Raw genomic sequence first — 288,358 nt, 5'->3', positions numbered from 1 at the left:
TGTGGTTATTTGGCTTCAGAACAGCTGCCGCTGTGCCACACCATAGATTTCGGGGAGCATACCAGAGAGGTCAGAGCCAGAAGGGCGGAAGCACGTCAGGGAATAGAAGGTGAAGTAGGAGAACAAAGCTTTAATGATAATTGTGGTTGTTGCTCTGACAGTCACAGCCCCTGTAACCAGATTCCACCCGGCCTTACTAGGTATCTGTCTCTCCATATATTTCTTCATAGAGTCACACTGCCCCAGATTCACTTCCTATACCCCAAACACCCCACGATCTACCAGTGCTTAACCTTTGCTCTTTCTCTTACTAATTAACGGACAAAGTAATAGAATAATAGAATCCTATAATGTCAAGCCCTGCAAGAAATCATCTAGTCCAAACTTCGTGGATGAGGAAAATACAACCAGAGAGGGGTTAGGACTTGTCCAAGGTCACACAGACAATGAGTAGCATGGTTGGGTCTAGAATTCAGGCACCCCTTTCCAGTGTGAAGACATTTTTCTACTTTCCCTCTTATTTTCCATTCACATGCAGTTAGACACTGATGAGAGTCTACTTCAATTCTGAAACATCTTTTTATCTTTCCTCTCCTCTTCACTTCTCCCATTCAACCCTGTGAGATCATAAGCCCCTGGAAGATAGAAAATCTCTTTCCTTCTTCCAAAGCCTTAATATTTAGCACAATGATAAGCATGTAAATGCTTTAAATTGGATGGGTGGATGGATGGAAGGATGGAGAGAAGCATGGATGGGTAAAGTCTTCTACATGGAATTTTTGCTCTTACCTCTTACCTTGTCTCCCAGTTTCCAATTTCCCCACAACCTGTCCTCCACAGTGGTCTTAGAATGACCTCTTTAAAAATAAAACTGAATCTTTCTCTTCCCTTTGCAAAAGCATTGAAAACTTTCTTATCATCCAATGGATAAATCAAGACCAGCTGGTCTACAATATTCTAAATGGGTCTGTCATCTACCATGACAGCCTCATGTGCTATTAACAATGTAAACACATCATACATATTCATACCCCAAACTCCAGAAGTACCTGACAACTTGCTATTCCCTGAATGAAGAAACATGTGTGGCCTCATCTCCAGGAACTTCTTGTGTCAGATTCCTTTCCTGCCAATACCAGAATCTGTTAACATCCTAACCAACCTTCAAAGCCCAATTCAAATGCCTCCTCCATGAAGTCCTCCCTAATTCCCTTACTGAAATGTCTATGCTCAGAGCACGTAGTCCTTCAGACTTTGGTAAGCATGGCGCACCTCATTCTGCACCTCCTAAAATGACCTTTTGAAACCTTTATCCTGCCTTTATCCTGGGCATTGTAGTTAGTCATTTTTAATGTCCATATCTCCCAACAGACTCTTGGCCGCAGATCTGAGGATCTCACACAAAGTAAGTGCTTATTCAGCATTTGTTGAATGGAAGTTCTTCTTACTACACCATATGCTCCAATTGTCCCTGAGGGTGCAGTTTTATTTTATTCTAAAACCACTTAAGTTACTTTCTAGGCCATTATAAGCAAGAGCCCTGCGGGAGTGGAACAGAGTCTCCAAAGAGCCACAGCTCTAGGGCAGGGACAGGGCAGGATTGTAGAGATGAAAATTGCATACAAAAAGCAGATCTCTTAGGGAGGAAGGAGGGTGAGGGAATAGAACTAGATCCCATTGGGGGAAGACCCAAGTAGTCAAATTTTGATTCAACATAAATACCTTGGTCACGATGAAAGCTGTACAGCAATGCATCAGGCTGAGCAATGCCTCAGGAAGTAGTGAGCCCTCTGGTCCTGCAAGTATGTAAGTAGTGGCTATAGATGACCACTGAGGACAAACCTGAGAATATAAGGTATTGTATAGCAATACCTTATATAGGTTGGACCATAGACTTGTAAGGTCCACTCCAGCACTGAGAATCTGGGATCTCATCAAACCTCACAGGAGTGGCCCAAGCAAAATTACCCAAAGTTAGTTTTTTAGGACTATTACTACTCTTTCTCTCTCTCCATTTCAGCACTTCCTCTCACCCTGATCCTCCAAGAACTCTGCCATCACAGAGTTGCTGGGAGTAGGAGATGCTCTTGGTGCCCCTTCCATATCCAGCCCACCCTGGAGGTCACCTGTGCCTTGATGGACATTTCTCATATACACCGACCTCTCAGGAGGCCCCAGTGGGACTGAGGCCCAGGTGCCCACAGAAGTAACCAACCCACTAACGTACCTTTCCTTGGCTTCTCTCCTTTCCTTGTACTCCCCCACTATCTCAGTGCTTCCTGGGACCACTTTCTAAATAATCTACGTGTACCCAAATCTTTGTCTTGGGGTCTGCACTGGGGGATACAACAAGTTCTACATGTTGAGGGGTCAAAATACAAACTTTGTGGTTACTGAACACTGGATAGGAAACCCAGTTTAGTGACCTCGGGAAAGGTAATAAATCTCTCTGAACCAACTTCAATGTATAAAAAGAGGTTAGTAAGACCTACTTCCCAGACTTCATAGCACTGTGTGTGACACAGCTCTGTATAGTTATATTCACTGAGTGCTTACTATGTGCCAGGAACTGTGCTAAGATAAATGCCTTACATATAAATATATATATTTATATATTATCTCTAATCTTCACACCAAAGGAAAAGTAGGAAGAAAACTGTAGTGGACTCATGGTGGCCCCAAAGAGATATGTCCACATAATAACCCCCAGAACTTGTGACCTCATTTAGAAAACAGGTCTTTGCAGATATAATTAAGTTAATGATCTCAAGTTGAGAACTTCCTGGATTACCTAGGCAGACCCTAAATTCACTGAAGGATGTTCTTATAAGAGACAGAATAGAAGAAGACACTGAGGAGAAGGTCATGTGGAGGTAGATGCAGAGATTACAGTGATGAATCTACAAGTCAGGTGACACCTGGAGTTACTAGAAGCTGGAAGAGGCAAGGAAGGATTCTCCCCTAGAGGCTTTAGAGGGAGCTCAACCCTGTTGACACCTTGGTTTTGGATTCCTGGTCTCCAGAACTGTAAGGAAATACATTTCTGCTGTTTTAGCCACCAAGTTTGTTATAGTTTGTTATAGCAGCCCTGGAAAACTGATACAAAGGTACTATTGTCCTTGTTATACACCTCAGGAAACCAAGGCTTACAGAAAAGTGCCTTACCCAGAGTCATCCAGCCAGAATATGGCAGAGCAGGGATTTGAACCCAAGTCTGTCTGACTGCATAGTTGCCACTCTTAGCCACTACATCAAGGGAAATAAGTTGTGTGATGTGTCTAGCACTGTGCCTAACATTATAGATGCTCAGAGAGTGTTGATTTGCTCACTCTATCTAAACTTTCTCTTCCCAATGTCCATTTTACCCACTGATCATTAATAGGTAGTCAAGAGTTAATCAGATAACCCTGTTCCTGCTAATCCATGAGATTTTCTACAATGGGCTTCTACCTGGGATAGAGTTACATTACATATATCTAAGAGGTTCTTAAGAATCACCTTGTCTGGTAAGCATTTCAGATCCATGGCAGCTGGTGGAAAAGATAGATTGGGGCCCATGCCTTGAGTTAATGTCAGTCTGAATTGAAGATGTGCCAGCATCATCAGGATAGATTCTTTAATTAACCTGCTAATCCTGTCAGGGATTGGGTTCACTGTCTTTCTCCAGAAATGTGTTATGTGTCTCTTCTTTCACCACTTTGTCATTTGCTCTATTTTAGACTCAAGGTGTCCTTAAGCTGTGCTTTAAAAGGCTCTCTGTCCTCTAAGTCAACAGCTGTTGGCAAAGTGGACCCTCAAACAGTATCTCATTGCTTAATCATCACAGCTCTTCTCACAACGTCTGCAAGAAGCAAACATTCAGTGATTTTGATGCAATAGATACATTTTGAGCAACTACTGTGTGCTTGGCCCTGATCTATGCATTGCAGAAGACAAATAAGACCCAGGTCCTGCCTCTCAGAGATAAAATAAAGCAGGTAACTGTAGCATTTCCCAGTCTTTTTACTTCATGATGGGCACAGAAAATTACAATAATTTTAAGGGAAAACTGGGGAAAATTTACAAGGCTGTTAGAGGTCTGAGGCAATCAGCCCAGGGGTTACAGCTCCCCAGGCCCCACCAAATCACCCCACAGGATTGGGCAACCAGAATTCCCACACACTAGTGAACCATTCACCCTCTACCTTTTGGGAAGATATCCTGGTAGAAAACCATAGTTCTCATCTTTGCTCTTTGCAGGCATTTGTGTCCCACCAGTTGAATGTGGATTCTCCAGTTAAAATCCAACACTGCTGTACTTTTCCAGTTTGTAATGAGGATCACTTATATAGCTATGACCTTTTTTTCTCATAATTTTTTTAAACTTCAGTCTACCTCTAAACTGCTAGACTGGGCTCCCAGGAAACAAAATGAATAGGCAAGGAATAAGATATTAACAGGAAAACTCAGAGACAATTGAATTGTTTTGCTTCTCGTTTAGTGTGAGGATATGGGGGTGGTTTTACAGTTTGTTTTCTGGTATATGCATTTAGAAAGAGGTTCTTTCAAAGATCTGTAAAGGGGGCCCGGATTTCCAGGCATTTCACAACCTGAACAGGTTTCCAAATCCATTGAGACAAAACAAGAACTAACAAATTTGTCCTCCAAAAAGTACAAATAAGGTGCTCAGAGATTATAAAATTCCTGTGTGTGGTGAATGAATGGATGAAAGAATGAATTTTCCTCCCCAAAGTTATATTTAGTTATACTCACTGTTACCCTGTTGTTTTTATTTTTCATTGACACAGTAGAGGGTGTTGGGGGAGAAGAAGTCAATAAGAAAAGCCAGCATTGTGGGTGAACACACCAGAACCTCAGTGGTTTCCTACCAGAGATGTACTCTTAAATCTAATCATGAGCAAACATCAGACAAACCCAGAGTGAGGGACACAGTACAAAACAGATGACTTACACTCTTAAAAATATGTCCATATTTCAGACGAGGGAATTTTTCCAGATAAAAGGAGACTAAAGAATCACAAAATTTAAATACAATGTGTTATCCTGAATTGGATCCTGAGCCAGAAAAAAAAAGTGCTATAAAAGACGTTATTAAGATAATTGGTGAAATTTGAATAATGTCTGTAGATTAATATCGATCTTAAATTTGATTTTGATAATTATACCTTATATACATAAGGAAATAGCCTCATTCTTGGGAAAAGCACACTGAAATACTTAGGAAAAAAGGAATCTCTCTCTATATATATATACATCATTACATATTTATAATTATATATGTTATATATTAACTATAAAGGACTGTGGCAAAATGAGGCAAATGTTGACAATTGGTGAACCAGGTATAAGGTATATAGGAGCTCTTTCACTATTATTGAAACTTTCTGTAAGATTAAAATTATTAAAAGTTAAAAATTAAAAAGCTGGTACATAAGTCATTAAAAATTATAGCTTGAATTTCTTTGCATTGCTTCCCACTTCCTGTATTCTTTGCTCCCTTCTGTGCTTGCTTTTAAAACTTCCACCAAAAAAAAAAATCGCTGAAAAAAATAGGGAAAGTAAATCTAACATTTCCTACTACTTGGTGGTAGGAACAATTCATATTCTGCAAATATGCTGGTTGAGTAAAAAACAGAATCACAGTAGAAAGAACTTAGCTCTTTGAAGAAAGGATCACATATGGAGGAGACCAAACAACGTCTTGAAAATAGCCTCTAGTGCTGCGATTCTTCATATTTAATCAAGCCTGGCCAAAAGCATTGACTGTCCTGCCTAACTACAAGTGGCCTGGGTACTTGTAGTACCCAAGTTTGGGCCTCAGTTTATCCACTGTATTAGTTTGCCAGGGCTGCCATAACAAAATACCACAGATGGGGTGGCTTAAACCACAGAAATTTCACAGTCCTGCAGGCTACAGGTCCAAAGTAAAGGTGTCAGCAGAGTTGGTTCTTTCTGAAGGCTGTGGGGGAAGGATCTGTCCCAATTCTCTCTCCTTGGCTTGTAGAAAGCCATCTTTTATCTGTGTCTTTTCACATCATCTACCCTCTGTAAGTGTCGCAGGGTCCAAGTTTTTCCTTTTTGTAAGGACATCAATCATTGGATTAGAGCCCACCCTAATGACCTTATTTTAACTTGATTACCTCTATAAACACTCTATCTCCAAATAAGGTTGCATTCAGAGGTATAAGGGCTTAGGACTTCAATACATGAATTTTAGGGGGGGACACAACTCAACTCATAACACCCATCTGTGAATGGAGTCCTGGACTCTATTATCTCTAAGAGTCCTTGTAGCATTTTACATTTCTAGAAGTCCAAAACCGTCAATATCCAATCAATACATATTAATTGGCCAAAACAAAGCTCCAATCCATTCCAAAGATATGGAATTTCACATTTCCAAGCCTGCAATGAGGAAATAAATCAAACTTTGGAGAAAACACATCGGCAGCCCATCTCTACCATCTTTTGAATTATCAAAGCAGTAAGATGGAGATGTTGAACATGACCACTGGGGCTTGTTTCCCAATGGACTATCCACCATAGTCTTCTAGTATATTTCCTGTGGCTGAAGGTTGAAGGATTAGCAAATCTTTTTAATCATTCTTTGCATAAATACTGAACGAGTGCCTACTATGTGTTAAGAACAGTGCTAGTGCTGAAATGACCAACATTCCAGTGGAGCTTACATTCTGGTGGGAGTGAATGAGGGTCATGCTTACTGCCAACTAAATCCTTCTGTTTAGATGGAATAAGGAGGAAAAGAGATGGGGAGATAGGGGAACTGAGCTGTGCATACTTCAACATGATGCTATTCCAGTAATGGTTAGGGTGTGTCCTGGAGGGACCCTGAAATGAGAAATTGCTTTGAATCTACTATCACCTCATTTCCCATTGGCCTCTCATAATAGAGCTTCTCAAATTTCTTGAGTGTGATTCTATGGGATTTTCAAGGGTAATTTTGACTGAGATTCTTGCCTTAAACTTTGGAGCCATATGCCCACGATCCCTGAGGTAAAATCAGCTGATAAAATCAACTAGTATGTCAGATTATGGACCTATGATTAATGACCAAGTTTGGTGGATATAAGAGAGAGAAAGAGAGAAAGAGAGAGAGAGGGAGGGTGGGAGAAAGTGGACAATTCACAAGAAAGAGATAGCAAACTAATAATAAACTCTCCTTTCTGTTCCTCAATCCCCCAAACTAGTGTTTCCTTGTTTGCTTATTTTTGTTTAAGGAAGTAAAGGCCTGTGTTTAGATTAGAGGCTCCAGATATCATGGTTCTGAAGGACTTGACGTCCTCAGGTATAAATTATAAGGTGTATAAAATATAAGGCTAACTGCAAAGCTAGACAAAGTTTGGACGAAAATAAACTCCAGACTTTTATCTCAAAGGCATAAGGGTTCTGTCCCAATTCTGAGTTCACAGTAGGCCTGATTAAAAATCTGTTGGTTAAAAAAATTACCTTTCATTATAATGCATTTTCTCATTTTTCTTCCATGTTGAGAGTGACTATTTCCATTTGTGATGATCAGCCACAACATAGATGCAAATGTGCTAAGTAAAATCAGGTGTATCAGAGCGACTGTCTTACAAAAGACCTTTTTACAGCCTAACCCAGCAAGCGGAGAATTATTCCTGCTCTATGTACTATATGCAAATGCTCAGATTATAGCTAATTATATTGTTGCAAAGCAGAGCCAAGAAACTGCTACAATACTCCTAGTCTCCTTGGGGAACACACCATGAAAAGAACTCTTTTTTGCCTCCTTTGTAAATTACACCATGATATAATTGGGTCTCACTGTTCATGTAACACCCCACTCAGGGACAGCGCAAGAGAAATGAACAATGTCTTACTAAGTCCCTGTTAAGATCATTAAATGTAGATCACAACACACTAGCAGGCGCCCAAATCTTAATGTGTCACAGTAACAAAACCGGGAAAAGAAAAAAGTGACTAGTTACATCATATTATTTTTCTCTTACAATGGAGTTTAAGGTAATAAAGTGTTAATGAATATGGCCCTGTGTAGTTGGCATTGTGAGAGAACTTTTTTAAATTTTTTACTACATTGTAGGAAAAATTGTCGTATTCTTTTAAGCAGCTGTTTAGAGAAAAGATTTGACAGTGTATAATTGACTCTATTTTTACTGCATTTTCATACGGCATTGTTAGGATTATATACTGTACTGAGTTCTGCTTTTCAGTTTTATGCACTAAGAAATTTTCCCCTTAGACAACTTTTCACTAGGGATAAACCAGAGCCCAGCTAGACAGTCAAAAATGCCCATCCCCAGCTTCTCCCACTGGACACCCTGAGAGGAGCTGTTGAATTATTGTCCCAATGCTTTCCAAGGGAAGAGACCTCTAAGATCAACCCCCTCGGCCTACAGCTGAAGTAATATATAAATGTATTTCTAAAATTACACACGCACACCCAGACACACACAGAGCACACCAAAATGGTAACCATAGTTCTCCAGGTTTTCTCTAGGAGCTAAGAATTTGAGAACGGTGCGTGATTTTTCCTTTATTTATTTATTTATTTATATATTTATTGCATTTCTCTTTTTTTTTCCCAAAAGCAACCTTCTCCTGGGAGAGGGAGGAGTGGTTGTTTGTTTGTTTGTTTGTTTGCGTTACGCGGACTTCTCACTGCTGTGGCCTCTCCCGTTGCGGAGCACAGGCTCCGGACGCGCAGGCTCAGCGGCCATGGCTCATGGGCCCAGCCGCTCCGGGGAATGTGGGATCTTCCTGGACTGGGGGCACGAACCCGTGTCCCCTTCATCGGCAGGCAGACTCTCAACCACTGCGCCACCAGGGAAGCCCAAGGAGTGTTTTTAATAAGCCAGCTCCCTGACTCCTACCACAGTGCCCTTTCCTTCTGCCAGGCTGATTATGTGTTGCAGACACACTTCTTGACCACTTCATTCCTAAGATTTTGTGCATTTTAAGCTTAGCTTTATTTCTCTTTGGATTCAAATCAATGTGTCATAGATTCTAAGAAGATATTCCAAATTTGTCTTTTTTTTCCCCCTCCCACTTTTGATTATAGCAATGTAATATTGCCTCCTGGTTGAGTAGAGCAGTGATAGAAATATTTGACAGCCAGTACAATAGGGGGCCAAGGCATCAGAAAGGACAGTGGTTATAAACCTCCTGTGCCATCCTGGCATGTCCTGGCTGGACATCAGCCCTAGTTAAGACCATGACCTTTGGAGTCAGAAAAGCTTGTGTTTTTAACTTGGCTCCATCATATACTGGCCATGTGACCTCAGGCCAGCTACTCTGCTAAAGCCCTTTTAATGAGACCGACCATTGAAAACCCAGTAGGGTATTATGAAGATTAAATGAGATAATGCATTTATAAAGCACTTAGCAACATGCCCGACACAGAGTGAGTATTCAATAAGCGATGGCTGTAGCTGTTATGATCCATGACAGACAAAGATCCAGAGCATTATTTTTTTTATAAAAGGGAGACATTAAAACCCTTGTCTTGACAAACTGTTAATTGATTCTCTGACTCTCCCACACCCACCCCTCTTTGTGCACCTTCCCCTTGTCTATTCATATATTTCCGTGAACTTGTGGTTGCTGCCAAATGAATAGAGCGAAATGGGAACTCAGTTTAATTGAAAATGCATGTGTCGGGCTTCCCTGGTGGCGCAGTGGTTCAGAGTCTGCCTGCCGATGAAGGAGACACGGGTTCGTGCCCCAGTCCAGGAAGATCCCACATGCCGTGGAGCGGCTGGGCCCGTGAGCCATGGCCGCTGAGCCTGCACGTCTGGAGCCTGTGCTCCGCAACGGGAGAGGCCACAACAGTGAGAGGCCCGCGTACCGCAAAAAAAAAAGAAAATGCATTCATTGTAACAATGTGAGAAAGGTGCCATCGTTCAGGCCATCACTTCCCATCACACACACATATGGGTGCTCGCACGTACACACACATGCAAACACACACACACACATTCACACACAGAATAAAATGCACTGCATGTGTCTGAATTATTCTGCAGTTCTCCAAGGAAGGAAAGGCCTCTATTTTTCAGTGTAGGGGTGATCAACTGTGGAGGTGAAATGACTATTTTTGTAATAGTGATAACAACAGCACAACTTACATAGTACTGTTATGTGCTCTTTATACATATTAATGGATATACCACTCACTGCAATGCTACAAGATAGGCAATAACATGATACCTGTTTCACAGATGAAGAAACTGAGTCACAGAGAGGTTAACTGATTGGCCCCAAGATCACACAGAAAGTAAGGGGCTGAGGTGGGATTCACACCCAAGAAGTCTGCCTTCAGGCAATATACATTTACTGTTCTCTTACAATCTAACATCTCCCACATGTTGAGAATTTTCTCTGTGCCAGGTACCCTGTGTTTATGGTATCTCATTTACTCACCTTACTAGATGTTGTAAAGTTGGCAAGGGGTAGAACTCAGGTCCAAACTTAGTGCTATCTGACCCTAAAATCACACTGTTAGCCCCCAGAATATACAAGAGAGTGGTGTCTTTTGAGGAAACTCTAGGAGAACCAACTCAAGTGCCACCTACCTCAGAATTGTTGCCATCAACAGCTGCCTATACTTATCTCACCTTGCCAGGAATCCACATAACCCTTAGCACTTGCATCTCGAGAGTTTGTTGCCTTTGGTTTCCACAGTTGTGTCACATGAATTCCTGGAAGCTCCCTGAAGAAAAACATGTCATTTGAGAGCCAGGCTCATATCTTTCCCCTCTTCTATCCCCACAGCATCTCGCACAGAATTAGGCACATAATGGGCAGTCGCTCATTTTGGTGAAGACATTACATGAAATCTAAAATCTAAAAAAACAGAAGTACCACAGAAAAAGAGGTAACCTTTGTGCCCCAAATTCTCATCCTTTGACCATGCTCCAATTATCACTTCAGTAAGACAGAACCTTGTCATTTTATATCAATAACAGAACTCACAGAGCAGCAGGGACAATGCCCTCCTCAGAATAACTTCTAATGATGAAGCAAGAGTCAAGTCAGGAGACATCTCTGATGCAAGTTTCATGGTAATTTTACTAAAGCACTCATAAAATCAGTGCATTGTTATGTGACTTTAACTTTTGAGTTTCGTAATAGTCTTAAACAATTCTCTTCCAATGCCTATGGCCACTGCTATTACCTTAGTACCGGTTCTCATGAATTCTCCTAAGTGGTCTCCCTGTCTTAGTCCATGACCTCTCCCTTCCATCCTATCTATGGCAAAAACAAAAAGCTGTGTGGTCACCAGATTTATTTCCTTTTCCTTCTGGGCACATAGATGGATAACATTCATCTCCCTTTGCAGTTAGATGGGGCCTACGACTGGGTCCTGACCAATGAAGTGTAGAGCGATGTCATACTTGCCATTTCCAGTGTGGCCCATAAAAATCCCCTACTTGCTATCTTTCACTCCCCTCCTATTTCACAGTGACCACATATTGATGTTGAAAATGGGACAACAAAATGGAAGACTCCAGGTTCCCGAGTCAACATTTGGCAAAAAAACTGCCTGTTCTTCACTGAACTGTGTGTGAAGAGAGAAAAACAGAATTTTTATTGGATTATGTCACTGATCTTTGGGGTTGTTTTTTATAGCAGTCAGTGGTTACTTACTCTAGTACTTGCTCCATGATGGCAGATGAGTCAATCTCTAGTGGAGCGCCAATCGTTTCACTTCCAAAAATTACCAGGAATTTCTATCCCATATTGGAGAGTCTTCTGGCCAGGGACCATGTCTCACTCATCTCTGAATCCCCAGTACTTACCACACCACCTGACCCAGAAAAGAGAAGGAAACAAATAAACCTCTTTATTTAGTAAATATTTGAAAGTGCCTACTGTATACCTGACATCCTCCCCGGTACTGGGAAGACCAGGTGAATCAAAAAAATTCCCTGATTTCCCAGAGCTTATTTTCTAGTAAGGGACACAGACTACAACATACTAACAAAAATATATATATTTTAACATAATTTCAGATATTTGTATTATGAAGGAAATGAAATGTAGCAATGGTATAGTGATTGACTTGAAATGGAAGGCTATTGTCCATAACTTGGTTAAGAAAGAGTCTTCTCAAGAGATAACATTTAAACTAAGACTTAAATTCATTTATCCATATATTCATTTAACAAATAATTCTTGACCATTTAATTTGTTTTACTCACTGTGCTAGGAACTAGGAGTTGATAGATATTTACTGAGTGTACTAATGAATAAATTTAGCATGAAATTCAGTTCTTTAACTTGGTATCCATGATCTGGCTTCAACTCACTTTCAACAAAGAAAGAGGATCAAGGCAGTAGGAAGGAAGAAAAAGACAATGACAAAAGGTCAGAGTCAGAGAGAGAAAAGGGAAACAGGAGAGGGGACACAGACTGGGAGGTAGTTTGATCCTGTGTCAATCCATTCTCTTTGATCAGCTGCCTCTGCAGCCCCAGATAACAAGTGCCTCCTGATAGACTTGGAGGCTTCCATTCTGGATTGTCCCATCCAGCTCAGTGAGGGCACCTGGGATCCCCTTCCTAATGACCCCCTTCATGCTTGACCAGCATCCTCAGAACAGTGCTCTGTAGGCCCATCCAACTCTTGGACTCCAGATGGGCCCCCTTTATCTGACCACCTCCCTGCACTCTTCAGGTTTCTTCTAAACACTGGCCGCTTCCAGATCCATCTTTAAGCATTCCCTGAAGGCTAAGGCCCATGGCCACTAAACAAGGAGAGAAGTTTCCAGCAACCCTTGCTGAGGAAATGAAATTCAACATTATCCTAGAGAAATTCTCAATATACAATAGCCAGGCTACAGTCTTGGAAAAAGTTGTGCCTGGTGCCAAGATGTTCACACCAAAGCTTCCTCTATGCCCTGTAGGGCCCCACTGGCAGTTATGGGTTATAACTCTTGAGAACATGACTTTCAAATATCCCAGTGACAGGATCCCTTCCAAAGCAATAGAAATATTCTAAAAATGCTATTGTGTGAAGAGTCTAAACCACACACCGCAGCCTTATTTTTTACTCTGAGAGCAAAATACTCCTCTCAAACCATATATTACTATTGCTCTGTTCTCCCATCTTATCCTTCCCTATCTGATGCCACCCCAGTCGTGACAACCAAATATGTCTCCAGACATTGCCAAATGCCCCCTGGCATGGGGGAGACAAAATCACTCCCAGTTGAGAATCACTGCTCTGGTTGGAAAAGAATGGTCCTTCCCTAGATCCCCATAGCATAGGGAGGGGGAAGAGAGGAGTGGAGAGGAGAAGAGGGGAAAGGGAGGAGAGGGGAAGGGGACATGAGCTATCTTGGTTGGGTCTCTCTATGCCCTGCAACCAATGGAGCAGGAGTAGAACAGCTTCCTGTGAGGCTGGTAGGAACTCAACATAGTAGCTATTATTATAGTCACTGTCATTACAATTACTATTTATAAAGGGGAGTTGAGCATGGGGGTGGGGTTCGACCAGCTGATCTTTAAAGTTCCTTCAAGCCCCGGGAGCCCCTGGTTTCTCACCCAGAAAGCCCCCAAGTGTGATGTTTCCTTCTTGGTAGCAATCTTACCATATTGCCTCCCATGCCCTTCACTGCTGTCTCTTCAATCTTTCCACCTCACCAATTCAAAATACTTTCCTAACACATGACAATACAGTGCAAATAGCAAAAATCAAGTCCCAAGTTTCTGTCAAATCACCTAATCATGAAACTACCAAAGTCAAATGCAGAAAGTCTATAAATTAAAATTCCCTGTTACAACAATGAACACCTGACCCAGAGCTCCAGCAGATGGCTGGGAGTTACATCAGCCATGTTGACTCTGGACCTAAGTGGTCCTTCCGGGAATGCCTCCTGAAATCCTGGCCTTTCCTGGGCCTCCATGGTGACTGTCCCAGCACCACCAGAGACTGGCAAGTTGGGCCCAGGCTGTTTTTCTTCCTGTCTAGAGATCAAGGAAGGATGAAGCTCAGCCAGGTAGAAGCCCAAGGGGCAACCTGACATGCCAATGTGTAAACCCTTTGGGAGGAATGGAAGTATGAGAGTCGTCCTCACACAGAGTCCAAGTGCAGCTGGGAGATGTCCCAGCAGAACACTGCCATGCATAACCAACCTCTCCTGACATCATTCTTTCTAAGTCACTGTTTGTGCCACATCTGTTGAAATACAGATAAATTATTCTGAAAATATTTATTGAACACTTACTATGTGCCAGGCAAATTCACCCACCTACCATAAATATACCTATATAACTGCACATGATTACCAGGACACAGAGAGACACACGAGGATACACAGACACACATATTCCATAAATGGTAGCACATACATGAATATACACAAATATACACGCAAACACATAGCATTGTAATGTATATGTGTGTAGTCACACAGAATCATATATATTACATTACAGTTGGTGCAAGTGACAGAAACAACTCACATTGGCATTAATTAGAAGGTGAATTTGTTGTTTACAGAATCAAGATGAGGTGGTACAATGAAGCTGGGTGCAGAGCAAGGATACAGCTGAGTCTCAGGAACAAGTGAACTCAGAACTATGGACTTTATCAATTTCATGTCCTGCTTTGGTCTCTATCTCTCTGGTCTCTTTCTATCTGGGCTGACTTTGCATGAAAGGCATATGTGTAACCAAATGAGGGAAATATGACCTTTATTCATGTATGGGAAATGTAACCAGACATTTCCTGATCTCTAGCCATAGATCATGGTAAATAGAAATTACTAAAGTGCTTTCTGGTTCCAAAACCAAAAGTCCAAGGGATGGGACAATTGATCCCAGTGCCCATTTGTTTATGCTGCAACATATAGGTAACAACAAAAATGAAAACCCCTAAAATCTCCATGGTCTACTCCCACAAGGTTTACTTTACTTGTATCACAGGTTTCTCATGGGCTGGCTACGGCTCCGCTCTATAGCGTCTCCTGTCTGGGACCCAGGATGACAGAACAGCCTTTACCTGAATATCACAAGTCTCATGGCAGAGGAAAAGGAGAAGAAGGGGCAAGCCAGGCAAGGGCTCTTAGAACTTCTACTCAAGTGTAGCATGTGTCACCTGGCTTCTCATTTCCATTGGCCAAAGGAGGTCATTCAGTCATTCCTAACATCAGTGGGGGGAAGGGGAAAAAGAAAGGTTTGAACAGTAATCCAACCTACCACTCCATCTCCTGACCATTGTAACCAGGTGAGTGGGTACTAGAATTGACTCATCCTTAGACAAATTAAATTGGGCCAGGAGACAGGACCAGGTTGTGCTACTATGGTGACTTCAGTGGCAATACCGTGAATAAGGAGTAACACTGTTGTAAGTCGCCCCAAATGGGGACTGCTGGGCAGATAATACCACTGTGTTATAGAGATATCTCAGATGAACTGACGTGCACATGTGTGCTCAGCCCAACAAACCACATGGCGTACACGTGTACACACACTTGATAACTCCCAGGTATGAATACAGGCACACATACACAGATAGGCACACACACATGCATGCATATGCTCACATGTGAACCTGTAGCGGTGCCTGTTTGTGCACACATACATGCACCATGCACATGTTGGGGTCCAGTCTGCCTTCATTTACATGTGAACCCACACGCACATGCCACCCTCAAGCACACATGCACACTCCAGCTCAGCGGGGAGTGGCTGCTTCTTCGCTGGAGAGATCAAAGGCAGCTGCTCCCTCTGCATATTTAAGGAGCCCCTGCTGCGAGCCTGTAGCTCTTAGCTGAGCCCCCTGCCTAGGCAAAGCCCCACTCTGGGAAATGCCGCCCACCCCCAACTCCACCCCAGGGGAAAGTCTTTGGAATCTGATCACTTACTTCCCCAAGCCTTTTAGGAAGGACCCAGAGAGAAGCCCAGGGCGGGGCCCTGGAGGAGCAGTGCAGCCTGGCCCCCAGGTCCAGGGCCAGGGGCTGCAGTCAGGCCTATCAGGCAGAGAGGATAGTGCCCTTGGGGCAGCCAAGCTCAGTTCAGGGGAGGAAGGACTGGCATTGCCCATTTGCCGAGAGCCTGTATTTCCTCCTGAGGAGCACGCCTGCTGCCCAGGAACGTCAGATTTGAAGCTTTGTAGAAGGAGGCCCAGGCACGGAGCCGAGCCCCCGGACACAGGCCTGACTTTGCCACAAACTCATTTGGACCAGTCACTTTCCTTTTTGGGCCTCGGTTTCCTAGAAAAGTACACATTCAGAGCTACCTGAAGCCGCCCAGTCTAGGAATGGCAAACACCTGGCACACCTACCTCTGCTGAAACTCATTCCAGGCACGGGGACACCGCAAACCCAACACAGCGCCCCTTCTGGCCAAAACAGAATGAGGCCTCAATCATTTTACACTAAATACTCTAGAGATACTGATTCATCAGAGTAGACTCATGAAAGGAAACCTATCACCAGTCCTGATCTATTCCTAGGACTTCATTGAATCGATGAAGAAAATGAGGCCCAGAAAAGGAAGAACTCTTCTTCTAATCTCTCAGAAGTAAGTTAGGAGGTTGAAATAGATGAACTCTCAACCTTCCCTTCCCCTTCCACCCTCCCCAACCCTGCTCTCATCCAAAAGAGGCAAGCGGGTTTTCTCTTGTTTGCAACCTCTGATCAATTTGCAAGAACTGTAGGAAACTTGGTGTTGAGCAGATTCCCTAAGACTGTGCCTGGGCTCCATAGGAAAGGGCATAGTGATCAACTACCAACATCTGTCATCAGCACAGGTAGGCAGAGTGGGGCACCAGGCCCCAATCTAGGCTAAGCCATGTTTATTATGGGGGCAAATGACATACTCTCCTACACATGCAAGATAATAATCCTGATCTGCCTGTAAAAGGAAATATATTCTTTCCCAGGAGTGGAGATGCTTTGTGTTGAGCCCTGGGAAGGGTGTAGGAGCCTATTTAAAATGACACTGCTGGACTTCCCTGGCGGTCCAGTGGTTAAGACTCTGCGCTTCCACAACAAGGGGGCGGTGGTTGGATCCCTGGTGGGGAAAATAAGATCCCACATGCCACGTGGTGGGGCCAGAAAAACAAACAAACAAAAATGACACTGCCAAGGAGGAGATAAATCCTGGGCTCAACAGCCAACTGGCATTCCCTTAAAATCTGTTTCTATGCTGGTTGAATCTGCCCACCAGAAAAAAAAAAAATGGGCATAGTATCCATACTCTCTGGTTCCTTTTGCAATAATAACAATACCAAAGCAACAACAATATAATAACAATTATTGAGTACCTACTGTATGTCAGGTACTATGCTTGGCTCTATACACACAGTGTGTCTAATTCTCTCAACATTGCTGCAAGGTAGGTTGTATATTCATACTTTACAGATAAAGAAATGGATGCTCAGAGAAGTTATGTGACTTGCCCAATAACACCCAGGTAGGAAGAGGGTAGGATTTGAGCCCATATCTGTGTGCCAAAACCTCTTCTCTTTTCACTAAATAACGGTCAGATCTGTTCTGAATCAAAATAAGAGACAACATGAGCTCTGTAAGAAGCCAGATAGCTTTGGCGTGGGGGTAGAAAGAATGGAATATTGGTACCCAAATCTTAACAGCATTTCTCCCATCCCTCGCTTCTTAAATTCTTCATTCAGTCAAATTTAAAACTAGAGCATATCACCCACATTTCCAGATTTTAGTAAACAGATAGTATGAAAATTTTATTTAAACTGCTGAATGCTATTTATTAGGCTTTTATTCTTTTATCTTTTTACCACAAAAGCATAACACCACCAGTGAAGAAAATGGAAAAAATACAAATATGCATGCAGAAGAAAATACTCCTAACCTCTTCCTAACCTCTCCACCAGAAATAACCATTGTTAATACTTTAGTACACACCTTCCAGAATTGTTCTATACATACTTTGTTTACATGAGTTCATCCTGCAATACCATTTTCATAATTTGCCTTTTCTTTTCATGATCTCATGTTATTCATCTACTGCATCATTTTAATCCACTGGTTAACAGTACATTGTGTGAATGTATAATATTTTACTTAGCCAATATCTATTATTGGACATTTAGGTTGTTTTCAATTAAATGTCAACATAAAAAATATTATAAATAAATCTCTGCACATCTTCATGGTAGGTGATTTCCTTAGAATAAATTTCTAGAATTTAAGGGTCAAATATATGAATATTTTAAGGGCTTATTACCTAATCCAAATTGCCCTCCAAAAAATTTTGTATCAACTTACAAATTCTGTCAGCTTCTCCTGATCTTTGCCAATACTGGACATTTCAGTTTTAAATCTTTGACTGCTTCTTAACACTTGTGAACATGAAAACAGAGTGAGGCACTTTGGAGAGGTCCCATGGGGCACCCTGTGGGTCACAGGCGTTGATGGTGAAAATGGACATGTTGATTTATTTAAGTGGACAGGCATTAGCATCACTTGAAAAGAAGACGCCGGTGCATCAGATCATGTGACAACACGTTACCCCACAAGCACACTGCATAGATCCAAGTGTAACATACTGTGGAGCATGATCTCCCCAGTCAGAGAGCGAGCTCTCTGAGGGTGGGGACTAAGCCATACTTGTCCCTACAACCTGCCAGGGACTACTGCAGGGCCCTGCACACAGGTAGTGTCTCTGGATCTACTGTCTTCATCTTGGTCAATGATGAAATCATTGTGGGTTACAGCATCCAGCCTGAGGCCCCACAGTAAAAACTGGAAAGTGAGATGGCCTGGCTCAGAGGAACAGTCACGGGGTTTGGATTCAGGAGTTCTGAGTTCAAGTTCTGGCTCCCCTACTTACTTTGGGCAAATTTTTTAACCTCTTTGAATCTACTTGCCTCAACTAGAAAAAGACATCAGTACTGACTCATAAGCCTGGGTTAAATGAATTGATGGATAATGCAATTGTTAAGCACTGTTACCAATATCCTTGTACAAATGATCATATCAAACACTTGGAGCTGTTGTCTGGATGTTCTTCACCTGGGAAAAAATGCAAACTCAGAATTAATCACTTTGAACTTTTCTTCTCCTTTAAAAAATAATCCCAATAAATGATCAAGGTTAGGGTGTCCAGGACGATAGACCGGAGTTTAAATCTTGGCTTTACCACTTAGTAGCTTTGTGATCTTGGGCAAGTAACCTAAACATTCAAAGTCTCAAGTCTTCTTTACTGTAAAATAGGGATAATAATAGCGTTAACATCAGAAAGGAAAGAGTATATCCATTGTGAGGACCAAAGGAGATAATATATGTTCAAGTGCCTGGCCCAGCCTGGAGGTATAGCAGGAACCCAAGAAATATACTCTTCTCCCTAACTATAAATAGGACTCCCCTATCAATCAACCTCAGCCTTCTATCTGTCATTTTTTGTTGTGTAAGAAATCACCCCAAACTTACTGGCTTAAAATAACAGCCATGCATTTAGCTCAGAATTCTGTGGATCAGCAATGGCTGGGAACTGCTGGGTGGTTCTTCTGCTGCCTCTGCTGGGCTCATGCACGGGCTGCAGTCAGCTAACAGGGAATGGCTTCAATCACATGTCTGGCAAATGGCAGAGTATCACTGGGGCAAAGGAGATAACTAGGCCGTGGGTCTCATCAGCCCATGCCCTACCAGGCACTTGTTCACATGATGCTAAGTGAAAATTTCCAAAAGCAGCAAGAGGGCAAGTCACTGTGCACAAGTCTGCCAATGGCCCTCTGGCAAAAGCCAGACACATAGCCAATCCCATATTCAAAAGGTGGAGAGCTAGACTCTACCTCTGGGTGGGAGAAGGTCCAACATCACGTTAAACAGGAGTGTAAATACTGGGATGGGAAGAATCCATGGCCATTTTTGCAATTTATCTTAGAGGTGAGTGCTTCTTCCAGGGCTGTCTGCACCCTGTGACCCAGTTATTCACACAGAAAGTATATCTACTCTATGCACGTCAGAAAAGTCTTCCATAACTTTCCCAGTGTTCCTGAAAACCAGTGCCAACATGGTGCCATGATCTCCAACCTAGAAGCCTGTGAGCAGGAGACAGAGACAAAAGAACAAATGCTTAAATTATCTGATGAATGTCAGATACATTAAACTAATTTATGTAATAATGTAAGCACAGTGATGGGAAGGTAATATGAGAGACATAAATTATACATTATTATTGTCAGCTCTAGCACTTATCTTAGTAGTGTGTCAAAATACATCCTGATATGTTAACATTTATAGAAATGAACAACAAGTGCTTGTTCTCAGGGATCTGGCAGTGAGAAGCTGGATGTCATTTGCATGTGTACACCAAGCTATCATTGTCTTGCCCCGGAATGACCAAGGACACGAGAAGAAGGTGCCTATGTGCTTCACTTCCCTAAAGAGCTCTCAGCTCAAATGCCCCTGGCATGAGTTCCAGAGTGTGGTCAATATGGGAAGCCATGAAATATGGGAAACATGGTCTTGGGGTCAGACTGACAATTTATCAGCTCTCTAATCCAAGTCATCACGCCTCTTCAAACCTCAGTTTCCACATCTACGAAATGGGAATAATAAATCTATCCTCAAAAGATTGCCATAAGCATAAAATGAAATTATTTTGTTTTTCTTCTCATGGAGGCATCTCTGGGGTAGTGGTACGGGATGTATCTGAAGCAATCTTAAACATTGGGAACCTGCAGGAAGGCTTTCCTACTCATCTCAAGTACAGTTAGTGCCTGCCTGACTATGGTTATGTTTATTTATCTCCATTCCATCCACAAGATACTGTCTGATATTCCCCTTTCTCTGTGGTGTTATGGCCAGACTATAATTTTTATGTCCAGAGTTTAACACTAATAGCAAACTCCTAGGGCTAATCTGCAAGGAACTGTGGGTTGACCTTGAACACATCCAAGGCCTGGCCTCTGAGGCAAGCAAGATACAGAAGTCTCTAGACATTAAAGGAACCTGCAAGTAGGACAGCTCCCATGGAGAAACATGGCCCTGGGGAGGGGAATCTGGCATACAGGGGCAGGTAGATGGGCAACCATCCTCAGGAGGAATGACCCAAGGATGATAGCCCATCCTAAGGAAGACAAGGGTGGGCCTCTAGCTAAACCAAAGCCAAGTTCTGAGCACAGGAAACCCCAGGGCAGAAGAATGAAAAGGAGAGGCAGGCAGAAGCTTGGTTGAGAACCCCCATGAGAGACTCCGTGTACAGCCCCAGAAGCTCAGTGTCCAGCAAAGGCAGAGGTGAACCAGAGTTGATTCAAACCTGCCTGCCCAGTATACCCACTGGCCTGGACACATGAACAGGCTGAATCTATAGGGATGGGGGCAGGGGGCGGGACACAGAAGGTACTGAGTCCAGAAGTGGGAAGTTGGAGAAATAGACTGGAGAATAGTTGGAGAATCCAGACATGGGAGAACAGCAATGGCTCTGAGGCTAGAACATGCACCCCTGGAATCTGTCTCCTCTCCCCTCTCCTTAAGACCCCCACCTTCAGGACTTTCCTGGTGGCACAGTGGTTAAGAATCTGCCTGCCAGTGCTGGGGACACAGGTTCAAGCCCTGGTCCAGGAAGATCCTACATGTCACGGAGCAACTAAGCCCGTGCGCCACAACTACTGGGCTTGCACTCTAGAGCCCGCGAGCCACAACTACTGAGTCCACGTGCCTAAAGCCTGTGCTCCGCAACAGGGGAAGCCACCGCAATGAGAAGCCTGTGCACACTGCAACGAGGAGTGGTCACCGCTAGCCGCAACTAGAGAGAGCCCCTGCGCAGAAACGAAGACCCCATACAGCCAAAAAAGAAAAAAAAAAGACACCCCCCCCACCTTCTAGGCCTATTATCCCTTCTGCAGCTGGAACTCAGGAGAGTCCAGATCTACTTTTTAGACCTCAGTTTCTTCATTCTGAATAGGAGCCAAAAGGCTTCACCACTTAATCCATGCCCCTTCTAGACCAGCCATCTCCCCAGGGCTGGGTCTAGGGAGAGGCAGGCAAGGAGCTTAGAGTGTACATTTAAGGAGGTGCTCCCTCTCGGGTTCAGGCAGGTGCAAGCCCAGCACCTAAGAGGGAGTGCCTCCTTCAATATGGCACCCTGCTTTCCTCCCTTGCCTCACCCTAGTCCTGGCCCTGAGCCCCTAGTCCTCTAGGGCCTGTGTGAGGAGGTCTAGGTTTGAAGCAATGAACATCCTTGGAGCCCCCAGGGAAATCCTCAAGGCCACAGCATCGTCTGGTCTCACAGGTCACTCTGACATGAGGAGAAACACTCAGCTCTCTGCCAGGAGCAGGACACCTTCTCTTGGCCCCTGACAGTCCCTGGGGAAATAAGCAGAGATCTGAATACTTAAATCCAGTCCTGCCCTCCCCAGCCCAGGAGGCCTACATGGCAACCCCATTACCTGTGGGATAACATCCAACCTTCTTAACTTGGCATTCAAGGCCATTATCTGTTCTAGCTTTTAGCACACTCTGTTGTGACCCCTTGCTATGTGACTAATGGGACTGGATGCTGAGCATCTCCAGGGAAAGCCCTACCCCCCTTCCCATTCCTGGTGCATAGATATCTGATGAGTTCCTAAGCACCTATCTTATGCAAATGCTGTGCCAGGCGCTGGGTATACTACAGAACTTATACTCTAGTTGGGAGACACAAACAAAACACAAATTAAATACATCATATACTACATGATACATGTGGTTATAAGAAAATAAACCCCAGCAAAGTGACAGTGAGACAGAATGGGCTTTGCTATTTCAAGTATAGTGCTCAGGGAAGGTCTCTGAGGAGTTGCTGTTTGAGGAGAGAGCTATAGGAGTCAAGGGAGCAAGCCATGTGGATATTTGTGGGAAGATCATTTCCCATGTGAGGACAGCAAGGAAGGCCCATGCAGGTGTGTGTCAAAGGAGAAATGCATGCCTCCTCTCACACTCCCTGACATGTGCCTTGGCCGCATCACAGAAATCTTTCGTGACTAGACTGTTGCACATGCTATTCCCTCTGTTTGATGTGCCTTCTACCCCGTCTTCTCTGCTTGGAAAACTCCTACTCATTCTTCAAAACCCATCCTTAAATCACTTACCTGTAGGTTTCCCTGACAGGTAGGTACAATGGGCTTCTTCGTCCTCTGTGCTCTCACAGCAGTTTGCACATCCTCGATGATAGCAGTTGAATAAGTCTGTCTCCTCTATAGATCATGAGCTCTCCAAGGGCAGAAACCTCCTTGTTCCAATACAGAAGTCTATTTATAGGTATTCCTACTAACAGTGATCAAGCTTACCTTCATGAGTGTTCCCTTGTTTCTAAGTAAAATATGTCTCTCCCTTTTTCATGATCTGCTTTGTAGGGTGATTACAAAAGCCTGCAAAGATAGTAATAAGAAATGACTTTCTTCCACAGATGCATTTACAGGTTAATCCTAGGCTCAACTTAATTTTTTTTTAATCTCTGTCATCTAATTCAACAAGTCAAAATAAATTGTTGGGGAGGGGAAAACTCACCCCATCCCCTCTTAGTTCTTTGAGCTGTCAGAATTTAAATGGCATAAAACAAATTAACAGGGGAAAAAGCAAATTTAATTACATACACACAGGGAATCCACATAAACATGGGAGATTCCAAAGACAGTCAGGCAAAAGGAGGTATATGTGCCATTCTGGACTAAGGAGAAGGGGGCAGGGTCTGGGACTTCAAAGGGAAAGAAAGCAGTCACAGGAAGATGAAAAAAGAGCAAATGTTTGGTAAACAAATGTTTGCTGGGCCATGTAGAGACAATGGGACCCCAGAGAGGAATTTTAGCAAACAGATTTTGCTAGGTTCCTTCCTGCCTACCATACCTAGTTCATAGTATAGTATAAATATCTCTGGTGATACTTCCCTTCTCAGAACAGCTCCTCTGTCTAAATTCTTTTAGGTAGTTAGGGAAAAGGTCAAAGTTTCTTCCTGAGATTTTGTTTCTTAAAAACAATCAGCCTAAAATAATCTTCATGCCAAAGAGTCACATTTGGGGTGACTCTTTGTAAAAAGCAAATTTTGCTTTCCTACAAAATAAATCCTGGCACTACAATAGCAGATTCCAAAGAAAGATCTTCACCATTAGAATGGGATATCCTGAAGTCAGGATACTTTAGAAAAAACCAAAACTATCCATGCATCATCATTTGCCCAGCAATGCCTAGTACCTTAGATGAAAGTCAGAAAATGTTTGATGAATGAAAAGTTATGGGTCTTCCTTGGGAGAACATGAGTAGAGAAGAGATGCCCTTTTGTTAAATGTATTTTGTCGGTGCAGCCACCCCAACACAAGACTTTCAACTAGAGCACAGGTCAGCAAACCAGAGCCCCAGGCCAAGGATGGCCCCCAACTCTTGTTTTTGTAAGTAAAGTTTTATCAGAACACAGCCACTCCCATTTGTTTACCTATTATTGTCTGTGGCTGCTTTCACAGGACAATGGCAGAGTTGAGTGGTTATGACATAGATTGTATGGTCTTTTACTGAAAAAGTTTGCTGGCCTCTGAATTAGACAATCATGGAAGATAATGCATAGTCAAGTATAGATTGCCCTGTGAACAGCCCCTAAATGCTATCTATGGTAAAGACTCTCTCCGTGTCATTTCCTTCCTCTACAGTACAGATAGCCTTCCTCAGCTCAGTTTTCCTAGGCGCTGTGTTGGTATAATGACCACAGACCCCTCCCCACCTGAAGGGGCTAGAAGATGGAGGTGCCCCAAAAGCAGGCTTCAGCTGGGAGGGATGCCAACTCTCTTTTCATCTGATCTACAACCCCCCGACACCCAACCGGCAATATCATTTTCCCCATCTTCTTGCAAAGCCAAGCAACTTTGCCCACCCATTTGCCATTCGACAAAGTCTTTTAAACAGATGACTTTTAATAAGTTAATCCATTCATTGTCTGGAGCTCTGAAAACTGACATAAAAGCACAATGACGCCTAATTAAACTTGTTCTGTGAAAACTAATTTGTCAAACCCAGAAGCACAGTTCATAGATAAATGCTAATATTTGAAAGTCAAATTAAAGTTGAAAAGCTTTGTAATAACAGTTAATTAACTCTTGTTTTGTTTTCCTTCACTGCAAACTGGAACCAACTGCATTGCGGGCGCCTCTTTAACATTTTGGACCACAAAGATAAAATTCAAAGCTTTGAGATACGCCTTTGATGTTGGTATTCTCTGCAGATTTGATATTATTTTAAGTCTCTTTGTTTAAAAATTCATTTTTATTATCCCTGCATGAAATGCATGGCAATTCCCCAAATAACGAGCCATCAGTGCAATTAACATCGTCGATCGACACCAGCGTCCTGATAATTAATACAGACGCGCTGCCTCCCCAGCGAGAACTGTGAGGGCTTGGTTTTTCAGAGCAACTGTTCATTTACAGACTCAGCTTCAACCTAATGAAAATGGATTGTGAAACTTTAATGAACAAGACTTTGCTGTCATAATAATAAAGACTTTGAAACAACGTGGAGGCCTCCATAGCAAGCGTCTGGTGCTGTGCTTGTTGCTACAGTACATCAAACCAATTAAGCCATATGATGAATATTTACACCGAGGTTTTTTTCAACTCTATGACATAAGATAAACTCGTAAAAGTGAGCATTAATTCTGCATCAACAGTTTCTGACATTACATCGCAGCAAAGATGCATCTGCCCAGCCAAAAGGCTATGTCTGCCTACCTCTGTTTTGTCTTAATAAATGTCAACGAAGCATTAGAACGTTCTGAAAATCCAATTTGCATGCACAGGTTGTGAGTACAAGTGCAAGGAAAATACCTTCCTTGAGGTGCATGTATATTTGTGTATGTGTGTGTGTTTTGTTTGTGGGTATGTGTATGATAATACCCAGGGGGGCCTGTTTTGTACGTGTGCCTAGGGGAGTGTGTCTGCCTTGTGTACACGGATCTGTGGGGGTAGGGTGTGTAACAGTGCATAAACTCATTTCTCTGTGCATATATTACTTGTGTGTATACATTTCTATCTCTGAGAAGGTGTATATGGGAATGATTTTATGGGTTTGTTTGGGTTCATATGACTATTCCTTGTATCCGTTCAACAATATTTACTGAGCACCTATTATGTACTAGATAATGTGAACTGACAATGGTTATAAAATCTTTGAAAGCAAAGCATCTCTACTCAGGGCACTATGATCTGGAGGGAGACTCTGTACATCAATTAGTATCTAATCAGAGTACAGTATGCCAAGTGCTAAAATGGGAAAAGGAAACAGTATTTTGGGTGTGCCTAACAGGGACATATAACATAAAGTAAGATAAATTAGGAAAGACTTCTCAGAAGAACTGGGATGTAAGCTGAGGCCCAAAGATAAGGAGGAGTTAGCCAGGCAAAGAGAGGGAGACAGGTGAAGAAGAAGCATCCAGATGCCTTTGTGTGCATACATGTGCTGTGAGCATGGCAGGTGGATTATGTCTAGGGTCTGTGTGGTGTCGGTGTGTGTGCTTTGAACAAAACATGCATGCATGCACCTCTGTATATCCAGGCCTTAGTGTCTCAAGAATCATAGCACTCCCAGGCTGGAAATATCTCATGACCAGACACCACTCATCTAGACTATAAATGATGAAAATGGAGAGCAAAGGACCATGACTTTGGAAGGCTCCTGGCAGCAACTCTGGATTAAAAGATCTGTCACCCCCATTTCTAATCTAACCCAAGTTTGTAAGTCAAGCTTTCACGTATCTATGATTGCCTGAGGTTCTTATTTACAGAAACATAGAGCTTCCCAGAGGCTAACAGAAGATGAATTTACCCTGTGATTTTGAGCACAAGCTCAGTATCTTAAGAATTTTCAAGTCAGGGGCTTCCAAACAATCTTCTTCTAGATGTAAGAGTGTCAGATACAGACAAGTCAACCAAACTACTGTAACTTCTGAACATAGCTCTATCTCAGTCATATACAATTGTGCACACGTGCATGGACACAAAAGAACAATTCCTGATCCTATTATGGTTTCAGAAAATGTCAAGGCATTAGCATTGCTCACAGGCAAGCTATATCAGAGCAGTGTAAGATTGCACAAGGTGGAGGATAGGTCATAACTGATACTACGTGTGTTCAGAGCACATATAGGTACAAGGGAGGAAACAATTGGGCCAAAAGAGCTGTTACAAACCATGTACTTTATCCACGGGGAGCTTTACAGGCATTTGAAAATTCATTTTACTCACAAAATTCTTGGATGTTCTTTTCCTAGCCTACAGAAGAGGAGAGGCACTCACTCAAATTTGTAGAGAAAGCTACTATTTGCAGATCCATCAGCAGAAGTGATGAGGCAGAAGTGTATTCTGGGGCCATTTATCGTGGAGGCACACAGTCCAACCTACTTTCCCAACGGCCTCTCTGAGCAGTTGTTGGTGTTCATCATGATGATCCTGAGTCACCAAGAGAAGGTTAAATCACTCAGTTTCCTCTGGTGAAGAAAGGTATAAAGATCTGCAGCAAAATCATTTTTAAAAGATTTGAATGATTAAAGGGTTAGCCCTTGGCTATCCAGAAAGTTCGACTACCTCAGTTCAGATTCACTAGCATAAACTGAGTACCAACTAAGCATTGGACAAGATATTTCCACCAGTCATCTCATAGAATCCTTATCAAAATTCTGAGAAGTAGAATTTATTACCCTTATTTTAGAGAAGAGGAAATAGAAGCAGAAAGAAGTTGGGTAGTAAAGGGCAGGCACATTTCTTTTGGTTCTCACTCTTTCTACTTTTCGATACTTATTCCAGAACAATGGATTGCCCCAGGGTTCCAGAGACATGAGGTCTTACAACAGATGCTTAAAATTTCCCCACATATCTGTTGGCAGGCAATGCCATCACTATTTGAGAGGTGTCTTCCCCTTGCGTTTATCCAAATCCTCAGTCAGCATCGTAGTTCTGACATGGCCTCCCTCTCAGAATCAGCAGAAATAGGGACTTCTAAAGGCAAAACGTGAAGAAAGATTATATTACTCAGAGTGATGCATCAGAGGACACAGACTCTTTGACACACCAAAAAGGCTTGGGGAAAGGAAAGTGACATTTATGCTTTTCTGTGTGTTTTCTTATGTAGTCTGCACAATGGTCTTGTAAATATATATATCTATAATGTGTGTATGTACATAAGTGCACATTATAGAATTCCCCAATGCTGTGCCAGGCACCATGCAAGCATTATCTCTACTCTTAAAGATGTAGCAAGTGGGTAACACAACCCCAAGAAATCTGTGGGGCAGAGAGGTTTAGCAAGTTACCCAAAGTCACAAAACTATGAGTGGTAGTGCTGGGATTTGAACACAGAGTGTGTGACTCTAAGCCTTTAGGTTATATTATTCTGCCTTCTGAGAATAAGCCCTTAGGCAAAAAGCGGCTAAGCCTATCACATCTGCAAAGATCTGTCCAGTCTGGGGTTCATGATACAAAAAGAGGGTTGATTGTCTTTTATCATGGGCTACTGGGACAGCCCAGCTCCCTGGCTGGGGTCTCCCCAGTCTTACAGGGCTTGGAGAGAAGACCTAGTTCTATGTCTTCTGAAAGTAGGAGAGCCTCATCATCCATCCTGGAGATTTAGAGCAGAGACTCCAGGGACCTACAGACCTCAAGCATCATCTTATCCAACCTCTTTGCAATATCCCAGGGTGCCCTCTTGAAAACCTCTCAGTGCCTACAAATTCATCCCAAATGTGGACCATTCTATCTTTATAGAGAGTTCTTGTTCCACAGAATTAAACTAGAGTTAAAATCTGTCTCTCTACAACTTCCACCCAGTGGTCCAAACCTGAGCCCTTCTTCCATGGACTCCCTTTCCCTTCCAAGTGTAGAAGCAATGAGGGCATGTGCTTCTCCTCAGAATGTGCACCTGGGGTCTGTTGGTGTCTCCATTTTCCTGATTGAGCTTCAGTGGGTCTCAGACTTGAGGACTGCCTGGCAGTCGGACCAGCACTGAGTCCTGGGAGGATCTGACCAGCCCCCTCTGCAGTAGGGCTGAGGAAGGGGTGTGTGCTCTGCTCAGGCTTCAGCCTCTATATCCTCTGCTGGTCAGACCTTCCAAGAAAGTCCCATCCCATCAGACAGGGCCTCCTCTCCAGCCTCAACACTGGAGTCTAGGATCCATGTGAATCATCACCCCCAGGTGTCTAAAGATCTGTTAAGTCCTTAGCAAATTACATGAGTGCCCAATGAATGTATGTTATTATATTATGTTATTATTATTACTGTTATTATTGTTGTTACCTGACAATAGTATCCAAGGGTAATTAGAAGGGGGTTGGGGGGGCACTAAGACTCACCAAAGACCCTACACTGCCTCTGATTTGATAAGAAAATCTGGGTCCTAATTATAGTTCCACCATTAAAAAATAATGATGAGGAGAAAGAGGAAGAGGAATTTGATGCTAAGGGCCACAACAAGAGCAATCACCATTTCTACCAGGCACATGGAATTGAATGCTTACAACAACTTTGTAAACTGGATACTATTATTCACCTCATTTTACAGATGAGGAAACCGAGGCTTAGAGAAGTTAAGTAACTTGCCAAGGTCACATAACTGGTAAGTAATGGGATGAGAATTTTGGTGGTCCAAGAATCCCTGGGTCTATACTATTAATCACCATGTGATACTTCCTGTCACTAACCTGCTGTGTGAGTTTGGGCAAGACACTTCCCTCCCTGGGCCTTAATTCTGCATCACCTGGGTTTTCACAGCTCCAACAGACCAAAGAATTGACTTGAGAAAGGCAGTGGAGGCCCCGGAGAAGCTGAATCTCCCCCACTGGGCAGCCACCCTCTACCTTCCTGCATCTGAATTCCCTCCTGGCTGCCAGGGCAGCTCTCAGGCTCATCTGAACATGCAAATCAGAATTAATTATTCAAGACTGGGCCTACTTTGCATACCAATTCCATTTTCTTCTGTGTGGGAAGGTTCTCACCCCTTTTAACAGTTTAGAATAATGTGCATCAGACCTTCAAAATGAAAACAAAAGTTTAAGAAAAGAAAACTGGAGGAAGAAGGGATAAACTGGTTTCTTTCTCTGGGTGTTCTTTCTGGCTAGGGCTGGGCCTTGCTGGCTGGAAACCAGGATGGCAGAGGCCTCTGCAGGCTGGATGGTCTCTGCCATTGATGGTGGACAAGGAGTTCTTGAATTTCTGAATCGTGGATATCTCTGAGAATCTGATGAAAGCTGTGGAGTCTCATCTCCAGAAAAGATAAAAACCCACAAAATGTGGCATACAATTATGGAGTGATTCCCTGAGAACCTGAAACTCAGCTCTGGACCCCTGGTTAGAAAGCCAGGAATTGCTCAAATCAGAAATATTATGGGGATGAAGGCCCAACAGGGTTCCTGGGCATGCAGGTGTGTCAATGAGTTAAGAAAGATGCCCAACCTAGTCAAACACAGTTTACCTGAGATGCCTAAAGACCCCTGGTCCTTCACTGAGACAAAGGTGGACCAGGGCCCATCCCAAGGCATGAGAGCCTTGATTGGCTCACTTGAGAGTATGTGCTTCAAGGAATATATCTTCAACCACATTTCCGCAGAAGATGAAAAATTTGTTATTTATAAATTATACTATTTTATATGATCACAACTGTAAAAATAATCACACAGAAAGAAAGATGAGCAGAAAATAAGTAAAATTTTTGTGGAAGTTATCACTGAATATAACAATAGGTACTGATTTTCTTTTTTCTGATTTTCTATATTTTTTTCTAATTTTCTACAATGAAAAGTTTTGCCTCATGATTAAAAACACATGAAGTTTACCTTAGATGTTAAAATGGAAGACCCATGGGTAGCCCTTGATTAGTCTCTAAGAACAGAGACACATGGTGTTATTAATATCTATCATGATATTAAAAATAATAATAATAATAAAAGTTGAATTAACATGTAGGTACAGCTATGATGACCTGAATGAGGTAGAGAAAAGAAAACTGGCCAGAGGAGAAACAGAAGAATGAACCACACGCTCAGAGAGAGGCAGAACCTATATGCCCCTCCCCTCTGCCCCCAGAACAAGAGAGAAAAGTCACCCCCTGGACCCCGACTCCCTCAAGAGACCTGGCTGAGTTCTGTGACATAGCTTTAATCTTTCCAATAAATCCCCTTTTTGCCTAAACTGGTTTGAGCGGGCTTGGTCTCATGTAACCAAATAATACCTAAGACAGTGGGGAAGCCGAACAGGACATGTATGGCTAGTCTATGATTGAATGTCTGTGACATCTGAGTGAGTGTGGGTGACATCTGAGAAATTATGTGTAACATCTGCATGGGTGTGTTTGTGTAACAGGCTGAGTGTGTGTAACATCCAAGCATTTGTGACATCTTGAGAGAGAGTGTGTATGAGATCAAAGTCAATGTATGTAGCACTGGAATAAGTATGCGTAGTTAGCTGGAGTCAATAAATGTTTAAATCTGTGACCTGTCAGTTGTAATTTCTATCAATTTCCCCTCCACAATCTGGTCTTACACTCAGCCCAAGGGTCCCATCTTTGCAAATCTCACCTGGTGCCAGGGAAGACTTTCTCGGGACACTTTTCTGCCCAGCTCCACAGGCCTGGGGAGAGAAGAGCAGCCATCAAGTTCACTCCCTCCCTGCTCTTCAGGCAATGTCAGCTGATTCTCTGCAACTCCTTTGGAAAACTCAAGCCCAGAGCCAAGAGGCATCTCCCCCTTGATCTTAGCATCAGGCTAGGATCTCATCTGATGCTCAAAGCAACTCTTAAGCATTATCAGTGCAGAGATAACCATTCCCTTGTCACAGGTAAGTAAACTTGAGGTCCATAGTGATGAAAAGACTTGTCCAACTCACACAGGATTTGTGACAAGCAGTCAGGTTTGAACTCAGGTCTCCTGACTCCAGAGCCTGTGTTCTTCCCAGTATGTCACACTCCTCCCAACCAGACTCTGCAGATGTCATGAATAGTTTTTCTCAGCCCTAACTCAGGTCTCAGTTCTCTTCCAATTTCCCATCAAGAGCTCCCAGATGGGCATCCATGGCAACACTGAGCCCATGGCAGCAGAAGTAACTACAGCCACTTGCTGATGGCTCTGAGCCCACTGGCACAGGAGTTGACACAGGGACAAAGGACACTGAGCCTGCAAAATATACAGGCCTACACCTGAGCAGCGTTGAGAAGTCTGATTCATTCTGTGGATTTCTTGGTGTTGTTTTAACTTGGAGAACTGATGACACAGAGATTGCTGCATAAAACCCTGCTAAAAATGTTTCATCAAGGCTGATGCAGAATCAGAAAGCCCAGGAGATATGGCCTGGTTGAGCACTGTAGAAGAAGTACATGGGAAAATGGGGAGACTCTAGCCATATCCAATGAGTGTTGGGAAGGCATCATACTTGGCAGAGGTCTAGAAGAATGTATCATTTCATTAAATGCTTAGGTCACTGGTGTGTGTGACCTTGTTTCATCCTGTTTCCTTCCCTGTTGGTTCAATGAGACCTGCCCAGCCCACCTGCTCATTGCCCTGTTGGTTCAATGAGGACCAGCTGCAGTGACCAGTGAAACGATGTGAGTTAACTCCTATTCCATTACCCCAAACTATGTGACTTTCCCAGGAGCGAATTCCTACAACTACAATAGGCTTGAAACTCCAATGGGATTTTCTCTCTAAAGGGAACCTAGTGGTTCCAACCCCATTCCTACCGAGGGATCATGCAGAACAATATCCTTCCTGGACTCCTCACTGTGAATAAATCCATCAGATCCTTTCCTTAGAGTGGGATTTTATGGGAAGGATGTGGGGAGCATATAGGGAAACTGGCTAAAGTTGAGGAAGAGGTGGAAAGTATGGGAACATAAAGATGGCAAGCTGAAAACCAGGAAGACAAACTGTACCAACACCTCAGTTTGCAGCCTTGTACACTCACTTTCAAAGTGGAGATGCTTGTGGCTGAGCACTGACAACATTTCTGCATGTTGGGCACAGTTGCAAGCATTTCATGTCCATTAACTCTCTTAATCTCTTTTTCCTCCAGCTCTTGGGCTCACTACCTTGCACAAATAAAGTAATTCATGGGCTAAAAGATTACCAAAATGGCTAAGATGGATAACTGGGATAGTGAGATAGTAGAAGAAGGAAAGAAAATGGTCTCAGGGTAAGTCCTTTGTGTCACTGACATGAGTTTTGAAAACATTTTCCTGCCCAGATTTTTCATAAACTCTTTTCAGTGGATTAATTTTTATCCTAGCTGTCCTTTTCCCACTTGGCTAAGAAACCATCAAATGAAAAATGGTAGATTTCTATTAGAAACAGAAGGTGAAATCACAAGTACCACTATTAATGAGGTGATTTAAAAATATATATATTCAATCAAGAGTAATTGGGGCTGAGCATAGTAAGTCATGGAAAATTATAAGCTCTGCCCACTCTAGGGCATGACTGACTATTAACATCTTTTTCACACCATTGCCTACAGAAAGCAGCTGGGCACCATGCCACCAGGGAGGTGGAAGCAGAATGGCCTCATTCCCTAAACAGGCTTGCAAAAAAGAGGACAATCAGTTGAATTGCTGAATCAAACTTGACCCTTTTTATGCCACATCAAGTGGATTTTTGACAAAGAATAGTCAAGAGTTAACTCCTCAAGAACAAGCCATGGGATAACATATTCAGTGGAAAAACATTTATTGAATACATTTATGGAATATCCACTGTGAGCTTTTCCATTGGTTATCCCATTTTCTTAAATTCTCAAAACAAATATATATAGCCCATTTCATTCACCCTTGTTCATAAAGCCTGAAACTGGAGTTCAGAGAAGCCAAGGTGAACATGGTCGATCTGTGGCAGAGCTGCAGTGATATATGCTGACTCCACTCTCACAGTTCTTCCCATAAGCCCACAGACAGCTTGTTTGCTTGTTCTGCCTTCACCCAGCCATGGTTTGACCTTAGTTAACCAGAACTTGAACTTGGGGATTTTCTTGAATGTTCCTCTCCATTTTACTCAGAGTTAGAGAGAAAGCCCTCCCATTTCAACCTTGGTAGTTGATAAATTTGGAACAATGTCTGGGTCTCTTTTCTGTATTGGCCTGTACAAAGAATGTGGTGAATTAGAGTCTTTCTAGGAAGGAACCACTTGCAAAAATGACCTCTTTGAACACACTTCTCACTGTCCAGGAGTACAAGCTGTGGGAATCCCAGAATCTCTGAATGTCTAGGTTCTCTTATCTGGGCCCTTGTCTTCTTGCCACTCCTTCCTTTTCCCCTGCTCCCACCATGTTACAGATTAGGACCCAGAAAAAGGCAGGGACTTGGTTGACTTAGATATGGACTGATCCTAGTTTGTATCTTTTCTTTCTTACTAATAAATCCTTTATATGAGGCTGCTTCATTGTGTTTTACATCATATCCCCCCACAAAAAGCAGAGGAAAAATTAAAATTATAGTTTGGTGAAGTGTTTGATTAGCTAGGATCTGTTTTGTCAAGGTTAGAGGCCATGCTGTATGATGGAAAGAAGTCTAAACCAAGAATTAGTTACAAGGGTTCCAGTCTCAAATTCGCCATCTGTTACAGGTGTGACCAGGTGTCAATTTCTTCAACTTCAGGTGGAACTAATGATACTTACCTACTTCACAAGATGGTTGTGAAGATCAAGCAATATAATGAGTATTAAAGTGTTTGGAACATATAAAAGGGCTTTCAAAATTGTATGTGACTTGTGCTTGTGACTTAGACCAGCAGCATCCCCATCTCTGATATCTGTAATTTAAGCATTACCAGGACCATAAATGGAGTAGCATGAAAAGAGCAAAGTCTTTGGGATCAGATTGGCACTGGTTCAAATGCTGAATCTACTTGCTATTTGAATGCCCTTGAACAAATTAATTATGCTCACTCAGGCTCCGTTGTCCACCTATAAAGTGAAAATAGCAAGACTTTTCTCACTGAGTTGTGTAGAAGACTAAAAAGGTGTGCCAGTAAATGTTTAACAGTCAGATTTCTGAACTAAAAAAAGCTCTGCTTTGCGGTGTTTGCTGGTTTCTGTGGTGTAAATACTCTCATCACAGCTGACTTCAAGTTACCAACATGGCATCATTGGATGCTGAGTTGGGAAGCTGTGCCCACTTGGCTCTTGCAAGCCAGCCTGAGCCAGCACAAGCCCACCTCATAGGTTAGATGAGTTAATGAATGTGAAGACCCAGGACAGGTTTCCTGTTTACCAGGAAATTGATAAATGTACACTGACTTTATTTTGCTTGGGCTCTGTCCTCCAAGGCTCAGAATCTGAGCAAACTGGGAGGCGGGGATTGGGGTTGGGGGTGGGATCTACAGGCAGATTCATTCATAGGGGTAAAGGAAGTAAGAGTGATAACTCTAAGGAAGGGGCATTCTGGCGCTGCAGTGAGGACCAGATAACTAGAGGAAGATAATCAGCAGGAGAAGGAGGAATCCTTCCCCCAAGTCCTGGATGTAGTGAAGGACTGGAATTCATACCTAGTCCTGGGATCATCCAGATCCTCTTCATTCCACCATCACCTAGGTAACTGGGGCAGTGTAGGATTAGTTGCCTGGCAACAATGCCCACCTCTCTACTCCTGTACACACCCACATGCCCTGACCTCTGGTGACATTCCCTCCCATAGGCCACCGCCTGTCCCAGCAACACATCTGCTGCTCCCAGTCCCTGGCTAAGCCAGGCCCAGGGCCCATTTAATCAGAGCACATCAGCCCAGAAATCCACAAGTCAGCCTGCTCACATGGAAGAAAAGCACCAAAGAAAAAGAGCCCAAACCAAGAGAGAGGAACCTTGGAGTCTAACCTCAGCTTCACACAGGACCTGCTGCTGTGGGACCTTAGAGAGGTAGGTTGCTTGACTTCTCTGAGTGTTTGTTTCTTCATCCTCAAACTGGAGGTTCCCCTCTCATCTGTATAATGGGGATTCTCTTTCATCTGCAAAATGGGAATTATAATGCCTGCTGGGCCAACACACAGAATTGTCCTTGGGTCCATGTGTGTGAAGAGTCCCCTGATGTACATCAAGTGCAAGGGGTGTCAAGGTGATTATTACAATTGCCAGCAATCCTGGCATCAAATGGACTTCCAGCCTCTCCAGAGTTCCCTGAAGCTAGGCAGAGACCTTGGCACCAGAAAACCAAGGGATGAGTGAAGCCGAATCCCTTCCAGGACAAAGCAGATGACATGCTCTAACAGATTCTGAAGAGGGTTTGTGTTCCTGCCCTTAACCATTGTAGAACCATTCACGTAGGCAGCACGGAATTCTGCCCAGCAGCTCTTTCTCCCTGAGAAGAAAATTGGCAGCCCTGGGAAGTGAGCAGCTCTCAGGTTAGACTTGATTAGGGACCAATTTGGGCCTGTTAGCCAAGCCTCCAGTATCATCTCGGCCAATTACTGGCCCAGCCTGGCCTGCAGCTGGCTGCTCCCTTCCAAGCTGGACATTTTTATTTCCAGCAAAGCTCTCCCTGGGCCTGAGGCAAGAGACCAGGGTGACTGTGGCCCATTAAAAAGATGGAGAGAGAAATAACTCACTCAGTAAGGTAATGGTGTGAGTGGGGCTTGAGCTGGAGCTTTAATTAAAAACAAAATCCTCAATAAACAGTCTTGTGCCTTAAGTATGGGAATTTATAAACTCTCCCCAGCTATAGGGCTCTGATGACTATTAAACTTCACGTCTGGCAGAGGAATTTTGGCCTTATGGGCTAACCGTGCTGCTTTACCTCTGCCAAGCCAAACAGGCTGGCAACCCAGGAGGGAGGCCAGTGAAGCTGTGCTCAGACTGCTCCCACCTTTCCAGAGTTCCTGGGGCCGGGCTATCCCCCAAACAGTGCTGGTCCCTAGGAAAACCAGTATCTGCCAGAAGACTCTCCTTCCGGCTTCTTTCCCTGCCTCTGCAGGAACCTGGCACTCACTCCGGCTCCCTCTAGTCAAAGCATTGCTCCCAGGAATGCATGCGAGAAGGGTCACATCTCAGAATAATGTACTACCTCCTCCCCTGTGGCGGGTGTTGTCTTGTGTATTTAACAGCATGGCACTTCACGTCTCAGCATGGCGGTCAAAGCCCCCCACAGTCCGCCCCTTCTTACCTCATTTCTCGCCATTCTCCACCTCCCACGTACCCCTCCATGCACTCTTCATACAGTCTCCTGCCTTTGGGTCTCTGCTTATGCTGCCGCCTCTGCCTAGATGCCCACGCCCTTATATTGTAATGGTTAAGTGTATGGACCCCAGGGCCAACCTAGAGCTTGAATCCCTACTTGCCAGCTATTTCCCTTTCGCAAATTTAACCCATTAGTACCTCAGACTCCTCAACTCTAAAATAGAGATTATGATACCTCCATCCTAGGGTTAGTGTGAGGATTAAATGAGCACATGTGTGTGCCTACGTATGCATATGTGTATGCATTGTGTTTGGCACATAGGAAGCATTACATAGCTATTTGTCGTCATTATTATCCTTTAAGACAAATGTCAGCAAACTACAGCCTGCAGACCAAACCCATCTACCTGTTTTCATAAAATAAAGTTTTATTGGAGCACAGCCACAGCCACACGCATTTGCTAACATATTGTTTATGACCTTTTTCCTGCTATAATGGCAGAGTTGTGCAATTGTGACAGAGACACTGTGGTCCCAAATCCTAAACTATTTACTATCTGCCAATTGTATTGACCCCTACTTTAAGATCCAGTTAAAGATGATGCTGATGCTAACATCCCCCACCCCATCCCAGGCTGCATTAGGCATCCTTTCTGTCCCCACCCCACACCTCCATCCTTTCCCTTTCACACACTTACACACTGCAGTGATCTGCTGGGGATCTGCTTCCACCATTGGACTGTGAGCCCTTCAAGGGAAGGAACCATATTTTCTTCATTTGCTTTTCTCCCAGAGGTCACAGTAAATAAGTTATGACTAATGGATGAACTAGGAATGCATCATACCTGGAACCACAAAGAGACTCAAGCACAAACTTCGTAGGCTGAACAATGCTGCCCAATTTGGAATGGGGCGCCTAGCTCACTGAGTGGAGGCACCTGAGACATTGACAGGAGAAGCCTCAGCTGTGTCTCATTCTTTTCTGTGCCTCCCAAGATAGAGCCATTTCAGATTGAAATAGCTTCACAAACATGAGCTGATGAGGCAGAAGGAAGAGCAACCTTGATATCCACAAACAAGTTTTTGTTATTATTAGTTCTCGGTGTCTCAATGGCTCATTTCCTCTTCTCCATCTTTCAGTAACCGAGTGTAGTGCTCAGAGGTGACTCACCTAGTGTAGTGCTCAGAAGTGGCTCAGCAAGTTACACACATGAGGTTAGAGGGGATGGATGGTGATGAGTCAGGAACAGGGCTAAGGAGCCAAGAAACACAACAGGAAATAACATTCCCAAGTAATAAGGAGGCTGAGAAAATGGAAAAATGGCCAAGTTTGAGGTTTTCTAGAACTTTCTTCCACCTAGCCTTCAGTCAAGAAAAGAAGGACATTTAAGTTGAAGATAAAATTGGTAGGAGAAAGGATGTTGTGACCTTGATGAACACCTTATTGTCACAATCATGCAAGCGGGAGCTACTAACTCACAGCCTTGAAAGAAATCATTGTCTTGATATCAGATATGGAAAGTACTCTATGAGTCACAGAGGGAAGGAGGGAATATAGTGATGGTCAGGCAAACAACACACAGATAGAAAAGGAACCTCAGTCCCTGCCTTCAGACAGTCCATCATCTAATGAGAGGTTAAAACCAGTAGGACTAATTGTCCCTGTAAACCTGAGCGAAAACCCAACTGACAATGTGCACAATGAACCCCAGAGACTAAATCAGTTCCTATTACTGTGAAATCTCAGTTTAACTAAAGATTCCCAGCCAGTGACGCACTGACTGTAAGCAATATTTAAAACAATAAAACCACCCCCTAACAGGAAAAGAATTCAAAGAAGCCCTTGGGGTCGCTGTAAAAATGTTTGGCCTACATAAACACTTGCTACATAATCGAGGACCCAAGAATGCTGGGCAAAAGATTAGGTGAGATGTAACTTTGACAGAGTTACCAGTAGAAGTTACCCTTCTGACCAAGGGCAGCAGAAATTCCAGAAAGGGAAGGTGCCACAAGCTTAGCATTTTCTGAAGTGTATTCCTTGGGTTGTTTCTAGATATTTTACCTAGAAGTTGTTAAGTGGGCATCTTTATAGTAGAACCTTGACTCTTAGAAAGGGATAAAATATATGGCATTTCTTAAATTTCTCACATGTATTTGATCAGGAAACATCTTTTATATAGAGTATCACCCAGCTCTCATGCTCGGCAGAGACAATTAGGAAAATGATAAAAGTGTTGGTAAAATTGTGAGCTCTTTGAGGAAAGAGTGATTTATTTCTTTTGGTCTTGCCAGCGCCCAGGACTGCACCTGGCACAAAGTGTTCAGAAAATGGTTAGTGGAGTGGAACCTCCTAAAGTGAGAAGCTGAGGTCCTGAGCTTAAGTCACAGATAAATCACAGCCTCAGGCCTCATGGACTTCCCACAGCACAGAGAAGGTAGAGAGAAGTTCCATGAGGATGCTTCTCCAGTCTCCAGAGTCCAACAGAGCTCAATTTAGAATAATTTTTGCCAGAAGAAACTTGGATAGCTTGTCCCATCAGCTCAGGATAAAGGTTACTCTTCCTTAAGAGATGATTGAGTCAGATACTTCTGAAACAGGGAGGGCCTATGAACCCTCTTTCAGAAACTGAAGTAGCCAACCAGCTCATGACTCCCCCAAAGTAGCCATCACACAGGGAACATGCCATCTGTCACTTTCATCTGAAATTAGCAGGATTTCCTGAATGATAACATTTTACAGAATGTTTAGCAGAAATACTCGGGCCAGATATAAATAGGTTTCTAATAATCTCATGAACAAAACTGTATTCTATAACATTCTTGCTGTAACCTTATATACACTATTAAAGTACCTAAAAATTATAGAAATTATTTGACCGGCTACATTAATTTCCTCTTGAAACACCTCAACATATCAACTCGAAATTAAGCATCAGAGTTCTGCAGTTGCATTTAAATATGTTAATACTCAGGTAAACAAACCCAAGGCTGAAATTGTCTACAAAGAATGGAAGGCAGCTTGTTGGAGGTTCACAAACACAATGTAGGATAATTATACGCTAAAACACTTAACCTTGGGAACACGCAGGAAATTTACAAAGATCAATTGCTCATAAAAAAAGAAAAAAATTTTAATCAGATGAGAGAGTTATCTAGTAAATGGTTAGAAAACTTGATGGGAATTCCTTTGGTAATACCATTTTGATTTGATTAGTTGTACTATTTTTATATCTTTAGTAAACAGAGTTTGATTATACTGCTGAGTTTCTTTTCTGAAGAAATATTACAAACCCATTAGTGGCTATGAAGAAAATGTAGAAGGAAGATTCAAAATACATTTTGAAATTACAACCCACCGTTCTCTCCTTCTCCTTGTTTTCTAGTGATGTCAGTTTGTGAGGGCCACAGTAACATAGTATAGTAGCCCCCCCTTATCCTCAGGGCATCTGATCCAAGACCCCCAGTGAATGCCTAAAACCACAGATAGTACCAAATCCTAAATATACAGTTGGCCCTCCGCATCCATGGGTTGTGCATCCATTGATCCAACCTATCATGGATTGAAAATATTAAAGAAAAAAATTCCAGGAAGTTTCAAAAAGCAAAACTTGAATTTGCCATGTGCTGGCAACTATTTACATAGTATTTACATTGTATTAGGTATTGTAAGTAATCTAGAGATGATTTAACGTATAAGGGAAGATGTGTATAGGTTATATGCAAATACTATGACATTTCACATAAGGGACTTGAGCATCTGTGGATTTTGGTATCCACAGGGGACCAGTGCCCTGTGGATACTGAGGGACGGCCGTACTATGTTTTTTCCTATACCTACATATCTATAAAGTTTAGTTTATAAATTAGGACAATAAGAGATTAATAACAATAACTAATAAGAAATAGAATAATTATAATAATACACTATAATAAAAGTTACATGAATGTGGTCTCTCTCTCGCTCTCAAAACATCTTATTGTACAAAATTAATGCCTTTTCCATCTTAACTTAAGCACCTATCATTCAACGTGGCCATAACTTTTGCAGTTTGAGGAAGGAGAGTAAAACTAGCACAGATTTCTTTTTCTTTCTTCACAATTTCATGGATAGGTGATTCGTTCTTACCATAGATCTTAGTAATTTCGGCATATGATTTTTATTTTCTTTCCTTATTAAGTTAAGAACTTTCACCTTTTCACTTATAGAAAGCACTTTACGGCTTCTCTTTGGCAGATCTGAATTGCCAGCATCACTATTCTTGCACTTTGGAACCTTTATTAAATAAAATAAGGAGGACTTGAACACAAGCACTGCGATACAAGGACAGTTGGATCTGATAACCTAGATGGCTACTAAGTGACCAATGGGCAGGCTATGCTGGACAAAGGGACAGTTCACATCTGAAAGGCATGAAACAGGATGGCATAGGGTGGTGAAAGATTTCATCATGCTACTCAGAATTGTGAGCAATATAAAACGAATGAATTGTTTATTTCTGGAAGTTTCCATTTAATATTTTCTGACCACAGTTGACTACAGGTAACTGAAACCTGGCAAGCGAAACCATGGATAAGGGGAGACTAGTGTACCACGGACTGGGTGACTTAAATAGAAATTTATTTTCTCACAATTTGGAGGCCAGAAATCAGAAATCAAAGTGTTGGCAGGGTTGGTTCCTTCTGAGACCTCTCTGCTTGGCTTGTGGATGATTGTCTTCACATGGTCTTGTCTTCACATGGTCTTCCCTCTGTCTTGTCTTCACATGGTCTTCCCTCTGTCTTGTCTTCACATGGTCTTCCCTCTGTGTCTACCCTTGTCCAAGTTTCCTCTTTTTATATAGACACCAGTTATATTTGGTTAGGACCCACCCTAGCGACCTCATTTTAACTTCATTACTTCTTTAAAGACTTCATTCTAAATAGTCACATTCTAAAGTATTAGGGATTAGGACTTCAGCATATGAATTTGGGGGGGAACACGGTTAAGCCCATAAGACTTCTCTTCCTCCATTTCTTAAAGGAGAGAATATCACTGCCTTAAATTTTTCCACTTGATATTTACATTATGCTCTCTAACTTTGTCATTTAGTACAATTATTTCTATCGATTTTTATCTCCTAAATTTCTCTCTCATTTCTCTTCCTCAAGTCTTCATCATCCCTCACTTAGTTCCTGCAGCAGTTTGTTCCCTGACTTCTCCCAGCATCCAGCAGCCAGAGTGATCTTTCTACATAAAAAATCTTATAGCTGCTTCTCTGTTTAAAACCTTTCCTGAATATTTAAACATCCAAAATTCTAAGGAGCTATAAATTACACTCCCGTGGATTTATCCAAAGGAAAGAATCAGAAAATTATACGGGTATTTACTTGCAAAGAGTTTTGTTACAGAATTGTTTACAATAGAGAAAATTGAAAGTCATCCAAGTCCCTAAGAATAGAAGACTGATTAAATACAAATTATATATGCATCCATGCAATAAAATGCCATGCAGCCATAAAAAGGATGAGACCAGGGGACATGTTTGTTGACAATTTTAAAATGTCTGTCCTCTATTAAATAAATTTTAAAAAGCTAAACTGTATATATGGTATGTTCTTATTTAAGATACAGATGGATAAAAGATGGATAGACTGAGAGATAGATCAATAGATAAATAGAATTCTGGAGAGACAAAGATCAAATTTTGGCCAGTAGTTATCTTTGGTAGTATTACAAGTGATTTTATGTTTATCTGCATTATCCAATTCTTCAAAAACAAATATATATTGCTCATATAATAAAGAAATTAAAGTTTAAAAAGAAAAACTCAGCTAATCCCCCTTTCCCCACAGATATAAGTTCAAGCTTCTTAGCATGACATCCAAAGATCTTCACCCTGGATCTAGACTACCTTTCCAGGTATACGTCCTGTTATCCCTCCTTGCCATCCCCCACCCCTACCCTCCACCACTCCCTGTTCCCTTATCCTGCTATCTCCTCTCTTGGTGTCTCTTATCTCTGTGTTCTTTCATATGTTTTCCTTGATACTAGTGAATTACCTTTCTCCACAACTTTTTACTGACAAACTCCTATTCATCCTTTAAAACCCATATCAAACATCACCTCCCCTGTAAAGTTTTCATTATCTTTCAAGATATAGTTGCTCCCTCTTCTGGATTCTTCTTTGTTTATGCTTCAAGCTCAGCATGTAGCTTCTTTTATCTTGATTAATGTTCCTTTCACTACTCTGTGGGCTAAATTAGACTCTTAAGGAGTTAAAGAGCCCATGAGAAATTGGCTCCTACTTCTGATGGGGTGTCTTTGCTGTAGGGCAAAGTGGGAGGATTAAACGGAATCTAGAATTTGGACCCAGTCCCCCTTCCTTTGGGCAAGCTTTTCCTGACCACCCCCACCCCTGCCTCAGGCTAGACCAGATCCCTCCCAGTTATCTTCTTGGCTGTTTCCTCCACTGATTACTGCCACCCTCCCTCTGGAGACTGTTTGCTCCATCGGGGCAGGATCCATGCAGGTCCAATGAGCATCTCCAGTGCTCATCACTATAGGTACTCAGGTCTTTCTTGAATAAGTAAACAAGTGAGTACAGTGCCAGCCCCGTGCCTAGCCCACAGCAGCCTCTAGGCAATATGTCCTCTTCCCCATGCCTTTCTCTGGTACTATGAAGTTTGAATAGTCCACACCCTGTTCTGTGCCCAAGAAATCCCTACCCTCTACAGGAGATCCTAGAAAAAATCACATCACTGCTCTCTTTCAGAATGATGTGGAAATATTTCCACCAGAGACATTCTTCTGAGGCTGGAGGAAGCTCTGCCTCGTGCTGCATAATGAACTGTGACATTTCTCTCAGATTTCTTTAGGGCTCTTCCAGGAAGGACCCCTTTCAGGACCATTAAGAAGAGTGTGGACAAAGATATATGCATTAAAAAAAAAAACAGAAGGAAATAAAGTGTTAACCCTGGCTTTCTCAGGGTGGTGGGTCAATGTGAGAGATCCTTCTCCATACTTTTCTATAATTTCTAAATTTCCTGTATTAAACATGCTTTGTGTTTATAATAATAAAACAGCACCTGTTTTAAGAGAAAGGCTGTCCTGGTATGCCTGCAATGACACATGAGTAAATCTCAGATTGCATTTCATCATTGGTATACACACCCTTATCGGACAGCAGAGTGGAGCACAAAATGACCTCAGATCAATCTTCTTCACAGATCATGGGATACCTGCCTGTCTGGGGACAAATCAGAATCAGAAAGCTTGGACCAAACAAGCAGGAGATGGTTCTCCTGCCCAGGAAAGCTCCATGGGCCTCAGGATGAAAGTCACTGAGTCTCGGGGAAAGAAGAGAGGTCTCAGAGTCTCTGCAAATATTAGAGAACTAAACTCCCTCACTTGATTCAATTAGTCTCATATTATCTTATTTCCATCAGTCTGGTTGCCCTTCATCTGCAGCAGCTCCCAATATAACAACCTCTCTTAAAATATGCTTTCAGATCTGTTGTGACCATGGCAGACTGTTTTAGGGCCACCATGTCCCTTGTTGGGAACACCATACACTCATTAATCATAAGACCCAGCTACAATGGAGACGTTAAGAGAGCAGAGAGCCTGGAACCAAACTGCCCAGTTCAAATCTCAGCTCTGACACTAAAACTGTATGATATTACCCAAACTCTTTGACATCTCTGTGCCTCAGATAAAAGGATGATAATGATAGTACCTACCTCAGGGGGTAGCTGGGAGGATTAACGGGGCTCATCCACATAAAGCATTGAGAGCACTTTCTGGCACAAGGAATTTGAGACAAGTATAAGCTGTTATCATTACTGTGACCAAAACTGCACTGGTTTTCATTTAGGTTTTTCTGTTTGGCTGTCGTGAGGAGAGAGGAGTTTAGCTGCTAAAAGTCCCCATCGACTGATATGAAGATTAAAGTCAAACCCCCTTAGATCTTGGGCTTTCCCCATGTCGGAATTGTGCAATTGATTTTTAAACCTAGAGGCAGCAAAATGGATTTACATATTTTCCAAAGAAATTCCAGAGAGAAAGTGAGAGGCCAAGTAGAGAGGGGCAGAGAAAGAACAGTGACAGAGACAGACAGAGACAGAGAAACAGTACAGACTGAAACTGCTAGCCTGGCAGCAGGAATGAGGGCCTCGAAAAGCTGTTCATTTCCCAGCAGGGGTGGGTTTTTGTTTTTTTTTTCCCCCTGGGTCTTTCCTTTTTTCATTTGTGTTCACACTTCCCCCTCTTGTGGCTCTTCAGAAAATCACACGTGCTTCTTGCTTTCCAGCGGATTTCCAAACTGGTGAACACTCAAGGCTGGCGGTCCTGGCGGAGGTCCTGGCGGAGGCAGCTGAGTCAAGCCTGGGGTGGGGAGGTCAGTGCACACATACCACCTGCTCCTTTTCCAAGTGTCCTGAAAGCAGAAAGAGTCTGCTTCTCTCTCTCATCACTAAAGAAAGAAGAGTTCTAGGAATGAGTGCCACTTCCTCATGCGGATGCTCCCAAAGGGTTTTTTTGGGGGTGTCGAGGGAGGGCATGGACTCATTTGGGGACAGGCCAGTAGGAGAGAAAATGATCCAAGTTCAAGGAGATCTGTGCCCCTCATGGCTCATATGCACCCCTTCCAAGCCATCTCTGTGTCTCTGCTCACACTGTAACCTACACCAAGTGCCCATCCTTCAAGAACTAGGGTAAATGTCACCCCTTTCATGATCTTTTTTACCCCCTCCCCAGACCCTTATTCCAAGTGGAAGTGTTTTGTTCCTCCCCACAGCACCTTATCTAGGACACTAACGTGGCACTAATGTGGCACTGGTCAGGTCTGCTTTCTGTTGCCATTATATGTGCCTTTGTCTTATCATCCCATGAGACAGTGAAGAGTACAGGGAAGGGGCTGGGTTTCATTCATCTCCAAAGACTCAGGCTCCAGCATAAGGCTTGCTATATAAGAAGTGCTTCGAATACACTGGATGAATGCTCTTTGGTTGTGCGCTGGGATGTGTGACTTCATGCAGTGAATGTCTCCATTCCATGACACAAGGGCCAAGTCAGGCTGGATCTGAGGGTCCAGGAGTCCCCAAGTGTATCCGTTCCTTCCTATGAGGACTTCCCAGACAAAGGCAATTATAGTTACCTATGTCTCCATTTCAAATTTAGAGCCTACCTGCATGTGAAAAGTATTTAAATGATCTCTGCAACTTATTTTCAGATGATTCAGAAGAAAATGAAGTTAGTGAAGGAGGCAGAAGAGGAGAGGAGGAAAAGGAGGAGGAGATGTAGACAGTGATGAAGAAGAAGGGGTTGGGGAAGAAGGAGAAGGGGGGAAAGAAAGAACAAATGTCACATTTGGCGAACCTAGCTGCAGGGTATATGGGTGGCCATTGTACTTTTCTTTCCATCTTTCTGTAGTTTTGAAATTGTTCAGAACAAAAAGTTGGGGGGAAATGCAAAAAAAATGGCTTGCAGTTTAAAATTAAAGTAAATGGCAGAGTAAGAAATAAAATCAGGACACAATTAAAATTACTGTCTCTCAATCTAGGGACTATGCACGGGCTTTAGGGGTTACAAACCTCAGGAAATTTCAAGCACAAATGTTATGTTAGTGCATTTTTCTAAGGAGGAAGTTTATATTTTTCATCAGATCCTCAAGGGGTTTGTAACATCCCATTCACCTCAAACATGTTACAACAGTAACCTAAAGGGAACGGAGAGAATGGCTGTTACCAGACACAGGAGAATCAGTAGCCATAAAATGACAGACTAAAGTAATCAAATTTCAGAGACAAGAAATACCTCGGAGATCAAGTAGCCCAGACCTCTACATCCAGATGGGGAAACTTAAGTCCAAAGGAAGGTCAGTGAGTTTGACGCCAACAAAGTTAACATGTTTCACTGGCTCATAAATGACAACTGGGTCCACAATGGTCTCCTTATGTCAGGGGGAATATTTCCCCCCAGAAAAGCCATCCTGAAAAACATTACCAGACAATGGCCATTTGTCAGCCCCCCTAGACAAGGACATGCATCTTTGTTCTGAACCAGATGACCACATTCTTACAGGGCTGATTGCAAAGGAAACTTTGTCGAGGGGGTTACGGGTGTCTCAGCGGGACTGGGGACACTCTGAGCTGTAGGGTAGAAGGAGCGGGCCACTAACTAAGATTGATGGACGGTGAGAGCCCTGGCAGGACGAACAATGCAGGGACGGCCAAGTGGGGGAGCAAAATTAGTTTGCAAGATTAGAACGTATTAAGACCAGTCAGACAACTGTCATGTCACAGCTCCTCACAGTAATGCTGATTGGCAGGCAAGCATTTCTGATTCTGATGGCCACGGCTGCGAGGCGTCTGCAATCTGTCTCGCATGACATCCGCCGGCTGGCAAATACCCCCTGCAGGAGAAGTCAGCTTTTCTTAGAAAACTGTGTCCCTGGGGTCTCCTTGGGCAGGCCTCCCGGGCCAAATGTGCATGGCAAAGTAGGAGAAGGTAGGGAGGATGTGGCGGCGGTCAAGAATTTCAGCTGAAGTGGAAAGGTAGACTTCCTGAGCTCAATGCAACAAGTACTTCTGGGTCACTCACAGACCGGGAGCCAGGTGCGTACAGCAGGGAGATGCAAAAGGCACCATGATCCCTGCCTTAAGGAATAGTCAGCTTCACTGGGGAACCCAGATGTACACACGTGGCCAAGTTCAACAGGATGCAAAGCAGGCCAGAGGCAGCAAAGGCCATCCCGGGCCAAGCCCCATCCAGCTGATTCTAATGAATGACCACTTATCTCTGCCCCACTCACTCTTCTCTAGACTAGTAGGTCGGCAGTTCAGCCTATCAGTTTTCATTATCATTCAAACTGGAAAAATTTGGAAATCATTATGACTGATTTATACCCAAGTCTTGGGTAGCACTTTTTCTTTACTTGTTTGCATTGTATGAAATGTTGAATGTGGACCTTCTAAACTGACTTTATTAAATATTGAGTAAACACAAGAGAACATTTGTAAAAGCATGTGTATTCATCTATGTAGGCCAGGTTATACTGCAGTGACAAACAAGCCCGAAATGCCAGTGGCTTAACATAACAAACATGGATTTCTTACTCTGCAAAAATCCACTGCTGATCCAGATACTTCCTTGTGATAACTCTTCGAAATAATGAAATTCAGCGATTTGGGCTGCTTTGATATTGTGGCCCCTTCATCTCAACATGAAGCCATGGACGGGAAAGAGTCAGCTGGAAATCACACACCAACTTTTCCATTCTTTGGCCCAGAAATCTCATGCATACACACACACACACACACACACACACACACACACACACCAGTTCTGCCTACAGCTCATTGGCTTGGAAGAGTCACATGGCTTTGCCTAAGTTCAAGGGGGTAGATACCTAGGAAGGAACAGATGAAATATCTCTGCTACAACTTGAAGGCATGGAGCACACACTTTTTTACTCATCAACAAATTTAAAAAAAAGAACATTATTAATGTATGTGCCTGTGTCCCCTTCTCAGATGCCAGCCCCTTTCCATCCCCCTCAGAAGTAACTGTCATCTTGAATTTTGTATTTCGTATTTCCTTGTTTTTCTTTAGATTTTACCACATATTATTGTATCTTTAAACGACATAGTATTCAGTTATGCATTTTTGAACTTCATATAAATGGATGCATGAACTTTGTGACATTCCTTTTTTGCTCAACAAGATTTATTCATTTTTCTGCACAGCTGGAGTTCAATCATTTTTCACTGTTTTATAGATTTCCACTGAAAGGAACAAATTACCCATAATACTGCTGAATGGACATTTGGATTTTCTCCAGTCTGGGATATTGCAGATGATGCTACTGTACACATCCTTGTGAATGTCTCCAGATAGACATGGGCAAAAATTTCTCTAAACAAATGTACCTAAGATGGAATGTCTGAGAGATAAGTAGGAATGATGAGCATAGAAGTTGGTAATTATATAAACCTAAAAAAACTTAATTATATAAAACAATATAATTATGTCTTATGGGTTAGGAAAAAAACAAGGATAAATAGGCCAAAACCATAACAATTGTCTGGCAAGGATTGATTGAAGGTAAAATATTCTAAGGTCCTTGTAATTCTTGGGATGGTAGTAAATATATTGTTTAATTTTTTTACTTTGACAAGTTAACCATGCATGATGCTTTTCCAGGATAACCAGTAAGAGAAATTAAATGAACATGAAAAATATGAGGGAAAAAATACTCAAATCAAAAAAGGCAAGAAGAAAGAAAAGGTAAGACACATAGAAAACACAAAATAAGGTTGTAAAAACAAATAGTTATAATAAATACAGATAGATTTGATCTATTTAAGGACAAATATTGAGGAGTCAGCTCTACCCACCACCAGTCCCTCCCATCAGGAAACTTACACAAGGCTCTTAGATAGCATCATCCACCAGAGGGCAGACAGCAGAAGCAAGAAGAAATACAATCCTGCAGCCTGTGGAACAAAAACCACATTCACAGAAAGATAGACAAGATGAAAAGGCAGAGGGCTATGTACCAGATGAAGGAACAAGATAAAACCCCAGAAAAACAACTAAATGAAGTGGAGATAGGCAACTTTCCAGAAAAAGAATTCAGAATAATGATAGTGAAGATGATCCAGGACCTCAGAAAAAGAATGGAGGCAAAGATTGAGAAGATGCAAGAAATGTTTAACAAAGACCTAGAAGAATTAACGAACAAACAAACAGAGATGAACAATACAATAACTGAAATGAAAACTACACTAGAAGGAATCAATAGTAGAATAACTGAGGCAGAAGAATGGATAAGTGACCTGGAAGACAGAATGGTGGAATTCACTGCTGTGGAACGGAATAAAAAAAGAATGAAGAGAAATGAAGACAGCCTAAGAGACCTCTGGGACAACATTAAATGCAACAACATTCACATTATAGGGGTCCCAGAAGGAGAACAGAGAGAGAAACAACCAGAGAAAATATTTGAAGAGATTTTAGTAGAAAACTTCCCTAACATGGGAAAGGAAATAGCCACTCAAGTCCAGGAAGCACAGCAAGTCCCATACAGGATAAACCCAAGGAGAAACACACCGAGACACATAGTAATCAAATTGGCAAAAATTAAAGACAAAGAAAAATTATTGAAAGCAGCAAGGGAAAAATGACAAATAACATACAAGTGAACTCCCATAAGGTTAACAGCTGATTTCTCAGCAGAAACTCTACAAGCCAGAAGGGAGTGGCATGATATACTTAAAGTGATGAAAGGGAAGGACCTACAACCAAGATTACTCTACCCGGCAAGGATCTCATTCAGATTAGCTGGAGAAATCAAAAGCTTTACAGACAAGCAAAAGCTAAGAGAATTCAGCACCACCAAACCAGCTCTAAAACAAATGCTAAAGGAACTTCTCTAAGTGGGAAACACAAGAGAAGAAAAGGACCTACAAAAACAAACCCAAAACAATTAAGAAAATGGTCATAGGAACATACATATCGATAATTACCTTAAAAGTGAATGGATTAAATGCTCTAACCAAAAGACACAGGCTTGCTGAATGGATACAAAAACAAGACCCATATATATGCTGTATACAAGAGACCCACTTCAGACCTAGGGATGCATACAGACTGAAAATGAGGGGATGGAAAAAGATATTCCATGCAAATGGAAATCAATACAAAGCCTGAGTAGCAATACTCATATCAGATAAAATAGACTTTAAAATAAAGAAAGTTACAAGAGAAAAGGAAGGACACTACATAATGATCAATCCAAGAAGAAGATATAACAATTATAAATATATAGGCACCCAACATAGGAGCACCTCAATACATAAGGCAACTGCTAACAGCTATAAAAGAGGAAATCGACAGTAACACAATAATAGTGGGGGACTTTAACACCTCACTTACACCAATGGACAGATCATCCAAAATGAAAATAAATAAGGAAACAGAAGCTTTAAATGACAAAATCGACCAGATAGATTTAATTGATATTTATAGGACATTCCATCCAAAAACAGCAGATTACACTTTCTTCTCAAGTGTGCACAGAACTTTCTCCAGGATAAATCACATCTTGGGTCACAAATCAAGCCTCAGTAAATTTAAGAAAATTGAAATCATATCAAGCATCTTTTCTGACCACAACACTATGAGATTAGAAATGAATTACAGGAAAAAAATGTAAAAAACACAAACACATGGAGGCTAAACAGTATGTTACTAAATAACCAAGAGATCACTGAAGAAATCAAAGAGGAAATCAAAAAATACCTAGAGACAAATGACAATGAAAACACAACGATCCAATACCTATGGGGTGCAGCAAAAGCAGTTCTAAGAGGGAAGTTTATAGCTATACAAGCCTACCTCAAGAAACAAGAAAAATCTCAAATAAACAATCTAACCATACACTTAAAGGAACTAGAGAAAGAAGAACAAACAAAACCCAAAGTTAGCAGAAGGAAAGAAATCATAAAAATCAAAGCAGAAATAAATGAAATAGAAACAAAGAAAACAATAGCAAAGATCAATAAAGCTAAAAGCTGGTTCTTTGAGAAGATAAACAAACTTGATAAACCATTAGCCAGACTCATCAAGAAAAAGAGGGAGAGGACACAAATCAATAAAATTGGAAATGAAAAAGGAGAAGTTACAACAGACACCACAGAAATACAAAGCATCCTAAGAGACTACTACAAGCAACTCTATGCCAAAAAAATGGACAACCTAGAAGAAATGGACAAATTCTTAGAAAGGTATAACCTTCTAAGACTGAACCAGGAAGAAATAGAAAATATGAACAGACCAATCACAAGTAATGAAATTGAAACTGTGATTAAAAATCTTCCAACAAACAAAAGTTCAGGACCAGGTGGCTTCACAGGTGAATTCCATCAAACATTTAGAGAAGAGCTAACACCCATCCTTCTCAAACTCTTCCAAAAAATTGCAGAGGAAGGAACACTCCCAAACTCATTCTATGAGGCCACCATCACCCTGATACCAAAACCAGACAAAGATACTACAAAAAAAGAAAATTACAGACCAGTATCACTGATGAATATAGATACAAAAATCCTCAACAAAATACTAGCAAACAGAATCCAACAACACATTAAAAAGATCATACCCCATGATGAAGTGGGATTTATCCCAGGGATGCAAGGATTCTTCAGTATATGCAAATCAATCAATGTGATACAACATATTAACAAATTGAAGAATAAAAACCATATGATCATCACAATAGATGCAGAAAAAGCTTTTGACAAAATTCAACACCCATTTATGATAAAAACTCTCCAGAAAGTGGGCACAGAAGGAAACTACCTCAACATAATAAAGGCCATATATGACAAAACCACAGCAAACATCATCCTCAATGGTGAAAAACTGAAAGCATTTCCTCTAAGATCAGGAACAAGACAAGGAGGTCCATTCTCACCACTATTATTCAACATAGTATTGGAAGTCCTAGCCACGGCAATCAGAGAAGAAAAAGAAATAAGAGGAATACAGATTGGAAAAGAAGAAGTAAAACTGTCACTGTTTGCACATGACATGATACTATATATAGAGAATCCTAAAAATGCCACCAGAAAACTACTAGAGCTAATCAATGAATTTGGTAAAGTTGCAGGATACAAAATTAATGCACAGAAAACTCTTGCATTCCTATGCACTAATGATGAAAAATCTGAAAGAGAAATTAAGGAAACACTCCCATTTACCATTGCAACAAAAAGAATAAAATACCTAGGAAGAAACCTACCTAGGGAGACAAAAGACCTGTATGCAGAAAACTATAAGACACTGATGAAAGAAATTAAAGGCAATACAAACAGATACAGAGATATACCATGTTCTTGAATTGGAAGAATCAATATTGTGTAAATGACTATACTACCCAAAGCAATCTACAGATTCAATGCAATCCCTATCAAATTACCAATGGCAGTTTTTACTGAACTAGAACAAAATACCTTAAAATTTGTATGGAGACACAAAAGACCCCAAATAGCCAAAGCAGTCTTGAGGGAAAAAAAATGAAGTTGGAGGAATCAGACTCCCTGACTTCAGACTATACTACAAAGCTACAGTAATCAAGACAGTATGGTACTGGCACAAAAACAGAAATATAGATCAATGGGACAGGATAGAAAGCCCAGAGATAAACCCACGCACCTATGGTCAAGTAATCTATGACAAAGGAGGCAAGGATATACAATGGAGAAAAGACAGTCTCTTCAATAAGTGGTGCTGGGAAAACTGGACAGCTATATGTAAAAGAATGAAATTAGACCATTTCCTAGCACCATATACAAACATAAACTCAAAATGGATTAGAGACATAAATGTAAGACTGGACACTATAAAACTCTTAGAGGAAAACATAGGCAGAATACTCTATGACATAAATCACAGCAAGATCCTTTTGGACCCACCTCCTAGAGTAATGGAAATAAAAACAAAAATAAACAAATGGGACCTAATGAAACTTAAAAGCTTTTGCACAGCAAAGGAAACCATAAACAAGACGAAAAGACAGCCCTCAGAATGGGAGAAAATATTTGCAAATGAATCAATGGACAAACGATTAATCTCCCAAGTATATAAACAGCTCATGCAGTTCAATCTTAAAGAAACAAACAACCCAATCCAAAAATAGGCAGAAGACCTAAATAGACATTTCTCTGAAGAAGACATACAGATGGCCAAGAAGCACATGAAAAGCTGCTCAACATCACTAATATTAGAGAAATGCAAATCAAAACTACAATGAGGTATCACCTCACACCAGTTAGAATGGGTATCATCAGAAAATCTAAAAGCAACAAATGCTGGAGAGGGTGTGGAGAATAGGAAACCCTCTTGCACTGTTGGTGGGAATGTAAACTGATACAGCCACTATGGAGAACAGTATGGAGGTTCCTTAAAAAACTAAAAATAGAATTACCATATAATCCAGCAATCCCACTACTGGGCATATAGCCAGAGAAAGCCATAATTCCAAAAGACACATGCACCCCAATGTTCATTGCAGCACTATTTACAATAGCCAGGTCATGGAAGCCACCTAAATGCCCATTGACAGATGAATGGCTAAAGAAGTTGTGGTACATATATAGAATGGAATATTACTCAGCCATAAAAAGGAACAAAATTGAGTTATTTATTGAGATGTGGATGGATCTAGAGACTGTCATACAGAGTGAAGTAAGTCAGAAAGAGAAAAACAAATATCGTATATTATCGCATGTATGTGGAACCTAGAAAAATGGTACAGATGAACCGGTTTGCAGGGCAGAATTTGAGACACAGATGTAGAGAAGGAACGTATGGACACCAAGGGGGGAAAGCCGCAGGGGGGATGGGGATGGTGGTCTGCTGAATTGGGCGATTGGGATTGACATGTATACACTGAAATGTATAAAATGGATGACTAATAAGAACCTGGTGTATAAAAAAGTAAATAAAATATAATATTTTTTAAAAAAGACAAATATTGTCAGACTGATTTTTTTAAAAAAAAAGAAAACAGTCATCTCTGACCAGGAGGTACCTCCAACAGTAGAACAGATCTCCACACAACTCCCTCTGGACCTGAGGTATGACCCCACCACATGGGATATCTACCCTCAGGCTGTGGGTTCAAGGCTTCCAGGACAGAATTTGTATTAATGCTATACTAATTTCTTGAAATAAATTGCAAGCCTTCCATGTTTGTCCCTGGACTGGAATTGTTTCAGTACCATTGTCCTTTCTTTTTCTTTAAATGTTAGTTCCAACTCAGCTCTCAATTTTAGATACAATTTATAAAGTTTTCTCATGGGATGTAGTAAAGAAAAAACATGTCCAAAAGAACTAATACAGATGTTTAAATGGAAGTTGGAGATAAGCTGATGTGCTATTGAACTCAATATGAGTTGTGAGAGAAAGGCAGGATCAGGTACCCATCAAAGAAGTCTTTCAGCCAGAGCACCTGAAAGGATGACTTGTCACCATCTGAGATGAAGGTGGCTGCAGGAGCACAGGAAAATCCCCTCTTGGACACAGTAAAGCATCCAGGACACCTGATATAAAGATTTTCAGCTCATGAAGTACAATTATATACAAATATTTAGTGAATAATTTCAGAATAATGAAGAAGTTAGCATTATGAAAATCCAAAAGATCATCCCTCTTGAAGAAGACTTAGTTTGATTAACTATACAAAAGAACCATGGTGATTTGCAAAATTTCATACAATCAGATAGTCAACAGTTTGGCCCTGGAGAATTTGAGGAGAACCTGGCCCAAGGATGCAGTGTTGGATAACCCCCCAGGGCACCATTTAACTCTGCTACAATATGAACAGTACCCCCTGGGAATTGTACAATCCATTGGCCATAGCTTGACCCATCTAATTCTACTAGGAAGAGCTGTGGAGAGAGAAAGGATAAGGAACCTATAATGCCTACAGGAGGCACATATAATGAAAAGCTTCCTTGGTGAAAAGTGAACTGTCATGGACTGAAACTTGCCATGGAATGAAGTCTGGGGTCAGCTTAATAGCTAACCTGATCATCAATGTAGACAAGTTGCTTTCGTATTTCTGGAAAACCACCAATCTTAGCTATATGGGCAAAACTTTGACTCCCATGGAGCTAAACAATGAAGACTTTTGGGGAGTCATTTTGAGGACTCTCTGAGTGCAGGGGAGAACTGTGGCTGTGCTTTGCAGACCCTGTAAATCTCAGTTCTTAGGTTGACGGGTCTTGTAAGATCCTGAGGCTTTGTTGACCATGCTGTACACAGCAGCATGATGTGACTGGGCTCAGCTCGTGCCATATCCACAATGATCGAATTATTGTCATTAGTATCATTAACATGCATGCCGTCTCCTTGTTGGTCTCTGGATCTGTTTTGAGTTTTTAAAGGAGCAGAACTACTGGTGAGGCCTCAAACTGATGACCATGTCCATTTTTCTTTTTAAAACAAAAAGCAACCGTGCTTGCGACCAAAATGAAGGGGGGAAAAGACATATTAAAATGATGTGGTTCCGGGCAAAATGAATTTGAGTTTTTACGTGCAGTTTGGGTTTATGATATTCTTTATCTCACTTGTTGCAATCTCTTGTTTTAGTATTGTGATAAAGCTGATTATAATGACATGTCTAAACAATGAAGACTTAAACAAAAGAAACAGACAAGAAGATGTCATGTGGGATGCTGTTCAAAAGACGACCTATTTTAACCATTGCAAACCATCTTCTTTTCACAGTAGGGTCTTCATTCACCAACTGCTATTAAAGAAATTTCCATGAAAGTCTTTGAAGAAAAAGAAACAAAATCCAAAAGACACCAAGAATTCCAATTGGCTATGGGTGGAGAAAAGAAGGACTATATCACAGCTGAGGAAGAAAAAAAGGCCTCCACAGAATGGAGAAGGTGAAAACATTACACTGTAAGTGCCTAAAGATAGTCAAGAGACCTTGGCCATTTGATTACAGATTAGAAAAATAGGCATCAGTGCCTCAAATGAAGGCTCAGAACATGTAGAAAAAGCCATGAAGTCTTATACTTGTGGCTAATTGAATATTTAATAGGTTACTTTAATATGTAATAGGCAAAGATTTAATCAAAGTACCCATTCCAAAAGAATAACTGAGTATTCTGAATGAGCACCTGGAAGGGAAAAAGTATTACAGTACTGATAGAATAATAACTGCTAATGAAATATCCATACCTTGAAGACAAAATTGTTGACATACTGAGTAGAGTATCATTGTTTCACAAGCAGTGACTACTGGTTAATTAGGATATTTTATCACAAGGAATTCAGATTCAAATGAATGCAGAAATGTAAAAACTGCAGATTACCCTGTAGTTCTCGATGAATAACAGATGTTACATTTTCTGTATCAATTTGAATTTAGTAATGTATGTATTTAGAGTAATTTTTAATTTCAGACATCATTTTTTTCCAAGAAACTAAAGCTATAAGAAAAACTGCAACAGTGTATATGCTGTCTGCAAAATCATATACATTTTGCCTTCCATGACCACTGTTCAGAAGAGTTAGGCTGAGGTTATAGGACTGTTCTAAAAATGCTGTGACAGAGTGACTGAAATATCACATAGATAGAGCCTGAACAATCAGGTAACTAGTCAATCATGAAATCTTTCTATTCTAACCTTACTTGAAAAATTATATGAAGCAGTTGGAAGAGTAGATCGGATGTTACAAATGGGACTTCTGGAATATATGGAGAAAAACATACCTCTCTTCTGAGACTCTTCCTCTCCATGGTGAACAGTATTCAGACTGGCCATTTGCTGTGTGTGCTGGAGCATCCCATTGCTCACTAATCTCGGATACAACTTTAAAAGTGCACTCATACCAACAGGATGTGAATATTGAGATAACCTGTAATCAAACATGGGATTTTATAGAGTCTGCCATAGCAACCAAGGTATATGGGGTAAAAATAGGCCTTTTTCCTAGCCCCTGGTTCCACCCATTTAAGAAAAGTTCTACTTGTCCTTCTTAACTCACTCTCTGTAAAACTTGGTGTTTCATTCCTCACAGATGAGGGACATCACCAGGAAGTCTCTGTTTATTAAATATATGTAACAATAGGGGAGAGCTTCAAGATGGCGGAAGAGTAAGATGCGGAGATCACCTTCCTCCCCACAAATACATCAGAAATACAACTACATGTGGAACAACTCCTACAGAACACCTACTGAACGCTGGCAGAAAACCTCAGACCTCCCAAAAGGCAAAAATCTCCCCACGTACCTGGATAGGGCAAAAGAAAAAATAAAAACAGAGACAAAAGAATAGGGACGGGACCTGCACCAGTGGGAGGGAGCTGGGAAGGAGGAAAGGTTTCCACACACTAGAAGCCCCTTCACGGGCGGAGACTGTGGGGGGCGGAGCGGGGGAGATTCGGAGCCACGGAGGAGAACGCAGCAACAGGGGTGCAGAGGGCAAAGCGGAGAGATTCCCGCACAGAGGATCGGTTCCGACCGGCACTCACCAGCCCGAGAGGCTTTCCTGCTCACCTGCCGTGACGGGCGGGGGCTGGGAGCTGAGGATTGGGCTTCGGAGGTCGGAGCGCAGGGAGAGGACTGGGGTTGGCGGTGTGAACACAGCCTGAAAGGGTTAGTGCACCACGGCTAGCCGGGAGGGAGTCCGGGGGAAAGTCTGGAGCTGCCGAAGAGGCAAGAGACTTTTTCTTCCCTCTTTGTTTCCTGGTGCGCGAGGAGAGGGGATTAAGAGCACTGCTTAAAGGAGCTCCAGAGACGGGCGCGAGCCGCGGCTAAAAGCGCGGACCCCAGAGTCGGGCGTGGGACGCTAAGGCTGCTGCTGCCGCCACCAAGAAACCTGTGTGTGAGCAGAGGTCACTGTCCACACCTCCCATCCCGGAAGCCTGTGCAGCCCGCCACAGCCAGGGTCCCGTGAGCCAGGGACAACTTCCCCGGGAGAACGCACGGCGCGCCTCAGGCTGGTGCAACGTCACGCTGGCCTCTGCCGCAGCAGGATCGCCACGCACTCCGTGCCCCTCCCTCCCCCCAGCCTGAGTGAGCCAGAGCCCCTGAATCAGCTGCTCCTTTAACCCTGTCCTGTCTGAGCGAAAAACAGACGCCCTCAGGCGACCTACATGCAGAGGCGGGTCCAAATCCAAAGCTGAACCCCGGGAGCTGTGCGAACAAAGAAGAGAAAGGGAAAGCTCTCCCAGCAGCCTCAGGAGCAGCGGATTAAATCTCCACAACCAACTTGATGTACCCTGCATCTGTGGAATATTGAATAGAGAACGAATCATCCCAAATTGAGGAGGTGGACTTTGGGAGCAACGATATATATATATATATATATACATATATTTTTCCCCCCCTTTTTCTCTTTTTGTGAGTGTGTATGTGTATACTTCTCTGTGTGATTTTGTCTCTATAGCTTTGCTTTTACCATTTGTCCTAGGGTTCTGCCTGTCCGTTCTTTGTTTTTTGTTTTTATTACTTAAAATTTTTTTTCTTAATAATTATTTTCTATTTTACTAACTTTATTTTATTTTATCTTCTTCTTTCTTTCTTTCTTTCTTCCCCCCCCCCCCCTTTTATTCTGAGCTGTGTGGAGGACAGGCTCTTGGTGCTCCAGCCAGGCGTCAGGGCTGTGCCACTAAGGTGGGAGAGCCAAGTTCAGGACACTGGTCCACAAGAGAACTCCCAGCTCCATGTAATGTCAAACAGTGAAAAATCTCCCAGAGATCTCCTTCTCAATGCCAAGACCCAGCTCCAATCAACGACCAGCAAGCTACAGTGCTGGACACCCTATGCCACACATCTAGCAAGACAGGAACAAAACCCCATCCATTAGCACAGAGGCTGTCTAAAATCATAATAAGGCCACAGACACCTCAAAACACACCACCAGACGTGGACCTGCACAACAGAAAAACAAGATCCAGCCTCATCCACCAGAACACAGGCACTAGTCCCCTCCACCAGGAAGCCTACAGAACACACTGAACCAACCTTGGCCACTGGGGACAGACACCAAAAACAATGAGAACTACAACCTGCAGTCTTCAAAAAGGAAACCCCAGACACAGTAAGTTAAGCAAAATGAGAAGACAGAGAAAGACACAGCAGATGAAGGAGCAAGGCAAAAACCCACCAGAGCTAACAAATGAAGAGGAAATAGGCAGTCTACCTGAAAAAGAATTCAGAATAATGATAGTAAAGATGATCCAAAATCTTGGAAATAGAGAAAATACAAGAAATGTTTAACAAGGACCTAGAAGAACTAAAGAGCAAACAAACAGTGATGAACAACACAATAAATGAAATTAAAAATTCTCTAGATGGAATCAATAGCAGAATAATTGAGACAGAAGAACGGATAAGTGACCTGGAAGATAAAATAGTGGAAATAACTACTGCAGAGCAGAATAAAGAAAAAAGAATGAAAAGAATTGAGGACAGTCTCAGAGACCTCTGGGACAACATTAAATTCAGCAACATTCGAATTATAGGGGTAACAGAAGAAGAAGAGATAAAGAAAGGGACTGAGAAAATATTTGAAGAGATTATAGTTGAAAACTTCCCTAATATGGGAAAGGAAATAGTTAATCAAGTCCAGGAAGCACAGAGAATCCCATACAGGATAAATCCAAGGAGAAGCATGCCAAGACACATATGAATCAAACTATCAAAAATTAAATACAAAGAAAAAATAGTAAAAGCAGCAAGGGAAAAACAACAAATAACACATAAGGGAATCCCCATAAGGTTAACAGCTGATCTTTCAGCAGAAACTCTGTAAGCCAGAAGGGAGTGGCAGGACATATTTAAAGTGTTGAAGGAGAAAAACCTACAAACAAGATTACTCTACCCAGCAAGGATCTCATTCAGATTTGATGGAGAAATTAAAACCTTTACAGACAAGCAAAAGCTAAGAGAATTCAGCACCACCAAACCAGCTTTACAACAAATGCTAAAGGAACTTCCCTAGGCAGGAAACACAAGAGAAGGAAAAGACTATAAGAATAAACCCAAAACAATTAAGAAAATGGAAATAGGAAAATACATATCGATAATTGCCTTAAATGTAAATGTAAATGTAATGGTAATGTAAATGTAAATGGTTTAAATGCTCCAACCAAAAGACATAGATTGGCTGAATGGATACCAAAACAAGACCCATATATATGCTGTCTACAAGAGACCCACTTCAGACCTAGGGACACATACAGACTGAAAGTGAGGGGATGGAAAAAGATATTCCATGCAAATAGAAATCAAAAGAAAGCTGGAGTAGCAATTCTCATATCAGATAAAATAGACTTTAAAACAAAGACTATTCCAAGAGACAAAGAACACTGCATAATGATCAAGGGATCAATCCAAGAAGAAGATATGACAATTGTAAATATTTATGCACCCAACATAGGAGCACCTTAATATATAAGGCAAACACTAACAGCCATAAGAGGGGAAATTGACAGTAACACAATCATAGTAGGGGACTTTAACACCCCACTTTCACCAATGGACAGATCATCCCAAAGGAAAATAAATAAGGAAACACAAGCTTTAAATAACACATTAAACAAGATGGACTTTATTGATATTTATAGGATATTCCATCCAAAAACAACAGAATACACATTCTTCTCAAGTGCTCATGGAACATTCTGCAGGATAGATCATATCTTGGGTCACAAATCAAGCCTTGGTAAATTTAAGAAAATTGAAATCATATCAAGTATCTTTTCTGACCACAACGCTATGAGACTAGATATCAATTATAGGAAAAAATGTGTAAGAAATGCAAACACATGGAGGCTAAACAACACACTACTTAATAACCAAAATATCACTGAAGAAATCAAAGAGGAAATCAAAAAATACCATGAAACAGATGACAATGAAAACATGACGACCCAAAATCTATGGGATGCAGCAAAAGCAGTTCTAAGACGGAAGTATATAGCAATACAATCCTACCTTAAGAAACAAGAAACATCTCAAATAAACAACCTAACCTGACACCTAAAGCAATTAGAGAAACAAGAACAAAAAAATCCCAAAGTTAGCAGAAGGAAAGAAATCATAAAGATCAGATCAGAAATAATGAAAAAGAAATGAAGGAAATGATAGCAAAGATCAATAAAACTAAAAGCTGGTTCTTTGAGAAGATAAACAATATTGACAAACCATTAACCAGACTTATCAAGAAAAAAAGGGAGAAGACTCAAATCAATAGAATTAGAAATAAAAAAGGAGAAATAACAACTGACACTGCAGAAATACAAAGTATCCTGAGAGATTACTACAAGCAACTCTATGCCAATAAAATGGACAACCTGGAAGAAATGGACAAATTCTTAGAAATGCACAACTTCCGAGACTGAACCAGGAAGAAATAGAACATATAAACAGACAAATCACAAGCACTGAAATTGAAACTGTGATTAAAACTCTTCCAACAAACAAAAGCCCAGGACCAGATGGCTTCACAGGCGAATTCTATCAAACATTTAGAGAAGAGCTAACACCTATCCTTCTCAAACTCTTCCAAAATATAGCAGAGGGAAGAACACTCCCAAACTCACTTTATGAGGCCACCATCACTCTGATACCAAAAGCAGATAAAGATGTCACAAAGAAAGAAAACTACAGGCCAATATCACTGGTGAACATAGATGCAAAAATCCTCACCAAAATACTAGCAAACAGAATCCAACAGCACATTAAAAGGATCATACACTATGATCAAGTGGGGTTTATCCCAGGAATGCAAGGATTCTTCAATATATGCAAGTCAATCAACTTGATACACCATATTAACAAATTGAAGGAGAAAATCCATATGATCATCTCAATAGATGCAGAGAAAGCTTTCAACAAAATTCAACACCCATTTATGATAAGAACCCTCCAGAAAGTAGGCATAGAGGGAACTTTCCTCAACATATTAAAGGCCATATATGACAAACCCACAGGCAACTTCGTCCTCAATGGTGAAAAACTGAAGCCATTTCCACTAAGATCAGGAACAAGACAAAGTTGCCCACTCTCACCACTATTATTCAACATAGTTTTGGAAGTTTTAGCCACAGCAATCAGAGATGAAAAAGAAATAAAAGGAATACAAATTGGAAAAGAAGAAGAAAAGCTGTCATTGTTTGCAGATGACATGATACTATGCATAGAGAATCCTAAAGATGCTACCAGAAAACTACTAGAGCTAATCAATGAATTTGGTAAAGTAGAAGGATACAAAAGTAATGCACAGAAATCTCTTGTATTCCTATACACTAATGATGAAAAATCTGAAAGTGAAATTAAGAAAACACTCCCATTTACCATTGCAACAAAAAAGAATAAAATATCTAGGAATAAACCTACCTAAGGAGATAAAAGACCTGTATGCAGAAAATTATAAGACACTGATGAAAGAAATTAAAGATGATACAAATAGATGGAGATCTATGGAGATACAAATAGATGTTCTTTGATTGGAAGAACCAACATTGTGAAAATGATTCTACTACCCAAAGCAATCTACAGATTCGATGCAATCCCTATCAAACTACCACTGGCATTTTTCACAGAACTAGATCAAACAATTTCACAATTTTTATGGAAACACAAAAGACCCCGAATAGCCAAAGCAATCTTGAGAACGAAAAATGGAGCTGGAGGAATCAGGCTCCCTGACTTCAGACTATACTACAAAGGTACAGTAATCAAGACAGTATGATACTGGCACAGAAACAGAAATATAGATCAATGGAACAGGATAGAAAGCCCAGAGATAAACCCACGCACATATGGTCACCTTATCTTTGATGAAGGAGGCAAGAATATACAGTGGAGAAAAGACAGCCCCTTCAAAAAGTGGTGCTGGGAAAACTGGACAGCTACATGTAAAAGAAAGAAATTAGAACACTCCCTAACACCATACACAAAAATAACCTGAAAATGGATTAAAGACCTAAATGTAAGGCCAGACACCATCAAACTCTTAGAGGAAAACATAGGCAGAACACTCTATGACATAAATCACAGCAAGATCCTTTTGGACCCACCTCCTAGAGAAATGGAAATAAAAACAAATTAAACAAATAGGACCTAATGAAACTTAAAAGCTTTTGCACAGCAAAGGAAACCATACACAAGATGAAAAGACAGCCCTCAGAATGGGAGAAAATATTTGCAAATGAAGCAATTGACAAAGGATTAATCTCCAAAATTTACAAGCAGCTCATGCAGCTCAACATTAAAAAAACAAACAACCCAATCCAAAAATGGGCAGAAGACCTAAATAGACATTTCTCCAAAGAAGATATACAGATTGCCAGAGACACATGAAAGAATGCTCAACATCATTAATCATTAGAGAAATGCAAATCAAAACTACAATGAAATATTATCTCTCACTGGTCAGAATGGCCATCATCAAAAAATCTACAAACAATAAATGCTGGAGAGGGTGTGGAGAAAAGGGAACACTCTTGCACTGCTGGTGGGAATGTGTATTGGTACAGCCACTATGGAGAACAGTATGGAGGTTCGTTAAAAAACTAAAAATAGTACTACCATATGACCCAGCAATTCCACTACTGGACATATACCTTGAGAAAACCATAATTCAAAAAGAGTCATGTACCAAAATGTTCATTGCAGCTCTATTTACAATAGCCAGGACATGGAAGCAACCTAATTGTCCATCAACAGATGAATGGATAAAGAAGATGTGGCACATATATACAATGGAATATTACTCAGCCATAAAAAGAAACGAAATTGAGTTACTTGTAGTGAGGTGGATGGACCTAGAGTCTGTCATACAGAGTGAAGTAAGTCAGAAAGAGAAAAACAAATACGTATGCTAACACATATATATGGAATCTAAGAAAGAAAAAAAAAAGGTCATGAAGAACCTAGGGGTAAGACGGGAATAAGGACGCAGACTTACTAGAGAATGGACTTGAGGATATGGGGAGGGGGAAGTGTAAGCTGTGACAAAGTGAGTGTGGCATGGATATATATACACGACCAAATATAAAATAAATAACTAGTGGGAAGCAGCTGCATAGAACAGGGAGATCAGCTCAGTGGTTTGTGACCACCTATAGGGGTGGGATGGGGAGGGTGGGAGGGAGGGAGATGCAAGAGGGAAGAGATATGGGAACATATGTATATGTTTAACTGATTCACTTTGTTGTAAAGCAGAAACTAACACACCATTGTAAAGCAATTATACTCCAATAAAGATGTTTTAAATAATAAATAAATAAATAACCTTGAATTCCACAAAAAAACCCAATAAATGACCTGCAAATTTCTAACAGATCCCTATGAAGTCCAGTGCAGTTCCCAAGGCATCTGGAAAAGTGTCTGTTCTGATGTGTCCCTGATATTCAAGTCTTGAATAATGTGCAAAGTGGCTCTTTGAGATCACATTATGTCATCCATCCATTGAATTCCATCACTGACCAAATATGAACACAATAGTGACATGTTCCTTCAACCTGTAACTTAAAATGTGGGTCAAGAGCTGATCTGGAGAATGTGGGAAGTCTCTACTACTTCCTAAGGAACATCTGGAGTATATGAATCCACAGCTGCCTTTGTCTATCTCAGTGTTTCCTGGATGACTGTTATCCACCTTTCTTCTTTAGCATACTCCCTATGGATGAATGTGGTATCTTTCACTGAAGGTGATCTAACTCTGTAAGTTATCCTAAAATATGTGTGCCCAAGATCAAATGCTGGACAAAGGCTTTCGTTTATTCCAATGGGGTCTTAGAAAAACAATCTGTCTCTTATCTAGGTCCTATCTAGTCTTATCTGGGTATAGTCTCATTAATGAGAAATGGTCAATATTCCTCTTTATGGCACTTACCCTAGTGTATTACAAACTTCCATATCATTGATTAAAAAAAAAAAAGTGACGTCTCACTCTTCTATTCTTTTTTTTTTTTTTTTTTTTTTTTTTTGCAGTTCGTGGGTCTCTCACTGTTGTGGCCTCTCCTGTTGCGGAGCACAGGCTCCGGACATGCAAGCTCAGTGGCTATGGCTCACGGGCCCAGCCGCTCCGCGGCATGTGGGATCTTCCCGGACCAGGACATGAACCCGTGTCCCATGCATCGGCAGGCGGACTCCCAACCACTGCACCACCAGGGAAGCCCTCACTCTTCTATTCTTAATTGGAAGAGAAAATATTTCCAAGAGATGATCTAGACTCATTATGTGGATGTTCTGCTGGCCCTATGGAGATACCCAAACTACCTCATAAAACATCTTACTTTCATGTGAGCACTGATGATACTTCTTTGATGAACAGTTGGTAAAATGCTGCTTTTGGCCTTAGTTCAGTGTGATATTATATATGATAAAAGTGTGAGGCTTCTCTTTTATACTCTTAATAGTATAAATGTGCCCAGAAATGCTTGTATATAACCTTTAAAGTATCAGAGTGAGCCTTGAAGAACATCCAATGATATTCCATCAAAGAACAGTAGTCCTGATACCTCTTTTATCCCTTCTTCTGTTGGTATTGGAGTATTCATCCTTTCACTAATGATGTAGAGATGTGTGACATTTCTCCTTTCCTGTGACTCAAAGGGGCATACCTTACATTCACCATGAGACTATGAATTGGACTCCACCTTTTTATAGACAGATAGCTTTTGAACCTACACAACAAATTGCTCTGCTCTTGGTGTCATTCTAGAGAGATCTTTATTTTAACCTATTTTATTCACTTCTCCAAAAATACAAATAATCTGCCTCTAAGGATAAAATTAACTCTTGGGTGGATTCTCACTTTTTCTCCACATCTAAGAAGCATTTTGAGACCTTACCTTTATATTCTGGTAAACACCTCCTGTTCCTGGAAATCATGTTAGAACTTGAACAAGTACATGTCTGTGGTCTCAGGCCTGATGGACTTTGTTTGTGAGTCCCTGCACATAATTCTAGACTGAGAGAATCACAAGTCTCTTGGAAATTTTCATTTAGACAAAAGATATTATGCACTTCTAAATTTTAGATAAATTTTACTATGGTGACTGAAAGAAACAAATGTATTGCTATAATATAAGAAAACAGATAGATTAAAAGTTAAAGAAAAAAATAAAGAAAAACCATATATCTTACAAATACCCTACTAAAGGAGTAATAAGATTTTTTCAATGAAATATAAAATAAACATGAAATTAAGAGAATACGGAAAACCAAAAATTAGTTCTTTGAACATGCTAATAAAATTTACAAACTTCTGGCAAACTTGATTGATATAAAAAATAAAAGCTCAAAAATACTAGAAATGAAGCATAGGACATAATTTGAATTTGGTAGAATTTAAAAGATAGTAAGGATATATTCTGAAATTTTTATGCCAATAAATATTTGAAATATGAATTATAAAACCCTTCAAAAATAGTGTACCAAAATTGACTCTAAAAAAAAGGTGAATAGTCCAATAATCCTTAAATAAAGTGAATTGGTGCTTTAAAAAAAAAAATCTTCCCACTAAGATCTTACTGATTAGCTTTATTGATTAGTCAAAATATTCTTACCTTAAAAATTATTCCAGAAAGAAATTTATATAACTTCCATTGAATATAGCATGACCTTGGTTTCAAAACTTTATATGGATAAAACAATAAAGAAATTTGGTGACAAAGAGACACTACAGAAAGTCTATTTGCATTCAAAGAACACATATAAAGATTTTATAACACTCATTCCACCCAACTTATACATTACTGTTGACAGATATTTTAATTTAACTTTAGTTTCTTAATCCACAAAAAAATCTTACTATTGCTTTATAAAATGTTCACTAAAATGTACCCACACATTTGCCACTTTCTTTACTGTTCATCCTTCATCCCTCAGACCTTCCTTCTAGAATCACATTTATTGTGCTTAAAACACAGTCTTTAGAATTTCCTTTAGTGAGGGCTGTTTGATGACAAATTCTCATAGATATTGCTTATCTCCTTCTATTCTTAAAAAATATTTCCAGGTAGCTATTTTCTCTCAGTGCACAGTAGGAAGAATAATGCTCCCTCCCCCAAGGAGACCCACACCCTAATGCCTAGAACCTGTGACTATTTTACATCACACAGCAAAAGGGAGTTTGCAGATGCAATTAAGCTTATTCATCCTAGAAAGGGGGGGGGGGTGGTAGCCTGAGATATCCAGGTGAGTCCAATCTAACCACATGAGCCTTTAAAAGCAGAGAACTTACTGGGCTGAAGTCAGAGCTATGCAGCAGAAGAGGGAAAGGAGATGTGGAAGAGAAGATGGAGAGATTCCAAGAACGAGGAGGATTTGAGACTCTGCTGCTGACTCTGAGATACAGGGACCCATCCACAAGGACCAGAGGGAGCCTCTAGGATCTGAGGGGCCAGCAAGGAAATAGGAGCTTCAATCCTACAGGTAAGGAACTAGCTTATATCAGCAACCTCAATGAGCTTGGAAATGGATTCTTCCCAGGGCTTCCCAATAAGAGGCCAGCTTGCTGACAGCGTGATTTCAGCCTTATAAAACTCAGAGCAGAGAGACTGGAGGAGTCAACCTGGACTAGGGACCACAGAACCATGAGATGATACATTGTGTTATTTTAAACTGCTAAATTAGTGGTCATTTGTTATGACAGCAATAGAAAACTAATACTCAGTACGTTGACAATCTCATTTCACCTATGGCTTTCATTTTTGCTGTTGAAAAACCAGCTGTTGTTCTAATTATCATTTCTTTTAAAGTATCTTTTTCTCTGACTACCTGTAAGAGCTTTGATGTTCTGTGATTTCATTTTTATATATCTGCATGTGTATTCCTTTTTATTTGTCCTACTGGGAAATCATTATGATATCTTTTATCTGTGTTGGCAAATTGTGAGCCCTGACATCTTCAAATGCTTTCTTCCTCTTCTGGAATTCCAGTTTGGTATATATTGAAACTATTGACTCTATATTCAATTTTTTTTAGCTTCTCTTACATGTTGTCCATCAAAGACTCTCAGATGTACACTTTTTTCAGATATATCTTTCAGTTTATCAGTTCACTCTTCAGCAGCTTCTAATCTGCTTTTTTTCTTCCAGTTTTATTGAGATGTAATTGACATAAAGCACTATATATGTTTAAGGTGTATAGCACAATGATTGGATTTACATACATCATGAAGTGATTAGTGAAAATCCATCATCTCATATAGAACAAAAATTAAAGAAATAGAAAAAATTATTTTTTTCTTATGAGAACTCAGGATTTACTCACTTAACAACTGTTATATAACACAGAGCAGTGTTAATGATATTTATCATGTTGTACATTACATCCCAGCACTTATTTATCTTATAACTGGAAGTGTGTACCTTTCAACTGCCTTCATCCACTCCCCCCCCCCCACCTCTGGTAACAAATCTGATCTTTTTCTATGAGTTTGTTTTTGAAGTATAATTGTCCTACAACACTTAGTTCCTGTTACACAACATAGTGATTGGTATTTCTATACATTTCAAAATGATCACCTTTTTAAAACCATCTATTGAATTCTTATTTCAATTATTTTATTTTTTATTCTTAGAAGTTTTATTTTTTCTGTTTTAAACCCATTTCATCATTTATAATAGTCTTGCTCTTTTCAAATATTGTGAATCCTCTATTTCTCTAAAAATTAAATATTCTCATTTGTATACTGTATTTGATGATTCGAATATCTACATTCAATATAGGTCTATTTCTTCTATTGTTTTCTTCTGGCCCTTTCTTACAGTGCTTAATTTCCTCTTGGTTTTTTGGGTTTGTGGCTTTTTTTTTTTTTACTGCGTTTATATATCTTGGAATGCTTCAAGGCCTTTGAAATAGTTTCATCCAGAGAAAACTTTATTTTCATCTGATTAAAGGACAACTTTAATTAAAATCCTTGGCTTGGATTTTTTTTGACTCACCCAAATAATGTAAATTCAGGTTGCAAATTCATGTGAGAACCATCTTGTGGAATAAACTTCCCTCTGTATTGGTGCCAAGAATCAAGACAGGCAGTTTCCTTTCAGTCTCCTGGGTCAGACGTTTGGGCTTATTTATAGCTCACACTTATACTGAGGATGCAATCCTTTAAAGCCCCAACTTTTTGTTGGCAGGCTTCTCTTTAGATTCTGCACTTCAAGCAGGCTCTGGACTTGGTTTTAACTCAGCAATACCACACAAGGCTCTGAAAGCCATAGCTCCTTTTCATCTGGTTTAGCAAATACCCTTCTGGTAAAATACCCTGCCCCTGGGTTTCTACTTTCACTTGGTTCATAGCTTCTTATTCCCTTGCCAGCTTATTAGAACCTTTAATAAGGTGTTGTCTATAATGTATTTATTGTTTTCAGTTGTTTTCAGTGAGACCCATCAGGGTACCCTGTATCTGGCACATTGCTAGAGATGGAAGTTCCAGGTGCTCTTACTCTTCAAGATGAATTCTCCAAGGGGAGGGCAAGCTACCACCTGCCTCTTTCCTCTCTCTCTTTGGTACCTTCTGAGGCACTAGGACCCAGCAAGATGGGAACCCCATCCTACACTCCAATAATTAGGATAGGATTACTTGTCTGATTCACGCTGCTGTCCCCACCACTGAAACCCAGTTCCACTGTTCCCACTATGTCTGATGCTCATGCCATCTGGAGTTCTGAATCTTCCTCACCAACCCCAAATCAGTCCAGCCTGATTCCCATACCTGGCACAGAAGTGGGTTACACCTGAGTGCACTTGATCTTTAATTGCCTGTTTCTTTTCTGGGAGGGCTGCCCTTTTCCTGCTAACGTTCCCATCTCTCGCAACATTCCTTAGACCAAACACTGCAGAGCCCTAACCTTGCTAGAACCAAGTGCTGACAACAGCAGGTTCCAGAATGTGGCATGCAGTAAGAAAGGAAGAATCACAAACTTTGGAACCAAAAATATCAAAGTTTACAGTTTACCTGTGGGTGAATTACCACTTAAATTCTCTAAGCCTCCTTTTTCTCATTTGTAAATAATTTTTGTCAGATTATTGAAAGTACCAGAGATGAGGTATATAGTATCAAATGCAAAACAGGTATTTAATTAGGTACCAAATGGCAGAAGAATACAAAGCTGATGGGGTTTCTGTGGTTGAGACTGTGTTACCCTGTACTGCAAAAACTGAATTTGGGGAATTACAGAAAGAACAAGAAGTCTGCTGTTAGGTATCACTCTGATGTAGGAAAGTAGAATCAACTATCTGAGGCCAAAATGGAATGTGTACTAGTGTGGAGGTGTAGAAAGACAACCAAAAAGACTAAAACCAAAACTGAGAATGTAGAAGAAAAGAACTTAGATCAGAGGCAGGAAACAATGCCCTGGGAGCAAATGGTAAATCCTTGATATTTCTTACACTACTCTTCCCCCCCTCACCACTGGCAGACATTACTAATTAATAATGATGAAAATAATAATAATAATAATAGCTATATATGTTACTGTTCTAAGCTCTCTACCAAATTCATTCATTTGTTCCTAAGAACAATTCCATGATGCAGGTATAGTTAGTATTGTACAGCTAAAGACACTAAAGCATGAAGAAGAAACTTGTCCAAGATTAAGCAAGCAACAGAGCAGCCAGAATGCAAGCCCTTAGCCACTTTGATATGTCGCCTCTCCAAGAGTATACCGTCGTGCTCTTATCAGAATTCCCACTGATATAGCCATGCAGGAAGCCACTATCAATTATCTGAGTTGTCTCCTAAACAGAAAAAAAAAACCTGAGAACTGACTTTCATCCAACAATAGAAAAAAATGAGTGAAATTTGCCTAAAAGTCTAATTTGAACTCATCATACAACTCTTTCTTATATTGGGAGAGTATGGGGTAGAAGAGAGAAAAATTTAATTATTTATGTCACGATCAATAATTCCTTTTCAAGAGAAAATAAAGTAATTTCATGATTATCTACAGAAGCAGCTTTCAACATTTTTACCACAGCGGAATTCTTTTCATTCGTTTGTAAAGATAATCCCACTTTTAAATAAAAATTCCCCTATCAAAGTGCAGTTATTAAGAAATAAATGACTTTCTTGTCTTTATTAAGCAATAACAAAATCTAATGACTATTAGACCTTTCAATCAGCATGTATACAGTAAGCCCCAAGTAAAGGAACCTGGTGTCTTAGTGCTCTGAACTGCCTCTCCTCAGTTCATGATCTCCATTTACATCTTTACTGACTCACCAAGGGGTCCATAGAACCCAGTCAGATTGGATTTTGATTCTGGAGAGATATTCGGGAGGTGATCTAGAGCCCAGAGAACCAGAACCTGACAGGATTTCCTTTCCTGTTACACAAGGACAGAGCAATTGCTGAGTTGGGCCCAGAAAACAAGGACTTCGTAGTGTATGGTTACCACATGGCCCCTTCATCTCTCTTTGGATTTTGACAAGCAAATTGGCATTTTTGTTGCTGAGACTGTCACAGAATAGTGATTGTTAATTATACCCTAGACGTCCTGCCTCATTCTGCCATGGATGTATTATGCTAAATGTGGGCAGTGAGCAAAAGATCTTAAATTTGATTTCAAGTTGCATATCTCAGCCTGCTGCCAGACCCGCCCAGGGCAGAAAACATCGAAAGCAAACTGTTGAGAGTTCTGCTCCAGAATTCCTAGTTCCTAGGCTGGGAACTATTCAAAGGTTCAGCAAATGTCAGTATGAATTCTTTTTTTTAATTTTTTTTATTTTTTGGATTTTATTCTTTTATACAGCAGGTTCTTATTAGTTATCCATTTTATACACATCAGTGTATACATGTCAATCCCAATCTCCCAATTCATCTCCCCCCCACCAGTTTACCCCCTTGGTGTCCCTACGTTTGTTCTCCACATCTGTGTCTCTATTTCTGCCCTGCAAACCGGTTCATCTGTACCTCTTTTCTAGGTTCCACATACATGTGTTAATATACGATATTTATTTTTCTCTTTCTGACTTACTTCACTCGTATGACAGTCTCTAGATCCATCCACGTCTCTACAAATGACCCAATTTCATTCATTCTATTGTATATATGTACCACATCTTCTTTATCCATTCATCTGTTGGTGGGCATTTAAGTTGTTTCCATGACCTGGCTATTGTAAATAGTGTTGCAATGGACATTGGGGTGCATGTGTCTTTTTGAATTATGGCTTTCTCTGGGTATATGACCAGTAGTGGGATTGCTGGGTTGTATGGTAGTCCTATTTTTAGTTTTTTAAGGAACCTCCATACTGTTCTCCATAGTGGCTGTATCAGTTTACATTCCCACCAACAGTGCAAGAGGGTTCCCTATTCTCCACACCCTCTCCAGCATTTGTTGTTTGTAGATTTTCTGATGATGCCCATTCTAACTGGTGTGGGGTGATACCTCATTGTAGTTTTGATTTGCATTTCTCTGATAATTAGTGATGTTGAGCAGCTTTTCATGTGCTTCTTGGCCATCTGTACATCTTCTTTGGAGAAATGTCTATTTAGGTCTTCTACCCATTTTTTGATTGAGTTGTTTGCTTTTTTAATATTGAGCTGCATGAGCTGTTTATACATTTTGGAGATTAATCCTTTGTCCTTTGATTCGTTTACAAATATTTTCTCCCATTCTGAGGGTTGTCTTTTCGTCTTGTTTGTAGTTTCCTTTGCTTTGCAAAAGCTTTTAAGTTTCATTAGGTCCCATTTGTTTATTTTTGTCATTATTTCCATTACTCTAGGAGGTGGATCAAAAAAGATCTTGCTGTGATTTATGTCAAAGAGTGTTCTGCCTATGTTTTCCCCTAAGAGTTTTATAGTGTCCAGTCTTACATTTACGTCTCTAATCCATTGAGTTTTTTTTTGTATATGGTGTTAGGGGGTATTCTAATTTCATTCTTTTACATGTAGCTGTCCAGTTTTCCCAGCACCACTTATTCAAGAGACTGTCTTTTCTCCATTGTATATTCTTGCCTCCTTTGTTATAGATTAATTGACCATAGGTGCGTGGGTTTATCTCTGGGCTTTCTATCCTGTTCCATTGATCTATGCTTTTGTTTTTGTGCCAGTACCATACTGTCTTGATTACTGTAGCTTTGTAGTATAGTCTGAAGTCAGGGAGTCTGATTCCTCCAGTTCCCTCTTTTTCCCTCAAGACTGCTTTGGCTATTCGGGGTCTTTTTTGTCTCCATGTAAATTTTAGATTTTTTGTTCTTGTTCAGTAAAAAATGCCACTGGTAATTTGATAGAGATTGCATTGATTCTATAGATTGCTTTGAGTAGTATAGTCATTTTCACAATATTGATTCTTCCAATCCAAGAACATGGTATACCTTTCCATCTGTTTGTGTCATCTTTGATTTCTTTCATCATTGTCTTATAGTTTTCTGAGTACAGGTCTTTTACGTACTTAGGTAGGTTTATTCCTAGGTATTTTACTCTTTTTGTTGCAATGGTGAATGGGACTGTTTATTAATTTCTCTTTCTGATCTTTCATTCTTAGTGTATAGGGATGCAAGAGATTTCTGCACATTAATTTTGTATCCTGCTACTTTACCAAATTCATTGATTAGCTCTAGTAGTTTTCTGGTAGCACTTTTAGGATTCTCTATGTATAGTATCATGTCATCTGTGAACAGTGACAGTTTTACCTCTTCTTTTCCAATTTGTATTCCTTTTATTTCTTTTTCTTCTCTGATTGCCGTGGCTAGGACTTCCAAAACTATGCTGAATAATAGTGGCAAGAGTGGACATCCTTGTATTGTTCCTGATCTTAGAGGAAATGCTTTCAGTTTTTCACCATTGAGAATGATGTTTGCTGTGGTTTTGTCATATATAGCCTTTATTATGTTGAGGTAGTTTCCCTCTATGCCCACTTTCTGGAGAGTTTTTATCATAAATGGGTGTTGAATTTTGTCAAAAGCTTTTTCTGCATCTACTGAGATGATCATATGGTTTTTATTCTTCAATTTGTTAATATTGTGTATCACATTGATTGATTTGCATATATTGAAGAATCCTTGCATCCTTGGGATAAATCCCACTTGGGATAAATCCCACTTGATCATGGTGTATGATCCTTTTAATGTGTGTTGGATTCTGTTTGCTAGTATTTTGTTGAGGATTTTTGCATCTATGTTCATCAGTGATATTGGTCTGTAATTTTCTTTTTTTGTAGTATGTTTGTCTGGTTTTGGTATCAGGGTGATGGTGGCCTCATAGAATGAGTTTGGGAAGTATGAATTATTAAGTCTGTCCAGGTTGAGTATTAACACATGAAATTACATCAGCCACTTCTCTGGTGAGCTGTCTCTAGACAGGATATTGTATGAGAATTAGCTTCAGAGATATTTTCCATGAGGATCTACTCCTTTAATTGGAAAAATTCTGGCCTTATATCTCAACCCCAAAGCAGGATGAATGATGCATTCTCAATTATAAAGAACCTTCAAGAGATGAACAGGTAAATAAAGTGGCTATTTCTAAAAATAAATAGTCTGTACCAGCTCTCTGCTTTCCTCTGCACAGCCCATCTGGATGGATCCTCAACATCTTCAGTCTCTTACCCAGCCACCTCGCCTTTTATTGCCAAAGATTGGGCAGGACTTTGGGTTTATCAGAGCTTCAAAATTAGCAACTAGACGACATGCCATGCTTGTCCTAGGTGTGCTGATACACTCCTCTTAGTATCTTACTGATTCATTTTGGGCTACTCTACATATTAAGAAAAGTACAGAGAATAATATACAAGCACCCATATGTTCACTATCCAGATTTAGCAACTAGTAACATTTTACCATATACTCTACAGATCTTTTATTTTATTATTCATGAAATAAACATCTCATATATTAAGCCTTCAATCTCATTTCCTTCCCTCCCTCCCCAGAGATAAACATTATCCTGAGGTTCATGTGTATCCTTCCCACCTGTATTAGTTTCCCAGGGAAGCCATAATAAAGTACCACAAATTGTAGCTTAAACAACAGAAATTTATTGTCTCACAGTTCTGGAGGCTACACATTAGAGATCAAAGTGCGAACAGGGTCTTGCTCCCTCTGAAGGCACTAGGGAAGGATCTATTCCAGGACTCTCTCCTAACTTCTGGTAGTTCGTTGCCTTGTGGCAGCATAACTCCATCCTTATATTGTTATTTTCCCTGTGTGCATGTCTCTGTGTCCAAATTTCCCCTTTGATAAGGATATCAGTCATATTGGTTTATGGGCCCGCATGACTCCACTGTGACCTCATCTTAGCTATTTATATCTGCAATTACTATTTCCAAATATCATTCTGAGAACCTGGGTGCAGGGGGTGGAGGGGTTGTTAGGACTTCAACATATGAATTTGGGGAGGACAAAATTCAATCCATAACACCACCCATGTATTAATACTTTTACTATATATGATTTTTCCACCCACATACATAGTATTTTGTGTAGATAAACTTTAAAAAATTTTTACTTTATATTGGAATATAGTTGATTTACAATATTGTGTTAGCTTCAGGTGTACAGCAAAGTGATTCAGTTATACATATACATATATCCTTTTTCAGATTCTTTTCCCATTTAGGTTATTACAGGATATTGAGTAGAGTTCCCTGTGTTATACAGTAGGTCCTTGTTGATTATCTATTTTATATATAGTAGTGTGTATATATTAATTACAAACTCCTAAATTATCCCTCCCCCTAACCTTTCCCCTTTGGTAACCATAAGTTTATTTTCTAAGTCTGTGACTCTCTTTCTCTTTTATAAATAAGTTCATTTGTACCATTTGTTTGATTCCACATATAAGTGATATCGTATGATATTTTTCTTTCTCTGATTTACTTCACATAGTATGATAATCTCTAGGTCCATCCATGTTGCTGCAAATGATGTTATTTCATTCTTTTTTATGGCTGAGTAATATTCCATTATATATATGTACCACATCTTCTTTATCAATTCATCTGTTAATGAACATTTAGGTGCTTCCATGTCTTGACTATTGTAAATAGTGCTGCTATGAATATTAGGGTACATGTATCTTTTCAAATTATGGTTTTATCCAAATATATGCCCAGGAGTGGGATTGCTGTATCATAAGGTAGCTCTTTTTTTAGCTTTTTAAGGAACCTCCGTACTGTTCTCCATAAAGTGGCTATACAAATTACATATCCACCAACAGTGTAGTAACGTTCCCTTTTCTCCACACCCTCTCCAACATTTATTGTTTGTAGACATTTTGATGATGGCCATTCTGACCAGTGTGAGGAAATATCTCATTGTAGCTTTGATTTGCACTTCTATAATAGTTAGCAATGTTGAGCATCTTTCATGTGCTTCTTGGCCAGCTGTATGTCTTCTTTAGAAAAATGTCTATTTAGATCTTCTGCCCATTTTTGATTGGGTTGTTTGTTTTTCTGATATCGAACTGCATGAGCTGTTTGTATATTTTGGAGATTAATCCCTTGTTGGTCACTTCATTTGCAAATATTTTCTCCCATTCTGTGGGCTATCTTTTCTTTTTTTTTTTTTTTTGAATTCTACTGCCTCATAATTTTTAGCATCAGATACACAGAACATATATCTTCTAGTTATCAAAATATCTCATCATATTAGGAAGACATTTCTTGTACTTTTTTTTTCCCTCTGACTTCTGTTGTCCACAGTGGAGAGCATGCCTCAATTTCGTTTTTTTACTGAAATGTTTTTGCCTAATTAGAAACTGAAACTAGAGAGTTACTTATTGAGTCAATCTTTTTCTCAGGTGTTGTCTTCTTAGATTTTTATTGTCAAAAGCATTCCTTGCATGCCTGCTAAGAAAAGACCTTTGTACTCAATGCTCCGTGAAGTACTACTGCAGAGCATATTGAAAGCTCTGGAATGCTTAGGATAATATGTACCATGGCTTCTCATATTTCTGCACTGTGGTATCCCTTATGCCTAAGAAGAAGGTGTAAAGGAAGAAGAACAGCGGCAGCAACAACAATTACAGTAATATTAGCAGCAGTAAGCATATGTATAGAATTGTTTAGTACAAAAATATGGATAGAATGATTGGTAAACAAGTAAAGTCAGTGACATTAAGTTTACTTTTGGTTGTGCAAGCTTAGTTTTGATAAGATTTAATCATCCTAATCTAAGAGGAAAAGGAACCATTATTCCCCTGAGAGCCTCCCTATGATGATATTTTTTTTTAATTAGTTTCTGCTTTATAACAAAGTGAATCAGTCATACATATACATCTGTTCCCACATCCCTTCCCTCATGCATCTCCCTCCCTCCCACCCTCCCCATCCCACCCCTCCAAGCAGTCACAAAGCACCCAGCTGATCTCCCTGTGCTCTGTGGCTGCTTCCCACTATCTATCTACCTTACGTTTGGTAGTGTATATATATCCATGCCTCTCTTTCGCTTTGTCACAGCTTACCCTTCCCCCTCCCCATATCCTCAAGTCCATTCTCAAGTAGGTCTGTGTCTTTATTTCTGTCTTACCCCTATGTTCTTCATGACATTTTTTTTCTTAAATTCCATATATATGTGTCAGCATACAGTATTTGTCTTTCTCTTTGTGACTTACTTCACTCTGTATGACAGACTCTAGGTCCATCCACCTCATTACAAATAGCTCAATTTCATTTCTTTTTATGGCTGATTAATATTCCATTGTATATATGTGCCACATCTTCTTTACCCATTCATCTGATGATGGACACTTAGGTTGTTTCCATCTCCGGGCTATTGTAAATAGGGCTGCTATAAACATTTTGGTACATGTCTCTTTTTGAATTATGGTTTTCTCAGGGTATATGCCCAGTAGTGGGATTGCTGGGTCATATGGTAGTTCTATTTGTAGTTTTTTAAGGAACCTCCATACCGTTCTCCATAGTGGCTGTACCAATTCACATTCCCACCAGCAGTGCAAGAGGGTTCCCTTTTTTCCACACCCTCTCCAGCATTTATTGTTTCTAGATTTTTTGATGATGGCCATTCTGACTGGTGTAAGATGATATCTCATTGTAGTTTTGATTTGCATTTCTCTAATGAGTAAAGATGTTGAGCATCCTTTCATGTGTTTGTTGGCAGTCTGTATATCTTCTGTGGAGAAATGTCTATTTAGGTCTTCTGCCCATTTTTGGATTGGGTTGTTTCTTTTTTTGTTATTGAGCTGCATGAGCAGCTTATAAATTTTGGAGATTAATCCTTTGTCAGTTGCTCCATTTGCAAATATTTTCTCCCATTCTGAGGGTTGTCTTTTGGTCTTGTTTATGGTTTCCTTTGCTGTGCAAAAGCTTTGAAGTTTCATTAGGTCCCATGTGTTTATTTTTGTCTTTATTTCCATTTCTCTAGGAGGTGGGTCAAAAAGGATCTTGCTGTGATTTATGTCATAGAGTGTTCTGCCTATGTTTTCCTCTAAGAGTTTGATAGTTTCTGGCCTTACATTTAGGTCTTTAATCCATTTTGAGCTTATTTTTGTGTATGGTGTTAGGGAGTGATCTAATCTCATACTTTTACATGTCCCTATCCAGTTTTCCCAGCACCACTTATTGAAGAGACTGTCCTTTCTCCACTGTACATTCCTGCCTCCTTTATCAAAGATAAGGTGACCATATGTCCGTGGGTTTATCTCTGGGCGTTCTATCCTGTTCCATTGATCTATCTTTCTGTTTTTGTGCCAGTACCATACTGTCTTGATTACTGTAGCTTTGTAGTATAGTCTGAAGTCAGGGAGCCTGATTCCTCCAGCTCCATTTTTCGTTCTCAAGATTGCTTTGGCTATTCGGGGTCTTTTGTGTTTCCATACAAATTGTGAAATTTTTTGTTCTAGTTCTGTGAAAAATGCCAGTGGTAGTTTGATAGGGATTGCATTGAATCTGTAGATTGCTTTGGGTAGTAGAGTCATTTTCACAATGTTGATTCTTCCAATCCAAGAACATGGTACATCTCTCCATCTATTTGTATCATCTTTAATTTCTTTCATCAGTGTCTTATAATTTTCTGCATACAGGTCTTTTGTCTCCTTAGGTAGGTTTATTCCTAGATATTTTATTCTTTTTGTTGCAATGGTAAATGGGAGTGTTTCCTTGATTTCACTTTCAGATTTTTCATCATTAGTATATAGGAATGCCACAGATTTCTGTGCATTAATTTTGTATCCTGCCACTTTACCAAATTCATTGATTAGCTCTAGTAGTTTTCTGGTAGCATCTTTAGGATTCTCTATGTATAGTATCATGTCATCTGCAAACAGTGACAGCTTTACTTCTTCTTTTCCGATTTCGATTCCTTTTATTTCCTTTTCTTCTCTGATTGCTGTGGCTAAAACTTCCAAAACTATGTTGAATAAGAGTGGTGAGAGTGGGCAACCTTGTCTTGTTCCTGATTTCAGTGGAAATGGTTTCAGTTTTTCACCATTGAGGACGATGCTGGCTGTGGGTTTGTCATATATGGCCTTTATTATGTTGAGGAAAGTTCCCTCTATGCCTACTTTCTGCAGGGTTTTTATCATAAATGGGTGTTGAATTTTGTCAAAAGCTTTCTCTGCATCTATTGAGATGATCATATGGTTTTTCTCCTTCAATTTGTTAATATGGTGTATCATGTTGATTGATTTGCGTATATTGAAGAATCCCTGCATTCCTGGAATAAACCCCACTTGATCATGGTGTATGATCCTTTTAATGTGTTGTTGGATTCGGTTTGCTAGTATTTTGGTGAGGATTTTTGCATCTATGTTCATCAGTGATATTGGCCTGTAGTTTTCTTTCTTTGTGACATCCTTGTCTGGTTTTGGTATCAGCGTGATGGTGGCCTCGTAGAATGAGTTTGGGAGTGTTCCTCCCTCTGCTATATTTTGGAAAAGTTTGAGAAGGATAGGTGTTAGCTCTTCTCTAAATGCTTGATAGAATTCGCCTGTGAAGCCATCTGGTCCTGGGCTTTTGTTTGTTGGAAGATTTTTACTCACAGTTTCAATTTCAGTGCTTGTGATTGGTCTGTTCATATTTTCTATTTCTTCCTGATTCAGTCTTGGCAGGTTGTGCATTTCTAAGAATTTGTCCATTTCTTCCAGGTTGTCCATTTTATTGGCATAGAGTTGCTTGTAATAATCTCTCATGATCTTTTGTATTTCTGCAGTGTCAGTTGTTACTTCTCCTTTTTCATTTCTAATTCTATTGATTTGAGTCTTCTCCCTTTTTTTCTTGATGAGTCTGGCTAATGGTTTATCAATTTTGTTTATCTTCTCAAAGAACCAGCTTTTAGTTTTATGGATCTTTGCTATCGTTTCCTTCATTTCTTTTTCATTTATTTCTGATCTGATTTTTATGATTTCTTTCCTTCTGCTAACTTTGGGATGTTTTTGTTCTTCTTTCTCTAATTGCTTTAGGTGCAAGGTTAGGTTGTTTATTCGAGATGTTTCCTGTTTCTTAAGGTGGGATTGTATTGCTATAAACTTCCCTCTTAGAACTGCTTTTGCTGCATCCCATAGGTTTTGGGTCATCGTGTCTCCATTGTCATTTGTTTCTAGGTATTTTTTAATTTCCTCTTTGCTTTCTTCAGTGATCACTTCGTTATTAAGTAGTGTATTGTTTAGCCTCCATGTGTTTGTATTTTTTACAGCTCTTTTCCTGTAATTGATATCTAGTCTCATAGCATTGTGGTCAGAAAAGATACTTGATACAATTTCAATTTTCTTAAATTTACCAAGGCTTGATTTGTGACCCAAGATATGATCTATCCTGGAGAATGTTCCATGAGCACTTGAGAAAAATGTGTATTCTGTTGTTTTTGGGTGGAATGTCCTATAAATATCAATTAAGTCCATCTTGTTTAATGTATCATTTAAAGCTTGTGTTTCCTTATTTATTTTCATTTTGGATGATCTGTCCATTGGTGAAAGTGGGGTGTTAAAGTCCCCTACTATGATTGTGTTACTGTCGATTTCCCCTTTTATGGCTGTTAGTATTTGCCTTATGTATTGAGGTGCTCCTATGTTGGGTGCATAAATATTTACAATTGTTATATCTTCTTCTTGGATCGATCCCTTTATCGTTATGTAGTGTCCTTCTTTGTCTCTTCTAATAGTCTTTATTTTAAAGTCTATTTTGTCTGATATAAGAATTGCTACTCCAGCTTTCTTTTGATTTCCATTTGCATGGAATATCTTTTTCCATCCCCTTACTTTCAATCTGTATGTGTCTCTAGGTCTGAAGTGGGTCTCTTGTAGACAGCATATATATGGGTCTTGTTTTTGTATCCATTCAGCCACTCTGTGTCTTTTGGTGGGAGCATTTAGTCCATTTACATTTAAGGTAATTATTGATATGTATGTTCCTATTCCCATTTCCTTAATGGCTTTGGGTTCGTTATTGTAGGTATAGTCCTTCTGTTGTGTTTCTTGCCTAGAGAAGTTCCTTTAGCATTTGTTGTAAAGCTGGTTTGGTGGTGCTGAACTCTCTCAGCTTTTGCTTGTCTGTAAAGGTTTTAATTTCTCCATCAAATCTGAATGAGATCCTTGCTGGGTAGAGTAATCTTGGTTGCAGGTTTCTCTCCTTCATCACTTTAATTATGTCCTGCCACTCCCTTCTGGCTTGTAGAGTTTCTGCTGAGAGATCAGCTGTTAACCTGATGGGGATTCCCTTGTGTGTTATTTGTTGTTTTTCCCTTCCTGCTTTTAATATGATTTCTTTGTGTTTAATTTTTGACAGTTTGATTAATATGTGTCTTGGCGTATTTCTCCTTGGATTTATTCTGTATGGGACTCTCTGTGCCTCCTGGACTTGATTAACTATTTCCTTTCCCATATTAGGGAAGTTTTCAACTATAATCTCTTCAAATATTTTCTCAGTCCCTTTCTTTTTCTCTTCTTCTTCTGGAACCCCTATGATTCGAATGTTGGTGCGTTTAATGTTGTCCCAGAGGTCTCTGAGACTGTCCTCAATTCTTTTCATTCTTTTTTCTTTATTTTGCTCTGCATTAGTTATTTCCACTATTTTATCTTCCACCTCACTTATCCGTTCTTCTGCCTCAGTTATTCTGCTATTGATCCCATCTAGAGTATTTTTTATTTCATTTATTGTGTTTTTAATCGATGCTTGATTCATCTTTAGTTCTTCTAGGTCCTTGTTAACTGTTTCTTGCATTTTGTCTATTCTATTTCCAAGATTTTGGATCTGGGAAATAGAATCTTGCATCATCTTTAACATCATTATTCTGAATTCTTTTTCAGGTAGACTGCCTATTACCTCTTCATTTGTTAGGTCTGGTGGGTTTTTATCTTGCTCCTTCTCCTGCTGTGTGTTTTTCTGTCTTCTCATTTTGCTTATGTTACTGTGTTTGGGGTCTCCTTTTTGCAGGCTGCAGGTTCGTAGTTCCCGTTGTTTTTGTTGTCTGTCCCCAGTGGCTAAGGTTGGCTTAGTGGGTTGTGTAGGCTTCCTGGTGGTGGGGACTAGTGCCTGTGTTCTGGTGGATGAGGCTGGATCTTGTCTTTCTGGTGGGCAGGTCCACGTCTGGTGGTGTGTTTTGGGGTGTCTGCGGACTTTTTGTGATTTTAGGCCACCTTTCTGCTAATGGGTGGCGGTGTGTTCCTGTCTTGCTAATTGTTTGGCATAGGGTGTCCAGCACTGTAGCTTGCTGGTCGTTGAGTGAAGCTGGGTGCTGGTGTTGAGATGGAGATCTCTGGAAGATTTTCGCCGTTTGATATTATGTGGAGCTGGGAGGTCTCTTGTGGACCAGTGTCCTGAAGTTGGCTCTCCCACCTCAGAGGCACAGCACTGACTCCTGGCTCCTCAATTTGGGATGATTTGTTGTCTATTCATGTATTCCACAGATGCAGAGTACATCAAGTTGATTGTGGAGCTTTAATCCGCTGCTTCTGAGGCTGCTGGGAGAGGTTTCCCTTTCTCTTCTTTGTTCTCACAGCTCCTGGGTCTCAGCTTTGGATTTGGCCCCGCCTCTGCGTGTAGGTCGCCGGAGGGCGTCTGTTCTTCGCTCAGACAGGACAGGGTTAAAGGAGCAGCCTCTTCGGGGACTCTGGCTCACTCAGGCCGGGCGGGAGGGAGGGGCACGGGGTGCGGGGCGAGCCTGCAGTGGCAGATATCGGCGTGACGTTGCACTAGCCCGAGGCGCGCCGTGCGTTCTCCCAGGGAAGCCGCCCCTGGATCCCGGGACCCCGGCAGTGGCGGGCTGAACAGGCTCCCGGAAGGGCGGTGTGGACAGTGACTTGTGCTCGCACACAGGCTTCTTGGCGGCGGCAGCAGCAGCCCCAGCGTCCCACGCCCGTCTCTGGGCTCCGCGCTTTCAGCCGCGACTCGCGCCCGTCTGTGGAGCCCCTTTAAGCAGCGCTCTTAATCCCCTCTCCTCGCGCACCAGGAAACCAAGAGGGAAGAAAAAGTCTCTTGCCTCTTCGGCAGCTCCAGGGTTTTCCCGGACTCCCTCCCGGCTAGCTGTGGCGCATTAGCCCCCTTCAGGCTGAGTTCTCGCCGCCAGCCCCAGTCCTCTCCCTGCGCTCTGACCGAAGCCCGAGCCTCAGCTTCCAGCGCCGCCCGCCCCGGCGGGCGAGCAGACAAGCCTCTCGGGCTGGTGAGTGCCGCTCGGCACCGCTCCTCTGTGCGGGAATCTCTCCGCTTTGCCCTACCCAGGTATGTGGGGAGTTTCTTGCCTTTTGGGAGGTCTGGGGTCTTCTGCCAGCGTTCAGTATGTGTTCTGTAGGAGTTGTTCCACGTGTAGCTCTATCTTTTCATTTTGTGTATGGTTTCCTTTGCTGTGCAAAAGCTTTTAGGTTTAATTAGGTCCCATTTTTAAATTTTTGTTTTTATTTTCCTTACTCTAGGAGGTGGATCCAAAAAGATATTGCTGTGATTTATGTCAAAGAGTGTTCTGCCTATGTTTTCCTCTAAAAGTTTTATAGTATCCAGTCTTGCATTTAGGTCTTTAATCCACTTTGAATTTATTTTTGGGTATGGTAATACAGAATGTTCTAATTTCATTCTTTTACATGTGGCTATCCGGTTTCCCAGCACAACTTATTGAAGAGACTGTCTTTTCTCCATTGAATATTCTTGTCTCCTTTGTTTAATTAATTAATCTACAACAATTAATTAATTGCCCATAGGTGTGTGGGTTTATTTCTGGGCTTTCTATTCTGTTCCATTGATCTGTATATCTGTTTTTGTGCCAGTACCATATTGTTTTGATTACTGTAGGTTTATAGTATAGTCTGATGTCAGGGATCCTGATTCCTCCAGCTCTGTTTTTCTTTCTCAAAATTGCTTTGCCTATTTGGGATCTTCTGTGTTTCAATATAAATTAAATTTTTTTTTGTTCTCCTTCTGTGAAAAATGCCATTGGTAATTTGGTAGGGATTGCATTGAATCTGTAGATTGCTTTGGGTAGTATAGTCATTTTGACAATATTGATTCTTCCAATCCAAGAACATGGTATATCTTTCCATCTGTCTGTGTCATCTTCAGTTTCTTTCATGAGCATCTTAGAGTTTTCGGAGTACAGGTCTTTTGCTTCTTTAGGTAGGTTTATTCCTAAGAAATTTATTCTTTTTGATGCAATGGTAAATGCATCTTTTGTTGTTAGTGTATAAAAATGAAATAGATTTCTGTGTATTAATTCTGTATGCTGCAACTTTATCAAATAATTGATGAGCTTTAGTCATTTTCTGGTAGCATCTTTAGGATTTTTTATGTATAGTATCATGTCATCTGCAAACAGTGACAGTGTTACTCTTTTTCCAATTTGGATTTCTTTTGTTTCTTTTTTTTTTTTTTCTCTGATTGACATGGCTAGACTTCCAAAACTATGTTGAATAAAAGTGGCAAGAGTGGACATCCTTGTCTTGTTCCTGATCTTAGAGGAAATGCTTTCAGCTTTTCACTGTTGAGTATGATGTTAGCTATGGGTTTGTCATGTATGGCCTTTATTATGTTGAGGTAGTTTCCCTCTATGCCCACTTTCTGGAGAGTTTGTATCATAAAAGGGCATTGAATTTTGTCAAAAGGTTTTTCTACATCTTTTGAGATTAATCATATTGTTTTTATTTTTCAATTTGTTAATGTGGTGTATCATACTGACTGATTTGCAAATATTGACAAATTCTTGCATCCCTGGGATAAATTCCACTTGATCATGGTATATGAACTTCTTAATGTATTGCTAGACTCAGTTTGCTAGTATTTTGTTGAGGATTTTTGCGTCTATGTTCAGCAGTGATATTGGCTTGTTATCTTTTTTGTGAGTGTGGTGTCTTTGTCTGGTTTTGGTAACAGGGGTGATGGCGGCCTTATAGAATGAGTTTGGGAGTGCTCCTTCCTCTGCAATTTTTTGGAATAATTTCAGAAGGATAGGTGTTAACTCTTCTCAATGTTTGATAGAATTTGCCTGTGATGCCATCTGGTCCTGGACTTTTGTCTGTTGAGAGAATTTTAATCAAGTTTCAATTTCAGTACTTGTGATTGGTCTGTTCATATTTTCTATTTCTTCCTGGTTCAGTCTTGGAAGATTGAACCTTTCTAAGAATTTGCCCATTTCTTCTAGGTTGTCCATTTTATTGACATATAATTGCTTGTAGTAGTGTCTTATGATCCTTTGTATTTCTGTGATGTCAGTTGTAACTTCTTTTTCATGTCTAATTTTATTGATTTGAGTCCTCTCCCTCTTTTTCTTGATGAGTCTGGCTAAAGGTTTATCAGTTTTGATTATCTTTTCAAACAACCAGTTTCACTGATTTTTGCTATTATTTCTATCTCTATTTCATTTATTTCTGCTCTGATCTTTATGATTTCTTTCCTTCTACTAATTTTGGGTTTTGTTTGTTCTTCTTTCTCTAGTTACTTTAGGTGTAATGCTAGGTTGTTTATTTGAGATTTTTCTTATTTCCTGAGGTACTATTGTATTGCTATAAACTTCCCTCTTAGAACTGCTTTTACTGCATCCCATAGGTTTTGAATCATTGTTTTCATATTCATATCTCTAGGTATTTTTTGATTTCCTCTTAGGTTTCTTCAGTGATCCATTAGTGTGCTTTTTGTTTTGTTTTGTTTTGTAGCATATTATTTACCCTCTATGTGGTTGTGTTTTTTGCAGTTTTTTTTCTTGTAATTGATTTCTAATCTCATAGCACTGTGGTCAGAAAAGATGCTTGATACAATTTCAATTTTCTTAAATTTACTGAGGCTTCCTTTGTGGCTCAGCATGTGATCTATCTTGGAGAATGTTCCATGTGCACTTGAGAAGAATGTGTGTTCTGCTACTTTCAAATGGAATGTTCTATAAATATCAGTTAAGTCCCTCTGATCTAATGTGTCATTTAAGGTCTGTGTTTCATTATTGATTTTCTGTCTGCATGATCTGTCCATTGATGTAACTGTGGTGTTAAAGTCCCCCACTATTATTGTGTTACTGTCAATTTCTCATTTTATGGCTGTTAGCATTGGCCTCATACAATGAGGTGTGCCTATGTTGGGTGCATATATATTTACAATTGCTATATCTCCTTCATGGATTGATCCCTTGATCATTATGTAGTGTCCTTCTTTGTTGCTTGTAGCAATCTTTATTTTAAAGTCTATTTTGTCTGATATGTGTACTGCTACTCCAGCTTTCTTTTGATTTCCATTTGTATGGAATACCTTTTCCATCTTTTCAGTTTCAGTCTGTATGTGTCCCAAGATCTGAAGTGGGTCTCTGGTGGACAGCATATATAGGGGTGTTGTTTTTCCATCCATTCAGCCAGTGAATGTCTTTCAGTTGGAACATTTAATCCATTTACGTTTAAGATAATTATCGATATGTACGTTCTTAATGCCATTTTGTTAACTGTTTTGGATTTGTTTTTGTAGGTCTTTTTTTCCCCTTCCTCCTTTGTTCTTTTCTCTTGTGATTTGATGACTAACTTTAGTGGTGTGTTTGGATTCCTTTTCTTTTTTGTGTGTGTATGTATTACAGAGTTTTGGTTTGTGGTTATCATGAGGTTTTGATATAGCAGTCTGTATATATGTAAGATTCTTTTAAGTTACTGGTCTTTTAATTTCAAATGCATTCCAATATCCTGAATTTGTATTCTCCTCACAATTGCTGCTTTTGATATCACATTTTTGTGTTGATAATTTGCTATTTTACTGTATGTTTGCCTTTACTGGTAAGGTTTCTCATTCATAACTTTCTTGTTTCTAGTTGTGGTCTTTTCTTTTCCACCTACAGAAATTCCTTTAGCATTTGTTGTAAAGCTGATTTGGTGGCACTGAATTCTCTTAGCTTTTGATTGTCTGTAAAGCTTTTGATTTCTCCATCAAATATGAATTAGAGGCTTGCTGGGTAGAGCATTATTTGTTGTAGATTTTCCCCTTTCATCACTTTAAATATATCATGACATTTCCTTCTGACCTGCAGAGTTTCTGCTGAAAAATCTGCTGATAACTTTATGGGGATTCCCTTATGTTATTTGTTGTTTTCCCTTGTTGCTTTTAATATTTTCCCTTTGTCTTTAATTTTTGTCAGTTTGATTACTATGTGCCTCGGCACATTCCTCCTTGGGTTACTCCTGCCTCGGACTCTTTGTGCTTCCTGGACATGGGTGACTATTTCCTTTTCCATATTAGGGAAGTTTTCAGCTATTATATCTTCAAATATTTTATCAGGTCCTTCTCTCTCTCTCTCTCTCTCTCTCTCTCTCTCTCTCTCTCTCTGTCTGTCTGTCTTCTCCTTCTGGGACCCCTATAATGTGAATGTTGGTGTGCTTAATGTTGTCCCAGAGATCCTTTATACTGTCCTCATTTTTTTTCATTCCTTCTTCTTTATTCTGTTCTGCAGCAGTGATTTCCACCATTTTGTCTTCCAGCTCACTTATCTATTCTTCTGCCTCATTTTTTCTGCTATTGATTCCTTGTAGTGTATTTTTCATTTCAGTTATTGTATTGTTCATCTGTTTGTTTGTTCTTTATATCTTCTAGCTCTTTGTTAAACATTTCTTGTACCCTCTCGGTCAGTGCCTCCATTCTTTTTCCAAAATCTTGGATCATCTTTACCATCATTAGATTTAATTATTTTTTGGTAGATTGCCTATCTCCACTTCACTTAGTTGTTCTTATGGGGTTTTATCTTGTTCCTTCATCTAGAACATATTCCTTTGTTATCTCATTTTGTCTAACTTTCTGTGATTGTGGTTTCCATTCCATAGGCTGCAGGGTTGTAGTTTCTCTTGCTTCTCATGTCTTCCCCCTGGTAAATGAGGCTGGTCTAAGAGGCTTGTGCAGGCTTCCTGGTGGGAGGGACTTCTGCCAGCCCACTGGTGAGTGGAGCTGGGTCTTGTCCCTCTGGTGGGCAGGGCCATGTCAAGTGTTGTATTTAGAGATGGCTGTGGGTTCAGGAAAATTTTGGGCAGCCTGTCTGCTGATGGGTGGTGCTGTGTTCCCACCCTGTTAGTTGGTCTGAGGCATCCCAGCACTGGACCCTACAGGCTTTTGGCTGGGGCCAGGTCTTGTGACAAAATGGTGGCCTCCAGGAGAGCTCACACCAGTGAGTGAGACCTTGTGTGCACCCTCCAAGAGTGCCATTTCTGTTTCCCTCAGTCCTGTGAAGTTCCTGTGATCAAGTTCCACTGACTTTCAAAGCCAAATGTTTTGGGGTCTCCTCCTCCCAATGCCAGACCCCCAGGCTGGCGAACTTGATGTGGGGCTCAGAATTCTCACTCCTGTGGGAGAACCTCTGGAATATAATTATTTTCCAGTTTGTGGGAAGCCCACCAGTCAGGTATGGGATTTGATTTTATCACAAATGTGCCCTTCCTACCATCGCGTTGTGGCTTCTTCTTTGTCTTTGGATGTAGAATATCTTTTTTGGTATGTTCTGGTCTTTTTTGTTGATCTTTGTTCAGCAGTTAGTTGTGATTTTGGTGTTTTCATGAGAGGAGTTAAGCTCAAGTCCTTCTACTCTGCCATCTTGTCTCCTAGTCTGTATAAACTTTTATATAAATGTTATTGAACTGTATGTATCTTTCATAACTCTTTTTTCTAGTCCAAAATATGGATTGTTGTTTTGAAATGTATCAGCATGACAAATTTCCAGTACTTCATTTATAGTACTTCACTGTACAAATGTACCATTATCCTCTCTATACAAAAATTTAAAATATCTACAAGGTTCAAGATGTCATATGATCAGTAAATAATAACACGTACACGAGTCTTGGGCTTGGACTACATGAACTCTCTGGTTCCAGTCTTTGAAAAGATTATGTGGATTTTAAATTGTATTTTGTGACCCTGCAATTTTATGATTTCAGGGCTTAGCTAGTTCCATTGTTAAGGAAGTTTCAGGCAGTAAGATGAGAGCCACTTAACTGTTAGGGAATATCACTAAACAACAAAGATGAGAGGAAAGATATTTTAATTGATGAGTAAGTATTAAAAGTTCAAGTTTGGTTTGAGAGAACTCTCAGGAGTTCCCATCCCACTCCATGGGATGTGCCTGTAGAAGGAAGGAAGAGGTTGGAGATGAGGTATCTGCCCTGCTCCCTGACTCTCCTGGACTGGTCTTTGGGGCAGGAAGTTGATCCCACTGTCCTTTGATCAGAAGTCACAGTGAGCAGCCAAACCTACAAAAGTGAGTTAAATAGTAACTTGAAAACTACAGAAAGGCTCCCAGATATTCTTACAGTCGAACAGCCTGGATCCCCATCTGCTCTGTGGTCTCCCCTGTCCAGGATTTGAGCCATGGCCCACATGAGATTCAGCAAAGTGAAGGAAGTCTTGATCTTAAAGGCAGAATATACAGTACAGCTGAGGTGGGCTCACATGGTCAGCTGCAGGGAGGAGAAAGCCCACCAGCACATGCAATTACTCCACAAGGCCATCGAACACAGGTGCCAAGAGATAGACAAGAAGATGGACACCTTGGGCAAGTTCTTAGAGAAGGTGAAAACGTCTACTGGTCATTTGACTCAGAGCTTCCAGCATGAATGGAGTGATAGGAGCCTTCTTGAGGAGCAATCGCAGAGAAAGAGACATTACTGCCTTTGCCAAGGGCCACTTTCTTCCTGTTTGATGGTGTGACATCTGGCATCCATGAGCACCTTCTACTTTTGCGGTCCTCCATGTTTATTACTCTCTGAAGAACCTTATGGGAAAGCTCCAAATACCAGGACCTTGAGGAAAATGCTGGAAAACCAGATGGGATTTGTTTTCTGGGGCTGGGAAATGAGATCGGATGTGAATTTTAAGGAAAGACCTCCACCTTCCTTGCCCGCTACATGGGCCTTTGAAATGTCTTGTTCAAAATTTGGAAATTCTCTGCATGGACATCCACAGGGAAAGTGCCAACTTGGTATGAGGCAGTGAATTTCCTCAGATGGTCGTATGGTGCATTTCTCAAGACAAACCATCTAAACAGAACTTCCCAAATGAACTTTTAACTTGAGAGGCACTGTAGAAGCATAGGTAAGCTTATTATTAAATTTTAACATGTTTGAGATGTGAAGAATAAATTTTTCAAAGACCTCAAAAATTAGCATGCCCCTCTTCCCACCTTGCACTTCAAGGTATGCATGGGTCGAAGTGAAAGCATAGCACAGCTGGAGCAGTGGCAGAAGTGGCTGGAAAAACAAAGCTGAAAAATACTCTGAAAGCTTCTCTTTCTCCTTCCTGGCCTTCCCTGAGGGCAGAAATCCAAGGAGCCTCACTCACATGCAGTGTCACTCCCATATCCTGGCTGTCATCCATGGTCACCATGGCCTGCACCAAAGTGAGAAATGTCTCGGTATGAAAGGTTGATATGCCTGAAGTGAGACCAATTTAGTCTCAGGGTGGAGGAGAGAGACCATGGACTTTAAAGAAAATGCCATGTAAATGATGTAAGTAAAATGACAAGGATCTCATTTTTATGTGTTGCCAAAATGTGAAAAATATGCAAATAGCCTGTTACGGGTTTCTATTTGGACTCCACGGTTTCCTTGGAGGGGCTCAAGTCTGAGACTCACAAACACACACATATAAATATTCTCTAATTTTTGCTTTTATCAGTCATGGATAGCCCCAAACTGTATAAAGAATCACAGATAAAAATCACAGGGAAGGAGACAGAAGATTGTGGACATAAATAGAATCTCTACAAAGGGACCATCAGAGATCTCTAACAAAAAAGGAATTTTAAAACAATTGTTCCCAAAAGCTGTCATGGCTTTAAAATTGGAACTGATAACATACAGCATCTACTTTGATTTGTCTTTGATGCTTTACTCTGAAACTAGGCTAAGGAGAAGCTATTTTAGAGATTTTCCTGGTATTGATCAGAAACTGCACAGGATTTCTACTTTGGTTATTTAAGTTATATTTCATTGTCTCATTCCCATTCACTTTCTTTCTGAAATAATCTTCATATCTATTACTGTAATTTTAACAAATGAATAACTAAAGTTTATCAGTGCTTAAAAATTACTTAAATAAAAATGCAAACTAACAATAAGGTACTACTGTAAAGCACAAAGAACTGTATTCAATATCATGTGATAAACCATAATGGAAAAGAATATAAAAAATAATACATATAATGTATAACTGAGTCACTTTGCTGTACAGCAGAAATTAAATAACATTGTAAATCAACTATACTTCAACAAATATATATATATATATTTTTTGCGGTACGTGGGCCTCTCACTGTTGTGGCCTCTCCCATTGTGGAGCACAGGCTCCGGACGTGCAGGCTCAGTGGCCATGGCTCACAGGCCCAGCTGCTCCGCGGCATGTGGGATCCTCCTGGACCGGGGCACGAACCCTCGTCCCCTGCATCGGCAGGCGGACTCTCAACCACTGCACTGCCTGGGAAGCCCTTCAACAAATTTTTTTTAAATTGCAAACTATTTTTCAAATAAAGAGAAAGCTCAGAATTTGACAAAGTGCTATACTTCTGTTTTTAAGATCGACCGTGGTGTTTGGGTTTATGTGTAAAACATTTGTGCACCAAAGTAGAATGATGATGGGTTTAGTGTCAGACAGCCTTTGCTCAAATCCTGTCTACCAGTTATGTGATGTTAGGCACAACATAGAGTCTCTCTGAATCTCTGTTTACTTATTTGTAAGAAGGCACTAATAATAACTACTTAGCACAGTCATTTTAAAAATTTAGTAAAGTCGTGGACGTTACAGTGCCTGGCACAGAGCAGGTGCTCAAAAAATGGCAGCTGTGGTGATAGTAGTTGTAATTTTCTGGGACCCAAGTCCCAGCTCTTCCATTAATTTGCTGTGTAATTTTAGGCTAGCCTCTCTACTCCTAAGTATGGGATGTAGAGATGGGACTAGATAGTCCCTACATCCTTTTCAGGATAAAGTCTCTGTTTCTAACAAGCTATGGGTCTAATATTTGAGGCACTGTTAGAAGGGTCAGGGAACCTGCATAGATGCAAATGTGGGATTTGGTTAACTTTAACTGTAGCCACATTTACTGTGCACTTGTCATTAGGCACTAGTCTAAGCCTTTTCCATGTATGAACACATTTAATTCTCACAACTCCATGATTAAAGCACTATCATTACCCTGTCTTACAGATGAGAAAACAGAAGCACAGAGAGGTTATGTATCTTGCCCAAGGTCTCACAGATAGTAAGGAGCAGAGCCAGGATTCAAACTGAGGTGGGCTACAGAGCTCATATTTGTTTTAACCAGTATGCTTTACAGGCTTTCGAAGGAGATTGGTTTACTGACAACTAACCCACCACCCTCCAGTCTAAATTCACAGGTAATACCAACATTTATTCCTTTTTATTTTTCTTTCATGGGCCCAGAGCAGACTTTCATAATGTTTGGTAGAGGATGATGGTGCTACATAGATCCAGGGCCATGTTTACCTTCTTGTAAGTATCTGGTGCTAACATCCTGCTATCTTCTAATTAGCCTCTGAAGTCAGAGAAATGTGGTTTCAATCACCACATTAGTAATAACTATTTGAATTTAGCAACATACTTAACCTCATCAAGTCTCAGTTTCCCCATCTGTAATGGAGGGTATATATGGGAATCTTTTATTTTTATTTATTTTTTATTGAAGTATAGTTGATTCACAGTGTTGTGTTAGTTTCAGGTGTACAGCAAAGTGATTCAGTTACAGATATACATATATGTTCTTTTTCATATTATTTTCCCTTATAGGTTATTACAAGATATTGAGTATAGTTCCCTGTGCTATATGGTAGATCCTATTTTATACACAGTACTCTGTATATGTTAGTCTCAACCTCCTAATTTATCCCTCCCCCCCTTTCCCCTTTGGTAACCATAAATTTGTTTTCTATGTCTGTGAGTCTCTTTCTGTTTTGTGAATGAGTTCATTGGTATCATATTTTTGATTCCACATACAAACAATATCACATGATATTTGTCTTACTCTGTCTGACTTATTTCATGTAGTATGATAATTCCTAGGTCCATCCATGTTGCTGCAGATGGCAATATTTCCATCTTTTTAATGGCTGAGTAATATTCCTTTGTGTTTATATACCACATCTTCCTTATCCATTCATTTGTTGTTGGACATTTAGGTTGTTCCATGTCTTGCCTATTGTGAATAGTGCTGCTATGAACATAGGGGTACATGTATCTTTTCAAATTATAGTTTTGTCCAGATATATGCCCAGGAGCGGGATTGCTGGATCATAAGGTAACTCTATTTTTAACTTTTTAGGGAAACTCCATACAGCTCTCCAAAGTCACTGCACCAATTTAAATTCCCACCAACAGCGTAGCAGGGTTCCCTTTTCTCCACACCCTCTCCAGCATTTCTTATTTGTAGACTTTTTTTGATGGCCATTCTGACTGGTGTGAGGTGATAACTCATTATAGTTTTGATTTGCATTTCTCTAATAATTAGCAATGTTGAGCATTTTTATGTGCCTATTAGCCATCTGTATGCATTCTTTGGATAAATGTCTATTTATGTATTCTGCCCATTTTTTGATTAGGTTGTTTGTTTTTTTGTTATTGAGCTGTATGAGTTGTTTGAGTATTTTGGAAATTAAGCCCTTGTTGGTCACATCATTTGCAAATACTTTCTTCCAGTCCATGGGTTGTCTTTTCATTTTGTTTATGGTTTCCTTTGCTGTGCAAAAGCTTGTAAGTTTGATTAGGTCCCATTTGTTTATTTTTCTTTTATTTCTATTGCCTTGGGAGACTCACCTAAGAAAGCATTGGTACAGATCGAAATTGGTTCAAGATGGCAGAGTAGAAGGACGTGTGTTCGCTCTCTCTTGTGAGAGCACCAGAATCACAACTAAATGCTGAACAATCATTGACAGGAAGACACTGGAACTCACCAAAAAAGACACCACACATCCAAAGACAAAGGAGAAGTCACAATGAGATGGTAAGAGGGGCAAAATCACAACAAAATCAAATCCCATAACCACTGGGTGGGTGACTCACAAATTGGAGAACAATTATACCACAGAAGTCCACACACTGGAGTGAAGGTTCTGAACCCCATGTCAGGTTTCCCAACCTGGGGGTCTGGCAATGGGAGGAGGAGTTCCCAGAGAATCAGACTTTGAAGGCCAGTGGGATTTGATTGCAGGACTTTGACAGGACTGGAGGAAACAGAGACTCCACACTTGGAGGGCACACACAAAGTAGTGTGCACATCAGGACCCAGGGGGAAGGAGCAGTGACCCCATAGGAGACTGAACCAGACCTACCTGCTAGTGTTAGAGGGTCTACTGCAGAGTCAGGGGTGGTGGTGGCTGTGGCTCATCATGGGGACAAGGACAGTGGCAGCAGAAGTTCTGGGAAATACTCCTTGGCATGAGCCCTCCCAGAGTCCACCATTAGCCCCACAAAAGAGCCTGTAGCCACCAGTGCTGGATTGCCTCAGGCCAAACAACCAACAGGGAGGGAACTCAGCCCCACCCATCAGCAGACAAGTGTATTAAAGTTTTACTGAGTTCTACCCACCAGAGAAACACCCAGCTCTACACACCACCAGTCCCTTCCATAAGAAAGCTTGCAACAAACCTCTTAGATAGCCTCATCCATCAGAGGGCAGACAGCAGAAGCAAGAAGAATTACAATCTTGCAGCCTGTAGAATGAAAAGCACATTCACAGATAGACAAAATGAAAAGGCAGAGGGTTAGGTACCACATAAAGGAACAAGATAAAACCCCAGGAAAAGAATTAAATGAAGTGGAGATAGGCAACCTTCCAGAAAAATCATTCAGACAAATGACAGTAGAGATGATCCAGGACCTTGGAAAAAGAATGGAGGCAAAGATCGAGAAGATGCAAGAAATGTTTAACAAAGATTAGAAGAATTAAGGAACAAACAGAGGTGAACAATACAATAACTGAAATGAAAACTACACTAGAAGGAATCAATAGCAGAATAACTGAGGCAGAAGAACGGATAAGTGACCTGGAACACAGAATGGTAGAAATCACTGCTGTGGAACAGAATAAAGAAAAAAGAATGAAAAGAAATGAAGACAGCCTAAGAGATCTCTGGGACAACATTAAACTACCAACATTCACATTGTAGGGGTCCCTGGAGGAGAAGAGAGAGAAAAGGACCTGTGAAAATATTTGAAGAGATTATAGTCGAAAATTTCCCTAACACAGGAAACGAAATAGCCACCCAAGTCCAGGAAGCACAGAGAGTCCCAGGCAGGATAAACCCAAGGAGAAACATGCTGAGACACACAGTAATTGAACTGACAAAAATTAAAGACAAAGAAAAATTATTAAAAGCAGCAAGGGAAAAATGACAAATAACATACAAGTGAACTCCCATAAGGTTAACAGCTGATTTCTCAGCAGAAACTCTACAAGCCAGAAGGGAGTGGCACGATATAGTTAAAGTGATGAAAGGGAAGAACCTACAGCCAAGATTACTCTACCTGGCAAGGATCTCATTCAGATTTGATGGAGAAATCAAAAGCTTTACAGACAAGCAAAAGCTAAGAGAATTCAGCACCACCAATCCAGCTCTACAACAAGTGCTAAAGGAACTTCTCCAGGTGGGAAAAACAAGAGAAGAAAATGACCTACAAAAACAAAAACAAAATAATTAAGAAAATGGTAATAGGAACATACAGGTCGATAATCATCTTAAATGTGAATGGATTAAATGCTCCAACCAAAAGACACAGGCTCGCTGGATGGATACAAAAACAAGACCCATATATATGCTGTCTACAAGAGACCCACTTCAGACCTAGGGACACATACAGACTGAAAGTGAGGGGATGGAAAAAGGTATTCCATGCAAATGGGAATCAAAAGAAAGCTGGACTAGCAATACTCATATCAGATAAAATAGACTTTACAATAAAGAATGTTACAAGAGACAAGCAAGGACACTACATAATGATCAAGGGATCAATCCAAGAAGAAGATATAACAATTATAAATATATATGCACCCAACATAGGATCACCTCAATGCATAAAGCAAATGCTAACAGCTATAAAAGCGGAAATTGACAGGACACAATAATAGTAGGGGACTTTAACACCTCATTTACACCAATGGACAGATCATCAGACAGAAAATTAATAAGGAAACACAAGCTTTAAATGACACAATAGACCAGATACACTTAATTGATATTTATAGGACATTCCATCAAAAAACAGCACATTATACTTTCTTCAAGTGCACATGGAACACTTTCCAGGATAGATCACTTCTTGGGTCACAAATTACAAGTAATGAAATTGAAACTGTGATTTAAAATCTTCCAACAAACAAAAGTCCAGGAACAGATGGCTTCACGGGTGATTTCTATCAAATATTGACAGAAGAGCTAACACCCATCCTTCTCAAGCTCTTCCAAAAAATATCAGAGGAAGGAACACTCCCAAACTCATTCTATGAGGCCACCATCACCCTGATACCAAAACCAAAGATACTACAAAAAAAGAAAATTACAGACCAATATCACTGATGAATATAGATACAAAAATCCTCAGCAAAATACTAGCAAACAGAATCCAACAACACATTAAAAGGATCATACACCATGATCAAGTGTGATTTATCCCAGGGATGCAAAGATTCTTCACTATACACAAGTCAATCAATGTGATACACCATATTAACAAATTGAAGAATAAAAACCATATGATCATCTCAATAGATGCAGAAAAAAACTTCTGACAAAATTCAACACCCATTTATGATAACTCTTCAGAAAGTGGGCATAGAAGGGACCTACCTCAAAGTAATAAAGGCCATATATGACAAACCCACAGCAAACATCATTCTCAATGGTGAAAAACTGAAAGCATTTCCGCTAAGATCAGGAACAAGATGAGGTCAACTCTCACCACTATTATTCAACATAGTTTTGGAAGTCCTAGCCATGGCAATCAGAGAAGAAAAAGAAATACAAATTGGAAAAAAGTAAAACTGTCACTGTTTGCAGATGACATGATACTATACATAGAGAATCCTAAAAATGTCACCAGAAAACTACTAGAGCTAATCAATGAATTTGGTAAAGTTGCAGGATACAAAATTAATGCACAGAAATCTCCTGAATTCCTATACACTAATGATGAAAAATCTGAAAGAGAAATTAAGGAAACACTCCCATTTACCATTGCAATGAAAAGAATAAAATACCTAGGAAGAAACCTACCTAGGGAGACAAAAGAGCTGTATGCAGAAAACTATAAGACACCGATGAAAGAAATCAAAGATGATACCAACAGATGGAGAGATATACCATGTTCTTGGATTGGAAGAATCAACATTGTGAAAATGACTATACTACCCAAAGTAATCTACAGATTCAATGCGATCCCTACCAAATTACCAGTGGCATTTTTTACGTAACTAGAACAAAAAGTTTTAAAATTTGTATAGAGACACAAAAGACCCCGAATAGCCAAAGCAGTCTTGAGAGGAAAAAACGGAGCTGGAGGAATCAGACTCCCTGACTTCAGACTATACTACAAAGCTACAGTGATCAAGACAATATGGTACTGGCACAAAAACAGAAATATAGATCAGTGGAACAGGATAGAAAGCCCAGAGATAAACCTACACACCTATGGTCAAGTAATCTATGACAAAGGAGGCAAGGATATACAATGGAGAAAAGACAGTCTCTTCAGTAAGTGGTGCTGGGAAAACTGGACAGGCACATGTAAAAGAATGAAATTAGAAACCCCCCTAACACCATACAGAAAAATAAACTCAAAATGGATTAGAGACCTAAATGTAAGACTGGACACTGTAAAACTCTTAGAGGAAATATAGGAAGAACACTCTTTAACATAAATCACAGCAAGATCTTTTTTGACCTACCTCTTAGAGTAATGAAAATAAAAACAAAAATAAACAAATGGGACCTAATGAAACTTAAAAGCTTTTGCACAGCAAAGGAAACTATAAACAAGATGAAAAGACAGCCCTCAGAATGGGAGAAAATATTTGCAAATGAATCAATAGACAAAGGCTTAATCTCCAAAGTATATAAACAATACTAAAAAAACAAACAACCCAATAAAAAAATGGGCAGAAGACCTAAATAGACATTTCTTCAAAGAAGACATACAGATGGCCAAGAGGCACATGAAAAGCTGCTCAACATCACTCATTATTAGAGAAATGCAAATCAAAACTACAGTGAGGTATCACCTCACATTGGTTAGAATGGGCATCATCAGAAAATCTACAAACAGCAAATGCCAAAGAGGGTGTGCATAAAAGGGAACCCTCTTGGGGTTGGGAATGTAAATTGATACAACCACTATGGAGAACAGTATAGAGGTTCCTTTAAAAACTAACAATAGAACTACCATATGACCCAGCAATACCACTACTGGGCGTATACCCAGAGAAAACCATAATTCAAAAAGACACATGCACCCTAGTGTTCATTGCAGCACTATTTACAATAGCCAGGTCATGGAAGCAACCTAAATGCCAATGAACAGATGAATGGATAAAGAAGATGTGGTACATATATACAATGGAATGAATGAAATTGGGTCATTTGTAGAGATGTGGATGGATCTAGAGACTGTCATGCAGAGTGAAGTAAGTCAGAAAGAGAAAATCATATATCCTATATTAATACATATATGTGGAATCTAGAAAAATGGTATAGATGAAGCAGTGTGCAAGGCAGAAATAGAGACAGATGTAGAGAACAAACGTATGGACACCAAGGGGGGAAAGCAGGGTGGGGGGGGATGAATTGGGAGGTTTGGATTGACATATATACACTAATATGTATAAAGTAGATAACTAATAAGAACCTGCTGTATAAAAGAATACAATTCAAAACAAATAAAATAATAGAGAAAGAAAGCATTGGTACAATTTATGTCGGAGAATATTTTGCCTATGTCCCCTTCTAGGAGTTTTGTGGTGTCATGTCTTATATTGTATTTAAGCCATTTTGAGCTTATTTTTGTGTATGGTCTGAGGGTGTATTCTAACTTCATTGATTTTCATGCAGCAGTCCAACTTGCCCAGCACTACTTGCTGAAGTGACTGTCTCTTTCCTCCATTGTATATTCTTGCCACCTTTGTCAAAGATTAACTGATTGCAGGTGTGTGGGTTTATTTCTGGGCTCTCTTTTCTGCTCCATTGACCTGTATGCCTGTTTTCGTGCCAGTACAACACGCTTTTGATTACCATGGCTTTGTAGTATTGTCTGAAGTCTGGGAGGGTTAAGCCTCCAGCTTTATTCTTTTTCCCTAGGATTGCTTTGGCAATTCTGGGTCATTTATGGTTCCATATAAATTTTAGGATTTTTTGTTCTAGTTCTGTGAAAAAATGTCATGGGTAATTTGATAGGGATCACATTAAATCTGTAGATTGCTTTAGGTAGTATGGCCATTTTAACAATATTAATTTTTCCAATCTATAGAGCATGGGATATCTTTCCATTTCTTTGAATTATCCTCAGTTTCTTTTATCAGTGTTTTATAGGTCTCAGCATATAAGTCTCTCTCCTCCTTGGTCAGGTTTATTCCTAAGTATTTTATTTTATTTTTTGATATGATTTTAAAAGGGATTGTTTTTTTATTTTCCTTTTTGATATTTTATTGTTAGTGTAAAGAAATGCAAATGTTTTCTGTATGTCAATCTTGTGTCCTGCTACCTTGCTAAATTCATTTATCAATTCTAATAGGTTTTATGTGGCATCTTTAGGGTTTGCTATATATAGTATCATGTCATCTGCATATAATGAAAATTCTACCTCTTCCTTTCCAATTTAGATACCTTTTATTTCTTTTTCTTGTCTGATTGCTGTGACTAGGACTTCCAATACTATGTTAAACAGAAGTGGTGAGAGTGAGCATCCTTGTCTTGTTCCTAATTTTAGTGGGAAGGTTTTCAGCTTTTCACTGTTGAGTGTTATGTTGACTGTAGGTTTGTCATAAATAGCCTTTATTATGTTGAGATATGTTCCCTCTATACCCACTTTGGTAGGAGTTTTTATCATGAAAGGATGTTGAATTTTATCAAATGCTTTCTTCTGCAACTATTGAGATGATCATGTGTTTTTTGTTTGTTTTTTGTTTGTTTTTTTAATAAATTTATTTATTTTTGGAGGTGTTGGGTCTTCGTTTCTGTGCGAGGGCTTTGTGGCCGGCGGGGGCCACTCTTCATCACGGTGCATGGGCCACTCACTGTCGTGGCCTCTCGTTGAGGAGCACAGGCTCCAGACGCGCAGGCTCAGTAGTTGTGGCTTACGGGCCTAGTTGCTCCGTTGCATGTGGGATCTTCCCAGACCAGGGCTCGAACCCGTGTCCCCTACATTGGCAGGCAGATTCTCAACCACTGCACCACCAGGGAAGCCCAATCATGTGTTTTTTGTCTTTTCTTTTGTTGATGTGGTGTATCACATTGATTGATTTGCATATGTTCAACCATCCTTGTGACCCTGGGATGAATCTAACTTCATCATGGTGTATGATCTTTTTTTACGTGCTCTTGGATTCAGTTTGCTGATCGTTTGTTGAGAAACTTTGCATCTATATTCATCAAAGATATTGTCTTGTAATTTTCTTTTTTGATAGTGTCTTTATCTGGTTTTGGTATCAGAATGATGGCTTCATAGAATGTCTTTGGTAGTGTTCCCTCCTCTTCAGTCTTTTGGAAGAGTCTGAGAAGGATTGGTGTAAGTTCTTTGTATATCTGGTAGAATTCCCCAGTGAAACCATCTGGTCCTGGACTTTTGTTTGCAGGGATTTTTTTTTTAATTACAGTTTCTATTTCACTTCTAGTGATTGGTCTGTTTAAATTATCTATTTCTTCTTGATTCAATTTCAGTGGACTGTATGCTTCTAGAATGTTGTCCATTTCTTCTAGGTTGTCAAATTTGTTGGCATATAATTGTTCATAGTATTCTCTTATGGTTTTTTTGTATCTCTGTGGTATCAATTGATATTTCTCATTTTTCTTTTTTTTTTTTTTTTGCGGTACGCGGGCCTCTCCCGTTGCCGAGCACAGGCTCCGGACGCGCAGGCTCAGCGGCCATGGCTCACGGGCCCAGCCGCTCCGCGGCATGTGGGATCTTCCCGGACTAGGGCACGAACCCGTGTCCCCTGCATCGGCAGGCGGACTCTCAACCTCTGTGCCACCAGGGAAGCCCTCTCCTTTTTCATTTCTTATTTTATTTGGGTTTTTTTCTCTTTTCTTCTTAGTGAGACTGGCCAGAGGTTTGTCCATTTTGTTTACCTTTTCAAAGAACCAGCTCTTGGTTTTATTGATTTTTTTCTATTTTTAATCTTTACTTATTTCCTCTGTGATCTTTATTATTTCCTCCCTTCTGCTGACTTTAAGTTTTGTTTGTTCTTCTTTTTATACTTCTTTTAGTTGGTAGGCTGCGTTGTTTATTTGAGATTTTTCCTTGATTTTTGAGGAAGGCCTGTATCACTATTAAGAGCTGCTTTTGCTGCATCCCATAGATTTTGTATGGTTGTTTTAATTGTCATTTGTCTCAAGGTATTTTTAAATTTCCTCTTTGATTTCATCATTGACTCATTGGTTTTTTAGTAGGATGTGGTTTAGTCTCCATGTAATCCTTTTTTCTTGTTTCTTTTCCTGTGGTTGATTTCTAGTTTCATGCCTTTGTGGTCAGAAAAGATGCTTGAAATAATTTCTATACTCTTAAATTTGTTGAGGTCTGTTTTGTGCCCTAGTTTGTGGTCCTAGAGCATGTTCCATGTGCAGTTGAAAGGAATGTGTATTCTGGTTTTATGGACACTATGTCCTGAACATATCAGTTAAGTCTTACTGTTCTATTATATCACTTAGGATCTCTGTTGACTTATTTTCTGTCTCTAAAATCATTCCATTGATATGAGTGGTCTGTTAAAGTCTCCTACTATTATTGTATTCCCATCAATTTCTCCCTTTATGTCTGTTAATATTTCTTTTATGTATTTAAGTGATCCTATATTAGGTGTATATATGTTAGCAAGTGTAATATCCTCTTCTTGTATTGATCCTTTTATCATTATATACTGTCCTACTTTATCTTTCTTTATGGTCTTTGTTTTAAAATCTATTTTATCTGAATGTTGCTACCCCCACTTTCTTGTCATTTCTGTTTGCATGAAGTGTTTTCCATCCCCTCACTTTTGATCCATATGTGTCCTTTGCCCTCAAATGGGTCTCTTATAGGCAGTATATCGTAGGCTCTTGGTTTTTGTTTTTGCTTTTGTTTTTGTTTTGTCAAATCTACCACTCTCCCTTTTGATTGGCACATTAAGTCCATTGAGATTTCAGACAGCTATTGATATATATTTATTGCCACTTTAAACCTTGTTTTCCAGTTGATTTTGTATTTCTTATTTGTTCCTTTTTTTTTCTTTTTGGTTTTTCTTTTGTGGTTGATGGTTTTCTTTTTTATTATGCTTGTGTTTTCTTCTTTTTGTTTTCTTGTGAGTCTATTATATGTTTTTGATTTGTGGTTATCCTGTTTTTCAAGTATGCTAACCCATCACCATACCTACTTTGTTTGTTTTTTTTCCTTATCTTACTGCATTAGCTAGAATGTCCAGTATGATGTTGAAAAGGAGTGATGAGAGACAATATCCTTGCCTTGTACCTGATCTTTTGTGAAATCTTTGAGTTTCTTAGCTTCATAGACAATGTTAGCTGTAGTTTTTTGTAGATAATCTTGATCAAGTTGAGGAAATTTCCCTTTATTCATAGTTTATTGAAAGTTTTTTTTTAAATCATGAAAGGATATTGTATTTTATCAAGTGCTTTTTCTGCATATATTGACATGATCGTGTAATTCTTTTAGCCTCTTATGTAATGGATTTCAAAACCTTCTTGAATTGCATAAAATCATATCACAATAGTAATAAATCTTTCAGAAATATTCATAGATTTTTGTGATACTTTCAAACAACGATATTGGTAAACCAGCTCTGTGGAAAAAAAAAAACACCACAAAGCATCTTGTAGCATCTTCCAATTTATGTGGTATAAATACTCTCAGTATTTCCAGTTACAAGGTACCAAATGAGCTCACTGAATGTGGAGTTGGGAGGAATTCCTTACAGCTGTCCCTTGTGAGCTGGTATAAGCCAACTCCAGCACACCACTACTTTCAAGTATAATTTTGAAGAGGTATTTTTCAGTAAAACCTCATCTGAGGATACTGTTTACCATGAGGTTAAAGAAGAGCAAGCCAAGGGAAACTGAGTTCCTGGGACTTTGGAAACCTTTTGATTTCTCACTAAATTACTCAGAAATTAACCCATTTATGCAGCTATGAAGACAATATACTTTCTATGCAGTTTTAATAGTTGAGAAAGTTTTTGTGGCATGAAAACTTGGGAAGCAAGAAGTTAGCCTAAGACATAATTTAATCAGAAAATTCAAGACACATTTCATGTAATTTCATTTATTAAAGAATAAAACTAGAACTTCCAGTATATTCTGTCCAACTATGAAATGCATTTAAAATTTTTAGAAAGAGCAATTCCAACTTTAAAAAAAAAGGAAAACTGCTGGACAGTTAAAATACTCTTGTTATCAGATTTTGTTTTTTAAAAAATGAAGCAAGGTTATATAGTGAGAGTAGAGAAAGCAAAAGGAAGTGAAATCACCCATGACAATCTGTCATATTAGCGATTATGCATTTCAACATCTGCAACTGAAAAGTCACAGAAGTCAAAAAATAAAAACAAAAAAGACTCCCAAGGACCACAAACTACCTGATGATGTTGCTATAATGTTTAGCCCTCTGTTAATTTCACATAAAAAATAAATTAAGTATAAATAAGGAGGTGAGGGGGCTGGTGTGTGATCAGGTGCGTTAACAGGTATGTACTCAGAGGGGGCTTGAGAATGAGGCCAAAAGCCTTTTGTCGCCCATACTTGCTACACAAAACTCTCCTCCATGTTGCTGCAGAGTAAGAAAGAGTCCACAAGCCGGGGCTGGACCAGCTGCTGGAAGTCAGAGTCCTGGAGGCCTTCAGGACAGACCCCAGCCAATCTACGCAGAGCAGCCTGAGGAGAAAACAGAAGAGATCAGACTGGGCCTTCAACTTCCCTGAGAGATGCATTTCAGTAAGTGGCTCACTTACCAGCCAATCTGAGCCGATCATCACCTTGACATCTTAGTGATATGGTCCTTTTTGTCACTTGGTCACCACAGCAACCTTATTACATAGTCACCTGATTTCAATGGTACCTTGATCACTAAAGGAGATGTCATCTGAAAGTTTTCATGATCTTAATAGTCTTGCCATCTTGGTTTTTCAGTCATCTTAGGAAACTGATTGTTTTGAAGATCTGTCATTTTAAGGATTTGGTCAATTTAGTGACATATTTAAGTTCAAGATTTATCTTAGAGACTGGAACTGCCAGAAGCATCAGTGGAATTATATTCTCATTTCCAGGTCTCTATAGAAACCTTAGAACAGCAAGAGCTATTCATTTATCCACAAATTCAGCAAGGTTCTGAGTAAAGGATTTTGAGATGGGAAGGAGGGGAGAGAGAGAGAAGAAGGAGGGTCATAAAGTCGAAGGAAATGGAATTTCTGCCACCAAGATGGGGATGAACAGGAAAGAGAAGTGCAGGCAGAATGAAACTACTGCCCAGGTTCCCATACACTGAGTGTTGCACTCTTCCCTAAGTACGCCATCTTGTTTTACATCCATGTGCCCTTGCTCAGATCTTTCCCATGATATGAAACCCCACCCCAACTGTTTTTTAGGTGTTTATTCCCACACCAGACTCTAAGCTCCTCAAGGATAGAGACTGTTTTATTTTTCTCTGTATCTACAAAGGTATGCTGAAAAAAAAACCGAACAAATGTTGACTTCTACTGCTAGAGTAACCTGAAACTATAAACATGAGCTGTGTACCTACCTAGACCTCTTTGCCAGTTAGCTGAGGCCATGCATACTAAGTGACCAATGAATATTAATTCCTTCCATCTTTCTCAAGCCTGAACAGAGCAAGGAGCAAGGTGGGAGCTTAAGGATGCCCTTCCCTTGGGAAACAAAGACAGAGGGGACTATCTTGAGTGGCAGAAGAAGCAAAGAAGGAGGAATGCCCACTCTTACTGAGTGTCTACATAGTATCTCGTTTAATCCCCACAGGATACAGCAAGGTAAGTATCATGATATCTAATTTAGAAATAAGGAGACAGACTCAGAGAGCAAAAGTGGCCTTCCCAAGATCACACAGCAGCCCAACTCCAGGGCCCTCATACCTATACACACAGAGACAGGATGCTGCAAGCCCAGAACACTAGGTTATAATGAGTTCAAGGCAAACATATAGCTCATTACCTAGACATGAGAAGTAATCTATTGCTGAGAAATCGCCAAGTTGGTGAAAAGAGAGGTTGGCTTAAGTTGTCTGTTGGACTAACAGAAACTGCCATGTCCAAGCTGGTTCAAGGAGAAGGGATATGCATCTCTGTTCACATGAGCAGTGTCTTAGACACTGGTGGCAGGAAGGAGACTCCAGGAGACTGTCTCTAACTAGTGTGTCTTGCCTCTCCTGGGGTATGATTTCCCCAAGGGCTAAAAGGCTGAACTCCACTGCACTTTCTGATTCCTCTGGGCTCCAACTGGGAGAAATAACCTTATTGCCTTTGAGTTGTTACAGTAAAAATGGAACCAGGGATCTTCCACAGATATGAGAATATAAAACCATCGATGTATTTTACATCATCAAGCATAAAAATAAGCAAAAGAGAGGGAAGAAAAAAAGAGAGACAAAGAAATAGATAGAAAATAAACCCATGAAAAGAGAAAATGTAAAAGAAGAAAATAATAGAGAGACAGAAAAAAAGAGACAGCATCAGAAAAACAGAATAAGAAGGAACTATTAAAAGAGAGAGGGCTTCCCTGGTGGTGCAGTGGTTAAGAATCCGCCTGCCAATGCAGGGGACACGGGTTCGAGCCCTGGTCCGGGAAGATCCCACATGCCACGGAGCAACTAAGCCCATGCGCCACAACTACTGAGCCTGAGCTGTAGAGCCCTCAAGCCACAACTACTGAGCCTGTGAGCCACAACTATTGAAGCCCATGTGCCTAGAGCCCATGCTCTGCAACAAGAGAAGCCACCGCACTGAGAAGCCCATTCACCAAAACGAAAAGTAGCCCCCTCTCGCTGCAACTAGAGAAAGCCCATGCACAGCAATGAAGACCCAACGCAGCCAAAAATTAATTAATTCATTAATTTTTAAAAAAAGAGAGAGAGAGAGATGAACTTGGGAAAGAAAAGAGACCAAGCATAACAGGGAGATCAAGAGAGAAAGAGATGGTATCAGAGAAAAAGAGAGCACACCCTGAGGGTGGGAGGATAATAGGAGAGAGACAGGAGGAGGTGAAGAGGTAGCAGAGATGGGGGAGAGGACTAAGGGGATAAAAAGAATGGGGGAGGGGAAAGAAGGAGAGAGAAACATCGCTAAGGGAGGAGGCAACCTCTAGACAGAGAGAAAAGCAAAAGCAAAACACAAGAGAGAACTAGAAACAGACCCAAAAAACTACGAAGGCAAATAGATACCCTCCTCTCCCCAGGGTCCTCAGAAAGTGTGCAGGGTTCATCATGAACCCAAATGGTCTCAGAGCACCCCCTCCTCAGCACCCAGGAGCTCAAAGGATCCTTCACCCTTCTGAAGCCTTTTACTTGGCCTCCGCTTTCCTCAGAAGGTTAACAACCTTCCCAGCATCTCATTCCCAGACAGTCTGAAAACATGCAAGAATTAAACAAGCCCCGTAGCCCACTGACAGCCGCTTCATTAAGGAAAAATCAATTTTCTGTTTGCAAGAGGCAATCCATGCTGTCACTTTTCCAGATGTGGGAGATGATAAATGAAATGTCCTCCCTTCACCTGAATAGAGTCTTTGAAACCGGGAAGAAGGCTTGGGGAGGGGCAGGAGAGGTAGCCTCCAACTCCATCCGCCAGGCCAGGCTCCAAGCAGCCCCCATCTCACCAGCCAGGGGGCTGCACTCAAGTATGGAGCCCCTTCTGGGAGACAAATCACAAACGCCCACCAACACTGGAGGCTGGGGGATGAGCAGACAAGTCCATCAGTCCCTCAGCCAGGCAAGGAACAGTCACCAAACCCAAGGTCCCATGGAGATACAAGAGCTGGAATAGGGACCCAGCCATAAGAAGCTTCCAGGGTAGAGGGGGAGAAATACAGATCCCCTCCCATGAGCCAAGGTAGCATGACTAGGGCCACAAGACATAAGGGGAGAAAGCATGGCTGGAAACAAGATGGTCAGGGCAAAAATTCAAGACATTCAGCATCAGGCAGGCCTGTGTGTGAATTCCAAAAGCTTCCCCTTATAAGACCTAAAACACAGGATAACACAACATGCTTCCTGCTGGGGAAAACAAAATCCGAGCAGGCAGGTCCAAGCAGCAGAGAACTCCCAGGAAGCCTCAAGGAGGAGGATTCTGATATGAGCTTGGCAGAGCTATAGAGAGGACATGTGCTTGGGACAAGGGCCAAAGCACAGTGTCAGGGTGGTTCAGGGCATTCTGACCCGAGCTGGACAGGGCCTGGAAGCAGTGGACGGCCTTCAGACCCCAGGTGGGTCAGAGCCAGGCTGTGAAGGGTTAAGCATGTGGACAGTAGGCCATAGGGAACCAGGGAAGGGGTGCTCATGGAAAGCTCATGATTGTAAACTGTCATGAGGAAAATGAGGCCAGCAGCCACATGAAGGATGGATTCAGAAGGAAGGGGCTCTATTCAGCATCCAACAACCTGTCCACAAGGAGAAATGTAATCCCCTTACCACCAAAAAGTCCTTCAAGTGATTGAAAATAGAGGCCAAGCCCTTCTGTGTGCTCTCCTTCAAACTAAGGATAAAAATGGAAAAGGACAAGCCCACGTGTCTGAAAGGAGCTTTATAATTTCTCAACATTTTTTCAGGCCTATTCAGTGTCAGGCAGTTGCTGGCTCCCCAAGTTGTGAAGATAAGGTAGTTGGGGCCAATGATCATGTGTTTGCCAGGTATTGACTGTCTCCATTTACTCACTAGACCAGACAAAATTAAGGTCTGTGAACTTGCATGAAAAAAATTACATCTTTACATTCACTGCCCTCTAACCGAAACAGCCTTTGCTTCAGCTGTGTGTGAATGTAGCAACAGATCAAGATGTCTCAGCGATGCCTGTTACTTGTTCACCAATAGAAATCACAGACACTTTTGTAACTGAGCAGGACACTATGGGGCCTTCCTGGAACAGCATCCCCCTCCATACCCTCTACCTGTCTCTTGTCTGTCGAAAAACTTTAGTCTCCTAGGCTTCCCCGAGTTCCAAAGAGTACATTTAATCAGAGAAGTGAGAAAATGCAGAAAGAAAGGAAAACAGTCAAGCAAGACAAACTAATAAGAGTTTAGCCATTAAACAAAGTCAAGGACCTTTAGTTCCTCCTCAGGGGATATAGATAAAATTCTGAGCCATGTCTTTTGAACTCTTTTACAGGTACTGAAACCTCCACCAGGTGGAAGAAGTTAACTGTATGCTGCCCACATAGACCCGAGACCTTTTGGAACCAGAAGGTTGATGATGCTGACTCCTGATTTACCTCATCACCAACCAATCAGAAGGATGTCCATGAGCTGGTCACACACCCCACAACCCCCCTCCCTTACCCTGTCTTTAAAGAACTTTCCCTGAAAGCCTTCGGAGAGTTTGGGCCTTTTAAGCCCTATCTACCTGGACTCCTCAATTGGCAACCTGCAGTACCCACTGCACTTTCCTTCACCAAAACCCAGTGTCAGTCGATTGGCTTTACTGTGCATGGGCGAGCAGACCCAAGTTTGGTTCAGTAAATTACAGTTTTTGGAGGTACCTTCAATATTATTTATGCTCATTGCTAGTGAAGACTTGAGGCTAGCTTTTATTTAAGGAGCTAATTTAAAAGTATATATATATATTAACATATCACCTGCTTTGATAGTCTAATAATTATTTTAATATGATTGTTTTCCTTTTAATTCTATATATTTTACTTTATGCATTTAAAACCTAATACTGAGAAGGGGTCCATAAGCTTCTCCAGGTCACCCAAGGCACAAAAAGGGTGAAGGTTGTTCTGCATGTACCAGAATAAAAGATTCATCAGAGCTGAAATTTTTGTCTTTTTTTCCCCCACATCTGTATCCGCAAAGCCCAGAAGAGCGCATGGTTCATAGAATCACTTAGCAAATATTTATTGACTAAAATTTACAGCACTTAGTGGCCTGCCCAATGTCACACAGCTCATTAATGGTAAAACCAAGACAGGTGTGTCTGACTGTAATGCCTGCTGCTCCTACCACCATACAGTGCCTGTCAGGAGCTCCCAAAAATGGGATGAGCTCAGTTAAAAAAAAAAAAAAAAAAAAAAAAAAAAAGGATGGGGTGAGAAGGGGCTTTATTGTGAAACAGCTTGAAAGACCTCTAGATCCATCCCTTCTCCTGCACAGTCTTTGAGGACAAATCAAAGATCTGGCACCCCCTTCTGGAAGTTAAAGGGCTTTTACAACGGGCTTCCCTGCTCCTGGATGCTTCCAGCTGCTCTGCTCTAGGATTTAATACAGCCCAGCAGGAAGGATATAGACAAGTCATGTGTTCCCCATCTGGTGCTGCTGGTACTTTCATGGTGGACCCAAGCATCGATAAGTTGGGTGGAGACCTCCCAGGATGTGCTAGCTTGGTTGGGGGTGAAGATCCTGGGGACTGGCTGAATAATCCTCGGTCCTGTTCTGTCCTGTCCTACTCCACAAAGGAGGAGGGAGCTACGAAGCTGGAAGAGAACCAATAGAGGGGCTCTATCTGAAGAGGAAAGGAGGCTTTCTAACAGTGTCCGCTTTGGAACAGGCAGAAGACATCTTACCCTAGCTACCACATGCTGCAAGCACCATAGCATCACCACCACCACCCAGCATCCTGCCAGCTGGGCCCCTCTGGTCTAGACCTGCTGTTAGATCCCCCAGGACCTCAAAGGTACTAAATGTGTGGTAATGGGGGTTCCCCAGGCCTCTGCCTTTCACATATATGACCTCATATAATTTTCATCACAATCTTATGAATTAAGTGAAACAAGTATTACTCTTTTAAGGAGAAAAATGGAAATCCAGAATAAGTTGTCTGGCTTACCCAAGCCTGTCGTGGCAGAGCCTGTTCCCCTGGTCCCTGGTCTGCAACCCCAAAGCCCAGGAAGAAAGCTGGGGGAAGACTGGAAACTCACCAGGCAGGCCACCAGCACGGCGTCACTGCTGTTCCTCTTGGAGGGTGAGCGACAGAGTTCAATGAGGCGGGACATACCTGCGTGAGACACGGGGAGACCCTCACACACAGGTCAGGGTGGGCGTGGCCAGGCCTGACCCAGAGGCGCTCCCATCTCTCACACACAGTCCTCTGCACGGGGTCCTGTGGAGGGAGGTGGCTGCCAATCGGCAGGGAAGAGGGCTAAACCTCCCTGAGGAGCTTGTCGGGGAGACTTTCTGCTCCCTCAGGTGTGAATGGACGCTGGTCAGGGCCAGGATGAGCTGGAACATCAAAACCAAAGCCCTAAGCACCAGAACACTGGCCAGGATGGAGTTCACCCACAGTGTGGAGGAATGAGCCACAGAAGATATTGCAGGTCTTCCTGAGAAAGAACTTCCCATGCAGTTTCTTCTGATTCTACCAGCTATAGTTAACATTTACATCTTTATCAGTGGAACTTCCTAGTACCTCTCCACCCCCAACTGCCCATTTGAGTCAGAAAATATATTGTGGCTAAAATTATAGAAGACTACAGATTGAGTGCACTAATATTTCCTAAGCCTTTACAGAGGAAAGTGAAATAAATGACTTAGCTTTTCAACGCAAATTGACTTTTTCAAACTCTAACAATGGAAAAAAAAACTCATTATAAGATAGATAGTAATGAAAGGTATGCAGACAGATTTTGTATGTATGTATTTATCCTCCATAAAGTCATTTTGGAGCCAGAACTCACTGCTGCCCCAAGGCCACCTCTCGCTGTCCTGCAAGTGCCTGGATGGTCAGTAACACTGCCATCTCCTGCCTCTGCCTGGGTGCCCTTTCCAAGCCCTCACAGCCGAATAACTCCCAGAGCCACAGTTGAAGAGTCACCTCCTTGTTACAACATTATTTGAAGCACCCGGATAAGTGTGGGCTACTTCCTCTGTGTGCCAATTATGCCACTGACATCCTTTGAGCATCGCTCTGTGATATTCAAGTGTAAATTTTTCTTTCCATATCCACCACCTCCATTAGGCTATAGGCCGCTGTGGTTAGGACGTGGTTATAATCAGTGTTATATGCTCAGCGCTCAGAACAGAGCCTACCATAGAGTGAGTGCTTTGGAAACATTTGTTGGGTAAATAAGTGACTGACTGAATGAATGAATGAGTGATTTAATGAAAGAGTTAATGGTGGATAAATGAAGTAATGAATGAGTTAATGAACAAATGAACAAAAGGATGAACTCATGAGTGAATGAATGTGTGGATAAGTAAACAAATGAGTAAGCAAATAACTGAGTAAATGAATGAATGAGAAAATGAATGAGTGAATGGGGTCCTTGTTAACAGGAAGCCTACACGTGAGTCACTCTTCTGGCCAACTTAAACCTCTCTAGACTCCTCCTCTCTCTTGCTTCAGCCCCAGGGGAAAGGAGGCTAAGTTGGGGCTTCACCCTGGGCCCCCATGCCAGCATCTCCCAGCACTGTCGGCCCTGCTCTGAGTCCTCTGTCACTACCGCCACCATGAAATCAGGACCGCCCCCAGCTCCGGCGCCCCTCTCCGCCCCTGACACAGCCAGCACCACTTACAACTCAGCCTCACGGCCTCCCGTGCCACATCTGGGTCTCGGCTGAGACGGGCCAGGGTCACTGCAGCCTTCTGCTGGACTCGTTCGCAGGCTGCCACCTCGGCGGGGGTCCCAGACCTTGGCTTCTCAGACAGCAGGCCCATGATAAGCTGCACCCCTGGGTGGAAAGCGATGAACAGTTGGTAGCTGCCCAAGCAGGGAGACTTCCTCTAGGGGCCAGCTGCATGGAGCTGCAGGCTCAAGCAAAGGCTGTCGGGATGACTCGGGGCTCTCAACCACAGGAGGAACTTGGACAAGTCCTCCTCTTCTTCTCCTTCTGCCCTGGGGGAGTCTCTGATTCCACCTACCAAGTCACTACGCCCCTGGAAGGGACATCTGGAGGATATCCTTTTAATTTCCTTTAAATGCTATTACTGAGCTTTTACTACATCCCTGATGCTGTGCTAAAAACACAGTAAATGCACGAACCCTAAAACCTCCCAATAGCCTCATAAACTAAGTACTATATAATAATTCACTTTGAGGCACAGAGAGAGGTGAAGTATCTTGCCCAGGGTCATACAGTAAGTAGCTGTAGAGCTGGTATCAGAACTCAGATAATCTGGTTACTCTCCATCACCTCTTCACCTCCGATGCTGGTTGCATCTGAGACAGGTCCAGAGGTAATGGGTACCCCGTGTGGGAGGTGACCCAAACCTAGACTGGATAATCACTAGATCAAATGTTTTAGAGGGGTATCATGTACTGGAAGAGAGTGGAGTAGTTGGACCGAGACATTTAGGCTTGAATTTGGTCAGCTGAGAACCTCTCCACCCTTCCCTGAAGCCAGATCTGTCCTCTGATTGGCCTACAAAACCACATCCGCATCCACTCCCACGTCATGCCTTTGCCCATCTAATTCTTTCTGCAGGGGATGTCCTTTTGCCTCTCACTCTCCATCTAAATCATTCCCATCTTGCAGGTTGTAGTAAAAGTCCATCTTCTGTGGGAGGTATTCCTCAGCTGCCCCAACCCACACCCTTCTTTCCTGCACAACGTGGCACTTGCCAGCTTAGAAATTCAACCAAATATGGCCCACAGGTGTATTTTTGCTTTTTTTCTTGCTTTACACAGTGTCTAATTTTTAAAGAAGTTTTTGCTAGTATGCAAATTGGGAGATTTCCATAAAAATCCAGATTTCTGTCACCTGAAAAATTACTTCCTGATCTGAGAACACTGGGCCCACATTTCTGCATAACAACAATTTGCTGAAGCTTATTATAAGCTTACTCTTTTAAATGAGATTGATCCAGTCCATGTTGAGCCCACGTCATCCATTTATATCACCTGTGTGGGTCCTGCAGGCATCTAAGTTTGCAACCTGTAACTTAGACCATAGAATCCAAAGGGTCCTTAGAGTTCTTCTAGCCCAACCCCTGCCTCTCTCCCCCATTTCACAGACGAGTACCTGAGGTGTGGAGAGAGGAAGTGACTTCTCAAGTTCACATAGGAGTCACTTCCAGGCCAGTACCTCAGTCATGTGCCTCTCCAAATCTTACTTGAACCAGATGCAGTTTCTAAGCCTCCTAGATCCCAGTTCAGGGGGCAGTGAGTAACTTAGTTGTGGACCCTGAGGTTATTCAGTCCTGAGGAGGGGCCATTTCTCTCTCTGGTGAGCTGTGTAAGTGACCCATTTCTCCCTCCTACAGCCTCAGGAAATGCTGCAGGCCCTGCCTTTCTTAGCCCCTATTGGCTCTGCCACCACAAACTCTGATCCTGGGGCAAGGGGCTTCTCTCCAAAGCCCCTCCCTGGCCACTGAATGGAACACGGTCTTCTGGCTCCTTATGCCCACAATGTCCCTAAGACAAAGTCATAGCTATTAATGTCCTGAGTATACATGGCATGGCCTATAGGGACATAAACAGGGGGCACCAAAATGACAACTGCAGGAAGTGCCACAAGATTAAGAAACTTTACTAATTCCTCCAGGTCAAGGTTCCTATAAAGAAGCCATTTTCCAAATCCCAGCTTCGTACCTAGAGTCTGACAAAAAATAGTTTCTCATATACGACCAGGTGAGCACCATGGGGGCAAGGATTTTTTTCCACTTCCTGAATGGGTATATCCAAAGTATTCGGAATAGTGCTTAGCTCAAATATTTGGGAATGAATATCAAATGAATGAATGTGAATGTATTCATGTTAGAAGCCTTATAAATGTATAAAAAACAAAGTTCCCTTTATTTATTTATTTATTTATTTATTTTCAGTGAGAACTGCTGGTGTTTTTATTTTGCATTTTACTTCATTTTACAGTTGACCCTTGAACAGCACAGTGTTAGGGCACTGACCCTCAAAGTTCCCTTTAAATGTATACCTTATAAGTCTTATCTAGAAAAAGATAAGATGCAATGAAATTGGGGCTGCCTACAAAATCCAGAATGTGTTTCCTAAGTTCTGGCCAGGCTCAGTGCCACAAAAGTTGCCTGAGAGTTGTGGGCAGTTACAGCTTAGAGACCAGGTCCCAAAGCCATGTTCCCTCCTCAACGTTCTCTCCAGCTCAGCCCCAGCCCCTGAGGGAGAAACAAAACTAGCTGAAAGGGCAATACTGATGCCACAGGATTGACAAATAACAGCTTGGACTGCCCTGGCCTGCCTCCCAGTGTAAGGGTGACCAGTGGTCCGAGTTTCTGACCTTCCAGTATGGCCCATTCATCCAGCTCCCCACCACCAACACTCACACACAGTTTAGGGCAGGACAGAGACAAAATCACCAGGCTTCAGGACAAAGCATGTCAGAGTCTCAAGCATGCTTGTGGGAGGACTTCCTTTCAAAGCACAATGAGGCTTGCCCTGTCCAGACCAAGGAGTCCTGCTGTCTTCCAGTGATCCCTGGCTGAATCACTGCTGGTCCCTGAAATCCTGACTCACTTTGGTAAATAGCTTCTTCATCAAACTCTCTTCATTTAAACCCTATGAGACGGCCACTGTTTCCTGAAAGAGCAGATACACATAGCACAGAGCTCATTCTGTGCCTGACACTCTTCTAACATGCTTTATATTAATCCCCGCATCATCCCTGTGAGGTAGATATTACTATTGTTCCCATTTTGCAGATGGAAGAATGGAGGTCACAAAACTAGTACATAACAGAGCCAGGATTCAAGCCGAGGCAATCGTTTCGAGTTTTCACAGTCTCAACCACTATGCCCTCCTTCCTCTGCTGCATTACTTTACTGCAGATGTCACGCTTTTGTCATGTTATCACTTTTGTCCATTTGGGGTCTCCTTCTAGACTGTGTGAGATACTCTAGAACAAAGGGAAAGACTTAACTTATCTCTGTGTTCTCACTGTCCAGCACAACGCCAAGAACCTAGTAGGTCTCAATAACTTTACTGAATGAGCCAGTCAATAGCACTTGGTAAACCATAAAATCCTCCACAGATGCCAGATACTCCAATCCCAAATCCACTGGCCTATAGAGACCCACTCCCACTGACCACTTGAACTACAGGCTCTGGGTGTTGAAGGAACAGGCCACAAAAGACACCCCTTCAGCCTCTCAGCCTCAGCCAGCTCAAAGTTTCTCATTATCAGCTCAATCACATAAAATTAACACAAAATGATGCCTTTCAATTAGTAATAGAGCAATGGGGGATGGGGGATGTGTACGTGTGTTAAAACAGCGGGGCAACCAGGGAGAAGGGGCTTAACAGGCGCAGAGGCAGCTGCCTAGGCTCCCAGCACACTCCTCCTCATTAGCATCTCTTGGTTTCCAACTGGTTGCTAATTGCTCTCCTATTTCTCAGTCACAGGAAGCCCTCACCACTTTGTTCCCAGCTGCAAGGCAGCCAGCTGACCTGCCCTCCAGTGGAGACCTCTTAGATCAGCTTCCAGGCACCCCATCCGAACCTTGGTGACACCCTCCACATGAGGTGGGAGTAGGGGAACAAGAGGAAAAAGATGCCCTCAGGTGAGGCATCAAAGGATGCAGCTGCCCTGACCTGATCCCCCACCCTTCGGCTTTCCACTGTGGCCAAACCCAATATGATGAGAATGATTTAAAGTTGGAATGCATCCTTTGTAGGAATAGATTTTTACTTCTGGATCATAATGAAATCTGTCTTCTCTTCACCACCCTAACTGAAATAGCCAACTGCCACCCTCCTACCTTGGGTTTACCTTATCTTCTTCCCTGCTTTACTTTCTGCATCTGATGTTCTCTTCTTTTGTTCCGTGTCTGACTCCCACTAGATTGAAGCCCCGTGGAAGCAAGAAAACACATATTGGCCCACTTGCCCACATAAGCACACATTCACGTGCTCCTGCAAGTGTGGAGACCCACATGCACAAATACATAGGCTTTCACACAAACACAAAGGCACAAGGTCCCATAGAGCCACATAACTTGTACAGCATGCACACCACTGAAAAGACATACCGTTCTCCTGAATGATGTCAGAGGCACACTGCTCTAGGACAGACATGTTTGCCAGGATGGTCACAATCTGGAAAAGAGGATTGAGAAGCTAAGAAAATGGGAACACCTGTGCTGACAGGTGAGCCAGGAGCTACAAAGCTTCCCCTTAGCCCATGACTCCTTATGGTCCACCTGGCCCATCCTTCCGTGGTACTTTCTTCCATCCTCATGGGCTTCTGCCACTCAGATGTGTTTCCCCAGTGACTGATGCCCATTCTTCAGCATGTGGCTCTGGGATGGCCCCCCAGGGGCCCCAGGACACTGCAGGTGAGAACAGGGTCACCTGAGTGAAGATGGAGCCTCTATCATCTTTCTGCAGGGTCCCTTGGCCCCAGGCCCTGAAATTCATACAGAACTGGCAGATTTCTGGCTAACCCCTGCCCTGGATTGGGTTCCCTCCAATCCCAGCTTCTTGCCCTGATACTGAACCCCACCTACTTTCAACCCAAAATGAATGGAGACTAAGGTTAAGATAGAGATCATGACTAGGAAACTGAAGGCAGCATTACACCGTAAGCTTCAGGTATCGTATGGAATCTGATGAGAGTTCATGCTCAGCTACATTTTATAAGCCTGTGAGCTGCAAGCCTTGTTTGTCAGGCATGGCTGAAGGGCTCTGCCTGTAGGAAAGGGATGCTGACATCAGGTAAACACAGACCCTTGGTTACAACCTCGTGGGCTGAGCAGCCAACAGCCCACCCCAACCCCACCCCCTGGCACAGTCAAGTTTGCACAGAGAACTCACAGCACAAAACTGGATTAAGGATGGGCCAGCAAGGGACCTCCTACAGACCCCAAACTGTAGAGGGTGCCAAATACCACTGGAATATGTTGGAAACGTGGCACCTGTTAACTCAGATGCCACCCATGACACTGCTCCTAACATTAAATTTAGCAAAATGAAAATCCACCCACTTCCATGGAAGTGGACAGCACTCTCAAGTGGTAATTAAAATCAATAATAAAATAAAATAACACTTTTTCTTTGGTGCAGGCCTATCTTTCTTGAAAGATTTCTTCAAAGCCTGTCACATGGTATAACTGCAGGCTGTGCCAGTTAACAGTGTCCTGACACAGTTCAGGCAGTTTAGTTCTGAAACTGAATAATGAGTAGTAATGTGATGTTGACCAACAAAGCGTATTATCTAGATTTTAATTGGTTCAACATTGGCATATTACTCCGGATAATAAACGCATGTAACAAATCTCTACAGGAAGGGAAAAGTTTGCCACATTTATAGAATATCTATCTCCTCCGTTCCCCACTAAACACTTGCTAGAAAGGGATATGCCTCCTTAGGCTGCTGTGGCATCCATATGTGTCAGCCCTTCCAGCTTGGACCTGGTAAGGGGCCTGCGTGGGTAAGTATAATGGGGTGGGTGGCCAGGGGAGGGACAGGACTTACACCAAAAGCTTCATCCTGAAGGCCACTCTGCACCACCAGATATTTTATGAGGGGAGTGACAAACTCCTATTTGCATTTTAGAAAGGTAATAGGACTGAAGGAGGGTTAGTCCTTGGAAGCTCTTTTTTCCTACCCTTTTAGGATTGTGAGTGTTTGTGCACTGAGTGAAAGGAGTTAGAAGAAAAATACAGGTAGAAGATGCAGTCAAAAAATAGAAGCTTCCCAAGGGATTTCCCTGGTGGCCCACTGGTTAAGAATATACCTGCCAACGCAGGCGACGCAGGCAACACGGGTTCGAGCCCTGGTCCAGGAAGATCCCACATGCTGCGGAGCAACTAAGCCCGTGCGCCACAACCACTGAGCCTGCGCTCTAGAGCCCGCGAGCCACAACTACTGAGCCCGTGTGCCACAGCTATTGAAGCCTGCATGCCTATAGAGCCCGTGCTCCTCAACAAGAGGCTGCCGCATTGAGAAGCCCGAGCACCGCAACGAAGAGTAGCCCCTGCTCGACACAACTAGAGAAACCCTGCACACAGCAGCAAAGACCCAACGCAGCCAAAAATAAATAAATAAATTTATTTAAAAAAAGAAAAAGCATCAAATATTCAATGGCATTTTGTTTAAAAAATAAAAAATAGAAGGTTCCCAAGAGGCATAAAGTGCGCAGTCTTATGAGGAAGGAGACACAAGGCCAAGCCTGTACCAAACTGCAGTTCACTTGGCCTTCTCTGGGCTGTGAGCAGTAGCAGGGGGCACAGGCTCTGTTCTCACCACTAAGGGACAGCTCACTCCAACCATCACCAGCCTGGCCACTGAATAAAGATGGTTGCTTGACATACAGAACCAAAAGAGAAGGAAGTAAGGGAGGGAGGGAGGGAGGGAGGAAGGAAAGAAGGAAAAGAAAGGCGACATAAAAAAGGAAAAGGAGGGCTTCCCTGTTGGTGCAGTGGTTGAGAGTCCGCCTGCCAATGCAGGGGACACGGGTTCGTGCCCCGGTCCAGGAAGATCCCACATGCTGCGGAGCGGCTGGGCCCGTGAGCCATGGCCGCTGAGCCTGCACGTCCGGAGCCTGTGCTCCGCAACGGGAGAGGCCACAGCAGTGAGAGGCCCGCGTACCGCAAAAAAAAAAAAAAAAAAAAAAAAAAGGAAAAGGAAACCTTTGTCTGCAGCATCAGGTTCATTACACTGCAATTATTAGCTGTGTCACAGGCACAGGTAGGTCTTTGTGTCAGACTAATTTAGATCCTGTTAATGAAAATTACTTCCTCTTTACAGAACCTGTACCCCATGTGGTTTTCTGAGGTGCAGATGAAGTATTCAATTAAGCACAATTTGAATAAATGCCAATTATGCCCTGCTTTGAGTTCCCCCTTTGAAACATCCTTGTATGTGCCCTGGTATAGACAGGAAGGCAGATCAAAAATGTTTCTCTTCACAGTCAAGCCCAGGGATGGGATTTTAGGGACAACTGGTTTACCTTGTTGGCTACAAGATAGCAGTGCTGTCAGTGGAGAGAGTACAGGAGCCAGACAAACAGTTTTCCCCTGGCCCGGGCTAAGTCATTCCTGTCTGATGGTTTTTAATTAAGTCCTATTCCTCCTGAGTGAGAGGCTACTGATCCCTCTGTAGTTATCTGGGGAATCAGAGGGTATCAGCCTCAAGAGAGGTTCTAGGTAAGAGGCAGTATAGCATAGTGGCTAGTGCATGGACCAACCTATTCCAAATCTTGTCTCTGTCATTATTTTCCATCTGATCTTGACCATGTTACTTAACCCTTCTGTGCCTTGGTTAATGAGGTATATTCGTTTTCTATTGCTGCTAAAATAAATTACCACAAACTTAGTGGCTTAAAACAACACAATTTTATCTTGCAATTCTGGGGGTCAGAAGTCCTAATTGGGTCTTATGGAGCTAAAATCAAGGTGTTGATGGAGCTGCATTCCTTCTGGTGGGTTTAGGGGAGAATCTATGTCCTCACCTTTCCCAGTTTCTAGAAGCTACTCCCACTGCTTGGCTCCCAGCACCCCATTGCTCTGACCTCTGCTTCCTCAGTCACATCTTATTCTCTCTGACTCTGACCCTTCTGCCTTCTTCTTATAAGAATCCCTGTGGTTACACTGGGCCCACATGGATAATCCAGGATAATATTCCTATACCAAGACCCTTAATCATATCTGAAAATATCCCTTTCACCATGTGAGGTAGCCTACTCACAGGTTTGGGGAGGGGGCATTATTTGGCCTACTACAAAAGATAAAAATAAGATAATAAGACTGTGATAAGTATTAAGGGACAATGTTTTGTCAAGCACTCAGATCATTTGTTAAATAAAATGAATACTATTTGGCCCCAGGGAACAGAGTCTGAAGGGACCCAGGCCTTGAAAGATTGTGTCAAGAACCATCCAGCACAACACCCAGTGTTGCCAAGATGTGAGGCTGATGTGAGATCCCTCCCAAAGGGAGGCAAGGTACCAGAACAGGAGAAGCCCTTCCCAGCAGAGAACCCAACAAACTTTGTGCTCATTACTTTCTGTGGCATTTTAAAATCGTTTTTCCTCTGGCCTCCCAAAGACCTTAGGAACATTGAGGCAAATAGCAAATTGAGGGCTTCCCTGGTGGCGCAGTGGTTAAGAGTCCGCCTGCCGATGCAGGGGACACGGGTTCGTGCCCTGGTCCGGGAAGATCCCACATGCCGCGGAGCAGCTGGGCCTGTGAGCCATGGCCGCTGAGCCTGCGCGTCCGGAGCCTGTGCTCTGCAACGGGAGAGGCCACAGCAGTGAGAGGCGCGCGTACCGCAAAAAAAAAAAAAAAAAAAAAAGAAATAGCAAATTGAACCAGAGTAACAGGGGTAATCCCATGTCACTGACTCAAGAAGAAATGCCCCCATGTGGTAAGAGGGAGGATGGCAAAGCCTTTGACAATAGCAGACACGTGGAGGAAAAGGTTTACTCTGTGCTTGTTCCGGGAACACCTGTCCACAAACCAATCTCAGGCTCATCTCACATCCTTAACGATGGCTCAGCAGTCAGCCCTGATCACACCTGGACTCTACCTCTGTGCCTTTCCTTTGCTCTGTCATAAACTAACACTGAGGACCATACCACTTAAAAGACAAGTGAGGAATACCCAGGATACCCAAATAGAGACAGGTGCTCTGATCCGATAGAGCTTATAATGCAGAAAATCTGACATATATTTAATGAAAAGTTATGATTGCTTTTATGCCGTGCAGTAATTAGGACAAAAAGGCCAAGAGTTCATAGAACTGAAATTAGAATTACTCTTTAACTACTGATGGAATATTGAGATTTCTACTGTCACTGTGTTAACTCTCTAAAGCTCTGGCAACCATGTCAACTGCAGCCCTGAGACCAGCCAGCAGAGGAAGTCCCATGCTTCTCTGTCCTGCCCTCTTCCCTCCACACCACTTCCTCCATCAAAGAGCAGAAAGAATCAAGACAAGAACAGTGGTCTGAAGGATGAAGGGCTCGGAGAGAGGGAGGGTGTGGTCTCTCTGAACACACTTTCTCCCTCAAGGCCAGCGAGGTAAAGGGGGTCCAGGAGAAGGCCCAGCCCGCTCCCTCCCTCTGATAGGCGTGATCAGGGCCCCAGGAGCTGGGAGGGCTGGACAAGCGTGGAAACCAGGAGGGCACCTGCCTAGGCCCCGAGACAGACACTGCTCCCACCCTCTGGTCCCTGGTCTTCTCACAGGCCTGGCTTTCCCTCCTCACTACCAAAGGCACGGGACTGGAGGGCTGAGCTCTGGGTTTAGAAGAGAGAGCCACAAAGGCCATAAAAATGCCTTAGATGTAGGTCCCAAGCTGTTGGTAAACTAAACCAAAACACTCTCCCTGGGGACTGCATCGAGTTTGAGGTGTCAGTCTCACAGTATTAGAGAGCATGGAAATGCCAGACCATGTTCTCTGGGCTTAGTTTTCCCTTGGCTTTATAGGGAGAGGTTCCTGAAGCAAATCAGGACTGGGTGCTGTGATCCTGGGTTCCTCCAAGCCTCTCTGGATCGGTAGATATGCATATATAGTCATATGCAAACAAACTCCACTGCTTTAAGTGGCTTATAGTCTCTCTCTCTCTCTCTCTCTCTCTCACACACACACACACACACACACACGCACACACACACACGCATGCACACATACACAGTACAACTTGCAGAACCTGACACACAGATTGAAACAACACACACCATGCACTGACTCATGCCACATTACACTCACCACCACATTAACCACATTTCCTGACCCTACCTTCCTGCCCCAATCAGATTCCTGACAGTCTCTGCCTGGACCCATCCCAATCTCTGGTTCTATCAGAGACCCCTGGCCTGCTCATTACTGAGTATCTCTTTGGTTCTAACTACTTTACGAGCATTATGCCATCTAATCATCATAATGACACAAGGAGGGAGAAAATATTAGTATCCCTATTTCACAGATGAGGGAATTGTGGCTCAGAGAGGTTAAGCAATTTGTCTAAGGTCACACAGCTAGGAAATGGAGTCAGGATTTGAACTTAGGTCTGCCTGAACCCAAAGCCTGTACTGTTTCTACCATGTCATATATGTATGTGATAGGGCTGTATAAACTATAGAGGGCTTTTGCAATGTAAGTCAAAATTGCAATCCCTGGTAACTGACATTTCTGATAAATGGACTCCTGATAATGGTATTCACAGCGAGGGCTCAGAAATGCTACAAAATCTGGACATTCTAAAATGCCAAGCAGACAACGTGTCTTCATGGGAAGTGAATATACCAGCACCGTTCACCTCTGTGAAAGCAATTAATTTCTAAAGGCCATAAAGTCATGTTCAGTGAAAGTCTCTGCTGTGGCTTAGACAGGATAACCGCATCCCTTTCACCCTAGGTTGTCACAGCTCGACAGACAGGGCAGAGGTGAGCCAGTCCTTTCCCCTCACCCTATTATCATGCCTGTAGCTGGATGTCCTGGGCAGCATGACCCCTAAAAAATACCTCCTGGGGATGAAAACACAGGCCACAAAGGGCTTGTTAGGCAGGACGTGCTTCTGGATGCCTGACCACATCCAGCTCCCCTAGATTAGCAGAGGGGCGTGGAAGAGCTGCTTAATTTGTTGGACAAATTAATTGGACTCAGTTTGCTGGGTTGATGGAGGGGTTCTCGCTGAGATGTTCAAAGGGAGGCGGACAAATATAGATCCAAGACCCAGTGGCTCTGCACAGCACTGGCGTCACTGGCAGACGCATTACCGGAAGCCTCACGGGCATTTAATCTCCTAAGTGTTTCAGGAGGCGGTAAGCACTTCAGAGTCTAATTCATCTTCTTTGTCTTCATTACTGGGAGCCCTCTGATCACCTTAATCCTCCCTCTGCCAAAGGAAAGAGCCATTTGTTTCTTTAATGGGTCTTCTCTCACTAGCTAAGTGGTTGCTCTGAGTCAGGGCTGAAGGTGAGGCCATCCTGAGGACAGAGAAGAAGAGCCTGGCTCAGCCTGGGGCGGTGGGAAGTGGGGGTGGGGGTGGGGGGAGATGGAAGGATGACGGAGACAGGGCAGTGGGAGAGTGTGGCAGGAAAACGCCTGACTCCAGATTCAGAAGGAACTGCCATCTGCATAGAGCTTGACTACATTCTCCATTCTCTCCCCACCCTGAGCCCCTCCTTCCTAGGAATCAGTGAGGTTCCAAGAGGGGGCCAGTCACTCCTCAGGATGAAAAAGGGTCTGTACACATAGAGCCATGGGATGTCTAAGCTGGAGGAGACCATCCCACTTTACAGATAAGGACACTCCCCTCTGAAGGTTCCCCATTCAGGACTGAGTACCACACATTCAAAGGCCAATAATAATAACAGACAGTGGCTTCCATTTATTTCCTAGTTTCTGTGTGCCAGGAATTGTACCAAAAGTTTGTATTAGTTTATTCAATTCTCATTTTATCTCTGAGAAGTATGTATTATTCAACCCCATTCACAGATGAGAAAAGTGAGGCTCGGAGTGAATTGCCCAGAGTTACATGATTATGTAGTAGAGAAGCTTTAACCGCATGTCATCTGATTCCCTAACCCCTGTTCTTACTGCCTCACTACTGGATTTTGTATGAAATGACCAGAGTTGGCTACAGGAGAGGTACTTGAAAGGAAAGGGACCTAAAATCGTGGCAGGTAGGTGAGAGACCCAGCAACTGGAGGCGTCTAGCTGAAAAAGAGAAGAGGAGGAACAAGGCCGATCATGCAGAGTGAGCCCTCCAGTCCCACGCCCCACAGCCAAGGACAGTGACTGCAAAGGGCCAGCCCCCCTCAGGAGCCAAGCAGCCAACAGCCAGCCCAGTGAGCCACCACTCCTGATCTGTTCTGTACTGCCATACCTTGTCCTTACGGGGCTTGTCCAACTAAGAAGTGAGAGATTGAACAGGAAAGGAAGTCTGGAACTCCATCATGCAAGGCTTGGAAGCCCAAACTGAAGGTTTTGGATAATTCACTATCTGTGCTATTCCTTGCAACACCAAGTTTGAAAAATAATGATCACTTACAGAGGACTTAGTAGGGACAAAGCATTCTATCAGGTCCTTTACATGTATTATCTCACTTGCCCTCACAAAGACCCTGCAAGGTAGATGATAAAACCAACACCCAGGAGGCTGTGACTTCCCAAAGTCACCCAATTAATAAATGGCCCCAGACAAGATTGACATTCAGTCTCTCTGACTCCATAGCTCCACTACCTCCTCTTCATTTTCAGAGATGGCAGCAGATAAGAGTCAAAGACCAAGGTCTATGTCAGGCCAGGATTCAGCGCTGGCTAGCTGAATGTCAACCATATGATTTGGGGGATACTCTCTTGAGCCTCAATACTCTTTTTTTTTTTTTTTTTTTTGCAGTACACGGGCCTCTCACTGTTGTGGCCTCTCCTGTTGCGGAGCACAGGCTCCGGATGCGCAGGCTCAGTGGCCATGGCTCACGGGCCCAGCCGCTCTGTGGCATGTGGGATCTTCCTGGACCGGGTCACAAACCCATGTCCCCTGCATCGGCAGGCAGACTCTCAACCACTGCACCACCAGGGAAGCCCACCTCAATACTCTTATCTGTAAAATGCAGCAGATATTATCAGCCTCACAATATTAGTAGAACCTTCATATGCAAATGCTTATATACTAGAAATTCTCTCTGAATGGGAGTTTCTATGGTTGGCTTCCTTTCCACAGGTGATTCTAAAGACAAGAAAGAACTGAGGAAGTGCCATCCTACTTCTTCCCTTTCATGTCCTAAACAAGCATTTATAGAATTTCGCCAAGGGTGCCAGCTCTGGGCTAGAGACCTGAAGAAATCCTGGGGAAGTATAGAACACAGACCATGACCTCAGGGGGATAAACATGAAATAACTGAAAAGGAATAAATATCATTGGAAAAGTCAACACTGCATTGTGAGGTGTGGCCTCCAAGAAAAGGATGATCCCGGGGAGCTGGGGCCATCTGGGAAGGCTTTCCCGGAGTTGCTGGGGTAGGAGCTGGCACGTGAAGCTGTGGCAGCTTTGACTGGATGATGAGGCTGGAAGAAAGACGTGGGGCTGGGGAGCTGGGTTGCAGACAGGGACGAGCTGAGTTGGAGGCTGGAGGATCATCTAACACAGTGTTCAGGCACCTGGTTGAATTTACAGAGAACTAAAACCCACCAATCCACTGCCCCCACCTTTGGAAGAGAAATGGGAGGCTGAGTACAGCAGAGGTGGGACAGGATGGGATTCCATAACCTCAGAACTCAAAGGCCATTGAGAACCCCCTCATTCAATGTTTTCAAACACATTTAATAGTAAAATCCTTTTTCCCCAAACAAGACTTTACATGGAGCTCAAATACACAGAAAAAAAAAAAAAAAACTGTGACTGATATAGGGGTTGAGGCCCAGAAGCAAGGCTCTGCTCCAAGACCCTGTTTCACAGAGGCAGAGAAAGGAAGAAACTCGCTGCAGGTATAATGTCAGACAGGCAGGCGCCCACATGGCTGGATACAGACCTTTGGAGGAGGCCCAGGGATCTTCCCATGGCACCTCTCTGCCTCTTAGGATGGACAGGTCTGGATGGAGATGGAGGAAGTCTCTCTAGTGGTTGGGATGGGAGAGGAGGCTGGGAATGGGCTTGTGGAGATGCTCCAAGGGCAACAAGGCATGTTGAAAACATATTCCTTTACCTTCCCCCAGATTGCTACTAACAGGACCGACAGTGAGCTGCAGCCATGCTGCCCCCCAGAACATAAGCCCTGGCCTCCTGCCCTCTGACTTCACGCTTACAGGTTCTGGGCCTGGTCCCCCCTGAGCTGCTCACCTGGTCCCGGGTGTAAGGCGTGTCTACTCTCTGCTTGTCGCTGCAGGCCTCCAGGAGGACGCGGATGGCCTTCAGTTGCAGGAGCATCTCACAGGCCATCGTGTCAAAGAAGGTGATGTTGGCAAGGGCCGCAGAGGCCAGCAGGAAGACTTCCCCAGACGAGGCCTCTTGGCACAGCTCTGGATGGTGAAGAGGAAGAAAACAGCTTCACTGCCGAGCGCTTTTGTATCAGTTACCTCATTTGGTTTCCACAATAGCTCTGGGAGAAAATGTGGGCAGGTGTTATAATTCCCATTTTACAGATGAAGAAAGTAGTTACTGGAGAGGGAAAGGTATCTTCCTACATAAGTAGCAGGGCTGGCATTTGAAACCTTATGTGTGCATCCTAATCACTCCATCCAACAGGTATTTACTGAGTGAACACTATGTACCCGGCACCCTGGTGTTTTGGGATGGGCTGGCGAACAAAACAGGTCAGGTCTTTGCTTCTGTTAAGCTTACATCCTACTAGTGGGCAAGACAAAATGAATTTTTAAAAAGCTAATATAAATAACTGCAAACTAATAAATGTGAAGGAGGAAATAAACAAGTGCTAAGACGGAGAATAACTAGAGGCCCATTGGGTGCGTAAGGCGGGTCTCCCTAAGAAAGTGACTTTACTGCTGAGACCTGAGGGGAAAAAAAATGAAGCAGTCATGAGAATATTGTGGGGAAGAGCATGTTCCAAGCCAAAGGAACAGAACGTACAAAGGCCCTGAGGCAGGAAAGAGCTCCTAGTCCATGTGTGTGTCTCCAGTAGCGTACACTAGACCTGCTGAATTTGCCTTGAAGAAGAGGCTGAAGTTAAAACATAAAAACACTACCTCTTGGGGCTTCCCTGGTGGCGCAGTGGTTGAGAGTCCGCCTGCCGATGCAGGGGACACGGGTTTGTGCCCCGGTCCGGGAAGATCCCACATGCCGCGGAGCGGCTGGGCCCGTGAGCCACGGTCGTTGAGCCTGCACGCCTGGAGCCTGTGCTCCACAACAGCAGAGGCCACAACAGTGAGAGACCCACATACCACAAAACAAAACAAAACAAACAAAACAAACAAACAAAAAACACTACCTCTCCAGCTGCCATCAGCAAAGTTTCAGGATTTCCTTTTGGTCCCAGGATAAGGGTCACCTGGCTGCAGGAAAGTCCTACACCAAGCCACTGAATGTCAGGCTCTTTCTCTCTGATCCTAGTGGCCGTTACCCAATCCTAACCATATACCCCCACTCACCATCTGTAATTGTACTGAGGGTCTTTAAGGAGGAGAGGACCATCCCCAAACCCTGCATCCCTTCCCCACCTAACACATTCCCCCATGGGCTCCACATGACCTAGAATGGACTCCTGCCTTGGAGAAGGCATAAAAGGATCCATGGTGCTGCCCACCCAACACAATGGACCTGACTTCTGACCCTCAGCTCCAACTTGACCACTAATCAAGGTGCTTCCTGGGTCCAGGCCCCTCCTACTGACAGCACCGCTATGAAAATACAGGGAGAGAAGCCATACTTCAAGAAAACAGCCACAAGAGAGAAAGAAATCTTTAGGGGCAGAGTTGAGCTGTGTTCTATCCTGATCTCTAGTTCTTGCTTCCAAAGAGTCTACTTCTAGGTTCTGGCATTAAACCTGGCACCTCTTGGCACCTTCCAGGGCATGCAGTTTCTGGTCCCTGCCTTTACAGGGACAGAAAATAGCATTCGTTGAACCGCTGCAGTGTGTCTTACACAGTGCCGTTAATTTCTGAGCACCCTTAGCGCAGAAAGTGGTCGCCTTCATTTAGATGTAGAAGCTGAGACTCAGAGAAGCTGGTAGTAGCAGAAGCAGCTACCTCCGATTGAGTGTTAATTCTGTGCCAGGCACTGCTGTACATTCTTTACCTCACTAACTCATTCCATCCTCACAACAACCCAATTTTTTATCACAATTTTATAGATAAAGGAACAGAAGATTCAAATGTTAAATGATTTTCCCAAAACTGTGGACCTGAGGAACGATGGTAATTTGGGAGGGAGGGGGCTGGAATCAAACTGCTTGACCCCAAAGTCCCCACTCTTTCTACATTCCAGGCTGCCTCTTGTCTCTAGGCCTCTTTGCCTCATTCCCAGTGATGCTCCTGTAGATCTAGTTTCATTTCTATCAGGAGGGCAATGCCTGCTTCTGGCAATGCTGCTCCCCACAGCCCAGGTATGACTATTAAAATACTTAGCATCTTGATCTAGCCACCCTGGGCTGGGGCAGCACATTAGCCAAGGAATTAAGAACTCTGATTTCCCCTTGCCAATGACTGCTTTATCCTCTGATTTGGGGGGAACCACGAGGGTCAGCCCTTCCACGCCATCTCCCTACGTCCAGGGTTTGGGGTAAGACCATACAACTCACAGCCCACTTTGTTGCAAGATTTCTTCTAGGTCCGAACACCCACCCTCATTCTTATGAGTCACTGTTGCTGCCAACACAGCAATTATTAACACAACCATCTAAGTGCCTTTTAATTTTAATGCACATTTATTTGAACTACAGGCTGAATCACCTGGGATGTGTTAGGAAGATTAAATTGAGGATTCCAGTGACTCATTTATAAATGTTTCCAGGGAATGGCAAGAAATTGGAGGACTATTTCCCACCAAAGAACAGAGCTCTGGCTACCTGCCCAGAAGATAAATCCCATCTGCTGACGCTCAGAGCAGACTCTACCACGCATCTTCATCAGGGTGAAATAAATAGGGAGACTCATCTTCTCTGGGGAGAAATCCAGCCCGGGCAAAGTAGAAATGGACATATGGCAATAATGAAAGGTTGTTTGGAATATATATGTTTTGATTTAGTATTTGCTATCATTTATAAACTGGGAGGTTTTCCATAAAACTTAGGATTTCTGTCTTTTTTTTAATTGGCCTTTCCTACATGGCAACAATGAACTGGAATTTATCAGTGATTGCCCCTCTTTAGTCACTGCACGTGCTTTTAAATTCAATACAGGACTCAAATCTCCTTATTTTCTTCTTCCATCTGGCCTCTTCACCTCATTTATGTTTCCTGCCTGGCTCTGGCACATGACTGAGTACAACACCGCTGGCGTAAGTGAATCCTAACACCGTTATGTGGCCTTGAGAAAGTTCCTCAACCCCTCTGGGCCTAGGTTTCTTCTCTTATAGGGTGGGCATTAAACTTGATGGCCTCTTGCGTTCCTTCCAGCCAAGACTTTGAACAACTGGCTCCTGTGTTTTCTCAAATTTGAATCAATGTAGATGTTGACAAGTTGATTTCTCCCAGCCTGGCCTGTGGATGCCACGACCACAGTAACTAGAATCAGCCATTAAATCAACTTAACTGATGCTTTCTGCGTGCAAAGTGCTTGCAGATCTGAAAATTCTAGAGCTAGAAGGAACCTTGACAGAAACAGGTCCTGACCCCTTGTTTCATATAATAGGAAAATTGTAAAGTGAGCTCTGCAATGTGACATGGCAAAATCTCGCACAGCCTGCACGGGGCTGCCAGTCAAGGGCTTTTTGTTGGATGGATTTATCAAAGACAAAAATCCAAGTCCAGGTGTTCTGACTCCAAGTCCACTGTTCTGTGCCGCTCCTAAATTTGTGCTATTCCAGATATCCCCAACCCTGCTTTGGTAACTCCAAGCACCAACCCTAAATTTTCTGATGAGATCAATTTTCATTCAGTTTCAATGAGATAAAGATAGAGAGACAGTGACAGAGAAAGGGATCGAAGTAGAAACCCAGAGCATTACCAGAACTTATCAGAGAAAGGATGTGGTTTGCAAAACAAGTTTCCTGAGGATTGTCATCCAGGTGAGTCCTCCTAGCTCCTGCAGGTTTGCAGGAAGATTACATTCTAGATATGGGGCTCTGATTCTCCTGCCAGGAGCACACACGTCTGAATAGGGGACCCTAAAAGAGTCAAAGTTCTCAGGGCCCCAGGAAGTGAGGCCAGTGGTGGGACTGCAAGCAGCAAGTGGTGGGGAACAGCTGCTATCTGAGAAGCCACTTGCCCCCAGTCATTGCTGCCACATTCTCTGGGTACCGGGTACCATAGACTGAGATTTCAGGAACAAAGCCCATCAGAATCTCTCTGGATAAGGATCTGAACCTCAACATTTGAGGCCCCACTCTTCCCTGGGGCTTGTCCTGTTCTCCTATTTCAAAGGCCAATTAATCCCAACCTGAACTCAATCCAAGGAGCTTCTTGGAGGGCTGCAAACATTTTAATAGAAGACTTGACAACAGAGCTCTTTAAGGCCTGACTCTGAATCTTCAACGGTGGGATTTCAGCTAGTGTGATCTTTGTGCAGGAGATATGTAGGTGCAGTGAGTGGGGGTGGACAGGGAGACCTTCCTGTCCTTCCTAAAGACAATTGTGACAAGGCCCTCCTCACCCAACAGTCCCCTCCAGCCCCGGATGACTCACTAACGAGAGCTGTCACGATCTCCTCCATGCTCTCCAGGAAGCTGCTGAGGTGCTGGGTGAAGGGCAGGTGTGGGGAGGTGACTTGGGCGACCACAGCCGCAGCCTCAGCCCGCGTGGCTTCTGAGTGGCTGTCGTCCGTCAGGATGTCGGCCAAGCACAGAACGCCATCCACCTGCAGATGGAGAGAGGGCACAGCCCTGTGCATCCTGGGAGAGCACACGCTCAAGATAATAATGAGACAGACTCCCAGTCCAGCCTGGACCCCAGTGACTCTGGGGGCTTATCCTTTGGCTCCAAAGAGATCATTGACTTCCCATGGCATCTTAGATAGCGGACATCAGCAGGCGTCCAGGGGCTAGGCCAGGGCATCCACCACGGCGAATTGTAGTAGAAAGAACAATCTCTTAGAAATCTCACAGCCCTGAGTTCACATCCTATCTCCCTCTCGCTTGGTCACTCAGCCTCTCTGAGACTGTTTCCTCATCCACCCACAAGGTGTGAGGAGTTCAAGAGATGAAGCAGGTGAGGCTGGATCCAGAAGCGATGCTTAACTATGTTGGCCCCTCCTCCCCTCCTTGGGTCAGCAGCAGGCTGAGCTCAGCATCTTTCCTCTCACATCTTGTCCTCCACCACCTTCCCCCGCAGAGAGAGGGCTGCTCCCCTGGAGGCCTTGTTCTCTCTGCCCCACCAGAGAGAAACAGACCTGGGCAGAGTGGAACCTGAATGCCAGGTAAAGGCTGCAGCTTCCAGTTCTGCCCCAGTCGGACTTGCTCTTGGCATAGTAACTTCTGCTTACTGAGCACTTGATATAAGCCAGCTACGCTGTGCATGTGTTACTACACCATTAATCCTCATAACAGTCTTCTGAGGGCAGTGCTGTTATATACAGCATATGTGTTATTATACCATTCATCCTTTTAATAACCTTCTGAGGTCAGTGTTATTATTATCTTCAGTTTACAGATGAAGAAACTGAGACACAGAAAGGTTCATTGACTTACCCAAGATTGCAGACTTTAAAAGCAGTTGGTCTGGGATTTGAACCACAATGATCTAGCCTCAAAGCCCATGGTTTTGAAGAGGCATCACACTGCCTTCTAAGACGTGACACCTGAGCTCAGACCCCAGCCTCCAGCAAAGGTGAGCAGGTGAGATTTGTTTAGAGAAAAGGCAGTAACTTGCCAAGGTTAGCTCAGCAGTGCTCCTGCAGCCCTTCGACACCCCAGGACACCCGCCTGCCTGGGGACCCTGCCACCAGGGGCCAAGGAGACCTTCCCTTGTGAGGGGTCGGAGGGGGGAGGGGCGAGGCAGGGAAAGAGCCAGGGTGAGGTGAGGTGAGGTGAGGTGAGGAGGAGCCTGCGCCGCTGCCCTCCACCTGCCGAGGGCCCGGGCTCCTGTCCCTGCTCCCTTACTTCCTGCCACTCAGCTTCAGCTGCTCTCCAGAGGCTGCATTTTGTTTGACTAATTACCCCCACCATGTTCTGGGCCTCCCTTAAATGCTCTTGGGAGCCTTAGGTCCATTAATTGTGAAAGCACTTGGCAATCTCAGACTCAAAAGAGACAAATGTGGAAACAGAAGCCCGGGGAACTGTCCGCAATAAAACTCACCTGGATGTGCTTAATAAAAGAGCAAACAGGAGCCAGCAGCCCCTGCAGGACTGGGCTCGTGCCAGGTGTTTGACTAACAGGCCTCACCTGGGCCCAGGGAAGGACATGGGGGCTGCTCTGGGCCTAGAAACAGGGAGCACCCCTCTTGCTGCCAACCTAAGATGCCTCTTAGGCTTGTCTGGTTCGTCCCCTTCCTCCTTCCAGCACCATCCAAGGCAGTAGCTAGGGAGCAACAGAGTCTCTAGTGGGGCAATGTCTCAGCCAATCCTATTCGCTAATCTCATCTTGGATGCAGATAGAGCTGCATCTCAGACCCAGTTGGGAACGCTTGTCAGACCCAAACTTAATCCCCCGCGTCTGCTGGGAGATGGGCCAATCTGAATGCACCAGAGAGGCCAGAGAGGTTGATGGTCCAGGAGGGTCTGTGCCCCCAGGCCCTGCACTCTAGGCATGCTTCCCAGCCCAGACTGCCACTCAGCAAACTCACTGAGCACCATCTTCCTGAGCACATGCTGAGTGCCAGGCTTTGCTCTGGAGCAGTGGGTCAGGGACAAGTGACCCATCCTCAAATGACTATTGCACAATGTGACTTCTGGTGAGGATGCTCCGTGGGAGACCTCCTGGAAGACACTCTAACTTAATGCCCACACCCCAGCTCGGGGAGGGTGGCCCTCCTCGGAGCTCATGTCCAGGTACATCTACTGTCATAACAGAATTTATCACACTGGATGGCCAAGTTGCTCCAAGTGGCATCTGTGGATGACACCAAATTCACTAAGAATTTCTTCAAAACACATTCCGGGGCCGCACCCAGACCTATTCAACCAGGCTCTCTGGCGAGGCCTGGAGTCTGCTTTTTAACAAGGTCTGAAGCCGACTTTATACACCAGCAATTTGGAGAAGCACGCTGGGATGTGATTCTCCACACCCTTTTCTGTCTGGCTGTCTCTGACATCTTCCTGGAAGCTCTGCAAGCCTGGGGACCACAGCTTGTGTACCCGTGACTTCTCCAGGGCTTGCACATAGTAGGCTTTCAATAAAGGGGAAAAAATGCAAGAGAGAAAATGGGACCTAGGTGTGTCCTAAGTGAGGACACACTTTAGACAAGCGAAGGTAAAGAAATGGCATTGCAGATGGAGAAGCCCACTATAGGAAGGGGCAGCTTTGGAGAACAACCGGCTTGGGAACATGGATTCCACAGAGTCCTGATCCCAGGAAAGTGACCCTGGATTGTCATGTGGGCCAACTACCCAGGCCTCTGGCTCTGATGCCACTAACTGGCCACTTGGCCACCTGCTAGCAAGCTGCCACCAGACCAGATGGATCTCCGTATCCATCACCATCTCAGCAACTCCCACCCAGTCCAGTTTATCAAGCAGAAGGCCCTGAGGGGCCCTCCCAGTGCCTGAACCAATTCCTGTAGTGTCAGAATATGCACAGGCTCTGGAGTCACACCTACCTGGGTCTGAATCCTGCCACCAGGACAATTACTAGCCAGACAATTTTTGGTACCTACTTTGAGCCTTTATATATAATGGGAATAAAAATACCAACCCCAGAGGATGCCGAAATCTGGAATTGTTAACTAAGAGAATGCATGTACAGTGCCTGCCACATGGTGGTGCCATTACTCCACCTTATACCCACCTGGCGGTTGCAGTCATCTCTCCTAGACTTGGGGCCCTGAATCCTAGCTTGCCTCACTTTGCCTGCCCCAGCTGAGGTCTCCCAACTGGGCTTCTCTCCAGGGCTCCTTTCTGCAGGCTCCTCTGGGCCTGAGACTCCATGGAGAACCTCAGCCCTGTAGGTTGGGGCCCACAAGTTTACCCGCTTGCTTGGACAACTTTGGGTCATGCAGCCCAGAACTAGAACTTCTAAAAGGTCAGTGACTCCTCTTTTAATATCTGACCAGGAACAATAAGATTACTAATTACAATTCCTGAGAAGGGAACAGAGAGAAAAAGTACCACCCATGCAACTCTAATGTTCAACAAACAGTAACTGAGCACCTTATCGTGAGAGATGCTAAACTAAGCAGACTAGTACAGAGATGAATACAGAGATGAATCAGGAATAAACTAAGAGATGATAGAGAAAGACAGACACATAGAGAAACCAAAGGTGGGGGGTGGAGGGAGAGATCATATGCTTAAAAGGATTGGGGAACTTGACTGGTACAAAACCCAGCCTGTCCATTCCTCTCTTATTTGGCCTGTCTGAATCACCTTCCCCTGCTGAGAACTCTCTCTATCTAGGCCTCTTTCTTTCCTGGGCCTCCACAATACCCATTTTTGGGTTCACCTCCTCCTAGCTAACTGCTTCTTCTTTTTTTTTTTTTTTTTTTTTGCGGTACACAGGCCTCTCACTGCTGTGGCCTCTCCCGTTGCAGAGCACAGGCTTCCGACGCGCAGGCTCGGCGGCCATGGCTCACGGGCCCAGCCGCTCCGCGGCATGTGGGATCTTCCCGGACCGGGGCACGAACCCGTGTCCCCTGCATCAGCAGGCGGACTCTCAACCACTGCGCCACCAGGGAAGCCCCGCTAACTGCTTCTTAGCCACAGGTTTTGCCATCAGCCCACTTTGTACCACCTCAGTCAATAGCACGCAAACCCAAATGGCCTCAATGACTCACTGTGATGACCCCCTAGCCCTTCAGCCCTGACCTCCTTTCCCAAGATCCACATCTACATTTCCAGCCTGCTACTGGGTCTCTTGATGTTCAGTTCTAAAACTAATTTTCCGGGATATTTCACAGGCATCTCAAACCCAGTTCACTTGCAGCTGAACTGCTCATCTTCCCTGCCTTCCCTCCTCGCTCCCTCTCAGTCCCAGGTGAGAAGTCACCTCCTCTGTGAACATGCACCTTCCTCCCCCAGACAGAGGGTCTCTGTTCTCCCAGCTGCCACACCACTCTGGTGTGCCCACAACTAGAGCACTTATCGTGCTGGATCATCCTCCCCAGCTTACATGCCCATCCCTGCACTAGATCTGAGCTGCTCAGAGCAGCTCCTGTACTGAATCTTCTCTGGTCTCTAGTACCCAGCTGAGGCCTGACACACAGTGGTTAACCTGTGAAGTGTGGGCTGAATGATGAGGAAACAGAGGCACAGGGTGGGGAAGAGACTGTCCAGGCTACGAAACAAGGTAACGCCAGGGCCGGGACTCCCATTCTCATCTCCCCGCTCCTGGCCCTGTGGCCCCTCTGTGGGGCCTTTGGTGGGGCAACGTAGGGAGAAGCTGGTGAGAGGGCCAGGGTCAGTGAGAGCTGCTCAACTCAGCTCCAGGGAGGGCCTGGGAGCAGCCCAGCCTGAGCCAGCTTCCTCCAACCCTGATCCCATTTCTGGAAAGTCTCCATCCCCAAACGCCCACTTCCCATCCTCAGTCATAAACTTAATGATGCCAAGAGAACAATCCAATCAAAGCACTTTCACATCCCTAAAGAAATTGCTGCTGGAAGCACTTAGAGGTAATTAGCTTTTACCTAGTGTGGAATGGACCTGGGCAGAGGACAAGCTTTCCTCACGGGAGGGTGCTCACGGGTTGGTGAGGATGGTCTGGCCTGGTCACTACCTGGGCCGTAGGATTGATGCAACAGGAATCTGCTACAGAGGGAATGCGTGGACTCGGAGAGTCTCCCTGGGCAGTGGGAGAAGGAGCGTGGAAACCATGCAGTCGAGGAATCCAAGTGTACTGTAAACATCACATCCAACTTATGAGCAATGTCCTCCTACTGGTTTTTGGAAAAGCATCAGTGGTGGCTTTAATGTGAATATCAAAGGGACACTGGCTAGTATACAAAGGCCCATCATATATCACTGGTGCTGGTCTGCTTCTTCCTAATTCCTTTTTGCATGTTTACTTTTTAGGGAAAGACAGAGGAATTGATTGTTGTAACAGATAAACAGATTCATGCAAATGCAGTGATAACTCAGCCTCAGTGGGGGAGCATGAGCTAAAGACCCCCCCACATTTCCTCCTTCACCTTTCTGTCCACTTGGACACCAAAAGCCTGCAGAAAAAATAAAAGACAAGTGGGAACCACAAAGCAGTTGGAATCCTGCTCATGGATGGATCTGTCTGCCCAGAGTATAGCCAAAGGGAAAATTCAGTCACAGTCAGAGAGGGAAACAGGGTCATGCCCGAGGAAGCAAAGACAAGTGTGGGCCAAGGGACAGGGCAAAACATTCAGTGGAATAAAGGAAACCACAGGCCAGAAGCAGGCTCTGATGAGGGCAGGGTTCAGGACAAATTCTGTAAACAATGTGAGGGGTTAAAGGCTCACTTTATAAAATGACGTATTTGTTCTAAGGAGTGGTGGTAGAGCTGGGAGCCCAGCAGAAGGCCATAGAAAGTGAAACAGGCCTTCAGGAGGATAACACTATCTCCCTCCCAAATGAACACATCCAGACCCCACTCAACTTCTTTTGCTTTTTCAAACAAGAATCTTTGATTAAAAGCCAAATATCAAAACAGACACAAACAAATATGAATATGTAATAGGGAATGGAACAGTGGATGAAAAGGATTATATAACCAGCTTGGCAGCAAAGTCAGTGAGGTGAGTTATTGAGGTGGAAAGAAATCAAGAATTAAATCACTTAAGAATATAAATGGAAAATAATTTCCCTGTCAAGCAAGTGATTTTCCTTAAAGCAGATTGTCGAAAAGATGCTCTGGAGGCATTGGGTAGTGGAAGGAGTGGAGTTTGTGAGAAGGTATCAAAAGGTCACTAAGAAAAAGTTCATTTCCCTTTGGGTGAGGGTTACTAGGCATGTGCTGATGTGAAAGTACCAAGTTTTCAGCAAAGCACTACTGGCACAGCTGGGATCTGAACTGTGCCAATGGGCTTCTAGATCAGTGGTTATTTGCCTGGTTCTCAGATGATTAGAATCACATGGGGAAGTTTTAAAATACTAATGCCTGGGCTTCACCACCAGAAATTCTGATGTAATTGGTCTTGGGTGGAGTCTTGGCATCAGTATTTTTAAAGACTCCTCAAGTGACTCTAATGGAGATCCTGGGTTAAGCATCTCTCTTCTAGAGGTAGCTGTGGTACAGTGGAAGTTGCACAAGCCTAGGAGTAAGAAAAACCTGGGTTCATAACTCAACTGTGCTACTTGCTGACTTGTTGAAATGAGCAAGTTACTCATCTTCTCTAAGCCTCAGTATTCTAATCCTTAAAACGATAGTATCCACTTAATGTAACAGTGAATGAAATATCAAAAGCATTCTCCCTGAAATCAGTAACAAGACAGAGATAGCCATTATGGGCACTCCTATTTAACATTTTACAGTGGCCCTGGCCAATGCAACAAGACAACAGAAAGAAATAAAATGGTATGATTGCAAAAGAGAAAGTGAAACTGTCATAATTTATAGATCACATGATTGTGTACATGTGTACATAATCTAAACCTGTATAAAATCCAGAAGAATCTACACATCATTAAAATTAATAAGTGAATTTAGCAAGATCATTAGACACAATATTCAAAATTGTATTTTCTATGTATTAACAACAATTAGAAAATAAAAAATTTTAAATAACACTTACATTAGCATAAAAACATACCTAGAAATAAGTCTTAAAAAAGATATGCAAGATGTCGACACTAAAAACTTAAAACATCACTGAAATTAAATACAGTCTATATAAGTAGACAGGTATGCTGCATTTATTGACTGGAATACCCTATACTGTTTAAGAAGTCAATTATCCCAAAATTTATTTACAAATTTAAAGAAATGCCAATCAAAATCTCAATATCTTAAATTATATATAGAAATGTAAAGAACTTAGAATTACCAGGATAATCTTAAACAAGAACAAAATTGGAGGATCTATACAACCAAATATTAAAATTTATTATAGACTACAGGGACTCAGCCAGTGCCATATTGGTACAAGGATGGAAAGAAAGATTAACTGAACAGAAAAAATAGGCCAGAAACAGATTCATACCTGCATCATAACTTTACCTACAACAAAGGCACCACTTTAATTCAGTGGTGAAAAGATGGTCTTTTTGATAAATGGTGCTGGCTCAATTGGATATCATACGGAAAAACACTGAATCTTGAACACCAAAAAAATTTAATTTGAAATAGACCATTGACCTAAATGTGAAAAGTAAAATAATAAAGCTCCTAGAAGAAAAGACAGGAGACTCTCTTCATGATTTGGGGGAACACAAACCTTTCTTAAATGGAGACAAGAAGCACTAACTACAAAAGAAAAGATCAATAAATTGGACTTTATCAAAGTTAATTTCTATCCATCAGAAGACACCATTACGAGAATGAAAAAGCAAACCACGGACTGAGGATATGTACTCTCAATACATGTATCTGACAAAGGGTTTGTATGTAGAATATGTATTTTTGAAGCTTATAAATTGATAAGAAAAACAACGCATTTTTTAATGGGCAAAAGTGTCAAACAGACATTTCACAGATGATAACTGAATGGTCAATAAGGACATAGAAAAATTGCTCAAAATTATTACTTGTCAGGGAGATGAAAATTAAAACCATCATGAGAGATCACTACATGTCCAAGCAGGCCACAAGCAGGGCACTGCATGTCCAGCTATCACAAGGCTTCAAACTAATTATCTGTACTTTTTTTTTTTGGCCGTGCCGAGCGCAGTACATGGGACCCCCTGCACCCCTGCAGTGGAAGCACAAGTCTTAAACACTGGACTGCCAGGGAAGTCCCAAACTAATTATTTGTACTTTTAAAGTAGCCCAAGGGAGAATGAAACACTTCTTTGGAAAATCTGTGTTCATTATCTGTGTGGGTCCTTTCATTGCCCCTCTTTCTCTTGTCCTATGTCTCTTCCTCTTTCTCATCATTCTTTGCTCTCCTCGTCTCTGTCTCTGTGTGTGTGACCAAAGGACCCACCACCTGCTGTCAAGGGATGGCGGATGCTGGTTCCTGCTGCCTCTGTGCTTTGAGGCTGGCCTACTCTGTGCTGTTGGTGCCAGGCTGTTCCCAGGAAATGGGCCCTCCCTCATTAAATTCTGCCCCGAAACCTGCACATTCTATCTTCCCTCAATCTCCTCACTGTCTCCCCTCCCTGCTATAGCAACTTCCTTTCCCCTGCTGGCCTCCGAGCTGGCACTGGCCCTACTCCAGAAGCCAAGGGGAAGCCAGTGCTGATGGTGCAGCCCCCACCTCTGCACCCTGTCCAGTGCCCTGAGCAGTCCTGGCTTCCTTCCCTGTGGCACAGCCTCCCTTCTCCCCAACACAAGCGGCGTGGCCGGGCTGCAGCTGTTGCTCTTGTCCACCAGGTGGCGCTGTTGCACAGCGCATGGGGACCAGAGGCCCGGCTGAGCTGAGCCTTCGCCCGCTGCTGCATTTAGGACTGAGGCTGCCCTCTCCAAACTCAAGTTTGGAGTGCAACACAGCCCCGGAGCCAGCAGGGCCTTCCTTCAGTCTGGACGATACTGGCCCCTAATCTCTAAGTGAATCTCACAGGGAGAGGAGGGGGGAGCGGGGCAGAGTGCCTAATTCTGTTCTCTCCTCTTCACATCCTGGCCTCCCTCAAGTCCCCCCACCCATACCCTCAAGGCAGATGGAAGGGGTTGGGAGACTTGGCAGGTGGGGAAGGGAATGAGCCACACCCCCTCTAGAAAGCCCCTTTGCAGGGCTGAGGAAGGTGATAGTGTCAGTCCCCACTTCGGTCTGCCTGTCCACAGTCACAGCACAGACAGCTGACCTGGCACCCTCGGGTTCTCTGCACAGTCCGCCATCCAGAGCAGTTGAAGGCCCACACCTGGGGGCGTGAGAGCTGGCGGAAGCTGATAAGGGTAGGTGGGCTGAGCCCCCAAAGAAGGGTGAGGAGACATCTGGATCTCATTCAGAGGCATTTCCTCTCTCCCTCTCTCTAGGAGCTACTACAAGGTAAAGAAGGGGCTTCAAGTCAAATTAAGCAGAGTTCTTGCCTGGCATCCATAGGTCCTCTCTCCCCACCCAGCCTCACTTACTTATTTAGAACTGACTCCATGAAGATAAAGTAGCTGCCTCGCTCTGGAGTCTGCACACGATGGTCCTTGTCGGCTAAGGGAGTGGGGGGCATAGCAAACTGAACCTATAAGCAAAAATGGGGTTCTCAGCCCCAGGCTCTGCTCTGCCAGTGTCTCTATGCCTTCCAGCCTCAACTTCCCCTTCTGTAAAATGGGCATGACCATTTCCCCCTGCCTTCCTTGCAAAATGATTGTTTGAACCAAATGAGCAAAAGGAACTGGTTTACATTTTTTTGCAGATTTGACTTATTTCTGACCATCTGCAGCCCTACAAGGAGCAAGCAGTGGAGAGAAAGTCCTGTAAAACAGCAGCTAGAGGGACAGATCCTCCCCACCATCCCCCAGAACCTGCTCCCTCCTGCCCAGGGTCTCTGGGTCCAGGCCTCCCTGTCTGCAGCCTGGCCCTTCAGTTGTCAGGGCATCTCAATCCCAAGAAGCTGCCCCAGGAAACGGGGATGAGGTGAGAGAGCTGCCTGGAGACAGGCAGCAATTTCTCCATCCCTCGCCACTGATGTTTTTCTCCTCAGACTTGAAGTTGAGCCCTCCTTCCCTCCCCGCTGCTCATCATTAATTTCTCCATCGATTTTCATTAAACTCTCCTCTTGGCTCCAACACAGGATGAACTCCTTATTTGAAAAAATGAAATAAGAGGGAGGGGTGGGAATTAAAAAAATCTCTTTTGAAAGCAAGATTGTCTCTGGTCTCAAGGCTGGAAGAGGCAATTACTAGAACCATCTTGGAGGTTGTCTGAGGCTGTCTGAGCATTGGGTTTGGAATGTCCCCCACCCCTTACAGCCCTAGATTCTAGGCTCCTGCCCAGCCCCAGCCCCTCCCTGGACCCCAGTCCCCAGTCCAGCTCTAGTCCCCAGCGCCCCCATCCTGGCCCCTGGCTCTGTCCAACCTTGACTGCTGCACCAACAGTGCCCTGATAGTCCCATTACCCACTCAGAACAACCTGGAACTCTGCCAGGGCCATGGTAAAATCCCAGGGCTCAGGCTTTCTGGGAACATTGCAGGATTTTCCCCAGACCAACCCGAAAAGGTGAAGACAAACAGGCCAGGAAAGAGGGAAGGGAAACAGACGCAGGCAATTTCTTCCTCCAAGGAGGCCCCACCTGCATTGCTGCATCACATCATCATGGCAGCCCCACGGAGGAGGTGTCATCCCTCTTTATAAAGAGGAAACCGAGGTTCAGAGTGGACTCGCTTTCTAGCCCCCTCTCAGCCTCCCCCAAAACCAGCAGTTCTCCCCCTTGGGAATGCCAGTCCACCTTCCCAGCTCTACTCTGCCCCAAGGCTGCCCTGACCAGTCCAGGTGGGCTAGGTCACCTGGCCACCGGACGGAGTTGGGTCCATCTGCTCTCACTGGGCTGTGTGGCTCTGAAGCCCTCACTCCCTCTTTGGCACTCATATTCTTCATCCCATCTTCTCCAAAGTGGGTCTCAGAGAACACTGCCTCCTCTTCTGGGCTCCCCCAACTCACTGAGCACAGAGTTCCTAAAAGACTTAGAGCCCCACTGGCCTACCAGCCAGCTGTGGAGTCTCTCTGCTGAGGCCACTTTCCCCTGGCCTGCCTGGGAGCTCCACCTTGGTTCTCGGGGCCCAGCTCCACTGCTTCCTTGCTGCTGCCTTCACCAGCACCCCAGGCACAGGTGGTACCACCAGCCTGCGGCTTCTGATGGCCATGGGGCTACCACTTGGCCAGCCCAGGTGGGAGACAGGGAACACAGCTGCCTGTCTCTCCTCCCAGAGCCCAGCGCAGGGGCTGGGGAATGAGGGGTGACTGTCTGCTGAGGACACAGGATAGACTTCCTGAAACTCGCTGCCCCGGCAGGAGCACGATGGTGAGAGGCTGTGGGCAAGATGAACCAGACCTCTGAAAAGAAAGTGTGGAGCCTTGAAAGACCCTTCAGGCACCTCTGCAGAGGCCTTTGTTATGTCTTGACATCTTGCTGCTCCAGACCTGCTCGGGGAATATCCACGTCTGCCCTCTTCCCGGACCAATACCCAAAGCCTGGTTCCCTGGGAGCCATTGCCCTGCAGTCCCCACCTCAAAAGGGCCAGCTCTTCCCAGGTTCGCGGAGTATAAAGAACATGGGCTTTAGAAACCAGCCAGACGTGGGTTTGAATCCAAACTACACATTCATGAGCTGAGGGAACACAATCTCTGAGTCTCAGTTTCCTCACCTGTAAAATGGAAACGTGGTAGGGACTCGTGCTTCAGCACCACTGACTTCTCCACACTGTGCACTGGGCAGCATCTATGGCCACGCTGTCCCCTCCTGCTGGCGCGCCAGAGCTCTCTTCTCCACCAGACCAACATCTTCTTCAGGCCACTCATGTTCAAAACCCCGGCAACTGGCATCACACCCGCCAAAATCAAAATAGCTACCATTTATTCAGTGCCTAGTATGTGCCAGGCACCAGGTTACTGCAATCTATTTATCTCTGACAGCCCTGGGAGGTAGATTTCATCATGCACATTTGATTGATGAAGAAACCACACCTCTGAGAAGTTAAGTAACTTGCCCAGGGAAACGTGTCCAAGTTCGTAGGTGGAAAAGCCTGAATTCCCATCCAGAAGAGCCTGACTCTCAAAGGCCGCAGTTTTCCCGGAGCTGGGCTGCTTCACAACAAATGTGTGATGATGGAATGAATTAGTAGCGTGATGAGATGGTGAAGGACTGAGTGAGCAGGCAAGGAAGCGAGTGAGTTGAAAGTAAGTGAACAACTGGATGACAGAGAAAGAAGAGACCGGTGACTGGGTGAATCTATGGCCACTCGAATGCTCCAAGCCCAGCAGAGCTCGGGCATCACGCAGCAGGGCCAAGGATGGATGGCGTGTCTGGTGACCTGACTAGACTCACACTCCGCAGGGGTCTCTGTGTGATTTAATGAACCACTTTAAGGTTGGAGGGAAGCGGTGGTGGGTAGCCGCATGACAGAAATGGATTTTAACCAAATCCAGCACATTTCTTGCTGCCAATTAATTACGGGAGCCTCAGGGAGGAGGCTAGGCCAGTAAATCAGGGGGAGGATGGGACTTTGACATTATCTGAAGAGGGCACGAACTGTGCCGGGTGAGTGGGCAGCAGGCGAAAGCCCCAGGGCACCTGCTCCCCAGCTTGCCTCTGCTTTGCCTGTCATGCTGCGGCTTCTGCAAATCAGCATGTCCCCGGATATTGTCACCTTCCATCCTAAACGTGGACAACGGCTGACCTCACCAGAGCATCTAAGGCCAGCGCTCAGCAGCCGGGTCACAGAGTCCACGTGGGCAGGACCTGGGGGAGGGACAGGTGACCCAGGCCCTCCTGGGTGTCTCTAGAACATCTCACAGCTTTGGAAGCAGCATGATGTGGAGGAAAAGAGCATGGACCTTAGCCTCAGGTATTGGAGTTGAGTCCTGGGTTGGCATAATGGTTCACAGCCCAGGCTGACTCTGGCTCAGCAGAGCTGGGATTAAATGATCGCCAGGCCATCTATTAGCTGTGTGCTCTTGAGCAAGTTGCTTCACTTCTCTGAGTCTCCCTTCCTTCTACAAACAACATGGATGATAACAGCACCAATGGATTAACGATTAAGTGACACCACGAAAGGTGGGGTTTAACAAAGTGCTTGTCCAAAGCAAGTATTCGATAAATGTTATTATCCTTTTAGTCATTGTCATGATGCCCTTATTACCTGATAGAATAGGGGTCGATAAACATTTTCTGTAGAGGACCAGATAGTAAATGTTTTTGACTTTGTGGGCCTCATGGTCTCTTGCAATTATCTAATTATGCTGTTGTAGGGAAAAAGCAGACATAGAGAACACCTAAACAAAGGAGGCTGGCAGTGATCCATTAAAACTTTATGGATCAAAACTTTGAATTTCACATAATTTTCATGTGACACAAAATGTTCTTCTGCTATTTTTACAGCCATTTAAAAATGAAAAAAAATTTTCTTAACTCATGGGCTGTACGTGCCAAAAACAAGACAGCAGGATGACTTCAGCCCACAGGCTGTAACTTGCCACCCCCTGAGCTAAAACATAAGCTCTAAGAGGACCAGGGGTTTTATCTGTTTTGTTCACTGCTGTACTTCCAGCACATAAAACAATGCCTGGCAAAGAGTAGACAGTCGCTAAATGTTTGCTGAATGAATGAATTACGAGCTGTGTGATTCTGTGCAGACGTCACTTCACATCTCTGGGCCTCGGTTTCTTCGTCTGTATAATGGGGATGCTTGTGCACTCAAGGCAGATATCAAATGGAATCAGGCTGCCTGTGAAGACACTTGGCAAGCTCTGTGACTGCAGAGCTGTAGTAGCTGTTTCCGACCACACGGGGGCTCCCTTCTGACAAGACTCCCTCCTGCTCACTGCCGGGCACAGAGTTATTTCAGAAGTATCTGTGTATGGAAAGTAATCTGACCTGGAGGAGGGGAAAGCCCGGAGACGGTGACCTTCTCCTGTGCGAGTTGGGGGTGGGAGAATTAGGACTTTGGCCAGAAACAGCAAGGTGGTCCGGGTTTAGCTGCAGGGATTTTTTTTTGGCAGTCTGAGAGTATCCATTAAACCAGTGAGTCAGTGAGGTCGACTGGGCATTAGACAAGCAGACGGGGTCCAAATCCTGGCTCCAAAACTTACTCTGTGATTTTAGGTGAGTCACTTACACTGGCTGAGACTCAATTCCTCGTCTTCAAGGTGGAGATATGAATAGTGCTCACCTCACGAGGTTCTGGTGGGTTAATGAAGGGCATGCGTGTAAGGGGCTAGCTCAGCACGGGGCGCTTAGTAAGCCCTCAGGCGCTGAGTGTCCCCCGTCCTCTTGCCCGGTGGGTAGGGGCTGGCTCCCAGGCCAGTGGCCCATCTGGCCTGGGAAAGACGCACTGGCGCCCTCTGGCTTTGGAGCCCCGCGGGAGAAATTGCCTCCACAGCCTCTCCAGCTGCACAGGTTTTCACTCTGAGCAAAAAAAAGTCCTGCTGTTTTTCTTCCCTGGATTGAGGTTTTCCTGCTGCTCTGCAAACTCTCTAAAGCCAAGAAATGCACTGCTTTTGGAGAACTGGTGATTCTAGTCCCTTCTACCTTTTCCTCCCCTTCTTCCTGCCAACCAGCATGAAAGGAGATGAGAAACAAAGAAGATGTGGCACATATATATACAATGGAATATTACTCAGCCATAAAAAGAAACGAAACTGAGTTATTTGTAGTGAGGTGGATGGACTTAGAGTCTGCCATACAGAGTGAAGTAAGTCAGAAAGAGAAAGACAAATACCGTACGCTAACACATATATATGTAATCTAAGAAAAAAAATGTCATGAAGAACCTAGGGGTAAGATGGGAATAAAGACACAGACCTACTAGAGAATGGACTTGAGGATATGGGGAGGGGGAAGGGTAAGCTGTGACAAAGTGAGAGAGTGCCATGGACATATATACACTACCAAACGTAAAATAGATAGCTAGTGGGAAGCAGCCACATAGCACTGGGAGATCAGCTCAGTGCTTTGTGACCACCTAGAAGGGTGGGATAGGGAGGGTGGGAGGGAGGGAGATGCAAGAGGGAAGAGATATGGGAACATATGTATATATATAACTGATTCACTTTGTTATAAAGCAGAAATTAACACACCATTGTAAAGCAATTATACTCTAATAAAGATGTAAAAAAAAAAAAAAAAAGCCGAAAAAAAAAAAACGTGTATGGCCATTTCCCACCGTCTAAGGAAGAAGATTTTATGGGAGAAGAGAGGATTATTCAGCACATGAAGCTGGAAATGCTCAATGCATTTGCTTCATGGAGTCTGTCTGTCTCGCCACTGCCTCTCTCCTCCATTTTACCACCTGAGCAAACACACACATACAAAGGCTTCTGACCCCATGGGAAGGGGGAACTCTGTCTAGAGGGCTGGCACTAGCTCCTTCACCACTTTGCTGTGTGACCTCAGACAAATTACTTCCCCAATCTGAGCCATAGCCTCATCTGTAAACTGAGCAGATTTCCCATGCACCCTCCATCCTCAGCTAAAAGTACCTCAGAGCCTGTGATCCTGTGACTCTGTCCCATAACCTGAGCAGATTTAGAAAGAGTCAGGGTAGAATGGAAAATGACCATCTGTCTAGGAGTCCAGACCAAAGTAAAGAAACTGAGGGTAGGGTGGAGGTTTTCTGGGCAGCCAGGACCAGACTGTGGGACACGGATGCAGAGGAAGGGGAGCAGTTTGCTGTCCCATCCCCATTTAGACCAGTCACGAGAACAGACTCAAGGTACCTACCCCTCACCCTGCAGGCACCACAATTGTCACCAGGTCATACCAGGCCTTTCTATCTCTCTTCCATAAAAAAAATTCAGCATCTTTCCTTGAAATGTGGTTGAGAAATCCCCAAGTGTCAGCACTAGCCTCCCAGCCCTCCTGCTAACATCCCTGAGGACCCAGCTGCAGGCTCAGACCCACTCAGGCAGAAGTGTTGAAGCAGCCCTACAACCTGGGGTAATTGGGAGGTGGTAGCTGGAATCGGTCACGTTGCCCTAGGTTGGCCTGGAGCTAGGCACCTGGGACTGTCAAGTCACCACCTTCCCTCCAATCCTGGCCACCCCCAGTGGTGTTGACCCATCATGTGCTTGGACTCCAGTTTCCCTTTCCCTTACCCAAGCCCTCTTTGGGTGGAGCCCACTTGCTTGCCCAGGCACCCATGCCCACCCTGCTCATGCCTAATCTGTCCCCAGAGGAGCTGGATCCTCTTCCTTCTGCTGGGGTCCTGCCACGAGAGAAGGACCAACCGCCCTTAACCTCGACACCCCTCCCCACCTGACTTGCCTGCCTCCTGCTGTGTTCCCCCCCACCTCCCACCCTGCCCCGCCAACCAGGCTCTGTTGGCCACTCCACCCAGGAAGTGCTGAGTGTCCCTCTGGACCCTGCCTTTCCCGCTGAGCTCCTCAGTCTTGGCCCCCTTCATGTCTTCATCAACCACAGTCAAGATCCCAGCAGCCCCACATGAATGATGCCTGGGAACAGGAGGGACTCAGGGGACTTGCTCTTGCCAGACGTCCACCAGGAGGTCGCTCTCCCCATTCCCCCACTCGCTCAGGGACCTCAGGCCCCGCCCAGCCAGCCAGCTGCACCCTTACCTTCTCCAGCTGGTGGACACCCTCCTCCACGCAGCAGATGGAGGCCAGCGTGCGGAGCGCCTGGGGGTACAAGCACCGGAAACTGTCCTGCCGGCAGACCTTGAAGAGCGCCACGACCCCACCCTCCTGCCGAGAAAAAGAAAATGTCACATGAACTCACCGTGTGACCTCTCCAGGGGCTGACTCAAGAATTACTGATACCCCTCACTCAGCAGGTGTGTTTTGGGGATACCCCTCAGCAGCCGCCATGGAATAAGCCTGGAGTTGTCAGAAACAGGTTCTAGAAACAAGTCTGAGGCAGATGGAGGGAACTGAAACCTAGATGCCTCGTGCTGGTTCTCACTACGCCAGTGACGACCTGTTACTTCTCAGATGCTCCCACCACCATGGCAGGCACACAAAAAGGAGCTTTATTTACCTCAATACTATAATTTATTTCCATATGGGGGATGGGAAAAACTGAAGTCCAGATGGGTGAAATAATCGCCCCAAATCCACACTGGTCTTATTTTCACTCCTTCACTCCAATTTGTAAAAGGAAAAAAGAAAAAACCTTTAGGATTGATCAGCCGAGCTCTTGAATGTGAACCTGTACTTTTCCTTTTTGAGACCTTATGGTGACCTCCCAGGAGAAGTCTGAGAGGATTTCTGAGAAGAGTCTGGGAGTGAGGCGCTCATCCTAACTGGACATATTTATTCTGTAGAAAAATCACTGAATCCGCCTTGGCTCCCGGAGCAAAGTGAGAGAGACCAACAGATCACAAAGGCGACTCACCACACGTCCAGCAAACTGGTGGCAACCCCACCGTGGACATCCACGTCCAAAGCAGGGGAAGCTGGCTATCCCACATCTGGCTTTGCCCTGTTTCCTCCCTCTCCCCTTCCCTGAGGGCTGGAGGGGTGCCTAGGGGTGGCAACAGGAAAGAATGCATGAGCGAGTGGTGTGAACTTGGTCCTGAGGGGCACTTGCCTTTAACCACACCACTCCTGGCTCTAACTATGCCCGCTACCCTCGGTTCCCCAAACTGAGAAAGATGTTACAGGAAGAAGGAGGTGGGTTCAGCAAAATTACCATCCCCAGTCAGATTTTTCAGAACTCTCTCAACAAAAAATGTACTATGCACAAAACAGGCACCGTTCTGTGTCCCCAGGGCCGCAGCAGTGAATGACTGAAAGGATCATGTATGAGTAACCAGAAGAAGCAGCAATGAACACTACGACCCAGCACAGCCACACTGAAATGTCACCCCAGATCTCCCCTTCCCCGCACCCCACAGTGATAAGCCCCGGGCCCTTTGCTCATCACTGCAGGGACCAAGATGAAAGTATCCAATTCGGGGGGAGTTCAGAATTTCTGACATTTTATAATATTCCTCCTTCCTTTTAGGGTAGTTTATTTGGTGGGAAAGGGTCATATCTTAGGACTGGTAAATTTGTTCAGGCAGCACAAAAATATTAATGGTTTATTATATGCCAGACCCTCTGCTGGGCACTGCCTCAGTCCCCATCCATGCTGAGCTCCTTGTCTGGCAGACAACGTTAAAAGCAGGAAGAGATCTGGGTAGCTGTGCATTGAAATGGGGAGGGGTTGCAGGGTTAAAAGAGCACAGAGTAGGAACTCCTGACATAATCTGAAGGAGGACGGTTATAGAAGGGTCAAAGGGTCACTTAAAATGATGTGATTTTAAATGCACATCATTACTCTGATAAAAAATATGCTCTGGTATGGGGACAAGACACTTACCCCTCTGAATTCTTGCTCCACAGTCCTTTATCCCTGCCTGCCTACTTTCCCACGGTTCCTGGGACATCTGATAAGGGTTGCACATAAAGACCTTACCCAGAGAGTCACTGACGTAAGCTCAAATTACTCTTTAAAGTAAGAAGAAAGAACAGGAGTCCTAAAGTCTCCCTGGTCAGGCTTGTTGGCTATTAAAGACCTCCCACCAGATGTAAATATATATATATATATATATATATATATATATATATATATATGCATGTTTATATGTGTGTGTATTTAATCATATATAGTACAAATCTTATTTATATATGTACAATGATGATAGATAGATAGATAGATAGATATTTACGTCTGGAGCAGACAATGAAGAAATGATGCCAAAGAATGGGAGGCAGAGAGCCAGGATCAGTGTGGCAGCCTTCCTCTGGCTCAGGAGACACCAAGTCTAGCATAACTATATTTAAGCCTCTGCATCCATTTGCACTGTATTCTCATTACATCCTTTCCCAAGCCTGTGAAAAATGGTCTTAGCATTTTTAGCTACTAGGAGAAGAAGGGGGGAATCCTGAACCCAGACTGAGGGGATTCTGGTTCAAATCCTGGCTCTGCTGCTGGCAATCTTTGGTTAACAATGGGGTCGTGACAGCTACCTGACTCAGCTGTTGAAGGAGCAGTGAGTTAATGTTGTGAATGGGCCGAGCACCCAGTGAGGGTGGACCTGGACAGCCAGGTTGGGATCAGGTCACAGGAGGCATCCTGGTTAGAAGGGTGTCTCATACCCTCATGAAAGGTGTCCCAAGGGCTGGAATATGTGGGAGGGAGAGGAGATAGAAAGTGAGATGGAATGTGAAGCCCCCATCAAGGACCGAAAAGAAGCACTCAGCTTAGAGTGGGACCAGGAACTGCCTGAGCTTGTGGAATCGCACTGTTGGCTGGAGCTTGTTTAATTTTATAGAAAGCTCTGGGCTCGGAGCCCAGCTGTATAATGGTATGCATTATTCAGACAGGCTCAGGGTAAGCTGTCATAAAGCTGGAGGAGGCCACTTGCAGGGTGTGTAGGCTAGTGGTGGGAGGAGGATAATAGAGGAGCTGGAGTGGCGAGGAGGGGGTAATTTCAACAACGCACAGGGGAGTTCTCAGTGCACTGCACTCAGGAAGGGATGGGATTATTTGCCACCACCGTCATAGGGAGGACTGGGTTTATTTCCTGGCCATCAGAGGAACCCAAGGGGATGAGAGGATAGACCTCAGACAGGTTGCCCAAATCATCTCATGGGGGTAGCTCAGATGCATGAAGGACCCAAGGACAGACCACACTGGGCTCCATGGAGGTGAATGAGGAAGGCCACTGGGGCAAGCTGCCCCACACTTGTCACCATATTGGGCATATTTCCTGAGCATCGGAGGTGAGGATGCTGTGCAGGGCATACCAGGAACTCCCAGCCCCTTTGTCACTGTCAGGACTGGAAACCCAAACATTGATTTTGCTGGAGGACCTAGTCTCTCCATCTTCCAGGCTGGGAAGATGGGAGTCATCATGGAATCATCTCTCTGCATCAACCCTCTGTCTACTCTCCCTCAAGGACTGGAGACAGAAGAAGGTTGAGATTAAAATTCTGGAGTCAGCAGATCTAGTTAAAATCCCATCTGCATTTAATGTGCATGAACTTCTCTCTGAGCCTCTGTTCCCGTATCTTAAAAATGGGAATTATAATTATAACACATCATTAGATTATCAGGAGGATCAGATGAGATGACGAAGAGAAAACTTAGGGCAGTGTTTGACATATAGAAAGGATGCAGTAGATAATAAAGGTTGTGGAGAGGGGAGGAGGGCAAGGGAGGATGGGGATGAGAAGGAGAAGGCAGACAGGAGGAAGAGGAGGGAGCCGGGCTGCTGAGAGGCAGTTCAGAACAGCAAACAAGAGCATAGCCTTTGCTGTCAAACAGCCAGGTTCAAATTCACCTTGGCCATTTACTAGTGGAGATTTTTTTTTTTTTTTTTTTTAGCGTTACGTGGGCCTCTCACTGTTGTGACCTCTCCCGTTGAGGAGCACAGGCTCCGGACGCGCAGGCTCAGCGGCCATGGCTTACGGGCCCAGCCGCTCCGCGGCATGTGGGATTTTTCCAGACCAGGGCTCGAACCCGTGTCCCCTGCATCGGCAGGTGGACTCTCAACCACTGCGCCACCAGGGAAGCCCCTGGTGGAGATTTTTAAAGCTCCCTAGTGATGCTAATATGCCTACAGGGTTGAGAACTTCTGAGTCACACTTTGGCCCAAGAAGCTGAAGGGCCAAGGATTGAACCAGAAGTCACCACTGTGGGCTTTAGGATCATGAACTCTGAATTAAAGAGACTTGGGTTCTAATTCTGACTCCATTCTTTATCAGTTGTGTGACCTTGAGTAAGCCTCTCAAACCACTTCCTCAACTATAGATGGGAAAAACATGATAACTACTTGTTTGGATGATTTTATGATTTAAAAGAAATAACGTTTGCAAGGCATTAAGCACAGTGGAAAGCACCCTCAAACGTTAGCTACTGCTGTTGCATACAATTTACTTCTCCCTTGACCAGAGTTGACAAGCATTTACCCTCCTCTTCCAGATTTCCTTAAAGGCTTAGATCAGTGATGCTGAGAGTGGCCATGCCTCAGAATCCCCTGTAGAGCTTATTAAAATGTGGATTCCCAGGTCTTATCCCAGGACCTCGGTAAATCTTGGAGGGCGACAAACCATTTATGTTGTGTTTTCCAAAAACTCCCTGAGGGATTGTGATGCAGGGTTAGGACTGGGAACCACAGAGCTGGAGCATCTTCTTGTGACTGACATCTTAAGTCTATTGAAGGATATAACTTTGATTCCAGTTAGATCATTATTCTATCCCCAATGGTAATGTCATTTCTCAAGTTTAAAAAAAAGGGGGGGCAAAATAAAACAGAAGGCCTTAGCAAGCTCCCTAGGGAGCTACCAATTGCCTATATTTTTTCTAAGTGTTTGGATCCAACACTTAGAATGAGTGCAGGGGCAAATGGACCATGAAGCTAATGAATTACAACTCCCATGTAATTAATGAAAACCACTGCCCTCAATTTTGTCTTTCCTTCATGTCGTAGTGCAGTGACAGCAGGCATTTTTAAGATCCAGCCAAGAGCCTAAGTTGGAAGATATGTTTGGTTTGGGTTTGGTGGGATATGTGAAGATGAGGGAGGAGGGTTGATATTTATAACAGACACCACGTGAAGAAAGATGATAGAGGCTCCAGGGGCACTATCTTCTTGTCTCAAGTGGGAAATGAAATCAGAGGAGTTAGCCACTATTAAAGATGGCGACACCAAGGCCCAGAGAGGGGAGGTAACTCTTCCAAGGTCACATAACAAGCAAATGCTAGAGCCAGGACAGGCCTCCTAAGCCAGCTGTCCCCGCCAAACTAGCTTCCTCACACTCTCCCCAGGCCCATCACCCTGGCCCCCATCCATGAAGCTCACCTTGGCTATGATGCGGCACAAGGGAGCCCCCTCCTGGGTCAGGCTGAACAGGTTCCCTGTGGTGGATTCTGTGGTGTAGATATTGTCCGAGGCATCGATTTTTCTCACCAGTGCCTAAGAAAAGAGAGCAAAGTCTGATGGTTAATCACTCATCTACCTTCTGCTCACCTTCCTTAATGGAAGAGCGTCCTGAAATCTGTAATCCTGCCCCACCTCCACTACCCCATGATGGGGGTGATGAGGTTCTAACTTAGGGAAAGACATGAGTCAGGATGAGGTCTGAGCTACATTTCAGAAATATGGGATAATTTCATACCCCTGGGGCATGGACAACCAATGCACCCCACTCTAGTCAGTCAGAAAATCAGCTCTCATCACTGATGGGCTCAGCAAGCACATTTTTGCTATTTTACTGGCTCCTGATGAGAACAGAAACCATCGGTGATATAAACAAACCATCAAGTTGAAAACCAATGAGCTGCTACAGATATGACCAAAGAATTTGCTCATTTTGGATGACCATTATCTAATGGCAAAGTCCAGCTGGGTGATGGGTTCAAGAGATGAGTCAAGAGAAACATTCTACTCTGCAGTATCTTCCTGCTCAGAGGACATTTGCCTTAGGTGGACAGCCAGGCCAACACAGCAACCTGGAATCCTGTCAAAGAGTGGGTAGCTCAGTGAGGAATGCCACTAATTACAGCTGAAGGATCTAAGGCTGGTGGTAAGAGGGCCAGGAAGGACCAAGCACAGGACCCTGGGAGGCTCAGGAAGAAGAGCAAATGGAAAATTCATCAACAAGTGGGATGTGAAGATTATTCCTAGAAGAGTTTAGCTTATTTCTGGGAAAAAGCTTTTCATGTAACTTGAAACCACTTCATAATCAGCCATTTGTTTTGAAGGTTGTGATTCATCAATTATAGATGACTCCTACCTGCTAATTAATGTTCATTGCTTGAGTTTCTCCTGGGAGGTGTGGAGATGGAGACTGGGGAGACTTGCCTTTGGGGGCCTCGTGCGAGAAAGTAGGACCTCTGGGAAGCCACTTGTGCAATTTCAGTTGCCGTGTTTATTTTAAAATATTAAAATGGATTTGTTTCAAATTCATACTGGTGTTATGGAAAAGACACAAGGAAACTAGGAGATCTGAGTTCCAAAGCCGGCCTGCCTTTTTTTAACACACTATATTGATGAGGAAGTATGTGTATGGTTAATAAAAGTATGGACTCCAGAGTCAAGCTGCCTGGGTTCAAATTCTGGCTCTGCCACTTCTAAGCTCCCTAGAGCAAGTAACTCAGCCCTTCTGCACCTTAGTTTCCTCATCTGTAAGATGGCAGAAATAACAGTGTCTATCTCTTATGGTTGTTGTACTCATCTTTTAAAGTTGCTAATATATATAAAGAACTTCTAAAGGTATCTGGCACACGAAAGCAAAATAAAATTCTTAGCAGTTTTTATCTTGAGATCTTGGGCATTTGAGATAAAGTCCCTAGGCCTCAGTTTCCCCATTTGTAAAATGATTTAAATTAAAGGGGTTTGAGGCTCAAGGTAAATAGCTCTTCCATTTTTCTTCTTTATTCAAACTCAGAATTCTCCACACATAGCAATATGCCAATCTTCTACATATAGCAGTCTAAGATTGTGTGTAATTAATCAAACTATATTAAATATAAAAATTATTTCCTAAGATTGGATAGATGTCGCCTGTAAGATATTTAACAAAAGGTAAAATTAATAACCAAGATTTGTCACTGCAAATCTGTATAATGAATGTACTTCTTAGAATCATTCCCTATCTTTGCTGTAAGCAGTTATGTAAGTGATATCAGTGCTAACATGCAAATGCAGATTTCATATACTGGGGTCCTGTACCTAAATGATAATTACCTAATGTTCCTGATTAGTGTTTGCACTTGAAGCAAATTAGCATTATGTTAAACTATTCAAACCCACTGTCTTTTGCAATCATTTGCTGCTATTAGACCATTTATGTCTGAGGATAATTTCTTGTTAACGTCTATACTCACATATACCATAATTACACTTCAGATTTGTCTCAGTGAGTCAGCTCTCTGACAATGAAAAGTTGTAAGCATCCTTTTCACAAGGATAAATTTGGAAAGATAAGAGATCAAAGGCTCCCCGGAAATCATCAAGGCTCTAAGTATCACAATGCGTCAGAGCTGGAAGGCGTCAGAGCTAGAAGGGCTCTCAAAAGTTTTGTTCAAGATTTCCTTCCGAGTTGAGAAAACTGAGACACAGAAATCTGCCCAAGGTTACACATATGGTATGTAGTGGAGTTAAACCTTAACCCCTGTGAGTCTGACTCCCTATTTACCAAAGTCAGCGATTCCATGTCCCTCAGTGCCGGCAGGACCTCCCAGGGACTAGTGGAGATGGAAGTCTCAAAACAAGGAGGAAATCCAGCCTCATGAGCAGCTCTCACTAAACTGAAGCACAGTTCTCCACCCGGGCTTCCATTAGCATCTACCATGTTCTGCTCTGTGGCAGCCAGAACTTCTGCTGCAGGGGGCACAGCTGACTGAAAGCCCCACCTAGATCCACCACCATGTTCCTACCGAGGCCATACTTAGCACAGCAGGGGCACTGCTGTGAGTCCATGACTGCAGGCAGGGGACTCCTCTCACAGGTGACTTTGGCTTGAAAATTCCATCTCTTCCTACTCAAGTCTTCCTCCCCTTTTTCTTTCTCAGTTGTCAGCCCCGCGACATGGTTTTTCCACAGCCTTCTCCTGCTTCCTTCCCTTTATCCTTCATAGATGTTTCTTATCAAATCCTATCTTGGTATTAGTTTCAAATGAACACAGTCTCTAAAATCAAGTTTTTTCAGGTAATCGAGGAGGAATTGGTGAATTTTCAAAAATATGCTTCACCCTCTATCATGAGAAGAGTGGTGAAAGAATGGAAACAAAATAAAGGAAGATAGACCGATTAAACTGAATGACAGAATTTTTTAATGACAGACCAGGCAGATACGAAACAAAAAATAAAGGATCTTGAAGAAGAGAAGAAAGGGATTTAGAAAAAAAAGGGGGGGTGGTGGTTAAGGAGATGCACACAATCTAACTACTCTAAATAAAGAATTTGAAAAGGGGGATATATTTTTGTTTCTCCATCAGAAAGAGTGACTGCAGCCCAGGGAAATTTATCAGCAGGGGTAAACTCTCAAACATCAGCCTGGAATAAGTTCCTCAGAAGGAGGCAGGAAAATACTGTGAAGCCTCTTTCTAAAGCTTCAGATAGAGACTCCATAGTTAGATATAGTTAGGGCAGCCCAGCCATGCAAAGGGATTACATATACATGGGTTGATTAAAGATGCCCACAGGGCTTCCCTGGTGGCGCCGTGGTTGAGAGTCCGCCTGGCGATGCAGGGGACACAGGTTCGTGCCCCGGTCTGGGAAGATCCCACATGCCGCGGAGCGGCTGGGCCCGTGAGCCATGGCCGCTGAGCCTGCGCGTCCGGAGCCTGTGCTCCGCAACGGGAGAGGCCGCAACAGTGAGAGGCCCACATACCGCAAAAAAAAAAAAAGATGGCCACAGATTCTTCGCTACTCCTCCCATAGAGAGGTGGGTTCTAATTCCCCAGCACTCGGTAGAAGTAACGTTTCAGGACTTCCAAGGCTAGGTCATAAGAAACTGAAGCTGCCACCCAGGCTTCTTGGAACATTCTTTTCAGAGTCCTAAGCTACCAGATAAGAAGTTTGATAACTCTGAGACTGTCATGCTGGAGATGCCGTGTGCCATGTGTAGGACCCCTGATCAATTACTCTCAACTGAGACCAGCTTTCCAGCCATCCCCTCCAAAGCACCATACATGTGATGAAGTTTTCTAAGACTCTCTAAACCATCTGCCAGCTGAATACCTCCAAGTGACCTCTGCTGATGCCACAGGGAGCAGAAGAATTACTCAGCCAAGCCTTACTGAAATTCTCTGCCCTTAACATTGTGAGATATAATATTAAAAATTGTTGTTAGGGTTGTTTGTTGGGTTAATAGAGTTCTAGATACAGGACAAAATTACAGAGATCAGCATGAAATATTCAAAGGATTACTAGATAAATTTCAAGCGAAAATGTTTTAACATAAGGATATAGCATCGCCTGTGTCCCAAGAGAATATTTTGGAGAAATTCTTGAATTAGGACTTGGAGAAAGGCTCAGAGAGACTAGACATAATAAAGAGGAGACAGACAAAATAATAACTGAATCCAGGCTTGGTTTAGCTACTGGTCTGATGGGAAAATATCTCCTGGGTGGGAATATCCAATTTAGAGAGGCAAAAATGGATAAGATCACTTAGAACTAAAGGTTTAGGGCAGATCCAGACCTTAACTGATTTTATTTCTCCCAATAAGGGAAATCCTAAAATCTAAAAGGTTACTTTTGGAAAACAAAAGAATGTATCAGAAAGGAAAGAGGAGTCAAAGAGCGAATGCTGATCAGATGAGTAAATAGTGCTCATTCTGTGAGTTTGATAAGGAAAGAGACCCACATGAGAAGCAGGGCAAAAGGTGAGAAATTCAGCTGAGTCTCCCTGAAGGGAGTGGGGGATTAACAGGGAGAGAGAAAACTGCAGACGTAATTCATTACTGGAGAAAAAAAAAAAGAAGATGTAGCAGAAAAATGTTATTCAAGACAAATATTCAAAAGGTATGGGAAGACGGTGTTCTGAGAAGCACATGGCAGAGGGATGGGTTCTCGGTAGGTGCATAAGGCAACAGACTTCAGGGGCATAACAAGAAAACCCTTCCTAGGAGACAGGGTCTTAAGGCCTAAGCAATCCTCAGCGAGAAGCAGAGACAACAGCCATATTATAGAACTAGAGTGCCTGTGTATACTATGTCAATTTTGTTTTCTCATTTAACCCTAAAAGATTTTTTTTTAAATATATGACCCCTTGCACATTTTTAATTTGACAGGTAAAATTTTGCATCATAAGTTTAAAGAACAAAGTTGGAAAGGATGTAATTTCCAGCAGACTATAAATATTGACTAAAATAAAATGATTACATCACTCTTTTAGATGTATCCCATGAAATCTAAATACCAAAACAACTTGATACCATCATCATCCATTTAAAATTACATGAACAATCTCTTTAACATTTGAACATTTTGCATCTTTTCTTTTCATCTTTAAACTTACATTCCCATTCCCATTCTCCCTCAGAATTTTATCTTAATGTAATGCATTTAAGTTTCAAAGTATTTTACTGATCACACTTAATCATGCTTATCATTGAAATTTGAAATTTTCTTTTAATTCCTGTGACTATAAGGCTCTAAGTGTTTGAAAATAATCTCTCCTTGCTTGAATTAGTATTACAATTATCATCAGTACAATTGGTCAATACAACATGATGATAAATTTTGATAAATAATTATAAATCATAAAAATTAAAATTTTATCATAAATATATCTCCTAATGAGATGAATGAGGCTTTGTAAACTTTTTAGGTTTTCTAATTCATTTATCCATGATTGAATATTGGCTTAATGCTATATTTTTAGATGTAAATCTTGAAAAATCTTGTTCGCATAAATCCCGTAAAAAGAGGAATGGGAAGAGTATGTATAGCCAAGTTGCTCACCCTTTGAGCACATTCCGAGCTATGTAATCACATAGTGATCTATCATCAAACACTATTTTTAATGATCTGTCAGCTGATAACACCTATAAATTGGTAGAAGCAAAGAACTGGAAACCATTTGACTTGCAAAACATTTGTCACCCAATCATTAGAGTCATTCATTCACTTATCTCAATTTCTGGGAAGAATTCCAGAAGTACTTTACTGAGACATATTAAGTAACTCTTAATTATACCCACTACTCTTTCACTTAGAGCACCTTGGATTATCCAAATTATTCAGAAAGGATTAAGAAAATCAAAATATTATTAATTTCATTAACAATACAATTTTTAAAAAACATTTTTATTTGTTTCAAATAAAAAACTTGAAGCTACAGCTTTTGCTTATTTAATTTATGGAAAATACCCACCCTATAACCTAATTGGCAAAGACTATTCTTTAAGTGAAGCCAATCAGCCAAGTCAACTTAGCTTTTACTCAATATAGACCTGACTTCATTTTTAATTAAAAAAATTTTAATATGTATTCCAAGAAATGCTAAAAAATGCTGACAAATAATTTTGGAAATCATTCTGTAAGGAGAAATGCTAAAAACTGTCAATATTAAAATAATATAGACTTAAAATAAAGTTTGATTTACTTGTGTATATTCTAAAGCCAAAATAAAACAATTTATTAAACTTTTCATAATGCAAAGTAATATATAGCTAACATTAAAGTAATTATAAATCTGGAAATATGATAAAAGCCACTGCATTCCTTCAGTAAATAGATGTGTATATGTATTGAACTTTGGTGTTTATTTCAGGAAATAATTAAATAAGGTCTGAGAATAAAAATATCTGAAATCATTCGACTGTTTTTTGTAGCTCTTTTTTTTTAAGGTATATTTTTTTGATGTGGACCATTTTTTTAAATTAATTAATTAATTAGTTAATTTATGTTTGGCTGCGTTGGGTCTTCGTTGCTGTGCGCAGGCTTTCTCTAGCTGCGGCGAGTGGGGGCTACTCTTCACTGCGGTGCACGGGCTTCTCATTGCGGTGGCTTCTCTTACTTGGAACACAGGTTCTAGGCACGCAGGCTTCAGTAGTTGTGGCGCATGGGCTTAGTTGCTCCACGGCATGTGGGATCTTCCTGGACCAGTGATCGAACCCATGTCCCCTACATTGGCAGGTGGATTCTTAACCACTGAGCCACCAGGGAAGTCTTTTGCAGCTCTTATGATCGAACTTCTCTACGTATTTAAAGGAGAAAAGTATTTATACTTAAATCTAATTAGTCCAGTTGCCAGCAATTAATTATATCTTTTGCTAACAGGAAGTAGAAATTAGTGTAAATATTTCATAAAATGTTTTGACAAAATAGTCTTTAACTGCTGCCTTAAATAATGTGCATCAAATCTGAAAAGAAAAATCATGCAAAACTTGTATCTGTGAATTTTATCCAGTATATCTTGAAAAATGTGGTCTTTCTCAAAAATATTCCAGTTACATTTAAAAGAATATTATCATTAACCTTTAGACATCACTTAGAGTTGAGCATAAGATACAGCTGAAAGGAATTGCTTGCATTAAAAAGTGCCCCCCAAAAGCCATTTTGAGTGTTTGATTTGTCCTACCTGTGCTCTCTTTGCTTTGTCTAAGGAGAATGTCCCTCAAGAGGTATGCATGATTTGAGAATAAATGGAAATAGAAGGGATAAGATAAATTGGAAACTTTCACAACCAACCCTCCAACACACACACACACACACACACACACACACACACAACCATTCTACCACATTTCTAGATTCAGAAAATCTGCACACTGGACAAAATACACAATTTCTAATGCTTTTCTCAACAGAAATATTAAAAACATGGAAATACATGGAGGCCTAAAGGTTTATGGTTCATGAATGTAGGCTTCTTTTTTGTTTTATCTCCCCATTTGCACTCCAAGATTTTTGCAAAAAAGGGCAATGCACTATAAGATTTGGGATGGGTGAGGAATATGCCTTTCTTTTGGAAAATAATAGAAGGGCTAGTAAAAACTGTGTATTATTAGGAGGATTGTTTCTAGGAAAGAAAACAAATGAAAACTGAAGATCTGGAAATTGATTTCCTTAAAAGTATACGTGCTTGCATTTCTCCTAGGAAATCTTTGGGAACCCAGAGAATACAATGCATCTGAAGCAGTAGAACACTGGCCCAAGTCACTTCAAGCAGCCGAAATCAGTGTAGCCTGGGGTGGCAGAAACGCAAAGTTTGGAAAGGAGCTTGAAATTAAGAAATGTTGAAAATGCTGGAGGGCAAAGAATGCAAATCAAACAAGTCTTTGTGAAGGAATTACAAATGCCTGGCTTTGCAGGAAGAAGAAACGTATCACATGCCCTTCTATGAAAAAGGAGACATTTTTCTCCCATATATGGTAACCATCGTACCACAATTAACCTGTGGTGAATGCTTTCCCCCCGTGAATGTATGTTCACAAATCCTTGTGGACTGTGGACAACTGAAATAAACTGGCATCCTGTTGCAGATGCAACCAAGACAGTATCTGTCACCCACTCTCTTTCTCTCAACTGCAGATGAGTGTCTGTTAAGGTCTTCAGCAACCCTAAAGACAGAGTCTTAGGAAGACATGTTGACTGGAATTCCTGCCCTAAGGATTGAAGATTGGCCTGTTTTAACTTTCTGTGAGTGTAGCAGTAGTGCTGTGATAATATTGTGTATCCAAGGTACTAACCCTTTGGACCCTTTCAAGTATTGTGGGGAAAGACCAGTACAAATTGAAAAGCCCTGAAGAAATCCCTCCCAGTGCTGGAGAGACAGCCTGGGCTGTAGCTGCCCAAAGAAACATGACTCCACACACACACACACACACACTGGGATGAGACCATCCTGGCTGAGATGAGCAGAATAAGAAAATTAAAGAGAATTCTATTAACCTAAGAATCGGGGGCTTTGAATTATTCCTAAGAGTAGAGGGATTTAGATTTGGGTTTTGTTTTGTTTTATTTTCTTTCACTTTATTTTCTCCCAGGGAACTTTAAAATGAGATAGAAGACCACTTTAAAATTTTGAACATCTTTATATTTCTCATCCTGGCAAGTACGTTTGGATTATCTTTATCTTACTGTTTAATCACACATTGCAGCCTCTGATTACCTATATTGGACAACATAGCTGAGCAAAATCTGAGAATGAGAAAAAGAACAGGAAAGCAAATTTTGAGCTTTAGTTACAAAACCTCCTTAGAGTCAATTTAATGAATGTAATATTTTAAGTCATTTCCAAGGCTTCTGGGAGCAAAGTCTAAATTGCCCACTGGGATTCCAGAAGTATCCACAAAGGAGTAGAGTTTGTTATTTGGGGGCATGGCTTCCTGAAGGTGTGGAAAGTCTGCCTCACAGGCAGCTGACCTCCTCCTCCAAAGGGCCCAGCCAGACTCCTGTCTGACCACTGCCAGATAGATGGGGCCAATAAGATAATAGGACAAGAACTGTGAACACTAAAGGGTAATACTTGGTCCCCACTCCTCCTGTTCCAGTAGGGAGAGATTTCAGCCACACCACCTCTGCTGGCCTCAGTCCCCACCCTTCCATGTCACCTTGCTGAGAGGGTAAGGATGAGTTAGTGAGTTTGGAAGAAGGAACCGAGTATGTTTAGCTTAGCGCCTGCCTCTTTCCTCTTAGGACGTGTCCCTCTGGTCTGACCTGTGTCACAGGATAGGTGCTTGTGCCTTAGATGAGGCCTGAGGTTGACCAGCTCTGTCTGGGACAGGAAGGGGAAGTTTAGGGGTGAGAGGAAGTTTTAACAAGTTCACTTCAGCCACACAGCCAGAGATAGAGTCCCTAACCAGTTTTGTTAGAATAAAGGTGATATTATAAACGAAAATAAATATTGATTGATGGAATGAAAGGATGAATGCATATACAGTCTATCCACATGAAGCAGAATCGAGGATTCAGAGGTACAGGTGAGAGTTGATTTATTCAATAGAGAGTCCCCTAGAAGTCGTCTTCAGGTAAATCATCTTTTCTAAGCCAAGTTTTTTCCTCTTACCTCTCACATGGCTAATCCTTCAATCCGAGAAAGTTCAATCCTTAATGTTCATTAATTTCCCATTGGTGGCTCCTAAGAGTTAAGCCTTAAATTTCCAAGCCCACCAAGTAGTTAAATTATCTCAATAAACAATTAGTAATTAGGCGATTAGGAAGCTCTTTTTAGCAAAGCTTGTTGTCAGCTTCTCTTAAGGTAGCTCAGGTCTGTAGTGAATAAAGCCACTGACGCAATCAGAAGAGTGCCAATTACTCCTGTGTTGTCTTATTTAATGCTAACAACAACCCAAAGTAGAGGTGAGGAAACTGAGGAAATTAAGTAACTTGCCCAAGTTTGTAGATACCGTAAGTAGCACGTTCACGGTTTGAACCCTGATATGCCTCCAAATGCCATGCTCAATCCACTACCCCACAAGGCTCACATTCATAGAATTACACACTATCAAGATTGGAAGAAACCTTGCAAGTCACTCAGTCCAACCTCCATCTACTGCCGATATCCTCCCAGGCATGACTTTCCCACCTCAGTGATGGGGAGTTCCTAAGGCAGCCCCTTCTACTGCGGGGCAGCCCTATTGCTTTGCCAACCCCCTTTTCCATGGAATGTCCTATAGATTCACTTTACTGGCCCAAGGTCCTTCTTCCCTTTGGAGGTAGCAGAGTTTCCATTCTTAGATTAAACATCCCTGCTCCTCCAGCTATTCCCCACATACCTTAATCTTCAGCCCTTCCCCATCCTCCTAGGAAGCTCCTCTGAGCACAATCATCGTCTCAATAACACATCTGGGGTCTGGAGCTGGACATAACATTCCAGGATGGAGCAGACCAGTGCAGAGTAGTGCTATATTATCACGGCCCTTCTTGTAAGCACCATTCCACCATGTGTTGTGTTTTTGTGGTGGGCGTGGAGGGGGGGATGGAAAGAGTACTGTTCCTCTGCTCAAGAGCCTACATGGCTCCCTAGTGCAAAAAAGGCATTTCCCAAATTGCATTTCCTGAAACACCAGCATCCCAGAATAAATGAATGGGTGTTTTAAGAATAAAAAAGATCTGTGACTAGGTAAGTTTGGAACACACTGCTTAACATTCATTCATTAATAAATCTTTATTGGATGCCTGCTGTATGCCAGGTACTGTTCTAGTCACTAGATATATATTCATGGACAAAAGAAAGCAAAATCCCTGTTTATGGAAACTATAGGTCAGACAAGAAATACTATGAATGTGTGAGGACCTTTTAGAAGACTTGCAACACACAATAACACATCATAAGAGAAATGCTGATGCAAAAAAATAAGCTTAATTTCATTTATGTCAAGATACCCCAAGTGTAGGATCCTTGTATAATTACTAGTATCCTAGAGAACAGGATTTGAGTTACCTGTTTAGAAAACACATGCTCACAACACTGAACAGATTACCCTGCCTTCAGCCAGTGTATCTCTTTATGTCACCACTGTTTTGTATGGAAACTTTCTAATGTAAAAGGATGCTAAAGGTCAGCCAAGAAATATTAAGAGCACAGCAAGCTCAGCCCAAAGGGGGGCTTAGAGGACACCACTGGGCATGTGGGAGGGAAGGGGGGTTGTCAAGAAACTAACAAATATGCAGAGGAATGGAGGACAGACACTGCTTCCCCCACCAGGGGAGGGAGACCAGTGGGGGACTCAATTCTAGGAGAAAAGCAGCTGATCCAACAGCTCCCAAGCTGAGCATCAATGAGGCAGGTGGCCAGAGTGGAAATGGGGCAGGATTTAGTCAGGGAAGTAGAAGCACCGGGTCAGGAACTCCACCCCAAACAAGGTCAGGATGAGGAAAAAGCAGAATGGACCCAGTGCCCCAGGAAATCAGATACATAGTCCACAAAGCCCAAGTAGGCTCCTGACAGCCCAAGGAGCTTTTCCCAGGAATCTGTGACCTGGAGCATCAAAGAGACAAGCTACCCTTTGCCCCTGGTGGAAAGAACTAAGGACTACTTCCAAACCCAGCTGGCTTCCATTTACAATCCAACAGAACTCTTTTAAGCCCTTTTAAGTGAACCTGGTAATGCCAGGCAAGAGGGCACCAAAATGGCATAAAAAGCATCAGTGGGCACCTGTGCTCCTGCTCAAAAATTCCTCCAGGCTCCTTTCCTCCCCACCACTAACTTCAATACCCTCGCTCATCACTCCTTCAATTTCTTCACCCACTTCGGCCCCATGTTCCACTGGGTCCCTCTGGGACTTGATGGTTCCATTTGGGACACTGGCCTTAGCTTGAACCACCACCTGCCAGTACGCGTGACTGTCAACATTTGCTCATCGTGCCAACTCCAGGGCCCCAGCCCTGGCCTTTCCCTTCCCTTGTCCCAGACTCTCGGGGCAGGGAGAGTGAACTCCGCAGACCCTTCTGGGTTGAGAGGGTGAGACTGCACAGGGCCAGCTGCCCTGACCAGCAAGTGAGCCAGGTCAGAAGGGCTTGTGCTGTGTACAAGACGAGCCAGACACATAGGGAAGAGAGAAAGGAAACTCTGGGATAGGTAGAAAGGCCAAGTTTGGAGAGAGGCCAAAATGGGAAGGGATTTGTTATTTGTGGAAAGCTCTTATTTGGTGGTGGGAAAAGAATGGCAAATATGTAACACAATATTTCTGTAACTATAAATAACATGCAAATACCTTTCCTAATGAAAACCATATGGAATCAGCTTTTCTGGGAGGCTTTTAAAAATAGGAAAAGGCAAGAGAAGGAAATAATATGTATTTAACCCATACTATGTGCTAAGCACTTTTCATACGTTGTTTGCTTAGTCCTCTCACTTCTCTTCTGGGGAAGGTCTTCACTTTATATATGGGGAAAATGAGGCTATGGATTAAGGAATTTGACCAAGGTCCCGTGATAAACCACAATTTGAAAGTAGATCTGTCAGGTTCCAAAGCCCTCGTTCTTTCTGAAATCAAGTACCACCTTCCCTAGAGGCAGGGGCTGGACTAGCTGACCTTTCTAGATTCTTCTCTATTGCCAGGATATCCAGAATTGACTTGTTCCCAGCAGGTGCCCTAAGTCTTTCAGGAATATAAGGATCTATTGTGTGCACTGTGAACAATAACTCAACAGAGAAGATTTAAGGTGGGGGTAGCAACACTGAAAGTGCAATTGGGAGACGCTGGGCTCTGCCACTGCCTTGCTGTGTGACTTTAGGTCAGTATCTGCCCTATCTGGGCTCTAGTTTTCACATCTTGAAAATGCAGAATTGGTCTAGATGGTCAGGAAGGCTCCACTCAGCTCTGACAGTCCTGTCTCCCAGGTGTTGGGGTTCACTTTGGTGGTCTGAGGAGGATGTCCCCCAAGAAAGCCCACTTTAGAGCTCCCCCGAGCCGGGCCCAGTCCCTCTGCCCACCTCCGCTGCCCAGCCCGCACTGACCTGCACCTCCCGGGTCAGGGCCAGCTCCAGAAGCTGGCCAAAGTGCTGGCCCAGCGTGCTCAGAGTCTCACTCACACAGGCCTTCATCGACTTCAGGATGTGCTCATTCTCAACCTGGAGGCACCTGGAGAAAGAAACCCTGGGTGGGCCACTGTAAGGGGCAGGCCCTCAGCCCAGAGCCATTTTAGGGGACAGATCCGGGCCTGCAACAGGCCTGGTGGTTATGCAAGTGGCCTGGGAAGATGACATCAGCTCCTGGGGAGTCAGAGATGGAATATTCCAAGGCTGGCTCGTCCCCTGGCTTCCTAGTGTTCAAAGAAGTGCTGGCCTGAAATAGGAGCTAACAGTCCATGTTGTCAGGAAGAAAGGCCATCAGAAAGCAGCCAAATCCATACCTCTGGGCTTCTCCCTGGGAGGATCTGCCATCATTGCGGTCAGGGTCTAGGGATGGTGGATGGGAGTCATAGAGGAGGGTTGCTGGTGTGCCAGGTATGCCTTGCTCACTCTAAAGGTATATGGCAATGCCTGTGACCCTTTAAGAAATAGCTGCCTAAAGCGTGCAGACAGGAGCCTTGAGGATTTTCTCCTCACACAGGAAGATCAAGATCAAATCCACCCCTGTGACCTGAGAATGTTTCACAATGGAAGGCCAAAGACCCCATGGCAGTCCTAGGAATGTCAAGTTCCAGGTTTTTCTTCTAGGGCCTGGGGGCTGGAAGGGGTGAGGGAGAGTGTCAACACACACCCAGGTGTGCATACAGACAAGGTTGAGTGTGTGTACGTTTCTGAGTGTAGATGTATGTGTGTTTATGTATGTGAGATACGGAGAAGAGGGTGTGAGTGTATTTCTGTGATTGTGTGAGTGTATGTTTATATATCTGTGCATGTCTGTGAAACCCTTGTCAATGTGTATGTGAGTATAAAGGTGTGTCTTCTTTCACCTTGCCTTGACTTTGGAGATCAAGGGGCTTCCCAAAGCTGGGGGAAACTTTTTCATTGTTACCAACCCTCAAGAATCCTCTTTCTTCCTATGCTCAGGCCTCTCCTCTGCCTTTTACATTCTCCCAGGCCTGAAAATGGAGCAGAAAATCCCAAGAGAGTCTTTCAAGGTTGCTGATAAAACTCAGCAAAAGGAAACTCCCAGACCACCACCAGGCCTCCCCACTCCCACCCTGTGGGAGAAGATGCCAGCCCCTTCCCCTGCCTGAGGACTGGCTGGCAGACCCTGTCTAGATTCACCCAGAGGCCAGATTTACCTCTCTGTGACCGCTGACAGCTCTGAGCACTTCTCCATTAGCAGCTTTTCAATCTGTAGAAAAATAGATCAATTTTATTCAATTCAGTAAGCACTGGTCGAGGACCAACTGCTGAGCTGGGCCCTCTGGGGCATAAGGATGAAGAATCAAATCAGCCTGATCAAATGTGCCTGATTTGGAAAACAGGCACATAAACTATAACACAGTGTGCTATGGATGGCAAAAGAGATCATCATCAGTTGCTTTGGGAGCTCAGAAAAAGAAAACTGAGCAGTTAGTTATGCTGGGGGATCTGGGAAGCTTCAGAGAGGAAGGGGCATTTGAGCTGGGTTTTAAAGAATGAATAGAAGTTTACTGTCTGCAAAGTGGAGCAAGGAAAAGGGTAGAGCACGAAGGTGCAAAGGGATGCCAGAAGAAAGAGAAATAAAGGGGGATTTTCAGTGGTTTGCTTTGGACTTGGAGGAGATTCAAAACCATGGGCTTTGGAATTACAAAGCCTTAGGTTGAATCCGGCTTATACCATTCACTGCATAACTTTGGGCAAGTTACTTAGGCTTTCTGAGTTTCTGTTTCCTCATCTATAAAGTGAGGACAACAACACTAGCTAATATTTTTAATTAATTTAATTTAATTAGGACTCAGTCCTCACAACAAATCTATGAAATAAATGTTATTATTATACTCATTAGGATGATGGAACTGGGGCACAGAGAAGTTAAGTAGCTTGGCAAGGTCACACAGCAGACAGAGCTGACTCTTGAGCAGGCAGGCATTAAAGAGGGTGTATTTAACCATTGCACGGTGTCTCTCAGTGGTTATGTTGGCCTCAGAGGTTGTTCAAGGTAAATGAGATGTATGTAAAAACAACTAGCACAATTCCTAGAACAGAGCAGATACTCAGTAAAGGTCCTTACTGTCTTCCCTGCTTCATTGGATGTGGAGAGAGAGGTCCCTGAGGCAAGAAGAGTTAGGACTCTACACAATTCAGACCCACCCTTCTAAAAGGCAACCCCATTCCGAGTGCCCACCCATGCCCATGCCAGACAACCCACCTGGCCCATCTCCTGCGAGGAGCTCCTGCTGACAGCGCTGTACTCGCTGACCATGGAACGGGCGTGGCAGGTCAGTCTTACGCTCATGCTATGGACGCGTGCCCAGCGGTCCTGGGCCAGCTTCTGCCCGATCCTACGCAGCTCAGTGCTGATGACCCAACCCCGCTTGAGCAGCAGCTGCAGGGGGTCTCCAGGGCCAGAACCGCCTGCCAGGATGAGGTCGCCCTGTGCATCCTCCTCCAGGCTGATGGGCTTTGCCTGCAGGACACACATGCACTCACACTCCGTCATGAGCTTCAGGTCCTCCATCCAGCGCTGGACCGAATCCACCTGCATCAGGTGCAGCCTGCAGCCAGGGAACAGTGCCATGAAGGCTATTAACACTCCACAATTTCCAAAGGTTTCAATTCTAAGCCATCTGGTGTTTACTAAACGCCTACTATATGCTCATCACTGTTTCTTGCATTCACTTACCTTAATCCTCTTATTTCTCATTATGTCCATCTTACAGATAGTAAGATCTTTTGAGGGCAGATGACCAGACAAATCAGGCAATGAAGTCTGACAGAGTAGCAGATTATCTTTACAATAAGAGGAAAATAGAAATAGCCTAAATATCAAATATTAGCTATGTCAAGTAAGCTATGGTACAGCTACATGGTTATATAATGTGCACTTACTTAAAATAATGCTTTCCAAAAGTTTATAGCAAAGAAAAATGTGTGCACTAATAAAATAAACATAGAGTATGCAAAGCAGTATGCAGAAATGTAAACACAATTATTATAACTATGTTTAAAAGCTATCTCTAGAAAAAATATTTAAAAGAAATATTAAAATGCTAGTGGTTCTTTATGGGTGGTGAAACGAAAAGATTTTTCATTTGTTTTCAACTTTTCTCTAATTTCCAAATTTACTTTCATAAGCATATATACTAATTTTGTAATGGAACAAAATTAACTCTATTTAGTACAACAGCATGAGAATATCCATTAGATCTTAAGATCATTGTCAAATAAAATTCACTCTAAAATTCACTTAGTCAAATAATAGTAATATCAGATCATTAACAAAGCTTTGAATGTTGCTTGAATTAATTATATTTAATATCACATAAGCGCCAGACACTGTGGGAAAAGTGGAGATCAACATGCCATGCCTCCCCTCTCATGGAGCTTTTGATCTGCCTAAAGAATCAAGACATAGTAATGAGAAGTTAAAAAACAGTAGATTTCAACATTATTTGAAGGTTATGAAAGAAAACACACACACTTAACCTTTAAGGCTGGGCTCAAGTCCCTTTGCCTTGACTTGTAACAGTGTTCTAACTAGCCTTTCTATTGCTAATCTTACCTGCCTCCAGCCATTCTCCACCTGCCACTAGTCATTCACTCATTCCACAAAGAAGTATTCAGTGCCTACTACGTACCAAGTACTGTTCTAAGCCGGGCTATAAGAGCAAGCAGTAGATAAAAATAATTTCCCTTGTAAAGGTTACATTCAAGTGAGAGGACAGTCAACTTCCAAAGTAATTTCCAAAATAAATAAGCAATGCATACAATACGCTGGAGGTGGTCAGTGCTATGAAGGAAAAGAACAGGAAAAAAGGATAGAGAGTTGTGGGGGTGAAAGGGGGAGTAGGCATTGCAATGTAAAATAAGTGGATCAGAGAAGGCTCACTGAGGAAGGGACCTTTGAGCCAAGATGTGAAGGACATGGGGGAGTGAGCCATGTAGATATCTAGGGGGAAATTGTTTCAGAGAGAGAGAACAGAAAGTGCAAAGGCCCTGAGGCACAAGTGTCCTTGAGATGTGTGAGAAAGACAAGAGTTAACCTGGCAGAGTGGGATGGAGGACTTGAGGTGAAAGCAGTGGAGGGTGGAGGTGAGCAGACCCTATGGAGCTGTGTGGGACAAGGTGAGGATTTGGCTTTTTATTCTGAGTCAATACAGCCAGCACCCAGAAGGCATTGATGAGGCCAGGTAAGTAGGGACAAGGTAACAAGTAGGACTGAAATGATAGCGGAATGCTCCAATTATCATGGTTAAAATCAGGCCTTCATATTTACTGTTATTTAAGGAGGAGTAGGACTTTCTGAACAAGGCAGCTGTTTGTCTATAAGGCTTTTAAATGTAATTTTTAACCACAAAGCTTATACTGTTTATGCAAATTGTACATGTGGTTTTTTAATAGCTTTTTAAATTGTTAAAAATAAAAGCTTACCAATAACCTTTCTTTCTCCCTCTCCCTTCATGAAAAATAGCTATTATATTTTGTAAAGAATTTGAATAGATGATAGATAGATGGATAGATAGATAGATAGATAGATGAAAAATCACTTTGTGGATATATCACAATTTATTAAACCATTTTCCCATTGCTGGGAACTCACTTTGTTTCCAGTTCTTGGCCACTATAAACACACTTACACATATGCCCTTACATAACCAGTATCTTCATTCTATGCCATAGACCCCCAGGAGTAGGAGTGAAATTCTATAGATGTTGCCATATTGGCTCCCCAAGGCAGCAATGCATCCCATTACCCCAACAATGCAGGAGAACTTTCTATATATATATCTTGTTACTCCCCTGCGTGAGTCCTCAGTGTCCCCCCACTGACCGCTCCCCCACAGTCTCCCCCATGGCCTTGCACAGACAATTCCTCTCAGATCAGAATCTCCTTTCCTTATTCTCTACCTGGCAAGCTCCTATCAACCCTGCAATACCCGGCTCCTGTGTTACTTTCTCTGAAGAGCCTCAGTCAGAGCTTATCAGCTGCCCCCAGGACCCCCACCTCTCTGTGCATCCTCCATTGGAGCACTAATAACATTCTATTGCAAGTTGTATGTTTGTCTGAACTCTCCAAGTCCTGTGAGGGACATCCCCCGTGTCTGGTTTATTACCAGTGCCTGACATATACCAGCTACACATCTGAATGAATGACAGGCATTTACTGCCATACCTCTGCAGAAGACTCCACATGCCTCCACCATTCCACCTCCCCAGGGAGTACCCCAAGAACAATGTCAACTAAAAAGAATGCACAACCTAAAAATTGAGAATTATGTTTTATTTGGCAGACAAAACTGAGGACTTCCAGTCTGGGAGGCAGCCTCTCAGAACAGCTCTGAGAGATTGCTCCAGAAAGGTAAAGGAGGAACCAGGATATAGAGGAGTTTTTGCAACAAAAACCAAATAGTCAGAACATCACAACATTACTGTTAAATAAAGAAAACCAGACATCTCAAGTTAATGAATTTAGCACTTTACTGTGTATGGGAAGATGCAAGAGTCTGGGCTCACTGACATCATTCCTTTGATCTGCACCTCAGCTATCTAGGGCCAGTATCCTGTGCTTTTCCACCCTGCGTCCCCTCAGGGTGGCTGCAGAGGCTGAGGGCTTGACTGCGAGCAGCCCATTTGTCTCCATCCTGAGTTCCCTCGGGGCTCACCTTTGCGGGCAGCTGTAGTGGCTTGATGGCTGCAACATCCTTTGTTTACTGATATGGCAGGCAACATTTTTCATTCATGACAACATCATTGGAAAGGTGATATAGAGGATGGAAAAGTCTATGACGCTCATGTTCTAGAGATACAGAACTGGGAGGCAAACTGACCTGGGGCTTTTTTTTTTTTTTTTTTTTTGCGGTACGCGGGCCTCTCACTGTTGTGGCCTCTCCCGTTGCGGAGCACAGGCTCCGGACGCGCAGGCTTAGCGGCCATGGCTCACGGGCCCAGCCGCTTCGTGGCATGTGGGATCTTCCCGGACCAGGCCACGAACACACGCCCCCTGCATCGGCAGGCGGACTCTCAACCACTGCGCCACCAGGGGAGCCCTCTAGGCACTTTTAGGGGGCAACAAATGAACTAGTCACTCACTCACTGACTCATTCTCTCCATAAACACTTTGCAGTGGACATCTGTTGTTTTTGTCTTCCCAGCATTCTCCCTCCTTCTGCCATCAGTAGCAAAGACGAGTTATATTAGCTGCCTCTTGGGGCAACCTAGGCTTCAGCGTTTCTCTCCTCTTTGGGGAAGGCCCTTCCTCCCAAACACAGAGTGGTCCCCCAGGGGAAATATCTGCGCTGTGTGAAGACACCCTTGGCCATAGCTGGTGGTTAAGCCATGGGTGGGCTCCTGAACCAAGCTGCATGAATCCAATTCCCTCTCCCCAAACTGTGGAACTTAGAACCAAGAGTTACACAGACTGGAGTTGTTGGACGCAGGTCACGTTTGTGATGGCAAATTCAGTTGTTCCACCAGGAGCTCCAGCATCATTTGGGGACTGGGAAATAAGGCCAAGAGTTAACTTTCTATTGCTTGCAACCAAAGGAAACTTTTCTAAAGCACAAGTTCACAAATAACTAAGCAGAGCTGTGTCGGTGCCATCCCTTCAAGAAAAGGTTTTCTGGGGATTCAAAGAAGGGAGCTACTCCTTTCAGTTGGAGATCAGGGGACGGTTCACGTAGAAAGTGGCATTAGAGCTGGGTAGGGTTCGGGCACATGAAGACAGTGGGAGAATCCTCCAGGGTGCGGCAGACAACAGGACAATGAGTAGGTTAGTTGGGCTAGAGTTATATATTCTGGAAAAGAGGGAGCTGTGAAGGGCAAATCTGTAGAAGGGGGAAAGCCCTGATCTTGAAACACTTTGAAGCCAGAGTAGGGGTTGGGCATTTATGCTGAAAGCCACAAGAAGCTATCCAAGGGCGGCAGGCAGGGCAACAGGGGTAGAGACCAGTGGAGTTGAAAGACTCCTACCTAAATCACAGCAGCTGGAGCCAGCACCCAGCACAAAGGGAACCCATGGTGCTGGGGTGGGCTCTTAGCATGTCTCCCAGTGGAAGAGCTCTGGGGTCCTCACAGGGGAATTATTCACACACCCTTACTCTGGCCTGGGTGGGAAAGGGCCATGGAAGAACCCGGTAGAGAGAAAAAGGGAGTCAGAGCCACCGCGTGCCTCTGGTGTAAGCCCATCCCAGGAGGCCTGATTAGATCCCAAACCCATATTTTCATCACCTGCCTTCACCCCAACTCACACGCAGGCATTACTCAGTTCTTGACCTTTAAGATCTTTAAAAATTAGAAAGAAGGTGGGATTTTAGAAGCTGTGTTGATTAAAATCCTAGCTGATTTATCACTCTGCTGGTAAGAGAAATGGAATGACGAAACTATTGATTTCCCCAGTGTTTGTGCATTTGTGCCCATGCATGTCCGTGTTTGCGGATATGAACTCATTCGGGTGTCTGTCTATATTGTCTGTGCGCCGGTGTCTGGGTGTCTGGGTGAGAGTTTGTGTATCTCTACCTGCGTAAATACTCAGTTGAGTTTGTGTGTTTACTGGTCTTGTGCCTGAGAAACTTGATGATTAAAAATGGATGGGGTGGGGTGGGGCTTGAGCGTGGGCTACGCTTAATCACTCAATTCCAAAGAAAAGAGTATATTAAGTGGAGAAAAAAAGTAGCTTTGCAGTGGAGAAACCTGGCAAATACCACCTTAACCAAGAGATCAAAGTGAATCTCACTGCTGATAAGCCACGCTGATAGCATGTACCCCTGATACAACGTGATGAAGACACTTCACCGCTGCAGCGTTTTCCCTGAAACCCATAACTCAGTCTCATCATGCGAAAAACACTGGGGACCCACACCAAGGAACGTTGTACAAAAGACCTGACCAGTACTCATCAAAATGGTCAGGGTCATCAAAAACAAGGGGAGACTGAGAACCTGTCACAGACCAGAGGAGACTAAGGAGACGTGACGATGACGACATGTAACAGGATGTCCTGGATGGAATCCTGAAACAAAAGAGGACGTTCGTGGAAAAACTAGTGAAATCCAAATAAAGTCTGGAAATTAGTTAATAGTAAAGCACCAGTGCTGCTTCCTTAGTTGTGGCAAATGTACCAAGCTGCTATTAGACACTAATCAGAGGAGCTGGGTATGGGGTATATAGAAACACCGTGCACTATCTTTGCAACTTTCTGTAAATCCAAAACTACTTAAAATTTTTTTTTAAGTTTCTTTTAAAAAGATGAGGTTCGGCAGGGAGGTGGAGTCCAGAAGACAAGCCTGAGGGTTTTCTACCCCAACTCGCCAGAAAGAATCTCACATCACTTGCTTCTTCCCCAAACAGAAACATGGGCTGAGACGGTCTGTCTCTCTGACTTTGTGTCGTGAGCCCGCAGAAAGAAGCCTTAAAGCAGCGGTCCCCAAGCTTCTGGGCACCAGGGACTGGTTTTGTGGAAGATAATTGCTCTAGGGACCGGTGGAGGGGGTTGGTGTGTGGGGTCTGGTTCGGGCGGTAACGCAAGCGATGGCGAGCGGCAGATGAAGTTTCACTCGCTCGCCGCTCACCTCCTGCTCTGCGGCCCGGTTCCTAAGAGGCCGCGGACCAGTACCGGTCCACAGCCTGGGGCTTGGGGACCTCTGCCTTAGAGCATGAAAGCTCCAGTGGACAGGAGGGAGAATCCTGACTAAGGAGCCTGAAGCGGAAGGACAGAGGGTCCACAGTTGGGCTAGGGGATGGAAGTTGTCCTCTCGGGGGAAGAAACAGTGCAAGCCTAGCTGGCTCTGCCTTCGGTCGACCCCATCAGCCGCCCTAGAGCCCAGCAAGGGCTGAATCCCAGGCCAGCCTCTTGGACTTGTGCCTTCTATGCTTAGCTACCTCAGGGAGGCCTCTCTCTGGCGTTCAGGCCCTCAGACTGGCTCAGGAAGATGCCACTCCCTCCTTAATTGCCTGAACAGGCCTTGAACCAGAGCTTCCTCAGGACAGAACCGCTTATCAGGTAAAGGCCTTGAGCATAAGAGGAGCTTCCGCAGGCCCAGGCCAACAAGGCTTGCATGTCTGCACGCAGGGATAGAAAGAGCTGGCTCTGCTGTTTGTCATCTGTGTAATTGAAGGCAGGCTGCCACTGCTGCTGCCTTTTTTTTTCCTTTTTCTGATATTTTTATTGAAATAACATATGTATATAAAAGTGAACAAATCATAATATCAAGCTGCAGTTCCATGAATTTTCATAAGGTCAACACACCCTAGTATCCAGGAACCAGATAAAGAAATAGAATATTAGCAGCATCCCAGAAGTCTCCCTTGCACCCCCTTCTGGACACTCACCAACCAGAATAACCAGTATCCTGACTCTCACAACATACATTAGTCTTTTGAGTAAGTTTCTTAACCTCTCTGAGCTTCAATTTCTTCACCTGTGAAACAGAGATAATGATAGAACCTTCCACAGTGAGTTGATGGAAGGATTAAATTAAATGGTGAACCTAAAGGGCCTAGGGCAGTGCATAGCACAAAGGAGATGCTCAAAAATGTTCATTCTCTTTGCTGTCTTTCCCCATATGCAACACTTTAGCACCTCTAATAATTATAATAGAGGCTAGAATTTAGTGAGCACATTCCATGTGCTGAGCACTATGCTAAGTGCTTTACATGAATTATTTGATCTACTCCTCAGGACGACTATCTGAGTTGGGTCTTATTATCGTTCCCATTTTACAGATGAGGAAACTGAGATGCAGAGAAGTAAAATCACCCAGGTAAAAAGCAGTAGCACTGAGATTGAAACCCTAGTCTCTCTGGTTCCAGAGTCTACTCTTAACTGCTATGCTTTACTGCTTCCTATTCTGCCTGCCCCTCAAAAAAGATGAAGAAGAGCAGAGAGCAAGATAAGATGCCTTAACACAGGGAGATATGCAGGGCCATTTTCCCAAGAAAGAACTTCAGGGGCTGCTTATCAGCAACAGGAAGATGAAGGAAAGCTATGAGCCCTGGCTCTGCCTAAAGCTCTGGGTAGCGGGAGGACCAGGATCACGGGCCCCAGAGATGTAATTGCTGCTTTCAGGCCAAACCCACTCCCGGCCGTGCAGTTCCAGGAGCTGCCTTCCAGGGTGACAGCCTCAGAGATGAGGACAGACAAGGGGCGCCTGTGGGGAAAGCAGAATCTGGTTTTCTTTTAAGAATGAGCTTAAAATAACTTCTATTTCCAGAGATTGTTTAAACAGATACCTCCTCTTTCTCCCCCAGCAGCAACCAAATATACAGAGAAGAATAAATGAGCAGAGTAGTAAAGCCCATGGATCCCTGCCTCCTCCTAACCCCACTCAGTGGCTCATCCCACTTAGGTCCAAGGCCAGCTCTGACCAGGGAAGGGAGGACGTCGGAGGCTCTGGTCCACCAGCAGGTGGAGGGCAAAATGGGCTGATGCTCAAGGCATGTATATACCTATGAAGACTGACTTTGTGCAGCTTGCTTTGCACCCAAGCTGCCCTAGTTACAACCAATCCATCGGGATAATAATATAATTGTGTTTAGATAAAAAACAAATAACTAGGGCTTCCCTGGTGGCGCAGTGGTTGAGAGTCCGCCTGCTGATGCAGGGGACACGGGTTCGTGCCCCGGTCCGGGAAGATCCCACATGCCATGAAGCGGCTGGGCCCGTGAGCCATGGCTGCTGAGCCTGCGTGTCTGGAGCCTGTGCACCGCAATGGGAGAGGCCACAAAAGTGAGAGGCCTGCGTACCGCAAAACAAAACAAAACAAAACAAAACAAAAACAAAAACAAATAAGTAATAGAGAATTGATGAAAAGCAGCTCTGAAGTCACAGGGAAAGGTAAAATAGACAAAATCCACCAGTAATAATGACTAATATTTATTGGACCCCAGGACTGTACAATTATCATGTAGTATTTTATTCTCACAGTAACCTGATTAAGTGAACACTCTTATTGTCCCCACTTTACGGATGAGAATACAGAGGTGCAGAAGACTTACATGACTTAAGAGAGCCAGAACTCCATGTAGGCAGCCTGATTTCATAGACTATGTGCATATTGGCTGTACTAAATGGTTTCTCCACCTGTCTCTCTCGTCCACCAGACTTTGAGATCTCCTCAAGGGCAGGCACTGTCTGATTTATCTCAGCATCACCAGCACTCAGCACAGGGCCTGACATATAGCAGGTGTCATTATATACTTAATTGAATCAAGTAAACCAGAGACCACCTGGGAAACGGATTGTGAGCCTTGTCATGCCAGATGAAAATATTTCCAGAACTTGCAGAGTGTCGTGCAAGATGAGCATGAGTGCCCTGACCTGGCACATGGATTGGAATCCCTGAACTCACCCCTTCCTCTCTTCTGGGGCTATACTTGAGAAGATGTGGACTCTGTCTTTGGCTTGGATGTCAGAAAAAGCATAGGTCAGCTCATTGCGATAATTTTTTTCCTGTGGTTAAAATTTGAGGTTGGGTAAGTAACTAGATACCACAAAAGACATGATAATAAACTTTTTTTGTCTTAAATAGAAATACTTAAAGCAGGTGTCAGCAGAATCAGAGAGACCTTTGTAAAAGGCATTGTTCAGACATTCCTATATTCCACCAAGCAATGCTCTGGTTGCATAGAGCTTGGACCCTTAGCAACCATTATCCCAGTTCTCAGAAATTTCAGGCAAATGGTTTTTCAGTGAGGTGTGGAGATATATAGCTAAGCCTTGGAGAAGTGGCTGAAGGGAGGTCTGAGCTCCCATAGGAAGTGCCTGTCCCCACATGATGCCTGTAATATAAAATATTCTCAACCAGTTTGATAAGGTTTAAAACAATACCTGGTCAATTCAATGAAACACTACAGATGCTGATCATGTGCCAGGCTTTGTGCTGGTGACCCTTGCCCTTAGGAAGCTCACACTGTCTAAGAGATAAACAGACATAAACAAATCTAGCCCAACCTCATTCTCATCCTAACATGATGTACCATAGTGTCAAGTATTTCCAGGAGTTCCTAGAGTTCGTCTCATATATATATTCCCCCCCAAAAAAAGACTGGTTCAGTCAACCACAAGGCAGCATTGGATAATTCTGTCATCTTTTCTTCCTCTAGCAGCCTTACACTAGGTATAATTCTAGTTGCCAGGTCCTGCCAGGTCCACCCAGCATGGCTGCCTTTCCTTCTGGGTAATATCATGCTGTCTGATCTCTACTAGACATCTCTGACTGTCATAGTCACTGCTTCTTCTCTTACTGCTGTATCTTCTAGGTACCACTGTGCTGGCATCAGAGCCAGGCATGACACTGGGTCTTCTGGGCATCATGTGGCTTCTGTTGGGTACCAGTGCTCCCCTCAAAGCATGAACTCTGGAGCTAGATTGCCTGGATTAAATCCTAGTCTGCCACGTGCTAACTACAACTTTGGGAAAGCCTCTTTGTATTTCAGTTTCCTCTTCCTCAATGGCAAAAGGGAATGATAATAGTACCTAACTCCTAGGCTTTTTGTGATTATTAAATGAAGTGAATATATGAATATATATATTCACACACATACATATGTATACAAACGTATGTAAATATTTGCTTAGAATAATGCCTGATAGACAATATTGTATGTGTTAGTTATTTCTGGAGTGATTTTAATTAAAGCAGCTGGTAACATCAGAACTTAGTTACTTAAACATGAGAGAAATAAGGAAGAATTCTGGAAAGATGACAGTAGTGGCAGCATAGTTTATCAATCACTCCAATTCCCCATATAAAAACTGACAGAGCAACTAGATAACAAGGCCAAAACCCCATGGATAATATTTACAGCAAAGCTAGATGATAAAGCATTCCTACAAACCTCAAAATACAAGCGGGGGGTGGGGGGGTGGGGGGGTAGGCAAACCACCTGCAGCTACAAGACTGCTCAGTATCATCTGTATGAGAGGAAGAAGAAGGAAACAATAAAGTGGCATCTGGAGAACATGGGAAAGGAGAGCCCCAATGTAGCCACTGGGTATTTACTGGAAAGCACAGTGTGACGATTTGAGAATAATAACTGAAATTAGAAGGGGTTTGCCTCTCCAATGAGGTGAGTGCAAGGCACGTACTCTGAACTCTCAAAACTGACCCAACAGGAATCTCTTCTACAACAAAGCACCACATTAAGAAGAAACTTTTGGGAGTAAAATCGAAATTGAGAAGGACAGAGATAATAGAGACAGAAGGAGGAGAGTTCAGACCAATGTGAGGGGCAGAACAGAGCTAGGAACCTTAGAAAGCAGATCACTATATTTTTGAACCCTCCACAAAAACAAAAGAAGATGGAGCTCTGTGAAGTTAGAACAGATTTCCTGAACCCTACTTCCCTCTAAAAGTTTATGAAAATTAATTTCACATACAAATGAGCAAAAAAAATTTATTGAAGTATCATCTCATGCATAGTTATTTTAGAAAGAGACTAAAGAGCAGAACAATATTGCTACGATGAGAAAATGCCAAGAGAATGTACTCAAAAACAGAAGGAAACTATAAATTACTGTTTCAATATTTCAATAACCATTACCAAATGAGCTTAAATTTTTAAGAAAAATGATATATACCGAGTATACTACCTATATGAAAACAAGCATACAAGGCGTATTCTAGTAAGATTATTGGACTTTTAAAAAGAAAAAAAGAAAATCTTTGCATATCTAGAAATAAGTGCACGTTACTTATAAGGGACAGGAAATTATGCTATGATAGCTTTCTTAGAGCAATCTTTTATACTGGAAAAAAGTAGAGTAACATATTTAAAATATTCGATATGAAAAGCAACCAAGGGTGTTATATTCAGCCAAATGACGTTCAAGAATAAGAGTCCTGATTTCTGTGGCAGCAGTGATGTTGGAAGACAATCACTCAAGAATAATTAAGATAAAATCGATAGGACTTGAATACCAATTCAGATGGATGATGAACAACAGGGACTAGTCAAAGATGTGACCCAAAATTTTGACTCAAGCAGATGAATGGACAGGAGAAACCAGTTCAGAAGACAGGAAGGTGGGTTCAGCTTGAGACTTGTTGAGTCTGATGGGCCCACTGTCTCTTCTTTTGAAGAAGGCCCATCCCTCTCACTGGACTGCCCTCCCATCGAACTTCATTCCCCAAACTTCCAGGCCCTCCCAGACTGCACGCAGAGTGTGTGACCCACATACCCTCACACATTCCACCCTGAATATTCATTCAGTCAATATTTCCTTAGTGCCTACTTTGTGCCGGGAACTGTTCCAGCTGCTTGGGATACAGAGTGAACAAAGCCAACAAACATCCCTGCCCCATGAAAGGTACATTACAGCAGGGAAAACAGACAATAGTAATAAACATAATAGATTTAACAGTGCCTAGTATGTTAAAACCAGATCATTTCCATTCAAAAGAAGAGTTAGAATAAGTGGGGACAAGACTGTTCATGTGAGAGGCAGGGAGGGAAGAGCCACTTCAAATAATGGGTCAGGGTAGGACTCATTGAGAAGGTAAGCTGTGAGGGAATGCTTCAGAGAAAACCAACCATGCTTATGTACGGGTACTGAGCTTTCGGGGCAGAGGGAAAAGATGGTGCAAAGGCCTTCTGTGGGAGTAAGTCTGGGTGCTGGAGAAACAGTACAGAGGTAAGTGCGGCCAGAATGGAGTGGAGCAAGGGAAAGATAGTAGGAGTGAGAAGGGACTCAGGCTAGATCCTAGAGGGCCCTGAAAGCCACTGCAGGCCCTCTGAGGTTTCACTCTGATTAAACAGCAGGATTCTTCCCAAGACATCCGAGGAACCTTGTTATCAGCTGGGTCCACCTGGCCCCTACGCCATTCTACAACCCAACCTGGAAGGCTCTCTCACTAAGGGCTTTATAAAAACCACACATAGATGAATTTAGAATGACTTAACCTCTGCTATGCAGTGAACTATAAACTGTTTATTGAACAGTTAGTGTAAGCATAATTATTTATGCAACAAGCTATAAATAATTTACAGTATGGTTAGGAGATTAACTTCCCACCTCTCTTCACTAAGGCACTGGTGAACGGGTGAAACCCAGCCAGCTGAGACCAAAGGAAATGTTGCTTCTCTGATCATGTTCAAATCTTCCAGTGTTTTCATCGCCCTGCTTCTGAGCCATGCTGAGCTACATTACAGGCTTTTTTACGCGTTGAGGCTTTTGTGAAAGGGGCAGACAATTCTCCATCTCTGTCCCTAACCACTCCTAGCTCACATTGTAAGGGTAGAGCCTTCCCCAGCATATGGTGTTGGACAGCTCACAGCAGCCTTGCTCCTAACTTGTGGCTGACCCATGCATGCAATGCCAGAACCAGGAAGGAAGTAATCTCTCCTTCGATGAATCTGCACGATGTTTCCTGCATCACTTATTGTGCTGGGGATGGCCTCTGTCTCTCCGTGTTCCCTGCAGTGACCCTCTGCTCCAAGCTGCAGCACTGGAAAGAGTTTTCAGATCGCTACCCAGAAATCCCATTTTCATTATTCATCCTATGCCTTTTGACATATGTGTTCCATAACATTTTCGGTTAATTGAACTGTCCAGTATAACACGGTAAGAGAGTTGATCCTACTTTTCAGATATTCCCAGGAGTGCTGGCCCACTAATACACCTCGAAGCTAATACCTGGGAGTAATTTGTGAAGGGGATATGGATAATGGCATTATAGTCACTTTGTCCTGTCCATTTCTCCAGGTTTTGGCTTCCAGCAATCTATAGAAGGACTTGAAGGTAGGGAAGAGATTTGGAGACTCTAACAAATCAATATTTCAAAAATCTAGCATAGTTCCAAGCATGCTATAAAGGAAATATTTTTTGAGTACCTTCTGCATGCCAGGCACATATCAAGTGCTTGCCCGTACAGTATCTGTCTTGCAGTTACAGAATGCTATTTATTACCCCCCGTCTTACAGGAAAAAGTGAGGCTCAGAAAGCTTCCTGCAGCTCATCAATGACTGGGTCTAGATCTCAATCCAGGTCTGCCCGCCTCCAGAGCCTGTGCCTTCGCTACCTCCCCAGACTGTCCAGCACCCATGAGTGTGCTGTCATTTCTCTTTCAGAAGGACAGGGAACATGAATTTGGCTTCAGGTGACTGTTTCCAGTCCAGGGAGCCAATTTCATGTGCACATTTCACAGCTGCCTCCTCTCTGATGACTCAGGAGCAACCCGTCTTGTTAACTTTATCAAACCCTGGCATTTTGAAGGCACTATTAGTACTCCCTGACCTTCCATTAACTCAGGAAAAACTTACTTTTGAAACTCTAAAAAGGATACGTGTGTGTACGCGCATTGTCAGTATACATATGAGAGCCGGCATGCTGCTACTCACAGTAAGAACACCTGATGAGGATCCATCACTCTGGCCTCATCCCACTTTCACCTCCTAATAGCTGTGTGCCCTTGCATGTGACACTTGCCCTCTCTGAGCCTCAGTTCCCTGACCTGCTCTCCCCCTCATTCCCAAACCATTGTCTCAGCCTCACCAAGTTCTTTCAAGTGCCTCTGCTGAGACTTCCAGCCTCCTGGCCTTTGCACATGCTGATCCCTCTCTCCCCATCTCCTCTTCACCTTGCTGATGCCTACGTATCCCTGGAACCTTGGACTAAATGTCTCTCCTGAAGTAGGTGTCTCTGACTCCTAGATGAGCTTACGTCCCATGTGTCCCATGTGTCTGGAGCACCCTGTCTTTCCCCCATCAGGACACAGGTCTCAATTATTTAACTACTTGTTTATCTGCTAGACCATAAGCAGGGCAGGGCTTCTCTCTACCAGGCCTACCCTGCATCCTTCCCCTCACACTGGGCCCGATACAGTGAAAATGCTCAGTGTCTATTTATGGAACTGAATTAAGTTTAAAAATCTATCAAATGGGAATAACAATGACCTGTACCGCCATGCCGTCTCATCGGGTTATTGTGATAAGCTCCATAATCATTACTGCTAACATTTATTGAGGCTGAGCCCTGTGCCAACTGTCAAGGAGATGGCTTCATGCAGTTCTCACAATGACCCTGAGAGCAGGGCACTATCATCATCTTATCTTTACAGATGAGGAAACTGAAGCTTAGAGAGGCTTACATGAACTCTCTGATATCACCCAGCTTGTAAGTGGCAAAGTTTGGCTTGGAACCCAGCCCATCAGACTCTAGACCCCACGTCCTTAAATGCCACTCTAAACTGCATTATGAAAGGCCGTGCTCTGTCCAGATGGCATGTTTAGTACTGTCAGGTAAAGATATAAATGCAGGGCTTCCCTGATGGCGCAGTGATTGAGAGTCCACCTGCCGATGCAGGGGACACAGGTTCGTGCCGCGGTCCGGGAAGATCCCACGTGCCGCAGAGCGGCTGGGCCTGTGAGTCATGGCCGCTGAGCCTGTGCGTCCGGAGCCTGTGCTCCGCAACGGGGGAGGCTACAGCAGTGAGAGGCCCGCGTACCGCAAAAAAAAAAAAAAAAAGATATAAATGCATTCTCACGTGTCTGAGCTAAGTCGTTGCTTGTCCTCAAGTTTCACGGCTGTAACACAGGACCTGATGTGTAGACTAAAGAGGGTTTAGCTTTGTCTTTCCTCTTTACTTTAAGGAGAGTATTTTCATTTGCCAAAGTGGAACATTTAGGAGAATTCACATATCCTACATGTCAGTTGCCATCCTGGTACCTCTGCGAGATTCTGGAAAAGGCAGGTGAGAGTCCAGAAGTCACCACTAGAGGGTTTCCAAGAGCGGGTCTACACCGTTGCCATAAACTCCATCAGCCTCCAGCCCCCAGCACTTGGACCCCCTTCCTCTACCACACTCTCGCTCCATCCCCACCCTCTGACCAAGAGTCCTCTATCCCCAGTTGTGGGCAGACTCCAGGCATCCTTAGGATTTGGCTTCAAAAGAGCCCCAGATGCAGAGGCCAGAAGCAGCTGCCTGTCCCACCAGGTCCTGCAGCCAGTACATGCATCCTGATGTCCTGGTGTTTTCTGTGTGCATTCTCAGCGCCAGCCTGTTCTAGAAGCTGAGGACAAACCTGAACAGGAGAAAATCCCAGTGCTCACACAGCTCAGGCAAGACCCCGAACAGGCAAGAAAGCACCAAGAATCCAATCTGGTCACAGTTATAACAGTAGCTGATGGGTTGAGTTCCAGCAATGATCCAGGCAGTGTTCTAAGCCCTCTCAATATATTACTCCTGAATCCTCCCCACAGCCCTGGGAGAGAAGACTGTTATTGCCCTCATTTTCAGACAAGGAGACTTCTGTTGGGAGAGGTCACATGGTGGGTAAGTGGTGGAGCCAGCACTCAGACCCATGCTCTAGAGCCCAGAGCTTCTCCTCGTATCAACTAAACACCACACTGCCAGCAAGAAGCTGTGAGCAGGAGAGTCTGGGATCACAGGAGACAGAGGGCCTGACTTCGCCTGGGAATATGTACACAAAGGAAATGACATTTGCCCTGGTTCTTAGAGGAGAGGAGGTGGCCAGGATGACAAGGACAGAAGGACTTCCACATAAATGCAAAACTGCCTAGAGACATAAAAATAGTAATACGACCAGAAGTTTCACTGGAATCAAGCATCAGGCGCCTATGAGGGGTGGCCAGGAAGGGGCCTAAGGAGAGAGACAGGGACCAGTTGATCAAAGACCCTGAATACCATGATTAGGGATTTGGATTTCATCCTGAAGGCAATTTAGAGACACTCAAAACATTTTAGAGCAGGGCAGTGACACAACTGTGCAGAGACTCAGTAGAACATGGACTGGAGTGAGTTAAATACCATACAGGAGGGTGACCTGTCGGGAAATGATGGTTATACAGCAGAGAGAGGACAGAAGGCTGAACTAAGGCAGTGACCTGGGAAAGGAGGAAGTAGATGGTCTGGGAGGGAGATGAGAAGATACGAGGGTAAAGGAGGGGAGTAAGGCTGCCGCCTTGGCCTCTGGTCTGTGTGACTGGTGCTGCCCTGTCTGAGATAGGAAACCCATCCAGGAAGGAGTTAGTTTTCATTTTGCTTGGTTTCATGGTGATGCACGATGACAAGCGGGATACACGAGGCCACGGCCGAAGTGGGGTCTAGGCCCTACAGAGGGGTCCCTCAAAGAGGCCCCGCACCTTCCCAGAGAGGAGAGCAGGCCTGGTGAAGCCGGCACGGCCCTGCCACAAGCCGGTCCACTCACAGCTGCCGTCACTGTGCCGCCACATAATGAGATGTTCTTCTCAATTTTGGAGCCCAGGGAATGTGGCTCCTTACGGTTTGGACTGCGTTAGTGCTGAGCATCCCATAATTGCAGAGCTCATCAGATTCTCTGTCATTAGCTCTCTGGTTCTCAGGGCTCCACCTTTCCTACTGCGTTTGCTGGTTGGCCCCAACATACAATATCTGGTTAAACAGGGCAGCTCTTGCTGTGCAGCAGGCTCTGCCTGCTGTCCCTGCACCTCGCAACTCCCAGTAGTTCAACCATCCTCAGCCGTGAACTTGGAGCTGCCATCTCACTATACATGAAACCTTTCCATTGCAAGTACAGATGATCTGATTTCTCATATAAAGGATGGAATTGAAAACTGAGGTCAAAGCAGATGGACTGGCAATGAGTCATACATCCTTCATGGTAGAAACCACCACAGTCAAGAGCCTGTAGGGTCTCCAGCCAAGGAGCTGGAGGGGCCAGGGGCCAGGACCAGGGTTGGATTTCCTCTGTTTCCACAATGAGCTGAAATCTGAGCCTGATGCTGGGAAGATGCCCCCTTGCCTGTGGGGCAGGGAGGGCATCCCAAACAGTGAATGGGGCTCACAGGAGCCCTGTCCAGTATCCGGAAGAGCCCCTGAGAGAAGTAGATGTCTACTCCCCAAGTCACCCTGCTTCTTGCTCCCTGATGGTGGCTTTCCTGGACATCTGGAAGGAGGCGACTAAGCCCCCAAATCTGGGTTTTCTGGAGCCTGGCAGATTCCAAACACAAAGCCAGATGTAACCACAATCATCTTCACATACCAGGATACTGGTCGGTTAATTATTTTAAGCTGGAATTATCCAGGGTGGAGTTGGGGTGTGGGAAGGGAGGAGCATAGTCTTATACTAAGGCATTACAGTATGAAAAAAATGGGCTCCCTAAAATATGTCTAAAATCAGAAGGAATTAACTACCTACACAGCAAGCAGGGAGAATTACAAACAATAGAGCACCTCTGGGCACCAAGAACTCTCTCCTTCAACCCTCACAGTGGTTTGATGGTTGGCGATTACCAACCCATTTTACAGATGTAGAAACTGAGGCTTAGAGGCATTACTTAACTTGTCTAAGATCTCATTGCTAATAGTCATAATAAAGTTAAAATCGATTGAGTGCTTATTACTTTCTGGACACTATGCTAAATGCTAGAACCAATCTTAATGCTTACTTAACCCTCAAAACAATCCCATGAGGGTCACATAACTGAGATGTGGGAGGTGAAGTGACCTGGCCAAGGTCTCGTGGTAGATAAGTGGAAACAAGAATCTATGCAGTCTGAGACCAGAACCTTGGTCTTACCTAAATGCTATGTTCTTTAATGGTCTTCAGCAATTTAGCTGATATTCACACCCTCAAATCCACAGCTGGGGCTCTTTCTCCTATGCTGGACTTCCCTTATGTGATTATCAGTGCCTTTTTAAAGATGGTGATCATTTAAAGACTACAGTATGTCTAGTCATTTTTCAAACTCTTGCCTTATTTCTTTTGGGGAGAGAACAGGGTGTGTGTTATTTAAATTCAGGACAGAACTACTGGCCCACTGGCCCCATCATCACAGAACTCTGACGAGTTTGCACCAAAAGTACTGCCAGAGCGGGAAGCCAGGGAGACCGTGCAGAGTGGGGAGTGACCCTCTCAGGACTCTGGCTGCGAAGGGTCTCCCCACCCCTTCACTGTCCCTGCCTCGGCTCTTGCCACTTAGATTGCCCTCCTCATTCTTCAAAGCCCATCACTGGGGGAAGGTGACTGTCTGACCCTTCAGATGCCAAAGGGAACAATTCTTCCCAGTTCAGCAGACACATGTCCTGGTCCCCAGTTGCTGATACCAGTTCCTCATTGCCAGATAATCCTGCTGGCCTGGCATCCAGAGTTCCCCAAAACATTGGGGGTCATCAGCTTATGGAAATCTCTGCCTATATTCTTGCTGGTTCATTTTAACTTCTGTTCACTCAGAATGAAACTTTAATTATTCCTTCAAAATCTGAAATTTGGATTTCTCTGCTTTACTCTATTCCACCCGCTGTGTGAAGTGAAGAGTTTTCTGTAAGAATACATTTCTATGCCAAGAACACTCGGTAATGGCCTCCAAACTTTACTGAGTACCCCAGTGGGCCAAGGTATTGGGCTCAGTGTTGGGATTATAAAGGAGAGATGGTAAGAATATGATCTCCAAGAGGGCAGGACCTTCTATTACAGTGAGACATAATCTCTCCACCTAGCACAGCACCTGGCACATCATAGGCACTCAATAAATATTTACTGAATGAATACATGAATGATTGTAAATAAGCAATTATGGTTCAGTATGCTCCCTATGGCGTTTTGAAGTAAGGAGAAAGAATTCTGAGAGCACAGAAAAGATGTTCATCTCAAACTAGGGTATCTGAGAAAGCTTCCCACGCCAGTGCTGGAAGGATGCCTTCAAGTTCACCAGGAGAAGAAGCAGAGTTGGAAGGTGGTAGGATTTCAGACAGAAGAAACAGCATGTGCAAAGCAGTGGAGGCAAGGAACCACATGTTGGGAAGATGGCAAGTTGCTAAGAGTAGTCAGAGGGGTGGGATGAATTCAGTCAAAAATAAGAACTTCAAATCAAGAAGCATGTTGGAGTGCTAGGTTTCGTGGATTTATCTGTATTATCACCTAGCAAAGCAGGGCGCACTATCCCCTCCCCTGGAGAAGGGCACTTCTCCAGGCTGTACCACGGGGCTTCCATAAAACCTGAACAGGGCACACGCTCAAATGCTGGAAGGGGCTCCCAAACTAAAATGTCTTACAATTTCCATCCCAGCTACAAGGCCAACACTAAACCTTTTCATGACTTTCGTTGGAAGGAATAAGACCCTGTTTGTTTTGGTCCATGAGATTCTTTCATAGCCCTGAGGCACTAAAGTGGGATACTTTTGTCCAGAAAGGGGAAGACTATCCAAAACTCACTCACAGACTTCTAGAAGTTCTAGAGCTAAAAGGGTCCCTGGGGAAACGTTTGCCTACCTCCTCATTCTCAGATTAAGAAACTGAAGCTCAGAAAGGGAAAAGGATTGTCTGAGAACACACAGCAGGTTAGCATAGAGCCAGGGCTGGGAGGGAAGGAAGGAAGAGAGCATGGAAGGAAGGCCAGCCTCTGGTCCCTGGTTGCTGCTCCCACTACAGTGTGCTCTCCTATAAGACATTTAATGATGAAATTGCAGAGACATTTTTTCCAATGAATTAAAACCAAAGATTAAAAATATTTCTGAATCGCTATTCTTTTTTTTTTTTTTGCAATACACGGGCCTCTCACTGTTGTGGCCTCTCCCATTGCGGAGCACAGGCTCCGGACGCACAGACTCAGCGGCCATGGCTCACGGGCCCAGCCGCGGCATGTGGGATCTTCCTGGACCGAGGCACAACCCCGTGTCCCCTGCATCGGCAGGCAGACTCTCAACCACTGCACCACCAGGGAAGCCCTAAATTGCTCTTCTTTAGAAGAAAAAAAATGTCTCTCCAACTGTCTAACTCCTTCAACCAGTTAAATCTTTGACTTCCATTCAGAAACAGTATTTAAATTAATCAAGGTAAAACTCTAGCTTACCCTTTCCCTCCAAGTGGCACTTTTCCACCATAAAGAATGAGAATAGCTTGCTGGAGACAGACAGGGGAGTGTCTTGGAGAAAGGAACAAAATCCAAGCTATGGAATTAAATTTCTCACAGTCACCTGAAACTCGTCAGCTGTTAGTCATTTTTCAAATATTTATTAAACATTTATTCATTCAACAACCAGTTTTTGAGTTCCTTCTGTGTGCATTTTAACCAAAGGAGCACAAATATGAATCAGAAATGACTTTGGCCCTCAGGACATTTATTACTGAGTAGGAAGGATGACATTTACATAACTCATTATAGTACTACTCAAGGCCTGGCCCCCAGTAAGTTCTTAGCCTGAAGTAAATTTCATTCAAATGATTGAGTGAATGAATGAAATTGATATCTATTACAGGTCATTGCTAACGAGAGGATTCCACTGGGGCTAGGACACAGAGCTGCCAGAATTTACTGGAGGCTAGGAGGGAGAATAAACTTAAGAAACAGAGCCCAGGAAAGGCAGGACTCCCCAAAGGGCGGGAGGGGGCCTGAAGAGTATTATGGCAGCTCCATTTCCCTCTCTGGGCCTCAATTTCCCTATCTTATAATGCAGGGAGCTCTGAGGAAACTTCCAGCAACAGCACTGAATACCTCTATGATCCCAGTTCCCAGCACCATAAGGGAATTTAAATCCAACCTCTCCTTTTAAAAATATCTATTGAATCATTGTCCCTCTGCCTTTACAAGGTCACGCCCTGTGTTTCTGTGGATTTTTCTTGGGAGAAGGAAGGGAATATGATTCTAGCTTTGATTAGCCTTCCTTTCGGTTTAAACAACAGAAAAATATCCAATTATCCCATTGACAATTACAGTCTGCACATTTCACCGCAGGCGCAGAAAGCAGCCCAGCATCAGAAAACCAGCCACAGACCAAGGGTGTACACATGCAAGCCATTATCTACTTGGAGACAGGCTGGGCTGCAATGGCCCCACTGGCTCAGGGTAGCTGGGCGGGTCCTCGCCAGCAGGCCAGGGGCAACCCAGGAGGCCGCCTGCCACTAGCTGCAGCTGCATCCAGCCTTGGCTCGTTTCAGATTCCAGGCTGAACAGAAACGTTGTGAGAAAGCGATTCCCTCACAGTGTGACACCCCAAATAAAAGCCCCAGGTTGTATACTTGCTACAAAATCAGGCCTGATCAAGTCAAGAGATAAATTAATGAGTTCCACAAGGGAAGGGACCACGCTGTATTTGGTCACAATCATGGCCTTAAGCACACAAGCCCCATACAAAGCACATGATCTGCACTCAATACATATTTTGAGAAATTATGTGGAAGGCTAGTAAATAAAGGACTACCTGAATGAGTGAATGATTTGCTTGTGCAATGCCCTCAAGAACATCGTGGGAAAGACAGCCAGGATAGAATGCTGGCCGGCACTCATGTTCTAGCCCCATCTGGGAACATGTATCTCTGCTCTGATCCTTGTCAGCGTGTCCTGGACAAGTAGGTGACTTAACCTCCTCAAGCCTCATTTCCTCATGGGATGGACGTTGTATGTGCCCCTCAGATTCCCCCTCAAGGAAGGACTTGTTGTCCCCAGCTGGCAGACCTCCCAGCTACTGCCCCAGAGGCACCTCACCTGAGGTCATGCCTGCCCACACACTCCAACGACAGATCAAGGTGGGATATGAAGGTTCTGGCCACTCTGGCCAATGAACCACTCTGATCCCAAAGGTCCCTGTGAGGTCAGCTGAGTCGTCATCAAGCAGGCATCACGGCTCCCCAGCTCCCCCTGACCAGGCCCGCTTCCTTCCTCTCCCTTCCACAGGTGTTGATCCCAAAGGCACTCCCTAATAACCATCTTGAAATCTCAACTCCATCTCAATGGCTGCTTCCCAGAGGACCTAAACTATGGCTCCCGCATCAGCAAAATAGAGATAATAATAAGTATACACAAGGGCTATCATGAGGACTGAGTTGCTATGTGTAAAAGCATCCAGCTTTTAGCAAATGCTGGATGAGAGTGAGCCAACTTTGTTATGGGGTTAGTGAAGCCCAGTCCTTTCATCAGTATTCCCACCCTCACTGGCAGGAAACCAGAGAGAAAATGTCAGTGTCCCAGCTTGATCTGTGGGTAAGAGAAGTAGTGGAAGAAAGGAGAGAAGGAAAGAAGGAAGGAGGGAAGGGAGGGAGGGAGGGAGGGAGAGGGAGGACATGTCTGGATGTGGCCCTGTGTGCATCCCTCAGACTGGCCTCCAACCCACCCTGTAGGAACCTCTCCATAGAGAGAGTCAAATCAAAGGACTGGGCCATCAGGATCCCTACAGAAGATGAGGGCTACGCTGCGATGGGGGAAAGCACAACCCTGGGAGCAGGCAGACAGGTGGCAAAACCCAGACCACCATGGCTGGGTCCCAGTACCACTACCACCCAGCCCAGAGCCAATGGAGGGAATCAATGTACCAGACACAAAGATGGGAGCCCAGAGACGCAAGAAGAAAGCAAAGATCAGCTAGAGACACAGCAGCCACAGTCTCCTGCTACCCAGAGTGCTGATCCCCTGTCCCCTTCCATCCCACCAATAAGTCCGTGAACCTCCAGGGATGTATTTGAACCTGAGCTTGCGAGGGTTTCCACTGCTGAGGGAGGGAGGGAGGGAGGAGGGGTGTGTTAGTGTTACGGGGATGGCCTGGTGACGTGTGGGTTGGCACCCTGAGGCCTAGAGAGACCTTCCTTCCTGGACCCCAGCACTTACACGACCTTTTAAAGCACTTAACGACTGACATCCTGTTACAGACAATAAAGCTGGTGCTCAGACAGGTTAGGCAGCAGCCAAAGTCACACAGCTGATAGGAAGTGGAGCTGGGATGTGAGCCCAAGTCTGATTCCAAGGTCTATATGCTTTCAACCACTTAGAGTTCCCACATTAAAGTTTCCAAGAGTAGGGTTTTGTTCTTTGGCTTGTCTGTTTTATTATTTTTAAATATGAAAACCTCCCAGGAGATTCACACACAGTCAGTGTTGAGAGAACTATCACACACCCTCCTATCCCCCACACCAATTCAGCTCAGGATCCCAACCCCTGGCCTCAGACTTGGTTGCTCCCTGCCCTCTGTTCTCTTCCAGGAGCCTGCACCTAGAAAAGCCCTATTTGATGCTATTTACCCATAAGGATCTCAAATACCAAAGGCCTAACCCACATGATTCACCCAGGCTGTGAGATGATCCCACACAACTTGACCATATTTATTTATTTTGTACATTGAGGCGAACAATGGCACTCCAGAGTGAAATTCAGCCTCAGTGGAACACAACAAAAAGAAGTCAATTATCCAGCATTAATTATTTATCTGGGGACAATATCCACGGTGCTATTCCCCACAAGAGAGGCCTCTACAGCTTGGAACAAGAGGAAAGAATAGGTGGCTGCTATTGTCTGCCCATAATGTGGCATCAGATTAGACAAATGAACCCCTCTGACATCCTGTAAATACACATGAGCCTCTGCTGTGAATGTAGCTCATGCACATGCCTCTAGAACACAGACGATTAATAGGGTGGTAGAGGATTAATAGGATTCTATTCTCCCACTATCCTGGGGAGGTCTGCCCTGGCAATGCCAGCCTATGACTATATTAAAGGAAACACCACCTTCTCTCTGCAGCCTGCCCTGCTCTAACAGAATTGTAAGGTTGAAGACATTCTAAACAAACATTTTTGCAGGTTGCAGTGTTTGTGGAACCATATTAGTCTGGTGTTTTCCTCCCAAGGTATTTACTGTACAATATCAGTTAGAAAACCTGTCCTGACTCCAAAAGAATAATGATCTGATTCCTAAATCATTTTTATGTAATTTAACTTTCTTTTATCTTTAAAAATTCTGAGGAGCTTGAAAGAGAGAGATCAGTGGTTCCCAGGGGCTGAAAGAGTGCCAGGATGTGATCTACCTTGGCTCCATATTCTCTAGTCCGGGGACTTACTCTTTATTTAAAGAAGTTAACGTTGATTGAGCAGTACTTACTCTATATTTAAAGAAGAAGTTAAAGTTGCTTGAGCAGTTTCTATGTTTCAGGCAGGTGATTTATATATCTTTATACATCTTTATAAAGTCTCATCGCAACCCGATGATGTAAGTATAAATATCTCCATTTCATAGATCAATAAACTGAAGCCCAAGGTCACAGCTAATAAGTAGCAGAACCAAGAATCAAGTTTGGGTGGAGTGGGTCCCAACTCCTAACCACTGTCCTAAACAGCCCTGTGATGACAGCTTCCCCACCCCCAGCACAGCCTCTGGTCTGACCATCCCAATACCCATGAGTTCTGTGGAGGTGTCCCAAAGCCCTATTGCCACAGCTTCTGCTGCCCATCTGGATACACAGTTTCCAACCTACTACCTGGGCAGGACTGGTGATGGGAAGACTAAGATTCCTCTTCATCTAGACGGTTCCACTCTTTTCTGATTATAAAATAATACTCAAAAATCAAACAAACAGGGGCTTCCCTGGTGGCACAGTGGTTGAGAATCCGCCTGCCAATGCAGGGGACACGGGTTCGTGCCCCGGTCTGGGAAGATCCCACATGCCGCAGAGCGGCTAGGCCCGTGAGCCATGGCTGCTGAGCCTGTGCGTCCGGAGCCTGTGCTCCACAACGGGAGAGGCCACAACAGTGAGAGGCCCGCGTACCGCAAAAAAAAAAAAAAAAAAAATCAAACAAACAATATAGAAATGCATGATGTAAATAAGTTGAAACCCCCTGCCATTCAGGTGAGGGGTTAGTAGAGATTAGATGGTAGTGGTACCATAATATATTTAAAGCAAAACACTACAGAACAAAACAACGAGTTAATGGCCTTGCAAGGGCTACTTGGATTCTGCTGCCTCGAAACATCCCCATCAAAATGTCTGAGCAAGAAATGAAGGGCTAAGTTTGAGCCTTGAGCACTCAAACTGCAAAGTTCCTCCACAGATCAAACCTGCATTAGAGTGACCAACCATCCCAGTTGGCCCAGGACCGAGGAGTTTCCAGGCACACAGGAATCTCAGTGCCAAAATCAGGACAGTCCCAGGCAAACCGGGACAGCTGGTCATCATAGATTTGCTGCCCTGGTGCCTCCACCTTTGCTTCTGCCTCAGGCCTCCAGGACCAGTCATGTCAGATCTACACCTGCTTCCCCATCCCTTTCACCTGTGTGAAGGCAACTCTAGAGCCTCAGGTCTTTCTTTCTCAGCTCATCATCCGGGCCTCACCTGCTGCTCAGTGTATTCCTCCCCCTCCCTCCCCACACTGCCGCTCAGGGCTACAAGTGTTTCCCAAGGATCAGCTCTGTGCCCACTCCTCTCCCTGGTGCTCTGAGAGAAAGCCACCTAATGGTAGGCTGACCTCTTCCAAGAGGCTCAGAGAGGCCACTTCCCCCAGTGGCTCCAGCCTCCTGGCCCTGGCAGGATCCAGAGCTGCCTCTGGGGTCCCCTATCGTAGCAGCACATTTCACTTGACTCTTTGCTTCATTGTCTGCCTGGATCTTAAACTAGCTCCTTGGGGCAGGATATGGCTGACTCCTCTGTGCCCCAGGGCTCAGTTCCATTTCTATTTGCTGAGTGACTGTGGCATCCCCGATACCTTGTCCTGAGCCTCCTCCCCAGCACAGTGCACAGGGAGAGGGGACCACCTGCAAACCTCAGGATCCTGGGGCTGGGCCTCAGCCAGAGTCCAGGTGGGGCAGGCCTGGCCCTGAGACACAGCAGTGGGGCTTACCGCTGACCCGGCAGGGGGATGGAGTCCAGGTGGCGGCCTCCAGGCAGCGCCATCATGTTGACGCCAATCTGCAGCAGAGCCTGCCCACAGCGGTCGGGGCCCTGGAAGGAGAAGGCAGGATGGGGTCAACGAGGGTCCCCGGAGTGAGGAGGCGCAATCATTTTCTCTCCCAAATCCTGGCCACAGGGAGTCATCTCAGGTGTGGAGGGAAGGCCCCCTGGCCCTCCTCTGCTGTTTGAACCAGTTTATACCCCACTATCCTCACACAAGCAATGCAGGACTCAGGTCTCATCTCGATTCTAAGCCCCTAACCCACTATGAACCCCTAGAATCTTTTCTTAGGTCTCATGGCCCAACACATACCTAACCCATTTTGCTTTGCACCAAATGTTGGGACACATAGACTAGCAAATATTGCATAGGACATACTTATACTTAAAAAGTTTAGAGTTTACCTGAAATTCACATTTTACTGGGCATCCTGTATTATTAGCTAAATCTGGCAACTCTCTATGCTAACTCCCTAACTATCAGTATATACTGTCATAGTACTAGGTTCTTCACTTTGCTTATGCCTGGGAAATGTGACCCTGTAATGGGCATGGTGGTTGCTTCCCCAAATCCATTCCACTTTAGATGATGTAATTTCACGCAAACTGCCAGGAATTGGTTTAGGAATAAGCATGTGACTGAATTAAAGCCAATGAGCCATGACAGAATCGCTTCTAGGAAAAGTTAACTTTGTCCTTAACTGCTAGCCAGCCACAAGATGAGATAGTATCTCTCCCATTGGACCTGAACAAGGAAGCACGTCGCTCCATTGCTGCTAGAGACCATCTTGCAATCAAGAGGGGACCCAGCTGGAGAAGAAAGAAGGCACACAGAGGAACGAAACCTGCATTCTTGATCACTGAGCCACTGAATCAACCAGTGCTGAGTCTGGCCCACCTCTGGGCTTCCGAGTATGTAAAATAATAAAGTTCTGGGCTTCCCTGGTGGCGCAGTGGTTGGGAGTCCACCTGCCGATGCAGGGGACACGGGTTCACGCCCCGGTCCGGGAAGATCCCACATGCCGCGGAGCGGCCGGGCCCGTGAGCCATGGCCGCTGAGCCTGCATGTCCGGAGCCTGTGCTCCGCAACGGGAGAGGCCACAACAGTGAGAGGCCCGCGTACAGCAAAAAAAAAAAAAAAAAAAAAAAAAAGTTTAAAATAAATAGATAAATAAAGTTCTTGTCTAAGTGACGATTTTGGTTTAGTATACCCAAAAGCAGCCTAACTGATAAAGGCGATCCAGGTTCCGGGGCCTCCAATCCCAGCACTGAGCACCCACTTGGCTTGCCTGTGCCTCATAGGTTAGACCAAGACAACAGTGTTCTTCTTCCTCCATAAAATCAGCTGCCCACCTGTTTGTCTCCTGCCTCGCCATCCCATCTCCATTCTTCCCTCTCTGCCACCTCTTTCTCCAAGCCAATGAAGAAGCCTTCCTTGAGGAAAATGGAGATTCTGTCACCTTTGCCTGGGTAAAGCAATAGTCAAGAGATGGTTGTCTGTCACTTGTCCTATCCTGAGCTTGAGGACAGCAGATTTCAAGACATTCAGAGAAAACACAAGTATGAACTTGTGGGAGGATACAGCTGAGGAGGGCAGCAATTTAAGCCCAGAAAACTTAAACTCTTACACTATGATTAAAAGTGACCCTTATGAGAAAAGAACGGAGGAGGACTTTAATTAATAGTGATGTGGCTGGACATAAAGTACCCCTTGTGATGCTTGGAATAAAAGACAAAAAATGTGAATCTGAAAAGTATAGGGAGGAAGAAGCCCAGAATAAACTAAGGCTTTAGATCATTCCAGAGACTCACTGTCACTGCCTGTTCCCTGCTCTGCTGACCCCACTAGACTGTGAGACCCTGGAGGGCAGGGACCACTTGGTTCCAAGGGCTGGGCACTTAGCAAACACTAGACATGTCTATAGAAATAATGAGTGGAATGAATTTTTAATACATTTATGTTGAGCCCTAATGCTTCATCTGCAACTGAGAATAATAGTATCTGTTTTACAGGGCTATTATAACAATGACATAAGATCAGGAATGCAGAAGTGTCAGACCAGATTGAGAGCTAAATGAATACTTATTATTATGTCCTGAGAGTCTGCGCTGTGTTCAGCCCTGTGGTCAGCTTTGCCAGGGGAGATGCAGAAAATTAGATACAGCATATAAAGCACCTAGCACAATAACAGTGCTCCACGAGGCCTCTTTATCATCAGGAGTATCATGATTTTTATTACTTTCATTATTTTCATTATTGAGAAGGTATATTTTTGGAACCCAGTGAGTCAGCAGCCTGAAGAGAATGGCACAAAAGAAAAAAGCTAGCAACAACAAGATGAGGTATTTGTTCTGTTTTCAATGTGTTTGACGAAAGAACCAAAAAGGGAAATACCAGCATCTCAGAGTGAATGCTTTGACGTGATCAGAGCTCAGTGAGCAAGCAGATCTTATTTTAGCTCCATCTTCATCATGGAGAAGCAAGGGAACAGAACAAAAAGGTTGAAGAGGGAATAAGCTTAAGGCAAGTGACAGTAAGGAAAGTTTAAGGACACAGGAAGTTCCAAGGCCCTTTAAAGTGTGAACAAGTTAGGATTCTGTGAGCACACCCTAGAATATTGGAGGACCTCCTGGATCTGATCAAGTCGTATCTGAGGGACCCTGAGAAAGGGTCCCTGAATGCAGGAGAATATTCCGATTTTCCCAAGAGGTAGGTTCCAGAAACACATCTTGGTGACCACGAAATTCTAGAACAGATTCCTAATCACTGGCCTGTGAGCCCGTCAGGGAGAAGCCAGCTAGAACCCAGATGGAACAAATCATGCTCAAACAATTTCTTCCTTTTCATTAGCAACCGCTGGGCTCTCAGCTGAGGGGGATGCAATAAACCTAATATATCTTGATTTTGTTAAAAACATCCGCTGAGATGTCCTCATTCCTCCATTTCATCCACAGCTTCCCAGCAGTTAGGCCAGTGGAGGCTGCCTGCTAACAAAACCTTGGTTCATGTGATTGCATGTGTTCCCAGAGGCTGGAGAGCCCTCTTGGGGACATCTGGGCTGCACGTGTATCACTGCCCTATGCACAGACTGTATTATTTATGCCTCTTTCCCTCAATGGGACAAACTCCTGGATTGTCTGAAACCCCATCTTGCTCAGTGTGGGACTGTGCACCTACATGGCTGAAGCTGGGATTGTGAATCAGATTAGCTCTCAGGGGAGCCACAGCTCATATTTACTGGGTATGGGGAACAGGTAAGAGAGAAAATCTGGAAGGTGAGATAGGGACTATCAAGAGTTAATCTGGGGCTTCCCTGGTGGCGCAGTGGTTGGGAGTCCGCCTGCCGATGCAGGGGACATGGGTTCGTGCCCCGGTCTGGGAAGATCCCACATGTCGCGGAGCGGCTGGGCCCATGAGCTATGGCCACTGAGCCTGCGCGTCCGGAGCCTGCGCTCCGCAACGGGAGAGGCCACAACAGTGAGAGGCCCATTACAGCAAAAAAAGAAAAAAAAAATTGCTAATATTTTTTGAGTGTGTACTATGTGCCAGGCACTGTTCTAAATGCTTCATATAGCATTAACTCATTTAATACTATCATCATCCCCTTGTTGCAGATGAGACCTCTGAAATTCAGTGGAACTACGTGCACTGCCCCAGATCACACAGCTAGTAGGTGACAGAGGACTGGTATCTAGGTTTTATGATCAGAGGGGAGATGAGGTGCTGGAGCAGGTGAAGATGATAAGAGCAACAAAAGTGACACAGGTCCAGCATTTGCTAACTGGAAGCCTGACTCCATTCCATGGTGGCAACACCCAGCCCCTACCCTTCACACACAGCTGAGCCCTCTTTCCTCTCACCAGCGCCTCCCACTGCTCCCACCTCCAAAACCATGAGTTCTCCAGCTTCTTTAAGTGTCGGACCTCAGTGACACAGCCAGAGGACAGAACAGTGCTCAAAAAATGAAGCATCCAAACACTGCACCCAAATGGTGGGAGGAAGAGGGGCACAGACAGTGGGGGCATCTCTCCTGTTGCTCATTGGTTGGTTCCTTTGGTGAGTCGTAAGGACAGAGTTATGGGTCCTAAAGGGATCAGGGGATGGGAAGCCACAGTCCCAGCTAAAGCCTAAAGTGTCACCAGCTTTCGAAGTGAGAGAGAGGCATGGACATATATACACTACACAATGGAAAATAGATAGCTAGTGGGAAGCAGCCACATAGCACAGGGAGTTCAGCTGGGTGCTTTGTGACCCCCTAGAGGGGTGGGATGGGGAGGGTGGGAGGGAGATGCAAGAGGGAGGAGATATGGGGATATATGTATATGTAGAGCTGATTCACTTTATTATAAAGCAGAAACTAACACACCATTGTAAAGCAATTATACTCCAATAAAGACGTTAAACATAAATAAATAAATAAAGTGTCACCAGCTTTGTAGAGAGACCTGATTCAAGCGTGCTGGGTGGCTGCCCCCTCCCACTGCTCTAAGCCAGACTCATCCTATTGAGCAGAGAGAGTAGAACCCCTCCAAAGCTGCTCAGCATGTCAGGAAACCAAGAATGAATTCAAGGTAACCTCTCTGCCCCATGCCATCTGTCCTCACTGGTATTGCAGAATGAACTTGAATTTTGGAGTCTGGTAGATCTGGATTCAAATCCTGATTCTGTGCCTGATAAGTACATGACCTTGGGGAAAGCATCAACCCTCATGAATGTGGTTTCTCTGATTATACCTGCCTCCTAGGAGCCTCATGAGCATTAAATGAGATCACTCATAAAACTCCCTTATAGATTAATATAATATAATATAATATAATATAATACAATATAATACAATTCAATGTAATATATCATGCACTTGGCACGTGCTAGCCTCAAAGTGGGAGTATACTTCCTCATGGAAGGAAGAGCTGAGAAATATATCTCAGGCAGAGATGCTACCTTGCCCATGAGAGAGGTGAAAAGGACACCTGCAGGAGTGAGCAGGAAAGAGGAAACTCCATCACCTCCACCCCCAGCCCAAGGGCCTTCCTAATTCATTGGAAATCCTACCCCGGAGTTGGCAGCCTGGGTTCTGCAGGGCTCTTGGCTGTGTCTCCCCACCAGGAGTGGCTCATTTTCAAGAAGGACTTGAAGCCTTAAGTGTCTCTGATTTAATTCAATGCCTGCTGGGACAACTGCTCATTTCTGCTCCTGCATCCCATTAGAGGCAGCCCTTGCTCACCTCTGTTTGGCTAAGGAGCCAGCTTGGGCTCTGGAGGAAATGAAGGCTATTTACAGTAAATTATTCAATTAGAACCAGGAGCAAGGGCGGCTTCTGCTGTTGTCTAATGGGCCAAGCCGAGTACAGCTCAAGGCAGGGCTGGGATTGTTTAATCTGCAGACTCCATTAGGGCTGTCAACGGGAACAGAACAGCAAATATTGTGGAAAGCAGTTAAGCTCCAGCAGCAGCAATAGAGAGAGGAATGGGAGCTGGGGAAGGTGGGTGGGGGGAAGGGTAGGAGGGGCACTGACCCAGGGATTCAGTCAAGTCCCTCATCATACAATACCCTACCCCCTCATTATTTCTCCTCCATGGAATTTATCACAATTATAATTAAACAATTCACTGTGAACTTAGTGCTTAATGTCTTTCTCTCTTGAGGATCATCCCAGGGGTGGGCACTAGGTCTGACCTGCTCTCTGCTGTATCTCCTCCCCACTCCCACCACCCCACCCGCTTCCTGACACAGTGCCTGGTACATAACAATCAGATCAATTAACACTTGTTGATTGACTAGGTGAGTTCTTATTGAAGGAACTTCAGCTTTCGCACTGGTAAACCGGAGACAAAGGTACCTATTTCCACCATACTGTTGAGAGAATTCAGTGAGGCAAAGGTCAGAGGGCCTTTTGCAACCATAACACACTGCGTGGAAAGGGCTCTGCTTCCCAACATCCATGGGACAAAGCACCTGCCTCTCCTGAGTTTTTGCAGTCCTCCCTGTCTGGTGGTACCCCTGGGCAGCCTCCCTCCCTACTCATCAGGTTCTCCAGACAGGCAGGTGTACCAACAGACAGTCCCAAGGCTGCACAAAAACTACAACAACAGGTAACCAAGGAGATGCTAAGGGAGGTCCATTGGGCCTCCAAGCAGTAGTAGGTGAGAATGGAAGGTGGTGGGAGGGGTCATGGAAGGTTTCTCAGGACATGCTCCCAAAGCTGAGAGAAGAATGTGGGGATAAGGGAAGGAGAAGGAGTGGGAAGGAAGTATGTGCGCGCAGAGGGAAGGGCATGTGAAAGGCACAGAATCCTGAGCATGGTAAGGTTAGGGAACTGCAAGTGTTTCTAGAAGGCTGGAGCCCTCTGGGCTCGTGGTAGAGTTCAGAGAAAGCTATCCCAGTGGCATGGAAATACAGAAAAAGTAGTGGTCCCTTTCAGCTGGGGAATAGGCCAGACTTCTTAGAGGAGGTGAGTCTTAAATGCAGGGTGGGATTTTGCCAGGTGAAGATGGGACAAGGACATTCAGTGTCAGGAGAGCAGTGTGAGCCATAGCCAGGAGACCAGAAAATGGAGCAGGTATTAGAGACTCTCCCGGGGGCTGGAGGGAAGGTGTCTCTATAGTCCTATATACGAAAGGAACTGATTCTTTAGATTCTATCCTGTGGATGATGGGAGCCACTGAAGGTGTTTGAGCAGGAGAGTGAAATAATCAGAGTGGAATTTCAGCTCCCATGGTGAACAGTGGAGTGGATGGGCCTCAGGGAATGAGACCAGCAGCCGGAGTTCATTTACAAATACAATCTCTACAAATACAATCTCCCGGGGGACCCCGAAAGCCCTAGGGCTGGAGAGGTGGGAACCTGGGGGTGGAAATGAGGGATGCAATGAGCTTTGTGAAGTAACGACAATGGGCCTGCCTCCTCACTCCCTCTCCGGGCCTCTGTGTGACCTGTGTCCCATGGGTTGCAATAGTCATCAGAGATACTTCAGTACTGATAGCTGCGGCGGCCAGCCTCCTGCAGTGATCAGATACTTTAAAAACGCTTATTCCCAGGGGAGATGCAAGAAACCAAGCAAGCTGCCACCCAGCCCTGCTGAATGGACCGAGCCTCATGAAATATAGAGAGCGCTGGCTCCCCGGAGGAGGCCCCAAGGGCCCCTCACAGCTGTCAGACGAAGGAGCCCAGCAAGTAGGCAGAACAGACCTCAGGGCTCACAGAGCCAGCCTTGTCCCCTCAGGCCCTGAAAAGCCTGGATGGACAGCCCAGAAGGACTGTGCATCAGGTAGAGGGGGACCACCCAGACCTCAGCCCTGCTCCTCAATTCTGGGGCCAGAATAGTTTCAGTAAAGCACAGACAAGATCCCAAGCCTCCACCTGATTAACTGGATACCTCTACTTTCCAGCCCCTACCTGGAAAGTAATAGGAATCCCATATGCACAAATATGTCCATGAACTTGACAGGGGTAAGACCATAGCCGCCAGCCAAAATCCAGGCAGCCTTCCTGGAGGAGCTCACATCATAATCTTAGAGTATTAGAACTAATAGGAAGCATTAGCGATTAACCCCTTGTAATAATAATAATGATGATAATAATAATAATACAAAAATGAGGAGGAGTAGAGGGAGAAACACTTATTAGGTGTTGTGTGTCAAGCACTGTTCTAAATGCTTTACAGTTAATCCTCAAAATAACTCTATGAAGTAAGTTACTATTATTGTCCCCAGTTTTCTGATGAGGAAACTGAAGCACAGAGAGGTCAGCATGAACAGATAGAGAGACATTCAGAGAGGAGAAGAAATCTGCTTGAGGTCACACAGTAAGCTGAGCTACACCTGGGACCTGCACCCAGGTCTCCTCACTCCCATAAACTCCTCCCATGGGAAATCCAAAGAAGGCTTTTCCTGTTAAGGGTCTGAAGAGACCCATCCAGGTTCAGAGCAATTTACCCTAGGAAATCAGTGGCGTCACAGTTCCCCATTTGTAAAACTGGGATAATTACACCTGCTCTCTCTCCTTTGCTATGATTACCAAGCAAAGGGGAATGGACAGTGGACAGGGAAGTTCCAGGGATTCCTGGTCTGATTCAGCTCAGCCTTGGAATGGGACAGGCAGGTTGACTCAGAGGTGCCCATGAGTCCCCAAAGGTTGGAGGAAAAAGGGCCCCGTCAAGCTTTCCTGGCTGAGGCCCATGTGTCCCAGTCCCTGATTAACATGACCACCCATCCCCCAAATGGTTCCAATTTGTCAAAGCCAACCCCCAGCAGCCTCCCCTGAAGTAGAGTAAGAGACAATCCTGTAGGGAGGTCCAGGCCCCTGGATCCAGGAAAGCCATGGATGCCTCCATCCTGTGACTCAGGGTGGGCCCTTCCCAGCTCCAGGGCTCTGACACCCCACATGCCCATGAGAGGAGCACCAAGCCCTGAGCCACACAAGGAAACAGCAGTTACTGGCATCTGTGAGCTGGCCCTGAGCTGCCGATTTTCTAAGGGTCATAAGTGAGAAAATGGTGCCCCAGACCTCCAAGACCTTAGGTGGTATGCAGCCCCTGAGGGAGGCTTGGCTGGGCCTTTGGGCCACCACCATCCAGAGCTCTGCTGGTTAAGAATGCAGACTGCCAAGGTTCAAATCCCAACTCCATCAGTTATTAGCTGTGTGACCTTGGGTAGTAGGTTTCCTTATCTGTAAAGTGGGGTTCCTGTATCATAAGGTTGAAATGGAAGTGATGGTTCCTTCCTCATGGCACTGCTGTGCAGGTCAGTAAGATCACATATATGAAGTACCTGGCACCCAGGGGTGCTTGATATAAAGATTGGTTCCATTTCTCTTCTGGTGAAAACAGTACCTGTAGAGAGCAGCCAAATGGAGGCCATTCTACCACCTCCTGAACTATGTCCAGCTAGTCAACTGCTTCTTACTCATTAACTTTTTAACTATCCCTTCTTTCTACCTTTTCCTGATGTAAATGTCAGCCAACTACTCGAATGTTCTTTAGCTTCAATTCGCAAAAGCAAGAGTCCTCTCTCACTGGGCCCAGGGCCCAGGATGCTAAAATTAACAATCAGTATACTTAAAGCTAATGACTTACTGGTCGCGACTGCCACGAATAGACATAACTCTCAGATAAAGGCCATTAGAGAAAATTGAATAGCTCCAATGTGGTGAAAATTTGGATACATCCTGTTTCATAAATCATGCTCAGAGGTCACACTGGGCAAGCTATTTCCCTCTCTGAGTCATGATGAGGACCCAGCTTGAGGGGTGTCTATATACCCTTGGGAAAGAGGACAGAAGAGAGAAAACGGTACACTCTTTTGCAATTTCACTAATGTCATTTTCTCTTACTTCTAAAGCCATGAGCAGACCATAGTGCTACATCAACAATCATGATAGTCCGACCTTCTCTGATTTTATTTCCTTCTCAAATCCTCCAAACTGGAGGTTACTCAATAACATCTGGAAAGTAGCATGATGAGGTTATGGAAATCCAAAAGCTCGGGATTGGGATCCCAATCCCAGTTTTGTCTCTTACTAGGGCTCTCTGACCTTCAGCCTCTTCATCTGGAAAATGGGAATTGAATCTATTTTCAGGGTTGTTGAGAATCACACAAAATCATGTACCCTGCATGATGCGTATAAGAGCAAGTGAAATAACAATACCATAACTACTTTGAGCCAGGGAGACAAGTTAAAGTTGTCACACAGGAAGTCTCATGGTATCTATCTTTGTGCCTAAGGAAAGATCCATTTCCTACCCAGACCTCGGGCCCAGAGAGCTGCTTCACACTAAAGGGGATTAAAAAGCAGGATATATTACATATATTGAGAAGAAGAAAAGCCTCCCATGGAGGAAATTTGATAAAGACCTCATACATAGAGACCATGCTTTGAATAAGCACAAACAACGACACTAAGACATTTTCTATAATCAGTAACGTTGGCCATGAAGAAACAATTAACATCCCAGTTCATACCCTATGTGACCCAAGTGGTGTGGGGCATTTGAAGGAGAGTCCAGACTGAACCAGAACTTTGGCTCAGCCACAATGGCAAAGGGTTCTCAGCAGCTCACTAAAGAAAAGGAACAAAAGACAGGGAACCAGAACCCATTCTAGGGCCATTGTAAATAGAATAACCCAGAGTGAGAGCACAACACAGTCATTCTCAACAAATCCTACTGTCATTATCATAACGTCCTCAGATAAAGAATCCTCTATGCGAGGGTGCAGTGTCAGGTACTTGGACCACATGTTCCAAATATGATTATCTGAGTTAATTAATTGGGGCACGGAGTGGGTCAAACATGAAAAACAGCCCATTCATAGAATGCTGTCTTACTGAGGCTCAATTATGTTTAGGAAGCCATATATCACAGTAGCACCTGAACAGTACTTTACACAGTGTCTAGCACAGAGTAGGAGTTCAATAAATGTTAGTCATTCCCCAAGAGAGTGTTTCATCGTTCTCCAAAAACATCTTACTCTTCCGTAATTCTACGCATTGGTCATACCACTCCAGCACATCCAGACTGAAATCTCCTCAACTCTCTTTTTATATCTCTAAGTAATATCAATGTTTCAGAACTCAGCTTTAATCCTACTTCATCTGGGAGGCCTCCAACCACCCTAACCTATAGTAATTTCTTCCTCCAACAAGTTACTAGGAATAAATCAAACTCTGATGTCTTAAATTTTTTTTAATTATATTGTAATGAAAGGTATGCTTTCTTCCTGTTCCTCTCTCTTCGCCTTTCTGTCTCCTGAGTGATGCCAGAGCATCTGGAAAGGTCAATATGGCAAAGCCAAAAGATGGAAGAAGATGAGTCCTGAATCACAGTTTGAAGCAGAGTCACCCAACCCATATCAGTCCGTGTAGTAAGCAAGAAATAAACATAGTGTGCTAAGTCACTAATATCTGGGGGGTCATTTGTTGCACCAATTAATCTTAATTAACCTAATTGTGAAAATTAAAGTAAATATGATACATAAGTCACTCATAAGTGTGTTAGGCACAGAGGTCTCTCAATAAATATGTTTTTCCCCTTCCTCCTCAGTCTTAGAGAAGATGGTAGAATATTGTGTTTGTCTACTGACAATTATCCTTCTGGACACAGACTCTAATTCATGCACAAAACAGCCAGAGTCCAAAAGTTGATGAGGTAATGGTAGAATGGAATAAATACCTACAAACATTTAACGTCCTATTAATTGAGACTAAGGTTCCATTTCTCAATCACTGTGGTCTTTGCTCATATGTATCCATTCATAATAATAGCCAAAATTTAGTATTGTCAGGTGGTTCTAAGATGCATTTTTTTCATATTTTAACATATGAAATTGGGATGTAATTTCAGTCAATGGCATCTTTGCATTGTGTCATAGTTTAATTGAAAGCATGTTTTCTTTTTTATGAAGTTACAGGCCATCTTACTATCTGTGGCATCTTAAATTTAATGAAATATGGTATTGGGCACTTAACTGTATGTCAAGTACACTTCTAGGTTCTTTTTATAAGTTAGTTTATTTCTCAAAAAAGTTTCAAAATAATTAGTACTACTATTATCCCCATTTTGAAGACATGGAAATGAAGATCCAGAGATTCAATAATTTGCTACGGTACATAGCTAGTAAGTTGAGTGAGGGTAATGACTGTACCCTCTCTTTAAGGAAATCCATACTATGCCACTATGTTTTAGCATCTGATTTTTACTTGATAATTGATTTCTCTTCTTATAGAGAAAGTTCACACAGGAATTTTATGTACAGCAATATGGTACAACATATATCCTAAAATACTTCTTCATAAGAAGAATTTTAAAGGATTGATAAAGATGTTTTAATGTTTTTAAAATGTATCACTTAGCTGGCAAAAATGTAGGAAATCTGGAGAAACCAAAAGGAAGGCAAAAGTAGGAACCAAGAATAACAAGCAAGAGCTGAAGGCAGTTTTTGCCCTGAGAATATCTGCTGAATTCTGTATTCCCTAAGCTTCTGTTCCATGTAGGTATGGGGTAGAGCAGACAAGGGACAAAGCCTAGGGGCTAGGGAAACAATAAAATAGTGGTCTAGAAGGTCAGAAACCCAATGCAAAGGTGAATGAGAAATAAACCTCCTATTCAGAAGGTGCAAGAAAAGTTGTCTTTCCCAACTTTGATGCTGGGTTAAAGGGAAGTAAAGTCTCTCCTGAGAATTAATGACCACAATATGACCTTCAGAAAGGTTTGTAACCTGAATTCACATTATCTATGAAGGGAAAAAACTCGATTAGAGAATTTAGCTTCAAGAAATAAAAGACAGTCTTGGAGACATTTTCAAGGAACAGAGCCTATAAAATATGATCAAGCAGATTTCAGAAAGAACCAGATAGAATTATATAAATTTAAAATATAATAATTAAAATGAAAAACTTACTGGACAGATTAATCACAGCTAAAGATTGGATTGGTGTATTAAAAGACAAAACAAATGAAATAATCTGAAATGCAGCCCAGAGAGAGAAAGAGACAAAAAATATGAGAGAACTAAAGCTAAGGAATAGAAAGTAAAATAGCCTCACAAGTATTTACTCAGATTTCTAAAGGGAGATAAGAGAGAGAATAGGGGGGAAAGTGATATCCAAAAAATAGTGGCTGAAACATTTCTCAAAATTTTTGAAAGACAGAACAACTTTCAAATCCAGAAATCCCAATGAATCCAAGCAGGAAAAATGCAAAAGATATACATACCCTAGATAACTCATAAGACTAAAGGGCACAAAAGACAGAGAAGTTTTAAAAGCATCCAAAGGTAAAAAGAGAGACAGAGACAGACAGACAGAGAAAGAGAGAAATTAGATTTACAGGTGACCATTAAATAACAATGATGAAAGTCAGGAGAGAGTGGAAAAATATCTGATTACAGAAAATAATTATCCTAAAATTCTATCCCCAAAGAAACTCTCTTTCAAGAATAAGAAGGAAATAAGTACATTTTCAAACAAGTAAAAATCCCACACCAAAGGAAATTCTAAAGGAATTATTTCAGGCAGAAAGAATGTAATGTCAGAAGGAAGGTTTGAAATATAAGAATGAATGATGAGCAAACTTATGTTTACTATGTGAGTAAATACAAACAAACCTTGACTGTAAGAAACAATAAGAATACCTCATTTGTGGGATAAGGAAAGAAAGAGAAATCTCAAATATGTATATGTAAATTCAGAAGGGGATGACTAAAGTAAGTTAAAGTGTTCTAATTTTCTTTTATTTGGGAGGAGGAAAATAGAAATGTAAATTAACTTTAGCCTTATTAGGTTATTATTTATGCTATAATATTTAAGGTAACCAACCAAAAGAATACACATAGAGGTAGAGATAGATATTACCCTTCAAATATGTAGATGGGGGAAAAAACAAGTAATAAGAAAATTCCAAAATAGGAAAGAAGTGTGGGGTGGGGGTGTATCAGTGAATAATAGTAATGACAGTAAGAAGAGAGAAACTAAACTAGCCACTTGTAAGCAAAGATTATAAAGCACACATTACAGACAGAGAGAGAGAAAGAGAAAAAAAGAGAAAGAGAGGGAGGGAGAGAGAGAGAGAGAGAGAAGGAAAGAGAGAAAGTGTGCTATGTGCTGGCTACAAGAAATATCCCTAAAACAAAACACCCAAAACAGCTTGAAGTTAAAGACAACAAATGATACACCATAGAAATATTTACCTAAAGAATTCTGGTGCTAATGTATTCATATGATACAAAACAAAGTTTAAGATAATAAGCATTATAGAGGTAAAGAGATGCACTACATAAAAATTAAAAGTTCAGCCCATCAAGAAGATATAATAATGACGTACATAATAACAATAATACAGATATACAAAGTAAAAACTGATAAAATTTCAAGGAGAAATGAATGAGTTCAGAATCACAGATGGATATTCCAACACAATTCTGTCATTGACTGACAGTTCAAGCCAAAAAAATATCAGTAAAGATACAGAAGATTTGAATGTCACAATTAAGTTAGAGTTAATGTTTATGAATAGAACACTGCATTCAACTTATCAGGAATACACATTCTTTTCAAGGATTCATGAGTCATGATTTTTTTTTAATGACTAGTGACTGGATCTTAAAGCAAGTTTCAGCAATTTTCAAATGACTGGTATCCTACAGATTGTAATCTCTGCCCCAATATGAAGACCTCCATATGTTTGGATATTTTAAACACACAAATCATAGGTCAAAGGAGAAATTATACCAGAAATTAGAAAATAAACATGAATGTTTATGAAAACACGCATATAAAAATCATATAGTATAGGGGCTTCCCTTGTGGCGCAGTGGTTAAGAATCCGCCTGCCAATGCAGGGGACACAGGTTCAACACCTGGTCCGGGAAGATCCCACGTGCTGTGGAGCAACTAAGCCAGTGCACCACAACTACTGAGCCTGCACTCTAGAGCACGCAAGCCACAACTACTGAGCCCACATGCCACAACTACTGAAGCCCATGCGCCTACAGCTCATGCTTCACAATAACAGAAGCCACCACAATGAGAAACCCGTGCACAGCAATAAAGAGTAGCCCCCGCTCAGCCACAACGAGAGAAAGCCCATGTGCAGCAACAAAGGCCCAATGCAGCCAAAAATAAATAAATTTTTTAAAGTACTAAAAAATTTAAAAAAACAAATCATATAGTATACTGAGAAGTAAAATTAAGAGCAAAAATTTCATGCTTAAATTAGAAAATATGAAAATTGGAAGAATTCTAACTTCTAACAACATGAGAGATTTTAAAAAGAAGAGAATAATTTCAACGTAGCAAGAGAAAAATAGTTAAGATAGAAGCAAACATTAAACAAAACACAACAAAAACAAAACATAAACACAAATGAAATGACCAATAGAGTTAGTTTTCGAAAACAAATAAAATAGATGAACTACTGGTAAGATCAGAAAAAAATCAGAAAAAAGAAAGGAAACACAAATAATCAATATTAGCAATAAAAGCGAGTCTATTACTACAAATGCAGCAAATGCAGCAAATACTACAAATGCAGAAATAAAAGAATATGATGGATAATATTATATGAACAAGAATATTCTGCAATCTCACTGAAATCATTAGTAAACTAGATAAATTCCTATAAAAATACAATTTACCAAAAATGACTCAAGAAGAAATAGATCTATAACTACTGAATAAATTAATCAATAGTTAAAACTCTTCCCTTAAGGAAAACTCCAGGCACAGAGAAGTTCACAGATGAGTTTCTATCATTCAAAGGAAATATAACTCTTCCTTTGTCAAGATCTTCCAGAGAATAAGAATAAAAGAAAACATACTTCATTTTATAAGACTGACATAATTTTGATACTGAAACTAAAGAACACAAGATAGGAAATCTTTAGGACAAACTCATGTATAGACATAGACAAAAATATAATAAATAAAATATTAGTAAACAGAATCCAGCTATATATATAAAAAGAATAATAAATCATGGCCAAGTTGGGTTTAGCCTAAAAATACATGGCTGCTTTAACATTAGAAAATAGATGAATGAAACTCACTACATTAATAGGTAAAAGAAGAAAAACCCTATGATTATCTCAATAGATGGGGAAGAACAATTTTATAAAATTCAACAGCCATTCATAACAAAACCTTTAGAAAGCGAGGAGTAAAAGAGACCTTCCTTAAACTAATTAAAGGGCATCTATTGAGAAAAAAATATACAGGAACAACATATTTAATGTTGAAAGCATTTCCTGTGAGGTCAGAAACAAAATTAAAATGCCACCTCCCACCAACTTCTATTCATTATTGTATGAAAATTTTAGCTAGTGTAGAAAAAAAGAAAATGTATAAGAATGGAAAGAAACAAAACTGTCATTATTCACAGTTGATATGATTTTCCACAGGGCTTCCACAACAGCACACAGCCAAGGGGGCGAGTGGAGGCTGAAGTTGGCCTCTGCTGTGACCACTCAGCCACACACCTTACACAGGGCTGGGTCCACCAGACACAGACCTGCAGTTCACATGGCAAACCAAGTCTCCATGGGTCTATGTCTTCCCAGACATGGTATCTTTCCCAAATTCTTATAAAAATGTACCATGAACTAGCAAGTTACCCTCATTACCAATGTGGAAAGACCAAAAGTACCTACAAAGAAATTATTTTAATTCATGAAAAGGCTTAGAAAGGTGGCTAAAAATATATATACAAAAGTCAAGTATAATGTAAGGCCAGAAACTATCAAACTCTTAGAGGAAAACATAGGCAGAACACTCTATGACATAAATCACAGCAAGATCCTTTTTGACCCACCTCCTAGAGAAATGGAAATAAAAACAAAAATAAACAAATGGGACCTAATGAAACTTCAAAGCTTTTGCACAGCAAAGAAAACCATAAACAAGACCAAAAGACAACCCTCAGAATGGGAAAAAATATTTGCAAATGAAGCAATTGACAAAGGATTAATCTCCAAAATTTACAAGCAGCTCATGCAGCTCAATAACAAAAAACCCAAACAACCAATCCAAAAATGGGCCAAATACCTAAATAGACATTTCTCCAAAGAAGATATACAGATTGCCAACAAACACATGAAAGAATGCTCAACATCTTTAATCATTAGAGAAATGCAAATCAAAACTACAATGAGATATCATCTCACACCAGTCAGAATGGTCATCATCAAAAAATCTAGAAACAATAAATGCTGGAGAGGGTGTGGAGAAAAGGGAACACTCTTGCACTGCTGGTGGGAATGTGAATTGGTACAGCCACTATGGAGAACAGTAAGGAGGTTCCTTAAAAAACTACAAATAGAACTACCATATGACCCAGCAATCCCACTACTGGGCATATACCCTGAGAAAACCATAATTCAAAAAGAGTCATGTACCATAATGTTCATTGCAGCTCTATTTACAATAGCCAGGAGATGGAAACAACCTAAGTGTCCATCACTGGATGAATGGATAAAGAAGACGTGGCACATATATACAATGGAATATTACTCAGCCATAAAAGGAAATGAAATTGAATTATTTGTAGTGAGGTGGATGGACCTAGAGTCTGTCATACAGAGTGAAGTAAGTCAGAAAGAGAAAGACAAATACCGTACGCTAACACATATATATGGAATCTAAGAAAAAAAAATGTCATGAAGAACCTAAGGGTAAGATGGGAATAAAGACACAGACCTACTAGAGAATGGACTTGAGGATATGGGGAGGGGGAAGGGTAAGCTGTGACAAAGTGAGAGAGTGCCATGGACATATATACACTACCAAACGTAAAATAGATAGCTAGTGGGAAGCAGCTGCATAGCACAGGGAGATCAGCTCTCGGTGCTTTGTGACCACCTGGATGGGTGGGACAGGGAGGGTGGGAGGGAGGGAGACGCAAGAGGGAGGAGATATGGGAACATATGTATATGTATAACTGATTCAGTTTGTTATAAAGCAGAAACTAACACACCATTTTAAAGCAATTATACTCCAATAAAGATATTAAATAAAAAAGTCAAGTATAGTCCTAGACACCAGCACAAAAATAAAATGAAACTTAGAAGAGAGGGCATTAACAAAAGCAACAAAGATTTATAAGGTATACAAAAATTAATCTTAAAATGTGCAAGTCCCTTATTGAGAAAATGATAAAATATTATTAAAAGATATTAAAGAAGGCCAAAATAAATGAAGAGGTATTTCATGTATATAGACAGGAAAATGTCAGTTTGCCATAAATTGACCTATAGATTCCATGCAATCCCAATCAAATCCCCACAAGATTCTTTCCTAGCACTTGATGAGTAAACCCAAGATTACTCCTGAAAAAATAAATTGGGAGGATTTTCCTGCCAGATAGTAAGATTTATTTTCAAACAGTAAGTACAATGTGATATTGACCCTGGAATAAACTTAGAGAATTGAATAGCAAGCTCCAAAATAGACGAAAGCAAGTGTGGAAACTTGATTAATGAGAGAGGAGGAGAAAACAGGAGAGACAGAGTGAAAGCACATACGTACATCCAAAAGCATAAGCAGAAAGTGAATTGGGAGGGGTTGGGGGTGATTCCCACTGTTGCTCCTGCCTGGTAATATGAGGGGAGAGCTCCTTCTTGCCCACACTTATTGCCCCTGAGCCTCCCTCTTGCCCCAGAGCAAAGACTGAGCTGGTTTGGGCAAGAGAGAAACAGCTAAGAGGGTTGCTCTCAGAACCCCCTTCTGCAGACAGAAAAGCCCAGCCCATCTCCAGGACAAGCATATGAGAAAGCTTCTGAAAATGAGAAATGGAAGGTTAATTAAGAAGACCTGGTATATGATCCTTTTAATGTGCTGTTAAATTCAGTTTGAATAATCAAGTGGGATTTATCCTGAGATGTAAGGAGGGTTCAACATACACATATCAATAAATATAATATACCACATTAATAGAAAAAAGGATAAAAACCATATGTTCCTCTCAATAGATGCAGAAGAAGCATTTGACAAAATCTGACACCCTCTCATGAGAAAAGCTCTCCACAAATTGAGTATAGAAGGTACATACATCAACTTAATAAAGGCCAGATATGACAAACTCACAGTTAACATCATATTCAATGGTGAAAGTTTGAAAGCTTTTCTTCTAAGATCAAGAACAAGACAAGGGTTCCCACTGTCACCACTCCTATTCAACATGGTACTAAAAGTCCTAGCCAGAACAATTAAGCAAGAAAAAAATAAAAGACATTCAAATCAGAAAGGAGAAGTGAAACTGTCTCTGTTTGCAGATGACATAATCTTACATATAGAAAACCCTGAAGACTCCACCAAAAAGCTGTTAAAACTAATAAATGAATTCAGTAATTTTTTTTCTTTCAACATGCAAAAATCAGTTGCATTTTTATACACTAACTACACACTATTTGAAAAATAAAGAAAACTATCCCATTTACAATAGCATCAAAAAGAATAAATTACTTAGGAATAAATTTAGCCAAAGAAGTGAAATATCTGTACACTGACAACTATAAGACATGGATGAAAGAAACTAAAGAAGACACAAATAAATAGAAGGATAGCCCATGTTCATGGAGGAGAAGAATTAATATTGTTAAAATGTTCATACTACCAAAAGCTGTCTACAGACTCAATGTAATCCCCATCAAAAATCTAATGGCATTTTTAACAGAAATTAAAAAAAAATCCTAACATTCATATAACACTACAAAAGACCCCAAATAGCCAAAGCAATATTGAGAAAGAAGAACAAAGCTGGAAGCATCACACTTTCAGATTTCCAACTATACTACAAAGCTATAGCATCAAAACCATATGGGACTAGCATAAAAACAGACACATAGATCAATGAAAAAGCATCAAGAACCCAGAAATAAACCCCTGCATATATGGTCAACTAATATTTGACAAGGAAGCCAAGAATACTCAAAGGGGAAAAGAGAGTTTCTTCAATAAATGGTACTGGGAAAACTGGATATTCATTTGCAAGAGAATGAAATTGGACCCCTACCTTTTACCACTCACAAAAATTAAATCAAATAAATTAAAAATTTAAATGTCAGTCCTAAAACTCTAAACCTCCTAGGATAAAAGTCCCTTGATGCTGGTCTTGGCAATGACTTTTTGGATCTGACACCAAAAGCATAAGCAACAGAAGTAAAAGTAAATAAGTGGGACTATATCAAACAAAAAATTTCTGAACAGCAAAAGAAACAATCAACAAAGTGAAAGGCAACCTATAGGAAACTGGGAAAAATATTTGCAAACCATTTAACTGCTAAGGGGTTAATATCCAAAATATATAAGAAGCTCATACAACTCAATAACAAAACAAAACAAAACAAAAAACTAATTAAAAAGATGGTCAGAGGGCTTGAATAGACATTTTTCAAAAGAAGACATACAAATGACCAACAAGTATATGAAAGGTATTTAACGCCAATCACCAGGAAATGCAAATCAAAATCACAATGAGATATCACCTCATACCTGTTAGAATGGTTATTATCAAAAAGACAAGATACAAGCGCTGGTGAGGATGTGGAGAAAAGGGAACCACTGTGCATTATTAGTGGAAATGTAAATTGGTACAGCCACTATGGAAAACAGTATGAAGGTTTCTCAAAAAAATTCAGAATAGAACTACCATGTGATCCAGCAATTCCACTTCTCGGTATGTCTGAAGGAGATGAAATCACTATCTCCAAGAGATATCTGCACCCCTATACTCCTTGCAGTGTTATTCGCCATAGCTAAGACATGGAAACAACCTAAGTGTCCTTCAATGAATGAATAGATAAAGAAAGAAAGAAAAAGAAAAGAAAAAAAATATATATATATATATACCCACATATATATCACAACGGGATATTATTCAGCCATAAAAAAAGAAGGAAATCCTGCCACTTGTGACAACATAGATAGCCCCTGAGAGCATTATGCAAAGTGTCATATAGAGAAAGACAAACACTGTATAACCTCATTTATATGTAGAATCTAAAAAAGCTGAACTATAGAAACAGAAAGTAGATTGGTGGTTGCCCTGGGCTGAGGGTTAGGGCATATGGGGAGATATTGATTGAAGGGTACAAATTTTCAGTTATAAGATGAATAAGTTCTGGAGAGTTAATGTATGCATGGTGACTATAGTTTACAATACTGTATTGTATATTTGAAAGTTGCTAAGAAAGTATTGAATAGATCTTCAAGGTTTTCACCACATGAATAAAAAGGTAAACATGTGTGGTGATAGATGCATAACTAACCCTATTGTGGTAATCACTTCATAATAAATATGTATATCAACTGATCACATTATACACCTTAAACTTACACAATGCTATATGTCAATTACAGCTCAATAAAGCTGGGAGAAAAAGGAAAAAAAGAAAGACCTGGGCTTTGCCGGATACCCGCCACCCTGCTAAAATAGTCTACGGCAGACAAGAACACAGGATCATCAGTGAGAAAGCTGCTGCAGAGGGCCTGCTTTTTGCCCTGACCTGCCTTTGCATAAGCAGGCGGAGCGGCCAGCACAGCCCCTCACTACTGTGCCTGGGTTGGGTGGGCTGCCCCAGGCTAAGAACACTTCAGCCTACGTGGTACAGATATGCTGGGGCAGATGCTGTCATCCTGATACTTGTGCCACCCGATGAACACTACAACCCCCATCCCATGCAGTCTTTAGAACTCCCTTTCCAAACCCAAAGGGTAGCACAAAAGAACATAAGCCAACAGCCAAGAAACCTGCAGCCTCATCTTAGCTCTGCCTGCAGCTAACTTTGTGAACTTCATCAAACTACTTAACCTCTCTGGGCCTCTTTTTTCAAATGCAAACTGGAAATAATATATCTTTGATTACCTGGCACAGTTGTTATAAAGGCTGAAATACAACTAGAAGATTACACTGCTTTGTATCCCTATACAAGGTCATAAAAATAAGAGGGATTTTGTTAGTCAATATGGAAATAAGAGCCTCTTAAAAGAACCAAAGGTGGAATTTCAGGCAAAGTAAAAGAGACCTGGGCGAGGATAGAAATCTCAAAGTTAGGGTCTTAACCAAAATTCCTGTATTATGTAAGCAAGAAACCTGGAATATTATAGGACAGGTCCTCAGGAACCCTCTTTTCCAACCCTGTGGTTCATGAAAAGGAAACTGAGTTTCAGAGAGGGCAAAAGACTTGCCCAAGTCACAGAGTAAATTTGCAGCTGAACCCAGGTTAGAATCCAAGCTCCTTCTTCCCTTCTTCTCAGGTTCCGTTCAAAACCTGGCCTAGTCCACGATGCTACCTTCGAGAGGGTGATGACCCCACACCTGAAGAAAATCCCACTGCCTCCCCCCGGACATTCACTGAGGGATGCCAAACTCAGGACGCTTATTTCCCTGGGTCTACAGGTTCAGTGTGCTGATGCGTATAACTCACTCTGCTCTGGAAATCCCTCTGCCAGCGCCATAGTGCAAGACAAACAGATTGTGTTGACCAAGAGCTTAAGAACCAATTACTCATCCAGCACAGACGCAGGGGTCTGGGCTGGCAGGAGCTATAGCTTGAATCCCTCTGACTTTTCAGGAAACTGTCTCCAGCTCAGCCCCTCCCCACCCCCTCCCCAACTAGGATCCTGAATGTGAGGATGGAAGCACATCGAAGGACAATTCCATCTGAAATCCTGCTGTTAAGTCATAGACTTCTGCATGCTGTGGGGAAAGAACAGGACCTCTTCTTAAAACTGTGGCCTTCAGCTCCTTGGGACAACAGGGTTGGGCTGAAAACCTGGGCTGAAAAAAAGTGGGTTTGGTGAAATCCCTGGGGGCCCAGCCACAGGCCAGACCAAGACTGCACTTTCACCCCATACATGCATCCCAGGTGCCCAGCTAGCAGCTGTGAAACCCCCTGTGGGCTGCCCTCTCAAGCTGGGCAGGGCCTCTCTCTCTTGCAGTGGCCTCAGGCCCAGGACACCCAGCCCCTCACCACACCTGTCACCTCTCCCTCTTGGCAGGCACCCTTGTGACAGCAGCCTCCACACTCTCTCACATCCATGGTCCCTTTGCCGAGGGCTGTGAGTATAACTGAGGTAGAGATGGTCTCAGGCCAGACCACATGTGTGCGTGAAGGAGATCCAGAGCCAGGCTCTCCCCTACTCACAGGCAGCTCCTGTCCCACATCTGAGACCAGGCTAACATCAGCCTTGGTCCAGGTCAAGAGAGCATCTGCTCTGCTATCAGGCTGCAGCTAGATGATAGAGAAGTCGATGAATAAAACAATTTCCTTTTTCTTAGAATTTCTTCTTCCACTGAAAGATATATATATATATATATGTGTAATTAAATAAGACATAGTAATTCCTCCAAGATGAGTTCAAATAAGATGCTTGACCTATCTCTGCCACACGTGCTCTATATGGCCTTGGACAATTTATGCCCCTTTTCTGGGCTTCCAATTTCCCATCTGTGAGAGGAGAGGGCTGGATTAGATAAGCTCTCCTCTGAAACTAATGTTCCTACAATCCAAGGACCCCCTCCCCAGAAGTTTCTAAAATAGTCATTTGTGGCCAGAGATGAGACCCAAACTCTTTTCTCCAGCTTGCTCTGCCCTAGAACCCAGGCTGCTCTGTGTTCTTTGCTCAAAGACAGCTTTGAGTTACAGGAGACATCTGGGGTTTGTCCCAGTGATGACCACTCACATTACCTGCTGCTTCTGTTGGCCATTATAGTCCCTACATCACTGTATCCCTGCCCACTGTGCATCTGGGGCCACCCAGCGTTTCCCCCAACCTCAGGGTCCTTGGTGGTCATAAGGCCAAGCAGGCTCACCCAAGGCAATTGTCTTCTTGCTGGCTGCCCAGTCCCCAGCCTATCCTAATATTAGTTTCAGCCACTTAAAACACAGCTCTCATTGTGACATCTTGCTGAAAATCTATTATGTCTCCCCAGTGTCCCTCAACTCAGGTCTGAACTCCTTAGCCTGGCACTCATGACTCTCCAGACCCTGTTTCCAGCCTACCCTGCCTCTTTGGGCCTTACCAAACTGTCCTCCTCGACATGTCCCTTATGTTCAAGCTTCAAGGCAAGTTCCCTGCTATTCTTCAGGACTGACTTGCTGTCCCCATACATCAAGATTCAGCTTAAATGTGGCCTCCTCCTAGAAGCTTACTCTGACCCTCCAGACCACAGGGCACCCAGAATCCTGAAGTGCTGACTGCTCCTCCCCCCAGTATTCACATAGCTTGCCCTTTCACTGCTTCCTGGCCTCTGTTTAAATATCTGCATATCAGAGAGAACCTCTTGACCTGGTATAAATGTACAAGTCCCCTCCTACCCTTGGAACCCCCTTACCATTCTTTATATTTCTCCACAGCACTCAGCACCACTTTGCATATATCAACCTGTTTACTATCTTCCCACATCAGAAAGCAATTCTACTCCGTCATGTGTTTTGCTCACTGCTGTATCTTCAGTGCCTAGAACAATGCCTGGCACAGAGTAGGTGCTAAGTAGATTGTTGTTGAATGAATGAGTGAGAGAGGGAATGAGTGAATGAGTCTGTAACTTAGATCCTGGGCATCTTCGGGCACTTTTCCAAGATGCTCTTATCTGATGTGGCTGCCATTGTCCTATGTCTGCTCAGCCCCAACCCTGTCTGATGTCACAGCAGATGGACAGCGCACATTCTGTGGGGCTCTTTGTAAATGACAAACCTCAGAGAACTGAAAGAGCAGTTTCTGGAGGGGCGGGGCCAGGATTAGTCTACTTCCTGGTTTCTAAATGCCACATTTTAAATCCCACTGTCTGCCCTCCCCCCAGCCTCTCTGCAAATTCCACAGGGTTAAAAGGGCAATCCTGGTAGAAAATGAAGAGGAAAACAAAAGTGTCCTCTTCTCCATGGTGGGGCTCATGGGGAGCTGTATCTCTCTTTCCCTTTTAAGCCTGAGCCCCAAGTATCTCTGCAGAGCCCAGCTACCACCTTCTACCTATCTGATCAAGGAGCTTAATTCCTAAGCTCTCATCACCATTGAAAGAGGGGAAGGGACACTAGAAAAGCAGGAGGTGAAATAAGAGGAGCAGTTGGTGTGGTGGCATCTCCCGCTCTTCCTGATAACACCCTGCAAGCACACATGGCCTTCGACCAGTAAAGTGACACCTCCCCACCCTGATGTCTCCTCATCTGGGCTCCTGGGCTGTGAGGACCATATGAAAGAGGGATGAAGGAGAGGGCAGGGAGGGTGACTCATCAGCCCTGAGTCCTGCTACAGATCCAACATAAACTCGTGTTTGTGGATGGATACATGTGGTTGGGCAGGTAAGTGACTGAGTGAAGGTGAAATAGATATTGAACGAGTGAGTGAGGAATGCAGGAGTGAGTGGGCTGGAGTGACTACTGGCATCTTTGTAAGGAGAGCTCACTGGGCTTAGTAAGACCCTCTCTGAATTCTCTTTTAGGCCTATATCTACTGCAGTCTCAGGGGTGGGGAGGAGGTTGGCAATTCCTGACCCATGTGAATCATGCAAGTAACTCTCAAGTTCCAAGGAGCCTTCATAAATGTTTGTTAAATCCTTCGTAGCCGCCAAGGAGCCAGGTCAAACCACCTGGAGGCCCCTCAGATCTCCTGTATCCTCTACAAACCAGAAAGGGGGGTACAGCTCAGGGATGCCATGTGATTTAGCTATCTTCTCCAGGAGCTCCTTAGAATTGCCCAGGAATTAGCTGTCACCTATCACCAGTCCCCTCAAAGCTCTTGAATGACAGTCTAATTTGTTTGCCCAGAAGACGGTGAGATGTTTGGGGGGCCAGATGTGGTTGAGATGTACCTCAAATGTAACATGTCCTAAAGTGAATTATCTTTCTCTCCAAATCTACTTCTCCCATAGAATTTTTATTCTACTGAATGGTATCACCATCTGGTTGCTCAGCTGATAAAACTTCATTCATTCATTCATTCATTCATTCATCCATCCAACAAATGTTTGTGACATGTGTCAGTAACATGCTAAATACTAGGATAAAGTAATGAGCAAAACTCATCATCAAATAGGAAAAGTAAACATTAATTATCATGAAAAATTGTAAATAAATGTAAAATCACAACTATGATAAAGCCTTGAAGGTGGTACATGGTGTTGTAAAGCCCTATAAAATGGAATTTGACCTAATCATGGAAGTGACAGCTGAGCTGAGAGCTGAGATATAAGCAAGAATTCAGTAGGTGAAGACATGAAGGAAGAGAAGAGTGTTCTAAGCAGAAGAACAGCAAATGCTAAGGCCTGTGGCCTTGCCAACTGACAAGCCCAAGGGACTGAGAAAAGGCCAGGAGAGAGGGTGAAGAAAGAAGCTCGGCGAGAGGGCGTAGGAGTGGAGGCAGGGGTCAGACAAATTAGACTTTGTAGGCTTATTAAAGAGGTTGAGCTTTAGCTTAAGATCAATAGGAAGCAACTGAAGTATTTTTAAGGAGGGAAATGACATGAGTTGTGTGGGGTTTTTAAATTTTTTTTTTAATTAATTTATTTTATTTATTTTAGGCTGCGTTGGGTCTTTGTTGCTGCGCTCAGGCTTTCTCTAGCTGCAGCAAGTGGGGGCTACTCTTTGTTGAGGTGTGCAGGTTTCTCATTGCGGTGGCTTCTCTTGTTGCAGAGCCCGGGCTTTAGGTGAGCAGGCTTCAGTAGTTGTGGCACACAGGCTCAGTAGCTGTGGCTCGCGGGCTCTAGAGCACAGGCTCAGTAGTTGTGTCACACGGGATTAGCTGCTCCGCTGCATGTGGGATCTTCCCAGACCAGGGCTCAAACCCGTGTCCCCTGCATTGGCAGGTGGATTCTTAACCACTACACCACCAGGGAAGCCCATGAGTTGTGTTTTAAAATACATTTGGCTGCTATGTGACAACAAATTGGAGGGAGTATAAGTAGACCAGTTAGGAAGTTCTCACAGTCGTCCAGTAAGATGAAAATGGTGCCTTGAACTAGAGTGATACTGGTGGAGACAGAGAGAAGTGATGGACTGGGGAGAGATTTTCAAGAGAACACCAACAGATTTGGTGGTGAATTGTATATGAGCTTTGAGAGAGAAAGGTGTTGAAGATGATTGCCAGCTCTCTCTGACTTGTGCAGCTGTATAGATGAAGGAGCCATTCAATGAGATCTGAAATACCTGGAGAGGACCACATATGAATAGGACACTGCCGAGTAAGAATGCAGAAATTCCGTTTTGGACACATTCATCTTGACAGGCCTTGGAGATGTCTATCTCCCTCCTTCATCTCCTTCACCTTCTGCATTCAACCAGCTACCTGATTCTGCTTCCTCTCTTGCCTGTCTTATTTCAGGTCCTTGTAATTATTTCCTAGATAATTGAAAGAATCTCCAGGCTCTGTCTCCTTCCAATCCATCCATTCCACACTGTAGGTCTTTCTAAATACCGCCTCCTCGAACAATCCCTCCCTCACCACACATCTAAGCCACCCTCTCCTCTCACTCTCTGTCTCAATCACTTGAGTTTTTCTTTCTAAAAACCTATAATAATTTGTTTTATTTTTTTATTATAGAAATAAATATGGACATATAAGTATATACCCTAGCTCTGTTTGCTAAGAGGGAATAAATGCAATGACACACCAGTAACAGGGAGCACATGTAGCCCCAGGTCTTGGTTTCTAATTCCATTTTCCACTAAAAGGATCCAGGGGTCCTTGGAGAAATGACTAATTCCAAGGCTGGGGCAAGAAAAGAACAAAATGAGCCTGGAACATCTTGCTAGAGCAATAGTAACCAAATGCTCAGAGAATCATGGGGAAAAGTCAAAAGAAACAAGAGCCAGTCTGAGAACCTCCCACTGATCAAATCTTGTACATTCTGAACATCAAAATAAAATATACAAATTGATTAAACCCACTGAATAAATTACTTAAGAATTTATGAGTTCATAGTAATGAAGGAAAGGAAGAAGGGAGGGAGGGAGGAAGGGAGGAGAGAGATAAAGAGAAAGAAAGAAAGGGAGAAGGGAAAGATCTTTCCTACAGAAAAATGCCAACTAATAAATATAGAAGAAATGATGGATTCAAAAGTATCAATGGGTCTTCCGTGGTGGCGCAGTGGTTGAGAGTCCACCTGCCGATACAGGGGACACGTGTTCGTGCCCCGGTCCGGGAAGATCCCACATGCTGCGGAGCGGCTGGGCCCGTGAGCCATGGCTGCTGAGCTTGCGCATCCGGAGCCTGTGCTCCGCAACGGGAGAGGCCACAACAGTGAGAGGCCCACGTACCGCAAAAAAAAAAAAAAAAAAAGGTATCAATGATGATAAAATTAGTGATTAAACGTTTGATGAGGAACAGGATGTTTACAAAACCTCGAAGTATCTCTCCACAAATTACTTATTGATTACTAAGGGAAAAACAGTAATTTCACAGGAGAAACTGGTGAACATCACCTCAAGCAAGTGACGAAAGCTTCCATCACTAGCACTGGGACAGTCCACGCAGCCTGTGCTCGCTGGTATGCTAACCTCACTTCGTGGTACTCCTGCCCAACATGCACAGATTGAATCCAGTCATGAAGAACCGTCAGATAAACCCAAATGGAGGGATATTCAACATAATAACTGGCCTATACCATTCAAAACACAAAGGTCAAGAAAGATAAAGCAGAGGAATTGCTCTGGATTAAAGAAGACTGAGGAGACATTATAACAAAATGCCATCTGTGGCTTGGACCCTGAACGGGGCGAGGGAGACAGGAGAGCTATAGAGACATTATTGGGACAGAATTGTATTGTAGTAAGAGTATATCTTTTTTTCTAAGGAAATACACACTTAAGTATTTACAGGCAAAGAGGCACCATGTCTTCGATTTACTCTTAAATTGATCAGAAATATGAATATTTTATATGTATTCATATACATGTATGTATTCATATATACATATACATGATAAAACCATAAATATATAATTATAATAAATGAATAAAGTATAAATTATACAGATAATTGAAATATACATAAATAATAAAAAATAATGTATTTTTTATATTGTTGGAGAGAGAAGGAATGAAAAAAATGAAGTAAATGCAGTGTCTTGTAATCAATTAAGGGATACAGATAAAGAAGGATTTCTTTTATCAGTCTTGCAAATTTTCATTAATTTGATATGATAACAAAATTAAAGGTGACATAAAATTGTTTGTTTTTATGTTTGCTGAATGAGTAAGTGAGCCCATATCCAACCATGACCCTCCCCTGCTTAAAACACCTCATGGGCTGCCCACAACTGTCATGATAAAAATCAAAACACCTCAGCACAGCCATCAAGTCCTGACACCCATCGACAGCCCTTTGTAAAGTCTCCCATCTCTCTCTCATCACTACTGACCAGTACCCTCACTGCCTCAAGTCCCCCAAGCTTACCACACGAGGCAACATTTCTGTGCCTTAGCATGTGCTGGTCTCTCAGCCTAGAAAAACCCTCCTCTTATCCTCCCGGAATCTTCCTGTTATCTTTCCAGATCCAGACCAGGAATTTTCACCTCTGGTAAGGCCTCCCTGATTGCCCCAGTTGGGGGTGACACTTCCTCTTCTGATACACTAATACCTGCCATGATCATGTCCCACAGACAGGCTTGTCACTGTTTGTTCACAATCCCGTCTTGCCTTGAGGACTGGGATATTCCCGACACCTGTATACCCTGTGCTCTGCACGGGCCCTGGCACATGACAGGATCTCAGTTAATACTGCAGCATGGATACATGAATAATAGTGACTAAATTTTCTGCATCCTCCAAGAGAGCTCCCTGACTTCAGTCTCTTTCACGATCCTCAAAAAATACAGAAGAATAAGGGAAATAAGTTCTTCTAATTTTATGCATGAGGAAAGTGAGGCCCAGAGAGGGTAAGAGAAAACAATGTACCCAGAGGCTGAGCTAGAGCTGGAATCCAGATCTCTTGCCATCAGCCCAGTGTTCTTTCCCAGAAGGTAGGTGGGACAAGAAGGAAGAATATGTCATTTACAGTTGACCTGTTCTATGCTGGACACTACACTTCAAAAAACTTTCCAGTTCTAGCATCACCAATGCATCATAAGGAACCCCTTTTTACAGACGTGGAAACAGGCTCTGAGTCAGATCTGTCTGATGGCAAAGCCTGTGCTCTTTTCTCTGCACATGGCCAGTATGTGCAGCCCACCTCTGACCCTCTATCAGAGGCAACAATATGGCCTGAGTCAATCGTTCTGTCCCTCGACCATGTCTTTTAAACCAGCACCACACACAGACCCACAAGGCAGCCCACACCCCCAGATGACAGGCTGCATTTCACATGGTTTCCAAACCCAGGATATTTGGTTTGTAAGACAAAACCTCCATTTCTCCAGCAGAAAGTGAACACTATACACAATTACCCAGCCAAATTGCTGATGCTTAGACACTGCCTCAGGCCGAACAGGGTCTGGTCTGCCCAGAGACATCCTCAGAGGATCCAGGACTCCCCCAGAGCTTGGCACTGAGGGCACCACGTAGCAGGAAGAGCGGGGACTGGGCTGGCTGGATCACAGTGTCTGGGTGTAGGCTCGGTCCCCAGAGATTGCTCCAGGGAAGAAGTGAAGTCACAGAAGCACACTCCAAGGGAGTGGTTGGCAGGGAGGGGGCGGGGTTGGCAGGGGTATCCCTGTCCGGCCTGGGAGGCCTTCCCCACCCCACCCCTGCTTCCCACAGAGCAGCAGTCTCCATCTGAGGCTGGAAAGGCCAGTGATGCTGATGATATTCAGGTCCTAGAGCCAGAGAAGGCAAGCCCTCAGCTCTTCCCCAGCTGGCCCAAAGGCCTGGACTTCCCTGCTTTCAGGGCCTTTGAACTGGGGAGTGGTCAGTGGACCACAGACCACAGTCTTCACCACAGACTCCAGAGTCAGACAGACCTGGGATGAAATTGTTGCTGGCTCTGACCTTGGGCTAATCATTTAACCTTGCTGTGCTTCAGTTTCCCTATCTTTAAAATAGCAGCGCCTGTCTCCCAGCGTTGTTCCAGAGGTTTCCTGAAACAAAAGATGCAAAGAGCCTAACAAGGGGGTTGGCCCTTAGTAGACACTAAAAAATGTGAGTAAGCGTGAGTAAGCCTTCCCCCACAGAAGTTCTGACTGCCTCACCCAGTGCTCTCTTGCTGGATTTTAAACCTGTTTTCACTTGGTTGAGCTTAAAGTCCAGGGAACACCCAGAATCCTCAGCAGAGATGCAATCAAGTCTTAGTCTTACCTTTTTGAGGTGGCATTTACCTGGGAAGGTACAAACCCGTCACCCGCACCAACCCACCAGCACACCACCCAGTGCCAGGCATCTCCTGGGGCCTCAGGCCAACGATTCCTCCTCCCCTTTGTAACCAAGTGCTTCTGGGAGGATTAGTCTTGAACATGGGAAACAGCTGCCAGCATCAGGTGACTTAATGCATACTGAGAAGCAAGGTCTCAACACAATGCCTGAAAGCCCACCACGAGAGTCCTTGTAAGTAATCTTTAGGGCTAAGCATTGCCCCTCACGTCTCCCCTTTCCAAATACTAAGAGCCTTGGGCAGGCTAAAAGAATCAGTCTTAGAGTAAATTAGTTAGGGGTCTCGCCAACTTTGCAGAGTGGCTAGAGCCCTGTCCTGCATTCAGATGACCCTGGTGACACACATCTCTTGCAGATAAGAGGTGACAAATGACTTTCTGACCACATGGCAGACTTGAGAGCCCCTCATGGGGAAAAGGAAAAACTGAGCACTAGCCTATGGCCTCACAGATCCAGGGAAGGGGGCAGAAGGGCCCTTCGTGTGTGCCCATGCTCCTCACCCTGAGCTCCGGCTCCAAAGGGGCCATCCCTGATCACAGACCATGTGGTCCACATGGTCTGCTCTGAGGGAGGCAGAGCTTAGGTCCAAGAGACACAGACCTCTCAGCAGAGCCCTGAGCCTAGGCGGGGTCACATGAGAAAGGGGTGGCCGTAGGGCCAGGGCCAGGCATAGGGCAGGGGTCAAACTCCTTTGGGCACCCAGACACTCATGCCTTTGAGACAGGGAGAAGCTGGCAGTTGAAGCAGTCAGAGGAGGGGACATTTATCAATGGCCCAATTCATTCACAACAATCCCCATTGTCTGAGCCAGCACAGAGATGGGCATTTTCTCCCAGAGCTGCTGGGAAGAAAAGCCCCAAGACATGGTCACAAATCAGAGCCCCAAAATACAGAAGCCAAAATTGAGACATATGGTTTGAAAACCAGATGAAATATTTGAAATTGGAGATGTCCCCCCAAAATCCATGCAACATGGTTCTCATCCTCAGAGACCAATAGAATGCTTAATTGCTGATTGTTCATTTATTTATTCTGGTCTCTTTCTATGAAGGATGTAGGAGTTTACAGCTAAAGATGGGTATAATATAAAGTTATTAAAGCAGAAATTAAAAGTCAAAGCCATGGTTCCAATGAACACATTTACTAGGATGAAGCAATATGATGAACTAAGAGCTTCCTGGCAGCCAGAGTAAGAAGGTAAACACACAGGTGATGTCATGAGCTCAGCAGACACACAGACCTGTGGAAATCCCTTGAGCACTCTAAGCTTCAATTTCCTTGTCAGAGGAAAAAAAAAATGGGACTATTAACCTAATAAGGTTGCTGTGAAAAGTAAATGAAATAAAGCATGTATTATAGATTCAATAAATAGTGGTTGTTATTATTACCATTTGGGGGGTTGTCTGATTTCTCTTCTTTAAATTGGAACTGTGTTACCTTAAAGGGTTGCCTTGTTGCTCTATGAGTCCTAATTGTTGCTCTGAAATTCTGATTGGTAGGTATATGTCTTTGATGAACTAAAACTGGGGAACCAGCCTGGGATTCACAGTGGGTACCTCATTTTCCAGAGTCTTTTCCTGAGTCTTAAGATGGCTGGGGGCCCCCACACATAAGAAGGCTAGGGAAGGCACAGAGACTTCCTTCCCCACCACCTTCACTCTGTAAAAGGCTGCCCAGCTGACCACAGCCTGCCCTTATTTAACCATCCCCCCCAAGGGTCAGGTGGAGGACCAGGCCAGGGAAAGGCAGGTTCCAGCACCCCCTCAGGAAACGCATGAAGCCCATCTGCTCCCCTGTATACTGGAGGAGTTGGTGGGGTGAGAACTCAGGCACTCCTTAGACCAAACCATAAACCCTTAGAAAGAGAAAGTCAATGTCATCTTTCTAACTTCCCAACTGAGGAAGCACATTTAGTGAGGGCGCCTCATTGAGACCTGTCCACAGGAGAATGGTCAGGATGGGAGCGGTCTAGAAGCCATAACTGCAGCAGCAGCAGCCAGCTAATATTTGGGGGCACCTAGTCTTCCGGGCACTGTTTCGTGTGTCCCCAGTCCCCAAGGGGAAGAGGTCAGGGAGAACAAGATTCTGTCAAGAAAAGAGATAACCACTGGAATGGAGCAAAGCAAAGGCTCTCCCTTTCAGCCTCAACTGCAGATGGGAGACTCAAAACAGGGTTGACTAAAACCAAAAAAGAGAAGAAATCAGCCCAGCTCAACTCACTTCTCCTGCCTGTCAGATGACTGTCTGGGCCCAGCCCACAGAAGGCTCACTGCTTTTCTGCTGCAGGGGGAATCCAGAGAATAAACTAGAGTGTGGAGCAAATTACAGGTGCTGAGCTCTGCCTCTGATCCCAGACTGGCCCTGCTTGCCTTGCCAGACAGTCCTTTTCACTTCTAAAAAGGTAAGATTACTCAAAGAACAGCCTCAGTTCCAGATCAAATGGGACACTCTGAAGGCATCGTATCAACATCTGCCCTGACCCCCCAGCCAAAGCCCCTGGCTTAAGAGATTTCCTACTAAAGCCAGTTTCTTAGACTTGTCCAAGGTGCCACATGTAGGCTAAAGGGGACCGAAAAGGGGGCCTAAAAGGCTGAGAGTGGGTCAAGCCAGGGATGCATGTTTGTGCATATGCGTTTTGCACACGGAGATATCTGTTGGATATGTGTCACTGTCCTCAGATGTACATACTGAAAGCAGGTGAGTATTTACACAGCCCTCCTGAGATACAACGTGTGCAAGACTGGTGTGAGTGGCGGGAAGGTGTGCACACATGAGCAGCTGTGAGTGTGTGGGTGCCCTGTGAGTGTTTGTGGGTGGGCATGGCTGAGTGGTCCTCCCACCTCCTCCTGGAGTGACAGTGGGGCTGTCTCCCCAACCCTGGCCAGTCAGCCAGGCTGGCTCAGACCCCCATTCAGTCCAGTGTTGGTGCTAAACTCCTGCCCCGCTCAGAGTCCTGAGAAACCAAAGCCGAGTGACCCACAGAGAAGACACCCCAGCTGGGGACAAGTCGGGTCACCCTAGAAAGTCTGAGTTCAGATAACACTCCTTACCCCCAGCTTCTGTCTTCGTCTGCTCACTCACACGCATGCAGCCATCGGCACACGACCCCCTCAGCCCCATGGAGCCTGCCTACCACACTCACCAATGCGTACCCAGAGTACAGACACGGGGCAGCAAGGGCCACACAGACACACGTGCCACCTATGGGTGCACTCCAGGCCCACCTACACAGAAGTTCCCACACACTCACACCCTGGGACATACGCTAGAAAGTTCCCTATGCTCACATACCAGCCCAGACACAAGTCCTCCCACTGGCGCTCGCTCCCACTCCCAAGCACTCACACTGATACACTTACACCTACTATCCAAATAGTCACAAGCATGCTCTGTCCCGGACCGGGCTGGGCACCGAATCCAGCCTGGGGAGCGCCGCCTACTTACTCCGAGCGAGTGAGAGCGCGTGTGCGCGGCTGCATGCAGCGGCCAAGCCGGCGGCGGCAGGCACAGCTGGGGCTGCAGAGGCTGCGAGCAAGTGACCTGCTCGGTGGCCCAGCCCGAGGGCCGCCGGCTGCCCGCGCCCCACCCCGCTCTGCCTCCGCCCGCCGCTCCCGCCCGCCGCCGCAGGACCTCCGGCAACAGTCCGCTCGCTGCCAAACCTCTGCCCCGCGTCAGCCACCGCTGCCTGCAGTCTCAGCCGGGCTGCGAGGCTCTTTTGGTGCCCCTGGCAGTGCAAACTTTGTGCTCTCGGCTGTGGGGAGCCCTGGAATGGGGACGCGGTCAGGTCTAATTAGAGACCTGGCTCACACGGGGCCGGGCGGGAGTCACGGCGGGTAAGCACCCCGGACCGTCGGAGCCGTCCCGACCCTGGTGCCCACATGTGCCCCACATGCCAACATCTGGAGAGGAAAGGGAGTGCGTTGGAACTGAAACAAAACAAGGAGGGGTTTGGGTGCGGTTCACACGCTCTGCGGAGGAAGCGCTGAACTTTGAGCAGCCCCCAAACGCCCGGAAGGCCACTTGGTTTATTGACCCTCAGGTGCTTCCCTTTGGAACCTAAGTCGCTCACATAAGATCGCTGACCTGCCAGAAAGGACAGAAGATGGTTGCAGAGACTCGTTTTAACTTGGGGCACATCAAACTTCCGCTCTGCACTTAGTGTCAGATGGCCAAGTCTAGAGAAGAAGGCTGATTCCTACCCCAAAGCTCAGGAACGTCGCATTCCATCCAACCCCCTCCACCCTGCCATGAATCATTCCCCACCAGGGGCCTGGAGTTCCTCTACCCACTCTGGGGGGCGGGCCACCAAGGAAGAGCGGACCCTAGCCTCCCTTGGGCACTGTTTCCAATTTTGAACCCACTCATTGGCAGGAAGTTCTCCTTGGCATCTAACCTAAATCCCTCATGTGCAACTACTGTATGTCAATATGCTCACACTTTGTGTTCAGGGACAGGAAAACCAGCTCTGTCTCCAAGACACAATGACCACTCCAAGGTCCCATTTCAGCCTCTCTTCCTTGACACTAATACCCGTGTTCACCTTTTCAGGCCCTGGCTAAAAATGATGATTGCTCCCTGGCCCTGGACACATTGCAGCTCCTGACATTAACTCAACTGCCTCAGCTCTCTGGGGACCCCAGACTCTGTAGATGCCCAAGTCATCCTCCTCAGACAAGCCAGCTTTGACTGCAGCCTCCATCCATTGGAGACACCCTGATGCTACTCCCCAGACCCTTGAGAGGGGCTTCAGTTCCTATCTCAGCAAAGGCTGTCTCAGGGCCTGGGGACAGAGCTTGAAGGCCCAGCCATTCACCTGGCTAAGCATTAACAATGAAGCCACAGCCTTCCTCAAATGGGCAGTTTCCTGAATCTTTGAGTCCATTTCTGGTAGATCAGGTAGTGTTAAAAAAAAGAGCCTGGGCTTTATCCTCAAAGAAACCTAACCTTGCACACTGCCTCTACTACATTCTAGCTATGCGTCCTTGGACAAGTCACTTAAACTCTCTGAGGCTCAGTTTTCCCATATTTACAATGGGGATCATAATAATCTCTGCCTAGCTCATACGTTGTTGAAAGTATGAGATGAGCTCAGGAATGTAAAAGTACCTGAATAGCTAAGATATTTTTTAGTATGCTAGAAATGGAATGAGGCTTAGATCATGAACAGGATAGCAAAAAGCCTCAGAAATATTTCATTCCCAGGTACAAACTCTGGGTCCGAGTTTCAGGTAAAGAGAGGAACAGACTTGGTTTTTTAGATGTTCCCTTTAGGACACTTGGTATGTATGTCCCCCACCTGCATTCCCAAACACACACACACATACACACACACAAACACACACACACACACACACACACATCCACGTTCCCAGATACATACAGCACAGCCCAGCCTCCTGGGCTCATGTCGGCCCCATAGGCCCCAGCCTCTTATACCCTCGCTGGCCGTCTCTCCATTCCCAGGGGGCCTCCTCATGGCTCCAGTCTTGGCTGCAGCAACTCCAAGCCTCCTTACAGGGGCCCTGGCAGGCAACTCCTCTCTCCTTGCCCATCCTTCTGGGCCATGGCCCCTGCAGGCCTGAGACTCCAGGCAAAGGTGGCAGAGGCCTTCTCCAAGGCAGCTCAGAACTGAGGCTGCGGGGGGAGCTCAGAATTGGAGCATCAACCCCCTCAGCCTCCTCCCTTCTGCCTGCCTGGATTCCCAGGGCTGTCCTGCTTAATTCTTAATGGAAATTCCATCCCCGGCGCTGGCCCTGGCTGCCTCAGAGAGTCCAGGCTTGGGCCAACAGCAAACTCCACCCAGAGACAGGAGGCCTGCTTGGCCATATAAACACAGATACACACATATTCACATACATGCATACACACTCAGCAGACAGACATGCCCAGAGTCATTCACAAACTCAGAGAGTCCCACCCAGGCACATACCCAGAAGGATAATAAGTATTATAATCACTAGCACTTATTGCATGGTGCTAAGTTTTTTGTAGTTATCAACTTCCCTAATCCTCACGATTACACTGGGTTCATGGACGACTTAGCTATTATCCCTAATTTACACATGGGGAAACTGAGGCACAGGGAGTAATAACTTGCATTAGTAATAATAGCCTAACATGTGAGCACCAGAAACCATGCTCAGGGCCTTATGTGCATTGTTTCATTTTGCCACCATGGTAACATTTTGTAGAAGTTATTTTTATTCCCATTATACAGACAAGGAGAATGGAGGCCAGATGGTTTAAATCATATGCCTGCGGCCTCACAGCTTGTGAGATGAAGGGAGACTCTATATAGATATGTGTGGGAGCCCTCACGAGTGAAAAGGGAGACATACAGGTAAACAGATACATGCAGACTCTCAGGGGCACAACCACAAATAGGTCCTTCTACCAAAGGAGAAGCCACAGAAATGGTTCAGAGCTGCATCAGGCAAAGGTCCCCTCTAGCCTGATGCCATGTTCTTCTTCCCTCCCAAAAGGCCCATCCCAGCTCCACCAACTTCAGGAGTCACTTCAGGAAGGACAAGTTAGACCTAAATGGAGGGCAGATGTCAGGTTTACAGTTCAGTCAGCCAGCCTGAACTACAGTCAACCCACAGCCTCAGCTCCAAATCTAGTTTGCCCAGCATACCCCACATGGTCACTGGAAGAAGTCTCAGGTGCTCTCTTCTGAAGGGATCATGAATGAACCTCATGCAGGGAGCACCTCAAAGACTCTGGCACTGTCAGGGGCTGGCCAAGGAGGGCTCCTGGCCCCCAGCCCAGATGAGGCTGCACAGGACCCACAGGACAAGGCATGGCACCAGAGCCCAGGCCTCGGGCAGAACAGAGCATGGTCTGCCCGAGAGAGCTGGTGCCAGCTCCAGTCTTGCAGAGAAGTGGCAAGACTTTGGTGGGAGGAGGGTGGGCACAAGAGGGGCAGGGCTATGATATAGGACAAGTCACAAAGTCCAGAGCCCTGGGAATTGGGAGAACAGGACTGCAAAAGAAGAGAACAGAAGAATTTAGCAGTCCAGGAACTTGTCCACTGCTGGAAATTTCCATGCTAAGTTAGACATCTCCAAGCAGGGGCTGTGCTGGCACTGGTGCTCATTCCCAGCAGCCCCAGTAGAGTGCTCAAGAAGGCCTACCATGGCCAGTGTGATCTCCATTGTCTCTCGTCATTTCCTACGCTGTTCCCCTCCCAGAATTCCTCGACTGCTCTTGCTCACAAGCCCATCCATTCCGTGGTCTGAGAACAGCTCAGCATGGCAGCCTTGTGGGGCATCTACTTTGGAAAGGGGTTTTTCCAGAGAGGCGGGCACAATTTAACCTGGAATCATGCAGCCAGGCAATGGCTCTAAGAGGAGGAGTCGTTCAGAGCCCAAGAATCTGCATTTCTAAAAGGTTCCCAGCTGATGTGGATGGTACTGGTCTGGGGGCGTCACGCTCTGAGAACCACTGCTTTATAGAATAAGAGAAAGTCAGAGGTCGTTCCAGCTCAAAACTAAGGTGCAGCCTAACTTTAGAGGGCAAATGGTTTCTTCTGAAAGGCCCCTAAAGAAAGAATTTCCCCAGCTGCCATCTCCGCAGCTTCTGTGCTGGCCCTGCCCTCTGTTGGTCAGTCTCCCTTGGACTTTGTGATGGCGCTCTCTGCCTCAGTCCATCTCAAGTAAGACACAGCGTCCTCCACTCTGTCCTCCACCTACTCAGAGAAGGTTATCAAGATGAGGAACCTGCACAAAAATAGCTGATGACCAGACAGGCTCTCATTTCCGAGGACTGAGATATCAGATCAGAAGGTCCTGATGATCGCAGCTGAAATGCCAGCCCACCCAGAGATATGAGCGATGGGCAAGGATCCCAGTACCCATGGCTGTGACCTTAAGTCCTGCAGTCCCCTCCTGCAGCCTTGAGACATGCCCATGGAGATGCTGTCCTGCCTCCAGGGGTGATGGTGGGATAGGCCACTCAAGAAGGACTGGGAGAGGAAAATCTGGCCATAGGCTGGTGTGGACACCCCATTGACTCACTCGGGCCATCTATCTCTCTCCAGGCCTTCCTCTACAATGCTCTCAAAAGGGGAAATTTCCCTCAACTCCCAGAACCAGTGTGAAAACCTGTAATGTAACTAGGATGAAGGACATGAGGACCAGAAAGGCCCTCAGCGATCTCTGGGAGCAGGGCTTCTGAAATTTTATTACTCACCAGAGTCCCTGGGTGGGGGAGGGGAGTGAAATGCAGGTTCCCAGGACTCCCTCAGAGGTTCTGATTCAGTGAGTTGGTGGTGAGCTGAAGCCTGGGTACCTCTCTCTTCCCAATCCATGTTCAGTGACTTCATGCTGGTAACTTGAAATTGGCCATAATGGAAGTATTTATTTACACCACAGAAATTGGGCAAATACTACAAATCAGGGCATTTTGTTTTGTTTCACTTTGGTTTGCTTTGGAAAGCCTGTTGTGGACAACTTCCCAGCCCACTGTGGGGCATGTGCGTCTCTATTTTCAAGCATCCCAAGCAATTATGATGCAGGGCTTTTTGAGAAAAAATTGATCTAGTAATTAGGTTCTAACTCAAACCCTTCATTTGACAGGGAAACTAAGGCCCAGTGAGGGAAAGAATCTTGGTCGAGGTCACCGTTGTTGGCCCCTTGTGGGATCACGGCTGCTCAGTTCAGGACAGCAGGGGCTGGCAGGCAGCCCTGCATTTTGCTTGACCCTCTCCTGCAGCCTCTCCACCACACACCAGCTGTGGCTCATTGGCTAAGAGAGGCACGCAGGAAGGTCTCGCCCCTTGTGAGCCAATCAGATTGACTTTCATAGCATTTAGAATTTTAATAAGTTGGACTAGAGGTTATTAGTGGCCAGATCACCTGACTGGCGTGCCCTGGCCAGCAGTGCCCTCAGCACATGAACTCCAGCTGCTGATGGCCCCAGGACTACCCTGCCCATCCCAAGCCTTCACTGTTCAACTCTTCATTAAATTCAGAGAAGAGTTGCATTTCCTCCCAACAAATTCCCTTACTTAAAGTCACAAGCTATTTCCCATTACTTACAAGCAAAACCATCTTGAGAAACATAGCCACAGAGTAAGTTAGTGAAAATAAGAGCCCGAGATTCCTGCCCCTTTGTCTTTTCCCTATTTCCCACCCTCAGACAGGATGCAAAAGGAAGGTGTGCAAATACGCAATTCTCCAGAGTGGTGGTTTTCCAAGAGTGGTCCTAGACCAGCAGCATCAGCAATTCCTGGCATCGTATAGGAAAGGCAAAGTCTCAGACCTCCTCCAACAGCTACTAAATCAGAAGCTCTGGGGCTAGGGTCCAGCAAGCTGTGGTTTAACAAGCCTTCCAGGTGATTAGTATACCCGTTACACTCTGAGGACCACCATCCTAGCAGGAGGGGCTGTAGCTTCTTTCTCCCTAACAATGAATCGAAGGCTGTTGAGCCGAGGGAGGAAAAGTGATCAGGGTGCCAACTGTGTGGCCAGCTACACTCCTTCCTGGCTAGCATCCTTGTCCCCACACTCCTGGGCAGTCTCAGGCATCCGAGCTGTGGCCCTGCATCCCAAGCTAAGACAGAGGCCCTCTTTCCAAAGTCTAAGGGGTAACCTCTTTCCAAAAACAGCAGGACAGCCTCAGCAGAGACACGGCAGAAAAATGCTACTTCCGTCACTGTTTTGGTGCCTAATTAAGGGAGTGACTTAGTGACATTCCTTGGCCCTTCGGATCTCAGGGGATTGTTCTGGACAGCCTGGGGACAGCTTCAGGTGTCCTTCTGGAAGGAAGCCTGCTAAGGGCCTGGCTCTAGAAACCACTTTGGCTTCTCCAGCATGAATCTACTGTTTCCTCTGCTTCTTGTGCTCCCTGGGTTCAGGGAGAAAGATGAGCTTTGAGGGTAACTGAAGAAGTGAGGTCTTGGGAAAAGGAGCAAAATAATGATAATAATAAACTACTATGGGCTTCCCTGGTGGCGCAGTGGTTAAGAATCTGCCTGCCAATGTAGGGGACATGGGTTTGAGCCCTGGTCCGGGAAGATCTCACATGCTGCGGAGCTACTAAGCCCGTGCGCGACAACTACTGAAGCCCGCGCATCTAGAGCCCGTGCTCCACAACAAGAGAAGCCACCATAATGAGAAGCCCGCGCACCACAACCAAGAGTAGCCCCCGCTCGCCACAACTAGAGAAAGCCCACACGCAGCAACGAAGACCCAACGCAGCCATAAATAAATTTAAGAAAAAAGCTACTATTATTACATAAGAAGTCAGTCACTGACTTCTTCCCGTATACAGACCTGCTGTACTAAGCACTTTCTATGATTTACCTTGTTTGTGTCTCACCATGATCCAGTGATGTAGTTATTACCATCCCCTCTTTAGGGGTGAGGAACCGAGGGCAAGAGAGGTTAAGTAGCTCTCCTGAGATCACACAGCCAGTGAGTGGAAGATCAAAGATTCAGACCCAGGTCTGTCTGAGTGTAGGTCCACGAGTTTCCCAGGGTGCAGTGCAAGAACACAAGTGCAGAGGTGCACCTGCTGCTGAGAGGGAAGGCCAGGTGCTAGCTCAGATAGGCTGGGGGAGGGGCAGGGCAGGGGCCTTTTCTACAGTGGGAGGCCAGGTGACTTGTGGCAAATAAAGGGGCAGAAATGGGGGTAGGGGCTTGAGGAGTCAAAGAAGGAACAGCCCGGCTCCCCTGGGTAGTACAGGGAGCAGATTAGGAATGACAATCGTAGCCAGACTAGAGTTGAAAAACACACATTTTACAAGGAGTCCGTGAGAGCAATCACACAAGCCAGACTTAGTGACTCCAGATCGGAGTCTGGGGACACGGGCTGACCCCACGTCTAGTAAGTGTTCCAAGGCAGGAATTGCAGGGAGCTTACCACCTATCGTGAGAGGGGAAACAGCTGAGAAATCACCTCACACCGCGGGGTGCTGCCCTGAAGGACTTCCCTCCCAGCCCCGGTAGAACCTGGCCCAGATTCCTGAACACAATAGGGCCTGTGGACAGACGCGGCCCGGGCGAGCACTGGGAGTCATTGCGGAAGCTGTGAGCCTGGTAAAGAAAGACCTTTCCCCACCTGGAGAACGGGAGGCTCTGGAGCTGGCTGTGGGTTGAAATCAAGGCATGTCATTAAACAGTACCACCTCTTCCCAGCTGATCAAAATAAAGACCTGAGGCAATTTTTATTCCTCTTACCTCACCAGCCCCCTGCCCCCAACATCCAACCAGTCAGTCTGTCCTGTCTGCTCTGCCTCCATGGTGAAACCCTGACCATCTAAAACCCCTTAACCACAAAGTTGCCAGAGTCATCCTTTAGCAATGTGAGTGAGATCACATCCTCCTCCAACCTAAAACTCTTCAACCGCTTTTTTTTTTCTTTAATTTATTTTTGGCTGCACTGGGTCTTCATTGCTGCGCACGGGCTTTCTCTAGTTGCGGTGAGCAGGGGCTACTCTTCGTTGCTGTGCACAGCCTTCTCATTGTGGTGGCTTCTCTTGTTGCGGAGCGCGGGCTCTAGGCACACAGGCTTCAGTAGTCGTGGCTCGCAGGCTCTAGAGTGCAGGCTCAGTAGTTGTGGTGCACGGGCTTAGTTGCTCCATGGCGTGTGGGATCTTCCCAGACCAGGGCTCCAACCCGTGTCCACTGCATTGGCAGGCGGATTCTTATTTTTTCTTTTTAACATCTTTATTGGAGTATGATTGCTTTACAATGGTGTTAGTTTCTGCTTTATAACAAAGTGAATCAGCTATACATATACATATATCCCCATATCTCTGCCTTCTTGCATCTCCCTCCCTCCCTCCCTCCCACCCTCCCTATCCCACTCCTCTAGGTGATCACAAAGCACTGAGCTGATCTCCCTGTGCTACGCAGCTGCTTCCCACTAGCTATCAGTTTTACATTTGGTAGTGCATATATGTACCTGGCAGGAGGATTCTTAACAACTGTGCCACCAGGGAAGCCCAACAGCTTCTTATTATTGCACTTAGAATAAAAGTTCTAGACCCTTTCTCTGGCTCACAAAATTCCACCTGATTCTTCTCTCCACCAGGGTCTCAGGTCATATCATCTTCCTAAGAGAGCTCTTCCCTGACCACCCAAATTAAAAGAGCCCTCCCCTGTCATTCCCCTATTAATACCACTTATCACTCTCTGAAATTTCCTTGTTTATTTACTTGTTTGACTATTATCTGTCTCCCCAGTGCCCCACTCCACAAGAACGGAGGACCTACCTTCCAGTGCAGTGCCTGGCACATAGTAGATATTCAGCAAACTTCTGTGGAATGGTCTGAGCACGGTGGTGGAAGTAGCTGTCACATGTGGCAGAGCACAGAAGTGGCCAAGACCATCCAGGAACCAGATGCCAAGAAGATAAAGGGAGCCAGACAGAAAACCCAGCCACTGAAAGGAAAAGGACTTGGGTTTCCAAGAATCTTCCCTATGAAGGGTGTTTGCACCCCTGGTTCGTGAGGCCCAACAGCTTCCCTGTCCTGGAGGTTTCACAAGACACCCCCCTATACTCTAACAACATTTTTCTTATTTCTCTTAAACTGGCTTGAGTTTTTTTTTTCTTTTGCTTACAATTCTAAAAGTCCTAATGTATCCCCCCCTCCCCATGTCTCCTTGGTGAAGGCAGCACCGAGAGAAGCCCAGCTGTTAGTGGGAAGAGCACAGCACGGGGGATAAGAATCAGAGGCTTCTCTCTTACCTCTGTGACCCTAAGGAAGTGTCTTTCCTTTTCTGAGTCACAGAGCGTCACCTGAGACCTAGTGCAAGAGTCCTCTCAGGTGTATCTGACAAGGCCTCTGAGCCCATAAAGTAAAGAAAGGAGCCATCTTCCAGGCAGAATGCATATTCTGTATATTTTTGTTTCCCAGTCAGGTCCCAGCAGGAAAAGAAGTCCACTTAGGTGGGACTTGGAGAACTGAAAGGTTATTTATGGTCAGGGATAAGAGAATAACAACTGGTCTGAGGCACCCAGGTGCTGACAACAGTGGGAAGATGCTACCACCTCTAAGTCTAGGGGCAAGGGGAGAAATGGCTTGCGGGTGCCCTGGTGGAAGCATGGAAGAGGTCGTCTCAGAACCGTGGCACCGAAGTGGGAAAGAACTTCTCTAACCTCTCTCTGCTCCTCCATTTGACCCCCAGCCCGTACCTCCACTGGCAAAACCCAACCAGATAACCCAGGGGATGCGATCTGAGGACCAGTTCCTCTGGACACAGAGCAGAGCAGAGAAGGATGGAGAAGCTATGGGGGAGGGTGTACAGTACAAATGGATAGTAACTGGAACCCAGAGAAAAGCCAAGACCTACAAACTCTTTCAATCCCCACAGCCTCCCACACATTGAAATCTCTATCAAAGTGCTACAACTCTCAAGAAAGTCAGTGAATTGTTATAATGGTCTTGTTGGGCTCAGATTTACAGCCCTTGCCTAAGGGCCTGCCAAAAACAAAGGCGAGAGCTTTCGCTTTGCCCCTGAGCACATGCAACAGCTGCCATGAGAGCTTCCAGAAAAGTTTCACCAGGAGATAAAAATTCTGACAATCTGAATAACTGAAAAGCCTTAAGGCCAACTCCCAGATATAGTATTGAGGATGGATGGGTAATGGCCCAGAAAGGATTCTTCTAATAGAAACTACGCCCAGCCAGGACTGTAGGAAAGAAAAAATTATCTATTTTAAATTCCTTGCAAGTAATACCCACCTATGGTTTAAAAGATCTGGTCTCAGACACACCCATTCCTGGAGGGAAATCCTCCAAAACCCATACATGCCTAAACCATATTAGGAAAGCTGGGAGAGTGGGGAGCACAGGTTTTAATCCAGAAGACTAAGACCCTTCTAAGAGTGAGAACATTCCCAAAGAAAGAATGTGTTACTTCAGAAGATAGTGACCTCACTAATGCTGAAGGAAGTTTAGTCCAGTAAAAAATGAATAAAGGCCAGTCCTGTGCACATCGCTCAGAATATAAATGATCAAGGCAATCTGTGACCTTGGGATGCTCACAGTCTAATAAAGAGATATAAATAGACCATCTCATGCTAGGAGATAATTAATAAGAGAGGTGTGTTAAAATGTCCCACCAGAATCGTGGATTTAGGCTTTATATTACTTTGAGGCTGTTATTAGGTGCATATACATTTAGAATTATTACATCCTGTTGGAAATTTTTAAATTTTGCTATTATAAGGTGGCCTTCATTATCTCAATGATGCTTTTTGCCTTAAAGTGAGTTTTGTTCAAAATTAATATAGCTACACTACCATTATTTTGGCTACCGTTTGCACGGAAAATTGTTCATTCTTTTACTTTGGCCCTTTCTGTATTCTTATGTTTTAGTTGCCTCTTGTAAAGAGACTGTAGTTAGACTGGTCTTTTAATTCAGTCCATGTAAATAGAGGTAAAGGAGTTATGTGTTATGCAGATGGTTATCTGTGAGAAGAGCTTTCCAAAGAAAGGAAACAGTCAAAGCAAAGGCTCTAAGGCAAGAGTGTGCCTGGTGTTTTGGAGCAAAAGTAAGGAGACTAGTGATGGAGCGGTGCAAAGAAGGGAGGGAAAGTAAGAGGAGATGAGGGTGGGGATAGTAGAGAAGAGTTGGAGCAACGCCCTGAGTAGTGAAAAGGGGATGGGGTCCAGTGCATACGTGGAAGAAATGACTCTAGCTTGGAGCACGGAAAGTTCACCTATGGAGTCTAGCGGGAGACAAGGACCTGGGAGCAGAGACCAGTGGTGTACAGGTGTTCTGGTGGAGTCTGGGGAGGCTCTCTTCTGATCGATGTCATTTAATCAGGAAAGTAAGAAGCACAGTCAGGGACTGAGAATAAGGACGGTGGAGGAAGTGTCAAGGTTTTGAGGAGAAGGTGTGAATAATGATCTAGAAGTAAATGGGAGAGTGAATGGACTAAGGACATACAATTTCCTGGCAGCAATAAAGGCTTAATTAAAGCTCATGGATTTAAATTGAGGCAATCAATCAATATAGCTGTGTGATTTTTCTCCAGGCGTTAAAGGTCCTTGATCCAGACGCCAAGTTGCTGAAGCCTCCTGTACCACATTCTGCTGAATGGCCATCTGGTCTCTCCTTGAACACTTGCAGTGACAGGGAGCCCATCACTTCCCGAGAAGCCCCTGCTATCATTAGACAGCTCCCACTGTCAGAAAGTGTCTCCCCCCATTAAGCTGGCATTTCTCTTCCCATTTGTTCCTCCTATGTGTGAGCCTCTGGGTCTGTTTCTGTTTTCTGTTGTTTATGTTGCTCTGTGTCCCCCTGTGTCTGGTCATCCAGAAATTTGATAACATAGCCAGCTGGTAAAGCTGGGAGAAACAAGAACTCTTACGCATGGCTGGGGGGGATGAAAAATGGTAGATTACTTATACTTAGCAAAATTACATACGCATTTACTCTCTGACTCTACAATCCCACTGCCAGAAAGAATAAAAAATGGTATCCCATTAGATTAAAATTAGATTAACGTGATCCTAGATTGTGCTCATGCACATTCCCCCTAAGGAAATAAATATGAATATTTTACGAAATTTAGCTCCAAAGTTGATTGTTACAGCATTTTTACAAGAATTAAAATCTGGAAATAATTTACATGCATATAAGGGATTGATTAAATAAACTCTGGCACATTTATTCAATGGAATGTGAAATGGACATGAAAAATGATACAGTAGAAGAACATGGAGTGGCATGGAAAGATGGACCCTGAAAAAGGCAGGTTTCGAAGAAGTTTGGTGGGATACAATTTTATAAATATGCACATAAGATATAAAAAATAAATAACACACACCAACCTACTAACGGTGGATTTCTCTGGATGATGAGATATCTAAGAAACATACTATTCCCCCACCTTTTGTTGTTGTTTTGTCTTTCCTGTAGTTACTAAATTTTCCATACTGAGTATTTTAATTTTATAATTAAGAAAAAGTTATTTAATTTTTAATTAAAAACAAACCCTACCAGCCTTTCGTCATTGAGTCCAAGACCCAGCCCTCCATAAAAACCTCCCTTATTTTGTCTTCACTCATCCCCCACAGGAGCAGTCCTGTGTCAAAATGCAGAGATCTCTGTTCATTCCCTTAATGCCCCTCCCACACCCGCCACCCCTCCATCTCTGCCCCAGCCTTTGTCCTTTGAGGGAAGTCAAGAAGGCAACACAATGGGTCTCACTATGGCTGCTCTTTTCACAAGGTCCCTCAGACAAGAGGAAGCTTCCAGCCTCCCTCGTCGCTAAGGACAACCATCTGCCCCTGGAATCCTTAGTACCTTTGGTAGGACGTTGCCTCACACCTGCGAGGGAGGCATCATTATTCCAAATATAGGGGCCAGAAAACCAAGGCTATGAGAGCAGGGAGAGGTGAATCTGGGAGACCAGCTTGGGACCAGACTGGGAAGAGGGGATCCTGGCAGAGCTAGCTTAAGCGCCTGCTTGGTGCGCCCTCTGGTGGAGAAGGGACTGCTTTGCACCCAGAGGGAGGGACTGGTGGGAGACTGGGTATTTTAAGATGCTGCCAGCCCCTCCACTTTTATTTTTGACATCCTCACCCCACATCATGTTAAGAAGCACCTGCATCTCACATTAAACACTATTTCTATACAACTACATACGAGTTGAGTGGGAGTGGACCAATGGACATATAGATACTTAAATAAACATACAAATAAACAATTTTGTAAGACACACACTACCTGATTACCATGCTTACTTTAACACCACAGTGTGTCTAAGTATATCAAGACAATGTGGTATTCAAGGGGGAAAGGGGGAGAGGGATAAATTGGGAGATTGGGATTAACATATACGCATGAATATATATAAAATAGATAACTAATAAGAACCTACTGTATAGCACAGGGAACCCTACTCAATACTCTGTAACGACCTATCTGGGAATAGAATCTAAGAAAGAGTGGATATATGTATATGTATAACCGATTCACTTTGCTGTACAGCAGAAGCTAACACAATATTGTAAATCAACTATACTCCAATAAAAATTAATTTTAAAAAAAGACAGTGCAGTATTGGCAAAAGAATAACTACATTGATCAATGAGACAGAATTGGGAGTCCAGAAATCACATGCACACATGTGATCAATTGATTTTCAACTAAGGTGCAAAGGCAATTAAATGGTTAAATAATAGTCTTTTCAACAACTGGAACAATTGCGCATCTATAGGTAAAGAAATTATTCTTGATCTATACCTCTCACCTTATACAGAAATTAACTCAAAATGGATCCTAGACCTAAACGTAAAACATAAAACTAAAAATCTTTTAGGAAAAAGTATAGGACAAAGCCACTGTGACCTTGGGATCTGGGGTTGGGCAAAGAGTTCTTAGACAAGACACGACACCAAAGCACAACCCATTTAAAAAATGGTAAATTAGACTTCAGCAAAATTTTAAACTTTTGCTAAGAAAATGAAAATGCAATCCACAGATTGGGGAAAACATTATCAGATATTACATATCTGATAATAATTTTGCATCCACAATATGTAAAAAACTCTCAAAATTCAACATTAATAAAACAAGCAATCCACTACAAAATGAGGAAAAGGTTTGGACAAACACTTCAACAAAAGGGAAAAACGATAGAAAATAAGCACAGGAAAAGATGCTCAATGTCACTAGTCATTAGGGAAATTTAAATTAAAACCACAATTATATATTACTATATACACATTAGTGGAGTTACTAGAACACTCATAGATGCCTGGTGGAAATGCAAAATGGTACAGCCACTTCAAGAAATATTTTGCCAGTTTCTTATAAAGTTAAATATATACTAGCCATAATGAATATGGTAGATATTAATCCAGCTATATTAATAATCACTATGATGTCAAGTCTAAAAGTACCAGTTAAAAAACATGGATTGTCAGAGTGGAACAGGAACAAAACCCAACTATACATTGTCTATAAGCAACCCACTTTAAATATAAAGATGCATACAAATTAAAAGTAAACAAATGGTTGTAATGTATAGCATGGCAACTATAATTAATAGTACTGTATTGCATATTTGAAAGTTGTTAAAAGAGTAGATCTTTACATTTCTCATTACAAGAAAAAAATTCTGTGACTATGTATGGTGACAGATGTTAACTAGAAGTAAGTAATCATTTTCTAATATATACAAATATCAAATCATTATGTTGTACACCTGAAAGTAATAATTTTGTATATCAGTTATACCACAATTTAAAAAGTAAATGCTAACACTAATCAAAATAAAGCAGGGCTGGATATATTAATTTCAGACAGAGCAGACGTCAAAGATAGGAAAATTATCAGAGATAAAGAAGAGCTAAATAAATGAAGAGATGTTCCATATTCGTGACTCAATATTAATACGCCAGTTCTTCCCAAATTTATCTATAGATTAAGTGCAATCCCAATCAAAATCCTAGCAAGATATTTTATGGATGTTGACAAACTGATTCTAAAGTTCATATGGAGAGGCAAAAGACTCAAAACAGCCACGAATCTTGAAGGAGAAGAAATTGGAGGACTGATGCTACTCAGTTTCAAGTAGTAGGAGAAGAAATTGGAGGACTGACACTACTCAATTTCAAGACTTACTATAAATCTACAGTAATCAAGATAGTGAGGAATTGTTGAAAGAATAGACAAATAGACCAATGGAACAGAATAGAGAGCCCAGAAATATACCCTCACAAAAAGTCAACTGATCTTTGACAAAAGGCAGTACAATGGAGTAAAGATAGTTTCTTCAACAAATGGTGCTGGAACAACTGGACATCCACGTGCTAAAAAATTATTCTAGACACAGACCTTTCACAAAAATTAGCTCAAAATGGATCATAGGCCAAAATGTAACATGCAAAACTATAAAACTCCTAGAAGATTATATAGGAGAAAACCTACATGACCTTGGGTAAGGTGATGTTGTTTTAGGTACAACACCAAAGACATGATCCATGAAAGAAGTAATTGATTAAGTTGGACTTCATTAAATTGAAACCTTTGCCCTGCAAAAAACAGTGTCAAGAGAATTAGAAGACAAGCCACAGACTGGGAGATGATATTTGGAAAAGGCACATCTGATAAAGGCCTATTCTCCAAAATATACAGAGAACTGTATATTTGAAAATGGGCCAAAGACCCTAACAGAAACCTCACCAAAGAAGATATACAGATGACAAATAAGCATATGAAAAGATGATCCAAGTCATATGTTATCAGGAAAATGTAAATTAAAACAGCAGTGAGACACCACTACACACCTATTAGAATGGACAAAATCCAGAACACTGACAATGTCAAATACTGGCGAGAATGTGAAGTAACAGAACACTCATCATTGCTGATGGGAATGCAAATGCTACCAGCCACTTTGGAAGGCTGTCTAGTAGTTTCTTACAAAACTAAACATACACTTAGCATATGATCCAGCAGTCACGGTCCTTGGTATTTACCCAAACTAGTTGAAAACATATGTCCACATAAAAACCTGCACACAGATATTTATAGAAGCTTGATTTATAATTGCCAAAACTTGGAAGCAAACAACATGTCCTTCAGTAGATGAATGGGTAAACTGTGGTACATTCAGACAACGGAATACTATTCAGTGCTAAAAAGATATGCACTACCAAGCCATGAAAAGACATGGTGGAAACGTAAGTGCATGTTATGAAGGGAAAGAAGCCAATCTCAAAAGGCCGTATGTTGTATGATTCCAACTATGTGACACTCTGGGAAAGGCAAAACCAGTGTTTGCCAGGGGAGTCATGGGGAGTATTGAACAGGCAGAGCACAAAAGATTTTTAGAGCAGTGAAATACTCTACATGCTATTATAATGGTGGATATATATCATTATACTTTTGTCCAAATCCATAGAATGTACAATACCAAGAGTGAACTCTAAGGTATACTATGGACTTTGGGTGATTATCATGTGTCAGTGTAGGTTCATCCTTGGTAAAAAAAAAAAAAATATATATATATATATATATATAATATATATATATACATATATATATTTTTCTGGTGAGTGATGTTGATAATGCGGGAAGCTGTGCATGTGTGAGGGCAGAGGGTATAGGAAAATCTCTGTTCCTTCCTCTCAATTTTTTGCAAACCTAAAACTGCTCTTAAAAATGTTTTTATTTAAAAATATAACATAATATATAATTTAGAACTATGTAAAATATGCATATAAAAGGAAGACAATAGGGCTTCCCTGGTGGCGCAGTGGTTGAGAGTCCGCCTGCCGATGCGGGGGATGCAGGTTCGTGCCCCGGTCCGGGACGATCCCACATGCCGCGGAGCAGCTGGGCCCGTGAGCCATGGCTGGTGGGCCTGCGCGTCCGGAGCCTGTGCTCTGCAGCGGGAGAGGCCACAACAGTGAGAGGCCCGTGTACCGCAAAAAAAAAAAAAAAAAAAAAAAAAGGAAGACAATAAAAACAAATCACAGTGGTTGAATTAAGCTTACTGAAATTTTCTTTCATATATTGATTTTTCAAAGTTTCTGAAATTAGTTTTTCTTACTTAAGCAATACAATTATGTTTATCATACTGAATTCAGTAACAAGCAAAATACACAATACCACGTGTAAACTATTTGGTAGTAATTATCAAGAATGTAAATGTATATGGACAAAGATTAGAAGGCAATTGTAAAAATAAAAGACTTCTTAAGGAAAAAAATATAGACACTTGCCAAATGACTCACCAATCCCACTCCAAGGTATTTACCCAAAAGAAATGGAATGTATTGTATTAGTTTCCTAGGGATGCCATAACAAATTACCACAAATTCAGTGGCTTCAAACAACAGAAATTTATTCTCTCATTCCAAAATCTAGGTGACAGAGAGCTGCAATCCCTCCAGAGACCCTGGGGGAGAATTTACTCCATGCCTCTTCTAGCTTCTGAGAGCTGCTGGCTGATTTGGCTTCCTCGGTTTATGACTCTCCCTACCTCTGTCTTCACATCTTCTTCTCTTCTGTGTATCTTTTTCTTTGTGTATCTCTTATAAGAACACATCATTGGATTTAAGACCGACTTGGATAATCCAGGATGAGCTCATTTTAAGATCCTAATTTAATTACATCAGCAAAGATCCTTTTTCCAGATAAGGTGACATTCACAGTTTCCAGGGATGAAGACATGGGCATATCTTCTTGGGGGCCCCAGTTTGGCCCACTACACTTATCTTCACACAAAAGTTTATAACAGCTCTATTCATAAATGCCAAAAACTGGAAGCAACCCAGGTGTCCTTCAATGGATAAATGGATTAACAAACTGTAGTACATCCCTGCAATGTAATACTGCCCAACAATAAAAAGGAACAAACTATATACATGCAACAATATGGATAAATCTCAAGTGCATTAGGTTAAGTAAAAGAAAATTCAGACAAAGTTACATATTGATTCCATGTATATGACATTCTGGAAAAGGCAGAAGAATTTGATTAGATGTTTTCCAAAGAAGACATACAAATGGCCAACAGGTACATGAAAAGGTGTTCAACATCACTAATCATCAGGGAAATGTAAATCAAAACCACGATGACATATCACCTCACACCTGTTAGAATGGCTATTATGAAAAAGACAAGAAATAACAAACGTCAGCAAGGATGTGGAAAAAAGGCAACACTTGTACACTGTTGGTGGGAATGTAAATTGGTGCAGCCACTATGGAAAATAGTGTGGAGTTTCCTCCAAAAAATAAAAATCAAACTACTATATGATCTAGCAATTCCATTCCTGGGTATTTATCTGAAGGAAACGAAATCGTTGTCTTGGAAAGATATCCACAGCCTCATGTTCATAGCAACACATGGAAACAACCTAAGTGTGCACTGATGGGTGACTAGATAAAGAAAATGTGATATATGGGTAGATATAGATATGGATATATAGACATTGGTGTATATAGTTTTATATATAATGGAATGTTATTCACCATTAAAAAATGGAAATCCTTCCATTTGTTACAACATGGATGGACCTTGAGGGCATTATGCTAAGTGAAATAAGTCAGACAGAGAAAGACAAATACTGTATGATATCACTTATGTATGAAAAAAAAAACGAACTCATAGAAACAGAGAACAGATTTGTGGTTGCCAGAGGTGAGGGTAGGGAGCTGCAAATGGGTGAAGGCAGTCAAGAAGTACAAACTTCCAGTTATAAGATAAAGAAGTCCTGGGGATGTAATGCACAGCATGGTGACTATAGTTAACACTACTCTATTATCTACCTGAAAGTTGCCAAGAGAGTAAATCTTAAAGTTCTCATCACAATAAAAAACATTGTAACTGTGTGTAGTGATGAATGAACTTACTGTGGTGATCATTTCACAATATACGTATATATCAAATCATTACATTGGACAACTAAAACTAATACAATGTCATATGTTAATTATATATCAATTTTAAAAGATAAATATTTTTAAAAACTATAGAGAGAGAACATAACAGTTGTTATCAGGGTTTAAAGACTGAGGGGGTAACTGACTGCAAAGGAGAAATGGGGGACTTCTGAGGAGTGATGAAACTGTTTTGTGCCTTTACTGTGATGGTGATTACATGACTCAAATGTACTGTCAAAACCCATTGAACTGTATGCCAAAAAAAAAATAGCTTTTCTCTATAAAAATGTAAAAATATATGCTTATAAAGAGATACTGGGGCTGGAACTCTGCAAACCACATTTTTCTGTCAGGTGGATCCCTGCCAATTGGAGGTCCTCAAAGGAGACAAGAAGGCATGAAGAAGAAACTTGCTCCTTCTTATTTTGATTTCTGTCTCTGTCAGCATCACCCCCAGTTTCTTTACTCTGCCAGGGAAGTTGGTTCCTGTTTGCAATTTTGTGTGCTTTTCTACACTCCTAGAACAGTCTTGTTGCACCCCTTCAATGCGTGCTGCTGTTGCTTCAATGGATGCTGGTGCTTCAGTACCAGCATCAGATGACATCCCTTCTCAATGGTCTGAGAATTCTTTAAGTTCCTAGATTCTAATTCCCCCACCACTTCCCCTCATTTTCCCAGCCCTGTGGATGGTAGCTGCTTCCTTTGGCTTTTATCTCTGCACTATTTCTTGTTTTCTTTTGCCTTTTCAGTACTCTATTGCCTACTTCGTCAATGTCTTAGAGTATACTTTCTGTTAAAATCACTGATGTGATTTCTGTTCCATGGACTAGAAATTGACTGATAGAAAGCCCCGGTATTTCCTGTGCCCTACAAAGTCCTACATGATCTGTCTTCCTCATTACATCTCTGAACTCATCTTCCACTTTTCTTTCCCCTGTCCCACTCTCACTCACAAGAAATACAATTGATAAAGGAGCATGTTAAACCTCACCACAAGGGTGTAGTCATCAAAATTCAGAATATGGGAAACTCCATTAGACAAATAACTTAGTCTCTCCAACAAATACATTGCAGGAGGGAAAAAAAAGATAGAGGTGAAACCTCTAGATGGGAAGTGCCTTAAAACACATCAACCAGCAGCAAAGTGAAGACCTAATTTAAGCCCTGATTTATATTTATATATTTATATACATAATATAATTTATATAAGATTAATGTATATGATATCATATATCTAATATATAAGGTAATTGAGGGATTTGAACTATTTAATTGTTAAATGGAATTTTGGTTATATTTAAAAGTCCTTCCCATTTGGAGATACAAGGGGAAATATTTATGGATACATTGGGTGGTAGGGGAGGTCTGAGGGCAGTAGATGGCTCATAGATGTGATAACACTGGCCGCAAATTGATCCTTGCTGAAGCCAAATGTCTTAGTCCATTCAGGCTACTGTAACAAAATACTGCAAACTGGGTGGCTTGTAAACAACAAATAATTAGTTCTTACAGTACTGGAGGCTGGGAAGTCCAAGACCAGGGTACCTGCAGATTCAATATCTGGTGGGGTACCACTTCCTCATTCACAGCAAATTTCTCACTGTAAATTTATATGCAGAAGGAGCAAGGGAGTTCTCTCAGGCCTCCTTTATAAGGGCACTAATCCCATTCATGAGGGGACTAACCTTGTGACCTAATCACCTCCTCAAGGCCCCACCTCCTAACTTTGGGAGTTCGGTTTCAACATACAAATTTGGGGAGGGACACAAACATGCAGCCTATAGCACCAAGTAATGGGTAGAAGGGATTCATTTTATTATATAAAGACTAGGTTGTTTGTATGTTTTAAATTTTCCATTTGTCTTAAAAAATCTGAGGGTCTACCATGTGAGGCAGCTAGGTCAAAGAATGGCTCACAGGTCTCTGGAAAACATCAGGAGCCATTGTTGAAAAGCATACACTGCAGTGGTTTCAACCGTAAGCTCTGGAAATCAGCACCTGTGTTTGCCACTGTCTATTTGTGTGACCTTGGACTTCACTTCTCCATGCCTCTGTTTCCCCACTTGTAAAGTGGAAATGATAATGGGGTCTAGCCCTGAGGAGTTGTCCTGAAGAGTAACTGAATGAATAGGTATAAAGCACTACCTTAGAACATCATCTGGCCCATAGTCATCCCTCAAAATATGTCTATTATTATTATTATTGTTATCAAATAGGAAGACAATTTGAAATGAACCAACAGGGTCTTGAAACAAGTGTATCCAAAATATGTTTTTAATCTTAATGAAGTTCACAAATGGCACAATATTGACATTTCTTTAAACAAATTATACAATCATGTTCTTAGACAATAAAGCATAGCATCACCATTACCACGTGTCCCCAGAGGCCATAGAGGCAGTGATTTAATGTCCCCCTAAGATTTGGAAAAGCTGCCATGGTCAACAGGACAGCTTTCAAAGAACCAATTTGCTACCAGATAAGCTAATGAGAGATGCCATCACATTTACTGCACAAAGAATCAAATATAAAAAAGATGCATGAGAAATATGGAATTAGCTTATTTTGCATTCAGTTTCATTCCTTTCAAGTGACAAAGGTGCTTTTTTTTTCTATCTATTAGGATGCAAACATGTATATCTTCCTTGGGGCCTCCTCCCCAAGTTGTTGTCAACAGAAGTTAATAGGAGTGGTGAATTCAGCTTCATGGTAACCTGAGATGAAAAAAGAAATAAAATAAAAAAGAAGAAGAGGAGGAGGAAGAGGAAAAGAAGTAGAAAGAGAATTAGGAGAATCAGAAGGACAAGAAAATAATCACAATTATCACTGAAAGAAAACAAATTTATAGAAGTGCTTCTTCAACTGAACACTATTTATAAATTATGGATATGAGATGTAAGCAAGCTTTGAAGGCAAATGATAAGCAAACAATTCAATGGTCACTGTTAATATTAGCAGTAGTATTATGATTATAGCCCTCTGGTCTGAATCTGTGAATACTGATCAAGAGTTGAGGGCTTTCTGAAACTGGGTTCATTAATAACAAGCAGCCCAGGCTAAGATTTGCAAGGCCCTACCTTTCTAAATACAGCAAGTTTTTTTTTTTCCTCTCTTCTCAGAAAGATGACACTGCATCTCTGCAGCCTGTCCTAGTGCTCTGATTTCAAGCTGAGTTGTAGAAAGAACTCACTAACTCAAGAAGAATAATGTAATTGGAGAGAAGGGATCTGCAGCCAGGTCCAGTGGGTTTCAAAATGTGGGTCCTAACCTCCAAATCCCTTCCCCTCCCATCTGACTGTACAAGGCAATCACCTTTTTCCCAGAGTCATTGCACTGCTCAGGCCTGAAGGTCCCTGCGGCGCCGGCCAAAGGCTTCAGACCCCACATTGGTGGGCACGAAGTTGCTCTTCACCACACCCCCAGACCTGCTCAGCAAGCCTGCCAGCCGATGGGTCACACAGGTGGCAGTGTTGCAGGACCTCTTCTGGGCAGTGATGCTGCTTTGCAGGATGGAGAAAAAGAGAAGGCCCGTCAGTGAGAGGCTGGGGCAGGAGCCTACCCCATAAGGCCTTCATAAAGAGAATTGTAGCTCTTTGACACACCCCTTAAGAATAAGTGTTTCTCCTAAATGCAATTATCAAAGCTGTTAGGTGAAATGGTCTGGCGGCCTTTGCTAGAAGCCCTGCCCAAAGATTTTCACAAACAAATCCAGTTCTAAGCCATGTGGCAAGTGCTAAAACCCTATACTTATCACCCCTTACATACGCCCACCCCAACATGTAAGGAGCATATAGAGGCCATACCCTAGTCACGAGCACCAACAAAACCACTTTCCATAGAAAAATGAAAATTCCCTGAAGTCTTACCTGGAAGAGGCTCAGAGCACAGGGTTTGCAGCATCCTCCCCCAGAAGTGCTTACTTGCTCCTCAGCACACCTGTTCTCATTGCTGGAGCTGGTTCACAGGGACCCTCACCAAGCCCTGCATCCTACTACCCTAAGGCTAAGGCTACTTTCAAGCATAGGCCCTGGGCACTCTCAGGCCTGGGACAGGGACCAGAATAATGACCACCAAAGTGCAAATCCTTTTAGAAAATAGGTTTATTCATCAATGATGAGGCATGAGGGATGAAGCAGGAATTGGACGGCTCTGCCATGACATTCTCTGGTATCTCAGAAGCTTCCCTCACTCTCTTATCTCTAACCTTGTCTGTGAGTCCTGATCTCTTTCTTTCCATCCTGAGGTCCCCAGCATTCTCTGTCATAAGCAAAGCTACCAATACCAGCTTGAAGAGCAATCCAGGTAAAATCTGCATGCATTAACTTCATCCATGGGAGCAAGAAAGGAGATCAGGAAGGAGTGAGTGGAAGGAGTTCACTTGGCACCTTGGGGCACCCCAAACTGGGAGGAGCGGTCCCTCTCCAAGCTGCTGGCTATGTCACTTTTCTTGCCAGGTGTTTCAGGCCCGAAGCCCATGCCAGAGAATCTATGAAAGTTGTTCAGGTCCTTCCAGTACGCGCTCAGCACACAGGTACTCAGATTACTGCACCGCTTAGCTCTGGAGCCATCCAGGCTGCAGGGAAAAGACATGCCAGACAAAACCATGCACTAGGGCTGCCCCTGAGGGCAGTCATGCAGAAGGTTAGACCCAGGAGGGGGCGCCTGGAGCAGAGAGATGGGGGGGCAGGCAGGGGGGTGGCTCACGCATCCTCCATTAGGAGAACTCAGAGGTTCGCTGAGCCAGGGCAGTGCGGGGAAGGGCTGTGGTGGGGAAGGGGTGACCTTTTCTGGCATTCCACATGCTGCTCAGTCCTTCATGCTCTGCACAGAGGTTCTCAGGGTGAATGCAGGTGCAACACGTGACTCTGCTGGTGTGAGCTCCAAGCTCAGGGTGCACAGGGTGGTGCGACTGGGGAGGGGTGTCTGGCCCCATGAGAACATGCACATCTCCACAGATTCTACACATCTAAAGGCCCCGGACCTACCTCAGACACTGCTCTACCTGACCCCACCCTCTGCAAGGCCTTTGGCTTCACCTTGCAAATGTGCAATGAAGGTGCCTTGCAGGTGTGAAAGAACAACATACACAGGTTACATTTCTAAGACATCCTGAGCTATAACAGCCCATCCCCTGGCTTCACACCTACCAGTCCTAACTCATCCAGTGCTGGGTGTTCTCCTCAGTCGGGCAAGACCAATTCCCAGAGTAAGTGATTTCACACCTCCCCATTTCATTTCCTAACAGCTTTCAGGAATGGATCTTTTTAATGTGTCTAACCACAGTCCCTCCAGCTGCATGTGGACCTCTGTCTTCCACGTAGGCTGAGAATGGCTGAGTCCCAGGTCCTGGCGAACAGGGACAATCTGCTGAACTCTTGGCCCGATGCGGTCTTTCCTACCTCTCTGGGATATGTCCTCCTGAATATGCCAGGGCGGGGTGGTGAGCCTTACCTGGAGCCCTCCGTCTCCTGCTCCAGCTCATTGGTCTTGCTCTGCACATAGGCCTTCACCAGCGCAGCCAGCAGGAGGCGCCCTTCCTTCTCACTGAGTGCCCCGGGATCTGGGAGGGTCTCCAAAGCAGACCTGGAGAGAGGAAGCAAACCCAACACAGATCTAAGCCCCTGCCTGCCTCCTTCCCAGGATAAGCAGCCAGGCTTCCTTGTCTCCTTGGCTTTCCCTGAGCATGTGGCTCTCCTGACTCCCAGCCCACAGGGCTCAAGGCCAGTGTACACCTGAGGGTGTTGATTCACTGGGAGCCTCCCACTGCTGTGACTTCAGAGGCACAGAACTGCCTGATCCCAGGGGCAGTGGAAGGGGAACGCTCTCGTGGCTTCAGGCTGTCTCACCTGAGTGGTGTCGCCTGGAGACTGCCTGCCTGGCACAGGACCAAGATGCTGAAAGCCAGGAAGGGGGAGGACTTCCCGAAGCCCATGATGCCTCTCTGTAAAGGGAGAATGACGTTACCACTGCACCAAGACCAAGCACCGCCTGGAGCCCACAGACCTAAGTTCCAGTTCGGCCTCTGCCACAACTGCCTTGAGAATTCGGGCAGGTTACCCCGCCTCCCCACGGCTCGGTTCGGTTCATTTGCCAGATGGGCTGCTTTGAATCTCAAAATATACATTACACTGAATCGCATGGCATGGCAGAAACAGGTGTCCTGGGGTGAGGGCGGGGGACTCCGGTCTTGTCCCATGGAAAGCCAGGAAGAAGCCATGCACATGCACATAAATCCACACCTTCTGCCCTATGCAGAAATCAAGCGAGAACCCACCCTTGCTGTAGACTGTGCCTGTCTTCATAGGGACTGAGAAATCTAGGACTACCTTCACCTCCTCTGGACTTTGCCACCAATAGCTGGGAAAGGAAGGCAGTAAGGGTAAACTGGAAAGGAGCCCTAATCTCTCAGCCTGTGGGTTTGGGTTGGGGATAATTTAACGTGCTGGTTACTGGCGTCTCTCGGCTCTGCCCGAACAGCCAGCCTCTGCTGAAGTGCAGTTTAGCAGCAGGTGCTGGGTGCCAGCTCAATGTTCTGGCCGGCTGACTGCACCGCCCTAAGTCCGCGCCAATGCCCCAGGGACGCTCGCAGGCTGGAGGCGCCTCAGAGGAAGTTTCAGGGCTCAGCTGTCCCGAGAACCAAACGCGATCCCTCCTCGGGACACAGACTGCTCAGGGCACTCCCAGACCAAACTCGGGAAGAATCCTGCACGCAAAGGACTGGCACAAATGCAGGGGCCGCAGACCCAGGAAGGTTAGGAAGCTAGGGCTGGGCTCACGGAGCTTCCAGCGCCCAGGCAAAGCCCTGGGGATGCTTACGGTTCCACTGGAGCTAGTTAGAAGAAAATGAGCTGACAGCCCTAGTCTCCTGCCTTCTTCCAAGGGGACAGACGGCTAGCAGCACCTGGCTATAGGTGGGCGGGGATGGCCGTGAGAAGCAAAGAGAGGCAGGCAGGCAGATGGGGCAAATTAGATGAACTATGCAGAGGCTGGTAATTAAGAGTGAGCAGAGTGGGAAGTTCTCACCTGGCGACTCGAGTTTCAGGAGAGCGCGAGCTGCGGGTCCACCGGGATGGACAAAACGCCTGCTGTGGGCGTCTTCCCCGCGGAGCTCTCTGCTCTTATGCCAGCGATGGGGGGCGGGGAGGTCCCCACGAGCCCGCGCGGCCAATCCAAAGTGGCCAGGAGCGACCCAGCTCCGATTGCGTCATTGCTCGCGCTCCGCACACCAGTCCACTAGGGAGGGGAACCATCCGCTCTGGCTGTCACTCGCAATGAGGTCATTGCTTGGGCAGCGGGAGGGCTCGGAGAGAGCGGAGAGCCTTCGACGTCCAGAAAGTGGGAGCAAATTGTGTAGAGTTTGGTGTCACCGACAGTGAGGGGCCAGAGTTTCTCTCACTTTCTTTGTGCCTGAACTCCGGCCTTGCACTCCCTCCAGCCACGCCAGTAGGGACTCCGGCCCGGTTCCTTAGATTCTGAAGGGATCTCAGATGAAATAGACCACGGTGGAAGAAGGGGATGGTGGGGGGAAAGGGTCCTTGAAAAATTGATCCCTCTGGACCACCTGGGGTGATCGGGGATATCCTCCGCTCCCTCCTCTCCTTCAACCGCGCCCTGGCGCCCCGGGCCCCGCAAAGTTGGTTTGCTGCCAGTCTGGCAACCTAGCCTCTTTCTTCTCGCCTCTCTGGGACGGGTAGGACTGAAAGAGAGGACTGGCACTGTCTGCGCAGAGGGCTAGACATTCCTCTCGTGCTCCCGAATTCTCGACTGCGGGTTCTGCATCCCCCACTCTAACCGGGGATCCTGAGCTGCGGCGCTGGAGTTGGTTTACACAGCTGTCCGGCGCCTCTGCCTTCTGTTTTCCAAGCTGCTGGGCCAGGACGCCTGTGTCCGGGTTTCTACCTGTCTCGCTCTACACCCCAGCCCCACTTCCCTGAAGCCCTTGATTGAAGAGCTGTCCGGGGTCAGCGCCTACCAACGGGGCAAGCTTTGGCCTTTCACACACGCGCCACTCGCAGTCACAGGCCGGCGGGTGCGCGCGCTCACGCCTCCCGCAGGGTGCACGTCCAGCGCTCACCTACCTGGACCCCGGCCACACGCTCTCCTTTCGCACTCACACACAGACACTCCGCAGATCGCCAGCACTCGCTGCAGCAGACGCGCCCTCACCAGCTGTTCGCAAAGGAGGGAGCTCGCATCAACCCATACCGACGTCGCCCAGATCCGAAAGCAGCCCCCGAGTTTCTGCTTTCGGAAACAGGCAAGTTTTATATGCACAGGGGTACACACTGTCCCCCAAGCACGGACATACACACAAGCACAGGCACGCGCACGGACTCTGCCTTTCCCTTTTTCCTTACGGAAAGCCGGGTCTGGAGTCCGCGCGGCGGGCGCCCGCGACACCAGGGCGCTGGGAGAAGAGCCCAGCTCTGGCCGAAGGGGCGTAGAGTCTGGCGGGTAGAGGCAGTGCGGAAGAAGTGAAGGAGCGCAACCACCTTCAGGCCCTCAGGCTAGCCCTGCAGAACGTGGTAGCTGCGACCCCAAGGGCTCCCGCCGGGCCCTCCTGAGCTCGCGAAGCCTCTCCGGAAGCCTCGCCCAGGGGTGCGGGGCAGGGAGCGAAGCCAGGGGCTGGCGGAATGTCCGCAGCTGGTGACGACCGTTTCTGCAGGTCAGAAGGGAGCTCAGGGGACGTCTGTCTAGGCCCTCCGGGTCTTATTTTCTGAGGCAGAACCCCTCTTGCGGGCCGAAGACGGGTCGCCCTCCAGCACCTGGGCAACGAACTCCAGGTAACAGCCCCAAAGAACCCGGGCCGCCAAACCGGGCGACTCTTGCCGGGCCTGCTACCCCGGCGGGCAGAAGGCACAAAGGCTGCTTGACCCGGAGTCTCCCCTACCCCCGGGAACGCTGCGCCGCGCCGAGAAGGTGGCTGCGGTCTCTGGCGGCAGGAAGCAGGGCAGGAGGACTCCCAGGACCCCTGTAATCCCACACCAGGAAGCGCTGCTCGCGAAGCGGTTCCGCTGTAATAGTGGGACTGTCTCTCTGCGCCCCAGTGGGAGGGCTCGCTTCCGGATGCAACCGGTGACACCGAAGCGGCCTTTACTTGGGGGCCCTTCTCCCAGAGCCCTGCAAATGTGAGGGGACACTTCTGCGTCCCTTTCCCGGATTCTGGCCAGGGAAAGGGGCTGCCAGGTGGAAAGGCGCAGCTGGGAGCTGACTAACGCCTCCGCCCTCTTCGCCGCCTCTTCCCGGACCACTGCCACCGTCTCTGAGGTCTGGCAGAGAGTAGAGCCCGTCCCAGCAGCTCCGGGCAGCACCGCTCCTCAGAGAGGGCCAGCGCAGGGGGAGGGGTAGGAGAGAAGGTCCGGAAGGCCCCAGAGCTTTGGCCCCAGGCTCCCTAGCCTCCTCCAAGTTCTCTGTGGCGAGCTGAGCGGGGAAGCCCGCAGAGAGCGCAGGAGGAATCGCGTTTTGGGTTTGGCCTCCCAAGAGGCCCCGAAATATGAATTGAGGGGGAACTTTGAACTCTTGGGGCTAAGGACTGAAAAGCTGACAGCCTCTCCAGAGACTCTGTCTGTGTCACTAGGACTTTTCTGAAGTGTTAGGACAGACAGCCTTGCTGCCACCTCTAGCGGGGCACAATATCCGGCGGCGCCTTCCACTCCAAAGGCACGCGATGCGTAGCCCACAATCCGAGCAGAGCTCCTGCCTGGGGTAAAGTCGGTGAAAGTTTCTATAGAAGCTGCAGAGACTCGGATCCTTGCGCTCTGACAAGAAAGAGGAGTGTGCACCCGGACCAGGAAGCCCATCTTCACACAAATTGTCCTGGTACTGCGCTTTCAATGTCTTCTTGGATACCCCGATGGGACCGGCTATTATAGCACTGAGCACCCAGAATTATTTGACCTAATCTTCCTCCACTAGTGTCTTTGCACAGTGTTTGGAGCATCGTAGTTGCACAGCAAATGTTCGGTGACGGGGGAGTGAGCGAGGGGATGATGAATGAACAGCTCCAAGGGTTCATTCCCATAACAGTCGGCAGTAAATTCGCAGCCAAGGTGAATTGCACCCAGTTTAGATCCATTAGATGGAAAAGCAGATTGTTGATCCAAAGACGCACCTCTTTTTATTTCATAAAAGGAATCAGTGTCATGGTGAAAACTTTCTGGAATCTAACGTGAGAGGAAGGGCTTCTCTTCCAAACTCCAGCTTGAAAAGCAAAATAAGGCATTTTCCCTCAACCCATCCTTTATTATATTTGTGAGATAATGGAAGAAAAAGTCAATAAAATGCGTTGCTTTCTAAATCGAGAAAATTACATTTTGATTTTCCTGGAACTGTTCTGAGCTTCAAGGCATCCCCAGTCAAACTAACTAGTATGAGGATTTACAGCGAATAGTTTCCCAGGAATATCTTTTGCTTTTAAGTTGTCTCAAATGTTTCGATGCTTGGTTTAACTATTTTATGTAATTACCTTTAAATTTTGAAAATGACAGTCATTAAATTGTAGAGAGAAACAGATTCCATGTACTGTAGCTTCTGAAGTTTATTTTTATTTGCTTTAACTTACTCTCTGCTTTCTTTACAAATTTCTTTGGAGAAATATTCCTTAGGGGAAAGTTTTATTCACTCAACAAATATTTATTGAGGACCTACTATGTGCCAGGCGTTGTTCTAGGCACTAGCAACCCTCCTGATGCTTGTATTACAGTGGTGTATTTAACAAGAGTCCTTGTACATCACCCTCCACCCAATAAAACACATACCTATCCTCGCATCCTTTCAATATAGTAATATCATCTATTTGTTTGTCAAATAGATATTCAGTGTTTATATTATGAAGACCATGTACAGACTAGCTGAGCCACATATTGTACTTTGATTACATTTCTTTGTATGTTTTGTTTTTAGTTAGTAATTCCCTCTCTTTTCATTTGTTTAATTTTCTTTCTGCCCATCACCTGTTTATTCCTTTTCCTAGGTCCTACTTTTCCCTCATTCTTGGTTTACTACCTCACTTTGGTGGAGCAAACTTATCATTATACAATAGATTTTTCCTGAAATAGAATTCTAAGTTGGAAATTATTTGCGTTCAGAATTGTGAAAGTATTCTCTATTTGTCTTCTATTCCCAATGTGACTATTGAGAAATCCATTTCTATTTTTTTATAAGATCTCTACCTCTGTCTCTTTCTCTCTCTCTCTCTCCCTCTCCTTCCCTCTCTCTTCCTCTCCTTCCCTCCCTCTCCCTCTCCCTCTCTCTGTTCCAGTCTTCTAAAATACCACGATGTTTTGCCTTGGTGTGGACTATTTTTATTTATTGTTCTAAGTACTGGGAGAACACCTGCAATAAGAAAATTCGTGCTCTTCAATTCAAGGAAATTTTCTTGCTTTATTTCTTTGATAATTTTCTCTCTCTCTCTCTCTCTCTCAGGTCAACTTTCTGGAAGGTTTTTTTTTTCAAATTTACATTATTTTTAAATTCTTTTGATCATATTTTTCACTTCCAATAGCTTTTTAAAAATTCTGTGTTACTTTTTACATCCTCCTGTTTTTATTTAATGGGTGCAACATCGTCTTCTAGCTCTCTGAAGCTGTTAAACATAGGTTGTTTGTTGTGTTCTTCTCACTTTAGAGACTACCCTCACATTTCTACTTCTCCCTAGCTGATGATTTATATTTCAGAGGGAAGTAATAACATGCTAATCAGAAGATGAGGATGGCAGAGTTGTCCATCAATGGACCTGAATATAGAATGATTAGATGAGAAGCAACCTTGTCATTTTATTGGGGGGGGGGGCTAAACTATGAAATGAATAACTGTAAGTCTTTTCCCTTGGCTTTTCATTTGTCCTAAGAGGACTCCTGCAAGGGTCAGTGGGATGGGGGTTGAGGGGTGGAGTATAAGCCAATAAGTTATAAAGGAGGCTGGGAGTTTTACCATTCATTATGGTAATCCTGCAGTCTTTTCTGACACCTAGTCATCTAACTACATAGGATATAGAAGGAAATCTTGGGTCTAACTACTCCTTTTAAAGGCTTGAAAACACTACAATTTTCAGCCCATCTTATAACACCACCAACAGAAGCAACCAGTTCCTCAGAGCCCTGAGCTTGTCTGGGGTCCTTGCTTCTTGATGGCTTTCCCTGCCCTACTAGAGTTTGCACTAGAAATGTATGTCTCTACACAGCTTTCTCTTCTGTTAAACCAGTTAAGAAGACTGGCTGAAGGGTAGGAGATACAGACAGTCATTGCAGAACCCTCAGATTAGATTCAATCCACTGGACGCTTGACTCAACTGAGTCCCACTCCCCATCACAGGCCACCAGCCAGGAGGCTTCTTCCTCCAAACCCCAGAGAAATAGAGATGCCAACATCTAACCCACAGAAGTCCCTTCTTAGAGAATATTTTTAGAGTTGTCTGTGCCTTCCAGAGAATGAGCAAGGCATTGTGGCCCAGACCCAAGCTGGTCACTCTGAGAGATGGACAGTGAATGACGTCAAGGAATTACTCAGGTTGGGTTCCTCTGAGATGATTAAAATTCTTTCTTGGCTCAGACCCACAGGACCCAAATTGACTCTCTCCTCCCTGTCTGAAAGCATTGTTCCACACTGCAAAGAAAGTAGAAATACAGGTCCTTAAAACTTTCTTGTAAAGCTAATTAGAGTAAAATCTCCTGCATTCAACACTCTCAGAATAATGAGAGTTTTAGCTAAAGTAAATTCCCAGGTAACTGAAACATACTCTAAATGGAAAACACACATTTTAAAAAGCCATTTTGGATGGAAACCCTTTTAAAATGCATGACATTCTCCTCTTAACCTTCTCTGGATGACTCACAGCTGTCATCAAGAGAACATCAGTCACAGTGTTGCATCCTATGTAAGGGCCTGAATTAGTTGGACTGTTTACCTCCACACCTGCTGACCCCAACTTCTGTGCTTTTGAGCTCTTGGTCCATTGTTTTCAGTTAGCATATTAGTTATTCATATTCAGTTGACTATGAGATCCTCTTAGTCAGAATCTCAGGATCACATTTTTGGGTTGTGATGGTTTCTTCTGGTCATCGTTAATGTATCTGCCTCTAGCCCCAGGCCCAGTCTACCTAAATTTTCACCTGCTAATTCAACATCATCAGGAAAACGATAGACACACATTCAGTAGAACTGGCTGGAGCAAATCAGAAGGAGGAGGGTTAAGAGAAGGATCTGAGTGTCTCTCTTATGAGTAATGGTAAAGAGCTCTAATGCATTTTCCTGGCCCTTTTTCTGGCCCTCAACTATGTCTTCTATAGAGGGCGTTTCTGGATAAGTGAGTGTTTCTATAATGTTAAGGAAGTTTGAGACAGATCATAAGTTTAAAAGAGGGTCTTGTATAACGGTGCTGTCCAATAGAACTTTTGGCAACAATGGGAATATTCCAAATCTGTGCTGTCCAAGACAATAGCCACAAGCCACATGTGGCTCTTGAGCACACAAAATATAACCAGTGCAACCAAAGAGCTGAATTTTAATTTAATTTAATTTATTTTAATTAATTTAAATGTAAATAGCCATATTTAGCCAGTGGCTACAGTATTGGATGACAATCTATAGTACAGAGTAGTGGATAAATGCATAGATTCTGGAGCCAGACTGCCTGTGTTCAAATTCTGGCTCTCACACTTATTAGCTGTTTCACCATAGACAAATAGTTCAAACTTTTTGCGCCTCAGGATCCTCCTTTGTAAAATGAGTATAATCATATTGCTTGTTTAATGGGGCTTTGTGAGGATTAAACAGGTAATAAACATAAAGTGCTTAGAACCGTGTATGGCAACTAGTAAGTGCTATATACATGTTAACCATTGTCTTACATTGGGTTTCTTCAGAGGCAGAACCCAAGACAAGAATTTGGGTACAAACCATTTATTTGGGAGTTGTACCAGTAAGGGAACAGGGAAATGAGACAGGGAAGGGAAGATAACCATTATAGAGTATGATAATAAGCAGGTTACTACTGCTGCAGGTAATTGAGGCTTTATCCTGCTGGAGATCCTCTGGAACACTTCAGAGAGAAAGCCTCAGAATTATTCCACCCCCAAAAATGATAAGTTATTTATCCACCAACTCCAGTCCATCACCAGTTTAGGGGTGCTCCCACAGGTGCTAACTCCCCAGCACATCTTGGCCAGTCCTGCATGGCCAGGCTTCTGTGGCCTGAGAAAACTCCCAGATAGAGAGTCATAGGTGCTTGCAGTAGAAAGCTATAGGTACAAATGGGAATAGTAAAGACTGATGAGGCGCTAAGACCGTCTGCTATAGCCCATTTTATTATTATAAAGAGTCTGCCACTGCTTAATGACCCTCCCTAGAAATAGGCAAGAATAAGTTTCCCATCCATACTGTGTTGTGATAGATTAGCAAACAGGCTGTGATATGCTGATGTCACTTTGTCAATTATTCCCACCCATCTTGACTCATAAGGTCTTTGCTCAGAGTATTTAGAAAGCCTTTCATGGTGCCTGAGTCTTAGGGTCCATTAACTTCAGTGCCTATTTCATCAGTAAGCAAACACCAGAAAAACCAGTACCCTCTAGTCTCTTGCAGCAATAACTCAAACACACACAGAAGCCCTTCCGCTCAGAAGAAAACACAGAGAACACGCTGCCAAAGACTCATTAATGCTGGATGAGCTTGGGGCAGTTGGGGGAGGGGAGATTCCAATCCTGATTTATTAGTTTTCATGACTTGGTTTGTTATTTCTTGTTGAACAGACCCTATTTTCTCATACCTAGCATCTTAGAAATTTCCTTGGCCAAGAAATTACTGGGGCATATCTTCTGTTTATCATTGAAGATAATTATATCAGGCTTTTTTCGTGTATGGGTGTTCTCAGCTATCTTGATAGGTTAAAATTAAATTTTCATACTCGCTCCTGAAAGGCTGGAGGACTATGGGAGATGGCAGAATGTCTCTTAGCAATAATGCTAATTGTTAACATTTGACACTGTATTCATCAGGGTGCTTAGTTGCATACAACAGAATTCTCCAAGCTAATTTAAACAGGACAGTACTTGTTACAAGGTATTGAGTAGCTTACAGAATTTTTTAAAGGGCCAGAGAATCAGGTCCAGATGCCACACACCCAAGAATAATATATCCAGGAGAAACTAATCATCCCGCGGAAATGTAGTGGGAAGTCCATTGCTGCTCACCTATATCAGTTTTGACTCCAGGGAATTCCATGGTTGCTCCAGAATATCCAGTTTCCTCTCATACAGCCAACATCTTAAAGTGTTCACTTTTGCCCTCAAAGTCTTTATGAATGCCTCTAATTGCCAGTGCCTCAATTTTGGGTGGAATTCTAGCTCCAAGAGGACCTGAGAAGAAATGTTTTTTCATTTTCTAACCTCTGTAAAAAGGCTTGCAAGAAGGGGTTCGATGGGAACTGAGTAAATCACATATACCTTCATTTGGATGTCTAATAAGCCTCTCTATCTAACCATGTCCAAAAAGAATTTTGGGTTTTTTTTTCTGTCCAAGTCTGTTCTTCCCTCACTTTTACCCATCATAGTAAACGGCAGCACAAATAACTCAGTGGATTCAGCTCAAAATGTAGGTATCATTCTTAATTCCTCCTTTTCCTTCATCTATATCTAATCCAGCGATTAGATACATTAACTATTACTCTACTCCTATTTACTCTCCCACCCTAAAAACATCCCCAATCCATCCATTTATCTGTCTCCACCAATATCTTAGTCCATTCAGGCAGCTGTAACAAAATAATAACAGACTAGGTAGCTTATAAACAACAGAAATTTATTTCTCACAGTTCTGGAGGCTGAAATCTGAGATCACAGTGCCAACATGGTCAGGGGATGACCCTCTTCCAGGCTGCAGACTTCTCATTGTATCCTCACATAGAAGAAGGGGGCAAGGGAACTCTATGAGCTCTCTTTAATGGGCACACTGATTTCATTCATGAAGGCTCTGCCCTCATGAGCTAATCACCTTCCCAAGTCCCCACCTTCTAATACTATCTCATTGAGCATTAGAATTTCAACATATGAATTGAGGGGTGGGGAGAGATACAAACATTCAGACCATGGCAACAAGGGACCATAGTCCAAGCCACCGTCATCTCTTGCCTGAACAATTCCAGCAGTCTCCTAACTAGTCTCCTGGATTTGACTGTTGCCTCTGTAATTCCTTCTCCACATAACTCTCAGAGTGGTCTTTTAAAAGCATAGATCATACTGGGCCACTCCTCTTCCTACAACTCTCCAGTATAGTTAGGATAAAAAATTTAAATGCTTTTCCATAGCTTTAAGACAGACATGGTCTAGCTCCTATCCATCTTGCCAGCACCCTCTGGTACCAGTCTCCCCTCACCTGTATACCCACACTGGACTTTTTGGAAGCCTTAGAACTAACACACCAAGACCTTTCCACTCAGAGCTTTTGCACTTGCTGGTTTCTCTGTCTAGAAAAGTCTTCCTTATCTGTCAATCCTCCCCTTCTATGACACCACACAATACACACACACACACATGTGCACACGCGCACACACACACATCACCATCACTACTACCACGACCATCACCACCACTTTTGATGGCTGGCTCCTTATCACTCTTCAGTTTTCAACTTAAAATCAAATGTCACCTACTTTAAAAAGACCTTCCACAACCAACCTATCTAAAGAAGTCCCTCCAGTCTCTTTATGACATCAACCTGTATAACTTCCTTTACAGAACTTACCACTCTGTGAAATTATCTCTGTAATCTACTTATTTGTATATTATTGTCTTCTTTCACTAGAAAGTAAGGTTTTTGAGAGCAGTCTCCTTGAATATCTTGTTTACCACTGTATCTCCAGTACCTGGAACAGTGCCCAGCACAAAGGCTGGATGTGATAAACATCTGAAGAATCATGGAAGTATGTGAATGCTTACTCTGCAACACTTTGCTAAGTGCTAAGAGCTAAGAGCTCTACTTAGATCATTTTACATAATCCTTATGTATTAATCTGGCTTATCCAGAGAAATAGAATCAATAGGAAATTACATACATAACATATTTACTATAAGAAATGGACTCACGTGATTAGGGAGTCTGAGAAGTCCAAGATCTACAGTCGGGAAGCTGGAGACCCAGGAGAACAGATAATAGAGTTCCAGTCTGAGTCTGAGTCTGAAGGCAGAAGACTAATGTCCCAGCTCACAGACAGCCAGACAGAAAGAAAGAATTCTTTCTTATTCAGCCTTTTATTCTTTCCGGGCTTCAGTGGATCGGGTGAAGCCCACTCACACTGGGGAGGGCAAAATATTTTACTCAGTCTATGAATTCAAATGTTTATCTCATCCTCACAGACACACCCATAAATAATGTACAACAAATATCTGGAAACCCTGTAGCCCAGTCAAGTTGATACATAAAATTAACCATCACACCTAATAACAAACCTATGAAGTAGATACTGTTATCCTTGCTACCCATTTGAAAAAAACAAGGATGGAAAAATTAAGTACTAGCCCAATGTCGCATTTAGTAAGCTTAAGGGCAGGATTTAAGCATAGACAGTCTGACTCCAGAGCCCACATTTTAAATATTTGTTTATTTGCCTCTCTCATAGCAATTATAGATATTTAAGGAAGGAGGAAGCTCTTGACAAATGGTCTCCTGTGATCACCCATGTCAAACAGGCCTGGAGAGTAGAGTGAACTGCAGGCAGCCCCAAACATCTCCCCCAGGTACCCAGCCATAATTGTTATAGAAGGCTCTTGGGGGACCGTATTAACTCCCTTATAGACCATCACATTCCTTTGATCATTTCTTTTCATCCCTTCAGTATATCTGAAGACCATAACAGCACCCTACAACTTTTCAGAGAGGGTGCCTCCAGTCCCAAGACCAGAGCCCAGTCTCTCCTTAGTTGACTACTTCTCCACAGTGAGTAAATTGCATAGGTCAGAGGTGATGTCTGTCTTCCAGAATTGAATGAATGACTGAACTATCAGGTGCATGAATCAGAGGTGACCAAAACTCTTGACCTAAGGGCAGCAAATGTGATATTCCAACTGAAACCAAGTACCAATCCTGAGAAGGCAGAGATGACATACTGTACAAATTTCTGTTTAGAAATAGACAGTGCTTAGAACAGTGCCTGGCACCTAGTAGCCACTCAGCATATATTTGTAAATGAATAATAGTGGTATAACTACTCTTTTTTTTTTGTTGTTAGTTTGTTCTGTTTATTCATTATCACCACTGTCTTGTTAGATCGTTGATGTTTTTGGACATCCAGGTTTGTGATCTGGAGTTAGGGAAAATTGCATTGTTTTATATAATAGAGGGATAAATAAATTAAAGTTCCCTTAGGGCAGTCTGGAAGCAATGAGTGAAAGGAGAAAGAGGAAAGAGCTGAAGCCCCAGAATTCACAGGGGGTGAAGAGCAAGGGAGAAACTCTTCTTGGTAGTTAAGGGATAAGGTGAGGGACAAAAGAATTGAAGACAACAAAAATGCCTAATATGAAAATTTAGCTTACTTACCTATCAAGCTGTGATGTGACTTATTCTTTTATCCCCATATCTTTAATAAAATTGATTATAATCTTTTCTGTTTTGTTGGTCTGGATTTTTTTGAGGAAATCAAGGAAGGTATTGAGTTTTTATCTCAGAGTTCATATGAGGCAGAATCAAAGAGAGCACACACAGAAGCTGGAACCGAGAGATAATAAGGCATGAAATAAGGGTTTGAGCTGACTATCTTGTAAGGGGTTGTAAGGGGTTGGTAGACCTCAGCTCAGATCTGGGCTACACCAGCATTAGGAAAGCCACTCAGTGAACGGATTTCTCTAGATTATTGCCTTCCATCAGTAGCTATGGGAGTCTTCCTCTACCCTTCTGCCTCATGAGATCCCATTGGAAGTTGTTCACTGAAAAATCTTAATGCCATTGCATCAACCTCTTTGAACTCACTGTGCCTGGCCCCAGCTCACCTGTGACTCACCAGTAGCTCATAGCAAAAGAAATCCAGTAGAGGGCAAAGCTCTCACCTTCCCTTCCTTATTAAGAGCTTCTGTGTTCTCATGTGTCATTTGGTAATTGAGATTGTCAATTAGTCACCTCATCTCTGGTCCTCATTTTCCTTTCTTCCAACTAAACTCAACCATCAGCCCACACAATGGAAGTCAACAAAATGAGGTAACTGCTTTCTACGTGAGTCACTGTGGGTGACTCTGAGAGCACTGTGGGGCAAGTAGCCAGAGTCCAGGCAAGCATTTCAGCCATCCAAGAACTGGCACGTGGCCCAAGAAACACTCTCACCTGATGACGGACTGGTGGGATGAGTCTTGGAGGAAATAGTTCCCAACAGCAGGAGAAAGAGTCTCTTGGCTCATGCACAGCAATGCTCTTCTCGATTAAAAATGTTGTCATCATTCACACTGCAATGTAAAATCCTTTTTACGTCGTGCTCACATTTCTACAAGTTTCTATCTACCCTGCATATTAAAGACAGGACCCTTCCATGAAAAGGTGGCATATCTAAGTTACTGTTCGGCCCAAACAGCTCTATATAATGGACAGAAAATGGCTTGCTGTCCCTCAAAGGGTAAATGCAAGGAGGGAGATTTCCATGAGCTATTTTTCTTTGCTGAGCACTCAGAGGAAAATTATAAGTGGTTGGAAGAAGGCTTTGTTCTCTAAAAGACTTTTAGTTATTCCTGAGAAATCCCTCTGCTTATTCCCAGAGAGAGGTCATCTCTTATATGCTGTGAGGCAGACAGGGATCAGCAGCCAAGGAGAGGTGCTCAGAGAGATTTCCAACTAATGCAGCCAGAGGAAAACTGCCAAAGAAGCAGGGCTCCTTAGGATAAAGAAATTGAAGGATATTTGGGGGATAAAAATAAATCCTTTTTGAAAATGAAGGGATGTTATATATACAAATTGCCCTGTACATCGAATTCTGAACAATGGTGTCACCAGGGCTGGCCGTGCAGACCAATGACACAAAGATCTTCTCAGATATGCTTGCTGGCCCTTTCCTCCAAAGGTATCTATCCTGTTTCCATCTCATTCTCATAGGATTTTCCTTAGGGGGCTCATAAAGATTTCACTTTAGTCATAATCCTGGTGGACCTGGGTTGGACCTTTGGGATAGAAGACCTCTGTATAGGGATTGGAGTAATACAACCTTTAGTTTGTATTCAGAGACTGGCAGAAGAAAACTAGGTTGTCCAGCCTGGTAGTGTCTAAGAGGGCAGATTTTTAATTCCAGAAGCAATCAGCATTGAGTGTCAGATCTCATTGGTGAAACACAGTGATCAGGACTCCACAAGGGGAGGGATCACTCAAGAGTCTGAGTCATACTTCAAGTCATAGGGTCTGGATCTCACCCCAACACCCAACCAGAAAATTGGGGGAACTGGAAGCCAAAATCCCCCCCTCCCACTCTGAAGGTGCTGAAATGAGGTCGAGAGCTAGGCAGCTGATTTGTGGGGACCAACACATTTCAGGACTAAGTGTTGCATCATAAGAGAAGTAGGGAGAGCACTAATTGGTACTAGATGAAACAGGGGTTCCTAGTTATAACTATTAGCAAAAAAAAAAATTATGGTCTGCAGGGAGAGGATCTAAAAGGACCCTAATTGGAGTTGAGCAGCTGGCAAGTGGTCTGAGGAGCATGACAATTCCAGGCCCTCTAAGACGGTAGGACAGCCACTATTAAGATAAATTGTTTCTGACTTACTTCACTCTGTATGACAGGATCTAGGTCCATCACGTCTCTACAAATGACCCAATTTCAATCCTTTTTATGGCTGAGTAATATTCCATTGTATATATGTACCACATCTTCTTTATCCATTCCTTTGTTGATGGACAGTAGAAACTAACACAACATTGGAAAGCAACCATACTTCAATAAAAATTAATTTTAAAAAAAGATAAATTCTGCCATGGTGAGACTATCCTACTATGGAAGATTCGCAATTAAAATAGACAGCCAGGGACTTCCCTGGGGGTCCAATGCTTAAGAATCTGTGCTCCCAATGCAGGGGACATGGGTTCGATTCCTGGTCAGGGAACTAAGATCCCACATGCTGCATGGTGGGGCCAAAAAAATAGGCAGCTGGCAAATACAAGACAGGGGTTTGGCAATGGTTTTGTTGCAATTCTTTTTTTTTTTTTTTTGTGGTACACGGGCCTCTCACTGTTGTGGCCTCTCCCGCTGCGGAGCATAGGCTCTGGACGCGCAGGCTCAGAGGCCATGGCTCATGGGTCCAGCTACTCCACGGCATGTGGGATCTTCCCGGACCGGGGCACAAACCCGTGTCCCCTGCATCGGCAGGCGGACTCTCAACCACTGCGCCACCAGGGAAGACCTTGTTGCAATTCTTAAAGAACTCTAGAACAAAACCCAAGAGACCCAAAAGACTAGAGTTCTTGGTTGAATTTTAGATAGTTAAAACTCAGTCAGGAGTTTTGTGAAGTTTTGTATGTCTTGTCCACCCTTTCCTGTTCCATCCCCAATCTCACCCATTCTGTCTACCAATAATGCACTTTAGTCCCTGCACTTGGCACAGTTATATGTGTGTATTCACTTCAGAACGGGTAGTTCAACAGCAAAGCCAGAAGACGGCCTCACTCAGCTATTTCCCTGGGCAGGCAGTTCCTTTTCAGGTAGGGGCACTTATTATACCAATAACAATAGTAATAATAATATTGACAGTAACAATAGAAGATAACATTATTTCATGATTTCATACATCTAGGCTAAGTGCTAGCATTTGTTATCTATTGTATTAATCTTCACAGCATGTGTTATCTATTTTATAAATCTTCACAACAACCCTATGAGATATGGTCCATTACCAGTTCCATTTTACAATGGAAAAAATTGAGACTCAGAAAGATTAAGCAATTTCCCCAAGTTTCGATGGCTAGTAATTGAGATGTGACATATAAAGAAAACTGGCTCATTCAACACTCACTCCAATAGACTCAGAAAGATTAAGCAATTTCCCCAAGTTTCGATGGCTAGTAATTGGGATGTGACATATAAAGAAAACTGGCTCATTCAACACTCACTCCAATTCTTCTCTGGTATAACATGCATCACAGAGGCTGGAAAATTAGAAACAGCACTACCCAGGCACCCTCAGAACTGGACTCCAGGTGCAGCCTAGGGTCTCACGAGCAACACCTGGAGGCAGAAATGACTAGGGGGAGCCTCTCTGTGGTTTCTTCGTGTGTTTCTTCTGGAGCAGCTGTGTGGGAATTCAGTTTCTGGTCCCCAACGTCACAGGTGCAGCAGCAGTAGAGGCAGCGGCATCCCTTGGAACAGACTTGTGGTGTGCTTGAGTGTTTCCCCAAGTTGTGTTCTTAGCTGGGCAGTAACCAGGCCTGTCATTCCTTGGCCTCCCCAGTGTCTTCAATCTACCTAATCTCCCATAACAAACACATTTCTGCTTAGAGTGAATTTTGTTGTCTACAACCAAAAACCCTGAAAACTCACTGTGAGAGCAAGGATTCAAACCCCGGCCTGTCTGACTTGGAGCCCAGCACTTAACGTGGATTTTTTGGGGGAGACAGGGACAATCTTAAATAAAGGGGATTCTTTCAGGCGACACTTAAGCCAACGTTGTTTAATCACTTGAGTCTCTGAGGACGCTAAAATGTTCCCCATCTAACTAACCTCTTTACATTCTTCCCTCACATATCACATACAGGTCCTCCTGCACAGAAGTGTACCAATATGCCCCCCCACACACCTGTTATTTAACCCCAAGGCACCCTATAGTTCCCTAAGCCCAGCATTCAGGACTGTAACAGCTTATTAAATCGTCCCAAATGCCTATTAAAGTGTGGGGTCTGGGAGGCCAGGGTCCAGACCCGTCTTAACTCCCCTCTGTATTCCCAGCACCTGTCAAGACCCCTGGCACAAAGTGAGCACTCAGTGAATATGTGTTGAATTCTCAAGCCTTGCCCCAAATAAATAAATATATAAATATGTGAGGTAATGGGTGTGTGAATTAACCAGATGAAGGAAATCCTTTCACAATGTATATGTATATCGAATCACCATGATATACCCTTTAAATATCTCACAATTTTGTCAGTTATAACTCAATAAAGCTGAAAAATATATAAATAAGTAAATAAGTGTTAAAAAGATGAATTGTGGAAACAATTCCCTCAGTGGTAGCACATAGCAAAGGGCATTTCTCAGGCATTTGAAGGGAAGTATACCCAAAGTCCCATCTCCTGTATTGCAGAAGTTTGTTGCTGATAAACTCTGCATCAGGACTGGAACTTGAGGCAACTGCAGGCAGACAGGTTGAGAGTCCTCAGTAACAAGTGGGTTATCAATAGTGCCAAGAAGTACACAGTTTAGGAAGATCAGTCTGGGTGATAGAGCATGGGATGGAGATTCTTAGTTGGTAAAAAAAAAGGTTAGCTTTTTTCCTCAGCTTCCGCTAAGGTGCTTGGTCCTTCCGAGGAAGCTAAGGCCGCTTTGGGGTGAGGCCCTCACTTCATCCGGCGACTAGCACCGCGCCCGGCAGACCCTGCCTAGCCCTCGCCCGCACCATGGCCTCCGTCTCGGAGCTCGCCTGCATCTACTCGGCCCTCATCCTGCACGACGATGAGGTGACAGTCACGGAGGATAAGATCAATGCCCTCATTAAAGCAGCCGGTGTAAATGTTGAACCTTTCTGGCCAGGCTTGTTTGCAAAGGCTTTGGCCAATGTCAACATCGGGAGCCTCATCTGCAATGTGGGGGCAGGTGGACCTGCCCCAGCACCTGGTGCTACACCAGCAGGAGGTCCTGCCCCCTCCACCACTGCTGCCCCAGCTGAGGAGAAGAAAGTGGAAGCAAAGAAAGAAGAATCTGAAGAGTCTGATGATGGCATGGGCTTTGGTCTTTTTGACTAAACCTCTTTAGTAGCACGTTCAATAAAAAGCTGAGTTCTTTGCAAAAAAAAAAAAAAAAAAAGGTTAGAAAGGATCTACAACTCTTACAATTCTGGTTAAGGGCTTCTTAAATTCCCTGATGAGAAGGTATTGGTGGTTACCCTCGATACACACTGTAGGAGTGTCTAAATAGTCTGTACAATAAGACAATATTGGAAATATACACAGTATATGTTACCTATAATATAAACTACATATACCATATATTATAAAGCATATATTGGCGCTGTTTAAACTATCTCAGTGATTGATGGTTTTTATTTATTATATTGAGATATGAATTCTTGAAGGATATAACTTACTGGCATGGGGTGAATTTCACATAATGATAGTTCAAGCACCTGAAATATTGATTGAGAAAACTAATTTACCAATGCTGATAAGAAATCTTAGTATCTTAACTGGTTGTAATATAGGATTCCCTGGTTGGAAAAAAGAAAGAACAAGCAAAAAGCCTTCTCTCATTTCCAAATACCAATCAATGTATCTCTAGACTTCCTTGGATTTCCTCTTACCTTCTACCACCCACCCATCCCCTTTCTTCCCCACAAACTAAACATAAAATGTACCACTAAACATATAATCTAAGCTAATGGGTATTTCTTCTTGTTTTAAGTTCAGAATTAAACAGCTTTGAAGGCATAAGAATTCAAATGTCTCGTCCTAGCTAAGAAAAATAGTTTAAATGCCTGTGTGTTCAAAGAGAAAAAAAAAATAGTAAAGTTGTTCAAGAAAGGATAAAAATCATTTCTAGTAGGTTGAGATTTAAGTTATAGAAATGAATCAGGTACTTAAATTAAATGTCAGAAATAGGGTTTTTTTTTCATATTCTTGCTAATATGTACACTTTGTGAGAAGCTAATTATATAGATGAGTGTGGTAATTTGTCTTTTGGGTCCAACAGACACTGGAGATGGCTTTGTAAGAACTGTAGGACTTCTAAAGCCAAATCGCCCAGAGCCTTTTCTGTGGCAGGCACTTTGCCAGGTGCCCTAGGGAAAGCAAGAAGTATAAATTTTTTACAGGAACTCGTGCTGGAAATGTATTCTTGATTACTCCTGTGGAATTTTCCAGCAGAGAAAGGTCCATTAAGGTATCGGTCTGGGGAAAATCACTATTTTCTGAACACACCCATACCAGACCCAGTTCATGCAATATCTCCGATTCTTATGGCCACACCTACTTTTCATTACTTGTGCCCCAACCAAGCAGCCTTAACACAATTCCCATGGTCACAGAGCAGGTCAATGAAGCTTCCCCTTTCCCCCACCACACACACCGATCAAGTGGCCCCAGACATAGGGCTGATAGAGAAGGAGGGACCTGCAGAAGCTCTGCTTCTCCCAACAGCTACCTGGTGCAGGAGGCAGTAATGCCACCCGGGATGGGCTTAAACTCATGGGAGAAGATGGGAGGAAGCAAACGAATTGATCTCTGTCTCCCCTTTCCTCCTCCACCCCCTTCAAGTCCCCACATGGACTGTTTCAAAGGTGCAGCAAGAGCTTACTTGGCCCCTCTGTGAGGCCAAGCAATCCATCGGATTTGTTATCCACGAGGTAGTGGCCAACTCAGTTGCACATCCCTGTGTGTTTGTCTTCCCTCCTTCTCTTGCCTCACTTCTTGTTTTCCTTCACTTCTACTATCCTGGGATTAAACTCTCCTCTAAAATGTTAGGATGTTAAGTTTTTGCCACAGATCTTGTTTTCTAGGAAACCTTGCTAAGACAGTCCCAGCAGTGACCCTGGGAAAGCAAACCTCATAGTGGGATTTAGAGTTGGATTATTCACTGATCCAAAGGCAACAGGAACTCTACTGTGGTGGTAAACAGAGTGGTGAGGACCCTTGGCAGGTAGGCCATCAAAATTACTGAGGCTGTCTTCCACCTGTGATTAACTAAGATGCAGAACAGCAGGAAATTGGATATTGAGATGATCAAGTGTCTACTTCAATTTACTGGTTTAATATTATAGGTTTAGCCTGTTTTAGGGTCCAGAGAACACTCCATACACCCTACAGGGGGGTAGTTATTTGTCCTTATCACAATTGATACATACTATGGATATGAGTTTGCTCTCCCTGCTCAGCACCACTTCTCATGGACTTAAGAATGCCTGATCTCTTGATATTGTGTCCCACACAATATTGGCTGGGACAAAGATAGCCATGTTACCTCAAAGAAAGTGCAACGATTGGCTTTCCACATGCCCATCCCCAGAAGTATCATTTACAAAATGGTGGAATGACCTGATGAAGACTCAGATAAGGCACCATCAAAGGGACATTCTGCCATGTTGGGTGCTGTCCTCCAGAATGCAACATATGTATTAAACCAACAATTTAAACATTGTGCTGTGTCCTCATGAGCTAGAAAATGCAGCTAAGCAGTAGAAATAAGATTGGACCTCTTGCCATTACTCTCAATGACCTACTTGTAAAATTTTTGCTTCATGTTTCTGTTGTGGATCTCATGAAATGCTAAAGAATAAAAACTAGATATTTGAACTGTCAGAAGGACAACTGGTTAAATGGCAAAATCTGAATATTACTGATTGATTGACATCAAGCTGGAGAGAAATTTGTGGTGACATGCCATAAAGGTGTCATGAGCATTTGAATCTATGACTTTGGTAAATCTATTGAACAACTTATTCAACAGAAATACTTAAGCATTCAGAGGACTCTAGTTCTCAAAGGGATGGACATTTATCACCAGATGACAGATGATGTTGGAACCAGAATGAACTTTAGCTTGACATTTTGGAGACAGTATGGTGAACAACCTGAGATTCAGCACTTCAGTCAACATGCTTATATTTAAGGATATTTTGGGCACCCCAATTTTTGGCTGTTTGGGATATACATTCTTAAATTCTGTCTTTATGTGCTTTAAACACTTCACCATTTCATTATTTGAGGAACTATTATTTTTGTAGAGTTATTTTATGTCAATAATACATAGAGGGGACACCACTGACATCTTTACTTAGAGAAAATTTATGGACGTTATACTTATAAATTCCTAGGATATCTGAAAGATGGTCTCTGGCAAGAGTTATAAGGGTAAAAAACATAAATCTAGTAACAGCAAATAACAGGGAAGTTATTTAAAATAAAAGGAGAGTTTGAAAAGTGTTACTAGCAAACATTCACTAATGAAATATTCATAAAGTCAGCTGTTCTAAGGACAAAGGTCTGTTTAAAGTTAGAGGATTATATTAATTCTTGCCATTCAGTGGAACTTGTACCATGAAGAATTATAGAAACTAAACCTACAATAAGATTCTGTTAAAAGAAAGGGAGGGCTTCCCTGGTGGCGCAGTGGTTGAGAGTCCGCCTGCCGATGCAGGGGACGCGGGTTCGTGCCCCGATGCGGGAGGATCCCACATGCCACGGAGCGGCTGGGCCCGTGAGCCATGGCCGCTGAGCCTGCGCGTCCGGAGCCTGTGCTCCGCAACGGGAGAGGCCACAACAGTGAGAGGCCCAATTAGCTAAAAAAAAAAAAAAAAAAAAAGAAAGGGAAATTTTTTAAAGACCCAGCAAAAAAAATGAATCAAGAATGTCTGTATTAAATGAGTTAGTAGCCAAAAAACTACCAGGATGTCTAATCTGCAATATTAATGAATGAATGAAATACTTTCTGCTTAAGCTGCCTCAAAGTTTTCAGCCAGAATCTTCTCCCAGAACACAGTTTTTAAGTTCAAATATTAACTGGGCTTGGAGAGACAGGTCCTGTTAGGCTCAGTGTTGTAACTGTATTGTGTATAACCTTCCACTCAGAGGAGGAATATATAACTATTCAAACTTTTTTAGAAGCTTTCTTAAAGCTTCTAAAAACTTTCACTGGTTCTTGGTATAAAATGTGTCCCATTAAAACTGGGCTTTTGTGCAGTCTCTTTGGAGAGGTGATATGCAGCTGATGAAGAAATTAACCGGAGATCCTGAGAATATAATTCTATTTTGTGCTCTGTAGCATTCTGGCAGAGTTACTGTGTCTGCTGCCAAATATTCTATTCATGGGGCAGAGCTGTTCTGCGAGCTTGGCAGGGGGAGATAGCTCTGTGTATGTGAAGATGACACAATAGCTGGCTGGTGGCAACTGACATGCCCATTCAGACTTGCCAAGTGAGAAGGTATAGGAGACATGGATACACTGGCTGGAAATTCAAGCAAGGTTTCACTGTGGTCAGTATACCTGTATACTGTATAGTGTACAGATGTACAGGTGTAGTCTCTATATACATGCTCTAATTCTAAGCTTTGAAGTTTAGAAACTCAAATTTTTTTCAGTTTACTCAGAATTGACCAGGCTTGGGGAACTGACCCTGAACCCCCATGAATTAAATTCATCAAAGGCTGATGCATGTAATTTACAATGAAAGATATGCCTTCCTCTTTCCAAGGACCAGAATTTTATGTCACTCTCTGGAGCTCACTCTTCCTCATTAAGACACCTGAGGAACTAAATTAGTTATCAGAATCTTTCTTGGTCAGCAGAAAAAACTGAGGTGCAAAAATTTGATACCCAACAGGGATATTTCATCTCATCACTGGCAAAGCCTGGTAAGATCCTGCTCTACAAAAAAGGTTACTCTGTTGGTCAGGATCCTCTGCCAGATACAGTCTTTGCGCCCCTTGGGTAATGCCAAACTGATACTGACAAATTCGTATCTTCCCGTTTTCCTTTTTACAGACTTCATGTGGAATAATCCTACAAAACACAACTTCAAACAGACTGCAAAATTTATGTTTATTCATGCAAATATTTATTTATTGCAAATATTATGTTTTCTTCCCCAAAAAACCTGGGTAGTACTGTTAGTCAAAATCACAATACTTGGTGATAAGTAAGTGGTGGTTGTCTAATAGGGTAAATTCTAAAAGAATCCTCCAGGTGCAAGGTAGAACAGGTTTTTAAATTACTTATGTGGGTTGGGGAGAGGGCAAAGATGACTTAATGAGGTAGTCAATTACTTTTGCTGTGAAGCGTCAAATTCAAGAGGTCATGTGTCTTTTGGACTTGTGGCCATATTTTCCCACACGTTTTGACACTCAAAATGCTGTTAATACTGAATGTTTGTATCCTCCCAAAATTCACATGTTGAAGCTGTAACCCCCAGTGTGTTGGTATTGGAGGTGGGGCCTTTGGGAGGGAATTAGGTTTAGGTGAGTTCATGAGGATGGGGCCCCCATGATAGGATTAGTATCCTTATAAGAAGAGAGAACAGTGTTTTCTCTCTCCACACACTAAGAGGCCATGTGAGCACACAGAAAGATGGTGGCTGCCTAAAAGCCAAGAGAAAAGGCATCAGAATGAAATCTATGTTGCCAGCACCTTGATCTTGGACTTCCCATCCCCCAGGATGTGAGAAGTAAATTTTTATTGTTTAAGCCACCCAGTCTATGTTATTTTGTTATGGCAGCCCAAACAGACTAAGACAAATGCCATCTGCAATAAGATCACACACATTGTTATACCCACATTTCCTGAGCAGTTTTTGCAGAATTTTTTGCTGGCCCTTCTGGAACAAGCAGATCAATTCTTTTTTTTTTTTTTTTTTTTTTTTTTTGCGGTAGGCGGGCCTCTCACTGTTGTGGCCTCTCCCCTTGCGGAGCACAGGCTCCGGAGCACAGGCTCAGTGGCCATGGCTCACGGGCCCAGCCGCTCCACGGCATGTGGGATCTTCCCAGACCGGGGCACGAACCCGTGTCCCCTGCATCGGCAGGCGGACTCTCAACCACTGCGCCACCAGGGAAGCCCAAGCAGATCAATTCTTAACCACTATTCCTTGGCATGGTGAGTTGGGGGAGGGTAATGCTTAAATCCACCAATAAGTAACTGCAAATCTCTTTAATGGCATCTTGGAAATCTTCCAAGCAGAAGCATAAATGCTCTGGGTTCATTTATAGGTCATAATTTGTAATTTGTCTCCAGGGTTTTTAAAAAGAAGTATGTATTTATATGCAGATTGATGGTTCAGCATCTTTAACCCTGACTAAATAGGTTTGGGACAATGTATAGGCTACTAAAATTCCTGTGGTGGACATATGTCCTGAAAGCCTCTTCAAGCTCACTACTCTTAGGGGCTTCACGGAGTAAATCATTGGCTCTATGGAAATTTCATCAAAAAGATCAGGTAACAGATAGATCTGTGGGCACCTGTGTTATAGTTGAAATATGAGATATTGTTTCTATGATCCCATGACAGGTGTTTGTTTCCTAAAACATGCCAGGCATTTTGCAGGACTCTTCACCTCCTTTAGTGTCCAAAGCAAGCCTTTGCAGTAGGTAGTATTATATCTATTTTATAGCTTGAAATATCCAAGCTGAAAGACAGTAATTGACTTTCCAAAGATATATATCTAGTACAGACTAAAGCCAAGATAGGAACTCTTAATCTTTACATTCCATTTTCATTCCCTTTTCACCAAATCCAGCTGCTTTGTAAATCAACCAAAGGTTTAAAACATTATAGAAGTAGCCAACTGATTATGTACTAAAAAGTATCCACTAAATCTAAGAGTTACCCCAGCACTACTAATTAACAGAAAAGGTTCCCAAAAGATAAGCTTCTTCCTCACCTACTTACCTGGATTTGCTTGAAAAGACCCCTATAAAAAAGGGTGGAGGACATTTTGGTAGGGAAATGGGTCTATTTCTGTGCCCAAGAAAACCCAACACATAGTGTTAGAAAGAGCTGCTTGATCTTTTTCTAAAACCTGAATTTGTAATTGATCCTAGAAAGAGACTGCAATAGGTCTCTATGTCTCTCCCAGAAGACCACTCTTTCCATTTTAAAAAATCCCTACTGTTTGCTCAGTTATTCCAAGTCTACAGCATGGAATAGCATCTGGTACAGTGCATGCTGTTAACGTTCTTTTCAGAGATCAAATTGTGGTTGCTGGCTTTCTGCGTGCACCTCAATGGTTCAGATCTCCAAGGTTCCCTTCATTTCATGCTTATGTCAACAGCAGGAGCACATGATGTTTGTTTGGGGCCCTTTTTCAAATGTCTGGAAATTTCTTGGCCTGTGGACAGTTTGTGGGGAAACTGTTATCCTCAAAGAAAAAGAGTACTACTTTCCCAGTGGCTCCAGGCAAACTCCCAGGCACAGCTCTCATTGTACTGGCTTAAGTCGCCTATCTTGGAGCAATCACTGTTTTAAGAGGGACAGGCACTCCTATTGGTCAGGACTAAGTTCACGCCTCCTCCATAACTGAGATGTGGGGTCAGTTTAAAAGACTAATATTTTTAAACTTTTTATTGCTGTGTAACATTCATATCTAAAAATTCATGAATCTGACATTAAACTAGATCTGAATACACACCATTTCTTTGCTCCTCTTCTCTTCAGCCTCCATACTCCCTCCTTCCTTCCCTTCCTCCCCAACTTGCCCTTCTGCATCATGAGAAATCAGCTTCCACCTTCCCAAACAGCAGTGTGTATAGAGTATAAAAGAAACTTCATAGGATCAGCAAACATTAAAAATAAAGCTTTTCAACACAAATCAATTCCCTTGCAAGCCCTGCTATACAATGTCTGAACTTGAATTCTCACTTTGATTTCCATTTAGGATTTCACACATGTAACTTATGCTTCACAGACTCTTTACCTACTAATGGACAACCTCTTCTGCCTCAACAATGTCTGCCCTGAGCATGGTACAGCTGGGACTCTGGGGTGGAGTGTTTCTCATGAATGCTCACAAATAAGGCATTGGTAACAACAGGGCATCCACCATCACTCCCCTATGTCACCCACCTGGTGATGTATAATACTGCTGCCAATGCCCACAAACGAGCCTCATCCAACGGGAACCTTCACCTTCTATCTGACCAGCAGCTCTTTGGGGAACCACCTCTGCTCCATTTTCAGTCCACATGTAGTTTGGAGAACTGACCTCAAATCTTGGTTGTGGAGGAGGCATACAACTCAGGCCTAACTAATAGGAGTCCCCATCCCTCTTCAAACAGTGATTGCTTCAGAGATGGACATGTGACTTAAGCCAGTACAATGAGAGCCATGCCTGGGAGTTTGCCTGGAGCCACTGGGAAAGTAGTGCTCTTTTTCTTTGGGATCATTAGCTAAAAGGAAAATGTATACCTAGGGCTGCTGGCATACATTTTTGCCACCACACTGGGAAAAAATCTGCTGAGAAATGAGCTAAAATAGAGAGAAGCAGAATCAAGTAGAGAAATGGAGTCAATCCAATGACATTGCTTCAATCCTCAATCCAGCCATACCTGAAGGCAGGAATGCCTTCAATTCCCAGTGAGTCAATAAATCTTTTCCTTTAAACTACCCTGTCACTTATAAACAAAAAGACTCCTCACTAATGCACTTAAATGGTTGTACCACTTTTGGCTTGTAAAGTCTGAAATCTAATACAAAACATGAACCTTCCTAATTAATACCTACAACTCTATTAGAAATGAAATTTATTATTTTTTGAGACCAAAATAACTTCCTGAAGTATCTCTCTCATCCTCAAACTTCCCTCTATTTGAGAATCTGCCCTAGATCAAAAATGATTCCTCCTTTCCGGACCTGACTACACTTTGATTTGTTAAATTTCTTTGAGATGGAAATCTCAGGCCACTACAAAAAAAAGGCGGAGGGTTTCACGTGCCTTTTTATTCCATATTAAATATAGTGTTCAATAATCCTTTGTATCACCTTCTTAGCATTCAGCACACTGCCTGGAGGCAGAAAATGTCAATTATTCAGGAAGCCTAACCCCCAAGCTGGTTTGCTCATTTATGCTGGGGACAAATAACATTGGGTGGAGTGTCTGAAGTCTACAGCTGAGCCTCTACAGGAAATTTCTGAGTCATTTCTACAGCACTGTAAAAGTGGTGCTCTGACCTTTTATTACATTCCCTGAGATTGAAAACAGAAGATAAATTCTACCCATAAACTCTCCTAAATTTAATCCCATCAAAACCTTGTTTGGTTGAAATTCTCATTAGGGGAATCCAATTTGACCTTACACAAAGGGACTCACTTCCCCTAAATATATTAAGGCAACCATTCCCAATCCTCCTCAGAATTACCTAGGGCATGTTGTTGTTGTTTTCAATACTTTCAAAAATGAATTTGTCCAATTGATAACTCTTTTTTGGGGGAGGAGTGGCTTCTTTTGGTTCTTTGTTCATTTGGATTTTTTCTTTTTCTTTTTTAATAATTTTAGACTTACAAGAAGTTGCAAAAACAGTAGAGAACTCCCTTGTGCTCTTCACCAGCTTCCCCCAATGATCAAACCAGGACATTAATATAGGTGTAATACTATTAACTAAACTACAGACCTTATTCAATTTCACCAGTTGTTACATGTACTCATTTCACTCAGGGTATTTTCTAAAAAACACAGACATCTGCTACCACCTTATATTTTGATTCAATTGGTCTGAGGTGGAGCTTGGGCATGAATATTTTATAAAAATTTTCCCAAGTAACTCTGCAGCCAGGGTTGGGAACCACTGTGTTAGACAGAGATACACATTCAATAAGGTAAGCTAGCAAAATTCCTAAACAAAAGAATGGAATTAGGATATGTTATTTATTTTCTCTCAGAGCAATCAGACAGATATTTTACTGTGACATTTGTCCTATGATTTTAGGCCCTCCATAATCTAAGAATAATGATAATAAATTAACAGTCTACCTCCCCTTGAGAAGAAAAAAGTCATTATGTGGCAGTGCAATATGATATTCAAACCCCCAAGGTAAAAATTGCTCAGAGATGCCCATGTGACATCATTATGTGATTATATTGCCAAGGCCAGAAAGAATTGGACCAGAAGTCAACAGTAAACTGGATTTTCTTCTGAGGATCTGAAGTAGTGCAAAAAGTGACATATAATTTTCAAACTACAGAAAATCAAAGATAAAGAAAGAAGCCAGAGTTTAAAAAGCACCTTACCTATAGAGGAACAAAGATAAAAATTACATCTGACTTTTCCTCAGAACCCATGCAAGCAAGAAGAGAGGGGAACAAAATATTTAGTGTTAAGAAAAGAAAAAAAATCCTATCAACCTAGAATTCTGTACCCTTTGAAATTATTCTCCAAAAGTGAAGGAGACATAAAATCTTTCTAAGACAAATTAAAATTGAGGAAATTTGTTGCCAATAGACCTGCCTTATAAGAAATGTTAAAAGGAGTTCTTTAGAGAGAAGGAAAATAATACAGATAAGCAACTCAGATCTACATAAAGGAAAAAAGCATCAAGGAATGAATAAGTGAAGATAAAGTAAAAGTTACTGATTGCCAAAAAAGATTTTTCTTAATTATTAAAATATCATATTTTACCTAATAAGGTCCTGTATAGTGAGCTTATAAATATCTATTAGAAATAATATTTGCTACAAATCAATTTTCACTGCAAAGTAAAGGAGCTGTTACAGTGGAGGATTACTGGACTGAATGTCAATATTATGACATAGTATGAGTGTGTTTCGTGTTTGGTAATTGCAATCATTGTTGCTTTTGTTGTGGTCATCCATTTACAATGCTTGGTGTCAGTTTATTTATGTCTTGTAAAAAAAAAGAAAGAATATTTGCTATTTATGATGTGTTTGATGTGACATAAGTGAATTCAAATGTTCAGCTTGCCATTTAGCTATGCAACTATTGTCCACATATGAATGAACGTGAAATGGTAAAACAAGAATGCCCCCACGTGGCAGCAGTCATGGGAGATCGAATAGCAACCAAGAATCGACTCTTCCCACGAAAGCATGCAGAACTGAATCCCTGTGTTGTCACAAGGGCAGAATGCTGATCACCCAGATACAAAAGACAGAGTGCTCAAGTTAGAGAAGGGCAGGAAGCAACAGGACCTGGCAAGTGGAGAGATAGGTCATTCCTAGGGCAACTAGAAATTATACCTTGCAAAGTATATTGAAGGTAACAATACTCTTTAGAAGTACAGTTGATAAATACCAGACTCTAAGTGAACTTTGAGCAGGTTCATAAGCAGATTAAGAATGGATGCCCTGATACAAGGAAGGAAAAACCCAGGGAAATAATAACCATAGTTTTACATGTTCTGAGAGTCCAAAATGCATGGACTCTGGAGCCAGACTACCTGGAATTAAACCTCAACTCTGCTACCTGCTAACTGTGTAACTTAAACTTTCATGCCATCATAAGGTAATAGTATCTGCCTTTTGTGAGTGATAAAATGAATTTATATGTATATAAATAGAATACAATAGTATATAGTACCTGGCATAAAGTGAAGGTTATATAAATGTTAGCTACTGCTATCATTACTTAAAATTTTTTCTTTTGAATACTTATTTCATGCCAGGCTCACTGCCAAGATAGTGAGAGATATGAACTCATTTCATTCTCACAACGATCCTATGAGTTACACAAGTATCTCCCATTTACTGATGACAAAATTAAGCCACAGAGAGGTTAAATAATTGCCCAAGAGCACAGAGCTAGTGAGTCTTAGAGCCAGATTTGAGGCCAGGTAATCAAACTATAGACCCAACCCTTCTCACTGCCTCCCAGTGAGAAAATATCATTCAAGATAAGCACGACCTGAAAAGGAAAAATTCATGTCAAGCTTTCTATCTTAACACCAGACTTCCCCCTCGGCATCTCTACAGACATCTAATAGGCCTTGCAGACTTAACAGGTTCAAAGCAAGCGCCCATAGTTTCCCCAAAACCTGCTCCTCCCATGGTCTTCCCTCTTAGTTAATGACAACTCCATCCTTCCAGTTACTCAGCCAGAAAACCTTGGAGTCAGCCTGGAATTCTCTCTCTCACATACCGTATATCCAATCCATCAACAAGTGTTCTGGTTGACTCTGCCTCCTAGATACGTCCTGAATCTGCCATGTCCCTCCCCCTCCATTGCTACCACTCGCTCTCACCACCTCCTGCCATGATTACTGCAATAACCTCTAACTTCTCTCCCTGAATCCGCCCTCACACCCTCTGCAGGGCCCCCCAACAGCCCATTTTCAACGCTGCAGCTGGACTATCCTCTTTCCCTGCCTCATCCTCTCTTAGTAGCACTTATCACCTTCCATTCTCTAGATTTTACTTATTTATTTTGTTATTGTCTGCCTCCTCTACTAGAATAAAAGTTTCATGAGGGTAGGAATTTTGTCCGTTCTGTGCATTGTCAAAATGTAGAGGATATCACATCACTCCTCTGCTCAAAACCCTCCAAATGTTCCCTTTGCACTCAAAGTGTCAAAGTTCTTACCAGCCACATTGGCCATCTCCACAAGCTCCCACCTCCACCCTGTGCACATCGTGGCCATTCCACCTGGCACTCTTCCCCCAGGCAGCCTCAAGCCTTGCTCTTTCTTTTCCTTCAGTCCTTCACCATTTCAGTGACATCTTGTCTGACCAGACAATGCAAAATTCAACCCCATACCACTCACAATACTTCTTAGCTTTTTTCTCTCTTCATTTTTTTTCTCAGGAGCATTTATCACCACCTATATTTTATATTTTACACACTTTGATGTTTTATTTGTTTATATTGTTTATGGTCTGACTTCCCTACTAGGATATAAGTCTTTATGGAGGCCAGGATTTTAGTCTTTTTTGTGTACTCTGTAGCTACAGTGTCCAAGAGAGTTCCCAGCACATAATAAATATGGAGTAATAAATGTCCAGAATGAATGAATGGGAGAAGAATTACTTAGTGATCAGTCAAAGGCTAAAGAAATGAAAATAACCTGAAACTAACACAACATTGTTGATCAACTATGTTTCAATAAAAAATTTTTAAAAAATGAAAATGAATATTGGAATCTCATTTTATAGTAGCCATTGTTATAGATTAATGTTAGAGCTAAATCAAGATATCAATCAGCTTTTTTAAAAGATTGAAGAAAGTGGTTTAGACAAGAGGGCAAATTGGACTTTCTTCATGAATTGTAGATGAAGGATTAACCTGACTCAACTGTCCAGGCACAGATGAAGAAACCAAAACCCAGAGAGCAGAAGTCCTTCCCCAGACAGAGCTCAGCACCCTTTCCACATGCTGACTCTGTATCAGCAAGGAGCCCAAGAGAGGGAGAGAGACAAACCTGCTTTTTATTGCAATGATTCTGCCCCTATTAATGTAGTCTGACTACTATTATATTCCCCTAGATTACATCCATCAGACAATTCACTCCCCCTATTGTGGGAAGGAGTAAGTAAAAAGGAGGAGAGAGAGGGCAAGGCTCCATCCTTCCTGAGAAGATGCATGGGTAATAATAAATTAAATTTAAAATAATAATAATAAAAATAAATCATACTGAAGTCATTCATATAATTAAAATCACTCCAGTTTCCCATTCCATAATGTGGGCTCAGATATTTTCAGTTTAGCCTGTTTTATTATTCTATAATCCTGAGTTAAAGAATGCTTCCAGACATTATTATAAATAGATTTATGGACGGGCTGGACCCAAACAACAATTGCAGTCAAGATTCTGGTCCTTAAAATGAGTAATAATAATGAGAAGAATATCATGTACATTAGTTAAACATTTACTATATACCTGGCACCATTCTAAGATTGTCATAAATTGAATCATTTAAACCTTACTTGGACTTAGAAGGTTAAGGAACTTATTCAAAGATGCACAGCTAGTAAGAAATGCAACATGAACTGAAGCCAGTTCTATCTCATGCCAAAGTCTATATCAGATCATGAGACCTTAAAAACTTCCCCAATGTGGCAGGCGCCTTAATGTTTATAAAGTTTTATCTCCCACATCTGGAGCACATATGTCTTAACATAGGCATTGGAGTATTTACTATTTCCTGCCCATCAGGGTCAAATAACATGATGTCACCAATATATCAAACCAATGTGATCTTCTGCAGAATGTCCAGATGATCAAACTCTCTTCAGACTCCTGTATTGTGACAGAGGGCGTTCACAGACCGTAGAGTAAATTCATAAATGTGAACTGTTTGCTCATCCCAAATGAATGAAAACTGCTTCTGATACTCCTTACTTATGGGCATTGAAAACACTGCATTTGCTAAATCAATAACTACCTAACAAGTATCAGAACTGCATTTCCTTGTAGTTTTGATTTGTATTACTCTAATAATTAGTGATGTTGAGCATTTTTCATGTGCTTTTTGGCCACCTGTATGTCTTCTCTGGAGAAATGTCTATTTAGATCTTCTGTCCATCAAAAAAATCTACAAACAATAAATGCTGGAGAGGGTGTGGAGAAAAGGCAACCCAACCCTCCTACCCTGTTGGTGGGAATGTAAGTTAGTGCAGCCAGTATGGAGAACAGTATGGATGTTCCTTAAAAAGCTAAAAATAGAGTTACCGTATGATCCATCAATCCCACTCCTGGGCATATATCCAGAGAAAACCTTAATTCGAAAAGATACATGCACCCAATGTTCATTGCAGCACTATTTACAATAGCCAGGACATGGAAGCAACCTAAACGTCCATTAACAGAGGAATGGATGAAGATGATGTGGTACATATATACAATGGATATTACTCAACCATAAAAATGAATGAAATAATGCCATTTGCAGCAACATGGATGGACCTAGAGATTGTCATACTGAGTGAAGTAAGTGAAGTAAGTCAGACAGAGAAAGACATATATCATGTGATATCACTTATATGTGGAATCTAAAAAAAAGGATACAACTGAACCCATCTACAAAACAAAAATAGAGATCCGGGGGAAGATGGCAGAAGAGTAAGATGCGGAGATCACCTTCCTCCCCACAGATACATCAGAAACTCATCTACACGTGGAACAACTCCTACAGAACACCTACTGAACACTGGCAGAAGACCTCAGACCTCCCAAAAGGCAAGAAACTCCCCACGTACCTGGGTAGGGCAAACGAAAAAAAGAATAAACAGAGACAAAAGGATAGGGCCGGGACCTGCACCAGTGGGAGGGAGCCGTGAAGGAGGAATGGTTTCCACACACTAGGAAGCCCCTTCGCGGGTGGAGACTGCGGGTGGCGGAGGGGGAAAGCTTCAGAGTACCGGAGGAGAGCGCAGCAACAGGGGTGTGGAGGGCAAAGCGGAGAGAGTCCCGCACAGAGGATTGGTGCCGACAGGCACTCACCAGCCCGAGAGGCTTGTCTGCTCGGCCGCCGGTGTGGGCGGGGGTTGGGAGCTGAGGCTCAGGTATCGGGTTTCAGTCGGAGCACAGGGAGAGGACTGGGGCTGGCGGCGGGAAGAGAGCCTGAAGGGGTTAGTGCACCACGGTTAGCCCGGAGGGAGTCCGGGAAAAAGACTGGAGCTGCCGAAGAGGCAAGAGACTTTCTCTTCCCTCTTTGTTTCCTGGTGCGCGAGGAGAGGGGATTAAGAGTGCTGCTTAAAGGAGCTCCAGAGACGGGCACGAGCCGCGGCTAAAGGCACGGACCCCGGAGACGGGCGTGGGACGCTGGGGCTGCTGCTGCCGCCACCAAGAGGCCTGTGTGCGAGCGCAGGTCACTGTCCACGCCCCCTTTCCGGGGAGCCTGTGCAGCCCGCCAATGCCGGGGTCCCAGGATCCAGGGACGGCATCCCCGGGCAAGCGCACGGCGCGCCTCGGGCTGGTGCAACGTCAAGCCAGCCTCTGCCGCCGCAGACTCGACCTGCACTCTGTGCCCCTCCGTCCCCTCGGCCTCAGTGAGCCAGAGACCCCGAATCAGCGGCTCCTTTAAACCCATCCTGTCTGAGCGAAGAACAGACGCCCTCCGGCGACCTACACGGAGAGGCGTGGCCGAGTCCAAAGCTGAGACCCGGGAGCTGTGAGAACAAAGAAGAGACAGGGAAATCTCTCCGTGCAGCCTCGGAAGCAGCGGATTGAAGCTCCACAATCAACTTGATGTACCCTGCATCTGTGGAATACATGAGTGGACAGCGAATCATCCCAAATTGAGGAGGTGGACTTTGAGAGCAAGATTTAAGACTTTTCCCCCTTTTCCTCTTTTTACAACGAATTATCCCAAATTGAGGAGGTGGACTTTGAGAGCAAGATTTACGATTTTTCCCCCTTGTTCTCTTTTTGTGAATGTGTATGTGTATGCTTCCATGTGAGATTTTCTCTG

The 288,358-nt window shown here is 43.4% G+C and overlaps 3 protein-coding genes across 4 annotated transcripts; 1 reads left to right on the top strand and 2 right to left on the bottom strand.

Annotated features, from left to right (window-relative positions):
* Positions 1 to 104,932: 104,932 nt before the first annotated feature.
* Positions 104,933 to 231,471, bottom strand: INSC (INSC spindle orientation adaptor protein; the record flags this gene model as incomplete). 2 transcript variants are annotated; one of them, XM_079708895.1, is made up of 13 exons in its annotated part: positions 104,933 to 105,061; positions 111,263 to 111,339; positions 112,857 to 113,012; positions 117,277 to 117,343; positions 127,034 to 127,212; positions 131,490 to 131,661; positions 148,240 to 148,365; positions 153,471 to 153,584; positions 166,530 to 166,653; positions 167,786 to 167,838; positions 168,838 to 169,183; positions 195,162 to 195,262; positions 231,376 to 231,471. In XM_079708895.1, 13 exons carry the CDS (start codon positions 231,469 to 231,471, stop codon positions 104,933 to 104,935), a joined length of 1,740 nt encoding a protein of 579 aa, XP_079565021.1. The 2 variants fall into 2 exon arrangements, with proteins under 2 accessions (XP_079565021.1, XP_079565022.1); XM_079708896.1 differs by lacking the exons at positions 148,240 to 148,365; positions 231,376 to 231,471 and having other exon boundaries at positions 195,162 to 195,217.
* A 20,219-nt stretch (positions 231,472 to 251,690) lies between these two features.
* On the bottom strand, positions 251,691 to 254,285 carry LOC307056166 (calcitonin gene-related peptide 2; the record flags this gene model as incomplete). The annotated part of the gene is made up of 3 exons (XM_079708711.1): positions 251,691 to 251,850; positions 253,805 to 253,936; positions 254,200 to 254,285. The coding sequence occupies 3 exons, from the start codon at positions 254,283 to 254,285 to the stop codon at positions 251,691 to 251,693; spliced, it is 378 nt and encodes a 125-aa protein (XP_079564837.1).
* A 17,519-nt stretch (positions 254,286 to 271,804) lies between these two features.
* LOC307056164 (large ribosomal subunit protein P1-like) lies at positions 271,805 to 272,305 on the top strand. The gene has a single exon (XM_079708709.1). The coding sequence runs from the start codon at positions 271,922 to 271,924 to the stop codon at positions 272,264 to 272,266; it is 345 nt and encodes a 114-aa protein (XP_079564835.1). The 5' UTR covers positions 271,805 to 271,921; the 3' UTR covers positions 272,267 to 272,305.
* Positions 272,306 to 288,358: the final 16,053 nt, after the last annotated feature.

Source organism: Hyperoodon ampullatus (assembly GCF_949752795.1).
Source record: "Hyperoodon ampullatus genome assembly, chromosome: 7".
In the NCBI taxonomy this organism is placed as follows: Eukaryota; Metazoa; Chordata; class Mammalia; order Artiodactyla; family Ziphiidae; genus Hyperoodon; species Hyperoodon ampullatus.
Note: the sequence above shows the minus strand (reverse complement) of the source record. Positions and strands in the feature narration are given on the sequence as shown.

Coding starts and splice junctions, on each gene's coding strand:
- LOC307056164 (XM_079708709.1), top strand. CDS start 271,922: ATGGCCTCCGTCTCGGAGCTCGCCTGCATCTACTCGGCCCTCATCCTG.